The sequence below is a fragment of the Dendropsophus ebraccatus genome, chromosome 6 (genome assembly GCF_027789765.1).
Source record: "Dendropsophus ebraccatus isolate aDenEbr1 chromosome 6, aDenEbr1.pat, whole genome shotgun sequence".
Classification (NCBI taxonomy): Eukaryota; Metazoa; Chordata; class Amphibia; order Anura; family Hylidae; genus Dendropsophus; species Dendropsophus ebraccatus.
Window position 1 is genome coordinate 25160234 of NC_091459.1, and position 271112 is coordinate 25431345.

At 42.7% G+C, this 271112-nt stretch overlaps 4 protein-coding genes and 1 non-coding gene across 6 annotated transcripts; all 5 read left to right on the top strand.

Moving 5' to 3' along the window:
• The first annotated feature begins 24727 nt into the window (after positions 1-24727).
• Positions 24728-30027, top strand: LOC138794704 (protein ripply2.1-like). Its single transcript, XM_069973532.1, has 3 exons — positions 24728-24957; positions 26767-26834; positions 28557-30027. The coding sequence occupies exons 1-3, from the start codon at positions 24826-24828 to the stop codon at positions 28699-28701; spliced, it is 345 nt and encodes a 114-aa protein (XP_069829633.1). The 5' UTR covers positions 24728-24825; the 3' UTR covers positions 28702-30027.
• A 30363-nt stretch (positions 30028-60390) lies between these two features.
• On the top strand, positions 60391-67012 carry LOC138794705 (protein ripply2.2-like). Its single transcript, XM_069973533.1, has 4 exons — positions 60391-61135; positions 63622-63688; positions 65093-65163; positions 66567-67012. Exons 1-4 carry the CDS (start codon positions 60909-60911, stop codon positions 66736-66738), a joined length of 537 nt encoding a protein of 178 aa, XP_069829634.1. The 5' UTR covers positions 60391-60908; the 3' UTR covers positions 66739-67012.
• Positions 67013-72592: 5580 nt separating this feature from the next.
• Positions 72593-110992, top strand: LOC138794706 (cytochrome P450 3A9-like). Its single transcript, XM_069973534.1, has 13 exons — positions 72593-72751; positions 82012-82105; positions 83870-83922; positions 84408-84507; positions 88889-89002; positions 89144-89232; positions 93823-93971; positions 98237-98364; positions 100950-101025; positions 103568-103728; positions 105290-105516; positions 107356-107518; positions 110738-110992. The coding sequence occupies exons 1-13, from the start codon at positions 72681-72683 to the stop codon at positions 110825-110827; spliced, it is 1515 nt and encodes a 504-aa protein (XP_069829635.1). The 5' UTR covers positions 72593-72680; the 3' UTR covers positions 110828-110992.
• Positions 110993-115851: 4859 nt separating this feature from the next.
• On the top strand, positions 115852-228368 carry CYB5R4 (cytochrome b5 reductase 4). 2 transcript variants are annotated; one of them, XR_011363484.1, is made up of 17 exons: positions 115852-116140; positions 123445-123598; positions 140632-140732; positions 147430-147514; positions 149277-149318; positions 150513-150564; positions 161143-161200; positions 172588-172681; positions 176914-176943; positions 186276-186398; positions 188626-188766; positions 200671-200823; positions 201779-201929; positions 207361-207447; positions 217119-217283; positions 222580-222779; positions 228030-228368. XR_011363484.1 is itself a non-coding variant. In XM_069973535.1 (16 exons), exons 1-16 carry the CDS (start codon positions 116066-116068, stop codon positions 228082-228084), a joined length of 1566 nt encoding a protein of 521 aa, XP_069829636.1. In that variant the 5' UTR covers positions 115852-116065; the 3' UTR covers positions 228085-228368. The 2 variants fall into 2 exon arrangements, 1 of the variants encoding a protein (XP_069829636.1); XM_069973535.1 differs by lacking the exon at positions 222580-222779.
• LOC138796127 (U2 spliceosomal RNA) lies at positions 208578-208768 on the top strand. Its single transcript, XR_011363735.1, has one exon. It is a non-coding gene; the product is annotated as a U2 spliceosomal RNA (small nuclear RNA).
• Positions 228369-271112: the final 42744 nt, after the last annotated feature.

Here is a 271112-nt window from a genome sequence, read left to right on the forward strand (position 1 = left end):
CACTTTTATCTCTTAGCGTCTCTGGAAGCTGAAAAGTGTGGATTAAATGAACCCTTAGGACTAAACTGGGGCCCTAGTTATCACTGCTGGTTGCAGCTTCAATAAAAAAAAAAAAAAAAAAAAAAGCAAATGAAGAAAGCCCAGAGCATAATCTAGTTCTTAAAGGGAACCTGTCACCATGAAAATTCTATCTAATCTATTGGTATTATAGAGAAGAAGGAGCTGAGCGGATTGATATATATCTTTATGAGAAAAGATGCAGTATAGCTTGCAATTATTTGAAATCTCTGGCGTTTCCATGCAAAAGAGTCCAGTCCAATGAGTAACACCGCCCACTGGACTCCTTACCACAGAATGAGCAGGGATTTCAATCACCATGTTATACGTTCTTACAATCCTTTCCCACAAAGATATATATCAATCTGCTCAGTTCTTCCTGCTCTATAACATGATGGTCATAGGTTATATAGCAGTGTCTCTGTGACAGGTTCCCTTAAAAAGGCTTATTATGTTGCTCCAGTTGGCATGAAAATGGAAAAAACCTACCTGGATTCTCCAGGACTCCTATTTGGTGTGCACACTACACTGAGAACAGATCTGGAAGCAGTTGACTCCTTTAGATTTTATGTATAGTTTTTTCTTGGAAAATACCCTTTAACCTCTAGGCGACCCTCGACATACCCGTACGTACGTCCAGGGCCACCTCCATGTGTTCAGAGCGGGGCCGCGCTCTGAACCGCAGCGGTCCCGGGTGCCGCTCGTAGCCCGGGACCGCGGCTATTAGCGGGCATGGTCCGATCGCCGTGCCCGCTAATAAAGTAATCGGATGCAGCTGTCAAAGTTGACAGCTGCATCCGATTACTTGATGCAGCTGTTCCCTCGTGTCTAGTGGGGTAGCGATCCACACATCCTTCTCCGCCAGGGCTCAGCACCGTAATGGCGCTAATCCTGGCTCGGCACTCGATTGCTTACAGCTGCAGCAGCCGGAAGCAATCAATGTTCCTATCTCATCGATCTATGCTGCATATCTATGCAGCATAGATCTCAATGAGAGATCAGTGTACTTATACTAGAAGTCCCCCAGGGGGAATAACCCTAAACCCAGGGGGAATAACCCTAACCCCAGGGGGGCTTCTAGTATAAGTGTTAAAAAAAAAAAATTGTTATCAATAAAAAGCCCCCTCCCCGAATAAAAGTCAGAATCACCCCCCTTTTCCCAGGTTATAAATAAATATAAATAAATAAACATGTTTGCTATCGCCGCCCACGTAATCACCCAAACTATTATTTTATCACAATCCTGATCTCTCATGGTAAACGGCGTCAGCGCAAAAAATCCCAAAGTGCAAAATTGTGCATTTTTGGTCGCATCAAATCCAGAAAAATTGTAATAAAAAGCGATCAAAAAGTTGCATATGCGCAATCAAGGTACCGATAAAAAGTAAACATAATGGCGCAAAAAATGACACCTCACACAGCCCCATAGACCAAAGGATAAAAGCGCTATAAGCCTGGGAATAGAGCGATTTTAAGGAACGTTTATTTGTTAACAACGGTTTGAATTTTTTACAGGCCATCATATACAATATAAGTTATACATGTTATATATCGTTGTAATTGTAACGACTTGAGGAACATGCATAACCAGTCAGTTTTACCCCAAGACAAAGGGTGTAGTCCCGATAAAAGTAGGTGTGACCGATTAAAGGGGCCTTAATGCTACTAGGATCATTTTGGTTTGAAGTAAGCCAATTAATAGGTCTAAACGTAGGGCCCTATTACGGCAAATGATTATCGGCTGTTTTGTGTAATGTAAGGGCCAGTTCACACTGAGTAAAGACAGCGTAATTCCACGGCATACCTCTCCGCCACGGAATCCTGCCATGCTGAGTGTGCTGCTGTAAGTGAATAAGAGGGCGCACGCTCGTCCGCTGTCGCCACTCTCCGCTCCAAGAGGTAACATGTTACTTCTTTGAGCGGAGAGGGAGCGGAGGAGCGCGGGCCCTCTCATTCACTTACAGCAGCACACTGAGCATGAATGAAAGCTGGAATCTGATTGGTTGCTAGGAGCAACTGATCCAGTTTCACTTTACACCATGTTTGATAAATCTCCCTCATTGTCTTTAAAGTGACTGTACCACCAGGCCCAGGCAGAAGCACAGGAGGCGGCCGACCCACCCTTAGTGGGAGGAAACCCCTGCCCCTCTATGATAGGGTTTCATTTATTCTAATGGAGTCACGTCATGGAGGGGCTGGGGTTTCCTCCCACTAAGGGTGGGTCGGCCGCCTCCGCTTCTGCCTGGGTCTGGTGGTACAGTCACTTTAAACATAACCTATCAAAACGATCATGATAGTGATGTTCCCTGTAATAGGAGCTGTGGCAGAAGACCTCCGCTCTCTTGAATGGGCCACCCAAAGATCTAAAGATCTAAAGCTGCCCCTCCCGCAACTCCCTTTGCCCCCCCTCCCCCGTGCGCTCGTTGTTTGTGCGTGTAATAGCACAGGCAGTGAGCAGGGAACGAGGAGGAAGCGAGCACTGACCTGACAGGTCGGTGCTCGCTTCCTCCTCTATATCACTATGTGTAATACAGCCCTTAGACCAGACAACCTACAGATATGCCAGACTTATCACTCAGCCATTAGAGAAGCCCATCACTGGTTGTGCAGTGGGCGGATCACAAGGAGCTGATTGACATGGCAGCCCAAGGCCTAATCTTCACCAAGCACTAGGGGGGAGATTTATCAAACTGGTGAAAAGGAGAATTGTCTTAGTTGCCTCTAGCAACCAATCAGAGTCCACCTTTCATTCTTAACAGAGTCTTTAAAACATGAAAGGTTGAATCTGATTGGTTGCTAGGGGCAACTAAGGCAAATCGACTTTATATCAGTTTGATAAATCTCCCCCTGGGTCTCATCCAGTACATTATTGTTACCAATACGTTGCTTTTTTATGACTTCATTTGGTCCTCACAAAGGTGTGAAAACTATGCCGAAACGCGCTAGCATTGGTAACAATAAACACTGGCTGTGATCTAGCGCATGGTGAAGATTAGGCTTTCTCTTTGTGTTTTATACTGTATATAGAGTAACATACCTAAAATGTAGTTTGGTTTAAAAAATTTAAAAACTGCTACATGTAATACATAATGAGCACGGACAGTTGTAATCAATTAGTTTATTTTACAGTGTGTATGCACTGCCGGCCAATTTCCCATTGACTTCAATAGATCAAATTATTATTTATAAAACACGGCCGTCTTTTTAGTTGGTTCTTTAAAATGTTATAGCAAAATTGCAGTAAAAATTTATCATACCCAGGTATGTAGCTGTAAGGAATGCAGAGGTAGCAGTCACACCCCACTGACAACATTTTGCATGTTAGGTATGTCTCTGAATATATGTTAAGGCAAGATTCACACGTAACGAATCCGCAGAGTTTGAGTTTGCAGCGAAACCTATTGCAAATCGTGTACTGTCGTTCTGAATAGTGTTACATACTCGCTGTGGAATTTCCATCCTGGTGCGAGTATGTAAACTCCGGCCCTCTTAACCCTTGATAGCCTGGTGTATACATTACCTGGTCCATGCTCCGACCTGCTTCGGGGGCTCCCGGCATCCTGACATCCCACTCAGCTGTCCTGCCGCAGCCACTGATTGGCTGAGCGGGACGTCAGGATGCCGGGAGGCCCAGAAACAGGTCGGAACGTGGACCAGGTAATGTACGCACTGGGCCTCCACGGGTTAAGGGGGCCAGTGTTTCCATACTCGCACCAGGATGGAAATTCCACTGCGAGTATGCTAGTATGTAACCCTATTCAGAATGACAGTAAGGGATTCGTGAAATCCGCTGCTGATCTGTTACATGTGAATCTAGCCTTAGGGCTGATTATTGTTCGAAAAATCATTAGATTGTTTGGATCTAAATGATAATCGTTGCGTGTAATAGCAGGCAACGGACAATCAACGAGAAATCGTTGATCGTTTGATAGAATCTGGACCTATTTTCATTGTTGATCGTCCACAAATCGTTCAAACACTGTTCAGTGTAATAACACGTTGTACAGCCGTTCCCTGGTCTAACAGCCAGGAAAGGGCGAGTGCAATAACAACTGAAAGTAATGATCCTCGTCCTGTGTATTATGCTACGTTTACACGGAACGATAATTCGCCTGATCGTACGATTAACGATGTCGGAGTAACGTTTTTTTTTTTCCATAACGATCAGAGTTTAGACGGTACACTATATCGTATGGAAATTCGTTTTGCGATCGCTTAAAGCCTATCTCACACATTGGTTAAATCGGCGAACGACTGTTCACACGGAACGATCTGCGAATTTTTTGCGAACGATCAACGACCATTTGAGAAGTTGTTGAAAGATCGAAATGAACAATTTCTCGCTCGTCGTTTGATCGTTCGCTGCGTTTACACGTACGATAATCGTTCGAATTCGATCGTTATCGTTATACGATAATCGTTTCGTGTAAACGCAGCATTAGGGTGAATGATTTAGGATCGTTCGTTGGATATTGTTTATCGTTAATCACTGAAAAATCATCCAGTGTATCCCCCCCCCCATATTCAGACTTCTAATCATTAGTTATTTAGATGCTGTATATCAGTCACATGACATCACTGCCGTATACACGTGCCCACTTGTGTCCTATCATCATAAGTTCTAACGCATTTTGCCCAAGTAAATAGAAGTCTCTAATTAACCTGATGGTCCTTAATTTATTTGCTCATTTTAATCTTGATTGTATTTATTTTGGGCTTAGTCCCTAATGAATTTGTGGGACTGCTCACCACCAGGCTGTGATTAGGGCTGATCAGTGTTTACCCAAAGACTTCTACCTAGTGATAGTGACTGAAGGAATGGGCACTCCTGCTGGAGGTGACAATTGCTCCATTAGCATGCCAGAATTGTCCGTAATCCCAGAGCAAACATCACTAATAGCCAGGCCCTCCCATAGTGCTCCATCTGAAACATGACAGGGGCATAAACAAGAGATGACAGACCATTTCCAGATAAGGATAACATACAGATGGGCATAAAACACAGAGGGCCTCATTTACTAATAATACGTCAATTTTAATCGTTATATCGTTCAAATTTAAACGATAATCATCCTGTGTATTTGCAGGCAACGATTGAAAAATCGTTTGTGTGTCGTTCATCGTTGATTTAGATCTGACCCTAAAATCCTTGTTAATCGTTTGCTAACCGTTCACTTATCGTTCGCCGTAATTCCGCATTCGATCACTAATCGTTCAGTGTAATTGCACATTGCTCCTTCTTTTGCTGGGATCAGATGGAGTAAAGGATCGTAGGAACAATCGTCTAATGACTATTATTCTGTGTAATATTTCAGGTTAATGCTGCGTTTACACAGACAGGTTTATCTGACAGATTTTGGAAGCCAAAGCCAGGAATGGATTTGAAAAGAGGATAGATCCCAGTCTTTCCTTTATGACCTGTTCCCTGTTTATAGTCTGTTTCTGGTTTGGGCTTCAAAGATCTGTCAGATAAATCTGTCTGTGTAAACGCACCATAACAATAAACAATCTCGTTTGTGATTATTTATAGTTATGCTGCGTTTACACGGAACGATTATCATTCGAATTTTCGCAATATCGATGGCATTTGAGCGATAATCGTACACAGCAAACGATCAAGCGATGAGCGAAAAATCGTTGATTTTAATCTTTCAACATGTTCTCAAATCGTCGTTCATCGTTCGCTAAAAATTCGCAGATCGTTTCGTGTAAACAGTCTTTCAAAGATTCACCCTATGTAAAAGATGGGCTTAAGTGATCTTAAAAACGATCGCATTAACGATTCTTCTTACGAATTGTCTTACGATTTTTCTAACGATTTATTCGTCTAAACGCTGATCGTTATAAAAACCAAATCGTTGCTTCAAAATCATTAAACGATCGATTGGGCGAATTATCGCTCCGTGTAAACGTAGCATTAGTCATTAACCCTTTGAGGACCAGGCCCAAAATGACCCAGTGGACCGCGCAAATTTTGATCTTAGTGTTTTCGTTTTTCCCTCCTCCCCTTCTAAGAGCTCCAGCACTCTCAGTTTTCTATCTACAAGCCATGTAAGGGCTTATTTGTTACAGGAATAGTTGTACTGTGTAATGGCATCTTTCATTTTACCATAACATGTATGACGGAATCCCAAATATATTATTTATGAAGATATAAATAGGTGAAATCGTAAAAAAGAATGCAATATGGTAACGTTTGGGGGGTTCCTGTGTCTACGTAATGCACTATATGGTAAAAGCGACATGATACCATTATTCTATAGGTCAGTCTGAACACAACCATATGCAGGTTACACAGATTCTCTAATGTTATATATGTATTTTTTAAATGAAATCCTTTTTTTTGGCAATTAATTATAAATGAAATGGGCCTATTGTTACGCTTATAACAGTTTTATTTTTTCACCTACGGGGCTGTATGGGGTGTCATTTTTTCCGCCATGATCTCTAGTTTTTATTAATACCATATTTGTGAAGATCGGACGTTTTGATCACTTTTTATAATTTTTTTTTATATATAATGTAACATTAAATCGATAATCCGCGCACTTTTTTCCCTCTTTTCGTGTACGCCGTTCTCCATTCGCAATGACGCTTGTTATATTTTAATAGATTGGACAATTACGCAACGGTATATTATATGTTTATTTGTTTATTTATTTTTATATGTTTTATTTATATAATGGGAAAGGGGGGTGATTTAAACTTTTATTGGGGGAGGGGTTTTGGGGTAGTGTGTTAGTGTTTTTAACTTTTTTTTTACACATTTGAAGTCCCTTTGGGGGACTTTTACATACACTAGTGTAATTACGCACACTGATCATTGCAATGCCATAGGCATAGCATTGATCAGTGTTATCGGCGATCTGTTCATTGAGCCTGCCTGTGCAGGCTCAGTACAGCAGATCGCCGATCGGACCGCACGGAGGCAGGTGAGAGACCTCCGGCAGTCCGCTTTACCGATCGGGACCCCCGCACTCACACTGTGGGGGTCCCGATTGGTAAGTGACAGGGGACTCCCCCTGTCACTTACATTTAAACGCCGCGGTCGCGCGCGGCGTTTAAGGGGTTAATGACACGCGGCAGCACCATCGCTGCAGCATGTCATTACCGGTAAGGTCCCGGCTGCTGATTGCAGCCAGCCCCCACCTGCTATGAAGCGCGCTCCGCTCCGGAGCACGCTTCATAGCGGGAGTACCACCCAGGACTTACAGTTACGCCCTAGGTCGTCTGGGGACATACTTCTATGGCGTAACTATACGCCCTGGGTCGTCTAAGGGTTAATCGTTAAAAATTGCTTTGTCTAATGCTGCGTTTACACGGAGAGATAATTCGCCCGATCGTACGATTAACGATTTCGAAGTAACGATCAGCGTTTAGACGGAACGATATATCATACGGAAAAATTTTTTGCGATCGCTTAAGCCTATCTCGCACATAGGTTAAATCGGTGAACGACTGTTTACACGGAACGATCTGGGAATTTTTTGTGAAAGACGAACAACGATTTAAGAACATGTTCAAAGATCAAAATTAATGATTTCTCACTCGTCTTTTGAACGTTCGCTGCGTTTACACGTACAATTATCGTTCGAATTCAGTCGTTATCTTGCAAATTCGAACGATAATCGTTCTGTGTAAACGCATCATAATAGAAACCTAAAATCCAACCATCCAGACACACTAGAAGTGGCTGATTTTTAGAATAGAAAACCCATCAAAAAATGTTGGTTGTGGTTTTAAAGGACACACCCATGACACGGCCACTTGTCGATGTTTTGGACAAAAATAATGGGTTTGTAGACAAATTGTGTCGCTTAACTTTAGTAAAAGTGGACAATAAATGGACAATTTGCTGCTGGGAACACCTAAGTAAATAAGTCCCATTGTGCTGGACACAGAAAATGGGCCAAATTTTTTACATCCAACCAATCATAGGCTGTATTCATGTTTTCCCAGACTCCCTAGGGCTGCATCCAACTTCTTCAGCCTCCAGTAATCAAATGCAGAACAATCAGACTCGTGTATGCTTGAGTTGTGCTCATCTTTAACGTTCTCCCAAGCTGAGAACATTCTTAGAAAATAAAAATACAAATTTAAATACCCCTATAATGGACTTTAAGAGAGAATCTGTCAGCAATTCAGGCTCCAAACTGCTGACACTGTTAGATAGCTGTTAGGTCAAGGAGATGCATGGTAACTTATATATCTGTCTGTTTCCAGAATTTAAAAATAGGCTTTAAAGTAGAAGTCCGGTGGGGGGCAAAAATTTATTACGGGCAGGGGGGAAATAAAAAAGCCAATAGGCTTACCACTCCCGGAACCCATGCTGCCCGCATCACGGAACTCCTGGGCCCCATCTTCGGGCTCCACATCACAGACTGGTGGGATTTAGCCTGCTCAGCCAATTAGTGACTGCAGACGTGTCACTGACTGGCTGAGCAGCATCCTTCGGCCGGGTCGTAACGTAGCCAGAGGGGAGCTCAGAAGACAGCCGGCGGGGTCCAGGAACAGGACACGGCTCTGCGTGGGCACTGGGACAGGTGACTATAACTTCTTTTTTATTGTGCTCTCTTCCCGGCACCATGTGCTGCAGCTTCCCAGAGCTGATAGGCCGCTTAGCCAATCACTGGCTGCGGTGGTCCCGGGCAGTGATTGGCTGAGCGGCCTCTTAGCTCAGATCGCTCTGAAGCTGCAGCCATGGGACTGGGAAGCAAGCAGAGCACAGGAGAGGGCTGCACATACATCGCTGCTTTGAGCTAGGTTCATGCTACGTGTAAAATGACGGCCATCTTTCATAACAACAGCTATCATTTCGCAAATAACATCCATTATTGTTTAATTAACAGACATTATTTTCACAATGATGGCCGTTGTTATTAAATATGGCCGTCATTTTTACACAGTATTAACCTAGCCTAAATCTACACAGACACACAATAAGGTAGGGTGAGGAAAGTTTCAGACCCTAAGATTTATTGACAGAAGGACTAATTCTAACACTTGGCTTTATGACTTAACACATGGACACACTTCACACTCGGTCTGCTGTACCGCAGCACACTGACCTCTAAACTCTAAAGTAGAGAAAGTAGAGTATACATTGTATGTGGGCCCTATCTCCTGCTAGTTTGTAGTATCCTGAATAGACTATGAGAGTGATATCTTTTCTCATATATACTTTATATACTTTCCACAGGCACTTCTGTTCATAAACATATAAAACATTGGGCAACTCAACTCTCAAATTTAGTTTTTCTTTTCATTACAACAAAGCCAGACCAAACTGGAGAGGTAACGTATTACCTGTTTGGGCAAGGACTGCATGGACATTGATAACAATGTCCGTGCTGCCCTTGCTACGTCGTATAAGAGGTCCAGTTTATAATAGGCTTGTTTACAATATTGATCAGGCCATGTAATAGTACCCTTACTGTGCCCCAGTATGTTGGAAGTCTGCCTGTCTGGCTGCATGTTAGGGTTCCTGCCTAAGTTCCGGTTCACACTGAGTAAACACAGCGCAACATGTTCATTCTTTGAGCGGAGAGCAGCGGCAGCGGACAGGCGCGCACTCTCCCATTCACTCAAAGCAGCACACTGAGCATGGCGGGATTCCGCGGCGGAGAGCTCCGCCACGGAATTGTGCAGTGTTTACTCAGTGTGAACTGGCCCTAAGGGTCCTTTTACACAGACATCAGACCAATTTATCTGACAGATCTTTTTTTTTTTAGGTCAAGACCTAAAATCATCAGCCGCTGACCGCGTATCACTAGGTGTTCATAGATTACCTCTCCATGGTCCTGGTCTTCTCCTGCTCTCTGCCCAAAACCGTGGGCTGCAGCTTCTCTGAGATGACAGGCCGCTCAGCCCAGCACTGACCAGGATCGCTGTGGCCACTTATTGGCTGAAAGGCCTGTCAGCTCAGAGAAGTTGCAGCACGCAGTGTCGGGAAGAGAGTAGAGGGCAGAAGAAGACTGGGAGCGTGGAGAGGTGATGTATGAATAGTTTAGGGCAAGGGCTGCACAGACATCGTTAATGATGTCCGTGCAGCCCTTGCTAAACAATAATCGAGCCCTGCATTAGTCCCAGTAAACGAGCGCAAATCTGGCAGACCGGCGCTCGTTCACAAATTGATCGGGCACCATGGGCCGGTCTAATAGGCCCCTTAGTTTGTTTTTGTGGAGTTGCAATACAATGTACTGTATACTATCACAGTATGGTATGGTATGGTATCACCGTTTGGTCTGGCTTTACTGTTCATTAACAGTGCTTGTGGAAAATATCTAGTATCTTACAGAAAAGATATCACTTTTATTGTCTATTGAGGATACTACAATCTAGCAGTATACAATGTATACAATGAGATTTAGGAGTCATTTTATCCAACGCCTAATGTTCTATGCCTATATATACATTGGGGAGATTTATCAAACATGGTGTAAAGTGAAACTGGCTCAGTTGCCCCTAGCAACCAATCAGATTCCACCTTTCATTTTCCAAAGAGTCTGTGAGGAATGAAAGGTGGAATCTGATTGGTTGCTAGGGGCAACTGAGCCAGTTTCACTTTACACCATGTTTGATAAATCTCCCCCATTTTCTGTATATATGAGCAGTTTTATTTGTCATTGTAAATAATTATAACTATGTTTTCATTTTTAACACACAGCAGCATATCTGTATTCTCTACTTTAGAGTTTAGAGGTCAGTGTGCTGCGGTACAGCAGACCGAGTGTGAAGTGTGTCCATGTGTTAAGTCATAAAGCCAAGTGTTAGAATTAGTCCTTGTGTCAATAAATCAAAGGGTCTGAAGTCCCAAACTTTTTTCACCCTACCTTTTTGTGCGTCTGTGTAGATTTAGGCTAGGTTCATACTGTGTAAAAATGACGTCCATCTTTAATAACAACGTCCGTCTGTTATTTAAAAGATAACGCAAAGACAGCCGTTGTTATAAAAGATGGACGTCATTTTACACATAGCGTGAACCTAACCCAAACCAGAATTGTAGTCTTTTATTAATCTCCTCCATATAGATCCCTCCAATATGGAAGCCACCTTGTACACAGTATCATGTGCTCCACATTGGTGATTCTAAAGTGAATCCTCCAGTTTATTTGAAGGTGATTTTGGGGTGAACAACCCCTTTAAGGGTACGTTCACACTTACCGGATCCGCAGCAGATTTCATTTAAATAACTGAACACAGCATCAAATCTGCACCATCAAATCTGCTGCGGATCCTGTAGGTGTGAACGCACTCTATTGCTACATTTTCTATTACGGGGACAGGCGCAGCATACCCCAGTAATAACTCACAGAGTTACAGAAGCCAGACCTGTAGCCATTATACCAGCTTCTTTTTAAAAAGTTGTCTTGGCAAGACCCTTTGGGGCTTATTTTATCAAGTTTACACAATTTGATTATTTTTGAGCAATCATATAATATCTAGCTAGTGTAAATTTATACTGTCCTTGATCAAATGTGGCAACAATCGGTATTGGCAGCACAATCATTAAAGGGGTTATCCAGCGTAAATCTTTTTCTTTCAAATCAACTGGTGTCAGAAAGTTATATAGATTTGTAATTTATGTCTCTTTAAAAATCTCCCATACTTATCAGCTGCTGCATGTCCTAAAGGAAGTGGTGTATTCTTTCCAGTCTGACACAGTGCTCTCTGCTGCCACCTCTGTCCATGCCAGGAGCTGTCCAGAGCAGCAGCAAATCCCCATAGAAAACCTCTCCTACTCTGGACAGAGGTGGCAGCAGAGAGCACTGTGTTAGACTGAAAACACTACTTCCTGCAGGACATACAGCAGCTGATAACTGTGAAAAAACGTGAGATTTTTAAATAGAAGTAAATTAAAAATCTCAATAACTTTCTAAAACGATTTGATTTAAAAGAAAAAAGTAAACCTCTAAATGTAAATTCAATCAGTAGCTCAGTTTCTTGTGAGAGTCATCGCCAGGTAGCAAGGATCTGTAACCCCCCGTCCATTGCAAGGATTGTCATACTAAAAGAACAATTTATACTATGTCCTTTGATCTCTGTTCTGTATAATTGACTACAAAATATGACCAAAAGCCAGGGAATTACCGTATTTGCAGGCATATAAGACGACTTTTTAACCCCGAAAAAATCTTCTTAGAAGTCGGGGGTCGTCTTATACGCCGGGTATGGTCGCCCCATACGGTGGGGGCGCTCAAAAATGGCCCCATCACCACTGTATGGGGCGACCGCTATAAAAAAAAAAACAAAACAAACATTTAACTCACCTGGGGCCCGTTCCCGGCATCGGCGGGCCTCCCGTACCGTTCCCGGCACAGGCAGTGTGACGTACACTACCTGTGCCGGAGACGGAGATCGCCAGACCTCTCCCGAGCAGCCAAGCGTCTTATTGGAGAGGCTCGGAGACACTCGGCTGCCGGGAGAGCTTCCGGAGAATGAGAGAGAGAGGCGCCGGAAGTTCCTGGAGCCTCTCTCATTCTCCTGTAGCTCTCCCAGCAACCGAGCGTCTCCGAGCCTCTCCGATGAGATGCTCAGCTGCCCGGGAGAGGTCTGGCGATCTCCGTCTCCGGCACAGGTAGTGTACGTCACACTGTCTGTGCCGGAAACGGTACGGAAGGCGCGCCGATGCCGGGATCGGGCCCCGGGTGAGTTAAATGTTTGTTTGTTTTTTAATTAAGCTGCAGTCAACCCTTTTCCATGTTGCAGTTAACATTTTCCGGCGTATAAGGCGAACCGCTGACAATCTTCTTAAATGTCAGGGGTCACCCAGTCGCCTTATGTACCGGAAAATACGGTAAGTGAAAAGTAGAAGGTGAAAGCTAGTTGTGAGATAAAATAAATAATAGTAATAATAATAATAATAATATCAATTATAATAATAAATAACACAAAATAAATACCAGGAGCAAAAACATTTTAGATGATGTTTCATGGACAAGTGATCCATCATTCTGCGCTACATTTTTTGGCAAATGGTAGTAGTCGAGGGATGGGGAACCTTCGGCCCTCCAGCTGTTGCAAAACTACAATTCCCATCATGCCTGGACAGCCGAAGGCTGTCCAGGCATGATGGGAATTGTAGTTTTGCAACAGCTGGAGGGCCGAAGGTTCCTCATCCCTGGTGTAGTCCATAGTGCTCCTCGGTAACATGAAATGAGTATTGGATAGCATTATTACTACGAAGATTCTCTTGTCACATTATAGAAAACATTTAAGGGTGGGGGGCTAATACTTTTGCACTGTATGCTTTAAACATGTTTAAGACTTGAAGTGAGAAAGTGTGCTGTCTGGTAGGGATTCTCAGGCCATCAGATTATTCTCAGGCCTGAGGTGTTATTAACACTCCCCTGTTTGTCACCGCCCTGAATGGCTAGCAAGAACAGATTAAGCTGTGTTATTTACATTGACACTTAAAGGATTGGTCCTAAACCCGTGGTCGCATTTTACTATGTGCTTAGAGTGTAAATGTTTACTGAATCTGGCCAATGCACTGCAACCTACTTCATTCTCCTCATTGCGGCTCCTGACACTATTCACACTTCGTACCTGACAAATAGCAAAGTGTAAGCACAGAGACAGCAAATGCAGCACTTGCGGAATGGTTTCCCATGAAAATTCTCAGTTATAAAGATGAGGAATTCACGTGGCGTGGTAAGACAAGTGCAGGGAATACTTACCTGGAGATGCCTGATACTGTACAGTATTTGTGAACCCTTCATGACCCTGCAAGAATATAGGCTATGTTCACACTACGTATATTTTCATAAAAATCGGCAACAACGGCCGTGATTAATATGAAAATATACGATACATACCCTTCTATGGAATCCTGGCCGGAGTGTATACACATAGGGAGACATTTATTAAGTCCGACGTTTTTTACGCCGGACTTTACAATGTTCCCGCATCTCCAGCGCTACGGGGATTTATGTAGAGGCGGACTGTTTCTACATAAATCCCGTGCGCTTGGCTGAAAACCTACACCAGCTGAGGACTGGAGTAGGTTTTCAGCGTATCTTTTGGCGGAACGGATGGTGAATCGCGCGGACTCTGAGTCCGCGCCCTCCGTTCCGCCCCCTTCACACCCCCTCCCCGCCCCCCCGGCGTACTCGGCGGAAAGTGCCGATTTGCAAATATTTTATTCGCAAATCGTCCATTTGCGAATAAAATAATGCGCAAATCGGCACTTTCCGCCAAAAAAACCCCTGTACGCCCGTTGATACATGTCCCCCATAGTATACACTCCGGACAGGATCCCTAGCGGCGCTACAAGAAACTGACATGTCAGTTTTCTGCGGCTGCTATTCGTTAAATAGTGGCCGCAGAAAACACTGTCAGTGCACACTATGGAGCGAGCGGCTCCAGCCGCACGCTCAATAGTGTGCAGTGGGGAGTTCTGATGCGGACGCGCACGGATGCGCCTGCATCAGAACTCTGTGGCGCTGAAGATCATCTGGCCAGTACTGCAGTACCGGCCGTGATGATCTTTTCTGAGACCGGCCGTTCCGTGACCCGGCTGGGTCACGGAACGGCCAGTCTCATACAGCATATGAACATGGCCTAAAGGGGTTATACAGCAAAAATCTTTTTCTTTCAAATCAGAAAGTTATATAGATTTGTAATTTACTTCTATTTAAAAAAATCTTAAGTCTTTCCATACTTATCAGCTGATGTATGGGGTGTATTCTTTTCAGTCTGACACAGTGCTCTCTACTGCCACCTCAGTCTATGTCAGGAACTGTACACAGCAGTAGCAAATCAATGCTTATAGATTTTCGCTTTTGTCATTTGTTCTTAAAAAACCTAATAAAAACATTGAACCAGAAAGTCTCTTCTTCTCTGGACAGTTGCTGTCTCAGACACAGGTGGCAGCAGAGAGCCCTGTGTCAGACTGGAAAGAATATTCCACTTCCTGCAGGACATACAACAACTGATAAGTATGGGAAGACTTGAGATTTTTATATAGAAGTAAATTACAAATCTATATAACTTTCTGAAACCAGTTGATCTGAAAGAAATAAAAAATAAAATAAGATTTTCGCTGGACAACCCCTTTAGGTTTATTTATAAAAGGACCAAACTTGACAGTGACACATTCATAACACCAGCTAGATTAGTCCATATGGAGCAAATAAGACCAAATTCAGATCTTCTTCATACAGCTCAGTGAGTGCCATTACAGATAGGGCAGCACATTCTAGTGTCCACATGGGTTACATGTGAATGGGATTTAAAATCCACCTTCACTTGCATCTAATAAGCTTTCCTGCATGTCCTTTGTATTCTCCCTTAACAATGTGTGAATACACCTTTATCAGTCCCAACACCCCCACCCCCCCACCCCTATTACCATACAAGTTCCCATGTGCATAGGATTTGATTAGAGAATGGAAACAAAAGAAGCAGACAGTAAGGGCCCTATTACACGGGACGATTATCGTGCGAAAAATCGTTATATTGTTCAAATTTAAACGATAATTGTTCTGTGTAATTGCAGGCAACGATCAAAATTTAATTTGTATGTCGTTGATCGTTGATTTAGATCTGAACCTAAAATTATCGTTAATCGTTCGCTGTAATTCCACATTCGTTCGCTCAAGTTCCGTATTTTTTCACTAATGTAATTGCACATTGTTCATTGTTTTGCTGGAATCAGAAGGAATAAACGATCATAGTAACGATCGTAGTACCGATCGTAACTAACGACTATCGTTCTCTGTAATACGGTTAACGATTTCAAGTTACAGATAAACAATCTCGTTTGCGATCATTTATCGTTAGTCGTTAATCGTTAAGGGCCCTATGACACAGAGTGATTTTTAACGACTAACGAAAAACGATCGTTAATCTGAACTCATTTAACATATAAGGGTGCGTTTACACAGACAGATTTATCTGACAGATCTTTGAAGCCATAGCCAGGAACAGACTTTAAACAGGGAACAGGTCATAAAGGAAAGACTAAGATTTCTCCCTTTTTCAAATCCATTCCTGGCTTTGGCTTCAAAAATCTGTCAGATAAATCTCTTTGTGTAAATGCACCATTATATAGAACGATGGTCGTTAGATACAATCGTTACTATGATTGTAATTGCGATTGTTACTATGATCGTTTGATCCCAGGAAAACAATGAACAATGTGCAATTACACTGAACGATTAGTGAAAAAATGCGGAACTTGAGGGAACGAATGTGGAATTTTAGAGAACGATTAACGATAATTTTAGGTTCAGATCTAAATCAACGATCAACGACACACAAATGATTTTTCGATAGTTTCCTGCAATTACACAGAACTATTATTGTTTAAATTCGAACAATATAACGATTTTTCGCACGATAATCGTCCTGTGTAATAGGGCCCTAAAGGTCCCCATACACCAAAAGACCCTATTACAAAAAGTGATTATCGGGCATATTTGGCCAATTATCGGCCATGACGGCCGACAATCATTTCGTGTGATAGAAGGCAATGATCAGCCAACATGCACGATGCCGGTTGATCGTTGTCTTTCAACAAATTGAAAACCAAACAACCTTGTGGGAACATAGCCTTAAAGGAGTACTCCGGCGACAATCTTTCTTACAAATCAACTGGTTTCAGAAAGTTATAGATTGTAATTTACCTAAAAATCTCAGGTCTTCCAGTACTTATCAGCTGCCGTATGTCCTGCAGGAAGTGATGTATTATTTTCAGTCTAATGCTGCATTTACACAGACAGATTTATCTGACAGATCTTTGAAGCCATAGCCAGGAACAGACTATAAACAGAGAATGGGTCATAAAGGAAAGCCTGAGATTTCTCCTCTTTTCAAATCCATTCCTGGGTTTGACTTCCAAAATCTGTCAGATAAATCTCTCTGTGTAAACACACATAACACAGTGCTCTCTGCCACCTCCTCTGTCCATGTCAGGAGCTGTCCAGAGCAGCAGCAAATCCCCATAGAAAACCTCTCCTGCTGTGGACAGTTCCTGTGTTGGACATAGGTGGCAGCAGAGAGCACTGTGTCAGCCTGAAAAGAATACACCACTTCTTGCAGGACAGACAAATAGAAGTAAATTACAAATCTATATAACTTTCTGAAACCAGTTAAAAGTAAAAGATTTTCGCTAGATAACCCCTTTAAGCAGTAAACTTACTTTACACATTGCTTCATACGTTATTTTTATAAAACATACATGCTACTCAAAGAGACTATTAATATTATTCTTAAAGTGGGATTCTTATTTGTTTAAGATATTCCCTATACATGGGATAGGCGATAACTTCTGTATCAGTGGGGACCACTGGGGATCCCATCAATCCCCGAAACGGAGTAAAATCGCAGCCCCTTAATGAACATAGCAGGTTGCACATGTGCCGCCACCGCTGCATTCATCCTCTAAGGGCTTTCTGAATGTCGCTGAGTGAAATGCTCAGCAATATTTAGAAGGCTCATAAAGAAAAAATTGTGTGGTGTTTGTGTATGCATGGCTCACTCTAATAATTCAGGGCTGCATTTTTAGGCCATGTTCACACTTTGTAAGACACCGGTCGTTCCGTGACCCAGCCAGTGTCAGAAAAGATCATCCCGGCCAGTACTGGAGTACCGGTCAGATTTTTTTACTGCTGCTGAATTCAGATGCGGGCGCACTCCGGCCGGGATACCCTCAGCGGCAGCACTACGTAAGTACCGTAGTGGTTGCAACAGCTGTAATTACTTCGGTACTTACGTAGTGTGAACATAGTCTTACTCTGTTTTGGGTTTCTGCAGAGGTTCCATTGGTCGGATCCCCACCAATCTGCAAGTTATCCCCTATCCTGTGAATGAAGTTCTCATGAAGAGATATGTAGCACTGAGTTCAATAACCCCCAAAGAGAATTAACTATTTTTTGCATCTGTTATATAGGATCTTGTCAATGTCAGGAATTAGGAGACCTCAGAAAAGTGTTAATTCCATCAGTGTTCTCTATGAGAATCTTTAGAGGTCTCATCAAAGGAATTCTGCTACAGCCAACCTCAGTAATCTGACACCAGGACTATCATGTTCTCGGACTGTCTGCTATCCCTGTGGATTGTTCACTCCTATAATTGTTTTATTGGTGTATCCTGTGATGTTGAGTGAAGTAATGCCATATGTTTTATTATTCATAGGCATTACATATGTATCTGCGCAGGTTATATATGTGTAACATTTTCCTATACAGCTATTATCTAAATATGACTAATGGTGCGTTCACACAGGCAGATTTATCTGACAGATTTTTTAAGCCAGAGCCAGGAACAGACCATAAACAGGGAACGGGTCATAAAGGAAAGACTGAGATTTCTCCTCATTTCAAATCCGATCCTGGCTTTGGCTTCCAAAATCTGTCAGATAAATCTGCCTGTGTAAATGCACCATAATGCTAAGTTTACACAGAGCGATAATTGGCCTGATCGTACGATTAACGATTTCGAAGTAACAAATTTTTTTTTTTATAACGATCAGTATTTAGATGGAACGATATATCGTGCAGAAAATTCGTTTTGCGATTGCTTAAGCCTATCTCACACATAGGTAAAATCAGTGAACGACTGTTTACACGGAACGTTCGGCGAATTTTTTGCAAACGACAATGATCAAAATGAACGATTTATCGATTGTTCGCCGCATTTACACGTACGATTATCGTTCGAATTCGATCGTTATCGCGAAAATTTGCCCGATAATCATTCAGTGTAAACGTAGCATAATATATATGTATTAATGTTAAGGAATTATAGCAGCAATGACTGTGCAAATATGAAATTACCAGCAGCCAACAACTGCAGTATAGCCAAACCCATTGACAAGTTATACATGTAATGGCTGTATTAGTCATTAGGCACTCACAGTCCTATGCCCAGGGTATTCATTTAATTAATTTTTGTTGCGTATTTAGGTTAGTTTCATTTTTTTTTTTTTGGTGCACAATTGTCGCATGCCAAAATTTGGTGAAAAATCGGGCAAAAAAGTACTGGGAAATGTTATCTCCCCATTATTTATCTCCCCCATTATGTTGTGGATTTGTCATTGATTTTCCACAGTGAGCAAATGTGCCTCAGTGTCGAACGGCGTCTCTATGGGAGGGCTTGTGCGCCTCTGCTCTCCTCCGCTTTCCGCTCAAAGAATTGGCATGTCAATTCTTTGAGCGTAGAGCGGAGGAGAGCAGAGGTGCATGAGCCCTCCCATAGAGACGCCATTCGACACTGAGGCAGGCGGGAATCTGTGGCGGAGAGTTCCAGCATATTTTCTCAGTGTGAATATTCAGATGCGGGCGAAAACTGATGCGCCCGCATCCGAATTCAGCGGCAGTGAATATCATCTGGCCGGTACTGCAGTACCGGCCGGAATGATCTTCTCTGACACTGACCTTTATTTAAAGAGTCACTGTCGTATTTTTTTTTTTGCAGAAATCAATAGTCCAGGCGATTTTAAGAAACTTTGTAATTGGGTTTATTAGCCAAATCTGCCATTATCTGCATGTAAAAAGCCTTTTCCCAGGTCCCCCCCCCCTCCTTCCTCTTTTTCATCCACTCTGAAAAATCTGAAAATTGTGACTTGTTGCAGGAGACGTCCCCTGTCTGCTCTAGGGAGAGGGGAGGGGGGAGGAGGAAGGAGGGAGTTAGCTGACAGCAGAAAGCAGATAACAGAGGATTACAGGCACAGAGCTGGGTGACAGCTGTAATCGGAGCTCAGACAGGTCACTGGTGACTGTCACAGGAGATATCCCGTGAGGGATTTGTAGATTAACTCTTTGTTGTCCTGTTTTGGTCTTTTCTTTAGCTCTCTCCATAGGAGAACAATGAAGACAGGGGGGAGAGCTTCAAACTGCTTTTTCATGATAAAAAAGCATTTTTCGGATAATAAACCCAATTACAAAGTTTCTTAAAATCGCCTGGACTATTGATTTCTGCAAAAAAAAAAATTCACGACAGTGACACTTTAAGTATTGTATTGCCCCCCAAAAGTTGTACAAATCACCAATATAGACTTAATACGGGAAATGCTTATAAAGTGTTTTTTTCCCTGCACTTACTACTGCATCAAGGCTTCGCTTCCTGGATAACATGGTGATGTCACTTCCTGGATAAAATGGTGATGTCACGACCCGACTCCCAGAGCTGTGCAGGCTGTGGCTGCTGGCGAGGATGATGGCAGGGGGACACTGAGGGCCACAGGACACTGGAGGGACACTGAGCATCCCTCTGCCATCATCCTCTCCAGCAGCCACAGCCCGCACAGCTCTGGGAGTCGGGAAGTGACATCACCATTTTATCCAGGAAGTGACATTACCATGTTATCCAGGAAGTGAAATCACAATGTTATCCAGGAAGTGACATCACTATGTTATCTAGGAAGTGACATCACCATGTTATCCAGGAAGTGACATCACCATGTTATACAGGAAGTGAAGCCTTGATGCAGTAGTAAGTGCAGGAAAAAAAGCCCTTTATAAGCATTTCTCATAAGTGTATATTGGTTATTTGTATAACTTTTGGGGGGCAATACAATACTTTAATACAAATTTTCGCTGGGCTTCTCCTTTAAAGCCTAGGGCAGGTGTAGAATTTGGAGCACATAATTTGGCTTTTATTTTTAATGTTATCATATCCAAGTGAAACTGAACGCTATGTCCAAATTAAGAGTATAATGGTGCTCTATGCTCCCCCAAACCAAAGCTCAAAGATTCCAGTTAAATGTATAGTATGGCTATGCTACACAAGGCATAAACTAGAAGCTCAGTTTTTTCAGTGTATAAAACAGATTTAGGCCTTATTCACATGTCCACAATTCACATTCACAATTATGGACAGAAAATAGGGTCAATGTATTTCAATGGTCTTATTCACACATCCATAGGTGTGTACAGGGCCATTATCTGTGCTGCAAAAAATGGACGGGCTCTAGTGTGGACTGAAATTCCTCCATGGACACACCAATAGAACTCTATGGGATCCATATTTTTGCAGATGCTATCCGCAAACAATATGGATCTGCAATCTGCAAATAGTGACTAGTTTATTATGATTTGATCTAATTAGCGGTCGTTTGAGATCGTTAATCGTTGATTGTCGAATAATCGCTTTGTGGAATAGTACCCTTAGGGCTATGCCCGCATTAAGCACAGTTGGGCCAAATTCGGATAGTTGTAGCTATATTTTAATGTTTGCATTACAGACATAAAACCAGTATATGCTGCAGTTGTATTGTACCAAATGTAAGTATTTAGGAAATCTATAGCATCTATAGCCACCTAGTAGCTCATAGTTTCCTACACCAAAGGATTTAGATATATTCTGAGATCTCCAGAATTGGCAACTTATAGGCTATGTTCACACACAGCATTTAATGCAAGTTTAATTAGCGTTAATTGGCGCTGTTTTGTCACAAGTTTGCTATAGCGCTGGGGACCCGGAGGAGGAAGGTATGTGTCTTACATTCCTCCTCTGCATCGGTCCTGCTCTGTTAGTCGGGGTAAACTCTGTTCCGGAGAGCCGTAGAGTACTGCCGCCTCATCCAACCCGCCCCTTTTAATGATAATCAATGGAGGGGGCGGCCGGATGACACGGCAGCTCTCCTAACGGTGCTTGAAGTGAAGTTTAGAAGAAAGTTATGCTGGCTGGAGGTACAACCGTGCAAAGGGTCTGGGACTTTGGTGGTGCTGACAGAATCCGGTGGATTTCCCTCCTTAAATGATGGAAGTAGTAGTAGTGGATGTAAAATCAAAAACTTTTATTGCAGGAATTACGTGTTTCAAGGCACAGCCTCTTCATCAGATTACTATGCTAATTCTGATACTAATCTGATGAAGAGGCTGTGCCTTGAAACGCGTAATTCCTGCAATAAAAGTTTTTTATTTTACATACACTACTACTACTACTCCCATCATTTAAGAAGTGAAATACATTGGATGCCGTCAGCACCACCAAAGTCCCAGACCCTTTGCATGGTTGTACCTCCAACCTGCACAACCTTCTTCTGATCCTCTACCGGGATCCCCCGGCCCCGTGGACTGGCTGTAAGAGGCTATATATTTGATTATGCGAGCGGCCTGTCGGGCTCATAGCACAACCACCCCAGGTGAGCGGCTTTGAAGCAACTATTTTATCTGAATATCGTGTTTGAAGTAACACACTATGTGAGCCCCAGGTGTTTTTAAAATTTTTCCAGTTGAAGTGGAGTTTACCCTGACTAACAGCGCAGGAGCGGTGCTGAGGAGGAAGGTAAGACACATATCTTCCTCTGCGTCCTGCGCTATAGGGGGCTATCAGCAGGTTAGATTTGTCTAACTTGTTGAGAGTTCCCCTTTAATGCTAATTCAAAGGCAGGCAAGATATCTATGAACAACAATTCAGTATTGATCGGATGGTACAAAGTCCCAGGAGTGGAAAAATCTTACCGTAAGTTCCAGTCTACTGTTTGAGAATGTGGAGAGGAAGCCGTCATAACCTTCATCTTATCTAAATTACTGCAACCAACCTTCTAAATCAACTACAGGCATTTGCTTTACTCTACAAGTGCTGGAAATGCCAAACTACACAATCGAGCTGGCACGCTATATCATGTGGATTGCCAAAACTGCAACAGCTGCATCAGCAAAATCATCCACAACCAGCTTTATTATACTGTATAAAATGGCTTATGAAATCAAATTGGAGACTAGTTTCTCTGGATCATCTACAAAATCTGTGTATTTCCATTCCTTTGTTCTTCATCTAAAAACACTAATTATCCAAAAGTACAAGCAATTTTATTGGTAATTTTTTAAAAAAGTGAAAGGAAGGAAAGGAAGGAAAATACTAAAGGCGCTTCTATGTTTCCTCCAGGACTAAAGGTCTATTACACTGAATGATTATCAGTCTTACTTAGCCGATTACCAACCGTTCAGACTTCAATTCTATTGAATCCATGTGTGCCCGCATCCCAATTCCACATTAAACACAATGGAGAGTGTGGCCGGAGCCACACTCTCCATTGTCTGACCTGTCAGGCTTGTGCGGCCGCTATTCAATGAATAGAAGCCGCACAAAATTTTTACTGCAGTTGCTGGGGATCGCGGACGGTGTGTATACTATTATGGGGGAGATTTATCAAACATGGTGTAAAGGGAAACTGGCTCAGTTGCCCCTAGCAACCAATCACATTCCACCATTCATTTTCCAAAGAGTCTTCCCCTATGTGTACACACTCTGGCCCGGATCCCACTAATTTTCCATTGAATGTCTTTTTTTACTTAATCGCGAACGTTGTTGCAAATTGCAATAATGGCCATGATTAATTCAAAAAATATGTTATGTGAACATAGCCTAAGAAATAAAAGCTGATCTCTAAATCCTATGGGCAACAAAAGGAATCTTACTATAAGACAGCATGATGAATCTCCCCCATAAATTATGTGCGGAAAGTCCACAACGTTTACAGCGGCAGCAAAACGAGTGGGATTTCCGAAATCTCAACCAATGAAAAACTGTGACCTGCAGTGTGGAAACTTTCAAAAACGGCTGTTGTTTTTCGGAAAAATTACATAGCCTAAGGCTATGTTTACACAGTGTATTATTTAAGATAAGAACGGCCGTTGTTTGCGATTAAAACAATGGCCATTCTTTCTTTAAAATAATGCACTGCATTAAGGTCTATGGGGAACATCGGCCGTTGTTCACACACTGTATTAAGCAACAGCCATTGTTCAACAGGGCCGCAGATATAATTGACAGCCAGAGTGTGAACAACGGCCGTTGTTCTGCAATGTTCACACAATGTATGGCCGTTCTGACAGCCGTACATTGGATACAGTTTGATGGTATTTTGGATTGCAGGCACGACCAAATGTCTCCGCAATCCAAATAAAATAAAATGATGTTCCTGCGGCCAATATGGCAGTTTGAACATATCAAACAGTGGCCGTTGTCTTAACACAGTGTGAACATAGCCTTATTATCAAAACCTGCACAAACCTGCTGTTTTTTTTTTCACAAATCTTAGACCATGTTCACACTATGCATATTTTCAATTAATAACGTTTATTGTTGCATACTGTTGTATTTATTACATGGAACGATAATCGGCTGAATCAGGCTGATTTGGCTGATTATCATTCCGCGTAATAGTACCCTAACTATGTCCATTCATACAATTGTTATCATACCACATATATTCCAGTGATCATAGGACAATACACACACACATTATATATATATATATATATATATATATATACATGAGTCCAGTGATGAGTGTGACAGTAGTAAGGGCAGGGCTGCCTATACATATATATATATATATATATATATATATATATATATATATATATATATATATATATATATATGTGCATGAGTCCAGTGATGAGTGTGACAGTAGTAAGGGCAGGGCTGCCTATACATATATATATATATATATATATATATATATATATATATATATGTGCATGAGTCCAGTGATGAGTGACAGTAGTAAGGCTGGGCTGCCTATGTGTATGTATATATATATATATATATATATATATATATATATATATATATATATATATATATATATATATATATAGTGCAGTAGTAAGGGCAGGGCTGCATGTGGCAGCAGGTAATGGGCCCAGCAGCAGCAGCAGGGGGGCAGCTTTCCCCGCACCATATGTCCCAGCACGTGTCCCCGGGTGAGCGCCTTCACACCCGGCCATGTGGGGGGAGGGCCCTGCTGCAGACAGGCGTCAGGATATAATGACAGGATCTGCGAGCGGCAGTCAGTGATCGGAGGCAGCGATGGACGCAGCCCAGCAGAGAGGGGGCCCGGCAGGCGGCAGCCAGCAGCGAGCAGAGGCCGGCAGCTGTGCAGCCATGTGGAGACCGTGGAAGGAGCCGTCAGTCACCTCACACACCGGGCGGCAGCAGCAGGTAAGTCCCGGGCTCTGTAGCAGCAGGCAGGGCGGTCATTGTCCCTCACACCAGGAGGACTATCCGGGACCAGGCAGCGCTGTATACTGTGTCTGCACTGCCCAGTATGTGACCGGGGGGCTGTGACTGCTGGGGGCCTCTATACTCATAGCTATACTGCATATACAGTACTTACTGATAGCTATACTGGCTATACAGTACTTACTGACAGCTATACTGCATATACAGTACTTACTGACAGCTATACTGCATATACAGTACTTACTGACAGCTATACTGGCTATACAGTACTTACTGACAGCTATACTGGCTATACAGTACTTACTGATAGCTATACTGCATATACAGTGCTTACTGACAGCTATACTGGCTATACAGTACTTACTGACAGCTATACTGCATATACAGTACTTACTGACAGCTATACTGGCTATACAGTACTTACTGACAGCTATACTGGCTATACAGTACTTACTGACAGCTATACTGGCTATACAGTACTTACTGACAGCTATACTGGCTATACAGTACTTACTGACAGCTATACTGCATATACAGTACTTACTGACAGCTATACTGGCTATATAGTACTTACTGATAGCTATACTGGGTATACAGTGCTTACTGACAGCTATACTGCATATACAGTACTTACTGACAGCTATACTGGCTATATAGTACTTACTGACAGCTATACAGTACTTACTGACAGCTATACTGCATATACAGTACTTACTGACAGCTATACTGGCTATACAGTACTTACTGACAGCTATACTGGCTATACAGTACTTACTGACAGCTATACAGTACTTACTGACAGCTATACTGGCTATATAGTACTTACTGACAGCTATACTGGCTATATAGTACTTACTGACAGCTATACAGTACTTACTGACAGCTATACTGCATATACAGTACTTACTGACAGCTATACTGGCTATATAGTACTTACTGACAGCTATACAGTACTTACTGACAGCTATACTGCATATACAGTACTTACTGACAGCTATACTGCATATACAGTACTTACTGACAGCTATACTGGCTATACAGTACTTACTGACAGCTATACTGGATATACAGTACTTACTGACAGCTATACTGGGTATACAGTGCTTACTGACAGCTATACTGGGTATACAGTACTTACTGACAGCTATACTGGGTATACAGTACTTACTGATAGCTATACTGGGTATACAGTGCTTACTGACAGCTATACTGGGTATACAGTACTTACTGACAACTATACTGGGTTTACAGTACTTACTGATAGCTATACTGGGTATACAGTACTTACTGATAGCTATACTGGGTATACAGTACTTACTGACAGCTATACTGGCTATACAGTACTTACTGACAGCTATACTGGATATACAGTACTTACTGACAGCTATACTGGGTATACAGTACTTACTGACAGCTTTACTACCTATACATAGCCCCATATAGAATGAACGGCTCTGGTCGCCCACGTGCACTGCTGCTTTATTCATTCAGGGGCCATATGACCTTGGTTTTTGGGATCAGTAGCTTTCGGGGTCCCAGTAGTCAGACCCCCACAGATCAGCTGGTTATCCTCTATGCTGTGACTATGGGATAACTTTTGATGTTGAGGCTACCCCTTTAAGGAAAGTCTCTTACAGTGACATTGTTCGAATCATTAGATGGAGTCAGAAGTGCTGATATTAATAGACAAATTCCTATGTGCAGTCAGTTTGTGTGTTTGAGCCTTTGTTGTATGTACATGTTGTTGTGTAATATGATGTAATATAACGTGTTTCCTGTCCTCCACAGCCATCAAGTTTAATCGAAAGCCCCATAGGCGACAAAATGAAACTACCCGCCTTTCAGCATCCTGTTAAGTAAGTACGATACAGAAATATAGATGTAATACTGATGACTTACTTTAGTCTATAATACGTCTGTATATTATATATGTATACCAGTATGCACCTGTCAAACAGGCATCAAGCTTTTTTTTACTTAAAGGGGTTGTCCAATGAAAATCTTTTTCTTTCAAATCAACTGGTGCCAGGAAGTTATATTGATTTGTAATTTACTTCTATAAAAAAAAAAATCTCAAGTCTTCCCATACTTATCAGCTGCTGTATGTCCTGCAGGAAGTCTTGTTTTATTTTCAGTCTGACACAGTGCTCTCTGCTGACATCTCTGGCCGAGACAGGAACTTTCCAGAGCAGGAGAGGTTTTCTATGGGGATTCATAGAAAACCGAGACGGCCGGAGATGTCAGCAGAGAGCACTGTGTCAGACTGAAAATAAAACAACACTTCCTGCAGGACATACAGCAGCTGATAAGTATGGGAAGACTTGAGATTTTTTTTTAATAGAAGTAAAACCTAAATCTATATAACTTTCTGATATCAGTTAATTTAAAAGAAAAAGATTTTTGCTGGACAACCCCTTTAAAACCCTGCGGCCAGATGTCAGTGAGAGATGGTCTCACTCATTATTATTATTATTTTAGTGTAGATGTAAATTTTGAACCAAAACCAGTGGGTTTAAAAGGAATAGGAAATAGAAAGGGTTAGACCGCCATCACATCACATTTTTGGGGTATGCTGCTTGCAGCCATTATGAGAAGAGTAGACAACATTTCCAAAAAATACTCCAAAATTGTAATATCACACTAGGTGCGCAACACTTTTACCTGGTGTGATATAAAAATTTTGGAGTATTTTTGGAAGTCGTCTTTTACCACCTTGGGCCCGGTTTTGTGAGACGGGCACCCACCATTATCATATGTGTCTGGTGCTGCTGTTGCGTCTAAGGAACCTCTGGCAGCCATTAGTTATTCTGTCTTACAGAGCACATTGCAAATTCATAAGCTGTGGATGCAGCGTGCCACCTCTTTATGTAACAGTTCTGTCCAGGGAACCGGAAACAATAGGGATATTCCTGCTCTTCATGAACATTGGTAGCTACTGACGCTTGGGGGAAACGTTTCTTCCAAAGCCTGCCATGTTACCCTAGCTGCAGATAATCAATTACACAAAATCCACAAAAAGCCGGCACTACCTCATGTATATAGCCTAGGGTTGTATATAGGAAGTGGATATTGAATGCACGGTATATAAAGTCACTGGTTGGTGTTCACTTTCCCAAGAACAATATGTATGTAAAATAATCCAAGGAAACGAAGAAAATAGGAGAGGGCACTCACCATATACAGTGATCTTCTTTATTTTAGTGCTTTGTAAAAAAACATGCAGGACATTCAGGGCTGCTGCGTAGGACGCAAGCACTTTAGATGAACAGAGGTATCAGCTGGTTCGCACGCATGCGTGCTTCTTTGGTAGGACCTACCGAAGAAGTGCACATGCACGCGAACCAGCTGGTAACTGTTCATCTAAAGTGCTTGCGTCCTACGCAGCAGCCCCGAATGTCCTGCGTGTTTTTTTACTTTTTTACAAAGCACTAAAATGAAGAAGATCACTATATATGGTGAGTGCCTTCTCCTATTTTCTTCGTTTTCTTCAATTACACAATATGTAAACTTAGAAATACAATTGTCTAACAGCCCGTTTTTTTTTTTATTTTATTTTTATTTTATTTTATATTTTACAGGCTTTTCTGGCCAAAGTCAAAATGCTATGACTTTTTGTATCAGGAGGCTGAAGAATTGCTCAAAAACTTTCCAGTTCAGGCCACCATTTCTTTCTATCAGGAATCAGACAGCAGTTCTGAGGATGAAGACACATATGAGAATTAAGTCCCTCTGTAGAATTCTACTCTAAATTTGGGATACGCATCTAATGGACCATGACTGCGCTGATACAGGACAAACTCTACACTCTCACGTGACAGTCAGGACGAGCAAGGCGTTATTCTAAGGAGGACCGCACACCTCGAAAGCCTGCGTCTCCATGTCGGATGGCTCAGCCCATAAGAGTTTATCTATTGCAACATTTCAGCGTATTCATAAAATGGTCAGTTTTATTGACCAAAAGGACCATCTCATATTTACAAGGATTTTTTTAAACTTTATTTTTATGATATAAACACTGACGCTGTATCGCTGCCAATACTTGAAATAGATTCTGCTGCTTGAAACAGTGTTTTTTTTATTTACAAGTCTATGTGGTGCTAGTCTACTGATGAATAGGAAATGAGACGTATAGGTTCAGCTATTTGGTCCCAATTTCAAACTGATTTCCCGTGACATATACCTTTACTTAAAGGGCACTTGCTCCAGATAGAGAACTCATTAATATAGGCTTTCGTAAGATGCCCCATACATGAAAGTGATTGTGCGCTGGCGATACCTTCTGGAATAAGATCTCTCTCAACACAGCATTATATACACAGTGCACATGTGATCTTCTGGCCACTTTGATTAACGGCCATTTAGGGGATACAGATACACCGCCAAGCTTCTCAATGGAAGGGCATCATGTACAAAACCTAAAATTAAAGGAGACGTCCAGCCATTTTAAAAAGCCGTCAGGGACAGGGGGGAAATTGATAACGAGTATGAACTTACCTCTCCCCGTGCCCACAGTGAATAACAGGACCGGCCTTGGGACTCCCGCCGGAAGATATTTTCCACCAAGTTGTGATGATGTCACGACTTAGTGGAAAATGCCTGTACCGGTTGATGGACTTGCCGCTCAGCCAATCAGTGACTGAAGCGGTGTCCCGCCCCAGTCACTAACTGGCTGAGTGGCTACTCCATCAGCCGGGTCGTGACGTGTACACTCTGGAGCCCGGCTGGGGTCCCAAGGCCAGTCCTGCCCCTCACCCTGGGCACAGGGAGAGGTAAGTTTGTACTTGTTAACAAATTCCTCCCTGTCCCTGCCAGCTGCCGTATTTTCAAAATGGCCGGACTTCTTTAAAAGCTGCCTGGAAAAAGATGCTCTTTGGTTTTTAACGCTTGACCTCTGACCTCTTATATATCTACATCTATGCAATCAGACTTTTATAATACATTTTGTGTATCTGTTTCACGCCGAGCACTTTCTGCCTTCAATATAAATGTAACTACTAATTTATTTTATGTGTATTTGTACTGTCATTTGTAAGATGTTATTTATATTAAAATTTAAATTTTATAAAGCTAGGAACCTCCAAGAATGAATTGCTTCTATTTCTTCCACTGCTCTTCAATACAGTACTGTAAAAAACAAAACAAGTGTTTGCCCCTTATCCAATTTATTTTATTTTTTCTTATTTGTCAGATAACAATATTTGGATCATCTGATCATCTGTATTATAAGATAAAAAATAAAAGTATACCACAAAACACATTGGCTAATTAAAGAAGAAGTCTGGCGGATTATAAAAGCAGGCAGTCGGCAGGGGGAAATTCATTACAAGTACTAACTTATGTCTCCCCGTGCCCGCAGTGAGTGACAGGACCGGCTTTGGGAACCCCACCGGGCTCCGGGTCCTCTGAAGCTGGCACGTCACGACCTGGCTGATGGACTGGCCGCTCAGCCAATCAGTGACTGGAGCAGTCACAGATTGGCTGAGCAGGCAGTCCTTCAGCCGGGACAGGCCTTTTAAACGACAACTCCGGCCGAAACGTATTTTTTTAATATGTTACTTATGGAAAGTTAGACAAATTCCTAATGTACATTAATTATGGGAAATGCACATATAGTGCATCCCCATCACCAACCCCCCCCCCCCCCGCTGCCGTCACATATGCACTGTACTACTCCTTCTATCATCTGCTCATAGTGTGAGCAGATGATGGGGGAGTAGTACCAGGGCTTTCCCCATCACCAGCATACCCTGCTGCCGCACAGCAGTTTACACCCCCTGCTGGGACTGCAGAGCTCACTGCCGCCCCCGCGTCTTGCTGAAACGTTACCTGATGTCACCCGAGCTGCTGGCGGTGACATCAGGGAAGGAATCAGCAAGACACGGGGGCGGCGGTGAGCTCTGCAGTCCCCGTGCAGTGCAGTGGCAGGGGGTGCTGGTGATGGGGATAGCCCTGGTACTACTTCATCATCATCTGCTCATACTATGGGCAGATGGTAGGGGAAGAGTAGTACAGTGCATATGGGGGGGGGGGTTTGGTAACGGGGATGGCCCTGGTACTACTACCACATCATCTGGTCATACTATGAGCAGATGATGAGAGGAGTAGTACAAACTTCTCCTTAATTGCCTTCCGTGGGGGTCCCACAGCCGCTCCAGCTGCTCACTGCAGGCATGGGGAGAGCGAGTGGGAAGAGCGGGGAGCAGAAGGAGGGGCTGCACGAGCGATCTTTAGATCGTCTGGGTAGTCCATAGGAGAAAGTGGCGGTCTGCCTATTAAACAGAGCGGCGGCCAGCAGACCGTCGCTAGCAGCATCATTTTCTTTCAACATGTTGAAAGACAACAATTAGCCGACATCATGTATGTCATTCAATCGTTGCCTTTTAACATTACCTATTACACCAAGCATTTATCGTTCATAACGTCCAATAATCGGCCAAATACGGATGATAATCACTTGGTTGCAAAACACCACCCAAACTGAAGACAAGTGGTGCTGTGTCTGGTAGAAAGTGGCCATGTTTTACCAAAATGGGTCTTTGTTAGGGTATGTTCACACATTCAGGTTTTTAATTGCAATTATTAATAACAAAGCCAGAAACATCACCACATATAAAGGAAAGTGTGAGACTTCTTGTCTTTTCTTATCCATTCCTGCATTTGCATTCAATAATTGCAATTGAAAACCTGAATGTGTAAAGTCAAAACTGACTGCGACGTGAAGGGGTTAAAATATAAAAACCTGCTTGCTTAAAGCATACTTATCAGAACCATAAGTACAAATGACAAGCCCGAGGCTGATGCGCTATAGAGATTTATATCAAGTTAAGTGTAGTCATAGAGATTTCTAGTACGTCCAAATTACATTACGTGTCAACATGTACACACTGCTGCTATTCAATTTGTGGATAATAATGTGGAAAATGATTTTATTATATCAAGAACAGCTGTTATCTGAAATTTCCCTGGTGTCCGATTCACTGATATTTTTCTTGTGTTATCGCCCTTCTCAATAAAACCAGCGCATCTGATGTGCAGCGGCCTCAGAAATCGATGTCAGTCCAGGCTGGCGTACATCTTTTGTACAATTTATGCCTGGGTGCTGGTGTAAATTGTAGTAAACGGATGGATCCTAGATCACCTAGTGTGCAGGAGAGAAGGGTCGTAGTAAATACCGCAGTATATATGAATATTTCACTATACTATGCTATTACACACACAGACAGCGAGCCAGGAGGGGCCGCCCAAATGATCCTTAGATCATTCAGGCTACCCATTGAAGTCAGTTCTGGTCCTATTACACGGAGCGTTGGGCAGCAGACCGTCACTGACATAATTGTGATTTTTCAGCATGTTGACAGACCACAATTGGCCAACATTTTGGGTGTCAGCTGATCGAACACCTTTCAACATGCGCTATTACACTAATAGTCTGATAATTTAGTGTAATAGGGCCTTTAGCCTTTTTCTTTTTCCTTAAATTCATTGGTAAAAACATACACTCCTCTAGCTTCTAGCCTCTTTTTGGGAAAAAAAAACCTTTACAAAATGAATAGGTCTAAAAAGTGTTGCTCAAACCTTGTACAATATTATCTCCAGTCTCTTGTACATCTCTCCTGTCCTCCCTATACACATGAACATACGTTCCTGTGTTCTCTAGCCGACAGCTTTTCTTTCCGAGAACAAAAGGGTCGGCAGTAAAATCCTATCACTTCTTATGTCCATAGACAGAACAGGAAGTCTCATCTCAGTTTTAACCCCTTCCTGCAAAATAACGTAAGGGCCCGTTCACACTATGGATCCCTCCTGCTATAACTTTGAATAGGAGGGCTTGCGCGCCTCAGCTGTCCGCTCAAAGAATTGACATGTCAATTCTTTGAGCAGAGAGGTGTGGAGAGAGGCATAGCTGGAGGGATTCAGAGTCCATGGATGGAGGTTCCCAATGGTTGCTATGACAACACAAGGCCTCTTTCCTGAGGCCTCTTGTGTCATAGCTATAGAAGCTGATCAGGCTCAGCATAAGGCTATATTCACATAACATTTTTTTCAGTTCCGTTTGAAATGACATCCTTCATTTTGAGTCTAAAGTGACGGACGTCATTTTGAGGTTTGGCCACGTGTCAGTGCAGTGATGGCTGTGGGTACATTATTCTAGTTTAGGTGGACTGATTGCCCTTGTGTGTCTTTAATTGAAAAGCCCCTTGGAATTAATAGTAAAAACGGTGAAAGGACGGTAAAAAAAGAAAAACTGTGTGTGAACAACTAAAAAATAATGTTCGGTGTTTGCAAAAGACGTCCGACAATAATTGTCATGATCGTTGTTTTGACATCCGCACAAAGTCCATTATTTTATAGACTGTATGCATTGGATGTGCATTGCATTGAAGTCAATGAAATCGTGGCAATAACGGACGTATTTTTAAATAGAAAAAGCAGACTCCTTTTCTTTCTTTTTTTTTACATTGTGTGAACATAGCCTAAAGGCCCTATTCCACGGAATGATTATCGGCCGTATTCGGACGATATCGGCCGTTACGGCCAATAATCGTCCCGTGAAATAGAAGGCATTGATCAGCCGACATCGTTGTGGCTGCCATTGCTCTGTGGAATAGGAATGTCGGCAGCAGACCGCTGCTGTATGCTATGGGCTGCCCGGACGATCTAGCGATCACCCAGGCAGCCCCCCGCACCTTCCTGCTTGTGGAATAGCGGCGGCAGCGAGCGGGGAACGAGGAGCAAACAAGCACTAATAGCGCTCATTTGCTCCTCTCAGTCGGCCCGTGGAATAGGGCATTAAGGCTGAGCCTGATCGGCTTTGCCCATTACAGGCATGTAATCAGGCAATGACACAGTGAAGTGTCCCCATGGTGGAACAATAATATAAGGAGAAAAAAAAAAAGACACCAAGACACCATGATTAAAGGGGTTATCCAGCGCTACAAAAACATGGCCGCTTTCTTTCAGAGATAACACGACTCTTGTCTCCAGTTCAGGTGCGGTTTGCAATTAAGCTCCATTCACTTCAATGGAACTGAGCAGCAAAACCCCGCCCAAGCTGGAGACAAGAGTGGTGCTGTCTCTAGAAGAAAGTGGCCATGTTTTTGTAGCGCTGGATAACCCCTTTAAACTCTAACGGTGACCACAACATGAGAAAAATGCTAATTTTGTCATTTTTTCATGGCATTTTTTTGCAAAAAAACAAAAACATTTATGGATATGGGCTAAAACTTACCACTAACCTAAAGTACAATATGTGATGAAAAAACAATCTTAGAATCAGTAAGGCCCCCTTCACACGTCCGGAAAAACCACCCGGATTAGACTTTCATTGGACACAGACACCCTTCCGGAATTTTCCGGAAGGGTGTCTGTTCCGGAAAATAGGACCGGATTTTTTAGAACCGGTCCTATTTTCGTCCGGAAATCCGGCCCGGACGCCCCCATAGAAGTCTATGGGAGCGCCCGGGCCCCGGACGCTTTCCTGATGCACATCAGGAAAGCGTCCGGAGTTCCACTCACCCGGACCACCTTCCGTCGCTGATCCCCGGTCTTCCCCGGCCTCCTGCTGCCTCTTCCTCCACTCCCTGGACCTCCCCGACCCGGTGTCAACATCTCCCCTGCCTGCGGCCGCCACCCCCCCCTCGCGGCACATGTCGTAACCCCCCCAGCGGCCACCTGCGGCACCCAAATCCCGCAATACCTGCTGTCAGGCCATAATGGGAGTTGTACTTCTACAGCCTGTGGCCATCCAGGTTGCAGAAGTACAACTCCCACCATGCCCCTGGTTGCAGAAGTACAACTCCCATCATGTCCTGCAACCTGGGTGACCACAGACTGCAGAAGTACAACTTCCATCATGACCTGTCAGCCGGGCATGATGGGAGTTGTACTTCTGCAAGCTGTGACCATCCAGTTTGCAGAAATACATCTCTGATCGTGTCCTATTTTTCTTCTGATCAGGAAATCCTGAAGGTTTTTCCTGATGGTTTATTGATGGTTTCCTGAAGGTAAAAATGGATTACTGTCAGGAAATCCTGATACTATCCTGATGACATTTAAGGCCTCCTAATCAGGATTTCCTGACAGTAAAAACTGACACGGACGTGTGAATGGGGCCTAAGATAAGCTATAGCATCAAGTAGATATGACCCCATAAATGGGAGACTTTATGGGGCTCTGGTCCTGAAAGCCAAAATCAGCCCGGTCCTGAAGGGGACAAACAAAAACTGAAAGATTTTATGATTATTTTATAATATTGATAGTAAGATGAAAAACTAGAAAATCACAAAAAAATATATATATATGTTTACCATAAAAACTTAATTTTAACAGTAGGCCATTTTCTCATGAAAAATTCCCTTTAACTGAAGACCTGCAGTGTTTCCACAGCAATATCCACCACCATTGTGAATACATTGCAGACTTGGACATCCCTATTGTAGTCAATTCGGGTCATAAATTGGCATGCTGTGGATACACACACAAAAAGTGTTTTTGTTTGTTTTGCTGCTACTGTAATACTCTGGATTTTTGAAAATCTGCCGTATATATGCCAAGTGTAAACACGCTGAGTTCACACTATGTTTTTGCAATCCATTTTTTTTTTTTCATCCCTTTTTTTTGCAAAAAATTGATGAAAAAAACGGATGCATTTGTGTGCATCCATTTTGATCCGGAATGGAATACAACGGATCCGTTTGTTTTCAAACATAAACAAAAACGTAGTCAACCTCATTTTTGCGTCTGTTAAAAAAAATGGATCCGTTTTAATCCGTAATTTTTTTTAATAATGAAAGTTAATGGAAAAATGGATCAAAACGTATGCACACAAAGGCTTCCGTTTTTTTGCAAAAAAAAAAAAAACGGATGAAAGAGACAGATTGCAAAAACGTAGTGTGAACCCGGCCTTACTCTCTTATAGTTTTTATACAGAATACATAATGTGTATGTAGTTTTAGAGGCTGGTTAATATCTAATCCGGTATGTTTGATATAGACTCAGTCTCTTTTATAACTTGTCCGTGCTTGTTTCTATTTTGCTCACATGACCTTAAACTGATAGAAGCAATAATCCTGTCAGTGCTGCAGCAAAAGGAGCAAAAGGGCCAGATAAAGCCTTGTGTCCCACAGCACGTGTCTGGCTTATATGAGGAGTATCCATTCACACCCTGCCATGTGTACACACAGTCCTCAGTGCTGCTAATTCTCACACCTGCAGCCTCGTAATGGGGAGGACTTTGGCAGGGCACAGGGCAGACTTTTAATGGACTCACCTCTTAATAGCATGCACTAACAGTGAGTATGGCCCTAGTCACATTCTATACATTATATTACTGTCACCTCTGAAAGACATGTCTAATAAAACACTAAGTATACAGCGTCTGGAGATGTTTCACTGTATGTTGTGTTGTTATCCTCACCGTGGATGGGATTTTAGTAAGGCCCCATGCACACGTTAGGAAAATCTATCCGGATTTCTTATTAGGAAACTCTGAAAGATTTCAGGACCCACGGAGTTGTATTAGGCATGGACACCCTTCAGGATTTTTACTGAAGGGTGTCCATGCCAGAAAATAGCTCAGGAAAATATAGATTCTGTAATATTTTTGTCTGGAATTCCAGCACGGATGCCCCATAGAACCCTATGGGAGGACCCAGAATTCTGGACAGCTCCAGATGGGTGTGTGGAAACTGGCCAGAATTGGGGCTGTTCACACTGTCTGTTTCTTTAAAAATCTGCAAAAAATGACTGACAAGCTCTAGTACAAACCGTAATTGCGGCACAGATTTTGCGGATCTGTAATTTTTACAAAACTACCATGTTTTATTAAATGTATTTTTGAGGCATAATTTTTGCTGAATTATTATTTTCAAGCTGCTGCTCATAAAACACATCTAAAAACCAGGCATATCAGCAGTTTTCAAACGCAAATACAGTGGTGCCTTGGATTACGAGCATGATTCGTTCCGGGACCGTAACGAATCCAAATCCACTCTTAAACCAAAGCAAATTTTCCCTTAAGAAATCATAGAAATGCAGACAATTGGTTCCACACCCCAAAATAATGATTTATTATTCTGAATAACATTTAAAACAGATGAAACAAACATTCAGAAACAGCAGAATATGTGATATTATCTGTTACTGTACAGTAATGGAGAGGATGGGAAACACAAGGACAGACAGAGACTGCAGGGAGCAGGAAGGAATGAGCAGAGCAGATGTGGGCACATACATGCAGCACTCTCTGTCCGGGGAGAGAGGGGTTACAGCTATGGAGAGATTACCTCCACAGTCCTGTCCCCTGATGTAAGCCCCAGCCCGAAGTGGATCTGCTATGATTTGGAAAGTGAGGGAGACTTCCTGGGTCAGGGCACCGGGCTGTAGATCCCGCTATACAGACCATGCCCCTCCCCCCCTCCCCCTCCCACCCAGTACAGGGAGCTCTTATACCAAAGCAATGCTCTTAAACCAAGTCACAATTTTGAAAAACTGTGAGCTCTTAAACCAAAACGCTCTTAAACCAAGTTACTCTTAAACCGAGGTACCACTGTATGATAATACAGAGCCTAGAGGGGATCTTATGGCCGCATATGGGGTACAGCTGTACTTGGGTCGCTTAATCCTTGTGACTACAAATTGTTGTTGTTTTTTTTTTTTTTTGGGGGGGGGGGGGGGGGTCTTTGTTATCTTTTAGTATTTCAATTCTTTTGCGAACCCAATATAGTGCATGAAAAACACCCTGATAGTAAGAAGACCCTAAAATCCACAAGGTGGTCTTTTATTTCTGAGGCCTATGTGCAGGCAAGGAGTGCACTAGGGCCACACATGTTATATTAGATATTTCTAAATACTGCAAAATTGTTTTGTTGTTGTTTGTGGGGTACACTTTTTAAAATGCAGTGATTTATGGGGATTTCTACCATAAAGGCCTCTCTTTAGAAATCAATTAGTCCCTAAAAAAAGAAGAAAAATGGTTTGACAATTTTTATGATTTTTAGGATTTCTAATTTTGTAAAAAGTAAAACAATGCTGAGTGATGACTGAGTGATGCCAACACAAAGCAGACATCTTGTAAATGTAAATAATTAACTCATTTATGTGGCATAGGTAGTCCCGTCTTTCTTAGGCTTTGTTCACACACTGTAAAATAAAGGTAAAATAAGGCTGTAATATTATGCGCCATTGAGGTCAATGGGAAACTGGCTGGCTGTGCACACACTGTATAGAATATTGGCCATAATTGACAATGACCGTCTAAATAATGAACATGCTCATTATTTACAAGCTGCTTTTGTAATTTCCTTTTTTTTTTTTTATTGTAGCTGTTCACAGTTAACACATTTTTCCACTCACAATTACAACGGTATTTTAATATACAGTACATATATATATATATATATATATATATATATATATATATATATTATTTTTTTTATTGTGTATGAACATGTCAAATTGTGTATAAAAATGTCAAATTTCAAAAATGATATTTTTCCCACATTTTCATCAAATTTTGGAGTTTTTCAAAACCATTAAAGCGCTTGTCTGGTGAGTAGAAGACAGCTGAAGCCCCTATCACCCCTGAAGCCCCTATCGTTTTATCCTCATTCCCCTCAGAGTAAGTACATGCAGTGTTCAGACAAGTGAGGAATAGAAGAAATTCTGCCAGGGCCATTCCTAATGGTAAAGAGGGTGGGTAGGAGGAACGGAGAGGCAGTGCAGGCCTAATGCCCGTATTCCACGAGTCGTTTGAAGGAGCAAACGAGCGCTATTAGCGCTCGTTTGCTCCTCGTTCCCCGCTCGCTGCCGCCGCTATTCAACGCGGCGTCAGCAAGCGGGTGAGTGCGGGAGGGGCGGCGGGGAGCTGCTGGGGGGGCTGCCCGGGGGATCGCTGATCGTCCGGGCAGCCCATAGGATATAGCAGCATCTGCTGCCGACGGTCCTATTCAATGGAGCGACGGCAGCAGATCGCTGCTATATCAGTCGCTTGTTTTTCAACATGTTAAAAAACAAGCGACTGCAACGATCAGCCGACATGAACGATGTCGGCTGATCGTTGCACTCTATTCCACGGGACGAATATCGTTCGTATAGGCCGTTGTCGGCCGAATACGAACGATATTGCTCCTCTAAATGACCCGTGGAATAGGGCCTTAAGGCATAGACACTGGATGCCACGCCAATTTGACACAGGGCTGCTTAAAAGTTTAAAAGTTGTTTTTTTAGGACAATAACTGCATCACCTGCCGAACGGATCTCAGGACAGATCTTGTATTAAAAGCAGCTATCCGAAGGTACAAGTGGTTTGGGGGGTGGGGGGCAGATTGTGGGTACAGAGTCACATTAACGTCTGATTACATTTATCTCAAGATCAAGGGTTTCCAAGACCCCTCCAGCCTGCTGGTAACCACCAGAGGTGGTCGAGACTTTTTTTTTTTTACACAGTTTGCGTAGCTCTCATTGATGTTAAGGAAAGACACATATACAGCGGCAATGTGAGCTACTGTTTTTTCTAACACCCAAATTATATATACAGCATAGCTTGCGGTTACACAACTCCCACTAAGGCCCAGTTCACACTGAGCAAAAAGGTCGGAATCCCAAGGCGGAAGTCTTCGCCGTGGAATCCCGCCATGCTCAGTGTCTTGCAGTATCTCTATGGGAGGGTGCGAACGCCTCCGCTTCCTCTCCGCTCAAAGAATTGACATGTTGATTCTTTGAGTGGAGAGCGACGGGAGCAGATGCGTGCATGCCCAACCATTCAGTCAATGCAGGACACTGAGCATGGTGGGATCCTGTGGCGGAGAGATCCGCTGCAGAATTCCGCAGTTATTTCTCAGTGTGAACTGGGCCTAAGGGTATGTTCACACTGAGCAAAACAGGTGGAATTCCACAGCAGAGGGGCTCCAGAATCCTGCCTGCCTCAGTGTCTCTATGGGATGGCTGGCGCGCCTCCGCTCAGAGAATTGATGTAAATTCTTTGAGCAAAGAGCCACGGGAGCGGAGTCGTGCAAGCTCTCCTATAGAGACAATAAGGCGGGCGAGTCTCTTTGGCAGGGGGCTCCGCCGTGGAATTCCGCCTGTTTTACTTAGTGTGAACATACCCTAAGGGTAAAACCTATTTGTAAACAAAAGCAATAGATTTTATCTCCAATATACAGAAATTAGTTCATTGAAGTCTGTAAAATAAAAACATCCAAAACTCCAACAAAATTATAAGCCGTGCCAGAATCGGCAAATCAAATGGCATCAATTGCGTAACTTCTACTCCCATAATTCAGCATAGCAAATGTTTTATAATATGCTGGGGATGCAATAAAAATGAAAAATGAGTCACTTACCTGCACTGACCTGCCGCTGCTCTAATTCCAGTTACTTTCGATCTCCCACTGGTCACCACTTTTAGCTACTTCCAACATAATTTGTATCCGCAGGTCTTGAGGCAGCTTGTTTTAGCAATGAGCGGTGACCAATGGGGGACTGGAAGTCACTGGACTGGGAGCTGCAGAGAGAAGCAAGCTAGGTAAGTATGATTTATTTTTTAAATGAAGTGGGAATGCTCTATACAGATATGTGTGGTTAAAACAAGGGTGATTTCACCGGTAATAACTGGCGTAACTACCAGGTTACATCCCGGCTCCAAGCTTCTGGACGTCCCGCTCAGCCAATCAATGTGCCGTCCCGCCGCAGCAGCTAATTGGCTGAGTGAGACGTCCAGACGCCGGGAGCCTCAGAACAAGCTGGAGTGCAAACCTGGTAATGTATGCATCGGGCCGTGGGGGGGTTAAGGGGGCTGCCGCTTACATACTCGCAGCGGGATGACAATTCCGCTGAAAGTATGTAATCCCAATGAAACAGACAGGAGGGGAATCGCAGCAAATTTCGCTACGAACTCGCAGCGTGAAATCCGCTGCAATTCTGTTATGTGTGAAGCTACCCTAAATGTACAAATTTGTTATTATTTTGTACTTTTATCTTATTCCCATATTATAAAGTCAGAGCATAGGCTAGGGCACACCTACCATTATGAGAATGTGCTGGAACCTTTTTTGGGGTTGTTACTCTCATTACCTGATTATGACAGGATACACCACAAAAATCCTGCTAGAGCGCTGTCTGTTCAGACGTGCGTCGGAGACATGCTGACTGCATATACTTACAATGCAATGAATGAGAATTCCATCTCACACCCTGAACAGACAGCACATCCTGCTGCTAGAACGTAATGAGAGGTACACTTTAGGACTTTACTAAAGTTCCCTGCACAGCTGCATGGCCATAGGCCACTGTATAATGTTAAGCAGATACAAAGGCACACCAGTGCTGCCATATGCTCTCACAATATTCCATCACTTTATGACGTAAGAAACCCCTTTAATACAAAACTAAAAATTAGAGAGAGAAAAAAAAGAGTAAACAAGTCAGGTGTATTTTTCTTTCCTCGCCACAGGGAGGCACTGTTGTACCATATCTAGTCTCTCCTCTTACATTGAATAAGCTTATTCTCGATAGCAGTATGTAAAATTATAGCTTACTGGTAGAGAATTGTGATCAAGTAGTAATGTTGCTTGAAGACATCTAAATTTCTAAGAATTATATACACCGCCTATATGAATATGAATTAGAGGGCAAACAACCTATATGAATATTGAATTAGAGGGCAAACAACCTATATGAATATGAATTAGAGGGCACATCACCTATATGAATATGAATTAGAGGGCACATCACCTATATGAATATGAATTAGAGGGCACATCACCTATATGAATATGAATTAGAGGGCACATCACCTATATGAATATGAATTAGAGGGCACATCACCTAAACATCTCCTGATTATTATTGGTTGTATAAGTTTTCCAGCCTTTTTGTTCTTTGAATAATAATATATTTTTATTCTATTAATTATTTTTTTTAAATCTGCTGTTCCTCCCTAACAAATTCAGATGAGACCAGAACCTGTGCTGAGAACTGCACTGAATGCTAAAAGAAAGGGACAGAAACGGATAATTTTCTAAATCCTTCAGAATGTTAAGAAAAGTATCATGGAACAAGAAACTTGTTTGAAGCACATAAAAAATAGTAAGGTGGATGTTGCCTTCTATAGGTTTTGAATACTTTAAGTATTAAACAACACAAGTAAAAGAAATAAGAATCTAAAAAGCTCTTAACATTACAGGTATTATATGCAGAGTATGGCTATGTTCACTTCCTGGATAACATGATGATGTCACTTCCTGTATAACATGGTGATGTCACTTCCTGGATAACATGGTGATGTCACTTCCTGTATAACATGGTGATGTCACTTCCTGGATAACATGGTGATGTCACTTCCTGGATAACAAGGTAATGTCACTTCCTGGATAACATGGTAATGTCACTTCCTGGATAACATGGTAATGTCAGTTCCTGGATAACATGGTGATGTCACTTCCTGGATAACATGGTAATGTCACTTCCTCGATAAAAATGGTGATGTCACGACCCGACTCCCAGAGCTGTGCGAGCTGTGGCTGCTGGAGAGGATGATGGCAGAGGGACACTGAGGAACACAGGACACTGAGCATCCCATTTCCATCATCCTCCCCAGCAGCCACAGCCCGCACAGCTTTGGGAGCCGGGTCGTGACATCACCATCTTATTCAGGAAGTGAAGCCTTGCTGCAGTTGTAAGTGCAGGGAAAAAAGCCCTTTATAAGCATTTCCCGTAATAAGTGAATATTGGTGATTTGTATAACTTTTGGGGGGCAATACAATACTTTAATAAAAAATGTCGCCAGACTTTTCCTTTAAAGTCAATGAAATAACAGACATCATTTGCACACAGTGTAATGTACCAACAGCCGTCATTTAAACTTAAAGTGTCACTGTCGTTTAATTTTTTTTTTTGCAGAAATCAATAGTACAGGCGATTTTACAAAACTTTGTAATTGGGTTTAAGTGAAAAAATGCATTTTTATGATGAAAAAACAGTTTGAAGCTCTCCCCCTGTCTTCATGATTGTCTATGGAGAGGGGAGGGGTTGAGGGAGATGAGGCACCAAAACAGGACAACAAAGAGTTAATTTACAGCTACATCACCGGGCTAGGATGATGGCAGGGGGATGCTCAGTGTCCCTCCGTTGCCCTGTGTCCCTCATTGTCCCCCTGCCATCATCTTCCCCAGCAGCCACAGCCCGCACAGCTCTGGGAGTTGGGTCGTGACATCACCATTTTATCCAGGAAAGGAAGCCTTGATGCAGTAGTAAGTGCAGGGAAAAAAGCACTTTGCAAGCATTTCCCATAATAAGTGTATATTGGTGAATTGTATAACTTTTGGGGGGTAATACAATACTTTAATAAGAATTTTCGCTGGACTTGTCCTAAACTTACCTGAAAAAACATTGTGTGAACATAGCCGTTTACTCACAGCTTTTCTTTTTTTCTCCGTCTTTACTATTAAATTCAATGGACTTTTCAATTAAAGACACACCCAAAGGGCAATTAGTTCACCGATATTAGAATAATGTACCAACAGCCGTCAATGTACTGACAGACGGCAAAACAGCGAAATGAGGGATGTCAGTAGCAAATGTGATAGTTTGGTGCACTGGAGATGGGCCCAGCACCCCCAGTGCACTGATATCTCCTCCCCTCCGTGACGCCCCAGGCCAGGCCCACCACCGAGGGAGGAGATATCAGTGCACTGAGGGCGTTGGGCCTTCTTCCAGTGCACCAAACTATCACATTTGCATATGTGCAAACCACAGGTGATCTCACTTGAATCTGCGCTGCGGTACAGATCACATTTTATGGAAACTTTACTTACTACATCTTGTGGTACATTTGCCTTAAGACGCCAATCTGAATTAATAGCTCTGTTATGATACAAGATCCTAGACCCTACATGATATGTGTATTTTTTTCTAAAGAAAGGGGAAAATGAAAAAAGGGGATTGTTTATTTGGGGAGGGGAGGTTATTACATTTTATTTTATATACATTTTTTGCTTAATATTGTCTTGCCCCACAAGGGGCCTTTTACAGTGATCAGCAGATATTATATTACACTGTAGTAGTCCTGACAGGCACTGTACCTGGCCGTGCTGCAGACACAACCAGGCACTCAGGCACACAAGGCAGGCCTGGGGGCTTCCCAAGCAAGGCTCCCCAGGTGCCATTAGGACCCATCTGTACTAGCGATCTTGCCAATGGTTAAAGGAGGTAATTTTTTTCCCCCGGTAATTAAAACAAATTACAAAGACATATAACTTTGATTACCATTCTGCTTCCCTCTGAAGTTATAAAACGCATACTTACCTGATCCCTGTAGACCACGGCTGATGCCATCCTGTGTCAATGATGTCTTTACTGGCGGCCGGCCCCACTGTGAGACATCAGCAGATGACTGAAAGCTTGCTCAGCTCTGATTGGCTGAGCAAGCTGTCAGTCATCTGACGCTGCCGGCCAAAGAAGAATGAAGTGCCAGGGAGAAGAAGCCGCCGACAGGAGCTCCAGGGATCTGCAATCGGCAGAAAATCGAACTGAGTCCCACCCAGGAGGGAAGGTGAGTATGGAAACAGCTTTTGCCATTGCTTTTCCTTTATTCCAACCAGAGTTGTCCTTTAAGTACTGTGCTGCACTCTTTGCCTGTTGTAGTCACCTGGTAGATACAGTGGGGGCCTCATACGATCCCTGCACAAGGGCCTGCAGTGCCTTATTCTAGGCTGCTGTAATAAGGCATTGGTCTAAAATAAGTATTAGGAGGTTAAAGTCTGTAGTAAAATATAAAATAAAGTACATACAAAGCATTTTTAGTTTCACATTTTTGTGTGCTCCCAAAATATATATAGAGTGGTACCTTGGTTTAAGAGTAACTTGGATTAAGAGCGTTTTGGTTTAAGAGCTCACAGTTTTTCAAAAATGTGACTTGGTGTAAGAGCATTGCTTTGGTTTAAGAGCTCCCTGTACTGGGTGGGAGGGGGAGTGGGGGAGGAGTATGGTCTGCATAGCGGAGTCTACAGCCCTGTACTCTGACCCAAGAAGTCTCCCTCACCTTCCAAATCATAGCAGATCCACTTCAGACTGGGGCTTACATCAGGGGACAGGACTGTGGAGGAAATCTCTCCATAGCTGTAACCCCTCTCTCCCCAGACAGAGAGCGCTGCATGTATGTGCCCACATCTGTCCTGCTCATTCCTTCATGCTCCCTGCAGTCTCTGTCAGTCCTTGTGTTTCCCATCCTCTCCATTACTGTACAGTAATTTATAATATCACAGATTCTGCTGTTTCTAAATGTTTGTTTCATCTGTTTCACATGTTATTCAGAATAATAAATCATTAGTTTTTGGGTGTGGAACCAATTGTCTGCATTTCTATGATTTCTTATGGGAAAATTTGCTTTGGTTTAAGAGTAGATTTGAATTACAAGCGTCGTCCCGGAACGAATTATGCTCGTAATCCAAAGCACCACTATATATATATATATATATATATATATGCAAAAAAGGGGTCCGTGGAGCCTCATTTACGAGTCTCAAAACACGGGAATAGCCAGATATCCCTCTCTCCAGAGAAGGAAGCCCATTGCCAAGGGGTGCCACCTAGTGGGGAGAGCACCAAACCACCCTGATACGTAGTCCCTCAGGTCCTCACTCTGTGACTCTGGGACTACGTATCAGGGTGGTTTGGTGCTCTCCCCACGAGGAGGCACCCCTTGGCAACGGGCTTCCTTCTCTGGAGAGAGGGATATCTGGCTATTCCCGTGTTTTGAGACTCGTAACTGAGGCTCCACTGACCCCTTTTTTGCATATTTAAATTTTGTAGGGGACAATCAATGGCGACTCGTAAATGAGTACTACATTGGAATTTTTCACTGTTCTCCCTGAGTTCAGTGATTGCTGTGTTTTATATATATGTGTATATATATATATATGTGTGTGTGTGTGTTTTTTTATTTTCCAGGATTTTAAAAGGAAACATTTTTTTTTTTAAATGTTTACAAAACAGAGAGTGAACTAAGCAAGCCTAGAAGTCCTCTTTGGCAGAACTTTGGCCGGGTGTTTTCCATTTACTAATTTGCATATATTCCAGGAAATTCATGTTTTGACTATACTATGCTACAAAGAGGACTTAAGCAGAAGCTATACTGTATACCATTTAAATTGTTCAGTCTTAGCTCTATAGTCTGAAATTATAATAATTCTTTGGTGATTCTAAAAAGGGTTTCGGTTCACATACCCTGGGAATGTGGAATTCGATCATGTAGAAGTGTCTAATTCTGCACCCCTCCTGGAGTCTCTAGTCTTACCCCCATTTGGTGGTGTCAGACAGGTCATGCAGGGTCATATTGTCACCAGAGGTGGAGACCAATAAATGCCAGTGATAGTTACCATCTTTGTATATTTTAAGGCCTTTCTTTGTTATACAACAGTTAGAGGGTCATTATCTGATACAGGGCCAGCTCTAGTTCCTTGCTGCATCGAGGAGTCTTATGGCTGCGTTTTATACCTGCGCCCACTAGAGGTGGTGTGAGCAATTCTTCTTTCCCCACTCTTGTAGAGGTGCAAAAAGTGATGTCACTCGTGTGCCCTCCACTAGAGTGAGGAAGAAGAAGACACCAGAGCACAGGGCGATATGGTGGTTTTTATTCCTTTTTCTTTTTTTTTTTTTTTTAATTTAAGGGAAACTTATTCTATTAGGTTACAAACCCACTTGCCGGATCTGCAGCGAGTCTCCTTGCTGCGTTTTTGCAGCGAGACTCGCTGCAGATCCTGGCCCTATACTTTCAATAGCAGAGAAACTCGCAGCAGGGATGTACATCCCTGCTGCGATTTTGTCTGCAGCCCGCCCCATTAACCCCCCGGCCGCCGGACATTATACATTACCGGGTCCCCGTTCCTGCTTGCTTCGGGGCTCCCGGTGTCTTCACGGCCTGCCCGGCCAATCAGTGCGCTGCGGCGGGGCAGCGCACTGATTGGCCTGCGGAACGTGTCGGGAGCTGCTGAAGCAAGCAGGAGCCGGGATCAGGTAATGTATATCGCCCCCAGCCCCCGGCCGCACGATCGCCCCCAGCCCCCGACCGCACCATCGCCCGCAGCCCCCGGCCGCATGATTGCCCCCAGCCCTGCAGCCCCCGACCTCACGATCGCCCCCAACATTGCAGCCCCCGGCCGCACGATCGCCCCCATCCCTGCAGCCCCCGACCGCACGATCGCCCCCGCGGGGCGATCGTGCAGCCGGGGGCTGCGGGGCTGGGGGCTGTGGGTGATCATGCGGCCGGGGGCTGCGGAGCTGCGGGCGATCGTGCGGCCGGGGGGCTGCAGGCGATCGTGCGGCCGGGGGCTGGGGGCGATCGTGCGGCCGGGGGCTGCAGGGGGGCGGGCAGGATATACATTACCAGGTCCCCGCTCCTGCTTGCCTCGGCGGCTCCCGGCACGTTCCACCCAGGCCAATCAGTGCGCTGCCCCGCCGCAGCGCACTGATTGGCCGGGCAGGCCGTGAAGACACCGGGAGCCCCGAAGCAAGCAGGAACGGGGACCTGGTAATGTATAATGTCCGGCGGCCGGGGGGTTAATGGGGCGGGCTGCAGACAAAATCGCAGCAGGGATGTACATCCCTGCTGCGAGTTTCTCTGCTATTGAAAGTATAGGGCCAGGATCTGCAGCGAGTCTCGCTGCAAAAACGCAGCAAGGAGACTCGCTGCAGATCCGGCAAGTGGGTTTGTAACCTTAAGGTATGTGCACACTGAGGAAATTTAATGGAAAATCCGTCACGGAATCCGCCACTTGAGCCTGTTCGCGGACTGCGGCAGGTGCGCGCAGCTCCGCCTGTGTCATAGACTCCATTCTATGCAAAGGAGGATTCCATCGTCCGTTCAAAGAATGAACACATTCTACTTCCTTTGGTATGCCGGTGCAAAGCGCCCTGTTAACCTCTCATACATGCTGCCTGCATTTGCTATACGATGTATTACGGATTGTGCACCGCTGCCTCTGTTATGCCATATGTGTGGGTATGTGTACTGGTATTTTGAAAATTGTTAAATAAAGGGTTTTTTTTGTTTTTTTTTAAAGAATGAACACATTCATCCTTAGGACGGATGAAGAAATCTGCCTGTCTGGGGGGGGCGTTGTTTTAAAATAATGGCTATTATTTGCCATTAAATGACGGCCATCCACTCTATTTTAACAGTGTGTGAACAGAGCCTTTCTGTGTTTTCAATCCACTCTTTCCACAATCCACAATTTTGGTCGCAAAATACTGACAAAAAATATTGCATGTGAAGCCTGAAGGTGTATTGCCATCTTCCCAATTCATAGGATAGGGGAAAACAATCTGATTTCTGGGGGTCCAACTGATGTGCTCCCCACCAATCCCAAAAATTGAGGCACAATAATCCCTGTAATGGACTGTGCACCTGCATGGTGACCGTGGGCTGCACTACATTCATTCAGCATGGGCCGTGCATGGACAAATATGGTGTGAATGGTGTCCCTGCTCAAAAAACTCAACAGTATTCTTCTTCATTGGCATAATGTGCTGGTATCTACAGATTTATCTGTATAATTTAATACATTATAGGTAGAAATAGGATAGAAGTAATACTCATAGATTTTTTCTGTAATATTACTGATAAATAACAGCGCTCAAGCAGTTGAAAAGAAGCTAATTTTTTATACACCTTATTAATAAACCATTGAAAAGCAGTAAATTACATATCTGGTATCCCTATAACCATAGCAACTCGTATAAAACTGTGAAGACATGTATAGCGATAAGTAACTGTCAGAATAAAAAAAAAATCTTTCCTCATTTAACCCATACTAAAAGTTACCATGAATACCAGTATCCTGCCCAGGAATCCGATGGAGCATGGTGTCATGCATGGAAATGGAGTTTCTACAGCAGTAGAGAATATTCATGAGGACAATCGGGAGAACGAGTCGGGTGGAGTCCACACTCAGATCGGCCTCTCCCGGCTCTGTGTCTCGTGATAAGTCGGGCTCATAATGAAAGTCTAGGAACCTGACTCTTTTCACTAAGGGCCCTATTACACGAAGAGATAATCGTCCGAATCAGGGTGAATCGGACGATTATTGCTCAATGTAATGCTGCGTTTACACGAAACGATAATTGGCCCGATCGTACGATTAACGATGTCGGAGTAACGTTTTTTTTCATAACGATCAGTGTTTAGACGGTACGATATATCGTATGGAAAATTCGTTTTGCGATCGCTTAAGCCTATCTCACACATTGGTTAAATCGGCGAACGACTGTTCACACGTAACGATCTGCAAATTTTTTGCGAACGATCAACGACGATTTGAGAACATGTTTAAAGATCAAAATGAACAATTTCTCACTCGTCGTTTGATTGTTCGCTGCGTTTACACGTACGATTATCGCTCGAATTCGATCGTTACCGTGCAAATTCACACAATAATTGGTCCGTGTAAACACAGCATAATAGACAACAATCAGCCGATGAAACGATCATCAGCTGATCATTTCCCTAGGTTCAGACCTAAAACCATCAAGTCAGGTGCACATCGCTAAATGCAATAGTGATGTGCGGGCGACGGCTGATGATTGTAGTATAAAATATTAAAGTATTTACTTACCTCATCACGTTTCCCCGGTGTCCTTGGGCCTTCCCCGGTCTCTGCAGCTGCAGCTCTGCCTTCTGTTTCCTTCTGGTCCAGTCTCTGCACTGGGGGGGACCGGGGAGGAGGTGGCTGTAATAAAAGACGTCCACTCACCTCCCCGGTTCCAGCGGCGGGTCACTCATCGCGGTTCTCCGGTCCCCGGTTCCCAGCCGCTTCCTGGTGTCTGACGCCGCCCGAGACGCTACGTCTCAGGGCCGCTCAGCCACTCAGTGAAGGAGGCGGGATCCGTTTGAAGTCCGCTCGGATCCCGCCTCCTTCACTGAGTGGCTGAGCGGCCCTGAGACGTAGCGTCTCGGGCGGCGTCAGACACCAGGAAGCGGCCGGGAACCGGAGCGCCGCAATGAGTTACCCGCCGCTGGAACCGGGGAGGTGAGTGGACGTCTTTTATTTCAGCCATCTCCTCCCCGGTCCCCCCCAAAAAGTGCCCCCACACTGGATAACCCCTTTAATATTTTACACTACAGGCAAGGGCTGCACAGACATCACTAACAATGTCCGTGCAGCCCGTGCTGCCTGATAGTCAGCCCGTGTAATTGCTCAGTAAATGATGTAACAGATCAGTGCTCGTTTATACTTTATGATCAGGCCATGTAAGGGTCCGTTTACACAGAAAGATTTATCTGACAGATTTTGGAAGCCAAAGCCAGGAATGGATTTGGAAAGAGGATAGATCCCAGTGTTTCCTTTATGACCTGATCCCTGTTTATAGTCTGTTCCTGGTTTTGGCTTCAAAGATCTGTCAGATAAATCTGTCTGTGTAAACGCACCATTACAGGATCCTAACATGGAGCGGGGAGCGAACCACTCATGGTCCTCTCCCTGCTAGTTCTCTTGGTATAAGCCAGAACACTCAGACCTGGACTGGTCAAAACTTTTGACATGTCTCTTGGACATGTCAATTTTTGTTTTTAACGACAGGTACACTTTAATTGTCTTTTGTTTTAACCAAAAAAATGCAGCAAAAACCATGACACAAGTGTGACTAATGGTGCGTTTACACAGACAGATTTATCTGACAGATCTTGGAAGCCAAAACCAGGAACAGACTATAAACAGAGAACAGGTTATAAAGGAAACACTGAGATTTCTCCTCTTTTCTAATCCATTCCCTGGTTTGGCTTAAAAAAATCTGTCAGATAAATCTGTCTGTGTAAACGCAGCCTAAGACATTATTTGTGTATAGTATACTGGGTGGATAAAGAGCTGGAAGCATAAGGGGGTGCATTGTGACTCTGTCATCCAAGGGTATATGTAAACCTGGGGACAGCCGTGCATACATCTGAATAGGGGTGTTTCTGGGGCATATGCATTAATTTCTGCAAATGCCTTTCGCTTTGGCTGTCCAGGCATGATGGGAATTGTAGTTTTGCTTCAGCTGGAGGGCCAAAGGTTCCACACCTCAATCTAAGAGGGCCCTATTACACGTAAAGATAATCGGCCGAATCGGCCCTATCCGGCTGATTATTGCTCTGTGTAATAAACACAACGATCAGCCGTTGACAACGATCTTCGGTTGATCGTTGATCTAGGTTTGGACCTATAATTGTCGGGCACCGACCGCGCACCGCTACGTGCAATGGCGATGTGCGGCTAACGATTTCCAAACTCCATAAATTACCTATCCATGGTCCAGGGCTCCTCTTGCTCTGTGCTTCTCCCCGGGTTGCAGCTTCAGAGCGGCCTGTCTGAGCTGACAGGTCAGTCATCCAATCACTGGCCGGGAACGCTGCGGCCAGTGATTGGCTGAGTAGCCTGTCAGCTAAGACAGGCCGCTCTGAAGCTGCAGCGTGCAGGACCCGGGAGAAAAAGACCGCAAGAGGAGCCCTGCAGCATGGATAGGTAATGTATGGAGTTTAAGCAAAAGCTGCAAGGACATGGATAACGATGTCCATGCAGCCCTTGTTAAACGATTATCAGGCTGTGTAATAGGCCCAGTAAACAAGCGTCGGTCTAGCAGATCGGCGCTCGTTTACAGTTATTATCGGGCCCCATCAGGCCATGTAATAACACCCTAAGACAGGGATGAGGAACCTTTGGCCCTCCAGCTGTTGCAAAGCTACAATTCCCATCATGCCTGGACAGCCAAAGCTTTGCTTTGGCTGTCCAGGCATGATGGGAATTGTAGTTTTGCAACAGCTGGAGGGCCGAAGGTTCCTCATCCCTAATCTAACAGAATTATTCTGGAACCAACAATGTATAAAATGATTTCCTTTCACTTATGAACCAGTTATTTTTAAACCATCCCGGAATTATCAATTAAACATTGCATTCTTATCAGAATGTAACCACAATGATCAGGTGTCCTATCACATTTTGTTAGAAATCTGTATAGAAACTGATGTCCAATTTTCAGACCTGTAGACTTTGTTATCTTTACACTGTGTACACGGCAGACAGTGTTTGCTTCCTAACTACTATCTACTGCCTAAAACAAAGAGGAGGGTACTTAGCACCTCCATGCTAGCTATAAAATGGGCTTGTTCTTTTGTCAGTGACCCGTAATAGGAGGAGACTCCCATCATAACAAACCTAACAACCTGACTTCAGTTTATTAGAAATTGCTTATACATTTATAGTGGAGAATGGAAAGGTCAGCCATTGTTGGCAGGTGGGGGTCTCTGTGTTAGTATCACAGTAATCTCACTGGCTGCATTAAATAAACACTCTTTATGGCCTAAGCCTTATCAGATTGTCATGCAGATTTGTAGCCAGGCCGCCTTTGTTAACCCCTCAGGGACCAAGCTCATTTTGGCCTCAAGGGTCACAGTCCATTTTTCAATATTGACCTGTCTCATTTTATTAACTTTGTCATGATTTAACTTATTCTAAGGGCCCTATTCCACCGGACGATTATCGTTCGCATAACCGTTAACGATTAACGATCTCAAACGACCGCTATTGCGAAAGACCTAAAAACGTTCACTCATTTCCATGGATCGATAATCGTTACTTATGATCGTATTTGCAATCGTTTTTTCTTCGCTATTTCTTCGCTATTGCGTTCGTATCTACTGCGAACGACGTCTTAATCAATGCGAACGTTTTGCGAACGAGCAACGATAAAAATAGGTCCAGGTCTTATAAAGCGAACAATGATTTCTCGTTCGGTCGTTAATCGTTAACTGCATTTCAACCGAACGATTATCGTTCAGATTCGAACGATTTAACGATAATCTGAACGATAATCGTCCGGTGGAATAGGGCCCTTACTGTAGCTGACAGCAAACGAACTACAAGTTCCAGCAGCACCAGAAAAGAGAAAAAATAAATGGGTGCTAGTCTCACCGAACCGGACCCAGGTACGTATATTAATCCAGAAGAAGCAATGTGGAGACAGCACGTCCAAAAAAAACTTCGCTTTTATTCACACCAGTGCAACGTTTCGGCTCTTATTGTAGCCTTTCTCAAGCTGCTTGAGAAAGGCTACAATAAGAGCCGAAACGTTGCACTGGTGTGAATAAAAGCGAAGTTTTTTTTGGACGTGCTGTCTCCACATTGCTTCTACTGTAACTGACAGGCCGCTCAGCCAATCACAGGCCGGGACCGCTGCGGCAGGCTGCTCTGAAGCTTCAGCACGCAGGATCCGGGGAGAAGCGGACCACAAGAGGAGCCCTGGACGATGCATAAGTAATGTATGCAGTTTAAGCGAGGGCTGAACGATAATCGTCCGGTGGAATAGGGCCCTAAGAATGTTTTTTTTTTCTTCATTAAAGGGGTACTCCAAAGAAAAAAAACTTTTTCCTTTCAAATCAACTGGTTTCAGAACGTTATGTAGATTTGTAATTTACTTCTATTTAAAAATCTCCAGTCTTCCAGTACTTATCAGATGCAGTATGTCCTGCAGGAAGTGGTGTATTATTTCCAGTCTGAGGGTCCGTTTTACACACACAGATTATCTGACAGATATCTGAGATTTTTGCAGCCAAAACCAGAAATGGATTTGAAAAAAAGAGAAATCTCAGTCTTTCCTTTATGACCTGTTCCCAGTTTATAGTCCATTCCTGGCTTTGGCTGCAAAAATCTGTCAGATATCTGTCACATAATCTGTGTGTGTAAACGGACCCTAATGCTACGTTTACACGGAACGATTATCGGGCGAACTTTCGAGATAACGATCGAATTCGAACGATAATCGTACGTGTAAACGCGGCGAACGATCGATAAATCGTTCATTTTGATCTTTTAACATGTTCTTAAATCGTCGTTCGTCGTTGGCAAAAAATTCGCCGATCGTTCTGTGTAAACAGTCATTCACTGATTTTACCTATGAGTGAGATAGGCTTAAGCGATCGCATAACGATCGCAAAACGAATTTTCTGTACGATATATCGTTCCATCTAAACGCTGATCGTTATAAAAAAAAATTCATTACTTCGAAATCCTTAATCGTACGATCGGGCCAATAATCGCCTCGTGTAAACTTAGCATGACACAGTGCTCTCTGCTGACATCTCTGTCTGAGACAGGAACTGTCCAGAGCAGGTGGATTGTTACTGTCTTGGACAGAGGTGGCAACAGTGTGTGAACATAGCCTTTCTGTGTTTTTAATCCACTCCTTGTTTCGGTTGCAAAATACTGAGCAAAATAAGGGCCAAAAATACTGTGTGGGAACATAGCCCTAGCAAAGATTTGGGGTGTAGAGAGTGGGGAGCCTTCTTTCACAATGCCACAGTACATGATCTTGGCAATTAAAGGGTAAACTGTCCAGGATTGGAGGTTCTGGAGGATGCAAATGACAGCTAGTTCTTAAAGTGTCACTGTTGTTTTTGCAGAAATCAATAGTACAGGCGATTTTAAGAAACTTTGTAATTGGGTTTATTAGCCGAAAAATGGCATTTTTATCATGAAAAGGCAGTTTGAAGTTCTCCCCCCCCTGTCTTTATGATTTTCTATGGAGAGGGGAGGGGTGGAGGGAGATGAGGCACCAAAACAGGACAACAAAGAGTTAATTTACAGCTACATGACCAGGCTATCTCCTCTGACAGTCAGCACTAACCTCTCTGACCTCTGAATACCGGCTTTCACACAGGTCCCGCTGTGTAATCCTTTGTTCTCTGCTTGCGACTAATCTCCCTCCTCCGCCCTCCCCTCTCCATAGAACAGAAAGGACTCGACTGATGTAAAAGAGTCGAGATTTTCTGATAATGAGGAGTGAATAAGAGAGGAGGGGGGGGACCTGGGGAAAGTCTTTTTGAATGTAGATAATATCAGATTTGCCTAATAAACCCAAATACAAAGTTTCTTAATATCGCCTGGACTATTGTTTTCTGCAAAAAAACAAAACAAAAAAAACAAAAACAAAGTGACACTTTAACCCTTTAAGGACATGGCCCATTTTCGTTTTTACGTTTTCGGTTTTTCCTCCTTGTGTTTAAAAGGTCATAGCACTTGCATTTTTCCACCTAGAAACCCACATGACCCCTTATTTTTTGCGTCACTAATTGTACTTTGCAATTACAGGCTGAATTTTTGCATAAAGTACACTGCGAAACCAGAAAAAAATTCAAAGTGTGGTGAAATTGAAAAAAAAAACGCATTTCTTTTATTTGGGGGAACTGTGTTTTTACGCCATTCGCCCTGGGGTAAAACTGACTTGTTATGCATGTTCCTCAAGTCGTTACGATTAAAACGATATATAACATGTATAACTTATATTGTATCTGATGGCCTGTAAAAAATTCAAACCGTTGTTAACCAATATACGTTCCTTAAAATCGCTCCATTCCCAGGCTTATAGCGCTTTTATCCTTTGGTCTATGGGGCTGTGCGAGATGTCATTTTTTGCGCCATGATGTGATCTTTCTATCGGTACCTTGATTGCCCATATACGTCTTTTTGATCGCTTTTTATTAAATTTTTTCTGGATTTGATGCGACCAAAAATGCGCAATTTTGCACTTTGGGATTTTTTTGCGCTGACGCCGTTTACCGTACGAGATCAGGAATGTGATTAATTAATAGTTCGGGCGATTACGCACGCGGCGATAGCAAACATGTTTATTTATTTATTTATTTGTTTACTTTTATTTAAAACCTGGGAAAAGGGGGGTGATTCAGACTTTTATTAGGGGAGGGGATTTTTACTATTAACAACACTTTTTTTTTTTTTTTTACACATATACTAGAAGCCCCCCTGGGGGACTTCTAGTATATACACTTGGATCTCTCATTGAGATCTCTGCAGCATAGATATGCTGCAGAGATCCATGAGATCGGCGCTCGTTTGCTTTCGGCTGCTGCAGCCGAAAACGAACGAGTGCCGAGCCGAGGACGGCGCCATCTTGGACGCGTCCCCGGCCGGCATCAGTAACGGAGATCGCTCCTCCGGGACAAGGTCCCGGAGGAGCGATCTCCCCCACTAGACACCAGGGAAACGTTGCCTCCGGTAATCGGAGGCAGCTGTCAACTTTGACAGCTGCCTCCGAATAGCTAATTAGCGGGCACGGCGATCAGACCGTGCCCGCTAATAGCAGCGGTCCCGGGCTACTTGCGGCACCCGGGATCGCGGCACTTCAAAGCGGGGCCGCCGCGCGGCCCCGCTTTGAAGTGCAAGTGAGGACATAGGACGTACCGGTACGTCCTATGTCCTTAAGAGGTTAAGGCCCTATTACACGAATCAACTTTTGGCCGTTATGGACGATAATCGTCCTGTGTAATGGTACGTTTACACTGAGCGATAATTCGCCCAATCGATCATTTAACGATTTTGAATCAATCATTTGGTTTTTATAACGATCAGCGTTTAGACAAATAAATCGTTAGAAAAATCGTTTGAAAATTCGTAAGAAAAATCGTTATTACGATCGTTTTTAGGATCGCTTAAACCCATCTTTTACATAGGGTAAATCGGTAAAAGACTGTTTACACAAAGCGATCTGCGAATTTTCAGCGAACGACGATTTAAAAACATGTTGAAAGATCAAAATGAACGATTTCTCGCTCTTCGTTTGATCGTTTGCTGTGGTTACACGGTACGATTATCGCTCAAATACGATCGTTTATGCGACAATTCGAACGATAATCGTTCCGTATAAACGCAGCATAATAGACAACGATGAGCCGATGTGCACAATGTCAACTGATCGTTGTCTTTCAACATGTTGAAAGCTGAACGATCTAGATAGCAGCAATATGCTGCCGTTGTCCCGTGCAATAGGAGCAGCGGCACCAGATCGATGCTACCTTCTGTGGGCTGCCCGGACGATCTAGTGATCACCGGCGCTCGCTTTCTCCTCTGAATAGACCCAGTGTAATAGGGGCTTTAGTGCAGGAGCCACAAATACCACTCAACTGCAGTGAGGCCAAAACTTAGCACACACCCTGCTCACCATCAAAAGACTGTAGGTGTTCATTAAGGTTCACAGGGTTATTAGCATGTAATAAAGTGATAACATCTAACTAGTTTAACCTGTCACTGTTTTGGTTGGTGAGGTCACAACTCTGGATTCCAATTAATCCTAAAAATAAAGAGGCCATCGAACTGAATGGGGCATTGCTGCAGTTTTGCCACCAATGGACCAAAATTTGGTAAGAATTTGTAAAAGAGAACATGTCTGCCATTAATTATTTTGTTTAGGGGATGTAAGGACTTTGGGGTAGATTTTTGTGTTATGTTTTTATAAATTTTTCAATAAAACTTGAAGGGAGAATTGTCTTAGTTGCCCCTAGCAACCAATCAGATTCCACCTTTCATTTTTCAAAAAGTCTGTAAGGAATGAAAGGTGGAATCTGATTGGTTGCTAGGGGCAACTGAACCAGTCTCACTTTACACCATATATTACCGGTCCATGCTCGGCCTGCTTAGCCAATCAGTGTGCCGTCTTGCCATACCCACTGATTGGCTAAGTGGGTCGTCAGGGAGGCAGAAGCCACAGAAGAAGGCCGGAGCGCAGACCGGTAATGTATACACCGGGCCGCCGCGAGTTAAGGGGGGCGGGGTTTACATACTAGCAATGGAATGAAAATTCCGCTGCGAGTATTTAAACCTATTCAAATTGACTTCAGTTGTAATTTGGACGGGTGTTTTTTTTTTTTTTTTTTTTTAAAGCGGATGCATTTTTTTAATTTTTTTTTTTACTTAGTGTGAACATAGCCATACAATGGGATCTATTTCACACTGACATTATAATAAAAAAGACATTGCAACATATATAGGTGTTTGCTGGATACAAAATATATCACTGACCATGTTTCTATATAAAAAAAAAAAAACCAAAGAACTGAGGTGGAAACTATGCACAGTGTGAACCCGGCCTAATCTGTCCCTATACGTCCATATTATGTATAGGACCTTATTATATTATAGGAACAAAGTACTGTATGTGCATATACTGTATAGGACCCTATTATATAGAACCATATTATGTCCATATTATGTATAGGACCCTATTATAGTATATATTATAGGACCATATTATGTCCATACAATGTATAGGACCCTATTATATTATAGGACCATATTATATCCATATTATGCATAGGACCCCTATTATATTATACGACCATATCATATCCATATTATGTATAGGACCCTATTATATTATAGGACCATATTATATCCATATTATGCATAGGACCCCTACTATAGGTATTATAGGACCATATTATATCCATATTATGCATAGGACCCCTACTATAGGTATTATAGGACCATATTATATCCATATTATATATAGGACCATATTATGCATAAGACCCTATTATATTATAGGAACATATTATATCCATATTATGTATAGGACCCTAATATATTATATATTATAGGACCATATTATGTCCATATTATGTATAGGACCCTATTATATTATATATTATAGGACCATATTATGTCCATACAATGTATAGGACCCTATTATATCCATATTATCCATAGGACCCCTACTATAGGTATTATAGGACCATATTATATCCATAGGACCCCTATTATATTATAGGACCATATTATATCCATATTATATATAGGACCCTATTATATTATAGGACCATATTATGCATAAGACCCTATTATATAATAGGACCATATTATGTATAGGACCCTATTATATTATATATTATAGGACCATATTATGTCCATACAATGTATAGGACCCTATTATATCCATAGGACCCCCATTATATTATAGGACCATATTATGCATAAGACCCTATTATATTATAGGACCATATTATATCCATATTATGCATAAGACCCTATTATATTATAGGACCATATTATGTATAGGACCCTATTATATTATAGGACCATACAATGTATAGGACCGTACACAGCCAGGGATCCCTGTGGTCAGGGTAATGTCAGCAGGTCACACTATGGAGTGACTGCTCGTGTGCACTGAACTCGTTCCCATCCCCAGGGGATTGGCAGCAGCCTGACAAATCTCTCCCTGCGCCATCTGTGCGCACATTCCTCTCCCCATCAGCAGATAAGCGCCTCTTATCTTCTCCAAACACGGAGGAGAGGTGAGAAAAGCCGAGACACGAGCCTGAGCCCTCAGCGCCTCACGTCAGCCCGCGCCCCGCACTGCGCATGCGCCCCGCCCAGTGACTGAGGGGCAGCCAGGCCTCCTACCAGGGGAGCACTCACCTACATGGCCCCTGTAACCCCGGGCAGCTGCCGCTTATCTGTACCATAAGAGCGCGCTGGTAACGCTACTAGTGTGAATTGTGGCTTGTATCATCTGTCTTGTGTCTCGTACCATGGGCTGACACCATGTTTATATACAACATAAAGGTTATCGGAGAGGGCAGAGCACATATGTACATCCCAACACACTGACCTGCAGGCACCCACAATATCACAGATAGAGAGGAGACGGATGGATATAGATAGGACAGAGAGAAATATGAGACACATGGATGATAAAGATGGATGGAAGCGCGATAGTAGATAGATAGAGAGAGAGATAGATAGATAGATAGATAGATAGGAGATAGATAGATAGATAGATAGATAGATAGGAGATAGATAGATAGATATATATAGAGAGAGAGAGAGATAGATAGATAGATAGATAGATAGATAGATAGATAGATAGATAGGTGATAGATAGGAGATAGATAGATAGATAGATAATAGATAGGAGATAGATAGATAGGAGATAGATAGATAGATAATAGATAGGAGATAGATAGATAGATAGATAGGAGATAGATAGATAGATAGATAGATAGATAGGAGATAGATAGATAGATAGATAGATAGATAGGAGATAGATAGATAGGTAGATAGATAGATAGATAGATAGATAGATAATAGATAGGAGATAGATAGATAGATAGGAGATGGAGATAGATAGATAGATAGATAGATAGGAGATAGAAGATAGATAGATAGATAGATAGATAGATAGATAGGAGATAGATAGATAGATAGATAAGGAGATAGATAGATAGGAGATAGATAGATAGGAGATAGATAGGAGATAGATAGATAGATAGATAGATAGATAGATAGATAGATAGATAGATAGATAGATAGGAGATAGATAGATAGATAGGAGATAGATAGATAATAGATAGATAGATAGGAGATAGATAGATAGTAGATAAATAGATAGCTAGTCCAATGATATATATCCCGCAGCACACAAAAATAAGTGAAAAAAAGTGAGGTTTATTCCATCAGTGAAATAACATGCAGCACTAGAAGTGACGCGACGTTTCGATGATCTCCATCATCATTTTCAAGTGAAGATGGAGATAATCGAAACGTCGCGTCACTTCTAATGCTGCATGTTATTTCACTGATGGAATAAACCTCACTTTTTTTCACTTATTTTTGTGTGCTGCGGGATATATATCATTGGACTAGCTACAGAATCCCTGGTCGGGATTAACCGCTGGCACCACATGTTGCTCTTTGGAGTGCTGCTCTATATTATTTACTAGATAGATAGATAGATAGGAGATAGATAGATAATAGATAGATAGATAGGAGATAGATAGATAATAGATAGATAGATAGATAATAGATAGGAGATTAGGAGAGATAGATAGATAGATAGATAGATAGATAGTAGATAACAGATAGATAGCTGCAGATGGTGTGTAGTATCCCAGGCCCTGTCAGCTGTGGGTGAGGTCAGGGGGTGGACAGGGCTGTGGATGCCATCAGGGTAAGGTGACTGCTCTGTCCTGCCCGTGGACCTGTGGAGGTGTCACTCACACGTCTCTGTTATATCTGTCCCCTCACCATCTGGGCTCCTGCACGAGTCCATTATACACACAGGGGGTGAGGGCCTCCTCTGGGCTCCTATAGCCACCATAGCTGAGGTAAATAATGGGCAGGGCCAGGCTGGGCTATAAAAGCTGCCAGGGGGCTAACAGCCCAGAGATCAGCTGGAGGGACAGTGTGCAGATGGAGCAGACTCTGGTGAAGGGGCAGGCTGGCTCGGAGGACTGCAGGCTATCCTCTCTGGATGTGGACTGCCTAAGCTGCAGATGTCTCAGGAGGAGGAGACCCTACCCAAGTGGATGTATCCGTGTTAGCAGGGGGGCAGAGCACAGGTAATACATGTATACAGGGGCTGGGGTAATACATGTATACAGGGGCTGGGGTAATACAAGTATACAGGGGCTGGGGTAATACATGTATACAGGGGCTGGGGTAATACATGTATACAGGGGCTGGGGTAATACATGTATACAGGGGCTGGGGTAATACATGTACATGTATACAGGGGCTGGGGTAATACATTTATACAGGGGCTGGGGGCCATGGATGGGATCAGTGACCTTTATCCTATTGTATTATACAGTGATCATTAGGGGTAATGTTATTACTGTAATATAATCCTTACTTTTAGGCATGACTACCTGTATGTGTAGATTTAATATACTTTTCTATGACTAAACACTAATCCAGGGGAAGGGAACCTTGGTCTCTCCAGCTGTTGCAACACTACAACTCCCATCATGTCTGGACAGCCAAAGCTTTAGCTCTAATCCAATCACATGTGGATTAGAGAAATTTTATGTTTTGTTTATTTTTTTTTTGTCATTTTATGGCATATTATTACTCAGGAATATACATTATGATAGGCGGGGTAGTAGATATAGCAGCATGGACAGCTCACAAAACTCTGTGACTCATATTAAAGGGCATTTAGAGCGACTATAATATATAAAAGTTGTCTTATTCTGTATTTTTCACTAAAAGTGCCTGAAAGGGGTCATTCTTATAATCTTTGGTAGTGGTGGTGGTGTAGAGATGCAAGCTGGGAGCCAAGTTTCCCTTAAAGGGGTTATCCAGCACTACAAAAACATAGCCACTTTCTTCCAGAGAGAGCACCACTTGTCCCCAGTTTGGGTGTCTCTGGGTTCTGTAACTCATGGAGCTTAATTGCAAACCACACCTGAGCCGGAGACAAGAGGTGTGCTGTCTCTGGAAGAAAGTGGCCAAGTTTTTGTAGCGCTAGATAATCCCTTTAAGGGTACAAACACACACGGCATATACGCTGCGTATTTACTGCTGCTATACGCAGCAGATTAGATCTAAATAACTGAACACAGTATCATATCTGCTGCGTATCTGCTGCATATCTGCTGTGTGTGTTTGTACCCTAAGGGTACAAACACACACCTTATGGCCCTATTCCACGGGCCGTTTTAGAGGAGCAAACGAGCGCTATTAGCGCTCGTTTGCTCCTCGTTCGCCGCTCGCTGCCGCCGCTATTCAACGCGGCTGCAGCGAGCGGGTGAGTGCGGGAGGGGCGGCGGGGTGCTGCGGGGGGGCTGCTCGGAGGATCGCTGATCGTCCGGGCAGCCCATAGGATATAGCAGCGTCTGCTGCCGATGCTCCTATTCAGCGGAGCGACGGCAGCAGATCGCTGCTATATCAGTCGCTTGTTTTTCAACATGTTGAAAAACAAGCGACTGCAACGATCAGCCGACATGAACGATGTCGGCTGATCGTTGCACTCTATTCCACGGAACGATTATCGTCCGTAGCGGTCGATATCGTCCGAAAATGAACGATAATCGTTCCGTGGAATAGGGCCATTATACGCAGCAGATCTGCAGCAGATTTGATGGTGCAGGTTTGATGCCGTGTTCAGTTATCTAGATCTAATCTGCTGCGTATTTGTTGCGTATTTGCTGCGTATCGCAGCAGTAAATACGCTGCTTATACGGTGTGTGTGTTTATACCCTAAGGATGGAGCAGTATTCATGTGTCTTCAGCACAGCCCTATTCAGACATAGCTGAGGGCAGTCATAGCTGCCAGACATAACCAAGGGCACATGCGTGAAAACCACCCCGTTCTGAAGGAAAACATGGTTGAATCAGACACTTATACCTACTCTACGTTTTAATGATGGCACAACCTTTTTAAAGGGATTATCCAGCGCAACACAAACATGGCCACTTTTCCCCCTCTCTCGTCTCCAGTTCAGGTGTGGTTTGCCATTAAGCTCCATTTACTTCAATGGAACTGAGTTCCAAATCCCACCCAATCTGGAGACAAGAGAGGGGGAAAAGTGGCCATGTTTTTGTATCGCTGGATAACCCCTTTAAGTTACAGGCTTACAGCCTACATCTGCTGTGTCCGAGGCCAGTATAATAGACCTAACACAAACACATTTTGGTGATGCCGTCAGTTCAGGTCATTATAACCACGGTTGGACCAGGACTTGTAAACATAATATGAATGTAACAATGGGGGAGATTTATAAAACATGGTGTAAAGTGAAACTGGCTCAGTTGCCCCTAGCAACCTATCAGATTCCACCTTTCATTTTCCAAAGAGTCTGTGAGGAAAGAAAAGTGGAATCTGATTGGTTACTAGGGGCAACTGAGCCAGTTTCACTTTACACCATGTTTGATAAATCTCCCCCAATGTGTTTATATTACACACATATAAAACTAGACTTACTGTATAAAGAGTATTAAAGCCTCTTTTCCCATTTCCCATGTCTATTTGTTACTATGCTTTATTTTGTCAATAATACAATAGTTTGTCACCATTTGTAACTTTCCCTCTTGTAAATTACAGGCCTCATGTTTCATTCTGGAGACCATGGACTCAAAGCAGCTCCAGAAAATTGCTGTCACAAAGCTTGGTGAGTATAACAACCCATGGCCAAACAATGGACCTTCTGCTATTTCCATGATTTCTTCACACTTGAAGAGGTTATCCAGCGCTACAAAAACATGACCACTTTCTTCCAGAGACAGCACCGCTCTTGTCTCCAGCTTGGGCGGGGTGTTGCTGCTCAGTTCCATTGAAGTGAATGGAGCTTAATTGCAAACCGCACCTGAACTGGAGACGAGTCGTGTTGTCTCTGAAAGAAAGTGGCCATGTTTTTGTAGCACTGGATAACCCCTTTAACCCTTTAAAGCAAGAAAAATAGGATATTGCTAGTCACTATATATATATATATATATATATATATATATATATATATATACTGTGTGCAGGGTGATACATATGACTTGTGCATTAGTATGTGTAGTTGTATAGTTATAGTCCTGTATTTCTGTGCTGTATATACATTTATACCTGTATATTTCTTCAGCTCACCAGTAGTATCTATAGTTTTTTTTTATCCAGGTAACAGCTCAAAGTCAGTGCAAATCTAGATAATATTTTTTGGCTTGAAGACAATCAAAAATGTGTCTTTTTTCTTCAAAGCAACTATTTTCAGAAAGTTTTAGATTTGTAATTCTATTTCAAAATCTTTAGTCTTTTAGTACTTATCAGCTGCTGTATGTCCTGCAGGAAGTGGTGTATTCTTTCTAGTCTGACACGGTGCTCTCTGCTGCCACCTCTGTCTGAGACAGGAATGTCCAGAGCAACAGCAAATCTGCATAGAAAACCTCTTCTGCTCTAGACAGAGGTGGCAGAGAGCGCTGTGCAAGACTGGAATGGAACCCCTCCCTGCAGGACATACAGCAGCTGATAAGTATGTGAAGACTTTTTTAAAGTGTGTGTGATTTTAAAGTATGTGAAGATTTTTAAATAGAAGTAAATTACAAATCTATATAACTTTCTGAAACCAGTTGATTTAGACTAAAAAGATTTTGGTTTAAAGGGGTTATCCAGCGCTACAAAAACATGGCCACTTTCCCCCTACTGTTGTCTCCAGATTGGGTTGGGTTTGAAACTTAGTTCCATTGAAGTAAATGGAGCTTAATTGCAAACCGCACCTGAACTGGGGAAAACAGTAGGGGGAAAGTGGCCATGTTTTTGTAGTGCTGGATAACTCCTTTAAAGTTGGTGTATATATATCAATCTGTCAAAGTCAATCTTTCCTATAGCGCCAGTGACTGATCCCATTAACCTTTTGTGTTCTGCTGCTTTATCGATTACCTCTTCACATAGAAAACATATGAAATGTCTCCATGGTTGAGCGATCAGTGTAGAATACAGGTCATAATGTGGCCTTTCTCACACTATGCTGAGAAGGTGCCGTGATGCAGAAAACAGCTTGTACCCATGCTAACATGCTCCTTCTTTATCCTAGCCATATGCCAAAGGCCTGTGTGAAAATCGTCAAGCTGGACAGAAGCCTGTAGACTACAACCACCCTGTGAGGTAAGACGTGTTACTGTTAAAGAGCGAAGTAAATGCTGATAGCAAGTAGTTAAAAGAAAACAGATGTTGAAACCAGTCCCTTTTTTTTTTTACGTATGGACAGTGGCTGGGAGACACGTTCTTTCGTTCATATAGGAGTTTTCGTATGTGCTTAGAGCAGGGGTAGGGAACTTTTCACTGTCCAGACATGATGGGAGTTGTAGTTTTGCAACAGCTGGAGAGCCAAGGTTCCCTACCCCGGGCTTAGGGTACTTTTACACAGAGCGATTTTTAACGACTAACGATAAACGATCGCAAACGAGATTGTTTATCGCTAACCTGAAATCGTTTACCATATTACACAGAACGAGGGCCGTTAGATACGATCATTATTGCGATCGTTACTATGATAGTTTATTCCTTCTGATCCCAGCAAAACAATGTGCAATGTGCAATTACACTGAACGATTAGTGAACAAATGCAGAACTTGAGCGAACGAATGCGGAATTACAGCGAACGATTAGTGAACGGTTAGCGAACGATTAACAATAATTTTAGGTTCAGATCTAAATCAACGATCAACGAGACACGAACGATTTTTCGATCGTCGCCTGCAATTACACAGAACGATTATCGTTTAAATTCGAGCGATATAACGACTCACCCTTATTTTATTTATTTTTTTACGGAAATACAGATGCCAAAAGGTTACAGTCCGTTGAAAATAGCGGATCCCATTGATTTCTATAAGAGAATCCGCAAAAAAATCTAGGACATGTCCTTTTTTTAGGATTGGTTTGCGTCCTTGGAATCTATTGATCGTGTGAATAGCCGAATAGACATTAATGTGCACTAATTCTAGTACGGAATTGCGGATTCATAGATTACGGGATACAGCACGTTCACACTACGGAATCGGCAACGAAATTCCCATTTCAATTCTTTGAGTGGCGAGACGCGGAGAGCGGAGGCGCACGAGCCCTATCAAACAGATAGCAGGCAGGATTCCGCGTATGGGGGTTACACACAGAATTTTGGCGCTGATTCTGTAGTGAACGGGCCCTTATGGTGCGTTTACACACAGAGATTTATCTGACAGATTTTTGAAACCAAAGCCAGGAATGGATTTGAAAAAAGGAGAAATCTCAGTCTTTCCTTTATGACCTGTTCCCTGTTTATAGTCTGTTCCTGGCTTTGGCTTCCAAAATCTGTCAGATAAATCTGTCTGTGTAAACGAACCATTAGACTATGTACATGTACAGACAGCTCCCCTCCCAGCTCCAGTCTCGGTATATGGGTGCACCAGACCTTCATGATCAGTTAGAACCTTATTAATCAAACATGTTATTGAAAAACCTGATGGCAAATTATATATCTCTCCCTGAAAAATAGTAGTATTAATAGATTTTTTTTTTTCTTTCAGATTATTTTGGCCCAGATCTAAGCCACTAGATCTCATGTATGTGGAAGCAGACGACTTACTAAAAAGTTTTCCAGTCCAGGCCACCTTATCTTTCTACGACTCTGAGTCAGACACAGACAATGATGAAGAGAACAGTGAAGAGGAGCAAGATTCAGGATTTGAATCGGACTGATAATTGTGTACATATATTATATACATACAGCATCTTAATTGTGAGTTAATGTAGCGGGCCGTCTGTTCTGTATGCTCATTTCTTGGAGTAGCGAGCGTCCGTCTGAAAGACCGTCCTGCATTATAACCCTGCAGTAACTCATATCTTACCGTGCAGTGGCCCTAACAGAGATAACCACAGGTCGGAAATGTGCAAAGATTGGTTGTCACTTTCCTTTCCTAAATCTTTATAAACTAACCATATATTTAAATATATATATACTGTATATGAACTTAGCAGTTAATGTAAAAATGTGTATTATATAATTATTTATTTTCATTCAATTTCTTTGAATATTTTTATATTATTAATAAAATATTGAAAAATCAGGTACCATGTGTTTATTTCCAAATATTACACTCCGGTAAAAATCTTTTTCTTTCAAATCAACTGGTATCAGAAAGTTTTATATATATACAGTGTATATATATATATATTTGTAATTTACTTATCAGCTGCTGTATGCCCTGCAGGAAGTGGTGTTTTCTTCTCAGTATAACACAGTGCTCTCTGCTGCCACCTCTGTCCATGGCAAAAAAACTGTCCAGAGCAGGAGAGGTTTTCTATGTGGATTTGCTACTGCTCTGGACAGTTTCTGTCTTGGACAGAGGTGGCAGCAGAGAGCACGGCGTCAGACTGGAAAGAAAACATTTCCTGCAGGACATACAGCAGCTAATAAGTACTGGAACACTTGAGATTTTTAAATAGAATTACAAATTACAAATCTATATAACTTTCTGAAACCAGTTGATTAGAAAGAAAAAGATTTTCGCCAGAGTATTCCTTTAATTTCTCATACTTCCAATTGAAAATGAAAATATTTTTGGGTAACTTTATAGTGGTTTACAGGTTTAAAAAAAATTAAGGAGCTGCTAACAAATACCTATACTCACCTGCTAAATCCCACACTGGTCTCGCTTTACATTGTTACAGAGTTAATGTGCCATAATGAAATGGCCACTAAAGACAATATATACTCAGTGTCGATCTGGGGCCCACCAGAGGAAATGATTCTTGGGGCCCACCAATGAAGTACCAGTGAGTAAAGACATGTCACTCAGTGTTAGTGCAGGTTCTAAAGCTGGGGACCCACCGGAGGATTCTCCAACCCTCTGGTGGGCCAGTTTGGCACTGTATATACTAAGATCAGGGACGGTCACATGACTGCAAATCACTGTCCCAAACAATGAAACACAGGTAGTTTATATTATGTTAACAGCTGCTGTGTATAGAATACAGCAATTAGTAACATTTTACTGTATATATGGAACTAATATTCACAATGTATAACTGTGTCACAGCTATAGAAACCTGTTTGACGAGAGATATATGTCATGTGGCTCAATGAGATAAAAGCCATTTTATTGTCCTGTGCTACCACAGTTGGTTCAAAGTACAAGTTTAGCTATATGTAGTATGAATACCCCCCCCCCCCCCCTTATACCTATTTAACCCTTTAAGATCCAATCCAGGCCTTGGCTTGAAAATTGTATATAAAAATTCTTAAAAACTGCGCTATGTGAACCTTGCCTAAAGGACCGTGCTTGGTCCAAATTGGGTAAATTGCCTCTGTTGGTTGTGTAGCTCACAACATAGAATCTGAATGTACATGAAAATATTTTTTCACTATTATTATTATGCCTTTTTAATACGTCATCAGCATTTATAGCTCATTTAGTTAAATGCATTGTTATAATATATTTTTCTACGTGACATTTGCAGTTTGTTGCTGGGTTTTCTTGTGTGTGTCGCAATCTGAGCTCATAACACTCACAAAGTCAGAAGTGTGAAATGACCATTTTAACCTTTGGTGTCATGGCCAGCTGTTGACATGTCAGTGTTTACATCTGTTTTCTGATAGCTGCAGTTTAACTCTATGGACGTGGATCTGTATGGGTGCAGAGTGTCAGCACTGTGCTGCTAAGAGTTCTTAACTTTACACCTAGGTTAGGGTTACATTGGAGGTCAATTGCTTTTGCAGATTCTTCTTAAAGTGTGCTGCCCCATTAGCCCGTGTCACTTCAAAGTATATGGGTAAAAGCTGACTTTTCTAGGATTACAGCTTTCTCAAGGACAAATCATGTTCAATGAATGGTTTATCGAGTACACAGTATCATTACTATAGCCCGTCTTACACGTAGCGATTATCGTTTAAAGATTCGCAATAACAATCGATCACTAGTGAAAACTATCGATTTTATAACAAACGATTCTGAGGTTTATACATTCACTGATTACTGTTATGAACTATCATTTTTACGTTCATAACAGTAAATTGTTCCTCAGGACTACCTACACAACACGTTTTATCGGTGAAAGACCTATTACACAAACAGATATGCGAAAGATTGGCGAACTACCAACGATAATTTTTCAACATGTTGAAAAACAAAAATGAACGATTTTTCATTCGTGGTTCGATCGTTGGGTGTTATTACACGGAGAGATAATCGCTAATTTTTGATTGTTATATCGAATTTTTAAACGATAATTGCTCCGTGTAATAGGGCCTTATCCTGTTTGACTGGTCCATTGTATATGTAATATGCAGGACCCTACAATCCTAAAAATGCACTAAACTGCCTAATTTACATATCTAATAGCCTACAAAGTTACTGAAAATGGTGCTGAGGATCCAGGTAAGAAAATGACCTTTATCCTCAGTGCCCCATGTGCTATAGGGACATATCATATATATATTGTGGTCCAAAAATAGATGGACCGTACGTGTAATAGGGTTATGAAGAGGGAGATTTATCAAACATGGTGTAAAGTGAAACTGGCTCAGTTGCCCCTAGCAACCAATCAGATTCCACCTTTCATTCCTCACAGACTGTTTGGAAAATGAAAGGTGGAATCTGATTGGTTGCTAGGGGCAACTGAGCCAGTTTCACTTTACACCATGTTTGATAAATCTCTATAACCAAAATAATATACCTGCTAAGGGACTATTGGTAAAGGCTGTTTACAGGCCTAGATTTTTATGGAATGACAGAAAAGATTGGTAGTGGGGTCTGTCATTCCCCTCCTAGCTAGTCCAGGTTTCACATTCGGCCCAGGTCCTGACCAGTCACCAGTGTCCTCTAAATTACCAACAGATTATTTTTAGACAGGTTTACACTCTATTATATGACGGCTTGATTATTCAGATAATCGCTCCATATAATAGGACGTTTACCATTTCTGCGGACACCAGTATCTTTGAATGGACGTTACTAAATATTACTTCAGAAGGGGCAGGGCAGAAAAGATGGCCCATTTACAGGGAACATACACTTATCTCTGACTGGTCGTGTATGGAGTAGCAGTATAAATGTAAGCTATATTAGTAAGTCACCTTGAGTCGGTTATTGTGGTGTGAGTACATATGGCTGATGTAATGCTATTGTAATCACTTTGGACTTTGCACATTACTAGGTCAAAGATAAACCACTTTGTCTCTCAGCGAAACTAAAGTCCAGAGGATAAGCATCTCTGCACTTCCATTTTCTGAAAGAAAAATTGCAAATTAAAGGCCGGCAGCCTGCTGGGGGAGGGGGGGGCAACATGTTCATTCTTTAGACTGACGACAGAATCCGCCTGTGCATAGAATGAAGTCTATGACACTGGTGGAGACGCACGCACGCGCCTCAGTCCGCGAGCAGGTGTGAGCTGCGGAATGCGTGACAGGTTATGTCGCCATTCCGTAGTGAGCATGCACCCTTAAAAGGAAAAAAAAGTATACGGCGCAGTCACAAGAGTGACCGCTACAACCCTTATAGCTGACCGGGCAACTATAGAGATTTGATTTGATGAGAGATTTGCTAGCAGGTTACAATGCTGTGATAGGGCCCTATTATGTTTACACAAAGCGATAATTCGCCCAATGGATCGTTTAACGATTTTGAAGCAACGATTTGGTTTTTATAACAATCAGCATTAATGCTGCGTTTACACTGAACGATTATTGTGCGAATCTGCACGATAACGATCGAATTCGAACGATAATCGTACGTGTAAACGCAGCGAACGATCGAACGACGAGCAAGAAATCGTTCATTTTGATCTTTGAACGTGTTCTTAAATCGTCGTTTTTCGTTCGCAAAAAAATCGCAGATCGTTCCGTGTAAACAGTCGTTCACCGATTTTTCCTATGTGTGAGATAGGCTTAAGCTATCGCAAAACGATTGCAAAACGAATTTTCCGTACGATATATCGTTCCGTATAAATGCTTATCGTTATAAAAAAAATCGTTACTTCGAAATCGTTAATCGTATGATCGACCGAATTATCGTTCCGTGTAAACGTAGCATTAGACGAATAAATTGTTAGAAAAATTGTTAAAAAATTTGTAAGAAAAATCGTTATTGCGATCGTTTTAAAGATTGCTTAAGCCCATCTTTCACATAGGGTGAATCTTTGAAAAACTGTTTACACAAAGAAATCTGCGAATTTTTAGCGAACAATGATTTGAGAACATGTTGAAAGATCAAAATGAACGATTTCTCGCTTGTCACTTGATCGTTTGCTGTGTTTACATGACTATCGCTCAAATGCGATCATTATTGCGAAAATTCTAACAATAATCGGTCCGTGTAAACGCAGCATAACACGGGATGATTATCGTGCAAAAAATCAATATTTTGATCGAATTTAAACGATAATCGTTCTGTGCAATTGCAGGCAACGATCAAAAAATCGCTCAGATGTCGCTGATCGTTGATTTAGATCTGAACCTAAAAAAAATCGTTAATCGTTCACTAATCATTCACTAAGCGTTTGCAGTAATTCCGCATTTGTTCACTAAGGCTAGGTTCACACTGCGTTTTCAGCATCCGTTTAACGCATCCGTTTTTTGCAAAAAACGCATGAAAAACGGATTGCAAAAAACGGATTCATTTGTGTGCATCCGTTTTTCCATTGACTTCCATTATAAAAAAAAACGGATCCGTTTTTTTTGGCGGACCAAAACGGACCAAAAACGTTGCTGACTCTATTTTTCTGGACGTTAAAAAAAACGGATCCGTTAAACGGATGCTGAAAACGCAGTGTGAACCTAGCCTAATCGTTCAGTGTAATTGCACATCGTTCACTGTTTTGCTGGGATCAGAAGGAATAAACGATCGTAGTAACGATCTTAACTGACGACCATCGTTCTGTGTAACATGGTGAACAATTTCAGGTTAACGATAAACAATCTCGATTGTGATCGTTTGTCGTTAATTGTGTAAATTCGCTCCGTGTAATAGGACCAATAGACTTGAGTCCTTAAAGGGGTTATCCAGCGCTACAAAAACATGGCCACTTTTCCCCCTACTATTGTCTCCAGTTCAGGTGTGGTTTGCAATTAAGCTCCATTTACTTCAATGGAATCAAAACCCCACCCAACCTGGAGACAACAGTAGGGGGAAAGTGGCCATGTTTTTGTAGCGCTGGATAACCCCTTTAACCAAATTTGCAGTACAGGTTCACATCGATTACATGTTCAGAATAAAATTATATCCAGATCAGATGTTCTGGAAATTGGTTGTGCATGTAACCTCAGCTGTAAGTAAACCAGTCGAGCAAGAAAAATCCATTCATTAGTGGGTATAAAGGCTCATGAAGAGTTACATTATACAGTATTCATATTCATGTTGGAACCCTTTCCCGGCTCTCTACTTTATTCACATTGTGTTAAAAATGAAATCATATATGAGCACTGGATATTATATTCCATTCTCATCAGGCGGGAATGAACACATTACTCAGTCAGCTCCTTGACAACTCTTCAACACTGAAATATCCAGGCAGGCAATGGGGTCATGTGACTGTTCTCTTAAAGGCGGAAGTAGTGGCAGCGTAGGAACAGAGAGGAGTAAACTGAAACCACAGATTGTGATGAGAATATTCAGAGAGCTGGAAGGAACAAGTCAGGAAGCATCATGAGCTTTATACCAAGTCTCTCGCCTGGTACCTGGATATTGCTGGCAATCCTGTTACTGTTGTTTTTACTGTGAGTAAAAGTACATGTGTACTATGACTGCGACTGCTAATGTTTAAAGGGATTATCCAGTGCTACAAAAACATGGCCACGTTTCCCCTCTCTTGTTTCCAGATTGGTTGGGTTTCAAACTCAGTTCCATTAAAGTCAATGGAGCTTCATTGCAAACAACACCTGAACTGGAGACAAGAGAGGGGGAAAAGTGGCCATGTTTTTGTAGCGCTGGATAATCCCTTTAATAACTATCATCTGTATAGAGAGAGTGAAGCCATGTATCTGCTGCAGGCAGCTCTACCGTCCATACGATGCATGGTTTAGAGGTATTGCTCATCTCTATTAGACATTAGGCTGGGTTCACATAGAGCAGTTTGTTTTTTTATGGTATTTTTCTGGAATTCTTTTCTGTGGCCAGATGTCACACAAGGTCTATAGTGAAATATTAAATGCACTATAAAAAAAATTAGTGAGATTTACTAATATGTTTGCACCCAGACCGTGTCATAAAGCGTTTAAAGGGGTTGTCCAGCGAAAATCTTTTTCTTTCAAATCAACTGGTGTCGGAAAGTTATATAAATTTGTAATTTACTTCTATTTAAAAATCTCAAGTCTTCCCATACTTATCAGCTGCTGTATGTCCTGCAGGAAATGTTTTATTTTCAGCCTGACACAGTGCTCTCTGCTGACATCTCTGGCCGAGACAGGAACTGTCCAGAGTTGGAGGGATTTTCTATGGGAATCCCCCTGGAAAATCGCTCTTCCTGCAGAAGTGTAAAGAGTATGGAGGCTTTTAGTTCAGATCAGCTGCCAATCTAATAACTATGGGGAATGGCACTAAAAAAACCAGAGGAAACAATGATCTAAAAGACAGAAAAGACCATCAATCCTTCAAGACCCTAACACACCTTTAATAACTGAAAACTGAACGATCATTCAGCCGTCAGTTACATCTCTCTTTCACAGCCCGTCGTCTCCAAACACAGGAACGTTGGGCGCCGCCGAGCATTCCTGTGTTGTCTATGGAAATGGGTAAGCTAAGCTAGAGCACTCTTGCTGCGGCTTATCTCTGACTGCACAAAGGGGTCGGCTGTGATTTCGGTGGTGGTTCTAGGCAGCCCCATACACCTTATGGCTATGTTCACACTACGTATATTTTCGTATAACTACGTCCGTTGTTGCCGATTTCAACAACGGCCGTGATTTATACAAAAAAAATATGTGCTGTTGCCGCCCTAGCAACTAATCAGATTCATTTTCCAAAGAGTCTGTAAGGAATGAAAGGTGGAATCTGATTGGTTGCTAGGGGCAACTGAGACAGTTCTACTTTACACAATGTTTGATAAATCTCCCCCATAGTATACGCTCCGGCCGGGATCCCTAGCGACCAGCAGGTTCGGACACTCAAAGTCTAAAGTGTATGGGGACCTTTAGTTTGTGGACTAGGGGAGTAGTGTGTCTCCTTGGGAAGATTGCCAAACTGGCATATGGAGTCTTACAAGACGTGATGGAATGCTCTTTGGGGAAAAAACTGTATGCACAGTAACTCATTTTCAAAAGGAAAGAACTTGCTCAATAGTGCCACCTTCTGGTGATAAGTAGTGGAACATGCCTAGTAAAGATGAAATAGTTAAATCTTTGTAAAAAAAATAAAAAATAAAAAGCTAAAACACTATTTGCCCATGTTCATGCACCAGTTTTTAGCCTTATTTTAAGCTGTCCAATATTTAGCATTAAAAAAAATATATATAATTTTTTTTTTTTTTGCATCTTTTTAATGTTTGTCATCCTTCAATTTCTCACCATGTTCACACACTGTATGTTTGCTATAACTGGATAGACACATTCAGCATAAACCGAATCATGCAGGGTCCGATCCAGAGATCGCCAGGGGGTTCAGGGGTCAGACTGTGCTTAGGGAAAAAGTAAATTTTTTCCAGAAAACCTCTTTAAGGGTGCGTTCACACCTACAGGATCTGCAGCAGATTTGCAGCAGATTTGATGCTGTGTTCAGTTATTTAAATGAAATCTGCTGCAGAAAATCAGCTGCAGATCCTGTAGGTGTGAACGCACCATAAAGGGGTTAACAAGCAGTTGCACATTTTTAACATGTTGCTGCCATAAAAGAAAACATAACAAACCTGCTATGCTTACCTCTCCACGCTCCTCCGATGTCCTGATGCAGTCGTCAGTGTCCCCTGCTGTCTATAGCCGCTGTTACTTCTAACACAAGCTTAACTCAGTAGTGACAGTTCGCTCAGCCAATCACTAACTGAGAAAGGCTGGGTAGCATTAGGTATTAGGCTGGGTAGTGTTTGGTATTAGGCTGGTTAGTATTATGTATTAGGCTGGGTAGTATTAGGTATTAGGCTGGGTAGTATTAGGTATAAGGCTCGGTAGTATTAGGCTGGGTAGTATTAGGTATTAGGCTGGGTAGTATTCGTTATTAGGCTGGGTAGAATTAGAAATTAGGCTGGGTAGTAGTAGTTGTATAAGGCTGGGTAGTATTAGGTATTAGGCTAGGTAGAATTAGGTATTAGGCTGGGTAGCATTAGGTATTAGGCTAGGTAGAATTAGGTATTAGGCTGGGTAGTATTAGATATTAGGCTGGGTAGTATTATGCTGGGTAGTATTAGGTATTAGGCTGAGTAGTATTAGGTTGGGTAGTATTAGATATTAGGCTGGGTAGTATTAGGTATTAGGCTGGGTAGTATTCGGTATTAGGCTGGGTAGTATTAGATATTAGGCTGGGTAGTATTAGATATTAGGCTGGGTGGTATTAGGTATTAGGCTGGGTAGTATTCGGTATTAGGCTGAGTAGTATTAGATATTAGGCTGGGTGGTTTTAGGTATTAGGCTGGGTGGTTTTAGACTGGGTAGTATTAGGTATTAGGCTGGGTAGTATTAGGTATAAGGCTGGGTGGTATTAGGCTGGTAAGTATTAGGTATTGGGCTGGGTGGTATTAGGTATTAGGCTGTGTATTATTAGGTATAAGGCTGGGTGGTATTAGGCATTAGGCTGGGTAGTATTTGGTATTAGGCTGGTTAGTATTAGGTATTAGATATTAGGCTGGGTAGTATTAGGTATTAGGCTGGGTAGTATTAGGTATTAGGCTGGGTAGTATTAGGTATTAGGCTGGGTGGTATTAGGCTGGTTAGTATTAGGTACTGTATTAGGCTGGGTAGTATTTGGTATTAGGCTGGGTAGTATTAGGTATTAGGCTGGTTAGTATTGTGTATTAGGCTGGGTGGTATTAGGTATTAGGCTGGGTGGTATTAGGTATTAGGCTGGGTAGTATTAAGTATTAGGCTGGGTAGTATTAGGTATTAGGCTGAATAGTATTAGGTATTAGGCTGGGTAGTATTAGGTATAGGCTGGGTGGTATTAGGCATTAGGCTGGTTAGTATTAGGTATTAGGCTGGGTAGTATTTGGTATTAGGCTGGGTAGTATTAGGTATTAGGCTGGGTAGTATTAGATATTAGGCTGGGTAGTATTAGGTATTAGGCTGGGTAGTATTAGGTATTAGGCTGGGTAGTATTAGGTATTAGGCTGGGTAGTATTAGGTATTAGGCTGGGTGGTATTAGGCTGCGTAGTATTAGGTATTAGGCTGGGTAGTATAAGGTATTAGGCTGGGTAGTATTTGGTATTAGGCTGGGTAGTATTAGGTATTAGGCTAGTTAGTATTAGGTATTAGGCTGGGTGTTATTAGATATTAGGCTGGGTAGTATTAGGTATTAGGCTGGGTGGTATTAGGTATTAGGCTGGGTTGTATTAGGTATAAGGCTGGGTAGTATTAGATATTAGGCTTGGTAGTATTAGGTATTAGGCTGGGTAGTATCACGCATTAAGCTGGGTAGTATTAGGCATTAGGCTGGGTGGTATTAGGTATTAGGCTGGGTAGTATTAGGTATTAGGCTGGGTGGTATTAGGTATTAGGCTGGGTAGTATTAGCTATTAGGCTGGGTGGTATTAGGTGGGTAGTATTAGGTATTAGACTGGATGGTATTAGGTATTAGGCTGGGTAGTATTAGGTATTAGGCTGGGTGGTATTAGGTATTAGGCTGGGTAGTATTAGGTATTAGGCTGGGTGGCATTAGGTATTAGGCTGGTTAGTATTAGGTATTAGGCTGGGTAGTATTAGGTATTAGGCTGGGTGGTATTAGGTATTAGGCTGGGTAGTATTAGGTATTAGGCTGGGTGGCATTAGGTATTAGGCTGGGTGGTATTAGGTATTAGGCTGGGTAGTATTAGGTATTAGGCTGGGTAGTATTAGGTATTAGGCTGGGTGGTATTAGGCTGCGTAGTATTAGGTATTAGGCTGGGTAGTATAAGGTATTAGGCTGGGTAGTATTTGGTATTAGGCTGGGTGGTATTAGGCTGGGTAGTATGTGGTATTAGGCTGGGTAGTATTAGGTATTAGGCTAGTTAGTATTAGGTATTAGGCTGGGTGTTATTAGATATTAGGCTGGGTGGTATTAGGTTTTAGGCTGGGTGGTATTAGGTATTAGGCTGGGTTGTATTAGATTGGGTAGTATTAGATATTAGGCTTGGTAGTATTAGGTATTAGGCTGGGTAGTATCACGCATTAGGCTGGGTAGTATTAGGCTGGGTAGTATTAGGCATTAGGCTGGGTGGTATTAGGTATTAGGCTGGGTAGTATTAGGTATTAGGCTGGGTGGTATTAGGTATTAGGCTGGGTAGTATTAGGTATTAGGCTGGGTGGCATTAGGTATTAGGCTGGTTAGTATTAGGTATTAGGCTGGGTAGTATTAGGTATTAGGCTGGGTGGTATTAGGTATTAGGCTGGGTAGTATTAGGTATTAGGCTGGGTGGCATTAGGCATTAGGCTGGGTGGTATTAGGTATTAGGCTGGGTAGTATTAGGTATTAGGCTGGGTGGTATTAGGCTGCGTAGTATTAGGTATTAGGCTGGGTAGTATAAGGTATTAGGCTGGGTAGTATTAGGTATTAGGCTGGGTAGTATTAGGTATTAGGCTGGGTGGTATTAGGCTGGTTAGTATTAGGTACTGTATTAGGCTGGGTAGTATTTGGTATTAGGCTGGGTAGTATTAGGTATTAGGCTGGTTAGTATTATGTATTAGGCTGGGTGGTATTAGATATTAGGCTGAGTAGTATTAGGTATTAGGCTGGGTAGTATTTGGTATTAGGCTGGGTAGTATTAGGTATTAGGCTGGTTAGTATTGTGTATTAGGCTGGGTGGTATTAGGTATTAGGCTGGGTGGTATTAGGTATTAGGCTGGGTAGTATTAAGTATTAGGCTGGGTAGTATTAGGTATTAGGCTGAATAGTATTAGGTATTAGGCTGGGTAGTATTAGGTATAGGCTGGGTGGTATTAGGCATTAGGCTGGTTAGTATTAGGTATTAGGCTGGGTAGTATTTGGTATTAGGCTGGGTAGTATTAGGTATTAGGCTGGGTAGTATTAGATATTAGGCTGGGTAGTATTAGGTATTAGGCTGGGTAGTATTAGGTATTAGGCTGGGTAGTATTAGGTATTAGGCTGGGTGGTATTAGGCTGCGTAGTATTAGGTATTAGGCTGGGTAGTATAAGGTATTAGGCTGGGTAGTATTTGGTATTAGGCTGGGTAGTATTAGGTATTAGGCTAGTTAGTATTAGGTATTAGGCTGGGTGTTATTAGATATTAGGCTGGGTAGTATTAGGTATTAGGCTGGGTGGTATTAGGTATTAAGCTGGGTTGTATTAGGTATAAGGCTGGGTAGTATTAGATATTAGGCTTGGTAGTATTAGGTATTAGGCTGGGTAGTATCACGCATTAAGCTGGGTAGTATTAGGCATTAGGCTGGGTGGTATTAGGTATTAGGCTGGGTAGTATTAGGTATTAGGCTGGGTGGTATTAGGCTGCGTAGTATTAGGTATTAGGCTGGGTAGTATAAGGTATTAGGCTGGGTAGTATTTGGTATTAGGCTGGGTGGTATTAGGCTGGGTAGTATGTGGTATTAGGCTGGGTAGTATTAGGTATTAGGCTAGTTAGTATTAGGTATTAGGCTGGGTGTTATTAGATATTAGGCTGGGTGGTATTAGGTTTTAGGCTGGGTGGTATTAGGTATTAGGCTGGGTTGTATTAGGTTGGGTAGTATTAGATATTAGGCTTGGTAGTATTAGGTATTAGGCTGGGTAGTATCACGCATTAGGCTGGGTAGTATTAGGCTGGGTAGTATTAGGCATTAGGCTGGGTAGTATTAGGTATTAGGCTGGGTGGTATTAGGTATTAGGCTGGGTAGTATTAGGTATTAGGCTGGGTAGTATTAGGTATTAGGCTGGGTGGTATTAGGTATTAGGCTGGGTAGTATTAGATATTAGGCTGGGTGGCATTAGGCATTAGGCTGGGTGGTATTAGGCTGGGTAGTATTAGGTATTAGGCTGGGTGGTATTAGGCTGCGTAGTATTAGGTATTAGGCTGGGTAGTATAAGGTATTAGGCTGGGTAGTATTAGGTATTAGGCTGGGTAGTATTAGGTATTAGGCTGGGTGGTATTAGGCTGGTTAGTATTAGGTACTGTATTAGGCTGGGTAGTATTAGGTATTAGGCTGGTTAGTATTATGTATTAGGCTGGGTGGTATTAGATATTAGGCTGAGTAGTATTAGGTATTAGGCTGGGTAGTATTTGGTATTAGGCTGGGTAGTATTAGGTATTAGGCTGGGTAGTATTAGATATTAGGCTGGGTAGTATTAGGTATTAGGCTGGGTAGTATTAGGTATTAGGCTGGGTAGTATTAGGTATTAGGCTGGGTGGTATTAGGCTGCGTAGTATTAGGTATTAGGCTGGGTAGTATAAGGTATTAGGCTGGGTAGTATTTGGTATTAGGCTGGGTAGTATTAGGTATTAGGCTAGTTAGTATTAGGTATTAGGCTGGGTGTTATTAGATATTAGGCTGGGTAGTATTAGGTATTAGGCTGGGTGGTATTAGGTATTAGGCTGGGTTGTATTAGGTATAAGGCTGGGTAGTATTAGATATTAGGCTTGGTAGTATTAGGTATTAGGCTGGGTAGTATCACGCATTAAGCTGGGTAGTATTAGGCATTAGGCTGGGTGGTATTAGGTATTAGGCTGGGTAGTATTAGGTATTAGGCTGGGTGGTATTAGGTATTAGGCTGGGTAGTATTAGCTATTAGGCTGGGTGGTATTAGGTGGGTAGTATTAGGTATTAGACTGGATGGTATTAGGTATTAGGCTGGGTAGTATTAGGTATTAGGCTGGGTGGTATTAGGTATTAGGCTGGGTAGTATTAGGTATTAGGCTGGGTGGCATTAGGTACTAGGCTGGTTAGTATTAGGTATTAGGCTGGGTAGTATTAGGTATTAGGCTGGGTGGTATTAGGTATTAGGCTGGGTAGTATTAGGTATTAGGCTGGGTGGCATTAGGTATTAGGCTGGGTGGTATTAGGTATTAGGCTGGGTAGTATTAGGTATTAGGCTGGGTAGTATTAGGTATTAGGCTGGGTGGTATTAGGCTGCGTAGTATTAGGTATTAGGCTGGGTAGTATAAGGTATTAGGCTGGGTAGTATTTGGTATTAGGCTGGGTGGTATTAGGCTGGGTAGTATGTGGTATTAGGCTGGGTAGTATTAGGTATTAGGCTAGTTAGTATTAGGTATTAGGCTGGGTGTTATTAGATATTAGGCTGGGTGGTATTAGGTTTTAGGCTGGGTGGTATTAGGTATTAGGCTGGGTTGTATTAGGTTGGGTAGTATTAGATATTAGGCTTGGTAGTATTAGGTATTAGGCTGGGTAGTATCACGCATTAGGCTGGGTAGTATTAGGCTGGGTAGTATTAGGCATTAGGCTGGGTGGTATTAGGTATTAGGCTGGGTAGTATTAGGTATTAGGCTGGGTGGTATTAGGTATTAGGCTGGGTAGTATTAGGTATTAGGCTGGGTGGCATTAGATATTAGGCTGGTTAGTATTAGGTATTAGGCTGGGTAGTATTAGGTATTAGGCTGGGTGGTATTAGGTATTAGGCTGGGTAGTATTAGGTATTAGGCTGGGTGGCATTGGGCATTAGGCTGGGTGGTATTAGGTATTAGGCTGGGTAGTATTAGGTATTAGGCTGGGTAGTATTAGGTATTAGGCTGGGTGGTATTAGGCTGCGTAGTATTAGGTATTAGGCTGGGTAGTATAAGGTATTAGGCTGGGTAGTATTAGGTATTAGGCTGGGTGGTATTAGGCTGCGTAGTATTAGGTATTAGGCTGGGTAGTATAAGGTATTAGGCTGGGTAGTATTTGGTATTAGGCTGGGTAGTATTAGGCTGGGTAGTATGTGGTATTAGGCTGGGTAGTATTAGGTATTAGGCTAGTTAGTATTAGGTATTAGGCTGGGTGTTATTAGATATTAGGCTGGGTGGTATTAGGTTTTAGGCTGGGTGGTATTAGGTATTAGGCTGGGTTGTATTAGGTTGGGTAGTATTAGATATTAGGCTTGGTAGTATTAGGTATTAGGCTGGGTAGTATCACGCATTAGGCTGGGTAGTATTAGGCTGGGTAGTATTAGGCATTAGGCTGGGTGGTATTAGGTATTAGGCTGGGTAGTATTTGGTATTAGGCTGGGTAGTATTTGGTATTAGGCTGGGTAGTATAAGGTATTAGGCTGGGTAGTATTTGGTATTAGGCTGGGTAGTATTAGGTATTAGGCTGGGTAGTATTTGGTATTAGGCTGGGTAGTATTTGGTATTAGGCTGGGTAGTATTAGGCTGGGTAGTATTAGGCATTAGGCTGGGTGGTATTAGGTATTAGGCTGGGTAGTATTTGGTATTAGGCTGGGTAGTATTTGGTATTAGGCTGGGTAGTATTAGGTATTAGGCTGGGTAGTATTTGGTATTAGGCTGGGTAGTATTAGGTATTAGGCTAGTTAGTATTAGGTATTAGGCTGGGTGGTATTAGATATTAGGCTGTTTAATATTAGGTATTAGGCTGGGCCTGGACAGTGATTCTTTGTATGAGCAGGAACCACCGTGTTGCACTGACTGTTTATGAAATGCTTTTACTTATAGAAGTAAATGAGTCACAGTCGCCTGTGGGTCGCAAAGCAATTCCATTTACTTGCAGGAGTGAAGGAGTCGCCTGATCAGGCAGCAGGACAGACAGCCTGGTTTGGCAACAGGGAGGAGCCCCAGCCTTCTGCCCCAGTCCTAAAGTAACTGAGCAGAAGTCATGAAGATGTTTCTCCATGTATTTGCTATCGTGAACCATTTTCTTGCAGATGTAATTGTAAGTTTCAATGTTCTGTTTTTCTCCTCAGTTATGGAATATATCCTTACGGTGTATTCAACAAGCTGGGAATTCCTGGACCCAGACCACTGCCATTTATTGGAACATTTCTAGAGTACAGAAAGGTAAGAACACACTCTAAAAACACCTAGACTAACTGTACAGTGACTTTTAGGAGTGTATCTAATACTGTCCATACATATTGCATGGCTGGGCTGTTGGACTGTTGAATATGAATGGGCCAGTCTCCTTTTGCTTCAGTTTTAATAATTTCTTCCTTTGTGTTCTATTCTAGTTTCATCTAAATCATTTATTGCTGTCTGGTTGTGGATAGTATGCTGCAATTTATTTGTGTTGAATTTTTTTTTAAGGTGTTTTTAATACATTTTTAGTCTGAGGTTCACACTGTGTAAAAACAATGGCCATGTTTCATAAAAATGGCCGTTGTTATAAAATACGGCTGTTGTTTTTACATAGTGTTAACATAGCCGTAGGGTACTATTACACGGGACGACTACGACGGACCTATTAGACGGCCTGATAATCGGGCAGCATAGACATTGTTAGCGATGTCCATGCAGCCCTTGCCCAAACACCTAAAACCTTACCTCTCCCAGCTCCCACGTAGCGATGCCCGGTTGGCAACGGGTGAATTTAGGTCCAAACCTAAAACAACGATCAGCTGATGATCGTCATTGGCTGATTGTTGTCTCTGTTACACAAAGCGATAATCAACCGATTCTTACTGCATATAATAAGGCCCCCGGTGTGCCTCCAGCTTTGGTCTCCCACCAATTCTGCAAAGATCGGTCCAGAGAGACACAGCTCATGCTGGGTGGTACAGTTGACAAGGCAAGCGTCCATTGCCCAGCAAGTTCTGTGCAGGAGTCCTGTTCATCAGAAAAGAGCTTGTGCACAGCACTCAATAGGCATCTACTGGTTGCCTCAGCAACTCTACCACCCAGTTAGCTGCATTGCCCTGCACAGATCTTTGCAGACCAGGTGGGAGACCAACGCTGGAGATATTTTGGAAACCTACAAAAAAATGTGGTTTGTTTCACAAATCCTTAAAGTGTCACTGTCACTTCACAAAACTTTTTACATAGAGACATTGGGGAAGATTTATCAAACATTATGTAAAGTAAAACTGGCTCAGTTGCCCCTAGCAACCAATCAGATTCCACCTTTCAATTTCCAAAGAGTCTGTGAGGAATGAAAGGTGGAATCTGATTGGTTGCCGGGGGCAACTGAGCCAGTTTCACTTTACACCATGTTTGATAAATCTCCCCATAGTGACGGGAGAGAACGCGCTGCAGAGAGTCTTCCCCCGGCTCTATCTCTTGATCGGTATGGGTGACATGTCAAAAGTTTTCTGACGGTGACACTTTAAGTGGTCAGAAAAATCTAACACAATTGTGTAGGTAGGGAAAATTACGTTTTTGCATTTTGAAGCAAAAATTAAGATTATTTTTTTTTTTTTGCATGTGCACCAAATTAGAAAAAACAGGTTTGGATAAAATCCCCCCCCCCAAAAAAAAGCTAAAAATATTACAGCAGTAATAAATCTGGGCCAACATAAAAATACGTGAATGGTCATTTTGAAAACTGAATAAAAACTTAAAATAAAAAAACTGACTTAATTTACTTTTTTTTTTATATATATATATATATATTTTCTATAACAAAAAAAACACCAAAAATTTTTTTTTACATATCACAGAAGAAAAAACATTTAAAAAACTCTGTGAGGAATAAATGATAGCTTTACACCTACTGTACTAAACAAAAATTGTTCTGTACTAAAAGAACAATGAATTGCTATTACCCTGTGTGAATAGGAGCCAATGGACCATCTGAAATATTTTGTTGTGATACATTGTATTTTTTAGGGTGTGGTCCAATATGATAAGGAATGCTTCAAGAAATATGGAAAACTTTGGGGGTAAGTTGAAATTATCAATACACAATAGTACTGCTTTGTACAACCTCTGAATTAAATCAACTGGTGAGTTTTCTTTTCTGTCTGACACGGTGCTCTCTGCTGCCACCTCTGTCCATGTAAGGAACTGTCCAGAGCAGCAGCAAATCCTAAAAGAAAACCTCTCCAAAATTGCACAGTTCCTGTCACGAACAGAGGTGGCAGCAGAGAGGACTGTGTCACTGGAAAAAAATACACCACTTCCTGCAGGACATACAGCAGCTAGTAAGTACTGGAAAACTTGAAATTTTTAAATAGGAGAAGTAAATTACAAATCTGTATAACTTTCTGACAACAGTTGATTTAAAAGATTGAGGCTGCCATATTATACAGCAGATACAGCAAGAGCACAGCCGTATTATGCAGGTGTGAGACTTGACATAGTATTCATAGTATATGGTCATTCCTGTTTGTCCTTTAATTCTCATCTACTGGTTGCTGTTTTGCAGACTGTACGATGGCCGACAGCCAGTGCTCGCAATTCTAGATCCGGCCATTATTAAAGTTATATTGGTGAAGGAGTGTTACACTAACTTTACAAACAGGAGGGTAAGTTTCCAGTAGGAATAATGATGGAGATTACTATTTCTTTTACATGATACTCGATGGCTATGTCAGCAGGATGTTTTTTCCTCTCATTTTTTAAAAAGAAAAAATTACGTCCCTCATTTTGACTTGAAAATGACGTCCGTCATTTCGCTGTTTGGCTGCCAATGCAATGACGGCTGTTGGTGCATTATTCTAGATTAGATGGACTGATTGGCCTTTGGGTGTGTCTGTAATTGAAAAGTCCATCGAATTTAATAGTAAAAACGGTGAAAAAAGAAAAATGTCTGCTGTTAAGACATCTGAAAATATTTGCCATGATCGTTATTTTGACGTCCGTGCAAACAACATCAGTCATTTTGTACATTGTGTGCACTGGACGTCAGTCATTCCATTGACTTCAATGCATTGCATTGAAATCAATGAAATTGCGGCAATAACGGACGTCTTTTTAAACAGAAAAATTGGACGCCTTTTCTGTTTGTTTGTTTTTTAACATTGTGTGAACATAGCCGATGGCTCATTGACAAGTCTTTCCAAATATAGACTGCACAGAAACACGTGAATGCTTAATATCCAAGTGTATTTTATTGAAAACAACAATTCTAATGTTAAAGGAAAGATATATATATATATATATATTAAAAAAAAAAAGTTAATATTAACCCCTTCAGGACCGTGCAAATTTTTGTTTTTGCTCTTTCGTTTTTTCCTCCTTGCGTTTAAAAGGCTGTAGCACTTCCTTTTTTTCACCTACAGGCCCACACGAACCCTTATTTTTTGTGTCACTAATTGTACTTTGCAATGACAGCCTTAATTTTTACATAAAATATGCTGCAAAACTGGGGAAAAAATATTTGCGCAGTAAAATAAAAAAAATAAATAAAAGCAATTGTTTTTATTTGGGGGGTTTTGTGTTTGCAACGTTTGTCCTATGGTAAAACTGACATGTTATCTGTGTTCCTCAAGTCAGTACGATTACAACGATATGTAACATGTTTAACCTTTACTTTATTTGATGGCTTTTAAAAAATTAAAACCTTATTAAAATTCGAAATGTTCCTTAAAATCGCTCTATGAGCATGTTTATTCTTTAGTCTATGGGGCGAGGTGTCATTTGGTCTATGAGTGAAGTGTCATTTTTTGCGCCATGATCTGTACTTTCTATTGGCACCTTGATTGCGTATATGCGACTTTTTGATAGATTTTTATTACAATTTTTCTGGATTTGATGTGACCAAAAATGCGCAAAATGCAGATTTTTGCGCCTACGCCATTTACTGTGCAAGATCAGGAATGTAATAATTTAATAGTTCGGGCGATGACGCACACGGCAATACCAAATATGTTTATTTATTTATAAAATGGGAAAAGGGGTTGATTTAAACTTTTATTAGGGGAGGGGATTTTTATTAATGAAAAAACGTTATTTATTTTTTTTTACACAGTAATTAGAAGTCTCCCGGGGGACTTCTATATACACATCACTGATCTTCCAATGAGATCAATGCTGCATATATTACAGAGCACCGATCTATTAGATCGGTGCTCTGTTGGTCTGGTCTGCTGCAGACCAGATCAGCAGAATACCGAGCCGGGATCAGCGTCGGAATGACGCTGATCCCGACTCTGTATTCTGCTTATCTGGTCTGCAGCAGACCTCACCAACAGAGCACCGATCTAATGGATCGATGATTGCCAAAATGCAACATTACGCATTTTTGGTCACATCAAGTTCAGAAAAATTGTAAAAAAAAAAAGCGATCAATAAGTCACATATACGCGATCATGGTGCAAAAAATGACACCTCACTCAGCCCCATAGACCAAAGGATAGAAGCGTTGTAAACATGGTCATACAGCAATTTTAAGGAACATTTAGAATTTTAAAAAGGTTTTAATTTTTTATAAGCCATCAAATGAAATAAAGGTTGCACATGTTACATATTGTTGTACCCGGATCACCCCTTCATGATCGCATCGCTGGGGGGCGATCTGCCCAGTAGACACAAGGGATGGGGTTATAAATAGCTGTTTAGATGCAGCTGTCAGCCATGACAGCTGCATCTAAACGGCTCATTAGCTGACACGGCGATCGGACCGCGCCCGCTAATAGCCGTTGTCCAGGCTATTAATAACACCTGGGAACTCAGCGGTTCAGAGCGGGGTCGCCACGCGGCCCCGCTCTGAACACCCCTGCAGTTACGTCCTTGCTCGGAAGGGGGTTAATTTTGGTGTGTGAAAAACTGTAATCTATGATGTTAATATGTTAGTAAAAAAGACAGATATGAAGTACAGTCATGCCTTGGGTTACGAGCATAATTCTTTCCGGGACCGTGCTTGTAATCCAAATCCCCTCTTAAACCAAAGCAAATTTTGCCCTAAGACATCATAGAAATGCCGACAATTGGTTCCACACCCCAAAAATAATGATTTATTATTCTGAATAACATGTAAAACGAATGAAACAAACAATCAGAAACAGCAGAATATGTGATATTATAAGTTACTGTACAGTAATGGAGAGGATGGGAAACCCAAGGACTGTCAGAGACTGCAGGGAGCATGAAGGAATGAGCAGGACAGATGTGGGCACATACATGCAGCATCTCTGTCCGGGGAGAGAGGGGTTACAGCTATGGAGAGATTACCTCCACAGTCCTGTCCCCTGATGTAAGCCCCAGCCTGAAGTGGATCTGCTATGATTTGGAAGGTAAGGGAGACTTCCTGGGTCAGAGTACAGTGCTGTAGACCACCTATACAGGCCATGCCCCTCCCCCCTATCCACCTCCCACCAGGTACAGGGAGCTCCTAAACCGAAGCAATGCTCTTAAAACAAGTCACAATTTTGAAAAACTGTGAGCTCTTAAACCAAAACGCTCTTAAACCAAGTTACTCTTAAACCAAGGTACCACTGTAAATAATATGTGGCTTAAAAGAAATCTGTCAGCTACAATTCACATTCTACACTGCTGACACCAACCGCTGTTATGTCAAGGAGACATATATTATCATTTATATTACCATCTTTTCCCATTACAGAGAAAAATGCTTTTATTCTATAGTACAAAGAGTCAAAGACGTTTTCCTGAGCTCCTGAAGGGCAGCACTCTGTAACACTTCCTTGCTCCCCCTCCCATACCTGACCCTGCTTGGGACTCAGCTTCCAGGTGTCGATCAAGCAGCGATAGAGATGGGGTGAGAGGAGGCATTCTAGTATGTAGCAGATCTGGAGCATGGGAAAGCCTCCTCCCTCCTCAGCATTTCCTCTTAAAGGGGTAGTTCACACAATTTTTTTTCTTTTTAGGGTACAAACCCACACACCGTATATGCAGTAAATATGCAGCAGATCTGCAGTAGATTTTATGGTGCAGATTTGATGCTGTGTTCAGTTATTTAGATCTAATCTGCTGCAGCAGTAAATACGCAGCGTATATGGTGTGTGTTTGTACCCTAAATCAACTGGTCCAAGCAAGTGCCAGATATTTGTAATTTACTTCTATTAAAAATCTCAAGTCTTCCAGTACTATTCAGCTGATGTATGCCCTGCATGAAGGGCTGTATTCTTTCAAGTCTGACACATTTCTCTCTGCTGCCACCACTGTCCATGTCAGGAACTGTCCAGAGCAGCAGCAAACCCTCATAGAAAACCTCTCCTGCTCTCCACACTGGAAAGAATACTACTTCCTGCAGGACATACAGCAGCTGATAAGTACCGGAAGACTTTTTTTTAATAGACTTTTTTTTTTACATTTTTTAATAGGAGTAGATTACAAATAAAATTGGGTGAACTAACCCTTTAACTTCATCACTGCATGTTCAGATGCCGAAACAGGGCATATGATTTTGATATAATGAAACAGATATAAAAATACCAGTTGAATAAACTGAAATGTCCACATGTTGATATTTGAATTTCGGATACTCATTAAAAACACAAACCCAGTGTCCGTCTCAGCGTCATTTATGTATTCTAAACTGGGTATTACTGAAATGTCCAGATTGTTAGTAGATCAGCCCCAGTGTATTAAAGGGGTTATCCAGTGAAAATCTTTTTCTTTCAAATCAGGTGTCAGAAAGTTATATAGATTTGTAATTCACTTCTATTAAAAAATCTCAAGTCTTCCCATACTTATTAGCTGCTGTATGTCCTGCAGGAAGTGGTGTTTTATTTTCAGTCTGACACAGTGCTCTCTGCTGCCACCTCTGTCCAGAGCAGGAGAGGTTTTCTATGGGGATTAAATTGCAGTATGGGGAAGTAAATTACAAAACTATATAACTTTCTGACACCTGCTGATTCGAAAGAAACAGATTTTCATTGGATAACCCCTTTAAATATACACGTGTAAGCATAGCCTGATATACTATTATGTTTTATACTGTAGAATTTTGGTCTCAATGGCCCCCTGAACTCTGCACTAACAATTGCTGAAGATGAGCAATGGAAGAGGATTCGATCAGTTCTCTCACCAACATTCACCAGTGGGAAACTCAAAGAGGTAATCTACAATCTATCGGCTTTCTTTTCTATTTCCATTTTAAACCATTTTAATGTACAGTATATGTTTACCAGAAAATGGATATGGTGAATGTATTAGCCTAAAGTTGTAGTTTAATTTACTGACACCTCTTCTTTTTAGATGTTTCAGATCATGAGTCACTATTCAAATACACTTGTGCGGAATATCCAGGTTTACGTGGACAAAGATGAGTCATGTGCCATGAAAGAGTGAGTTTGTTATTGAAAACCAAATACAGTATATATAGTGCACTATTAAAATAAAAAAAAAAGTTTATATACAAATAAACGGAATTTCAAGTGGAGCTCGCGCCACAGACTCTGATGTTCAGTTTGACCTATTCATTGAATAGGATGCCTCAGTTGCCCACCGCTCTCCGCTGAAAGAATTGACATGTTGTGGGCTCCGCTTGAAATTCCTAGTCTGTCATTTGTGCTAATGGCACAAAGGAGCAAACAAACAAAAAAGGTGCCAAAAAATAACCTAGGGGGCCCTTTTGGGCTCATGGCCCTTTGCGCTAATGGCACAAAGGTACTGCTCAACATCCTTTCACCGACGTACAGAATTTAGAATTACTAATAAATCAAATACAGAATTTACAATTACTAATAAATCAAATGTAGAACCTGTATCATTGCATTCAGATGACGTACGCAGGTATGTAAATATATAACAAATATGCATGCAGTCACAGGAAAAAAAAAAAGAGAGTACATAGCAGGACAGCATATTGGGACAAAAAAAATCAGTTCCTTAGAAGGTCTTACGGCTAGGTAAATACAATTTCTCATGAAAAACATATTCATTATTTATTTTACAAAAAAGAAGGCAAAATGGAAAAGCCTTTTTTAAAGGGCAAAGTACACCCCATAATTCTACAGCTTGTAGAGCCACTTTTAGCAGCATTAGGCTACGTTCACACTACGTAAGTTTCCGGCCGTAGCGCGCTCCATGAATAAGCGATCTACGGCCGCACAGTTCACACTACGTACGAACTTACGCCCGGATCGTATGCGGCGCCGTAAAAAATGAACCAGACCATTGTTTCGGGACGGAAATGCTGTAACTTACGCCCGTAGCGTAACATGCGGTCCCGTACGTAGTGGTGATTTCTTCATTTTTACACCTTTTTGTGCCGATCCAAAAGGTTCTGTGGGGTGTCTGGGGCTAGGCGAAGATATCCAAGTTAAAGACCGCTGTCAGATCGCTACGTACGCCGCTCAGGAAGCGTACGTAGCTTACGGGCGTAAGTTTGCAGACCGTACGTAGCCGGCTGCAATTTGCGTAAATCCTGGAGTTTTACACGTATATGTCCGTCCGTGAAAAATATGCAGCCGGACATATATGTAGTGTGAACATAGCCTTAAAGGGGAACTATCAGCAGGTTAGACAAATCTAACCTTCTGATAGCCTCCTAGCTGATAGGTCCCGGGATTGATAATCAATGGAGCGGGTGGGCGTGATGACACTGTTGGGGCAAGGCAGTGCTCCCGGACGAAGATTATGTCGGTTAACATCACAGGACTGATGCAACATACAGTATGGGCCCTATTACACGGAATGATCGCATTAGATCGCAACGTGTAATAGCGATGCGCGGCCGGCGATTTGCAAAGTGCATACATTACCTATCCATGGTCCACGCCCCCTCTGCAGCCTGCTTCTCCCCGGGTCCCAAGTGCTGCAGCTTCAGAGCGGCCTGTCTTACTGTAGCTGACAGCAAACGAACTACAAGTTCCAGCAGCACCAGAAAAGAGAAAAAATAAATGGGTGCTAGTCTCACCGAACCGGACCCAGGTACGTATATTAATCCAGAAGAAGCAATGTGGAGACAGCACGTCCAAAAAAAACTTCGCTTTTATTCACACCAGTGCAACGTTTCGGCTCTTATTGTAGCCTTTCTCAAGCAGCTTGAGAAAGGCTACAATAAGAGCCGAAACGTTGCACTGGTGTGAATAAAAGCAAAGTTTTTTTTGGACGTGCTGTCTCCACATTGCTTCTACTGTAGCTTACAGGCCGCTCAGCCAATCACAGAGAGGGGGAAAAGTGACCATGTTTTTGTAGCACTGGATAACCCCTTTAAGATATATAGGGTTCTCACAATTCTCCACTGACAGATGATGTCAGAGAAGATACGGTTCAGGCTTCATGGATTTTCACTGCCCGACCATTTCATTCTCATAGACATAAGTCGGCATCAAAGCTCCTCCCCTTCCCCGTTTCGCCGACAGTTATTGAAGGTGTATAGGCAGCTTTAGATAAATTAGTGCAAGCAGAAGAAAAAAACTGAAAAATCCTTGTACTTCTCAGGCGCAGGATCAGAAGAAACCACAGATCAAACTGCTTGCTGGTTGGGTTCTTTACTGGCAACTTGTTTTGACGTAGAGCTGGCTTCTTCCTCAGGCAACAAAATTAGATTGCAACCTATCGCCTTTGATAATCGCGTTGCCAAAACACATTGCCAATAAAAAAATCTGCAGGGGTGGGGTGGGGGGATGTTCTGTTTCTTCATGCTTGCACTAATTTATCTAAAGGTGCCTATCCACCTTTAATAACTCCCTAAAGTACTGATTCAGAAAGCCTTAGGGTCCTATTCCACGGGCTGATGGGGGCCTGATGGCGGCCCAATAATCGTTTAGTGAGGGCTGCATGGACATAGTTACTGATGTCCTTGCAGCCCTTGTTTAAACTCCATACTTTACCTACACAAGTTGCAGGTCTTCTCCTGCGCTTCTTCTTCCTCACTGTCCCGCGCGTAGCAGCAGCTTCGGTGCAGCCTGTCTGAGCTGACAGACCGCTCAGCCAGTCACTGACCGCATCGGTCCTGGCCAGTGATTGGCTGAGTGGTCTGTCTGCTAAGACTGGCGGCACCGGGACCTGGAGGAAGAAAGAGCGCAGGAGAAGACCTGAAACATGCCTAGGTAAGCATGGTGCTTGTGAAATCGTGGGTCGCCCGCAGCACACTGCTGTTTCACACAGCGATGCACGGTCGGTGCCCGATGATTCTAGGTTTGAACCTAAATAAACGATCAGCCGATGACACGATCATCGGCTGATCGTTGTCTCTATTCCATGGAGTGATAATCAGCCGATTCTGCCAATTATCGCTCCGTGGAATAGGCCCCTTAGAGTACATTTACACAGAAAGATTATCTGACAGATTATCTGCCAAAGAATTGAAGCCAAAGCCAGGAATGGATTTGAAAAGAGGAAAAATCTCAGGCTTTCCTTTATGACCTGATCTCTGCTTATAGTCTTTCTAGCTTTGGCTTCAAATAATCAGATAATCTTTCTGTGTAAATGGACCCTTAGCCTGGATTTATAATCTCAATCATAATGTGGGAAGTTGGACACCAGTATCACCTTGATTCAGGCATGGAGGGATTGGAACTGCAGGAGAAAATGGGACTTGTGGTTGGTCAGCTTGTGGTGGCGTAAAAATGGCGTCCAGGTGGAGACAAAAATATTACACACTTGCTGCATCAGGACGTCTTGGCGTTCACTTTGGTGCTTCATTTCCCTAAGTAGTTTTTTCACTATAATCTAGGGTTGGCCAGCAGGGCTCATGGCCTGAGTGTACTGTAACAGGCAGCAGACTAAATATGCTTTTGACCAGTTTGACTTGCCAGGGTGCAGAATCTAAGTGCCCTCGAAAGACTGCCAGCATCAAGTAGCAGATTGCCAACCCATCGGCACAACAGAATGCAATTTGCTAAAGGTGTTGCTGTCAGACAGCATTACAAGAAGTTAGCATAAGGGTCAAGTCACATGTACCATATTGCAGCGGATTTCACGATGCAAGTTTTGTGATACTGATTATGATTAAAGTCTATGCACTCCGTTCAGCCAATCACTAGCTGAGACGGGAGAGCGCAGCAACCAGTGATTGGCTGAGCTAAGATTGGCTGGGACCCAGAGACCCTGCAGAAGGACACCAAAGCAGCAGGGACAGGTAAGAATGACTTTGTTATTATTTTTTATATAACAGCAGCACAATATCTGAAGTTTAGCAATGCTATAACACTCCATTCCCACAATGGAATGGAAATTGGAGTGCCATATACTTAAATGGTAATAGGAATCACAAAGGATTTCAGTGCAAAACCTGCAGCATGAAATCCGCTGTGATTCAACCCTTGCTGTATAAAATGTTTATATTTTTCCCTGTTACACATATCCTATCAATCATACTATGTCACCTACACGGCTAGCTACAGGGAGCTGTCCACTATAGTAAGCACATGGGGAACACAGCATACATATAGGGGGGCATTTATTAAGTCCGGCGTTTTTTACGCCGGACTTAAAAATGCCCCCGCAGCTCCGGCACTACGGAGATTTATGTAGAGGCGGACTGCCTCTACATAAATCCCGTGCGCGCCGGTGCGCACCGCCGAAAACCTACGCCAGCTGAGGACTGGAGTAGGTTTTCGGCGTATATTTGGGCGGAACGGATGGTAAATCGCGCGGACTCTGAGTCCGCGCCTTCCGTTCCGCCCACTACACGCCCCCCTTTCCGCCCCCCTGGCGTACTCGGCGGAAAGTGCCGATTTGCGAATATTTTATTCGCAAATCGTCCATTTGCGTTTAAAGTAATACGCAAATCGGCACTTTCCGCCGAAAATCATCCGTTCGCAGGATGATACATGTGGCCCATAGTGTATAAAACCTTGCCTTAGCTATATATTTTTATTATTTTATTTTATTTATTATTATTATTATTATTTTATTTATTAAGTTATTTCTATATACTTTAATTAGATAACTGACTTGATATTTTGCATTGTGTTCTGTTTTAGTGTGTTGGGAGCTTACAGTATGGACGTTGTCACCAGTAGCTCATTTAGTGTAAACATAGACTCGCTAAACAAGCCGAACGACCCTTTTGTTACCCAAACTAAGAAACTGCTGAAACTTGGATTATTCAGTCCAATGCTTCTATTTGTTGGTAAGGTTTACTGAGCTTTTTATCTTCTACTGTATACAGCAGGGCCGATTCTAGCTTTTCTGCTGCCTGAGGCGAAAATTAAAATGGCGCCCCCCCCCCCCCCCAACACACACGCCCAGGCTTCCTGGGTCAGAGTACAGGGCTGTAGACCCCGCTATGCAGACCATGCCCCTCCTCCACTCCTCCTCCCACCCAGTACAGGGAGCTCTTACACCAAAGCAATGCTCTTACACCAAGTTACTATTTAGAAAAACTGTGAGCTCTTACACCAAAACGCTCTTAAACCAAGTTACTCTTAAACCAAGGTACCACTGTATATATATATATATATATATATATATTAGCAGTAAATATACCATATGCATAACCACACCACAGCAGTGAATATACCGCACAGATACATATACACCAGCTATGAATATACTTCTGCACACGTTCGTATATACTATCAGTGAGTATTCCCAATGCATTACCATATACCAGTAGTGTATTCTGTACAGATACATACATAACAGCAGTGAATATACCAAATGTATGCATATAACTATATACTAGCAGTGAATATACAAAAGCATCCATACATATCGGCAATGAATCTACCGCACATATATATATATATAAATATCAACAGTAAATATACGAAATGCATAACAATATACTAGCAATAATTATACCTAATGCATAACCATATACCGGCAGTGAATATACAAAATGCATAACCATATACAGCAGTGTACACCACACAGATACATATATACCAGCAGTGAATATACCACAAGCATACATATATAACAGCAACAAATGCATTCATATATACCAGTGATGAATATATTGTATGCATTGATATATACCACAACAGTGAATACAACCATGTGGTACATGGTTATATTCACCAGGTGCGAATTCGTTGCACTGGCTACAGGGCACAGCTCTATGAGGTTTGCTGTACTTCTGCTGAATGCCTCAAGCAAAGAGCAGAAGGTGGCACCAGATTTTGACACACAACCTGGATTGTCTGCCAAAATCTACTGGTGTTGCAAATCATCACATTTGTCCATTTACACAGAAAGATTATCTGCCAAAGATTTGAAGCCAAAGCCAGGAATGAATTTGAAAAGAGGAAAAATCTCAGGCTTTCCTTTATGACCTGATCTCTGTTTATAGTCTGTTTCTGGCTTTGGCTTCAAATCTTTGGCAGATAATCTTTCTGTATATATGGACCCTTAGGGACTGAAAAAGGTGGTCCAAGGGCAGGTAAGTATCATTTTATTTTGTTTATATTTTTTTAAACTTTCATTCTGGACTACTTCATATAGAAGATTCTTACTTTTAATAATAGGGTCAACGAGGGTTCTTGGGGTATTTTATTTCAATAAAGAGCTTTGTTAAATTGTTTTTCTTCTTACTTATTTTTGGCTTAGTAGTGGAAGCCGCCTAATAGATGGCATCCATTAGTAAGCTAGGGCTTTGTGTTAGCTATTATAAGTGCTGACACTAACCCCCATGCTTATTACCCCGGTACCTACTGTCACCAGGGGTACTGGGAAGAATCAGATACTGTCTGGCCTGGAACGCCAGAAAATGATGATCCAGGACTAGGCAGCAACAGGCTGGCGTTATCAAGCTGGCAATGACCGAAATAAATGGTGCTTGTCTCTCTGATAGTGTCAGGCTGCTGCTGCTTGGTTTTGTATCTGTCTGGTTATGGAAAATAGGGGAGACCCCATCCATTAGTTTATTAAATAAATAAAATGCGTCAGGTCCCCCTCATTTTCCATAACCAGCCAGATACAGCCAAGCTGCAGCAGCCTGACAGGAAGGCAGGGGCCATTTATTTTTGGACACTGCTACCCTGATAGTGTCAGGATGCTGTTGGCTGGTTCTGTATCTGACTGGTTATGGAAAATGAAGGGGCGAAAGCATGCATTAGTTTATTAAATAAATAAAAAAAATACATAGGGTCCCCCTCATTTTCCATAACCAGCCAGATAGAAAATCAAGCAGCAGCAACCTGACGCTACCAGGGTGGCAGGGGCCATTTATTTTGGCCATTGTCACCATGATAGTGTCAGGCTACTGTTGCTTGGTTCTGTATCTGACTGGTTATAGAAAATAAGGGGGCCCATGCATTAGTTTATTAAATAAATAAATAAATGAAAAAAAATGTGTGGGGTCCCCCTCATTTTCCATAACCAGCCAGATACAAAACCAAGCAACAGCAGCCTGACGCTACCAGGGTGGCAGGGGCCATTTATTTTGGCCACTGCCAGCCTAATAACGCCAGCCTGCTGCTGCCCAGTCCAGGAGCGCCATTTTCTGGTGCTCCAGGCCTGACGGTATCTGGCTCTTCCCGGTACCCCTGGTGGTGGTGGGTACCGGGGTAATAAGCGTGGGGAGTTAGTGTTAGCCCTTCTACGGGCTAACACTAAGCCCGGCTTAATAATGGATGCCATCTATTAGATGGCTTCCACTACCAAGCCAAAAATAGGTAAGAAAAAAAACACCAATTTTAAAAGGTTCTTTATTGAAATAAAACTCCCCCGAGACCCCTCATTGACCCTTTTATTAAATCAAAAATGTAAAAATCTTTTTTCCGAAGTAGTCCTGTCTCTACCTGTAAAAAAAAAAAAAAAAAAAAGTGAATGAGCTGCAAACAAAGACCCTGGCTGCATTAAGTCTGTTGTCATTATGAGGAGGTCTCTGCAGAGGCCCTGACCCCTGAATGCAGAGACTCCCTAATAATGAAAATAGACTGCCAACCCGGAAAAAAAAACTAACAGGTCCCCCCACCGCCGCAACCCGCACCTCCGCAAGCCGCCCGCCACCCATCCAACCCCCCTACCACCCCAGGAACTTACCACAGCACAGGGAAACCGCTCTTCCTCAGATGAAGACCGGAACTGCACTCCTACTTCCTGGACAGGTGACGTGACCTCAGTGCGTAGCGCCGCGGCGGACGGCCGTGGCGCACGCACGCACGCACGTACGCACCCAACCAATCAGGAAGAAGGCTGGGTGACGTCAGATGCAGGGACGCCGGTGAGCGTGGGCGGCGTGAGCCGCGCGACGAGTGGTGAGGCCATGGCTGCGGCTGTCATTTTAGCCAAGTTAAACTTAGCTATAATGACAGCGGCGGGGGAAATCTTGCCGCCCCCTGAAGGGGCGCACAATCTGCCGCCTGAGGCGGAATACTCATTCCGCCTCATGGCAGAAGCGGCCCTGGTATACAGTTAGTGCCAAACAAAGTGCTCTAAAAGCAAAGCACCGATATCCGTGATCAATAGCATAGCTTTAGCCAGTACAAGCAATATAATGACTGCTTATAAAAGGGGACTTAAAGTGTAGGGGAAAAAAAAGTTTTTAAAAAACATTACCCCAAATGTTGTAAAAATATAAATTTAAATAAACACATTTGGTATTGTAGCGAACAAGTATTTAAATATAATGACATTGTTCCTTCATGGTAAACAGCATAAATAAAAACAAAATTATTTAAATTTGTCAAATGATAGATCAGAAATTTTTTTTATAGAAAAACGATCAAAAATTCCCATCTACACCAATATGATTCCACAAAAAAAAGTACAGATCATGGCGCAAAAATTAGCCCCCAAATAGTCCTGTATGATAAAAAATTTGAGAGTTATGGCTCTTAGAAGGTGAGGAGGAGAACGCAGTGTGAACTGCACATAAGTGGCCATGAAGGGGTTAAAGACTAGAAAAAACTTCTGAGATATAAAACTGTAGACTTACACAGTGGCATATGATGAAAACATCTCCCTGACTTGTTACCTGTCTTGTAAACTACAAATGGCGTGAATGCACATTTACTTTGATTTGCGTTTTTAGTTGATGTCTTTACCAAGACATAGGCTGTTTCCATGTTTTCCAGGACTCCCTAGGGCTTCATCCAACTTTTTCAGCCACGGGAAATCAAATGCCACTCGCTCAGGTTCCTACAAACCCAAGCGCGCTTGAGATTCGTTCATACCTATTAGTTACATTCATATATTTGTAACGCTATTGTCACAAAGTGGGGACAAGGTAGTGAAGCCCAAAACTCCACCGACACCACTATCCCTAAAGGCCCTATTACACCAAGCGATTATTGGCCAACAAGAAGCAGATGTGGACCTGTCGTGCTACTCAACCAGTTTGACTCAACCAGTAGGACCATACCAGGGAGCAAACATACAAAGCCTGTCTACAAGTAAGCTGGTGTAAAAGAGTTTTAATAAATTTCCCCTATTCTGTTTTAATTTCAGTGATTTTCCCATTCCTAAATCCTATTCTTGAAGGGCTAAATGTGAACTTCTTTCCAAAAGACTTTTTAAATTTCTATATAAATGCTGTCACTAGCTTTAAAGAGAAGCGACAGAAGGGAGACCACTCGGTAAGTATGCTCTAACTGTTTATCTTGTATCACAATTGTCTGAGTACAGACATATGACTTACTATGGTATTTTTTATGGACGTATATGTTTATGACTATGACTATTAGCAAACAGGGATTCCATTATTCAAGATACTGTCTTGCATATAAAATCTAGGCTGGTGCTACGAAAGGACGCAAATGAGTGTCGATTAGCGAGATCAGGCGGCCGGGCTACGTGAATGATCACAAGGAGATGTGTAGCTTATGCGGTCAGCCAGTGAGCAGGTGTTTTTATGATCCGCAGCTTATTGCTGGTACTTTTACATAGGCCAATTATCAACCGAAGGAGCGTTTCTAGCAACACTCCTTGGCGATAATTGACCCATGTAAAACCGGCTTTACTGTTCTATGGGGGAAGTTTATTAAGAATGGCGTGCTCGTACTCCAGGTTCGCCCCCATTCACCCTGCTGGATTTACTAAGAGACGCACGCCTCCGAAATTAATCTGGTGGGACCTTCACCTGCGGCATGCAGGCATAAATTATTGTAAATGAGGTGCGAGAGGAGGCCAATCTGGACATCTGTATGCAGAGGCGGACCTATCACTTGTGCAGCCTGTTCAGCTGCACAGGGGCCCAGGCCAATAGAGGGGCCCGCCAGGCTCAGACTCTAAAGTGTCAGCTCAGCATGGCACATGTCTGTAGTGGGCCCCCCATTAGCACCCAGGAAGTGTGGGCCCCAAGTTTCTGTGGGGCCCCTGTAGTGACTGGATGCTGTGCCCGGTCAGGGCTGGTTCTCCTCTCCTCCTGCACACTGCTGCTGACACCCCCTCCTGTACTCCACTGTCCGGCATACCTTGTGTGAGAAGGAGAGGAGAGAGCATGTGGTGACAGACCCCTCTTACTGTACTCCACTGTCCGGCATACCTTGTGTGAGGAGGAGAGGAGAGAGCATGTGGTGACAGGGGCTGGAGGGATCCTGCAGGGTTATGGCTGCCAGGGACAATATCTGTACCCCCTTCCCTCCTGCAGCATGGTTGTTTTTCTCTTTCATCTCCCCCCTAAGCAGCCACATACAGTACATGTATCCCACCTGTGTAGCCACATACAGTACATGTATCCCACCAGTGCCCCAACAGTAATTAAGGGCCAATTTGTTCTATCCCCTATTAATGCTGTTCTGGGATCACTTCCACACTCTGAGCTATATACTCTCATCTCCCACACAGCATCCAGTGTATAATGCATCCAGGACCCTCTAAGTACAACAGCTGCAAACACTACAACCCCCAGCATTAACTGCAGTCTGCAGCCCTCAGTATGTGCTGGGATTTTAAAGGGGTAGTGTGGCGGTAAAAAATTATTCACAGAATAACACACATTACAAAGTTATACAACTTTGTAATGTATGTTATGTCTGTGAATGGCCCCCTTCCCCCTATCCCACCACCCCCATCCGTGTACCCGGAAGTGTAGTGCTTTATACATACCTGATCCGTGCCGACACGCGTCCGCCATCTTGTGCCAAACGTCATCTTCGGCCGGCCGGCCCGAACACCTCCGATCTTCCCGAGTGCCGGCCGCGTCATCAGCCGCTAAGCCGCGATTGGCCGAGCTCAGTTATGTTCAGCCAATCGCGGCTGAGCAGCTGATGACGCGGCCGGCACTCGGGAAGATCGAAGGTGTTCGGGCCGGCCGGCCGAAGATGACGTTTGGCACAAGATGGCGGACGCATGTCGGCACGGATGGGACACGGGGAAGGGGGCCATTCATAGACCTAACATACATTACAAAGTTGTATAACTTTGTAATGTGTGTTATTCTGTGAATAATTTTTTTCCCGCCGCACTACCCCTTTAAGTACAAATGAGCAGACAACTCAAGGGGTTGTCCTCTCGGAAACTACAACTCCCAGCATTCTCTGAAAGCTTTATAAGTGTAAGGCATTCTGAGAGTTGTAGTTATTGTTATTCAGGCAGCTGTGGTCACAGATACATCAGTCCAAGATGGAACAAGGTCTGCATGGGTGCCCCCCCATGATCAGTTCTATTGGTGGCCACAGGTACCCCAGTCCCACACTGGGGCCTGCACAGACTGCAGTGCAGTCCCTTAGTGGGCCCTGGCAACTGTGCTGTAGGGCCCTCCCGAGAAACCAGGACACATGTACCAGATACCCAGGTGTACATATGTGTGCACCTTAAGGCAGAAAGGTGGAGAAACGAATAGGTGTCCGCCCCTGTCTGTATGCCTTGTGTTTACGGGTATAAACCCATACACCGTATATGCAGCAGATATGCAACAAATACGCAGCAGATTTGTTGGTACAGATTTGATGCTGTGTTCAGTTATTTAGATATAATCTGCTGCGATTTTGCTGCGAGTTTGCTGCGTATCGCAGCAGTAAATACGCTGCATATACGGTGTGTGGGTTTATACCCTACATATGTTATATTTGATTGTTTATTCCAAGGCTATCAGGTGGCCGGAGCCATGGGGAATAACATGTCTGAAGGCAATAGGAGTTACTACTGATCATAAAGTGATCTTAAAAATTAGAAAATGAAAGTTCTGAACTCATCTTCATTTTTTATTTCTAACTAACAGGGTCGTGTAGATTTCCTGCAGCTCATGTTGGATTCTAGAGTAGAAGATGACAGTAACTTAAACAAGGAGCAAAAAGGTATATAGAATGATAAAATTCTATTGTTTGGCTATCTCTTTAACCCCCAGACGACCCATGACGTAACCTTACGTCCTGGGTGTTTTTCCCGCTATGAAGCGCGCTCCGGAGCGGAGCGCGCTTCATAGCGGAGCGCGCTTCATAGCAGGTGGGGGCCGGCTGCAATCAGCAGCCGGGACCTCACCGGTAATGACACGCTGCAGCGATCGCGCTGCCGCGTGTCATTAACCCCTTAAACGCCGCAGCGTTTAAGTGTAAGTGACAGGGGGAGTCCCCTGTCACTTACCGATCGGGACCCCCGCAGTGTGACTGCGGGGGTCCCGATCGGTAAAACGGGCCGCCGGAGGTCTCTTACCTGCCTCCGTGCGGTCCGATCGGCGATCTGCTACACTGAGCCTGCACAGGCAGGCTCAATTAGCAGATCGCCGATAACACTGATCAATGCTATGCCTATGGCATAGCATTAATCAGTGTAGAAATCAAAGTAGTGTATGTAGAAGTCCCCCAAAGGGACTTCAAAAGTGTAAAAAAAAAAAAAGTTCAAAACACTAACACACTACCCCAAAACCCCTCCCCCAATAAAAGTCTAAATCACCCCCCTTTCCCATTATATAAATAAAACATATAAAAATAAATAAATAGAGAAACATATAATATACCGTAGCGTGCGTAATTGTCCGATCTATTAAAATATAACAAGCGTCATTGCGAGCGTCGAACGGCGTAGACGAAAAGAGGGGAAAAAGTGCGCAGATTACCGATTTTATGTTACATTATATATTAAAAAAAAATCAATAAAAAGTGATCAAAACATCCGATCTTCACAAATATGGTATTAATAAAAACTAGAGATCATGGCGGAAAAAATGACACCCCATACAGCCCCGTAGGTGAAAAAATAAAACCGTTATAAGCGTCACAATAGGCCCATTTTATTAATATTTAATTGCCAAAAAAAAGGATTTCATTAAAAAATACATAATAACATTAGAGAATCTGTGTAACCTGCATATGGTTGTGTTCGGGCTGACCTATAGAATAATGGTATCATGTCGCTGTTACCATATAGTGCATTACGTAGACACAGGAACCCCCCAAACGTTACCATATTGCATTCTTATTTACAATTTCACCTATTTATATCTTCATAAATAATATATTTGGAATTCCATCATACATGTTATGGTAAAATGAATGACGCCATTACAAAGTACAACTATTCCTGTAAAAAACAAGCCCTTACATGGCTTGTAGATAGAAAACTGAAAGTGCTAGAGCTCTTAGAAGGGGAGGAGGGAAAAACGAAAGCACTAAGATCAAAATTTGCGCGGTCCACTGGGTCATTTTGGGCCTGGTCCTCAAAGGGTTAATATGCATAATGATCAGAAACTGGAAAAAACTAATCATAATGCAAGGCACTAGTTTTTTTTTTACATGGTTTATATAGACTTTTTATGATGGGCGTCTATCCAATACTTTGGATCCTCATCCATCCGGCACGCATCGGTGCGTACGGCTTATGACTGTGTAAGAAAAAAAAAACAACTAATACATACCTCTCCGTGCTCCCTGATGTCCTGCTAGCTTAGGCCTGCTCCCTGCAGTGTCTGAAGTGACAGGCCTCTCAGCCACTCACTGGCTGCGGAACTGTCCCGGTGATTGGCTGAGCAGCCTGTCACTTCAGACACTACGGGAAGCGGGCCGAAGCTAGCAGGACATCAGGGAGCAAGGAGAGGTATATATTTATTATTTTACAAGGGCTACATGGACATCGCTAGCAACATATACACAGCCCCTGCTGCACAATTATCGGGCTGTATATGGGTGCAGTAAGGGAGCACAGATCTAGCTGATTGGTGCTTGCATACATCAATATTTACCTTTAGGGTGTGTTTACACAGACAGCTTTATCTGACATATATCTGACAGATTTTTGAAGCCAAAGCCAGGAACAGACTATAAACAGAGAACAGGTCATAAAGGAAAAACTGAGATTTCTCCTCTTTTCAAATCTCTCTGTATAAACACACCATAATTGTCATAATAAATTGTCCCTTAAATGTATTTTGCACTCTTGTTGGTAATGGAGAACTCTGGGGGGAAAAAAAATCCAGTGCGGACAGGAAGGTGCGGGAACATAATAAAGAATGTATACTTACCTGTCTCTGTGCCCCCCGCAGTGCTGCCTCACCGCTCATAGTGCCCTGCCAGCCTCCTACAGCTCCCTCTGCTTCAATGTCATGCTCCAGCTGAGAAATGCTCACTCAGCCAATTAGTGACTGGGGCGGGACACTGCTGCAGTCACTGACTGGCTGAGTGCGCTTTTCCCGTCAGGTGGTGACGACACTGGAACACATGAGAAAATGGAGACCGGATGGTAAGAGCGAGGTAGTGACATGGTGCTGCGGGGGCATAGGGACAGGTAAGTATAGATTCATTATTATTATGTTTCTGCATCCCACTGTCCACACTAGAATTTTTGTTTTCCCCGCACTTCTTCTATAAAGGGCTTTCTGGAAACCCACTGTGCCTTTCTTCACAGCTCTGACAGATGAAGAGATTATGGCTCAGTCTATTATTTTTTTACTGGCTGGATTTGAGACCACAAGTATAACGTTAACTAATGTGTTTTATAATCTGGCCACCCACCCTGATGTTCAAAAGAAACTACAGGAGGAGGTTGACTCATATCTTCCTGATAAGGTGAGAATACGATTGCATGCATTCATATTGATCTCATCTACATGAACCTTGCAGGCTAATGTTTACTGAATGCAGTTAGCACTTCGGAGTTAAAAATTATTAGAATTGTGTAACAAGAATTTGGCTTAACCATATTTAAAGGGATTTATCACTAGAGATGAGCGAACTGCTCGGACTTTTGGTCAGAAAGCAGTTCGCTCTCTCATCGTGCCTTTGATCCCGGCTGCATACTTGCACTCACTGGAATATGCGGCCAGGATATTCCAGGGAATCACTGTTGAATTCCATGGAATATCCTGGCCGCATATTCGCGGGAGCGCAAGTATGCAGCCGGGATCAAAGGCATGATGAGAGACCGCCGATGCCATCGGACCAAAAGTCCGACAGTCCGCTCATCTCTATTTACCACCTACAGAACATAGCAATAAAATGTAAGTGCATTAGCCACGTTTAAACTTTGCAACGTTTAAAAGCACCGCCGAACATTTGTGTGTTCTCTAAGGGGAGGGGTAGTCACATCCATACTGCTCTGATGGCAGCTTGTCTCTCCAAGTCCGACATCTGTACCCCCCACCAATATCGGACCCTGCCGGCTCTGTTATTAATAGAGCCGTGGCTCTATCCATTTCTGTGGGGCGATGGAAAGAGCTGAGTATGCTGGAAGAGTGGCGGAAGAGATACAGAGATCAGCGGGGTTACAGAGGTTGGATCCCTCACAACCTCCTACTTTTCCCCTATCCTGAGGTGTTCGGCAGGTGATGCAGTTATTGTCCTTAAAAACAACTTTTAAACTTGCATCCCTGTGCCAAACGGCCGTGGCATAGAGTATCTGTGCCCTAACCTTGCACCACCCTTCAATCCCTTCTCCCCACCCCCTTCATCATTAGGAATGCCATTGGCAGGATTTTCCTATTCCTCTGCACAGGTGCCTTAACGATCCAGCCCATGTGCCGTGTTCTCACAGCTGATGAATAGGAGAACATCTGCCTGGGGCATTCCTAATGATGAAGAAGATGGGGAGGAGGGACAGAGAGGTTGTGCCAGCCTAATGCACAGATACTCTAGGACACGCCAGTTAGGCACAGGGCTGCAATTTTAAAAGTTGTATTTCAGGACAATAACTGTGTCACCTGCTGAACAGTCCCCAGGACAGATTTTGGATTAAAAGCAGCTATCCGAAGGTACAAGTGGTTTGGGGGGGACAGATTGTGGGTACAAAGTCGTTTTAAGCCCCCAAACAATATGAGGGAGTCAGTAATTCTTTTACTGTGGACACATTGGCCCAGATTTATCAAAGGGTGTAAAACAGAAACAGATGTAAACTGACAATAGCAACCAATCACAGCTCAGCTTTCAGCTCTGGTAACATGACAGCTGAGCTGTGATTGGTCGTGCGGGCAGTTTACACCAGTTTCTATTTTATAGTCTTTGATATATCTGGACCATTATGTTCTATGTCTGGTAACATCATGGTTTGCATTATTATTGTTAAAGAGCATTATACAATACAAACTATATAGTCATTTGGGTAAAGTCATGTAGTATTGATTTTTATCTGCAGGCTAGCCCTTCCTATGACATATTGATGCAAATGGAATACCTAGATATGGTAATTCAGGAGACTCTCCGTATGTATCCACCAGCAGCGAGAGTAGAGAGGGTTTCGAAGCAAACTGTTGAGATTAATGGCATCACCATACCAAAAGGCATAGTCTGCATGATTCCAACATATGTGTTACACAATGACCCTGAATTTTGGACTGAACCTGAAGAATTCCATCCTGAAAGGTAACTATACCTGATTATACTTTATACTTCACCATTGTATCAAGGCGTCTAACAAACCCTAGGGTTCCAGAGAAAATTACAGATGGGGACTCTCCGCTCTCTAACTACTCTAGGATGTAGTTTGTAGCCATTTGGTATACTGTATATTAATACTTGTTCGTTTTTGTTTTATTATTGGCGGTTGAGGAAATGGCGCACATCCAAACTGAACATTAAAATTACTTATAATGCTAATATTGCTAATATAACAAGTAAAAAACAAAAGCAGTGGCAAAAAATACATCTTGCATGTGGCCTTCTTCTTGGATTTTGAACATCATATGCTTCATATATATTACAATCAACACAATCTGTACGCAAGGGCTATTTCTACCACTGGATGGGGGTGCAGCTGCCCAAAACACAGACTACATTGCTGGTGGGGCAATCACCTAGAGTGCACAATTTCTTTTAACTGTAAGCGTATACAGGTAAAAGCTGTAGCCAGTTAACAGGCCAGACTCATATGCTGCAGCCACTAGAGGGGGGTATACCTGATTGGGGCAACTACCTGATGGGGGTATGTGGGAACTACCTGCTGGAGGACCTATCTAATCTAATTAGCTACAGGAACCATGTACCTAATGGGGCATATTAGCTACAGGGACCACCTACCTAATGGGGGCTATTATCTACTGGGGACACATAACTAATTGGAGACATTTTTACCATTTGAGCAACCTACTTATCTACTGTACCGTACTGTACTGAATAGGGGGGCCTGTTTGTTATTCATTCTGTTTCAGTTGCTGCTGTCTTCTGTTTCTGACATTTGGCCTGAACATTAACTATTCTCACTAGTTTCTGTTGTGGATATCTGGTTTTGACCTGGGCTGTCCAATTATCCCTCTATAGCACAAGCTCCATGCACTTAAGCCCTTATTACACGGGCTGATCTGGAGGAGCAAGCAAGCACCGACCTGTTAGATCAGTGCTCGCTTGCTCCTCACTTCCTGCTCGCTGCTATAACACGTGCCAATAGCTAGCAGGTAAGAGCAGGGTCTGGGCGCAGGGAGCTCCCCGGTCTGCTGCTACCACTCCTATGACACAGAACGACGGCCAGCAGACCGTTGATATTGTTCTTGGTTTTTTTCAACATGTTGAAAAACAAGGATCAGCCGAGATTGTGCATGTCAGCTGATCGTTGCCTTTTAACTGGAGCTATTACACCAAGCGATTATAGGCCGCAATAGACAATAATCAACCAGATAGGCCAATAATCGTTTGTTGTAATGGGGCCTTTAGTCGGTGTTTGGACTGTCGCTTAGTAGGGGGCCACCTGTTAGGGCAGATAATCCAAGTAGGGACAGTGAAGTGGGGACCAGCCTAGGACCGCGTTGTTACTCTACTTTTAACAGATATGTACCAAATTTTTCTGGTGAAAAGAAAGACTTTTGTTAGCTTCCGGTAGAGTTGCAAGAGCCATTTTCACATGAGATCCCACTCTTTGGGGTCTGAGCACTAGGAGTTTGCCTTCTCTCTTCCTCCAGACTTAAAAAAAAAATTCTATCAATTTTTTACATGTTTTTTGTTTCCCTTTGGCTGTATCCATTTTCCAGGACTCCCTACGGCTGCATTCAACTTCTTCAGCCACTGGCATTTAAATGCTGAAGCATGCTTGAATTGCTCACATCTCTAGTAAGGACGATTGCCCAGATGGGGGCCCCCAGTTGGGATTGATCGTCCAAGTGGGAAAGTGCTGTGGGTTCAGCCTAGAGCTACACTGTCCTCTTACTCATTACATACATATTTCAAAACGAAACAAAGTTTTGGTTTTAATTATTTTAATGTTTTCTCTAGATTCAGCAAAGAAAATAGAGCAAACCATACTCCATACACCTTTCTGCCATTTGGAGATGGACCAAGGAACTGCATAGGGATGAGATTTGCTATGTTGAGTATGAAAGTAGCCATTACATCAATCCTTCAGCACTTCTTCTGTCGACCATGTAAAGACACACTGGTGAGCCAATTACTTCATACAAATTGACATTGTTTTTTTTTCTATTCAATGTATTGCTTTTCTATTATTCAGCTAAGCAGTTTTTTACATTTTTTTCTTTGTGCATGGATGTTTTGCAATATGACCTTCCCACCTATGATTTTCCAACCAAATGTAAGGGGTTCTTTTTGGCAGTTTTTTTTTACTTTATTTTTTCACGTTTTTTTAAAAAAAGAACAATCAGTACAAAACGAAACCCAATAACAATACAATCATACAAATTCGATGTTTATATCAAACAGCACTCCAGTATACCTTCAGTGGCACGGTGCTCGTGGCAAGTAGTAAACAGATAAATAGAGTTTGTATGTTCTCTCTGTGTTTGCGTGGATTTCCTTCGGTTACTCCGGTTTCCTCCCACACCCAAAAACATACAGATAGGTGAAGCGCTGCGGAATCTGTGTGCGCTATACAAATAAAAAAACAAAAAACAAAAACAAAACAAAGAATAATAGATCCCCGCACTCGCTCGTGTCAATGCTTTTTAGAACTTTATTGTAACATAACTAGTGATGAGCGAGTACTAAAATGGTTTGGTGCTCGTTACTCGGGACGAATATCTCCCGATACTCGAGTGCTCGTTTCAAGTAACGAACCCCATTGAAGTCAATGGGAAACTCGAGCATTTTTGCAGGGGACCCAAGTTTGGTAGAAGGAAGGTCGTGTGAAAACCTGTCAACCTCAGAAAATGATGGAAACACAACGGAAATGGACAGAAAACAGCAGGGGCAGCATGTATGGATGCCTCTGAGGCTGCCTAATCGCACCAAACACTTAGCCCGACACAGCATGGCAATGAGAACACAGGGAACCATTAAAACAGAGACAGAAATCTGGAAATATACTAGTGGTCCCAATAGTTTTTGGGGGGCTGTGAGATACAGTCTAGTGGTGGCTGCACCAATACACTCTGTGACACCCCCTTTACACTCTGCAAGCAGTAGTGAACTTAAGTATGGCTTGAGTAAGAAATACAGAAATCTGGAAATATACTAGTGGTCCCAATATTTTGGGGGGGGCTGTGAGATACAATCTGTTGGTGGCTGCACCTATATACACTCTGTGACACCCCCTTTACACTGTGTAAGCAGTAGTGAACTTAGATATGCCTTGGGTAAGAAATACAGAAATCAGAAAATATAGTAGAGGGCCCAATAAAATAGTACTGAGCACTTCTTAGGCGTCTGTATGCAACACCTAATGTCCCCTTTCTGCCAGCAGCCGATTACCACAGTGTGCTGCTAAAATCGTGGTAGCTGCACTGCAAGTCCCAGCCAGCAGTCTGTAGAAATACAATTTAAAAATGATTTGAAGTCCTTACAAGGGCTGTTTGGTTGTTTTGCTAGTATTCCCTGCCTACTGGAACACTAATTCCCTCCCTAACTCTCTCCCTGACCAGCAGCAGCTCTGTCCCTAATCTCTTCCAGCACACGTCTGAAGCAAGCACTACCGGCCGCGATTTTTATATGGCAGGGTCATCTGATCTGGCCAACCAATCGCTGCTATCAATATGTATGGGTCCCACGTGATCGCAGGATGCACCAAAGAGTCTCCTGCATGTTTATTGGCTGAGAAATAGCGCCCAAACTTACAGGAAACGGATGATGAGATTTTCTCGAGTATTGCGAGATGCTCGTCCAAGTAACTAATACCATCGAGTACCCCAATACTCGAACGAGTACCAAGCTCGGACGAGCATGTTCGCTCATCACTAAACATAACTTCAAACGTTGCACGTGTCGCGACCCTCCGGTCTTTAACAACAGCTGTTGGTGTTGATAAAGACCGGAGGGTCGCAACGTGTGCAGCGTTTGAAGTTACGTTACAATGAAGTTCTAAGAAGCATTGACACGAGCGAGTGCGGGGATCTAATACAATCATACAGTCATCACAAAGGGAAAAAGCAAAGATAATACATCCCGATCCAAGGGACATTACCAAGTATTTTACAAAATAGAGGCGTAAAACCTTAATTAAGAAGATGAAGTTATCACTTGCCATAATACTTACAACTTCCAATTTCCCTATAATACAACAACCATATCATCCCTCCCACGACCCCCCCGCCCCTTTTTTCTTTTCTGCTACCATAATTTCCAAATATTTAAGAACCTGCCAAATTCCATCTTCCTCTTTGAGAACCAAACTCTTTCATACTGACACGACCAAGTGTTCCTGTGTTCTCTATAGGGAGAGGAGGGTTGAGAACTCTGGCTGCAGCTTTTCCCAAATTTTCCATCGCCACAGGCCACCCATATCTCCGACTACACCATCTGTCAGTGGTCGGTTGGGAGAGCCACATACACCGTACAATAACAAAAGTATAAAGCTTTATTCACATGTTCCATGAAAATGTCCACGCACACAGATCCATGCGCACGGACAAAATTATAGCCCATTGCTTTGTATTGGGCTATTCACATGTTCAGTGTTTTTCACGGATGCGAGATCAGTGTTCATCCATGAAAAACGCAGATGTGAGGTAATCAATGTAATTTAAAATGCTTTAAACAGATTCGCGAAAAACACGGGCACGGTTGAAACTCCAACATGTGTGAACATAGTCCTTATTTCACTGCAGATGTTTACACAATCGGTGAAGTTGCAGCAGCTGCTTCTGTCACTCCTTGCCTGCTCAGGTGTAGGCTGGAGGGGGTGGTCAGTGATGGTGAATCACTCAGGAGACAAGATCCAGCCAAGCCTCCTGTGACATCACTCCCTGCCCCCTGTCTGCATCATCAGCCTGTCCTCAGCAAACACACACAATGTAAAATAGAGGCATGGAAGATTTGTCTCCTAAGGGGGGAGAGCAGTGGGAGCAGGAGACAAAATGTATTGGTACAGAGGCCATTTTTCTTCACTTCCTAGATGTCAATCAGTTACCAGTGTGGCAGAACCGCACAGATATAGCAATACGTTATATAGTTACATCTATATAACTTTTAATGTACTTTAAATAGAAAATAATTTTCTCTATATAGAGTTCCCCTTTATTTTATGGGTAGCAATGCATCATTAGTAAGGTAAATACCTATGAGGTCATCAGAATTTGTATATAATCAAATATAAATAATTAGATAAAATAATCAAATAAATGTCATTATAGTGGGAGAGTACCAAATAAATGCATATTATAATATATTATACTGTTATCTTACTGTATATTACTCTGTTCAACAGATCCCAATGGAGCTCAGCACTGAAGGTTTTATGCAGCCAAAGAAACCAATTGTACTAAAATTTGTGTCCCGGGATACAACCGATGAGTGAACAACAAGATACAGATGATCATACATAGTATATTTGGTCTAGACTATCCACGTGTATTTTTGTAATTTTGTATTCAAATGACTTTCAAAGCAAAAGTTCAAATTTAAATATTTACTTAAAAAATATATATTGTAGGGGAGATTTATCCAACATGGTGTAAAGTGAAACTGGCCCAGTTGCCCCTAGCAACCAATCAGATTCCTCCTTTCATTTTCCAAAGAGACTGTGAGGAATGAAAGGAGGAATACGATTGGTTGCTAGGGGCAACTGAGTCAGTTTCACTTTACACTATGTTTGATAAATCTCTGTGTTTGTCTGAATGTAATCTGTTTATGGAGTAGTTATTTCTAGTGACAACTGTGTCCTAGTCTTGCTATCTGTATAAGATTGCTAAAAAACTCTGTTATAAATATTTGTATACCTAAATAACTCAGTAATACATGCGCTCATACACTCGCACTGAGTATATACACATATACTCAGTAATACATACACATATACTCAGTAATACATACACACATATAGGCTGGGTTCACACACAGTATATTTCAGTCAGTATTGGGGTCCTCATATTGCAACCAAAACCAGGAGTGGATTGAAAACACAGAAAGGCTCTGTTCACACAATGTAGAAATTTAGTAGATGGTCGTCATTTAAAAACAATGGCTGTTGTATTGAAATATTGGCTGTTATTTACCATTATATGGTGGTCATCCACTCAATTTCAACATTGTGTGAACAGAGCCTTTCTGTGTTTTCAATCCACTCCTGGTTGAGGGTGCAAAATACTGACCAAATAGTGACTGAAATATACTGTGTGTAAACCCAGCCTTACATAGTAATACATACACACATACACTCAATAATACATACACATACACTCAGTAACACATACACACATATACTCAGTAATACATACACATACACTCAGTAATACATACACAGATATACTCAGTAATACATACACACATATACTCAGTAATACATACACATACACTCAGTAATACATACACATATACTCAGTAATACATACACACACTCAGTAATACATACACATATACTCAGTAATACATACACATATACTCAGTAATACATACACATACACTCAGTAACACATACACACATATACTCAGTAATACATACACATACACTCAGTAATACATACACACATACACTCAGTAATACATACACATATACTCAGTAACACATACACACATATACTCAGTAATACATACACATACACTCAGTAATACATACACATATACTCAGTAATACATACACACACTCAGTAATACATACACATATACTCAGTAATACATACACACATATACTCAGTAATACATACACATACACTCAGTAATACATACACACATATACTCAGTAACACATACACACATATACTCAGTAATACATACACATACACTCAGTAATACATACACACATATACTCAGTAATACATACACATACACTCAGTAATACATACACACATATACTCAGTAACACATACACACATATACTCAGTAATACATACACACATATACTCAGTAACACATACACACATATACTCAGTAATACATACACATACACTCAGTAATACATACACACATATACTCAGTAATACATACACACATACACTCAGTAACACATACACACATACACTCAGTAACACATACACACATATACTCAGTAATACATACACACATATACTCAGTAATACATACACTCAGTAATACATACATACACTCAGTAATACATACACATACACTCAGTAACATTTCATCTTCGGCTGCATGCACACGCTTCGTAGATTGCTGACACTACTGAGCGTGAGGCTGCGGGCTGGCCTCGGGAACTCCTGACATCATGCATCATTATGACGCTGGGAGCTCCAAACTGCGGCTGTGCGGCTACCATCAAGTGGGCATCAACGTGCCCTTTGCCGTGTGCTAATAGTTTTGGGTTTACGGACCATCACTTCTACCTCTCCTTTATTTGTATGTATTATTGACAGATATTTTAATAAACGTATATTCATTTAAGCGTCATCTTTGAAATGGTGGCCTTTTTGTGAACATCGACCTGAACAGCACCTGCCCACAATGTTGTGCAAACATTATGGACATTATAGACATATGTTTTAGTAAACCAATCGGCGATTACATTGGTGATGTTAAGGTGTCACTGTCCTAATAACAGCGCTGTGTCTAACGGCCGGGGCTTACATTTGTATATGCATTAGGCTGGCACACCCTCTATGTCCTTCCTCCCCCCCTCCTCATCATTAGGAATGCTCCAGGCAGATTGCTTCCTATTCCCCACCTGTGTGTATAATGAACATGGGCTGGATCGTTAATACACCTGTGCAAAGCTCAAACAGCAGTAAATGTTCCTGGATCATTCCTAATGATGAGGAGGGTGGGGAGGAAGGACGGAGAGGGTGTGCCAGCCTAATGCATATACAAATGTAAGCCCCGGCCGTTAGACACAGTGCTGCCGGATCAAAAGTTGTTTTAAGGACAATAACTGCATCCCCTGCCGAACGGACCCCAGGACAGATCTTGGATTAAAAGCAGCTATCCGAAGGTACAAGTGGTTTGGGGGGGACAGATTGTGGGTACAAAGTCGCTTTAAAGAAGTATTCCACTTAAGAAAGATTTAACCCCTCTGCCGCACGCAACTCCCGGCCCAGAGCATACGTTACCTGCTCTGTGTCGTGGCTGTGTGTGAGGCTCCCGACTCCCCACAGTCCCCATCAGCCAATCAGTGCACGGCAGCACTGATTGGCTGATGGGGACTGAGGGGAGCTGGGAGCGATAACAAACATGTTTTTTTTTTTTTTTGTTTGTTTGTTTATTTATAACAAGGGGAAAGGGGGGTGATTCAAACTTTTATTAGGGAAAGTTTTTTTTTCTTTTTATTAATAATGACACTTTTTTTTTACACTTATACTAGAAGCCCCCCTGGGGTTAGGGTTATTTTTCCCTGGGGTTATTCCCTCTGTGGGACTTCTAGTATAAGTACACTGATCTCTCATTGAGATCTATGCTGCAGCCGAAAGCAATCGAGTGCCGAGCCGGGATCAGACCCTGGCCCGAGCCAGGCGCGTGGATTGCTCCTCCGGGCTGACGTCCCGGGGGGCGGGGGGGGGTTTGGGGCGATCCACCTCACTAGACACCAGGGATGGGCTACAGTAAGTAATCGGATGCAGCTGTCAACTTTGACAACAGTATTTGATTACTTAATTAGCGGCCACGGCGATCAGACCATGCCCGCTAATAGCCGCAGTCCCGGGCTACGAGCGGCACCCGGGACTACGAGCGGCACCGGCTTTAAACGTCCTAAGGCGGCCCAGGACATACGGGTACGCCCAGGGTCGCCTAGGGGTTAAAGGGACCCAAGTCGCTCTTAAAGGGACCCAAGTCGCTCTTAAAGGGACGGGATCCATTTCGCTCTTAAAGGGACGGGACCCATCTCGCTCTTTAAGGTCGGGACCCAAGTCGCTCTTAAAGAGACCCAAGTCGTTCTTAAAGGGATGGAACCCATTTCGCTCTTAAATTGACAGGACCCATGTCGCTCTTAAAGGGACGGGACCCAAGACGCTCTTAAAGGGACGGGACCCAAGTTGCTCTTAAAGGGACGGTTCCCAGGGTTAAAGTTTTTCTTAAAAGGAAGTCACTGGTAAAGGGGCGCTCTTTTCAAGCACTATGTATTTCCCTGGAAATGCAAATCTAGTTTTATCTTATAATGTATTGTGAATTTGCAAGCTGTATAAATGGCAATTTTATTCTACATGTCAGAATAATTAAAGTTCGACTGCTTTTAAAAACTAAAAATGAACAATAAAAAAAATAAAATAACACAGATCTCTCTCTCTCTCTATATATATATATATATATATTTATATATATATATATATATATGTGTATACACACACCATATTATGTCTTCTACAACTTTTTTTTTTTTTTTTTTTTTCCTGTCTACAGAGCTGTGAGTACTCATTTTTCATTGATACCATTCTGAAGTACATATGACTTTTTATACTTCCTGTATACACTGTACATTGCACACACCTCTCCTGTATACACTGTACATTACACACAGCTCCTGTATACACTGTACATTACACACACCTCCTGTATACACTGTACATTAAACACAGCTCCTGTATACACTGTACATTACACACACCTCCTGTATGCACTGTACATTACATACACAGCTCTCCTGTATACACTGTACATTACACACACCTCCTGTATGCACTGTACATTACACACACCTCCTGTATACACTGTACATTACACACAGCTCCTGTATACACTGTACATTACACACACACCTCCTGTATACACTGTACATTACACACACACCTCCTGTATACACTGTACATTACACACACCTCCTGTATACACTGTACATTACACACAGCTCCTGTATACACTGTACATTACACACACCTCCTGTATACACTGTACATTACATACACAGCTCTCCTGTATACACTGTACATTACACACAGAGCTCCTGTATACACTGTACATTACACACAGCTCTCCTGTATACACTATACATTACACACACCTATCCTGTATACACTGTACATTACACACACACACACCTCCTGTATACACTGTACATCACACACCTCCTGTATACACTGTACATTACACACACACCTCCTGTATACACTATACATTACACACACACCTCCTGTATACACTGTAATTACACACCTCCTGTATACACTGTACATTACACACACACCTCCTGTATACACTGTACATTACACACAGAGCTCCTGTATACACTGTACATTACACACACACCTCTCCTGTATACACTGTACATTACACACACAGCTCCTGTATACACTGTACATTACACACACAGCTCTCCTGTATACACTGTACATTACACACAGAGCTCCACAGGACGTAATGTTGTTGTTCTCTCCTCCCCACCATGTGACTGATCACATGACTATGACGTCATTGAAGGTCCTTCCGCTCACTGGATGCAGCATCTTCCCCGGGGTCTGCGCTGTGTGGGAGACTGCTGAGCATTGTAGGATTGTGTACAGTGCCGCCTCTGCTCCCTGATATGTGTGTACAGAGCCGTATAACACAGCGGCTGTGTGCTATAAGTATACTGCTGTATGTTATATAACACAGTGTCTGTATTATCCATATCCTGCGCTGTACGTATAATCCTCAGCTGTCTCCTCACTGTAGCACAATGCTGAACGTGCCCTCTCCTGCATTTCCTGTCCCCAACTCCCAGCAAAGGGTGTCTGCAGGTGGGAGAAACAAGGTATGACCGTGTGCTGCTGACATACACTGCCGTGTGCTGCTGACATACACTGCCCTGTGCGCCTGCTGACATACACTGCCCTGTGCGCCTGCTGACATACACTGCCGTGTGCTGCTGACATACACTGCCGTGTGCCTGCTGACATACACTGCCCTGTGCGCCTGCTGACATACACTGCCGTGTGCTGCTGACATACACTGCCGTGTGCTGCTGACATACACTGCCGTGTGCCTGCTGACATACACTGCCCTGTGCTGCTGACATACACTGCCGTGTGCTGCTGACATACACTGCCCTGTGCGCCTGCTGACATACACTGCCCTGTGCCTGCCGACATACACTGCCCTGTGCCTGCTGACACACACTGCCCTGTGCCTGCTGACATACACTGCCCTGTGCCTGCCGACATACACTGCCCTGTGCCTGCCGACATACACTGCCCTGTGCCTGCCGACATACACTGCCCTGTGCCTGCCGACATACACTGCCCTGTGCCTGCCGACATACACTGCCCTGTGCCTGCCGACATACACTGCCCTGTGCCTGCCGACATACACTGCCGTGCGCCTGCTGATATACATCCGGCGAAAATATTTATTAAATTATTGTATTGCCCCCCAAAAGTTACACAAATCACCAATATACACTTATTACAGGAAATGCTTATAAAGTGCTTTTTCCCTGCACTTACTACTGCATCAAGGCTTCACTTCCTGGATAACATGGTGATGTCACTTCCTGGATAACATGGTGTTGTCACTTCCTGGATAACATGGTGATGTCACTTCCTGGATAACATGGTGATGTCACTTCCTGGATAACATGGTGATGTCACTTTCTGGATAACATGGTGATGTCACGACCCGACTCCCAGAGCTGTGCGGGCTGTGGCTGCTGGAGAGGATGATGGCAGAGAGATGCTCAGTGTCCCTCCAGTGCCCTGTGTCCTTCAGTGTCCCCCTGCCATCATCCTCTCCAGCAGCCACAGCCCACACAGCTCTGGGAATCAGGTCGTGACATCACCATGTTATCCAGGAAGTGACATCACCATGTTATCCAGGAAGTGACATCACCATGTTATCCAGGAAGTGAAGCCTTGATGCAGTAGTAAGTGCAGGGAAAAAAGCACTTTATAAGCATTTCCCGTAATGAGTGTATATTGGTTATTTGTATAACTTTTGGGGGGCAATACAATACTTTATTAAAAGTTTTCACTGGACTTCTCCTTTAACCTCTTAAGGACGGAGCCAATTTTCGTTTTTGCATTTTCGTTTTTCCCTCCTTGTGTATATAAGGCCATAACACTTGCATTTTTTCACCTAGAAACCCATGTGAGCCCTTATCTTTTGTGTCACTAATTGTACTTTGCAATGACAGGCTGAATTTTTGCATAAAATATGCTGCAAAACCAGAAAAAAAATATATGTGCTGTGAAATTGTAAAAAAAAAATGCAATTCTTTTTCTTTGTTTTTTCTTTTGTTTTTTTCATTTTTACGCCGTTTGTCCAATGGAAAAATGTTATCTATGTTCCTAAAATGATATGCAACTTGCATAACTTTTATATTGTTTGAAAAAAACCTTCTACAGAAAAAAATAGTTCCTTAAAATCGCTTCATTCCCAGGCTTATAGCGCTTTTATCCTTTGGTCTATGGGGCTGATTGAGGTGTCATTTTTTTGCCCTACAATGTGTACTTTGTATCGGTACCTTGATTGCGCATATACGACTTTTTATCGCTTTTCATTACAATGTTTTTGGTTTTGATGCGACCAAAAATGCGCAATATTTGCACTTTGGCGGTTCTTAGCGCTTATGCCGTTTACCGTGCGATATCAGGAATGTGAAAAATGTATAGTTTGCGTGATTATGGACGAGGCGATACCAAACGTTTGTTTATTTATTATTTATAACATGGGAAAAGGGGGGTGATTCTGACTTTTATTAGGGGAGGGTTTGTTTTTTTATTAAAGAAAACACTTTTTTTTTTTTTACTTATACAGTAAATAGAACTACACTGATCTACCATATAGATCAATGTAGCTGTATTATACGGTGCTCTATTGCTTTGGTCTGCTGCAGACCATTGCAATAGAATACCGAGCCGGGATCAGCGTCTTTCCGAAACTGAGGCCCGGCCTGGTAAGACCAAGGGATCCCCCCCTCCGAGATCACATCGCAGGGGGGGATCCCACCACTAGACACCAGGGATGGGCTCCAAATAACACTTCGTGTAAATAGTATAATTCGGGTATACCAACCGTGAGTATGCCACAAATATCCCAAGCTATTGACTATAAGAATATGAGAATATAGGGAGGTAAGCTTAAAAAGTAACTTTTATTCATTTCATAATAAAATAAATGGTATACAAAAAGTACAATGAATCTATACAATATATACAGTGTGCATATAGCACTTTCTCTCCAAGTCTTCACAATACCTAAGGACCAACGGTAGCTACAATGTGTTGCTATATCCTAATTGGTCGGTAAAGTAAGTAAGTAGTCCATACCAGTCAAAGTCTGTTTAAGGAACCATTTAGTCCCAAATGTATCACAGCTTATAACCCAGTACGTATATGTCTCGTGCAGGTCACTGTCTGCTAGGGAAAGCAATCCCATAAATATTACAGTGTGTCCTGTCACCACAAGTACAGTCACCTATACCCTACGCGTTTCTGTCACTGTTCTCGGTGACGTCATCAGGGGTCAAAGGTGCACAAGAAGAAGGTACATGCAAACAATAGTAAATATGTATATGAAGACAGTCAGAGCCCTTCAATTGTTCCAACCATGATGAGGGTAATGGAAACTTGGCATCTGAGAGGTGGGAAGAGTATGAATTCCGGTGTGCTCACTGTGCCCACGCTGTGAGACCCCAATGCAGAGTGTCATGGAGCGTCATCGGCTTGTGTGTAGACAATTCTGCAGGGTCATGATAGGTGGCAGTGAGGAATAGCTGAATTCCCAAAATTGGCCTCCCCGTCTTCAAAGTCTCTGGAGATATGTACCAGTCAGCCTGAAACAGCCTAAAACAGGCCTGATATTTAAAAGGTTAAAGAGGTACTCAATGCTGGGGTTATTTTTATTGTATGGCTGGGAAAGGGGTGGATACAGAGGTCACTTAACTCCCCGGTTCCAGCACTGGGTCCCGCATCGTGCTACCCCTTCACCCGCCCGATTGCCGCTTCCTGGTCTGTGCTGCGGCTTGAGAGGTGACGTCTCAAGGCAGCTCAGCCATTCAGTCGTCGTAGCAGAGTTCCGCCTCGGCTGCTGAATGGCTGAGCTCCTATGAGATGTCACGTCTCAAATCGCAACTCAGACCTGGAAGCAGCAGCGAGTTGGAAGAATGGGCCGGCGCGATCCCGGACCCGGAGCTGGAACCGGGGAAGTAAGTGAGCAGCGGCCTCTATATCCACCCCTTCCCCGGCCATACAATAAAAATAACCCCAGACCGGAGTACCCCTTTAAGTAACAAAGGAGAAGGTTTGGTATGTAAGGTTTGTCTGTTTGCTGATGACACAAAAATAAGCAGTTCAGTTGATATGCCTAAAGGTATCTGTGACAGGAACACTATAAATAGTCAAAACAATACAATCTGCATGTCACTGTTTCTAAATGGGATGTAATTCCCCTCCCAAACATTCACCAAGAGATAATGTTGGTGGTGATAGGGGTCAGCTGTGATCGAAAATCACCGCCTGACTACTTTTTTGTTCAGGGAGAAACAAGGCACAGTCATTGGCCGCAGCTTACCTCTCCCCATAGAGAACATAGGAATGCTCGTCCGTGCTTAACTTCCCTGTGTATGGGGTGGGGGGGGCAACGACTGTTTAGCCATCAGGCCCCCCCGAGGCCGTGACTACTCGGCCTGAATGTGACTACTTGGAATGATGAAACGCCCACATGACTACCTTACTGGAATTTGCATACGGCGGGGACAAGATCAAAGTATGATTTTGGGGTGTGTGGGGCAGGGGCAGCTGCTATAGATACATGTGTGGAAAGTGTTTTAGAGGGGGTATAAGCACATATTATTGCCTTAATATCGATTTTTTTTGATGATTGGTTCCCTTACTGGGGGGTATAAATAATAGACTTTTCAGTTCTTTGCATGTCATGTACTTTGACATAAATGAAGGTGCCATCCTTCACTAGGTTTGTTTGTTTTTTGTATCAACTTCAAAATGAGTTTTGTTTTGTTACATACACTCACCGGCCACTTTATTAGGTACACCATGCTAGTAACGGGTTGGACCCCCTTTTGCCTTCAGAACTGCCTCAATTTTCGTGGCATAGATACAACAAGGTGCTGGAAGCTTCCTCAGAGATTTTGGTCCATATTGACATGATGGCATCACACAGTTGCCGCAGATTTGTCGGCTGCACATCCATGATGTAAATCTCCCGTTCCACCACATCCCAAAGATGCTCTATTGGATTTAGATCTGGTGACTGTGGAGGCCATTTGAGTACAGTGAACTCATTGTCATGTTCAAGAAACCAGTCTGAGATGATTCTAGCTTTATGACATGGCGCATTATCCTGCTGAAAGTAGCCATCAGATGTTGGGTACATTGTGGTCATAAAGGGATGGACATGGTCAGCAACAATACTCAGGTAGGCTGTGGCGTTGCAATGATGCTCAATTGGAACCAAGGGGCCCAAAGAGTGCCAAGAAAATATTCCCCACACCATGACACCACCACCACCAGCCTGAACCGTTGATACAAGGCAGGATGGATCCATGCTTTCATGTTGATGCCAAATTCTGACCCTACCATCCGAATGTCGCAGCAGAAATCGAGACTCATCAGACCAGGCAACGTTTTTCCAATCTTCTACTGTCCAATTTCGATGAGCTTGTGCAAATTGTAGCCTCAGTTTCCTGTTCTTAGCTGAAAGGAGTGGCACCCAGTGTGGTCTTCTGCTGCTGTAGCCCATCTGCCTCAAAGTTGGACGTACTGTGCGTTCAGAGATGCTCTTCTGCCTACCTTGGTTGTAACGGTTGGCTATTTGAGTCACTGTTGCCTTTCTATCAGCTCGAACCAGTCTGCCCATTCTCCTCTGACCTCTGGCATCAACGAGGCATTTCCGCCCACAGAACTGCCGCTCACTGGATGTTTTTTCTTTTTCGGACCATTCTCTGTAAACCCTAGAGATGGTTGTGCGTGAAAATCCTAGTAGATCAGCAGTTTCTGAAATACTCAGACCAGCCCTTCTGGCACCAACAACCACAACCAGGCACTCAAATCACCTTTCTTCCCCATACTGATGCTCGGTTTGAACTGCAGGAGATTGTCTTGACCATGTCTACATGCCTAAATGCACTGAGTTGCCGCCATGTGATTGGCTGATTAGAAATTAAGTGGTAACGTGCAGTTGGACAGGTGTACCTAATAAAGTGGCCGGTGAGTGTATATAGAAAAAATAACAGTTTCCAAATTTACGTGCAGAATCTTTACAATAAGACAAGAGTAAAGCGATTCCCGATACTGCACTTTTCTATGGCTTTGCTTACTTGCAGGGGATTTTTTATTCTGCTGCGAGTATGTAAAGCCCCGGCCCCCTTAACCTGGCCCTGCCTAGTGAATACTTTACCTGTCCGCACTCCGGCCTGCTTCTGTGTCTCCTGGCTCCCTGACGCCCCGCTCTGCCAATCAGTGCCCTGTCACCCGGTTCCGTAAGCGGGACGTCTGGAAATCGGGAGCCACAGAAGCAGGCAGGAGTGTGGACGGGTAAAGTATTTACTGGGCAGGGCCAGGTTAATGGGGATGGGATTTATAAAAAAAAAAAAAAAAACTGTATTTTTATATTTAAACCTATAAAGAATGACACTACACAGGAAAACAGCGGGTTTGCTGCAGAATTTGCAGCATGAAATCCGCTGGTATCCTGTACGTGTGAGACTAGGCTTAGTGAGCATTAGTTATATGATGAATGTGCCTTGTACCACTGTTGGGCACAAAAGTCATTGAAGTTTAGGTGCATAAATTTTCTTATTATTTCCCCTACTGTGTACAATGCTAGAGACCTTACCTAAAAAGATATTGATAAAAGTTCAAAAGGCTCAAAAATAGATGAAGGTCTAATATACTGTACAGGCCACCAAGGTCACCATACAGCTAAACTTATCTTGAAAATCTGAACAATTGTTGCTAAGCTTAAAGGGGTTTTCTGGCAAACAAAAACTTTTTAATATTGCTTCTCTTATGTAAAACATGACAAACATGTTATTCTTACCTATCCATGCTCCCCCGGCCTGCTCAACCGATCACTGACTGAGAAGGGACATCTGGACCACCAGTGATTGGCTAAGTGGGCTGTCACAGCCTAGACGACTTTGTCTCAGAAGTGGCTGCGGCCAACAGGGGACCCTGGAAAACGCAAAAGGACATGGAGATGTAAGCATAAGATGTTTAGGTTTTATATAAAGGCGGCAACATATAAAATGTTTTTAAGTTCTGGATAACACTTTTAAAGCATTTGTTTTTTATTTTACAAAATAATTAGAAGGCCCTTAAAAAATTTATGCCATTAAATTTATGGGAATTGATAGAGTATATGCACAGTGAGGAATTGTCCCCGATAACTTACCGCAAATTCCCCCACTTGCCCCGCAGTCACCCTTGAAGTTCCGCTCATCTCATAGGCTCCATTCTATGCGCAGTCAGATTCCGCCATCCGTCCACAGAATTGCCATCCTTTAGGCGGACGGCGGAATCCATCTGAGCATAGAATGAAGCCTATGGGATGGGATCCATGGCAAGTTGTCTGGGAGAATTCCTCAGTGTGCCTATACCCTCAGTTATGCAAAACAGTTTCCCTATTTCCCTATTTATGTTCCAATACTCACAACCGAGTGGGACTTAAGGGGTTATCTATCAGGGTGGTGTGGTGCTCTCACCATCATGGAGGCACCCCGTGGCAACAGGCTAGAGATATCTGGCTATTCCCGTGTTTTGAGACTCGCAACCGAGGCTTCACGTTTGCATATGTAAATTTTGGGGGGCATCAGTGGAGACTCTTGATTGAGTACTTCATTGGAATTTTTTCGCTGTTCTCCTTGAGTTCAGTGATTACTGTGTTTTGTTGGTATACCCTCAATTAGTAACTTATTTGTATGGTATTACTATCAGTCTTCCAAGCACTTGATAAAAGCATAGATAAAAGCTTTTTAAACTTAATTCCACATAAAGTAACAAATGCTAGTTTTGAAAAATGGGATTGTGCCGATAAGGCTGAACAAGTGCTAACTGGGTTAAGGTGTTATGTTTTAATTCATTAAATCTATTATTTTCCCAGACACCTCTAAAACCTGGAAGGAGTCTTATGGACTGGATCAAACTTAAAAGTAGTAGCAAAGATTTAACAGGCCTAAGAGGACGCTTAATCGAAGTGACAGAAGAAGAGCTTGCAAAACACAATAAAAAGACAGACTGCTGGACATGTATAAGGGGTAAGTGTCTATAATTTTATGCTACTGTATTTGCAGGATATGCTGAAAGAGTTCCTGTCTAGACCCATTGTATATCATAGGCACAATCATAGGAGAATCTCCTGTCTCAGTACAAGGTTGTTCCTTCCAACTACCAAATTGAGACTTTGGTTGTGGGGCAGTATTTAGTGAGTTTAAAAATATACTAGCATAAGGCTATCTTATAGATACACCGCCTGCCCTCCCCATATACTGGAACGTTTGGCACATTCTGTGCATGTTGATGGATGGGATGTTTCTGGCCTTACTGGACCGGTACTGGTGGCACTGTGTCTGTTGCTGGTGTGGCCCAGGGGGCAGATGTCTGGCAGCACTGGGGCTGATGGGCAACTGGGCTCTCTCTCTCTCCACGGCACAGTTGCTGTCGTGGTAGTGGTCGACGTGTGGAGCTGCGCCATTTTTAAGTTAGGGACCCACACTTTATCAGGAACCTTATGCTTTTTGATCACAATACAACTATCTCCTGATTGTTAGTAGTAAATGTTGCTGAGAAGCAGATGGCCATACATAAGCAGTTTGGATGTGCAACCATGTCTGTTTCTCCATTAAGCACATTAACCCATGGCAGGTTTAACTACTAGCTGGGGGAGCCTCCTAATCTGCTGCTGCAGGTAGGAGAGGAAAAAAGGGCCCCTGGGATGATGTCATAAAAAGGGGATGACGTCCCCTGAAGCAGCATGGAGAATGCCAGGGCTTTCATAGCCAGGCCCAGAACAGTGATCCTTTCTCTGTGTCGACTTAGTGAATTGCCAGTATAGATTCCAACCAACAACCTGAACCCCCAGATTCCGGAAGCTGGGTTAGACGCGAGATAGGCGTGCAGCTCCTGGCATAGTTTGTTAACCCCAGGATTATCTGCCTGATGCATACTCCCCTGATGAGCATTGACGAAACACGTGTCGGGAGCATAGGTAGGGTGAGTGTAGGGGGAAGGCGGCAGGGGTAGAACGGGGCAGGGGCCATCCTTCTTAGGGCGATCACCCTGCTACTCCCTGAGCGAGAAGGGGTAGAGTGGTGCACACATTAGGGACGAATAGGGTCCAGTGCTCCCTTCATGTGGTGTACATATGACTATGACTCACAGCCCCTCTTGCTGCTATACTGTGTATAGACATTATAACTAAGTTACGTTAAGTTGGTGCTTAGTGGTTGTGTTTGTCAGTATACACAGTGTTTTTTTTGTTCACTCATTTATATGTGTTGTGGCTTCATTGCCGTATGAATTGTTTGGTGGAGCTTCTTTGTTTGCGATTTTAATGAATATCAGTAAAAGTTAAGTTTTATAATTTAGAGATCATTCTGTGATTATATTGATTTTTGATGACTCTCCTATTTATGTTACATTTTGTGGACCATTGCTGTGATAAATTGCTCATGGGCCACAAAGTGGACATTGTTACAGTGTAGAGAACAGTTGGGGACTATACACCCATGCAGTAGGAATGTGTATCTACATTCCTGACTGTGGGGTGGTTTGATGTGTGCGGGACCGCTGCAGTGAGAGCGATCCCGCACACATCAGTGTCCCGGGAGCTGAAGATAATGAGAGGCAGCTTCAATCCCTTTAATGCTGTTTAAGGTACTCAGGATTAGCTCCGATGGGCGGAGGTAAGTCATTGTACATGGGCAGAGGTAAGTCACTTACCTCCATCCTGTTGGATCGGCATTCTATGCATAGAGTCTGCTCTCAGGCAGGTTCTATACATAGATCGCCGATAACACTGATCTATGCTATGCCATGGCATAGCATTGATCAGTACATGCAATCTAATGATTGGATGTTTTACAGTGAAAAAAAAGTGTCATGAAAAAAAAAATGTTTATAAAATATAAAAAAAAACTCATAAACCCCCCTCCCAATAAAAGTTTAAAATACCGCCTTGCCCATTATAAAACTAAATATATTTAAAATAAATAAACATATTACATATCGTAGCGTGCAGAATTGTCAGCTCTATTAAAATATAACATTATTGTTCCCGCGCAATGAACGGCGTAAAGAAAAAAAAGACACACACACACCAGAATTGCTGATTTTTTTATATTATATATCAGAAAAAAAATATTAAAAAGCGATCAAAATTTTTCTGTTACACCAATATAATATTAATAAAAACTAAAGATCATGGCGCAAAAAATGACACCCCAACCAGCCCTGTAGGTGGAAAAATAAAAGTGCTATGTCTCTTTTAAGGCGGGGAGGAACATTGCATTAATTTGACCCGGACATCCGTACATCAATGGGCTCGGTCTTGAAGGGGTAAAAGGAATGAAGGTTGACCTCAGGGAGGTCAACCAAAACACAACAGAGACGCCATCACGTATTTCTCAATGTCACTGAGCTAACCAGACCTTCTACCGGAACAACCAAGTCAAGGTAACCACCTTCCAACAAGCCACAATCAAGGATAACATGACTTGGGTAATACCCAAGCAAGGTATCCATCCACAGACAGCTGTTTGGGGCATTTGCCCCTTATTCTGGCTAGTGGGAGCAAACCCTAGTAAGTGTAGTCAAAGGAAATATGGTTCTCAACGTCCAGGAATCTAGGAACATTGCCCCCTGAGAAGACAAATATCCAATAAAATACTGCGGAGACGCCTTCTACCAGGAAGGAACAACCAAGACCTTCCAACAAGCCACAGTCAAGACCTGACTTGAAAAATACCCAAGCAAGGTATCCATGTGGACCCTTACTTAGATATCTAAATATAAAGAAGCATAGAAGCAGCTTTGGTTCCACATATAATGTACTTGCTTTATATCTGACAGAGAAGTAAGGGAACTTTAAGCCTTCGGCACATTATTTTATTGAAACTCAAAAATAACCTAAGGGAGGTTGGGTGAGGAGAACAGAAAACTAACTTGTACAAAAGTATAAAGCAGCTCTGACCTTCCACAATTACATTACATGTTGCTCAGGAAACGTCTCTGTATGAGGAGCAGAAATAATAATAAAAAAATTTTGAACTTAAGATATGTCAGTTTAAACAAGCGATTTTACCTTAGATAAACGATTATATCATCTTCTTAAGAACAAAACACACGCAATTGTTATTGAGTGGAGCTTGCAAACTTTGAATGCTAAATAACTCTCTACATATAATTTCTGATATAGTGCAAGCTATTTACTTAAAAATATGAGGTGAAATTGAAATTGTCAAAACTGACAGGGGCATTTAAATGGCTTGTAAAAGCCTTCATTGGTGTTCAGTGGTGGGGAGAGCCGATCCATTATACTGTACTTACCACCCGGGTCCTCAACAACGATCCAATGCTGTCTCCGACTCGCCGATTGCTTCAGTCTGCCTTCAGCAGCCTGTAGCAATCAAGTATAGATAACCCCCATCAATGCAAATTAGTGTTAAAAAAAAGTTTTTCATATATAAAAATAAACATTTTCTATCTGCGTGTGTGCGGAATCACCCGAACTATTAAATGATCACATTCCTGATCTCACACAGTAACGGCGTGGGCCCAAAAACCTGCCAATATATATTTTTTGCATATACACAAGCAGGGTACCGATAAAAAGCACACCTCAAATAGCCCTATAGAAAGAAAAATAAAAGATTATAAAAAGTTTAAACACATTTATATTTATTTATTTAAAGCTTTAATTTTTCAAAAACAGTAAAATAAAATTAAAGTTAAAGTTACCTATCATTATATTTTACTGACTTGAAGACTTAGCTAACATGTCAGTTTTACCAGAGGGCGAACCGCATAAAGACTTTGCAATGTATGCACTGTAAAATAGTTTTTGCACTTAAATGTTTAAAGGGGCTTTGCAGTAAGCTGTTACAGGAGACAGGACTCTTCTGTGATCTGTTAAAGGAGTAGTTGAGCTGGGGGGGTTAAAAAAAACACTACATGCAGGGGGGGAGGGAGAACTGAAAAGGGCGGTATGCTTACTGCCCTCTGATCCCACGCTGTGCTGCATCACATAGCTCCAGGACCCAGCCGGCTGTCATCTTCTGCCTGATTCCGGGTGCGTCACAACCCAGGATCCAGGTCACAGGCTGGTGGGACTTAGCCCTCTCAGCCAATCAGTTACTGCAGTTGAGTCCCGCCCCAGTCACTGACTGGCTGAGCAGAGCATAAAGTTTAGTTAATCATTCATAGGTCACCGGTCCAGTGCCGCATTAAAGAGTGAACGGAATTTGTCTTCGTTCACTGTATTGTAGTGGTGACCTGACTATAGCTCAGCGGCTATTCACTTTAAAGGACTAAGCTGCAGTTACAATTTGCCATTGCTACTCGGGTGAACATAGACAAACTGGTTCACTGTTTAGTGCGGGCGCTGGTTATCGGCGTTGGTGCCAGGTAGACATAATTCAGTAAATTAGATCATATTATGCTCCCTGAATAATCATATTATGAATTATTGTAGGGTTGATTGCAGGATGCTAGTGCCAATATAATAGAACTTTTTGATCTCAATATATCTTTGTTACTGTGGAATCCCTCTGCAGCCTTTAGGCCCTATTACACGAAACGATTATCAGCCTTACTTGGCCAATTACCGGTCAGTTCGGACGCATAACCGGCTAATCGTGGCCTTTCAACATGCTGAAAGATCTTGATTATGTCAACGACGGTATGCTGCGTATTGCTCTGAGTAACAGGAGTGGCAGTAGCAGAATGACGCTGACTTTATTGGGCCCCCTCCCCCTGCTCCCCATGGCCCCTCCCTGTCTGTGTGTGTAATAGTGCAGGCAGCGAATGGGGGATGAGGGGGAAGCAAGCGCTGAACTGACAGGTCAGCGCTTGCTTCCCCTAGAACATTGTGCCGTGTAATAAGGCCTTACACAGATCTGAAGCCTAGTAACTACAATAGGCCCAGTATATCTGAAGCCTAGTAACTACAATAGGCCCAGTATATCTGAAGCCTAGTAACTACAAAAGGCCCAGTATATCTGAAGCCTAGTAACTACAATAGGCCCAGTATATCTGAATCCTAGTAACTACAATAGGCCCAGTATATCTGAAGCCTAGTAACTACAATAGGCCCAGTATATCTGAAGCCTAGTAACTACAATAGGCCCAGTATATCTGAAGCCTAGTAACTACAATAGGCCCAGTATATCTGAAGCCTAGTAACTACAATAGGCCCAGTATATCTGAAGCCTAGTAACTACAATAGGCCCAGTATACCTGAAGCCTAGTAACTACAATAGGCCCAGTATATTTGAAGCCTAGTAACTCCAATAGACCCAGTGTATCTGAATCCTAAAAACTACAGTAGGCCCAGTATACTTGCTGAGCATTAGATGGAGGAACTAAAGAATCACAAAATTCATGTTAGGGTGTAGGCTGTTGTGAGAATGTAAGTAAAGTGCAAAAAAGGAGCCTCAGTTGCGAGTCTCTAAACACAGAAATAGCCAGATATCCCTCCAGGAAAAGAAACCTGTTGGCAAGGGGTGCCTCCCAGTGGGGAGATCACCAAACCCTGATACGTAGCCCCTCAGTTGCAAGTATTGGGACACAAATAGGGAAATACCAAGGTGGCCCCTTTTGTGTCAAAGTCTTAACTCAGTTGCGAGTATTGCGACATGACAAGGGATTACCAAAGCCAGGCATCCATCCACAGACAGCTGTTTCAGGGTATTTGCCCCTCGTCAGTGTGGAGCAGGATTCTGGCTATCGGGAGCAACTGAGCTCAGAAATATCAGTAAAAAAAATTCAATGAAGTATTCATTTAAGAGTTTACATTGATACACTGCCCCCTATAAAATTTGAATATGCAAAAAATAAAAAAAGGTTCCTTGGAGCCTCAGTTCAAAACATGGGTATTGTGCAATATACAGTCAGTGTATGAAATACTGATCATCTAAAGAAAAAGTCCGGCGGGGGGTAAAAAATCACTAGGGGCAGGGTGTGGGGGGAAATTAAAAAAGCAAATATACTTACTGCTCCCCGAGCCCACACTGCCGCCACATCATAGCATAGATCAGTGTTATCGGCGATCTATGCATAGAGCCAGCCTGAGAGCAGACTCTATGCATAGAACGCTGAACCGACAGAACGGAGGTAAGAGGTATACCCTCGCCCGTCAGTACATGCAATTGGGACATGCGGGGGTCCCGATCACTCAGTTGACAGATGCTTGTTCTGTCATTGAGTACCTTAACCCTTAGAGGACCGGGCCAATTTCAATTTTTGCGTTTTTGTTTTTCCCTCCTTGTGCTTAAAAGGCCATAGCACTTGCATTTTTTCACCTAGAAACCCACATGAGCCCTTATTTTTTGCGCCACTAATTGTACTTTGCAATGACAGGCTGAATTTTTTCATAAAGTACACTTCGAAACCAGAAAAAAATTCTAAGTGTGGTGAGATTGAAAAAAAGAAAAAAAGCATTTCTTTTATTTGGGGTTTTTTCATTTTTACGCTGTTCGCCCTGGGGTAAAACTGACTTCTTATATATGTTCCTCAAGTCGTTACGATTTCAATGATATGTAACATGTATAACTTTCATTATATCTGATTGCCTGTAATAATGTAAACCATTGTTAACAAATATATGTTCCTTACAATCGCTCTATTCCCAGGCTTATAGCACTTTTATCCTTTGGTCTATGGGGCTGTGTGAGGTGTCTTTTTTTGAGCCATGATCTTTTCTTTCTATCGGTACCTTAATTGCGCATATGTGACTTTTTTATCGCTTTTTATTACAATTTACTGGATTTGATGCGACCAAAAATGCGCAATTTTGCACTTTGGGATTTTTTTGCGCTTACGCCGTTTACTGTGCGAGATCAGGAATGTGATTTATAGTTCGGGCGATTATGCACGCGGCGATACCAAACATGTTTGTTTATTTATTTATTTATAACATAGGAAAAGGGGGGTGATTCAAACTTTTATTAGGGGAGGGGGCTTTTTATTAAAAACAACACTTTTATTTGTACTTTTACACTTATACTAGAAGCCCCCCTGGGGTTAGGGTTATTCCCCCTGGGGGACTTCTTGTATAAGTGCGCTGATCTCTCATACAGATCTATGCTGAATAGATATGCAGCATAGATCGATGAGATAGGCACATTGATTGCTTCCGGCTGCAGCAGCCGGAAGCAATCAAGTGCCGAGCCGAGATCAGCGCCATTATGTCGTTGACCCCGGACGGGGTAAGATGTGGGGATCGCTCCTCCGGGACAACGTCCCCGAGGAGCGATCCTCCCCACTAGACACCAGGAAATGGCTGCATCAAGTAATCGGATGCAGCGGTCAACTTTGACAGCTGCATCCGATTACTTTATTAGCGGGCACTGCGATCAGACCGTGCCCACTAATAGCCGCGGTCCCGGGCTACGAACAGCACCCGGGACCGCAGCGGTTCAGAGCGTGGCCCTGCTCTGAACGCATGGAGGCGGCCCTGGAGGTACGGGTACGTCCAGGGTCGCCTAAGGGTTAAACACCGCGATTGCTATAGATCGTGGCATTTGGGGGGTTAATGAGACGCAGCTGCGGGATTTTTAAAGGTGGCAATAAAAAAAAACAGTATGAAAATGGCTCGGTCATTAAGGGAGTATTCTGGGGAAAATTCATAACAGAGACGGCGGGGTCCGATACGGAGATCACTGGGGGGGGGGGGGGGGGGTTCAGGGGTCGGACTCCCTGTGGTCTCCTACTTTTCCCCTATGCATATAATCAGAAAAGTCCCCTGCCCAGTCCCTACCAGGAATGAAGGCTTCTTTTCTCCTAATAGTTACAGCAGGGTCCTAGCTGCCATACCGCACAGAAGATCCGCACCGCCTTATTCTAGCCCCGCAAAAAAAAAAAAAATTCATTTTGAAAGCACTGTGAACAGTGGCGAAAACTGTCAAAATTAAATTTTTTTCTACAGTTCTGGTGCTGGCACTTCAGCCTTGTTTACTTTGTGGTTCTGGACTTCAATTTAGGATACAGTATATTTTTTGCTTGGTTCTGAGAAGGTAAACAGGTACAATTGAATTGTCGTATTAATAACAATAACTTTTATGGAGGTAAGTGGCCCTTGACATTACTCCGGATGATACTGGAGGAGGAGGAGAAGGAGGAAGAGAGCAGTTTGAGTGATGACATCAGTTAATATGTCTGCTTCTATGGAAACTGTATAGTGGCACTTTGTGTGTTTACGTAATGCTACGGTTTCTCTGTTATAGCTAGGGACAATGATTTTATTGTACACCAAGACAGAAATGACTAGAGCCTGCTATATTAAAGGAGAAACAGCAGGTCATGAGAACCACCTTCTGCGCTATGTATCCAGGATTTGATCAAATCCTGAGATTCAGTAAGTTTGCACATCTTCTTACTAATTTACTTTAGCTTCAAACCTCAAAATAGCTCATATAAAACCAGGATGGCCCAGATAAATGGTTATATTTTTATGCTTAAAATCCATGTTGATTTTGATGTGGAATTTGGTGTGGTTTTGTATGAAAAACAGTCATCCTATTAACTTCTAAAGGAAATTCTACATCACATTGAAAAAATGAATGTGACTTTTAAAAACTATTTTTTTACATTGGGAAAAAGTGAAAAGTCATTTTTCAGCATTTTAGGGGTTTTTTTTAACATGAATTTTACCCTTAAAATCAAGGAAAGCTTTGAAATCCACATTAAGGTACGCAGATGTGGGTCCATGTGAATTATAAGGTGGAGAATTGTGAGCAAAGGTTTTAGCTGTATGTACATACCCTTAAGTCCGTTTCACACATACCGCATTGCAGTGTATTTCATGCTGCGTTGCTCTGTAGTGTCATTTACTTTGAATCTACATTCTGAATTTAGCCACTGCCCACTTAAAGGGAATCTTTCAGAACCTGGGCCCTACCTAAGGTGCTGACAGTGTGCTATAGCTGGCAGTCCCCTAGTAAGCATGGTGCCTTTTGGTAATTTGTCTGTGCAGTGGATAATGCACAATCTCATTACAGTCTTCTACTGTAATGAAGTGTCAAATGCATTTTGATTGCTTTTTATTACAATTTTTCTGGACTTGATGCGACCAAAAATGCGTAATTTAGCATTTTGGGATTTTTTGGCGCTCACACCGTTTACCGTGCGAGTTTAGGAATATGATAAATTGATAGTTCGGGCGATTACGCACGCGGCGATAGCAAACATGTTTACTTATTTATTTGTTTACTTTTATTTATTACATGGTAAAAGGGGGGTGATTCAGACTTTTATTAGGGGAGGGGGCTTTTTATTAATAACAAATTTTTTTTTTTTTGCTTTTTCACTTATACTAGAAGCCCCCCTTAAAAGTTGTTTAAATTGAAAGACATTCAGCATTTCGATTATTAACCCTTTCCCGCACGAGGACGTAACTGTACGTCCTCGCGCGGGTGCGGGCGTTCAGAGCTGGGCCGCGGTCCCGGGTGCCACTTGTTGCCCGGGACTGCGGGTATTAGCGGGCACGGTCCGTTCGCCATGCCCGCTGATACAGTAATCAGATGCAGCTGTTAAACATGACAGCTGCATCCGATTACCGGACGCAGCACTTCCCTGGTGTCTAGTGGGTGAGATCGCTCCTCTGGGACGTTGTCCCAGAGGAGCGATCTCCATTACTGAAGCCGGCCGGGGACCGCTCCAAGACGGCGCCGTCCCCGGCTCGGCATTCCAGCAGCCGAAAGCAAACGAGTGCCGATCTCATTGATCTTTGCTGTATAACTATACAGCAAAGATCTCAATGAGAGATCTGAGTGTATATACTAGAAGTCCCCCAGGGGGAATAACCCTAACCCCAGGGGGGCTTCTAGTATAGGTGTAAAAAAGAAAAAAAAAAAGTATTGTTATTAGTAAAAATCCCCCTCCCCTAATAAAAGTCTGAATCACCCCCCTTTTCCCAGGTTTTAAATAACAGTAAATAAATAAATAAATAAACATGTTTGCTATCGCCACGTGCGTAATCGCCCGAACTATTAATTAATCACATTCCTGATCTCGTACGGTAAACGGTGTAAGCGCAAAAAAATCCCAAAGTGCAAAATTGCGCATTTTTGGTCGCATCTAATCCAGAAAAAATGTAATAAAAAGCGATCAAAAAGTCGTATATGCGCAATCAAGGTATCGATAGAAAGAACACATCATGGCGCAAAAAATGACACCTCATACAGCCCCATAGACCAAAGGATAAAAGTGCTATAAGCCTGGGAATGGAGCAATTTTAAGGAACGTATATTTGTTGACAATGGTTTGAATTTTTTACAGGCCATCAGATACAAGAAAAGTGATACATGTTACATATTGTTTTAATCGTAACAACGTGAGAAACATACATAACAAGTCAGTTTTACCCCAGGGCGAATGGCGTAAAAACACATTTCCCCCAAATAAAAGAAATGCGGGTTTTTTTCAATTTCACCACACTTTGAATTTTTTTCTGGTTTTGCAGTGTACTTTATGCAAAAATTCAGCCTGTCATTGCAAAGTACAATTAGTGACGCAAAAAAATAAGGGCTCATGTGGGTCTGTAGGTGTAACAATGCAAGTGCTATGGCCTTTTAAGCACAAAGAGGAAAAAACGAAAACGCACAAACGAAAATTAGTCTGGTCCCGAAGGGGTTAAAACAAATGCAATCAATTCTACACTTCTGTAACTATCATATCTCAGCCAGAAACAAACTGCAGAGACAGTTAATATAAATAGGTGCAGATCAGTAACCATATCATGCCTGATGAAGAGGGGATTGTATAATTTAAATATTAAAAAAAAAAAACTTTAACAAAAAAAGTTAAAATTACTCTTTTCTGATTTAAAAAAAAAATATAGAAAGTAAAACAATATGCGGAATGTCCAAACTATTAAACAATTTAGGACGTAACTGAACATTCAGTCTGAATACAGCGATAAGCAGGTTATATAGCTTTTCTAATGTTTAACTATTTTTATTAACAGAAACTTTTTTTTGCAAATAGGTATGATTACAATGGCCCTCTTTTGACCCTTATAGCGTTTCTATTTTTTCATGTACGGGGCTGTATGGGGTGTCATTTTTAGCGCCATGATCTCTAGTTGCTATTAATACCATATTTGTGTAGATGAGATGTATTGACCAATTTTTATTCATTTTATTTTAAATAAAATGTAATAAAAATAATCAATCCTGGCGCTTTTTGTTTATAACGTTTACTGCGCGGGAACAATGGTTATGGTATGTTTTTTAAAACTTTTGAAATTCTTTTTATTACACTTTTTATGTCCTTTAGGGGACGTTAACATTTTTACATTGGATTTCTTACACTGATCTTTGCTATGCCATAGCATAGCATAGATAAGTATTATCTGTGATCAATGCATAGAGCCTGCCTGTGCAGACTTTATACAGTGATCGCCGATCTGCCGGGAGGAAGGTAAGAGACCTCCGGCAGTCAGATACAACGATTGTTACCCCCGCAGTCATGCTGCGGGGTCCCAATCGGTCAGTGACAGCACAGCTCCTGGCACTGAAGTAAGTGCCGCGGCACTACAGGGGTTAATGGCGGTGAGGACTTGGCTGCATATAGCAGCTGCTCCTCCCATGCTTTGAAGTGAGCTCAGCTCCTGAGTGCTTCTCTTGAACAGGTGTGTGTGTGTATATATATATATATATATAAATATATATATATATATAGCATATAAATATGTCTCTAGCATCTGTAAGCTTTTTGCTTTCTCCCCATTTATTTCAGCCCCTCTATATGCCAGTGATTTTATTTGAATTGTTAAAATTAATCTGCTGACCATGAGGTAAATATTTATTACATAGTTTTGATTGTCATATTTCTATTGTCATATTGATTAGCAATACATTGCTACCTTGCCTTGGTTAGCGAATCCTCTTAGATTTAAATTAACTTCCCAGCTTCTGCATACATATGGCATTGAGCTCCACAGTTATTAATTTATTACATAATACAGCAGTATGTAGAGCATTTATCATTCAACTTTCATGTGGAATAAGCTTTTATGCCAGTGGTACAAAAGCAAATACCTGTACATCCATACATTCCATACTTCTACACAACTTATAGCATTGAGTGTCTGTATGACCAAAGTAAATATGCACTGGATTTATTAAAGTGTCACTGTCGTGAATTTTATTTTTTTGCAGAAATCAATAGTCCACACAATTTTAAGAAACTTTGTAATTGGGTTTATTAGCCAAAAAATGCATTTTTATCATGAAAAAGCAGTTTGAAGCTCTCCCCCTGTCTTCATTGTTCTCCTTTGGAGAGAGCTAAATAACCAAAACCAAAACAGGACAACAAAGAGTTAATCTACAAATACCTCACCCTTTATCTCCTCTGACAGTCAGCACTGACCTCTCTGAGCTCTGATTACAGCGTTCACCCAGCTCTGTGCCTGTAATCCTCTGTTATCTGCTCTCTGCTGTCGGCTAACTCCCCCCTCCCCTCTCCCTAGAACAGACTGGGTACGTCTGATGCAACAAGTCACAATTTCCTGATTTTTTGCAGTGGATGGTAAAGAGGAGGGAGGGGGGCCTGGGAAATGTCTTTTTGAATGCAGATAATGGCATATTTGGCTAATAAACCCAATTACAAAGTTTCTTAAAATCACCTGGACTATTGATTTCTGCAAGAAAAAAAAATAAAAAAAATACGACAATGACTCTTTAACCCTTTGAGGACCAGGCCCAAAATGACCCAGTGGACCGCGCAAATTTTGATCTTTGCGCTTTCGTTTTTCCCTCCTCCCCTTCTAAGAGCTCTAGCACTCTCAGTTTTCTATCTACAAGCCATGTAAGTGCTTGTTTTTTACAGGAATAGTTGTACTTTGTAATGGCGTCATTCATTTTACCATAACATGTATGATGGAATTCCAAATATATTATTTATGAAGATATAAATAGGTGAAATCGTAAGAAAGAATGCAATATGGTAACGTTTGGGGGGTTCCTGTGTCTACGTAATGCACTATATGGTAACAGCGACATGACACTATTATTCTATAGGTCAGTCCGAACACAACCATATGCAGGTTTACACAGATTCTCTAATGTTATATATATATTTTTTTTATGAAATCCTTTTTTTTGGCAATTAAATATTAATAAAATGGGCCTATTGTGACGCTTATAACGGTTTTATTTTTTCACCTACGGGGCTGTATGGGGTGTCATTGTTTCCGCCATGATCTCTAGTTTTTATTAATACCATATTTGTGAAGATCGGACGTTTTGATCACTTTTTATTGATTTTTTTTAATATATAATGTAACATAAAATCGGTAATCTGCGCACTTTTTCCCCTCTTTTCGTGTACGCCATTTACCGGTCGCAATGACGCTTGTTATATTTTAATAGATCGGACAATTACGCACGCTACGGTATATTATATGTTTATCTATTTATTCATTTTTATATGTTTTATTTATATAATGGGAAAGGGGGGTGATTTAGACTTTTATTGGGGGAGGGGCTTTGGTGTAGTGTAATAGTGTTTTGAACTTTTTTTTTTTACACTTTTGAAGTCCCTTTGGGGGACTTGTACATACACTTGTGTGATTTCTACACTGATGATTGCTATGCCATAGGCATAGCATTGATCAGTGTTATCGGCGATCTGCTCATTGAGCCTGCCTGTGCAGGCTCAGTGTAGCAGATCGCCGATCGGACCGCACGGAGGCAGGTGAGAGACCTCCGGCAGTCCGTTTCAACAATCGGGACCCCCGCAGTCACACTGCGGGGGTCCCGATCGGTAAGTGACAGGGGTTAATGACACGCGGCAGCGCGATCGCTGCAGCGTGTCATTACCGGTGAGGTCCCGGCTGCTGATTGCAGCCGGCCCCCACCTGCTATGAAGCGCGCTCCGCTCCGGAGCGCGCTTCATAGAGGGAAAAAAAACCAGGACGTAAGGTTACGTCATGGGTCGTCTGGGGACAGACTTCCATGACGTAACCCTACGTCCAGGGTCGTCTAGGGGTTAAGGAATGGGAACAAGTTGGTTTTTTCATATTTTATACACAATGTACAGTTCACGTTTATAATGGGCTGATCGACTAAGCCCTGCCATCTAATGTAATGTGTGATTTTTTTCATGCAAAAAGAAAAAAGATGGGTTCTTTAACAGGGAAACATACCACTTTCCACCCACCTGGCCACTCAGGTACAAATAAAGCTTTTGTTTTTTTGAAGTCTATTTAACGTACACGTTATAGGGGGGAAAAAGGATGCAACTGTGTGTAATCCGTTTGGATCTGGTTTTCCTTTAACTTCCATTATTAAAAAACAGATGTTTTTTCTTTTCCTTCATTTTTTTTTTTTTTTTTGTCCACCATGTTTTGTGTACGTAAACCCCCAGACGACCCTGGGCCAACCGGTACCTCCTTTGCTATGAAGTGCGCTCCGGAGCCTGACCCTCACAGTTAATGACAGGCTGCAGCGTGTCATTAACCCTTTAAACACCGCGGGGCATAAGTGACAGGGGCAGTCCTCTGTCACTTACCATATACCGTAGCGTGCGTAATTGTCTGATCTATTAAAATATAACAAGCGTCATGGCGAACAGCGTAAACAAGAAGAGGGAAAGAAGTGCCAGGATTACCGATTTTTTTTTTTATACATTATATATATAAAACAATTTATAAAAAGTGATCAAAACATCTGATGTTCCCAAATAAGGTATTATTAAAAACTAGAGATCATGGCGGAAAAAATGACACCCCATACAGCCCTGTAGGTGAAAAAATAAAACCGTTATAAGAGTCCCAATAGGTCCAATTTAATAATAATTATTTGCAAAAAAAAAAGGATTTCATAAAAAATATATATAACATTAGAAAATCTGTCTAACCTGCATATGGTTTTGTTCGGACTGACCGATAGAATAATGGTATCATGTCGCTTTTACCATATAGTGCATTACGTAGACACAGGAACCCCCCAAACGTTACCATATTGCATTCTGTTTTACAATCCCACCAATTTATATCTTCATAAATAATATATTTGGGATTCCATCATACATGTTATGGTAGAATGAAAGACAACATTACACAGTACAACTATTCCTGTAACAAACAAGCACTTACATGGCCCTGTAGATAGAAAACTGAAAGTGCTAGAGCTCTTAGAAGGGGAGGAGGGAAAAACGAAAACACATAAATGAAAATTTGCGCGGTCCACTGGGTCATTTTGGGCCTGGTCCTCAAAGGGTTAAAAGTAAAAAGTAACAATCTGAAGAAAGACAGATTAAACAGACTACAAAAGAAGCAGTGTAAACCCAGCCTAACTGGGGTAAAATACAGCATTATTCCTACAGTGAATATGCACCATCACAAAATAAAGAAAGCAAAACATTTGTACACTAGTTGTCCATATGGCATTTAAGTGACTCTGTACCCACAATCTGTCCCCCCCCAAACCACTTGTACCTTCAGATAGCTGCTTTTAATCCAAGATCTGTCCTGGGGTCCGTTCGGCAGGTGATGCAGTTAGTGTCATAAAAAAAATAATTTTAAAATTGCAGCCCTGTGCCCTACAGGCGTATCAGTGCCCTAACTTTGCACCACCCGCTCCGTCCCCCTCCCCACCCTCTTCATCATTAGGAATTCCACTGGAACATTTCCTCCCATTGAACATTGCACAGGTGTCTTAATGATCCAGCCCATGTGCTGTGGTAACACAGATGGGGAATAGTTAGCAATCTGAGGAGGGCGGGGAGGAGGGACAGAGGGGTGGTGCAAAGTTAGGGCACAGATACGCCGATAGGGCACGGAGCTGCAATTTTAAAAGTAATTTATTTGTGACAATAACTGCATCACCTGCCAAACGGACCGTAGGACAGATCTTGGATTAAAAGAAGCTATCCGAAGGTACAAGAGGTTTTTTTTTTTTGGGGGGGGGGGGGGGGTGTCAGATTATGGCTACAGAGTCACTTTAAAGAGAAACAATGGAGAGAAAAAAATGTTTTCAGATCACTTTGTGCTAGGAAGGTAAACAGATTTGTAAGTTAGGCTGGGTTTCCACTGCATTTTTTGCAGTCCATTTTGCAAAAATTGTGTTTGTGTGCATCCATTTTGATGGGTTTTTCCATTGACTTCCATTATAAAAGAAAAATCAAGAAAAGGATCAAAACACATTTAATTTTTTTGTGTACAAAAAAAATAAATGAAAAAACTGTTTGCAAAAAAGGCAGCATGAACCCAGCTTTAGTTCTATATAAAAAAAAAGGGGCGAAAAAAACTTAGGCCTTTCAGTACTTATAAGTTGCTGTATGCCCTGTACGCTCCGCTGGCCGGAGCATACATTATCTGCTCCACACTCCAGCTTCTTTCGGGGGCTCTCGGCTGGACGTCCCACTCAGTCAATCAGTGCGCTGCCCTGCCACAGCCACTGATTGGCTGAGCGGGACATCCAGACACCGGATGCTTTCTGCTGACATCTCTGGCCGAGACAGGAACTGTCCAGATCAGGAGAGGTTTTCTATGGGGATTCATAGAAAACCAAGACATTCAGTGGACTGAACATACTTAATGCAGAGAACCAATATACTAGATACAGAGAGCGGGAGTAATAGATTAAATGGGGTATCCCAGAGTAGAATATAAAGGGTGTGACTTCATAAGGGTATATATTATTTAGGGTGTATTGAAATTTACATGAAAGGATGGAGTGCCTTAGCAGGTAGGGTCAGTTCTGCCGCTGATAAAGCAGACAGGCACTGGACCAACTATGACTGCCAGAAAACCAAACAGCTCTATCTTTGTATTCAGGCCTTTCGGTCCTTAACTCCTGAATTCAAACATCTTTTGAGATTCTGCTTTGGACGTTTTTGAATCCTGGTCCCCCCCTCCCCTCCAGTCTTTATTGGTCTTTGCAATGGCGGAAAAAGTGAGGCTCGATGGGTCTTGATTATGGAAGTTAATGTTCCTGATGAGTTCAGTCTGTGATATTCAACAAGCTTATGGACTGTATATTACGGACACGTGACTTTGACCTTAGTAAGAAGACCTGATCTGAACTGAAATAGTCTATAAAAACTGAACTTTTTCTACATCTTGCAGGATTGGTGTACAATATCACTCCCTACATGGAATATCATCCTGGTGGAGAAGAGGAGCTGATGAAAGCAGCTGGAATAGATGGCACTCAGCTTTTTGATCAGGTATACAGAGAACAAAATTTTGGCTGGCATATTACATATGACAGAGTAAATGATATATATTTTGTCCTCTGATAAATTTTTACACAGTGTTTTGTGCACAAATATTTAGCAACCGTTTACTCTCTGGGCGCCATAGATTTTCATATTTCAATATTGCAACATCAGGGGTGAATTAAAGGGGTTATCTACCGAAAAGGTAAAAAATGAAAAAATAAATAAATTAAATTCTCCCAAACCTAGCCTGTCTTAGGGCCCTATTCCACCGGCCGAGCAGGGTCCTATCAACTATGAAAACGAGCGCCGATCTGCTAGATCGCCGTTCGTTTACTGGGTTTATTCCACGGCCCGATGATCGTTGAGCAAGGGCTGCAGGGACATCGTTACCGATGTCCTTGCAGCCCTTGCAGCATACATTACTTGTCAGGTCTTCTCCTCCGCTCTGTCTTCCTCCCCGGGTCCCGCACGCTCTAGCTTCAGAGTGGCCTGTCAGCTGACAGGCCACTCAGCCAATCCCAGGCCGCGGCGGTCCCGGCCTGTGATTGGCTGAGCGCTCCGTCAGCTGACAGGCCATGAATGAAATGATCAGCTGATGACACGATCATCGGCTGATTGATCTCTCTATTTCACTGAGAGATAATCAGCCAAATCGGGCCGATTCGGCTGATTATCGTTCCTGTGGAATAGGGCCCTTACTCACCAAGTCCCTCTGAGTATTTTGAGCCGTCTCCTGTCTTTCTAGCTGCTGCCATTCCTTCTAAAAGCCGAACTATATCCAAGATGGCTCCGGCCCGGAAACTGCATTTCCCATGATGCATCTCCCTGATTGGTTTGTTTGCGTACTCACCCCCTTAGCTTTCTTTCCTGCCCACTGCTGTCATTACCATTGCACAGAAAACACAGGACTGTTTCACTGATTTTGCATTAGATCACCCCAATATGTATTCCATACTAGCTGATGATGTAGCAGAGCTGATGCGCACATGGTGTAGCTATGTGCTGCATAACGGCATCTGTTTAATGGGAGTGGCGGGTGTAATGTAGGTTTAGATCTCTGCTTGCTGACTGTGAATGAAAACATTCTAGTTCCATCCAGACTCTAAGAACATCCATAATACTTACAATATACAGAGCTGTGACACAAAGACAGGTACATATGCCTGCATTCACTGACAGCAAGAAGAGATAGAACTATAATGGTTCATATTACAGAAACCTAGGCTCAGGGACAAATGTAAGTCTAAGGAAGCAGCTCTATCACTTTCACTAGCAGTGAACAGGTGCAGATGATGTCATCTGGGGGCCGAGTTACCAAGTCAGGAGACAGCTATCCCAGCCCCCAGAGAGGAGATCACATGTCCTGTGTCTACAAAGGGAGGGGGAAAGAGGGAGCAACACGTTGTCAGAGAGGACACAGAGAAGATGATTTTAGACATCCAGAACATCTAAGTTTAAAAAAAAAAACAGGAAAGGGTGCAAGATAAGTCATACATGCATATTGATGGTTTATACAATCCACAGAGTGCATTAGAATCATAAACTCTGTTCTTGCTCTGTTAACGTTTTAAAGGTAACCTGTCACCCGGGATTCCGACCCCCCCCAGTGCAGCCCCGGATACTTACCCTTTTCTGCATGTCCCGCCCCTGGACCCGGTCCCCGGACGGAGATATCGGCACCGAAAGGTGAGCGTGCGCTCTATGCAAATTACATGAGATGAGTCCGAAGCCCATAGAGAATGACTGGAGCTGTCATTCTCTATGAGGGTCGGACTCATCTCTGGAGTGCGTGCACACGGCTGCCGACGGCGATATCTCCGTCCCGGCACCGGGTCCGGGAGCGGGACTTGCAGCAAAGGGTAACTATCCGGGGCTCCACTGGGGGGTCAGGCGGGCTCAGCGTCGGAATGCCGGGTGACAGGTTCCCTTTAAAAACCTTTGATAAATTTCTAAGACACTTTTGTATCTGGTGGAAAAAGTAGCACAGGGACTTCATAATGGCAGTTGTCCAAAAACATCTTTCTGTGTTTTTATGCTAGAAACCTGAGCAATTGAGCATGAAGGATAAGCATGAACATATTGTACGCACATCTTTTATTTTATTTTAAATAAATGAATTATCCTTTTCAGTTTAGTTAATGTTTCTTGTTTTAATGGGCTGTGTCTGAGGAAATGTTTAATAGGTGTAAGTGAATATAAAGTGTAACTGTCAATTTTTTCTTATTGAAGAAATCAATAGTACAAGCGATTTTAAGAAACTTTGTAATAAGTTTTATTAGACAAAAAGGCCTCTATCTGTGCTCAAAAAGCTGTTCCCCGCCTCCCCTCCCCCCCACACACACACTTCTTGTCTGCTCATTATCAGACAAAGCTGTCTTCATTACAGAGGAGCAAAGTAAAGACAGATTTTCTAAGTCCATTATAACCTAAGGAGGGGTCGAGGGGGATGAGTGAGCAGGCAGAGCAGACGAGCAGCTGTACAGTTTGCAGACTGTCTGAGCACATAAAAGGCTGGATTCAAATATTGTTTTGTACGGCCCTGCTTTTTTCCACTTACCCACCTTGACCCCTTCCCTCTCCATAGAACATAAAGGACACAGAAATCATGCTTCTTCTGAAATGAGTGGGGAGGTAAGAAAACCGCTTTCTGAGTACAGATGGAAACTCTTGCTTATTAAAAACCTATTACAGAGTTTCTTAAAAATCGCTTGACCTATTGATATTTATTGATTTCTAAAAAAAAAAAAGACATTTAAATCACAGTTACACTTTATGTTTTGTGAGTGATGTAAGTAGCGTTTAAGCAATATCATTCACCATCACTGTTGCTTAGTAGTTAACCGGGCCAATTTCAGTTTTTGCGTTTTCGTTTTCCCTCCTTGTGCTTAAAAGGCCATAGCACTTGCATTTTTTTCACCTAGAAACCCACATGACCCCTTATTTTTTGCGCCACTAATTGTACTTTGCAATGACAGGCTAAATTTTTTCATAAAGTACACAGCGAAACCAGGAAAAAATTGTATCTGATGGCCTGTTAAGAATTCAAACCATTGTTAACAAATATATGTTTCTTAAAGGGAACCTGTCACCCCCCGTGCCGGGGTGACAGGCTCCCGACCCCCTGTTAGAGACCCCTATACTTACCTCATCCCGCCGGGTCCCGCTTCTGGATTCGGTCGGGTCCCGGAGATCTCAGCCGCTGCAGCCCGGCGCGCGCGCTGACAGATGAGTCCAACGCTCATAGAGAATGACGGAGCGCTGGACTCTCCTGTCATTCTCTATGAGCGTTGGACTCATCTCTCAGCGCGCGCCGGGCTGCAGCGGCTGAGATCTCCGGGACCCGACCACCTCCAGAAGCGGGACCCGGCGGGATGAGGTAAGTATAGGGGTCTCTAACGGGGGGTCGGGAGCCTGTCACCCCGGTACGGGGGGTGACAGGTTCCCTTTAATATCGCTTAATTCCCAGGCGTATAGCGCTTTTATCCTTTGGTCTATGGGGCTGTATGAGGTGTCATTTTTTGCGCCATGATGTGTTCTTTCTATCGGTACCTTGATTGCGCAGATACGACTTTTTGATCGCTTTTTATTACAATTCTTCTGGATTTGATGCAACCAAAAATGCAATTTTTTTCCTTTTACCGTGCAAGATCAGGAATGTGATTAATAGTTCGGGCGATTAAGCACGTGGCGATACCAAACATGTTTATTTATTTTTATTTATAACATAGGAAAAGGGGGGTGATTCTGACTTTTATTAGGGGAGGGGGCTTTTTTTCTTTCTTACACTTATACTAGAACCCCCTCCTGGGGGACTTCTAGTATATACACTCTGATCTCTCATACAGATCTTTGCTGCATAGATATGCAGCATAGATCGGTGAGATAGGCACATTGATTGCTTCCGGCTGCTGCATGGATGGCGATGGATAATCCACGCCCAACCACTGATGCAACAGATAATAAGAAGATCATAAGATGCATCGGGACATTTGACAATTGTGCACCTGAAGTGGTTAAAATCATCAGAAAATACTGGACTGTTCTGAGAAATGATAAAGACCTGGATGATGTATTGAATGATTTCCCGAATATCACTTATAGGAGAGGGAGAAACCTCAAGGACATTCTTGTACATAGCCACTTCAGTACTACACCACAGAACCCGATGAGATCTCTTACAGTCAAGGGCACTACTCCATGTGGACACTCTGTCTACTGTAAATATATACCTAGACGGACGGATTTTGTTAATCCTGCCAATGGTAGATTAATCAAGCTTTTTGATGCGGTAAATTGCGAAACAAAGGGGCTTATCTACGTAGCCATATGCACATGTCCTAAAATCTATGTGGGGAAGACCATTCAGGAATTCAAGCATAGGATTGGGTCTTACTTGAGTAACATCAGAATAGGGACAGAGACGGCTGTGGCCAGACATATCAAGGACCAACATGGGAATGATGCTAAATGTATCTCCTTCTTTGGTTTACGGAAAACCTGGGCCCTCGAGGTGGTAATCTGAGTAACCTTCTTCTTCAAGAGGAAGCCAAATGGATCTATAAACTAGATAGTCTACATCCAAAGGGTCTTAATGAAGGGTTTACCTTCACACCCTTTATTTAACAAATATAAACATTTCTCCGGTTGCCTGTTTTCTGTAAAATAATAATTTTTTGTTTATATGTAAATAAATTTAGTAGCGATATTTCTCGTCCGTAATACTATAGTGACACCCTCCCCTAATAACGATACAATAATGTTTAATGTAAAAAAGTCTTCTATTTAATATAAAAAAGTCTTCTATTTAATATAAAAAAGTCTTTTTTTTTGGCCCATAATCATGCATTATTCATACTTGATCCTTAACATGAGTATAATGTCATATATTTACCGCTAATACGGAATGACACTGTTCCTTCCTCCATAGCGATTAAGTCCACTGCTATACACAGCTTTTCTAACATTTATATGAAACTTGTCTAAGACAGTATATATGCGCAGTAAAGTCTATATACTTGCAATTGCATAGAATATGCGCAATACGTACGCAGCACACCGAGCGAATTCTAAGTTTATAGACACGCGCAGTGTGTGATCTCCACTGGGAATTTTTCTAAGACATCGAACATGCGCACTATATACGCAGTTGATCGTACGAATCCCAAGTCTAAAGTCATGCGCACTATAGAATACTACTAAGACATTTGACATGTGCAATATATACGTAGTGGATCGTACGTATTCCAAGTCCTAAGTCATGCGCATTGTAGTGTCTTTAAGGAGAATATCCTAAGACACCCGACATGCGCAATACAGACGTAGTGGATCGTACGGATTCTAAGTCCAAGATCATGCGCATGGTAAGATTTTCACAGAGAAGATTACGAAGACATCGAACATGCGCACTTCGTACGCAGTAATCGAACTAGTTCTAAGTTTAGAGACATGCGCAGGGAGGTGGAACATGCCAATAGGAACCACCTTTAATTTAAAATTATGCAGATTATTGGTCCATTAACATATACGATGAGCGTATTGCTCACCCGCACCCCCCCCACACACAGTGTGGCTCCCCCCTGCTCACTTGCGCCCCCATGCTCAACCAAGGCTTCCCCGCAGCTCACTTGGGGCCCCCCGTGGCTCAACTCTGCTATGTCAATGCCTCAACTCTGCTATGTCACTGCCTCAACTCTGCTATGTCACTGCCTCAACTCTGCTATATGTTGTGGATATCAGCTCTGCTACATCATGGACCATTCAGGTATAAGCATTGCATGATGGGAGATGTAGTTTTCTGACTGGTGCTATGTTGGATGTAGATAGGCTTTCTAAAATACTTGTAACTATGCAACAGAAGCCACTAGAAAGATGAGATGGATCAAAATACTCACTTGGTGAGTAAGACCAGCTAGGTTCGGGAGCATTTTTTTTTTTTTAAGCTCTTGGTGACAATACCCCTTTAAGTGTAGCATATCAATAGAACGGCACCAGTCTATTACTGGGCACCGGCCGGGGCTAAAGCACTAGAGGTGGGCTGGTCCGGCCCCAGTGGGAGGAAACCACCACCCCTCTGTGACGTGTCTCCATTAAGTGTGGCCCGCCTCCAATGCTTCAGCCCTGGCCGGTGCTTGGTAATAGACCGGTGCCGTGTGCAGGAACCGGGCCACAGTTCAAAAAAAGGACCGCAGCATCGGCTTCCTCGCGCCAGCACAATTCTATTGATATGCTACACTTAAAGCGAATGTACTTAATGGTACATTTACTTTAAGCTCCCATTATCGTTAATATTGATTTTCAACATGTATGCCTTTCATGTACGTTACTTTATGGCAACTTGGCACTAACATTTTTCATGTATTCATACCTATGACTTATTGCACTTATTGTAAGAGTTGTTTTTGACTTTTGTGTTATATTTTTACGAAAATCGTAATAAAAATATGTTTAAAAAAAAATAATGAGGTGAAGCATCTGAAAAGGACTTTGGACTAATTTCATTTGTAATTCTATTATAAATCCAAGAAATTGTGATTCCGAACAAGTGGGAAGACTCTCCTAGTTCTCCCTAGCCTTGGAAAGCATAGTCAAGTCAATTTTTTTTTTTTTTAATCTGGTTGATGTGTTTATTTTATTTGTCTCTTAATACTGATGTCTTAGAGATATGCGCTGTCATTCTAGCAAAACGATTTCTTTATATTCTCAGGTTCATCGTTGGGTTAACTATGAGTCAATGCTAAAGGAATGTCTAGTTGGTAGGATGGCTGTGAAACACGCTTCATTGCTAAAAGGTAAAAACCAAGATGTACAACCACTTTTAACTAGCCTGTTATTATAGGAGGTTGTAGCCTATATTTATAAATGGCTCCACACCTGTTACAGCACAGCTTCATTAACCCCTTAACCCATTATTATATACCTGTACATAACAGTACCATTAAGGATGTATGGAGCAGATTTGGGAGCCACTGTAAGGCTATGTTCACGGCCGTGATTCCCACTTACGTAGTGCTGCCTTTTGAGGGAATCCCGGCCAGAGTGTATACACATAGTATACATTCCGGCCGGGATCCCTAGCGGCACCGTAAAAAAACTAACATGAAAACCCTGTCAGTGCACACAGTGGAGCAAGCGGCAGTGCAGTGGGGAGTTCTGATGCGGGCACGCACGGATGCGCCCACATCAGAATTTAGCGGCGCTAAATCTTATTTAATCACATATATGGGAGGGACAAACATTTAAAGGGATATTCCCCCCAAGACCTAAAAAAATAATATGCTCCCAAACCTAGCTTACTCACCAAGCCCCCCTGAGAATTTCGAGCCATCTTCCGTCTTTCTAGCTGCTTCCATTCCATAGTTAAAATCTTTTTAAAAAGCTGATCTATATCCAACATGGCGTCGGCCAGAAAACTACATCTCCCATCATGCAATGCTTATGCCTGATTGGTCCATGATGTAGCAGAGTTGAGTGAGTTGCATAGCAGAGTGGATTGTGTGGTTTAGCAGAGAGGAGTTATGGGGGGGCCGCAGGTCAGCCGCCAGCCCAAGTATTACCGAAACTAAACATACTGCCTAGTGTGCAGCCGTGGACACCACACACCTTCACTGCGCAGGGGGGTGGGGAATTTCTGCCGCCGGTGAGTACTAGGGGCTTGGAGGACACTGACAGCTGCTGCTACTGATCAGTGTCTCCCGACTCCCCCCCCCAAGCTCAACGGTGGCCCCTGACGTTGCCCCCTCTGGGGGAGACAATGCCCATGTGCTGGAGGTGTACGGGACTCACCCGTGGCAACCCGCACCCCCCAGGGCTTACTCACTGCTACCTCCCGAACTTACCCACTGCACCCCCCCGAACTCACCCACGGCACGCCCCCCCCAAACTCACCCGCAGCACCCCAAACACACCCCGGACTCAGCCGTGGCATCCCCCGGACTCACCCGCGGCACCCCGCACCCCCCTCGGACTCACCCGCGGCACTGATGTCCCCCCCCCCCCAGAACTTATCTACGGGACTCCGACTTCCTGCGAAGTACTGCTGTACTTTAGCAGAGTGGCAGAGCTGCAGCAGGGCTTCGGCAGAACTCGGAACTCACCGGCCGCAATCCCTGCCGAAGCCCTGCTGCAGCTCTGCCACTCTGCTAAAGTACAGCAGTACTTCGCAGGAAGTCGGAGTCCCGCGGATGAGTTCTAAGGGGGGGCGGGACATCAGTGCCGCAGGTGAGTCCGGGGTGCTTTCGCTGCATTCAGAGCAGAGTGGTGGTCGGTAACCTAGACAACGAGCTGTCAACAATGAGAGGAAAGAGCATGTATATATTAGGAGAAGGAGACAAGTTTGCTAAATAAATATTTTTGCAAAGATATTTAACTTGAAGTGTCCTACAAGTTTAACTATATCAGATGAGAAGAGAATACCTTTTTAAGTAAAGTATAAGAACAATTTAGTGCATTGATTACCTTTATAGTCGAGCCTTCTTATTGATTCATATAGGTGGTATATATCTATTAAAACCATAAGCTAATACAACAACTTTGTTTCTTTTATATGTGCAGGTTTAACATCAACGGAAAACAAAGAGAAAATACTCTCAAACGGTCAGTTAGTGATAAGTATCAGCCAATGCCTTGTGCAGTAAGAACGTGTATAAATGTTTCTGGTGTGAAGGAGTTTTAATGTGTGCAGAGCTGCTTCAGTGTGAAGCCTGCCATTAACCCCTAAACACCTTTATCTATAGCGATCGCATTGTTTAAAGGGGTACTCCGGCGGGGGGGGGGCATTTTTTTCCTGGGACCAGGGGGAGGTGGCTGAGGGAAATGACGTCCACTCAACTCCCCGGTTCCAGCGGCGGGTCCCGCATCGCGGCACTCCGGTGCACGGTTCCCGGCCGCTTCCTGGTGTCTGACGCGGGCCCGAGACGTGACGGAGCGCCGCGATGCGAGACCTGCCGCTGGAACAAAGGAAAAAATTTCCCCCCGCTGGAGTACCCCTTTAAGGGAGTCAGTGACAAAAGTACCTCTCACTGACTGATCGGGAGCTTGACTGCAGGGGTGACGATCTTTTTTTGTGACAGATGTAGGAGTAATATTTACATCCAAACTGATGGATCCCTAATTTTCCTATAAAATCTGTCTCAGGCAGACTCTGTGAGAAGAGCGCCAATGATATTGATCAGTGCTACACAATGACATAGCATGGTTTAGTATAAGCAATCTAGGGGACTTATAAAGTGTGTTTAAAAAAAATATTTAACCCCTCCCCCCCCCCCCCAAATAAAAGTTTAAATCACCCTCTTTTTAATTCTACAAATAAAAATATATAAAAAAGGGGAATTGTCCAATCTGTTAAAATCTAACAATATTGACCCCGCACGGTGAACAAGGTAAACTAAAAGAGGGAAAATAAAAATAAATATATATATATTTATATATAAATATATATATATATATTCAAGGCAAAATACTGCGGCACTCCAAATATAGTGAAAAATCTTTAAAGTGGTTTATTCAATCCATATAACAGGTAATATGGATTGAATAAACCACTTTAAAGATTTTTCACTATATTTGGAGTGCCGCAGTATTTTGCCTTGAATATCTACTTGTCCGCCGACTGATCTCCGGTGTACGGCTGGCACCCGCCACCTATATCTTGAGTGCTGCGTTACTCTCTAGTAATGATCGCTTAATGAGTCTGATCTACTTTTTGGGATCAAATACTGTATAGTTTAATTTATTAGTAAGATATTAAGATGATATTCTAGATACTATATGTTTATATTGTTTTTTTAGGCACACATCCTAGTAGCGTTTCACAGAAGACCTGTAAAGTTTTTAAACCCAGGTCAGTATGTCATCCCCTTTACAATTTATTATTGTGTCTCCACAGGATCTCTGCTTTGTATTCAAGTACTATATGACTGCTGTATATGTTGTTTGTTGTTATGAGTTTTTCCCTTTATGTACTGTACCTTTACAGCACAAGCATGTGTGATATGTATGATTGGAAGGGTGCAACTTATTGATTGCTAAAACTCAAATGCCAAATAGCTTGCCTGCGCACTTTGACCTTCGACTTCTAATAGTTTTGCTTGATATTTCTTGTGAGACTGAAATTAAAATTTCTAAGGGTCGGCATATGATTGTTTGGCGGTGCATTCACCTGTACAGTATTCACTGCATGTTTGAAGCTGCATGTTTAAAGCTTGACTCCAGCTTGTTGTGGAGCTTCAAACTCATAAAAAAGAGAAACCATACAGTATAGTCGTCATGCCCCTCTCTGCTGCATGCAGCACCCGGCTGTAATGTAAAGCCAGGGACCGCATCGTCGTGGCTGGCTAATTAGCTAGTTAGATGCAGCTGTCAAAGCTGACAGCTGCATCTAATTAACCCCTTAGCGACCCATGACGTACCTTGTACGTCATGGTGCCGCGGGGGGAGTTCAGAGAGGGGTCCCGCCGGGACCCCGCTCTGAACGGCGCTGCTCCCGGCTGATATCTGCAGCCGGGGAGCGCCTCTATTAGCCGGCACAGGTCAAGTTGCCACGCCAGCTAATTAAGCACTTCAATGCAGCTGTCAAATCTGACAATGTTTCACCGATCTAATGGATCTTTGCTGTGTATATACACAGCATTGATCTCTATGAGAGATCAGTGCTGTGTATATAGCAGTCCCCCAGGGGGACTTCTAGTTACAGTAAAAAAAAAAAGTAAAAAAGTGTTTTTATTAATAAAAAATCCCCTCCCCTAATAAAAGTCCAAATCACCCCCCTTTTCCCATTTTATAAATATAAATAAATAAACAAATAAATAAACATATTTAGTATCGCCGCACCCGTAATCGCTTGAACTATTAAATTATCACATTTCTGATCTGTCGCGGTAAACGGCGTCAGCGCAAAAAAATTCCAAAGTGCAAAATTGCGCATTTTTGGTCGCCTCAAATCCAGAAAAAATTTAATAAAAAATGATCAAAATTCGTATATGCGCAATCAAGGTACTGATAGAAAGAACGCATCATGGCGCAAAAATGGCACCTCACACAGCCCCATAGACCAAAGGATAAAAGCGCTATAAGCCTGGGAATGGAGCGATTATAAGGAACATATATTTAACAATGGTTCGAATTTTTTAAAAGCCATCAGATAAAATAAAAGTTATACATGTTATATATCGTTTTAATTGTAACGACTTGAGGAACATATATAACAAGTCAGTTTTACCCCAGGGCGAACGGCGTAAATGCAAAACCCCCCGAAATCCAAACAAATTCCGTTTTTTTTCAATTTGAGAGCGCAAATGATTTTTTTCCGGTTTCGCAGCATATTTTATGGGAAAATAAAGTCTGTCATTGCAAAGTACAATTGGTTTCTCAAAAAATAAGGGCTCATATGGGTCTCTCGGTGAAAAAAATGCAAGCGCTATGGCCTTTTAAACATAAAGTGGAAAAAGCAAAAAAAGTGCAAAAACGAAAATTGGCTTTGACCTTAAGGGGTTAACGTTACAGCCCCTTCCCTGGTATCTAGTGGGGGAGATTGCCCCCCCCCCCCCTGCAATGCGATCACGAAGGGACAATCCCTTCTGCCTACCCTCCCTACCCTCTGTATGACACTGATCCTGGCTCGATAATAGATTGCTTCTGGCTGCAGCAACCCTAAGCAATCTATTACTGATCTCATTGATCAGTGTATTGTAAGTACACTGCAGTGATCTCTATGAGAGATCACTGCAGTAATAATGAAAGTCCCCCAGGGGGACTAAAAGTTAAAGTAGAAAAAAAAAAAGTGTTTTTCATTAATAAAGACTCCCCTCCCCTAATAAAAGTCTGAATCACTCCCCTTTTCCTATATTATAAATAAATAAACAAACATATATATGTTTATATATGTATATATATAAATTATCACATTCCTGATCTCGTAGGGTCAACGGCGTAAGCGCAAAAACCCGCCAAAGTGCAAAATTGCTGATTTTTTTGTCACATCAAATCCAGAAAAACTAAAATAAAAAGCAATCAAAATGTCTCATATATGCAATCAAGGTACCTATAGAAAGTACAGATAATGGAGCAAGACATGACACCTCACAAAGGATTAAAGCATTATAAGGATAGTAATAGAGCAATTAGAATAGCTTTTATTTTTTAAAAAAAGGTTTAAATTTTTTAAAAGCCATCAAATAAAATAAAAGTTGTACAAGCTACATATCATTGTAATCGTACTAATTTGAGGAACATAATTAACATGTTAGTTTTACCATGGGGCGAATGGTGTCAACACAACCCCCGCCCCCCGCCAATGAAAAAAATAGCTTTTTTTTTTTTTTTTTTCTATTTTACTGAACAAACAATTTTTTTTCCGGTTGTTCAGCTTATTTGATGGAAAAATGAAGTCGGTCAATGCAAAGTACAATTAGTGTCACAAAAAATAAGGGCTCATGTGGGTCTGTAGGTGAAATAATGCAAGCGCTATGGTTTTTTTAAACACAAGAAGGAGAAAATGAAAGAGCAAAGAACGAAAATTGGCTCTGTCTTTAAAGGGTTAAAACACTTTCCATGTTAATGTACCCCAAGGACGTTTCTAACTTTCTTGCCAAGTCTGCAGCTGCTCAGCAATCATAGAACTGCAGGAGTGGGAAGCTAGACTCATCACAGAGAGTCTAGTGCCTGTGTCTACCCAATTGCTTCTGTATACACAGGTCAGGAAGTCGCTGCGATGCTTACAGCTTGTGTGATGTGTCCCTGAAAAACAAACCCACACATATATAACAATAAAAATGCTCCATTTATCAGGCTCTATTTCTCTTCTCCATCCCCACCTCATAGACTCATCATTCATTCTGCAGAACTGCTGAAATTTTGAGATCACTAAAGTGTCTAGTTTCACTCTGCCCATAGAAGACCAAAGATTGGCAGGAGAGAGCTCTAGAGAATTAGGGCCCTATTACACCAGCAGATTATCTAACAGTTGTTTTTTTTTTTAAGCCAAAGCCAGGACAGGGACTATGAACAGAAAGAGGAAAAGAAGAAAAGAGTAAAAATTTTTTCTCTTTTTTTCAAATCCATTCCTGGCTTTGGCTTCAAAAAACTATCAGATCTGTTTGTGTAATAGGACCCTGAGAGAGATACAGCTAAAGCTCTAGTTAAAGGGTACCCGTCTCTTAGGGTGCCTTTACACAGAGAGATTTATTTTGAAGCCAAAGCCAGGAATGGATTTGAAAAGAGGAGAAATCTCCGTCTTTCCTTTATGACCTGTTCTCTGTTTATAGTCTGTTCCTGGCTTTGGCTTCAAAAATCTGTCAGATAAATCTTTTTATGTAAAGGCATCCTAAGACTCCCATCAAACCCTAAAGTGCCCAGGTAGTGGGGCTCAGTTGTGCACTTTGGACATTAGTTATTAATAATCACTGCCCACCTCTGTTTGGAGACTGCTGCAATGTAAGTAAAAAGTTACAGAAGGACCATAGACACAGTCTCAGAGTAGAGCTGAGTGGTAAAGATTAGAAACGAATGGACACTGCTGAGCAATGCAGCTATTTATTTTAAGGATCTTGGGGGTCTCAGTGCCTCCTTATTTCCACTGATCCAAGCTTTTGACCTATTGGTATAACAGATTGAGTTTTGTTTTTTTTAAGAGATAGGTACTCTTTAAGTATTAAAGTGTATATCTCACCCCAGCCTTTGATACACAACTTACATTGTTCAGTGCTGCTTTATATTGTCCTCCATACTACTGCTTCTTCTGAGGGTTCAGTATAGAAACTCCTTTTCTCAGTGCTTTCTGTATATAGGCGATATTATATCACCTAGTCTATCCACTAGTTTAGGGGAAACAAAAAATAGAAAAAAAAAGACCTGTAAAGAGAAACTGCTGCAAATGGCATATACAAACTATGTAGTAGACAGACACAGTGCTCCTTCCCTTGGACATACACATGGCAGCTATAGAATGCTGCAAAATTTGGAATTGGAATTTCAACCTAACGTACTCACTTGTTGACTATGCAGGTATATTAAATTCTGTGGACCTGTCAGGTGTACACCAAGGTATACCCCAGTAAAAAAGAAAATTGATGGCTTGCTACCATTTACTGCTGTTTACTTCCTTTTTATTTTGCTGTGTCATATACCACACTATATAGCCTTTTCATATATGCTCTGCCACCTTTTATTCTGGCTTATGAAGGGCCTTGATAATATTTATCTTTGCTGCCATTTAAATGTCAGTGGTATTTGCAATGTGAACTTACAAGTGACTTAGAAAAAAAAAAAAAAAATTAACACTGCCGAGGACAGTGTGTGCAAGGAAAGTTTAACAATAAAGCTTAGGTTAATCGAGGCTTTAGAGGCACAGTAGAGCATGAAACAACAATGTAATCAGCAGATAAGAGAATACCGTTTACAAATATGTAGACTCCTGAATACATTGACTCCATTCATATAGCAATTCAGGGCCATGGTGTTGACATGTAAGCTTTAGAAATTTTATATACATTAGGATAAGAATATGATAAATAAATTAACAGCAGAAGCTTGGAGTATGCACTTGTAGCATCACCGGCAGCATGTGCTTTATAATCTGCTCTTCTCGCGGTGTCCTAAAACTGTGATCTGCTCTTGCACACTTTGTCCAGTGCAAAGTGCCACTAAAGGCAGTCAGGAGAATTGCTTGTGTGTAGCTGTTCTCCTTCCTGTTTCAGGCTGTCCCCACTGATGATTGACGATCAAAGGGGGAGTGTTAGCAAGACTGGTGTACTTGTATGCCATCCTTAAATACCCCCCCCCCCTTTTCCCATCCGGATTTACTAAGAGGTGTACATTTTTTTAATCCCCCTGGGGGTGTATTACATGCATTATTTCATACACTGGTCAATGCTATGCCATAGCATAGCATTGTCCTGTGTTATCTGCTATCTTCTGGTAGAGCCTGCCTGAGGCAGACTCTATCAGAAGAATGAAGATCAGACTTCACAGAGGTAAGCTTTGTACTTTTGGCAGTTAGGCCAGTGACAGGAGTGGGTGAGGACCGTCAATGATGGGCCACAACCATCGTTAACCCCTTAACTGTTCATTGCAGCAGCCTATCATTGACTGAGAGGACCAGGCTGCTGATTGCAGCCGGCCCTCTCCCGCTGTGAAGTGAGCTCAGCTCCCACGGTCGCTTTATAGTTCAATACCCCGGCGGGGCGTACAGCAGAGTTACACCCATTAGTGTGGAAGCCCAGCCTGCGGGGGGAGTAAATGTACACCTATGGTCATTAGGGGGTTAAGATGAATGTGGTAGTTATCACCTCACTGAAGCTATTGAGCAATTAAAAAACACTCTAACACACTTTACACTAAAACACTTTATTCATATAAGAACATACATTGTGGAAAAAAATAATGCACCCAGATAGAAATATCTTGTACCAGAATAATTTATAAAAGCTTTATTCTCTATTGTAACTGTCAGGGCCCCCGGGAACACAGAGACACTGGACAAGTGGGCCCTATGGCCAAGACCCCCCACGCTGTCCCTACCTGCTTGCAGAGCAGGCCCTAAATGACCGTCCGCAACTGGGCGGCGTTCCCTACGCTGCAGTAAGTGCAAACACAAAACAAGACGAGAGAAACTAACACAATAAAGAATAGTCGGCGGCCAAGGTTGGCAACAAACGGGCAGCAGAAGTACAGAGTCAGAATCCACAAGCAAAGTCGAGGTCACGAAATCCAGGTCAGAAACACTAATAAACACGGAACGGAGATACAAGGAAAGGTACAAGGAACTAAACGCAATAACAGACAGTAAACAAGGTACACAGAGAAACAGAAACCAGAGACAATAACCAGGTAACTAGAGGACAAGGCAAGGAACACTGAACCAAAAGACAAAGGCAAGAAACAAGCAAAGGGATCAGGAACTAGGAATACAGACAAACTGAGGAAAGGCAGGATCTAGCTGACAGACAAGCTGAACAACGCTATCAAGAGCACTGAGTGAAGGGAGAGGCACAGGTATAAGGGATCAGAAGTCCCGGACTCCAAGCTGATAGGCTGATTAGAAGAAACACACTAGAGAATCACAGAAAACCAGAGGAGAAGAGACCTGTCAATCACACCACAGCAGACACAATTAGTGAACAGACCACAACAAGGAAAGTGCAGGGAGAACTAAGAAAACATGTACCGGATCACAGATGACATAAGCAGAGAACACAGTAAAACCAGGAACGGATCATGGCCAAAAGCGCAGTCTTTGGCGCAGAGGTCGAATCTTCGCAGCAGAGGGTGGCACTGATGCCTTTTCAGGCGCGATCATGACAGTAACACATTAAATACATCCAAGGTGTACACGAACAGTAGTCTAAACCTCTGATGTATTTTGGGTTATAAACCAATGCTGTAAGTATCATTACCAAAATGTCATCCACACTACATACAGATCACTGATCTGTTTCTTGTATGGCTCTACTAGGCATTGCTTCCACCTAGCCAGAATCCTGCTCCACGCTGATGAGGGGCAACATCTCGAAACAGCTGTCTGTGGATGGATACCTGGCCTTGGTTTTTCCCTTGTCATTACATTGACTTATAGGGCCACTTAATATGGTGGTTTTGGGGGTTTCCCTCCAGGAGCCACCCCCTGGCTGGGCCCTTAGCGGAGGGATATTTGGCTAGTCCTGTGTTTTGAGACTCTTGAATGAGTCTCTGCTGGCTCATTTTTGCAAATGTACACTAGATGTAAGATTTCCATTCACATTGAAGGGATGACAGAATAAATGCCAAAAATCTTGCACAAAATGGGCAGTAATAAATGAAAACGTATACAGTTTGTTAGCATGTGAGTATTAGGGCCAGTTCATGCTGAGGTATCTGCGAGGAAAGATGCTTTATTGGACAAAGGCAATGTGTTTCAGGGGCCTTGCCATCATCAGGCATCTCACTTTTATTATTCATCATGCCCCAAATTTTCCGCCACATCTCCTCCTATCAAGTGGTTTTCTCTTTACTCTCATTTTTATGTTCTATAAAGCTCCTGTGTTTCATCAATGTCAATGTATCACAACGAAACCCACTAATGAATATTATACCAACAGAAGAACCATCGGCAAAAACTCCATAAAAAATATATTTTTATTGTGTATGCTTCTAAAAATGTTACAATATCATGATTAAAATTGTGCAAAAAAACAAACCAACCCTATATGGACACTGTACCGACACAAAAGTGATAAGTCAAGTCATAACCAGCCATTGCATCTTTGCCAGAAAATTATACATAAAGTGAATTTTCAATGCTAAGCAGATTAAAGCCTCATACAAATAGCAGCCCTGCAGTCATTGGGGAATATGAAGTTTAAATCACGATTTCAAACTAACTGTGCAGCATATGGCAAACAGTTGACAGCTTACCTATACGTGAATGGAGCCAACCCCGACCCGTATTTTGCATGAGATGCTTTTTCTGGGGCATCTTCCCACTATTGTCCTAGGTATGCTGATAAAATGAGTGAAATTAGTTACCCCTGGATCCTCGGCACGCATAACCGGAAGTGCAGGAGCGCACCACGTCTGGGCCGGCAACCCAACCACTCCACGTATGCCCAAGATAAAATCCTGAAACATGCGCAGAACACTGAGGCCACACGGATGTAATACCCACATCCACCAACAGAGACGCGCACCTCCCTACAGCTACATCATATGAGGGTATAACTCTATTATTACCCACTGACTGCAGACAACCACTAATAACAACCTTCCACTGTGCTGTCATCAATCTAATTTAACTGTGCCAGATCTATAAAAGCTATTATTACATACAATACAATACAAGTACATAAATCTATATAGACAATAAGAAACATGTCAGTTACCTGACGTAAACTGCAGAGTGAAAAAATATATTGATACATTACAAATACCATGTGCAAAATGCAAAAAATGTCCATACCGTGAATATCATATCTATAAATCATGTGCAAAACTGCAAAATATATCAATCATAAATAAAGTGCAACGTGCTTGGAATAGTGTTAAGACAAAAAAAATTTAAAATTAGCGCATATTTTACACAGCCGTAATTCCAAAACGCATGAAGTGTTAAAAAACATCAAGTATGAACGGTGGTGGTGGCGGGGGAGACATTATGTTTTAAAATTATATGTGTATATATATTCTCCTTTTTTATATGGGGATACTCTTTTTCTTCTTCACAGGGTTTAGATTTTCTTTATTCTTCGCTTTGTCTTGCAGTCTTTAATCTAATCCATTCATTCCAATTTTGGACACAGCACAGATAATATGTAGAGATGAGCGAACCTGGAGCATGCTCGAGTCCATCCGAACCCGAACTTTCGGCATTTGATTAGCGGTGGCTGCTGAAGTTGGATAAAGCCCTAAGGCTATGTGGAAATCATGGATATAGTCATTGGCTGTATCCATGTTTTCCAGACAACCTTAGAGCTTTATCCAAGTTCAGCAGCCCCCGCTAATCAAATAACGAACTTTCGGGTTCAGATCCACTTGAACCCGAACCCGGTTCGCTCATCTCTAGTAACAATGTTAAACGTACTCTGATATAGATTTGTGTGCACTGTGATCCTTTATCCTGCTTTAAATGAGAAGTCCAGCCAGCGGATTGTAAAATCCTGCAGGGGCAGGGGGAATATTGATTACAAATACTGACTTACCTCTCCCTGTCCCTGCGGTGAGCAGCAGGTCGTCCGCGGGACCCCCGCCAGGATCGGGATATCCAGAGCTGACACGTCACAACCCATTCAGCCAGTCAGTGACAGCCAGTCACAGATTGGCTGAATAGCCAGTCCATCAGCCAGGACAGTCATTTTCCCATCAGTCCATCAGTCGTGACGTCATCATACCTCGGGGGAAAATGCCTTCCGGCGGGGGTCTCGAGGCCAGTCCCACCACTCACCATGGGCACGGGGAGAGGCAAGTTAGTACTTGTAATTAGAGATGAGCAAACCTCGAGGATGCTCGAGTCGATCCGAACCCGAACTTTCGGCATTTAAATAGGGGTGGCTGCTGAACTTGGATAAAGCCCTAAGGCTATGTGGAAAACATGGATATAGTCATTGGCTGTATCCATTTTTTCCAGACAACCTTAGAGCTTTATCCAAGTTCAGCAGCCCCAGCTAATCAAATACCGAACGTTCGGGTTCGGATCGACTCGAACCCGAACCCGGTTTGCTCTTCTCTACTTGTAATCAGTTTTCCCCCTGGTCCTGCCAGCTGCAGGATTTTAGAATCCGCCAGACTTCTCCTTTAATGCACATATATAGAAAAATAGCGGCACTACAGGTAAAAAATGTGGATGTAGCTACTTGCTCGTGTCAGTCGGGGTTTGGCTGCGACAGGTGGTGCTAACAGAGTTTAGCAGAGTAAGATCAGCAATAAAGAAAAAGCCAGTTGCACTCACCAACGTTGTCTTCTGAAGCTTTATTTTTCTTTAAAAGCATGGACATAGTGCGGACACAAGGTGAGCAGACGCTAGGTGAAAGGAGTGGTACAGTCTGTTTCACGCTCACGGCGCTTCTACGGAGGCCCCTTTTTGCATTCTGACTTCTCTACACAGATATAAAGGGTAAATTTATCAGTTTTCATACCTTATTTTATATCATACGTCATGGTGCTTTTTCCAGTAAAAGTGATCTTTTATCATCCGGGGCTTCATGTCTGTAACGGCACTTAGCCCCGCCCATATCACCACTGTACGCCCAGCCCCTCCTTGACTTCATTGACCCCCCTAGGTCGGCCCATACCAATGGTCACTGCGGGGGCCTACAGAGGGACGGGGCTCATGGTAGTAAAGTGGCGCTGCGGCTGTGAAGTCCCGCCCAGGTAGCACTATCCCCCAGATGGTAAAAGATCAATTTTTACTCGAACAAGCACCATGACGTATAACATAACGTATGAAAACTGCAACATTTGCCCTTTACACCTGTGTAGAGAAGTCATAATGCAAAGAGCGGGTGACAGTGTCACTTTAAGTTGTTGTTTTTTTTGACAGTTATGCCAATTCTTACTTTGTTAGAATATATTCAAACATATTGCAACTAGATAAATTATTACTGTAAAAACTTTTTTCCCCTACGGATTATTTTTCAAAGCAACAAGTGCAAACAATATTATGTTAATGGTTTATACATACAGTATGCCATAAAGGACTGCACACCATTTAATGTGTTTTTATGTAGAATACTTTAACTAAGGTTTAACATTCTCTTCTGAGTTTCCATCATACTTTCTTTTTCTTTTTTTTATTCTTTTCATTGTTTTTTGCTATTATATCCTTTCAGGAATAAAGTAATACAACTGCTTTTGTTTTTATATCCTTCATATTGCATCAAAGCATTTAGCTGTGATTTAAGCAATTTTTCAAAATGTTCTTTATGATCTTTCATAAACGATTTTTTTCCTGCAGATACGATTGGTTCCAAACAGATTCTTCAGTCACTGTTATTATCTACACCAAACAAAAGGTAAGATGATTTAGCAACAATTTACTTTTCCTAGAACTATGGCTGACCCCAAGCAGAAACCTTATTACATGGCTGTTATTTGGTTTCATTGCAGTAAAGCAAATTACCCATTTCTCCTGATATCAAATGAAGCTACAAGATATCCTGGCATCCACCTGTATTGATGATAGGAACAAGAATTCCTGGGTCATGGCCCTGGGGTATTCTCATGTACAACAAAGCTTTGCTGATCAAACTGTATCTAACAAATGCACGCATTCACAAACCTATAAGTGCAACAAACTGTATATAGTCACAACTTCATATAATAACTTTTGCTTTTCCTTAACACATGCAGAGACACTGTCAGAGTGGACTAAGCATCTTAGCATGCCAGTGCAATATTACCAAACTTCAAACTTTACGCACAACAGTATAGGCATAATCTCATAAATAAAAGTAGTGTTTATTGATCCCAATAAAAAAATAACATAGATCGATCACAGTGTGCCAGGAGATTCCAAATAACAATACCAGACAAACTCAAGTATTACATACTGTAATGTAATAATCATTAGACATCAGATACATGTACAATATTATATCTAATGCACATAGCTACATCTAATAACTCAGGGTTCCCACTCTGGAGAAAAACTTTTTCGGGTGCTTATTTCTTTTTATAAAGACTTAAATTAGGTTCCGCCTCCGTTTCGCTGGCAGGATTCACTAAGAGGCGCACACCTCCTAAAGCGACTCTGTACCCACAATCTGTCCCCCCGAAACCACTTGTACCTTTGGATAGCTGCTTTTAATCCAAGATCTGTCCTGGGGTCCGTTCGGCAGATGATGCAGTTATTGTCCTAAAAAACAACTTTTAAACTTGCAGCCCTGTGTCAAACTGGCGTGGCCTAGAGTATCTGTGCCCTAGGCCTGCACCACCCCTCCGTCCCTCCTCCTCACCCTCTTCATCATTAGGAATGCCACTGGCAGGATTTTTCCTATTCCTCTGCAGTGAACACTTCACAGGTGCCTTAAAAATCCTGCCCATGGACTGTGCTCACACAGCTGATGAATAGGAGAATACCAGCCAGGGGCATTCCTAATGATGAGGAGGGACAGAGAGGTTGTGCCAGCCTAATGCACAGACACTCTAGGCCATGCCAGTTTGACACAGGGCTGCAAGATTAAAAGTTGTTTTTTAGGAAAATAACTGCATCACCTGCCTAATGGACCCTAGGACAGATCTTGGATTAAAAGCAGCTACAAGAAGGTACAAGCAGATTGTGGGTACAGAGTCACTTTAATGAATCTGGCCGGGCGCCCAAACCTGCACCCGGTGTACCAAATCTACACCTGCTTCCAGCAGGTGTGGGAGATAGCCGTGCCTCCTCCCCACCTTTCTGGGCGAGCAGAGAATACAGCAGGCATACACCTGGGAGAAGGGGTGAATCTGTACCTTCTCCCTGGTGTACGCCCCAGCCGTAAGTTTTGTAAAGGTCCCCCTTTTGTGTTTATGCCTAAACAGCTATGGCATAAACCTATGACATACTGTGGATTCTCCAATATTCTATGCTATTACATTTTGTTGCCAATGAAAACAATTTAGAAAAAAGCCTTTTGCCAGATAATGTCTCCTTTTTATTAATATTATAAGAATGATGTCACCCCATTTATAATAGTGTCAGCAAAGTGGCCCACATTTTATATGTTGCTGCTCTTACTGTATACAGAACATAACAAACTTTTTTCTTACCTTTCCACTCTCCCCCGTTGTCGTCCTGTGTTGCCTCTGGGTCCCCCATTGATCACAGCTGCCACCACTCTTGAGATGAACTTGTTTATGCAGTGACAGCCTGCTTAGCCAATCACTGACTGATGGTGCTTTTACACGGAACGGTTATCGTTCAAATTTGCATGATAACGATCGAATTCGAACGATAATCGTACGTGTAAACGCAGCGAACGATCAAGCGACGAGCAAGTAATCGTTCATTTTGATCTTTGAACATGTTCTCCAATCGTCATTGGTCGTTCGCAAAAAATTTGCAGATTGTTCCGTGTAAACAGTTGTTCACCGATTTATGTGCGAGATAGGCTTAACCGATCGCAAAACGATTTTTCTGTACGATATATTGTTCTTTCTAAACACTGATCGTTATTAAAAAAAATTGTTACTTCAAAATCGTTAATCGTACGATCTGGCAAATTATCGCTCCGTGTAAAAGGACCATGAGACGGCACAGCACCAAGTTTGTATTAGAAGTGGCAGCTGCTGTCAGCGGGGGACCCAGAGAAGCCACTGGAGGACACCAGAGGATAGACAGATAAACCCTTTAATAGCATTTGCACAGTGACACCACAGAAAAAAAGACCTGTGTGTACAGACCGCCCTGAGGCTAAACATCAGTTTCCCATGTACTGTAGCCAATTAAACTGCTTGTAACTTAAAGTGTCCCTGTCATTTAAAATATTTTTGCAGAAATCGACAGTCCAGGCGATTTTAATAAACTTTGTAATTAGGTTTGTTTGCTGAAAAATGCATTTTTGTCATGAAAAAGCAGTTTGAAGCTCTCCCCCTGTCTTGATTGTTTTCTATGAAAAGGGGGGGGGGTGGAGGGAGATGAGGCACCACAACAGGACAACAAAGATTTATTTTACAGCTTCATCATCAGGCTATCTCCTCTAAGGTCAGTACTGACCTCTCTGACCTCTGAATACTGACTTTTATACAGCTCCTGCTAATCTCCCTCCTCCCCCCTCCCCTCTTCATAGGTTACACAGGGCCCGACTGATGTAAACCAGTCGAGATTTCCTGATGACGAGCAATGAATGAGAGGGAGGAGGGAGGGGGGAACTTGGGGAAAGTCTTTCTGAATGCAGATAACGGCATATTGGCCTAGTAACCCCAATTACAAAGTTTCTTTAAATCGCCTGGACTATTGATTTCTGCAAAAAAATGAAACAACAGTGACAGTTTAACCTCTTAAGAACGCATGACGTACCGGTACATCATGCGTCCGCAAGAGGTGTTTAGAGTGGGGCCGTGTGGCAACCCCGATCTGAACAGCTGTGATCCCAGGTGCCGCGTGTAGCTCAGGACCGCGGCTATTAGCAGGCATGGTCTGATCACTGTGCCCGCTAATTCAGTAATCTGATGCAGCTGTCAAAGTTGACAGCTGCATCTGAATACTGTATGCAGCACTTCCCTGGTATCTAGTGGAGCAGCACTTCCCGTTGTCCCAGAGGAGCGATCCACACATCTACTCCTGCCGGGTCTTCGACAAAATGGCGCTGATCCCGTCTCGGCACTTGGATACTTTCGGCTGCAGCAGAAGTATACAGTATACAGCAAAGATCTCAATGAGAGATCAGTGCACTTATACTAAAAGTCCCCAAGGGGGAATAACCCTAACCCTAGGGGGGCTTCTAGTATAAGTGTAAAAAAAAAAAAAAAAAAAGTATTGTTATTAGTAAAAAGCCCCCTCCCCTAATAAAAGTTTGAATCACCCCCCTTTCCCCATGTTTTAAATAAATAAATAAATAAACATGTTTAGTATCGCCGCATGTGTAATCACCCGAACTATTAATTAATCACATTCCTGATCTCGTACGGTAAACGGCGTCAGCGCAAAAAAATCCCAAAGTGCAAAATTGCGCATTTTTGGTCGCATCAAATCCAGGAAAAATGTTATAAAAAGCGATCAAAAAGTCGTATATGCGCAATCAAGGTACCGATAGAAAGAACACATCATGGCGCAAAAAATGACACCTGACACAGCCCCATAGACCAAAGGATAAAAGCGTTATAAGCCTGGGAATGGCGCGATTTTAAGGAACATATATTTGTTAACAATGGTTTGAATTTTTTACAGGCCATCTCGTAATATAAAAGTTATACAAGTTACATATCGTTGCAATCGCAACGACTTGAGGAACATGCATAACAAGTCAGTTTTACCCCAGGGCGAATGGCGTAAAAACAAATACCCCCCCAAATAAAAGAAATGCGTTTTTTTGTTCAATTTCACCACAATTTTTTCCTGGTTTCGCAGTGTCCTTTATGCAAAAATTCAGCCTGTCATTGCAAAGTACAATTAGTGACGCAAAAAATAAGGGCTCATGTGGGTTTCTAGGTGGAAAAATGCAAGTGCTATAGCCTTTTAAGCACAAGGAGGAAAAAACGAAAACGCAAAAACGAAAATTGGCTCCGTCCTTAAGAGGTTAAGCTAATTTTAAAAACTTGCATGCCTTCAGCACATCATGACCCAGATGTATGAATCCATCCTAGCAGATCTGTAGCAGTACCCGTAAATCACCAGTAAATAACAGGGTCCGATCCCATGTTACGTTGGCTTCTTGTGAGCAAAAACCACACTGACGTGTGGCAGATAGCTGCTCTGTTTTATGGCATTGTTGCGTGGGAATTTGTCACTACACACAGATGTGGTTCTTGGCCTCCATAGAGTGTGACCGCATTCAAAAAACCCAATGAGAGGTTAAATTAATAATATTGATTCCCTTGTGACAATGATACCTGTCAAGGGATAGTTACAAGAAAACTTGTATCATCTATGCACCAGCACTGAGGTAGCCTTCCAGTTTGTGGTATACTGTAGTAAGTTTTTTTGTGTTTTAATTCACATTGCAGCCACAATAGTATGAACTTTTTCTTTTATGTATGGGCAAGTGGCTGACCTCTTTTCGTTGTGTGTTCTTCCCCATCTTGGTGCCAGATACCACAGGACATATTTGAAGATCTTGTGGAAGCCATGTAGTAATAAATGTTTTGGCTGCCCACTGTATATGCTCCTTCTCTCTATAGAATGTTATATAGACACATACAGGCTTTGTTTACTAAGACTGAAGTATCTCTAGTCAAAGTGGAGAGCGTAGATGAGGGTAACTTACGGCAAGGTGCATGCTTTAATAAATATTGTGCATTTTGAACTCTCAAACAAGTGTAGATTTACACCACAAATGTGCTCATTTGTCATTTTATCTATAGACTATAAATTTCATCTAAACCAAGTCCCCTTAGATACCACACACAGTTTTGTCACTTTTTTAAAATGTGAAACAGTGCACAGTTTCACTGTTGCATTGTGAGACACATTGAGCTTGTTGGGTGGAAATTATGATTAATTTGCTGGAATATGCAGTCTAGTGTACCTGGGTCATTTAAGTTCATCCACATGTAGCAGTCATTATCTTTTATAGATGGTGTGCCATGCCATTCACATATCTCATTATGCCTATACACATACTATCCATTATCTTAATAACAGAGAATGCGTTGGCATGCTACATTAATGGAGTAGGACTGCATCTGTAAAAATTACTATTATTATTATTATTTATAAAGCGCCCTTAATTCCAGAGCACTATACAAGCAATAGGGGTTAAAAACAGGAACATTACAAGAGCAAAACACATTGAAGGCAAATGAACAACCGGTACATGGGGAAAGAGGAGCCTGCCCTCGAGAGCTTACAATCTATAAGGTAGAATGGCAATTGCTACAGTGTATCTCCAAATTAACTGGACATGACACATGGTGATAGTTCCCTGAATTTAGATAATTACATGGAGTGCCCTGCAGCAGAATAGACAAAGGAAGGGCCGTGCCTTTAAAGGGGTAGTGCGGCGCTAAACAATTATTCACTAAATAACACACAATACAAAGTTATACAACTTTGTAATGTATGTTACGTTAGTCAATGGCCCCCTTCCCCGTGTTTCCCCCCACCCACACTAGACCCTGAAGTGTAGTGCTCTATACTGTGCTCAGCCAATCGCAGCAAAGCAGCTCATGACGCGGCAGAGGGCGTCCGGCACTAGGGACGGTCGAAGAGGTTCGGCCGGCTGCCTGAAGATGACATCATTGTCACAAGATGGTGGACAGGGGTCGACACGAATCAGGTGAGTATAGAACACTACACTTCCGGGTCTAGCGTGGGTGGCGGGAAACACGGGGAAGGGGGCCATTCACATACATAACATACATTACAAAGTTGTATAACTTTGTAATGTGTGTTATTTAGTGAAAAATTGCTTACCGCCGCACTACCTCTTTAAAGATGTATTCTAGGAAAAATTCACTTTTCCGCTATCCAATGAATAGGAAATATAAAAGTAGGATCGTCATAACAGGTTCCACCGGTTCTGTTATGAATACAGCCCAATACAGAGGTCAGACCCTCTTGCGTGCTCCTACTTTTCCCCTATCCTATGGAGATAGAGGAAAAATGAAGTTTTCCTAAAATGCCTCTTTAATTTACATGGCATTAAGCACAACTGTTACTGAAGGTTCTCTTTAAGGGTGCCTTCACACCTACCAGATCCGTAGCGGATCTCACTTCTGCGCATTCGCAGCGAGATCAGCTGCGGATCCAGTACCATTGATGCCTATGTTAGCATTAGCCCAGCCACCGGCATCTATCCCCGCCCCGATCATCCCCGCCGCCCGCATTCTCCACCCTGGCCCCACGTCCGAATCCTCTATCCGCCGCCCGAATCCTCTATCCTCCCCGCCACCCGCATCCTGCAGCCCGCCGCCGAGAGCATATACATTTACCTGCTCAGCGGCGCGGCTTCAGTGAGGCTCCCGGCTCCGGTCCCGCTCAGCTCAGCGCACGGCAACACTGATCGGCTGAGCAGGACTGGGAGCCTTACTGCAGCCGCGCCGAGGAGCAGGTAATGTATGCTCTCAGCGACGGGCTGCAGGATGCGGGCAGCGGTGCTGATAGGGGGCCGGGATGGAGGATGCGGGCGGCAGTGCTGATGGGGGCGGGGATGGAGGATGCGGGTGGCGGGGATGATGGGGGGCCAAGATGGAAGATGCGGGCGGCGGTGCTAATGGGGGCTGGGATGGAGGATGCCGGCGGCCGGGCTGATGGGGGGCCGGGATAAAGGACGCGGGCGGCGGTGATGATGGAGGCGGGGATAGAGGATGTCGGTGGCGGGGCTAATGCGAGCGGCGGGGCTGTGGGCGCCAGGGGGTTAAAGCACATAGTCACAGCGAGATGTCAATCCCGCTGCGAGTATGAGTATGTGCTAACATAGGCATCAATGGTACTGGATCCGCAGCTGATCTCGCTGCGAATCCGCAGAAGTGAGATCCGCTACGGATCCGGTAGGTGTGAAGGCACCCTAAAGGGAAGTGTTTTGACTTAATATAACCCCAATCCACAGGGCTCTAATGCTACCCCCTCTGTGATCGCCAAAACAGGTCCCCAAACTTGTGCCAACCTGCAGCTCCATTCAAAAGAAACGTGTATTGCAGTTCTAATACAACTTTCTAGAACTGCTGAAGAGACCCAAGCCCTATACTCTGCTCTGGAAGGCAGCTTTATAGAGCGAGTGGAGCAGGGCTTGTTTTATTTCTGTAATAAGGCTGAGTTCACACTGCGTTATCGCAGTCCATTTAACGTATACCTTTTAAAGAAAAAATATGAATGCAAAAACCTATGCAATTGTGTGCAATCCGTTTAGATCCGTTTTTCCATTGACTTCCCCAAAAAAAACTTATCAAAACTTCTTTTTTTTTTTTTTTTTGTAGCTTACACACAAAAAAAAAATATCGTGGTTGACCATGTTTTTGTGTACATTAAAAGTTAAACGGACTGCAGAAATGCAGTGTGATACCGTCCTAATTCTCTAATAGTGCTCTTAATTTATTTAGCCTATCTGGACTTCAGAAAAGCCTTTAAGACACAGTTCCCCATTAAGAGCTGATAGAGAAGTTAGAGAAAATTGGACTTGTAGTTGGTGAAGGCTAGATATCAGAGGGTTGTTGTTAATGGCGTGTAATCTGAGCAGAGACTGGTTAAAATGTTGGCCACAAGGGTCTGTTCTGGGTCCTGTTCTTACTAATATGTTTGTAAGTGACATGGTAGAAGGTTTTGTAGGTAAGGATAGTGACATAGGAGAAGGTTTGGTAGGTAAGGATAGTGATATAGGAGAAGGTTTGGTAGGTAGGGATAGTGACATAGGAGAAGGTTTGGTAGGTAAGGATAGTGACATAGGAGAAGGTTTGGTAGGTAAGGATAGTGATATAGGAGAAGCTTTGGTAGGTAGGGATAGTGACATAGGAGAAGGTTTGGTAGGTAAGGATAGTGACATAGGAGAAGGTTTGGTAGGTAAGGTTAGTGACATAAGAGAAGGTTTGGTAGGTAACGATGGTGACATAGGAGAAGGTTTGGTAGGTAAGGATAGTGACATAGGAGAAGGTTTGGTAGGTAACGATAGTGACATAGGAGAAGGTTTGGTAGGTAACGATAGTGACATAGGAGAAGGTTTGGTAGGTAAGGTTAGTGACATAGGAGAAGGTTTGGTAGGTAAGGTTAGTGACATAGGAGAAGGTTTGGTAGGTAAGGATAGTGACATAGGAGAAGGTTTGGTAGGTAAGGATAGTGACATAGGAGAAGGTTTGGTAGGTAAGGATAGTGACAGGAGGTTTGGTAGGTAAGGATAGTGACATAGGAAAAGGTTTGGTAGGTAAGGGTAGTGACATAGGAGAAGGTTTGGTAGGTAAGAATAGTGACATAGGAGAAGGTTTGGTAGGTAAGGATAGTGACATAGGAGAAGGTTTGGTAGGTAAGGATAGTGACATAGGAGAAGGTTTGGTAGGTAAGGATTGTGACATAGGAAAAGGTTTGGTAGGTAAGGATAGTGACATAGGAGAAGGTTTGGTAGGTAAGGATAGTGACAGGAGGTTTGGTAGGTAAGGATAGTGACATAGGAGAAGGTTTGGTAGGTAAGGATAGTGACATAGGAGAAGGTTTGGTAGGTAAGGATAGTGGCATAGGAGAAGGTTTGGTAGGTAAGGTTAGTGACATAGGAGAAGGTTTGGTAGGTAAGGATAGTGACATAGGAGAAGGTTTGGTAGGTAAGGTTAGTGACATAGGAGAAGGTTTGGTAGGTAAGGATAGTGACATAGGAGAAGGTTTGGTAGGTAAGGTTAGTGACATAGGAGAAGGTTTGGTAGGTAAGGTTTGTCTGTTTGCAGATGATGCAAAATAATGTTACAGGGTTGATATTCCTGGAGGTGTCAGTAATGTGGAAATGATTTAGCTTTACTAGATATGTGGTCTAAACAATGGAAACTGCAGTTCAATGTTTTTAACTTTTTCTTTCCAGTTATGGGGTTGAATTAGGGCTTTTTTTTGCCATGATGATCCATAATTTTTATCAGTATGATTTTGGTTTAGATGTGACTTTTTGATCTTTTCTTTTTCTTTTTATGATGTGACCAAAAATAAGCAATTTTGGTGCTTGGACTTATATATATATATATATATATATATATATATATATATATATATATATATATATATATATATATATACACAGTGAGTCCAAGAAGTATTTGATCCCTTGATGATTTTCTTTGTTTGCCCACTAATAAAGACACTATCCTTCAGCACTTTTAATGGTAGATATATTCTAACATGGAGAGACAGAATGTCAAGAAAAAAATCCAGAATATAATTTTAAAGAATATATATTTAATTAATTTGTATTTCAATAAGGAAAATAAGTATTTGATCCCTCTTGCCAAACACACTCAATACTTAGTGGCTAAGCCTTTGTTTGCAAGCACAGCAATGAGACGTTTGTTGTAGTTAACCACAAGTTTAGCACACACACCAGGGGGAATTTTGGCCTACTCTTCTTTGCAGATTCTCTCTAAATCATGAAGGTTGGTGGGCTGTCGCTTGGCAACTCTGACCTTCAGCTCCCTCCATAGATTTTCGATGGGATTGAGGTCTGGCGACTGGCTGGGCCACTCCATGACCTTTAATGTGATTTTTCTTGAGCCAATCCTTTGTTGCCTTTGCTGTATGTTTAGGGTCGTTATCATGTTGGAAGACCCAACCACGGCCCATTTTCAGAACCCTGGCAGAGGGGAGGAGGTTGTCCCTCAGGATTGTGCGGTACATGGCTTCATCCATCTTCCCAGTGATGCGGTGAAGTAGCCCTGTACCCTTGGCAGAGAAACACCCCCAAAACATTATGCTTCCACCTCCATGCTTGACGGTGGGCACAGTGTTCTTGGGGTCATAGGCAGCATTTTTCTTCCTCCACACATGGCGGGTGGAGTTGAGGCCAAAAAGTTCAATTTTGGTCTCATCTGACCACAAAACCTTCTCCCAATAACTTGGTTCATCTTTCAAATGATCATTGGCATACTTGAGGCGCACCTCCACATGTGCTCTCTTCAGCAGGGGTACCTTTCGGGCACTGCAGGATGTGAATCCATCGTTGCGCAAAGTGTTGCCAATTGTTTCCTTGCAAACTGTGGTCCCAGCTGCCTTCAGGTCATTTGCTAACTCCTGCCGAGCGGTTGCAGGACGATTTCTGACTGTTCTCAGCATCATTGCCACCCCACGAGGCGAAATCTTCTTTGGAGCACCGGGCCGAGGTCTGTTGATTGTCAAGTTATACTCTTTAAACTTTCTGATAATTGCACCAATAGTTGTTACTTTCACAACCAACACCTTACTAATCTTTTTGTAGCCCATTCCAGCTTTGTGAAGGTCAACAATTCTGACTCTGAGGTCCTGTTGGAGACTTGAAATCTGTGTGATCTGTCTGAATCTGTGGACAGTTGTTTTTCACACAAGTGATTAGTGAGAACAGGTGACTTCAGGTCAGGTAACAAGTTGATTGGGAGTGTCTAACTGGTCTGTAAAAGCCAGAACTGCTAATGAATACTAAGGGATCAAATACTTATTTCACTCCATTAAATACAAATCAATTAATATATATTCCTTAGATTTATTTTCTGGATTTTCTTTTTAATATTCTGTCTCTCCATGTAAGAATACATCTACCATTAAAAGTATAGAATGATCATGTCTTTATTAGTGGGCAAACAAAGAAAATCAGCAAGGGATCAAATACTTCTTGGACTCACTGTATATATATATATATATATATATATATATATATATATATATATATATATATATATATTTTTTTTTTTTTTTTTTTTTTTTTAAACATTAATATTTATTTATTTTATACACTTTTTAATTCCCCCAAGTGACCTTTCACAATTAATAGTTGGATTGCTAATTCTGATCTATGCTATACCGCCGCTGCATATGGAGCTCGCTCAGCTCCTAAACCCCCTCCATTCACCCCTTCACCTCAGCCTCATGTTCCTCTGCGCACACTGTGAAACCACAGAAGTAAGCATTTGAATCGTTGTATATCATGAACATTGCATTCAGTTGCAACTTCTGCATGCTATGTCCAATAGCTGCACGACATCTCCGATGTTATTCCAATTTCCTGCTAGATATTTGGACCTCCACCCTGTGTTATTGAGCTATTTTACTGTAAGAACGATTACATTTTACTCAAGGTTTAAATAAAATTGTTATTTTTTTCTCTAACAGAACATGAGTGCTGAGATGGTTACAGTTGATTACCAAGAGAACGTCCTCAGAGGAGAAATAACTATAGGCAATTACTCCTATCTTCTTCTCATTGGTATGTTGCTACATGAATAACTATCTGTGAGTGATAAAGATTTGTTGAGCCTTTTGGCAATCTGGTACTGAAATTTGTTATTCATAGACTCTTTTTTTGTTGTTGTTTTTTAAAACTGCTTATTTTGTGTTTTTTTCCCTGTATTACTGTTCAATGATTCTTCATGCACAAGTATGCAGTCCGTTGTTATTATATTTCCTTCATTTCAAAGGTGTTATCTATATCACTTGGTGTGACTTGACACCTTTGCTTAGTTGACATTACTATATATGTGTGAAGCAAAGATGTTTATTCCTGTTTTGCTGCACTGAAAGTAAAGCAGAGCATTAGGTGATTTTCTAGCCAGGGAAAAAATGGGTACTGAATAATATAAATAGAGACGAGCAGTTATTAACAAAGCAAAGTGCTTCATTTGTTCGACAGTCGGCTTATCAGCCTGCTGCTTTTAAACTCCATGCTGCTCTGGTTCAGGTGCCGGATAATACTGGATCCAGTTCTGGGAAACCGGGAGAAGTTTCCCAGGACTAGATCCAGGTTTTCCAGGCACCCAGAGCAGAGCGGCATGGAGTTTAAAGGAAGCTGGCTGATAAGCCGACTGTCGAGGTAACAAATTGCTTAACTCGTTAATGCTGATAAATTTGCTCATTTTTAAATATAATATAAAACATAAATAATTGTTGGGAAAAGTGGCTAATGCAGAGTGCAAAGCTCATCGACAGCTTTGACAGACAAGAATGGACAGTCAGCTCAGTCTTGGCTCCTCCACGCTTCTGGGTCAGCTTCCTTCTGCTCACTACCAGTTGTTCGGTCCTGGTTCCTCTTCTCCCTTAGTCCTTGTAGGGTCCATGGCAGCAGGGGCTTGTCAAAGTCCTTGTTCCTTCTGACCTGTGCTCATAGCTTCTGGTCACCATTCCAATCCTGTCTACTATGCCATGCACTCTCTTGGATTTAAAGTGTCTTTTTGTCGTCTTTTTTTTTTTTTCTCCACCTATCCTGGTTCATAATCTCTTATTTAAGGTGATTCTTCCCATTCCATCTTGCCTGAGCTTTGTTGGTTCCTTGTATTGCTCATCTAAGGTGTTTGATGAGCTTGTTCCGCAAACTTGTTTCTGTACTGTTGGCATCTTCTGTTTCCAACCTGCAGTGCCTGGTGCAGAAGTCCAGCATTTGCATCCTGGAAGAGGATGAAGGGTGACGACTTAGAGGACACTTAAACTTCGCTCCCTGGCGTGTCCCACAGTCAAACTGGATTGCTAGCACAGCAGATCCACATCTGTTGCCTGTTATAGGCCATAGACCCTCAGAGATGATGCTGAGACTTGCGGATGCAGTGCATACATAATAATTCTATTAAACACCATTACTACTTTGCTCCCTGACAATCCACATGTTGCAGCTCCTCCTGAGATCGAAGCGAGACACTTCTGCCTGGCCTTAATATGACATGCAAGGCTCTGGCTATTGAAGTAGCCAAAATCTTAACCCCAGCTATAAAACCCTTAGTAGAGGCTACAGTTTCATCATCACTGGCTTAAATGCAGGCAGACATTAGACGCCATACCAGATTACTGAACTAAAGGAGAGATTTATTTGCCTCAAACAATTCCTACCTGCAAATTATCTACTCCACTGAAATTCTACAATCCATGGTATTACAAATCTGCTACGCTAGAACAGGTGTATAGTATTGAGCTGCCGCCCCCAGCCTCTCTATCCAACATTGCAAAACAAAGTATCAAACTTAAAGGGATTGGCCACTTTAAAGTAAAATTGTTCTGTATACAGTATAAGTAAATGTACTCACATTACTTACTGACTGTAGCTTCCTGTGTGCCTCATAGAGCTAAAACCAGATTCCCCTCCTCCAGGCTGTGCTGTCCTGCTCTGTGGTGAGTCTGTCCATAAGATGGCCGACATGGAGGAGCATGTGAACATGCCCCTCCCCCCAGTGTCCACCACTGAACATGTATATGTCTATGTTGGACACTGGGGGTGGAGCATGGTCACATGCTCCTTCATGTCAGCCATCTTATAGACAGAATCACCACAGAGTAGGACAGCACAGCCTGGAGGAGGGGAGTCTGATTTTAGGTCTATGAGGTACACAGGGAGCTGCTGTCAGTAAGTGCAGTGAGTACAGTTACTAATACTGTACACTTAACTATTATACTATAAAGTGGTCAACTCCTTTAAATTACACAGATAATACCCTACTACATCAAACATTAACCCCTTCCCACATTAGAACGTAACTGTACGTCCTGATGTGGGTGGGGGCGTTCAGAGAGTGTTTTTTACGGTGATTCCCTCTGAACCGCCGCAATCCCAGGTGCTGTTTGTAGCCCGGGACCGCAGCTATTAGCGGGCGTGGTCCGATTGCCGCGTCCGACAATTATACATTTAGATGCAGCTGTCAAAACTAACAGCTGCATTTAAAGCGGCATTATCAGCAGGTTCGGGCCAGTGAACCTGCTGATATGAGGCAGCCGCTCTTTACCTCAGGATTCCCAGGCTGTACTTGTTATTCCTGTGGGGTCCGGTATAGTTGCATTTTCTGCTAATTCCCAATGTTCTAATTAGTGGGTTCGGAGAATTTGGGGCGTTCCCCATGTGTCCGAGCACCAGCTCGTCCCGCCTAGCCTGCCTCCTACTGGCCCGCCCACTATGCATATTCATATGTGCATAGTAAGGCTGCTTGTTACGGGGCATGCACAGGGAGCAGCCTGTAACAAGCGGCCTAACTATGCACATATGAATATGCATAGTGGGCGGGCTGGGAGGGGGCCGGCTAGGCGGGACGAGTGGGTGCTCAGATGCATAGGGAACACCCCAAATGCTCTGAACCCACTAATTGGGAATTAGCAGAAAACGCAAATATACAGGACTCCACAGGAATAACAAGTACAGCCCGGAAATCCTGAGGTAAAGAGTGTCTGCCTCATATCAGCAGGTTCACTGGCCCGAACCTGCTGATAGTGCCGCTTTCAATGTACTATTGGCCCTTTTCCCTGGTGTCTAGTGGGGGGATCTCCCACCCCGGCGATGCGATCGCAGAGATGCCTTCTATTGAGCCAGCTGGGGCTCAGCGTCGCACTGACTGATCCCGGCTCGGCAATCAATGTGTCTGGTCTGCTGCAGACCAGAGTAATAGAGTAATGATCTGATCAATCACTGCTGTATTAGGTATACTGCAGTAATCTCTATAAGAGATCACTGCAGTAATACTGAAAGTCCCCAGAGGGACTAAAAGTTACAGTATACAGTTTAAAAAAAAAAGTGTTTTTATTAATAAAAAATCCCCTCCCCTAATTAAAGTCTGAATCACCCCTCTTTTCTTATTTTATAAATAAAAATAAATAAACAAACATGCGTAATCACCCGAACTATTAAATTATCGCACAGGTAAATGGCGTAAGCGCAAAAACTCGCCAACGTGCAAAATTGCGCATTTTCTGTCGCATGAGATCCAGAAAAATGGTATTAAAAAGTGATCAAAAATATTTTTTTTCTGGTTTAACAGCATATTTTATGGAAAAATTAAGTCTATCGTTGTAAAGTACAAAAAGTGGCGCAGAAAATAAGAAATTATGTGGCTCTGTAGGTGAAAAAATTCAAGAGCTAGGGCATTTTAGAAGGAAAAAGCTAAAACTAGCCCGGTCCTGAAGGGGTTAAAACATCCAAACAGACATTTTGGTTCGTGGACATAAAAATCCTGCTGTTTAATTCTTACTCTGCAGAAACAGTCAAAAACCAGAAAGTACTCACATACATGTGAAAATCTCAGGTCCGCAGACAAATTCCCTTTGCCTTACAATTCTCATCGATGTTCAAGTTGTTTAAACCAGATGGAACATTTTCTACTTCTCTGACCCCAGAAAAACCTTTGAACTACATGGACGCAATCATCCAGACCTCCTGCCGGCATGTTCAAGTGCCACAGAACAGAAAGCTTGCCGGTTATTCTGGAGGACATGACCTAGCCGCCTTCTCACACCGATGATGCAGGAGCTCAGGAGCTGGACCAGTTCCATGCGTGGCGGCTCCCCACTGCTCTCACGGATGTGTGTCACATATAATGTTGTTTTCTTATGGAATGATTAGAACGATACTGACGTATTTGTATGCAATTTGTATTACTAAGAAAGTAGTGTATAGCATTTAGTCTTGTCATTGAAAAAGCAGCATGAAAAACCAGCATGCTTAGTTATTTCAATTCTATTTTTTTCTTCTAGAACTGAGTCATACAATAGAAGGCTTTGCAGGTAAGAAAGCATTGTTCCTTATCAATGCTGCTTTTCTACCAGCTATTTTTATGAATTGTGGACTAGTTTGTCTGAAACAAATAAAGAAATGAAAAACAAAGTTGTAGAAATGACACTATCTGGCCATATATGAAACTGTGATGGTTCCCTGAACTTAAAGGGGTTGTCCAGCGAAAATCTTTTTCTTTCAGATCAATTGGTCAGAAAGTTATATAGATTTGTAATTTACTTGTCATCTGCTGTAAATCATGCAGAAAATGTTTTATTTTCAGTCCGACACTCTGGCCGAGACAGGAACTGTCCAGAACAGGAGAGGTTTTCTATGTGGATTTATAGAAAACCGAGACAAAGTTCCTGTCTCGGCCAGAGATGTCAGCAGAGAGCAGTGTCAGACTAAAAATAAAACAACATTTCCTGCATGACATACAGCAGCTCATAAGTATGGGAAGACTTGAGATTTTTTTTAACCCCTAGGCGACCCTGGACATACCTGTACGTCCAGGGCCGCCTACCGGTGTTCAGAGCGGGACAGCGCTCTGAACCGCTGCGGTCCCAGGTGCTGCATGTAGCCCGGGACCACGGCTATTAGCGGGCACGGTCCGATCGCCGTGCCCGCTAATAGGGTAATCGGATGCAGCTGTCAAAGATGACAGCTGCATCCGATTACCTAATGCAGCCGTTCCCTGGTGTCTAGTGGGGGGACGTTGTCCTGGAGCAGCGATCCACACGTCCAGCTCGGGCTGGGGTCTGCGCCGTAATGGCGCTGATCTCGGCTCGGCACTCGGTTGCTTCCGGCTGCAGTAGCCGGAAGCAAACGAGTGCCTATCAGTATACTTATACTAGAAGTCCCCCAGGGGGAATAACCCTAACCCCAGGGGAGAATAACCCTAACCCCAGGGGGGCTTCTAGTATATGTGTAAAAGTAAAAAAAAAAAAAAAAAAAAAAAAAAAAGTGTTGTTGTTAATAAAAAATCCCCTCCCCTAATAAAAGTGTGAATCACCCCCCTTTTCTCATGTTATAAATAAAAAATAAATAAATAAACATGTTTGGTATCGCCGCGTGCGCAATCACCTGAACTACTAATAAATTAATCACATTCCTGATTTTGCACGATAAACGGCGCAAGCGCAAAAAAATACCAAAGTGCAAAATTGCGCATTTGTGGTCACATCAAATCCAGAAAAATTGTAATAAAAAGCAATCAAAAAGTCGCATATGCGCAATCAAGGTACCGATAGAAAGAACACATCATGGCGCAAAAAATGACCTCTCACACAGCCCCATAGACAAAAGGACAAAAGTGTTATAAGCCTGGGAAGGGAGCGATTTTAACCCCTTAAGGACAGAGCCTGAAATGGCCTTAAGGACAGAGACAAATTTTATGAATATGACCAGTGTCACTTTATTCATTAATAACTTCGGGATGCTTTTACCTATCCGGCTGATTCTGAGATTGTTTTCTCGTGACATATTGTACTTTACATTTCTGGTAAATTGGAGTCGATACTCATAACGAATCTTTATAAAAAAAACACCAAAATAACGTGAAAAATTGTGAAAAAATGCATTTTTCAAACTTTTAAACCTTTCTGCTTATACAGAAAATGGTTATGCCACATAAATTATATATTAAATAGCATTAGCAACATGTCTACTTTATGTTGACGGCATTTATTAAACAATATTTCATTTTTTTTAGACAATAGGAAGCTTAAAACATTAGCAGCAAATTTCCAAATTTTCTGTAAAATTTCAAAATCAGATATTTTTAGGGACCTGTTCAGGTTCAAAGTGTATTTGAGGGGCTTGTATGTTAGAAAGCCCCACAAAGCACCCCATTTCAGAAACTGCACCCCCCACACTCTGCAAAAGCACATCCAGAAAGTTTTTTAACCCTTTAGGGGAGTCACAGAAATAAAAGCCAAGTGTGTAGGAATTAGAAAAATTTTATTTTCTGTGCAGAGATTTTATTGTAATCCAATATCTTTCATAATGATAAACCTATTAGCAGAGAAATGCACCCCAATATTGATTGCCCCGTTTCTGCAGTTTATAGAAATACCCCATATGTGGCCCTATTGCGCTATTTGACCCAACCACAAGCCTCAGATATAAAGGAGCGCCTAGTGCATTTCAATGGCTCCGTTATATTTGGTCATTTCTGACTGTACCACTTCAGGTTGGCAGAGGCTCTGGGGTGCCAAAACCTAAAAAACATCCCTAAAGGGACACCATTTAGAAAACTGCACCCCTCAAGGAATTTAACAAGGGGTGCGGTGAGCATTTGGACCCCACAGGTGCTTCGCAGATTTTCAGAACAATGTGGTGTAAAAAAGGAAAAATTCTATTTTTTACACTAAAATGTTGTTCTAGCATTCATTTTTCATTTTTACAAGGGGATAAAAGAAAAAAAAAACACCAAACATGTAGCGCAGTTTCTCCCGAGTACGGAAATACCCCACATGTGGACATAAAGTGCCAAGCGGGCGCAGGACGAGCCTCCAAAGGGAAGGAGCGCCAATTGGCCTTTGCAAGCTGGATTTTACTGGAATGGATTTCAAGGGCCACGTCGCATTCACAGAGCCCTTGTGCTGCCAAAACACTGGAAACCCCCCACAAGTGACCCCATTCTGGAAACTACACCCCTCAAGGAATCTAAAAAGGGGCACAGTGAGCATATGGACCCCACTGGTGATGGGCACAAATGTGGAACAATGTGACGTGAAAGGGAAAAATTTCATTTTTTCACTTTCACGGCACAAATGTGGCTGTCATCAAGGGGTCCATATCCTCACTGCACCCCTTGTTAGATTCCTTGAGGGGTGTAGTTTTCAGAATGAGGGTCACTTGTGGGGGGTTTCCAGTGTTTTGGCAGCACGAGGGCTCTGTAAATGCGACATGGCGTTCATCATCCATTCTGGCCAAATCCAGCCTTCAAAATCCAAATGGCGCTCCTTCCCTTCGGAGGCTTGCCCTGCGCCCACATGGCGCTTTATGTCCACATGTGGGGTATTTACGGACTCAGGGGGAATTGCTCTACACATTTTGTGTGTTTTTTTTCTCTTTTAACCCCTTGTGAAAATGAAACATTTAAGGCTAAACCAACATTATAGTGTAAAAAATGTAATATTTCATTTTCACGCCATATTGTTCCACATTTGTGCCCGTCACCAGTGGGGTCCATATGCTCACTACACCCCTTGTTACATTCCCTAAGGGGTGTAGTTTCCATAATGGGGTCACTTGTGGGGGGGTTCAACTGTCTTGGCAACACAGGGGCCTTTTAAATGCAACATGGCCCCTCGAAATCCATTCCAGCCAAATCCAGCCTCAAAAAGCCAAATGGCGCTCCTTCCCTTTGGAGGCTTACCCTGCACCCGCATGGCGCTTTATGTCCACATGTCGGGTATTTCCGTACTCAGGGGAAATTGCTCTACACATTTAGTGTTTTTTTTTATCTTTTAACCCCTTGTGAAAATGAAAAAATCAAGACAAGATCAATGATTTAGTGTAAAAATTAAACATTTTTTACACTAAATGTTGGTCTAGCCTTGATTTTTCCCTTTTCCACAAGGGGTTAAAAAAGAAAGTGAACACAAAACGTGTAGGGTAATTTCCCCTGAGTACGAAAATACCCCACATGTGGGCATAATGTGCCATATGGGCTGAGGGCAAGCTACCAAAGGGACAGAGCGCCATTTAGAGGCTGGAATGGAGGATGGAGGCCATGTCGCAATTACAAAGCTCCTGTGCTGCCAGGACAGTAGAAACCTCCCACAAGTGACCCCATTCTGGAAACTACACCCCATAAGGAATCCAACAAGGGGTACAGTGAGCATATGGACCCCACTGGTGACGGGCACATAAGTGGAACATGTGCCATGAAAATAAAAAATAAAATTTTTTCATTTTCACGGCCCAAATGTGGCCGTCACCAGGGGGCTATATCCCCACTGCCCCCTCGTTAGATTCCTTATGGGGTGTAGTTTCCAGAATGGGGTCACTTGTGGGGTGTTTCTACTGTCCTGACCGCACAGAGGCATTGTAATTGCATCATGGCATCCTCTAATGGGAATGGCGGCCATACCTATTTAGCTGGGGAAAAGGGACCATTCTAATTTATTTGGGGGTATTAGGCCAATTATTGGTTTATAAGGTTGAAAATGACAGGTGTCCATCAAATTCAACCTGTGTTGATCCAGAGGAAGGCAAAAAAAAACCCTCGTAAGGCAGAAGACAGTAGCCTCATCACAGGGGAAAAATTCCTTCCCGACTTCATAATGTCGATCAGAATAATCCCTGGATCAACGTGACCCCTGAAATAGGAATAAGGGACAGAATTTAGATAATGTAGAACCCCAATGACGTGTGGTACGCCTTGAAGCGATCCAGTATGCAGAGGCCGGGGCGATCAGGACAGGTGTCACACTGGAAAATGGTGTCCTTCCTGATTCCCCTGTTACACCACACTCTGCACTTCTTCTGGGGTCTCCTGTTTTCCAGTGTGGGGGACGTCACCTGGAAAATGTTGTCCTGGTGCGATATGGGGTCCTTCATATCCAGAAGCGCTGGGTCCGCTCCATGGCTGCTAAATATTAGGGCTTTATTAAGGCTTCTGATATTTACGGATCGTGCCGCAAGCTACAGTAGCTCAGGCAGCGAGGGACCGGAAGAGGGGGTGCTGGTATAAAAGTTATCCCCGTACAGGTGATAACCTTTATCCAGCAGTGGGAAGATCAGTTCAGAACGATCTATCCACTAACTCCGAGGATGGGGGGTGGGGGTGGCATCTGGGGGCTGGATTCGGGTGTCCCTTCCTTCATACCCTCTAAGGGTACGTGCACACTGCGTAATGGCGAAGGATAACCCTTTGTGCATTCCGCAGCTGGCACCCGCCGGCGGACTGATGGAGGCGCGCGTCTCCGCTCGTGTCACACTCCATTATATGCACGGGCGGATTCTGCCCTCTGTCCAATGTGTTCATTCTTTGAACGGACGACTGAATCCGCCCGTGCATAGAATGGAGTCTATGATACGGGTGGAGACGCTCGCCTCCATCAGTCCGCCGGCGGGTGCCAGCTGCGGAATGCACAAAGGGTTATCCTTCGCCATTCCGCAGTGTGCATGTACCCTGGATCTGTAAGTGTACCCTGAGGTACTCTCACAGAGTGTGTAGAATTTCACGCCATACCGTCATCTCTTATTGGAACGGTACTGGCGGAAAAGACGTGTCTGGGGGGCAGCGTACGCTACACTACCCCCAGACACGTCACTGGATGATGAGGATGAATGGAGGAAAGAAGGATCCCCCCATTCATCCTCACTGGCTGTTTCGGTGTCGGAGGCAATAATAACGTATGCGTCTGACACTGAAAACACCTTGGGGGCCATCTTTATACGGGGATTGGTATATGGGGTATGTAAATGTGTAGTGGTGTAGTGTAAAACTTTATTTCATGTACTGTAGTGTAGTGTTTTTTACGTGTTTTTTTGACAGTAAGAAAAAATATCCCTTTGCCAAGAAAGGAGCTGCTGCTAAATGCCGCACTTATGTGCGGCACTTATCAGCAGCCAGTGGCAGTAAGATATAGGGGGGAAAAACGCCCCTACGCCAAAAAGGAGGAGTTGCTGATCAGCGGCGCACTTATGGGCGATGCTGATCAGCACTCAGCGGTGTAAAGGCACAAAAATTGGGGGGGGGGGGGGGGGGAAATCTTTTTAACCCAAAGCAACTGATCAGTGAATGATATTCACTGATCAGCCGCTAGGGGGCGGTAGAGCGACGCTGCCGGAGATTACCGAGGCCCGCCGAACACGAGGACCCGAGCGATTACGAAGATTTCCGACGCTGGACGACCGAACCCGGAAGTGACCCGAAGAAGACGCAAGGACGGCGCGGACCGCAGATCATCGCTCCGGACGCCCAGATCAGGTGAGTATGGTACACCTGCACCACACACACCTGTTCTGCACCCCTCAGCTACCTAGCTGAGGGGTGCAGTACGCGACAGAACAGTTTTTTTACAGTTTGATCGCCATGATGGGCCGGCCGGTACAGGCCGGCCTATCACGACGATCGTGGGGGTGGCATCGGCGCCATCTTTGGTGGGGACACTAATGGTGATTGGTGCTGTCTCGGACAGCACCAATCGCCATTGCTTTCCGGGTCACCGATGACCCGGAAAGCTGTTTTCAGCTGCTATATGCTGATCTGTATAGATCAGCATATAGCAGCGATCGTCAGCACGGGAGGGGTTAATCACCCCCCGTGCCGACGAGCAGAGATGGCCTGCTATACATTATAGCAGGCCATCTTCCCCGACCGGGGAAACATCGGGCGTAAGTATACGCCTGTTTGCGTTAAAGCCCACCCTGCGGGGGCGTATACTTACACCAGATGTCGTTAAGGGGTTAAGGAACATATATTTGTTATCAATGGTTTGAATTTTTTTGAGGCCATCAAATAATATAAAAGTTATACATGTTACATATCATTGTAATCGTAAAACTTAAGGAACATATATAACAAGTCAGTTTTACCCCAGGGTGAACGGCGTAAAAAAAAATACCCTCCAAATAAAAGAAATGTGTTTTTTTTTCCAATTTCACCACACATTTATTTTTTTCCTGCTTTGGCAGTGTACTTTATGAAACAATTCAGCCTGTCATTGCAAAGTCCAATTAGTGGTGCAAAAAATAAGGGCTCATGTGGGTTTCTAGGTGAAAAAATGCAAGTGTTATGGCCTTTTAAGCACAAGGAGGAAAAAACAAAATTGGCCCTGTCCTCAAAGGGTTAATAGAAGTAAATTACAAATCTTTATAACTTTCTGACACCAGTTGATCTGAAAGAAAAAGATTTTTGCTGGACAACCTCTTTAATATTTGCATGTGGCCACTTTAGCAGCAACAACTATAGCTTAAAATCTGTTATCCAGGCTGCTTTCTTCCAAAAATAACACCCCTCTTGTCCTCAGTTTAGGTGTGTTTTTGCCTCTCAATTTTAAGTAAATGGAGCTGCGTTGTAATAACACACACAATTTGAGGACGGGGTGGTGCTATGTTTTTTTTTTTTCTAATCCTGGACAACTCCTTCAAGGGACTGTTCACATCATGTTTGTAAGATTGTGGCATACATGTTTCCAAAAGAAGAAATAGCCTAACAGAAGTTAGTCCTCTCTCTGCCGGGTAAACATTAGTCTACTGCTTGAAGAGGAGTGGAATTTTTTAATAGGGTACACTTTTCCACCACACTTCGTTTATTAAATTCATACATATTACATGGGCCGATCTGGAGGAGCAAGCAAAAGCCAACCTTCCAGATCAGTGCTCGCTAGCTACTCGTTCCCCGGCGCTATGACACACTTATACAGCTTGCGGGTAAGGGGGGGGGCAGTTGAGCTGCGGGAGGGGCTCAACTAGGGAGCCCATAGGAGATAGTGACAGTCTCAGTGAAGACAGCAGGAGGAGGGTGATGTACATAGCAACTTAAAGTGTATAGATTTGGGGAGCCTACATGGAGGGCAACTTGTAGTTAACGTAGTTAGAGGGTCTGGAAATGGTTCCAAGTAAAGGAAGGCCACTTCTGATTCTATGCTTGCAAGCAAAATTTACAACTTAGCTGATGATATGAGAGTAACTGTCTCAAAAATGGCAACCATAGTTTATTGTAGTCTCCCTAACAGCCAGGAGAACAGTTCAACAAGAAGCGGGAGGCATAGTAGTTAAGGTAGGCCAAGACAGCTTGTAGTTTGAGTGGATTCAGAAAGGCGGATATTATAATTTGTTGCCAATACCACCTCAGGTGAATGGTTTGCTGTCTCCCTGGTGCCAGGGTTCAGCATGTGGTGGAAAGGATGGACATATTACTTAGGCCACTAGGGATGACCCAGCCATCCTGGTCAATGTGAATACGAAAGAATAATTGGTAGGTAGCGGTCTATTGAGAATTTTTTGGAGAACTAAGTGCCAAGCCTGAAGGGAAGGAACACTAAGGTTGTATTTTCTCCTGTATATTGCAGGAACGAGAGCGAGAGCTTAGGGAGTTACTGCCTTTTTTCGTTTTATAAGATGTTACCCTCGTTTAGGCAACTGGAAACGGAAAAAGAAATCATGCTAATTAAACTTCCCTGGTGGTCTAAGGAAGTGAAGGGGTTTATTTGAAATAATATGGCCACTTTAAGGCCAGGCTGACTTTTCTTTGGCGTCAATTTGTACTTTGCAGATAATATGTGAATATAAGGACATCTGCCGTGCTATGGGAGAGAATCCTAGAATGGGTGGCAAAGAATGTAAACTAGGGATGTGGAAGTGGATAGGTTCTGGAAGGGGCGGGGGAAATAAGAGCAGCGGATAAGAGATCCATGTATTACAAAGGAGTGGTGAAAACTATTGTACCTACAAAAGTTCTATAAATTACATTACTAAGGGCCCTATTCCACCGGACAATCATCGTTTGCATAATCATTAACGATCTTAAACGACCGCTATTGCGAAATACCTGAAAACGTTCACTCATTTCCATGGAACGATAATTGTTACTTATGATCGTATTTGCGATAGTTCGTATCTACTGCGAATGACCGAACGATGTCTTATTCAATGCGAACGATGTGCGAACGTTTTGCGAACGAGCAACGATAAAAATAGGTCCAGGTCTTATAAAGCGATCAACGATTTCTCGTTTGATCGTTAACTGCATTTCAACCAAACGATTATCATTTAGATTCGAACGATTTAACGATAATCTGAACGATAATCGTCTGGTGGAATAGGGCCCTAAAATTGCCATAAGTCAAAAAAGCAAAATTGTCACTGAGACATGGTTAAACTTGTCATACGACTGGGATGTCAATATTCAGAGTTTTACAAGGATTCAGAAGGACAGGGCAATCGGGAAAAGAGGAGACGTATGTCTGTATGTTAGAAGTTGTATAAAAGCAGGTGTGAAAGATGCAAAAGCCGGTGATGTGTGTGAGGATATGGAATCCTTTTGGTTAATATTACAATGACTTGTCAATTCTTTGAGCGGAGGCACCCTATACCTAACATTGAGCCACTAAGGCCAGGATCCACTCAGAATTTTTGCGTTTTTTCCTTAGTGTTAACGTACCCTGAGACCTGGTCATTTATAACAATTTAGATTGTTGAGACTGTAAACATCTATAAATACTTGTTAATAGGGACCACAACTTAGTTATATAAAGTGTAGAAAACATTGATAATTTGTTGTTATAAAATGAAAACTATAAAACTATTAAAAAAAAACCTGCTTCTGAGTTGATTTTTTTTAAAGTTATGAATATTAATAGAGTACATTTTCCTGTGTATCTAGTTTCTACATCAAGTAGTACTGGAAAAGTAGAAGTTATTTTGCAGAAAAGAGATTGCAAAGTATGGGAGAACCTTGGACTACCATTGGAAGAAAATGACTCTTTTATCGAAAAGTCTCAAAGAGGTTGGTATAAAATCTATCATCTATAAAATCAAACAGCTGCACATGGTAGAACTGCTTAGGAAGCAAATGAAACCACACTGAGAAATGGTAAATCTTGTTCACACCCCTTATCTATTACCATAACAATGTCGAGGCTACGTACAGATATTTTGGCAAAAAAAAAAAAGTTACCTTTTTTTCAGCCAAAACCAGCCCAAAATTCTGTGTGCTTTGTAATATAACTATTTTTTTAAAAAAGTGGCTCCTCTGCTGCCACCACTGTTTATGTTGGGAACTGCAGGACTATAATCCCTGCAGTTCCTGACTATACATAGCAGGGTTTGTTCCCCCGTGTACTGAATATTCATATATATAGTACCCAGGTGGATAAGACTGCCCGATGTGATTTTGGGGTCCGGCAGCCTCTTCAGAGGGAACATTGGCGGCTATCACTGATTGCTCTGCATCTAGCACATTGAGCAGTAATGGCAATTTCCACTCACTGTACAGAGGCTGCCAGACACCGCAAAATAAATCATCCTCACTGCTCCCATACAGAAAATTTTGGGGCTCTGTTGGACATCCTGCTCACTCTCAACATGAACACTTGACCAGTGCAACTGATTACTGGTGGTAGGAAGTCACTGTTGCAGTCAGTGATTGTACTTTCTGGTCCCTCTCGGACAAAAGAAGGATCTTGGGATAACCTCCTTCAAGCATAAGGTTATACATACCATAAACATTTACAGTGGGGACAGGGACTGATCTGAGTGATGACAAGCTATGTTAAGGGCTGAGGATTAAGCACTATGTAAATAAATGAAATATTATCGCTTCTGCGGATGAGTGAGCTTTTATCAATTGCAGTATATATATAGCAAATGGCAATGGTCTCTCTTATCCATTTGGATACAGCAACTTAGAACAACCTAAATAGCGTGCAATTCAATGAAAAGACTATCCTGCTTTTCTAAATCCAATGGTGCTCCCTCTCAAAAAATGTGTCCACTGGGCAAATGTCTTTGAGTGCCCTGCAAAGACATGTCTAAGGTGGCATGTACACGTTTGTAATACACGATCTGCATGCCGACTGTATACCACGGTCTGCACTCTTGTCCTCCTATGGAACAATCGCCATCATAAATTATGATGGTCTCCGTAGCAGCTAAAGTTCTGTGCTGCTGAACTAACGTGGCTGTGTCCATACAGAAGCACAGAGCTTTGAAGCTGGTTTCACACAGCCTTAAATTTTAGCAGAAAACGGCAAAAAAAAAAGTCATGGCATGAATTTGAGCAAAAAAGAAATGTTTGCTGTAAGTCAATGGCATTTTATGAAATTTCATGCTTACTTGATGTTTTTTTCTCTCCACTTTGGCATTTTTTTTGCCTCTGTGGCAGTTTATTTAAAACATAGCTTGCTGAGGGTGTATGTTTTTTCCCCCCTGTAAACTATGTCCTTTCTCTCCCATAGAATTCAATAGAATTTCTTCTGTTCATCTAAAAAAACACCACTCCTGGAAGCACGCAAAAACGCCAAAGGCAAAAAACAAAACAAAAACATTCACACCTAAAGTCAAAAGCACCAGAAAAAAATGCCAAAGTAATACTTGTTTTTCTGGGTTTTTTGGAGGCCAGAAAAATGCCACAAAAAAGCTGTGTGTAAAGCCACCCTTATTGGTTTGGAGCTCTCGGCATCACAATAGAGAGTTTCATAAGAGTTAAAGAGTGCAGTCCATGGTATACAGTTAGTATATGGACCGTATATCAGGGATGTGTGCATGCCGCCTAACAGTCAGTAATCACCGCAAAGTAGGCTACCCAAACGTAGCTACCCAAACGTACCCTCTTGTGGTAAAACCCACCATATACTTAGATCACACATCATTTACATATCTGACAAGTAGCTGCATGGGGAGTTATGCAGAAATGTGACTTCTTGATTATATATTTATGCTTGGTGTACTTATATTGCCATATTAGCAAGATCCTTTATGATGGGTTATTTCCAGCTCCACCTGGTATATTATCTGTTGCTTAGTATTGTAGGGGCTATTGAGTGTGCAACTTTCTTATAGCTTAGTTGCTTTTTTTTCTGTTTTGGTTCCCCCTTGGAACTCTGTCAGGTCTAATATATCACACCCCATACATATTTATACTTATACTGTATATATTATCTTATTCCTCTTAAAGTTGAATGTTTATGTGTGCGTTTAAGCAAATGGTCTGCTTATTACCATTTTCTTCACAGGACTTTATTATAGGAACTGCAGACTGGCTTCAAAATCAGACATCAATCACAATACCAAGTTATTCTGCTTAGAACTACCTCAGTGCTGTCATCTTCAAGTTCCTGTGGGACATCATGTTTACCTCAAGCTAACAATTGCAGGTACAAGAAACCAGTATGTGTCTGCCTGTCTATCTACCTATTCATCTATTGTGCCTTGCAAAAGTATTCATACCGCATTAAACATTTCATTATTTTTTTACATTACACACACAAACCTAAATGTATCTTATTTGGATTTTATATGATAGACCAACACAAAGTAGCAAGTAATTATAAAGTGAAAAGAAAATGATATATGCTGTTCAATAATCTTTAAAGGGAACCTGTCACCTGGACGGCCCCCTGAACCCCCCCATCCCTTCATATGGCCCCCCTTCTTACTTATCCTATCCTGCCGGTCTTGCCCCCGATTCTGGTCCCACTGCAGAGATATGGCCGACATCCGACATCCATAAGAAATCACTGCTCCAAACCAGACAGATCAGGGATAAAGTTGTGGAGGAATGTAAAAAAGGATTAGGTTAAAAAAAAAAATCCCAAACTCTGAATATCTCACATAGTACTGTTCAGTCTGTCATGCGAAAATGGAAGGAGCATGGTACAACAGAAAGCCTACCAAGACATGGCCCTCCTTTACGGAAGTGTGGCAAAAATAACTTTTTGAAAGCAAGTCCCGTTTGGAGTTTACCAAAGGCCGTGTAGGGAGCAAAGCAAACGTGGAGAAAGGTGATCTGGCCAGAAGTTAAACTTTTTGGCCTAAGTACAAAACACTCTGTGTGGTGAAAAATGAGCACTGCACCCTGATGTGAAGATGTATGGAGCTAAATACAGGGCACTCATGGAGAAAATGCTGTTAGAGGCTTCAAAAGACTGAGATGGGTGTTTGGCACCAACAGGTACTGTCCCTGTTGTACGCTCCAATAATACCTTTTAGAAAGATGTCCTGGTTGTCCTTTAAGGCAAAAAATGCTTTTAATCATTGATACACATTGTCGCTGAGGCTGGGCTTCTCAGCTGTTGAGTCCCCTCTCCCGTCTTGATACAGCGCTGTAATCCACATAATCCCTTCCCCTTGTGACTTCATCGAGGGCGGGTGGGGGATAGGATCCTAATTTTCCAAGTGCCAGACTGAGGCGGGGAGAAGGGGACTCAGCAGCCGAGAAGCACAGCCTTGGTGAAACAGTCCCCCAGTTCATCTAAAGGAGGCCAGGACACCTTTCTTAAAGATATTTTTCAAATGTAAAGCAGACACAGTACCTAATAGGACGGAATATGGCACCTACCTGAAGATACGTCAGGTAAACTGAAGTATCTGGAGTTTAATGTGTGTAATAGGCCACTCTCAGTTTCAGCAGATCACTAATGTTGTGCTTGAAAGGGCTGTCATGTTTACTAATGGCTAAGCCAGTCCCCTTCTCTGTTTATAACTCAGACACCGAGGGGGGCTTTTAATCTAAGGCACATGTCCAGGCCCTTAAGGCCCTATTACACAAAGTGATTATCGTCCATATTTAGCCAATACTGACTGTTACGGCCGATGATCGCTTAGTGTAATAGAAGACAACAATCAGCCCACATGCACAATGTCAGCTGATCGTTGTCTTTCAACATGTTGAAACAACAATGATGAGGATAGCAGCAATCTGCTGCCCGCGCCGGCAGTGAGCGGGAAATGAGGAGCAAGCGAGCGCTGACCTGACAGGTCGTCGCTCGTTTGCTCCTCGATATCCCCCTGTGTAATAGGGTCTTTAACCCCTTAACGACATCGGGCGTAAACTTACGCCCTGGCGCCATGGTACTTAGCGCATCAGGGCGTAAATTTACGCCCGATGTTTCCCCGATCGCTGCGTGTTCACACACAGCGGTCGGGGAAGATGGCCTGCTATAAATCATAGCAGGCCATCATAGCTTCTCGGCACGGGGGGTGGTTAACACCCCCCGTGCTTACGATCGCTGCTATAGGCTGATCAATTCAGATCAGCCAATAGCGGCGATCGGAACCTTTCCGGGTCATCGGTGACCCGATGACCCGGAAAAAAAATGGCGGTCGGTGCTGTCCGAGGACGGCACCGACCGCCATTACTGTAAAAAGTAATGTTGATCGCCGTGCCACCGGCCCGATCGCCGTGAACGGCCGGCCGGCCGTTCACGGCGATCGGGCCGGTGGCACGGCGATCAGAGTCCCACAAAATAGTAAATACCTGCCCTGGACCCCTCAGCTAGGTAGCCGAGGGGTCCAGAGCAGGTATTTGTACATTACTCACCTGTCCCGGGCTCCTGATCGGCGTCTTCCGGGTTCGCGGCGTCCTCCGTCATTCCGTTCGGTCTTCGGGTCTTTCCGGCGGTCCTCGTCGTCTTCTTTCGGCTATTTTCGGCTCCAGCCTCGTCATTTTCCGGATTTTGCGCTCTGCTGCCCCCTAGCGGCTGATATGTGTAATACACTTATCAGCAGCTACAGGGATATTCAGAATATAAAAAAAAATTATTTTTTTTTCCCAAATTTTTTTTTTTCTATTTTCCGCACCCTATCGCCGCTGAGTGTTGATCAGCATCGCACGAAAGTGCGCTGCTAATCAGCAACTCCTCCTTTTTGGCGTAGGGTGTTTTTTTTCTATATTCTACTGCCACAGTCTGCTTATAAGTGCCGCACATTGCGGCATTTATCAGCAACTCCTTTGTTGGCGTAGGTTTTTTTTTTATACTTACTGTAAAAAAAACACGTAAAAAACACTACATTACACCACACTACATTGAATAAAGTTTGACACTACTCCACTACATACCCCATATACTAGTCCCCATATAAAGATGGCCCCCAGGGTGTTTTCGGCGTCAGAGGGATACGTTATTATTGCCTCCGACACCGAAACAGCCAGTGAGGATGAATGGGGGGGATCGTTCTTTCCTCCATTCATCCTCATCATCCAGTGACGTGTCTGGGGGTAGCGTAGCGTACGCTGCCCCCCAGACACGTCTTTTCCGCCAGTACCGTCCCAATAAGAGATGACGGCATGGTGTGAAATTCTACACACTCTGTGACAGTACCTCAGGGTACTCTTACAGATTTCGGGTACGTGCAAACTGCGGAATGGCGAAGGATAACCCTTTGTGCATTCCGCAGCTGGCACCCACCGGCGGACTGATGCGGGCGCATGTCTCCACCCGTGTCATAGACTCCATTCTATGCACGGGCGGAATCCGTCGTCCATCCAAAGAATGAACACGTTGGACGGAGAGCGGAATCCGCCCGTGCATAGAATGGAGTCTATGACACGTGTGGAGACATGCGCCCGCATCAGTCCGCCGGTGGGTGCCAGCTGTGGAATGCACGAAGGGTTATCTGTCGCGATTCCGCAGTGTGCACGTACCCTTAGAGTGTATGTAGGAAGGGACACCCGAATCCAGCCCCCAGATGCCCCCTCCCCCCCCATCCTTGGAGTTAGTGGGGAGATCGTCCGGGAACTGATCTTCCCACTGCTGGATAAAGGTTACCACCTGTACGGGGATAACATTTATACCAGCACCCCCCTCTTCCAGTCCCTCGCTGCCCTGTAGCTTGCGGCACGATCCGAAAATATCAGAAGTAGTAATAGCGCCCTAATATTTAGCAGCCATGGAGCGGACCCAGCGCTTCTGGATATGAAGGACCCCGTATCGCACCAGGACAACATTTTCCAGGTGACACCTGTCCTGGATCGCTCCAAGGCGCACCACACGTCACTGGGGCTCTACATTATCTAAATTCTGTCCCTTATTCCTATTTCAGGGGTCACGTTGATCCGGGGATTATTCTGATCGCCATTATGGAGTCAGGAAGGAATTTTTCCCCTGTGATGAGGCTACTGTCGTCTGCCTTACGAGGGGTTTTTTTTGCCTTCCTCTGGATCAACACAGGTTGAGTTTGATGGACACCTGTCATTTCCAACCTTATAAACTAATAATTGGCCTAATACCCCCAAATAAATTAGAATTGTCCCTTTTCCCCAGCTAAATAGGTATGGCCGCCATTCCCATTAGAGGATGCCATGTCGCAATTACAAAGCCTCTGTGCGGCCAGGACAGTAGAAACCCCCCACAAGTGACCCCATTCTGGAAACTACACCCCATAAGGAATCTAAGAAGGGGGGCAGCGGGGATATGGCCCCCTGGTGACGGGCACATTTGGGACGTGAAAATGAAAAAAATTGTATTTTTTATTTTCTCGGCACATGTTCTACGTAAGTGCCCGTCACCAGTGGGGTCCATATGCTCACTGCACCCCTTGTTAGATTCCTTATGGGGTGTAGTTTCCAGAATAGGGTCACTTGTCGGGGGTTTCTACTGTCCTGGCAGCACAGGAGCTTTGTAATTGCGACATGGCCTCCATCCTCCATTCCAGCCTCTAAATGGCGATCTGTCCCTTTGGTGGCTTGCCCTGTGCCCATATAGCACATTATACCCACATGTGGGGTATTTTCGTACTCAGGGGACACTACCCTACACGTTTTGTGTTCATTTTCTTTTTTAACCCCTTGTGGAAATGGAAAAAAATCAAGGCTAGACCAACATTTAGTGTAATTTTTGTAAAATTTTTACTCTAAATTATTAATCTTGTCATGTTTTTTCATTTTCACAAGGGGTTAAAAGATAAAAAAAAACATTTAATGTGTAGAGCAATTTCCCCTGAGTACGGAAATACCCCACATGTGGACATAAAGCGCCATGCGGGTGCAGGGTGAGCCTCCGAAGGGAAGAAGCGCCATTTGGTTTTTGAAGGCTGGATTTGGATGGAATGGATTTCGAGGGGCCATGTTGCATTCAAAAGGCCCCTGTGTTGCCAAGACAGTTGAAACCCCCCACAAGTGACCCCATTATGGAAACTGCACCCCTCAAGGAATGTAACAAGGGGTGTAGTGAGCATATGGACCCCACTGGTGACGGACACAAATGTGGAACAATGTGGCGTGAAAATGAAATATTACATTTTTTACACTATAATGTTGGTTTAGCCTTGAATATATCATTTTCACAAGGGGTTAAAAGAGGAGAAAAAAAACAAAATGTGTAGCGCAATTTCCCCCGAGTACGGAAATACCCCACATGTGGACATAAAGCGCCGTGCGGGTGCAGGGCAAGCCTCCGAAGGGAAGGAGCGCCATTTCGTTTTTGAAGGCTGGATTTGGATGGAATGGATTTTGAGGGGCCATGTTGCATTCAAAAGGCCTCTGTGTTGCCAAGACAGTTGAAACCCCCCACAAGTGACCCCATTATGGAAACTACACCCCTCAAGGAATGTAACAAGGGGTGTAGTGAGCATATGGACCCCACTGGTGACGGGCACAAATGTGGAACAATGTGGCGTGAAAATGAAATATTACATTTTTTACACTATAATGTTGGTTTAGCCTTGAATTTATCATTTTCACAAGGGGTTAAAAGAGAAAAAAACACACAATATATGTAGAGCAATTTCCCCCGAGTCCGTAAATACCCCACATGTAGACATAAAGCGTCATGTGGGTGCAGGGCAAGCCTCCGAAGGGAAGGAGCGCCATTTGGATTTTGGAGGTTGGATTTGGCTAGAATGGATGATGAACGCCATGTCGCATTTACAGAGCCCTCGTGCTGCCAGGACAGTGGAAACCCCCCACAAGTGACCCCATTCTGGAAACTGCACCCCTCAAGGAATCTAACAAGGGGTGCAGTGAGGATATGAACCCCTTGATGACGGGCACATTTGTGCCATGAAAGTGAAAAAATGAAATTTTTCCCTTTCACGTCACATTGTTCCACATTTGTGCCCGTCACCAGTGGGGTCCATATGCTCACTGCACCCCTTGTTAGATTCCTTGAGGGGTGTAGTTTCCAGAATGGAATCACTTGTGGGGGGTTTCCAGTGTCTTGGCAGCACGAGGGCTCTGTAAATGCGACATGGCCCTTGAAATCCTTTTCAGTGAAATTCAGCTTCCTAAAGCCAATTGGCGCTCCTTCCCTTTGGAGGCTCGTCCTGCGCCCCCTTGGCACTTTATCGCCACATGTGGGGTATTTCTGTACTCGGGAGAAACTGCGCTACACATTTTTTGTTGCCTCTTATCCCTTTAAGAAAATGAAAAATTGAAGGCTAGAACAACGTTTTAGTGTAAAAAATAAATTTTTCTTTTTTCACGCCATATTGTTCGGAAAATCTGTGAAGCACCTGTGGGGTCCAGATGCTCACCGCACCCCTTGTTACATTCCTTGAGGGGTGTAGTTTTCTAAATGGTGTCCCTTTAGGGGTGTTTTTTAGGTTTTGACACCCCAGAGCCTCTGCCAACCTGAAGTGGTACAGTCAAAAATGACCAAATATAACGGAGGCGTTGAAATTCACTAGGCGCTCCCTTATATCTGAGGCTTGTGGTTGCGTCAAATAGCGCAATAGGGTCACATATGGGGTATTTCTATAAACTGCAGAAACGGGGCAATAATTATTGGGGTGCATTTCTCTGGTAATAGGTTTATAATTATGAAAAATATTGGATTACAATAAAATCTCTGCACAGAAAATTAAAATTTTCAAATTCCTTACACACTTCGCTTTTATTTCTGTGACTCCCCTAAAGGGTTAAAACACTTTCTGGATATGCTTTTGCAGAGTTTGGGGGGTGCAGTTTCTGAAATGGGGTGCTTTGTGGGGCTTTCTAACATACAGGCCCCTCAAATACACTTTAAACCTGAACAGGTCCCTAAAAATATCTGATTTTGAAATTTTACTGAAAATTTGGAAATTTGCTGCTAATGTTTTAAGCTTCCTATCGTCTAAAAAAAAAGAAAGATAGTTTAATAAATGCCGCCAACATAAAGTAGACATGTTGCTAATGCTATTTAATATATAATTTATGTGGTATAACCACTTTCTGTATACGCAAAAAAGTTTCAAAGTTGGAAAAATGCATTTTTTCACATTTTTTCACATTATTTGGTTTTTTTTCATAAAGATTTGTTATGAGTATCGACTCCAATTTACCAGAAATGTAAAGTACAATATGTCACGAGAAAACAATCTCAGAATCAGCCGGATAGGTAAAAGCATCCCGAAGGTATTAATGACTAAAGTGACACTGGTCATATTCATAAAATTTGTCTCTGTCATTAAGGCCATTTCAGGCTCTGTCCTTAAGGGGTTAAAGCCAATAACTAGTTATGTACCGACAACAAGTGGAGGCAGAAGCTCTGTTTAAGAACCAACCCAGGAATTGAGCTGGATTGCCAGTAATAGCAGAGAATCAGGGTAGCTATCATACTGAATGTAGATTTTATGAGTAAACATCAATTTCAGTGTCAAACAGGTTAAACCAAATTTTTATCTACCTGGACAACCCACCTAGCACTTTCTGCTAGGAAAATTGCCAAGAACGCACGGGGTCCTGACAGTACCGCCCCATCAGTTAGTTATGCCCTGGAAGGCATAACTTGATTTTGTGGGGCAACCCCTGTGAGGCTTACATGGTACTGTATGTAGTCATACAGTGGTGCCTTGGATTATGAGCATAATTCGTTCCGGGGAGGCACTTGTAATCCAAATCCACTCTTAAACCAAAGTAAATTAATGATTTTATTTATTCTGAATAACATGTAAAACAAATGAAACAAACATTTAGAAACAGCTGAATATGTGATATTATAAGTTACTGCACATTATAGCATGTGGAGTATAATGTATAGTAAGGGCATAAACCTGAAAAACAGCAGCAGTTTGTAGATACAGGATGGACCTGCAGATCTCCATAATGCAGTAGCGTAGGACAACAGGCTAGAATTACCTCCATTGTCCTGTCCCCTGATGCAAGCCCCAGCCTGAAGTGGATCTGCTATGATTTGGAAGGTGAGGGAGACTTCCTGGGTCAGAGTACAGGGCTGTAGACCCCGCTATGCAGACCATGCCCCTCCTCCACTCCCCCTCCCACCCAGTACAGGGAGCTCTTAAAGCGACTCTGTACCCACAATCTGACCCCCCCCAAACCACTTTTAATCCAAGATCTGTCCTGCAGTCGGTTCGGCAGGTGATGCAGTTATTGTCCTAAAAAAACAACTTTTAAACTGGCAGTCCCGTGCCCTACGGGAGTGGCCTAGATTGTGTATGCATTAGGCTGACACAACCTCTCTGTCCCTGCTTCCCACCCTCCTCATCATTAGGAATGCTTCAGGCAGATTGACTACTATTCGTCAGCTGTGTCAGGCACCTGTGTAAACGTTCAGCATGAAGAAAATGTTCCAGTGGCATTCCTAATGATGAAGAGGGGGCGGGGAGGAGGGACAGAGGGGTGGTGCAAAGTTAGGGCACAGATATTCTAAGCCATGCCCACAGGGCACGGGGCTGTTAGTTTAAAAGTAGTTTTTTAGGACAATAACTGCATCACCTGCCAAACGGACCCCAGGACAGATCTTGCAGCTATGTGAAGGTAAAAGTGGTTTGGGGGGTCAGATTGTGGGTACAAAGTCGCTTTAAACCAAGTCACAATTTTAAAAAACTGTGAGCTCTTGCAAAACGCTCTTAATCCAAGTTACTCTTAAACCAGGCTACCACTGTATGTAGAAAATCTGTGTTCGGGGCATGCAGAATACATAGAAATACTGCAATCTATTATTTTATATTTCCAGCTAAAAGGAGTGCAAGAACATCCATTTGTAAATGTTATTCTAGATGCAATGTATAAATAAAAAAATAGAGGACTTTTACTATTTCTTTGTTAGGTGGTATTGATAACACTTTTTCATATAAGACTACAGCATTTCTCCAATAGTCTTTGAAGGGAAACTATCAGCAGGTGGTTAGAAGGCCAAGGTTATTTTCATGGTAACTACTAAACCTGTACTGACAATTATACCAGCTTACTAATTTGCCATATGATAAAGCAGGTGTTTATATTATGCACTCAAAGCATATTGAGAACTTCAATTAAGTTTACTATTTATAGCCAAGGCTGTTCATTTTGCTGTAACACAATAGAATACATGTGTGTATGTGTAATACACATGTGAATTAATTTTTCTTCTGCAAGGGCCCTGCAGCTTTTTTCTTTGAAAACACATGAAATTGTATTTGTTTTATACAGCAGGACGTACCCCTTCAGAGAGGGGTCACGGCTATTAGCCCGCACAGCCGATAAGCCGTGCAGGCTAATTAACCATTTAAATGCTGCTGTCAAAACTAACAGAGGCATGTAAATGGCTTAAAAACCCCATACCTGGTTGTGTAGTGGCGGGATCGACCAATCCCTTCTCTCGCGCTGCTTGTATCCTGGCCGGGGCTCTGCACCACAGTGATGCTGATCCCAACTTGGCAATCCTTTACTTTGGGCTCCAGCAGTCCATAGTAATCGAGCACTGATCACATATCACATTCTTGATCTCGCATAGTAAACATCGTAAACGCAAAAAAAATGGCAAAATGCAAAATTGCTGATTTTTGGTCACATCAAATCTGGAACAATTGTAATAAAAAAGTTATCAAAAAGTTGCCTATACACAAGCAAGCTACTAATAGAAAGTACAGATTGTGGCACAAAAAAATAACACCTCACACAGCCCCATAGACCAAACAAATAAAACACATTTGACCGAAAATTATATCAAAGACAAATATTACGTCACTTATATACAGTATATACCAATAACAAACAGCAGACATTATAACAAATATATGCAGGGAAGGACATAACAACATAAAACTTACAAAAAAAACCAAACAAACAAATTGGTAGAGATATATAGTATCAAGAGGACACAAAGGAGAAGAAAATGTTTTTATTTGTTTAGTGCCAACTGATTCCGGAGCACTTTACATAATTTTTCAGTTTTTCTCCCTGTCCCCACTAGGGCTCACAGTGTAAACTGACCTATCTGTATGTCTTTGGGTGTGGGAGGAAACCAGAGTACCCAGAGGAAACCCACGCAAACACGGAGAGAACATACAAACTCTTTGCAGATTTTGCCCTTGGTGGGATTTGAACCCAGGACTCCAGCGCTGCAAGGCTACAGTGCTAACCATACTACAGTGCTGGTCCATACTTTTAGACCACCCTATATTTAGGAGAAGTTGTTATACTGTGCTAGTGCTTACTGCTGCAGTTCGCTATCTCATCTGTCAGTATCTGTATGGAAACAGCTCTTACCTTCTTCTCATCGGCATCTTTATTAACAACATAACAATGTTATTCAGAGACAGACAGTAGTTATACAAGTAAATCCCCGCAGTGAATATATATACTCATGAGAAGAGTAATTGTTCCATTATTATTCCTATTCAGCCATGAATAAATAACCGTGTTGTAGACCTAATGCTGGGGGTCACATGGTGTCTTTGTGTTGCATTTTACATGACTGACATAATGTTTAGCTGATAAATACATTACACAGGACTAATCTATTCTGTTCTACTATTTAAAGATGGGGGTCACTACACTGGTATAATAAAAGTAGTTTAATACATGGATATTAGAAAGTGTATGATTTCCTTTTCTAACACTAAAAATGGACAATTTAGTGTAAATTACTTTTAGTCAGTGCTTGTAGATTGGAAAAACTTAAAGCATACCTATCACTTTAGGACCACAGCAGGATACACTGAAAAAAAATCCTGCTGGTGGGCGGCCCTCAATACACTTACAGTGCAGTTTACAGCACTTCCAGTTATTCTATCCTTCACCCGCAACAGGGGAGGACTGCGCACATACAGGAATTTTTCAGCGTATGCTGCCGTGGTCCCAAATTGATGGGTACACTTTAAATGCAAAATTAAGTATTAATTAGAGATGAGCAAATTTATAGTATAAGGGCCTATTCACACTGAGTAAAAACAGCGAAATTCCATGGCGGAGCCCCCTGCTGCGGAATCCCGTCTGCCGTGTCCCATGTCACACACTGTCTCTATATGGCATGGCTCGCGCGCCTCCACTTAAAGAATTGACATGTCAGTTCTTTGAGAGCAGAGCAGCAGAAGTGGAGGCGCGCGAGCCATCCCATAAAGACACTGAGGCAGGCGGAATTCCGCCACTTTTACTTACTGTGAACATACCCGCTTAGCGCTTTGTTAGGCTCTGTCGTCGGTTCGCCAGACGGCTGCCCTTGAACTCCGCTCCGGGTGCCTGGAAAAGTTGGATGCAGTCCTCTTAGATGTTTCCCAGGACTGCATCCAGCTTTTTCAGGCACCCGGAGCAGAGCTGAAAAGCGGCTGGCTGACAAGACGATGGGCAAGCTTAGCGAAGCATTTCACTTCACTTATACTGCAAATTCGTTTATCTCTAGTACAAACAAAGAAAATGTACCCAGAGTAAAGTGGTCTCAGAATATAGCTGCTACCCCAGACTCCAATATACATTTCATCCCACAAGCTTCTGCCTCCCTGAATTCACCCAAATAGTAGAGAGGTACTGCCAAGAGGGGTTCTGCTGTGATTATTGGGAGTGCCAGTGTAAGGATGGGGAGGCTAGTAATACTATATATTCAAAGCTGCCCTTTTTTTTTAGGAATTTGCAGCAAATACTAGCGTCATGTCAACCGCCAAAAACAGTTCACAAAGTAGCTATGCACCTCTGCTTGTAGAACTAGGAGTTTATCTTGTAGCAATACTGCTCATACTAAGGTAGTAGTTCTTATATCATTTTACAGGGGAATTATCAGCAGGTTAGACAAAATCTAACTGATGATAGCCCATTAGCGCACACGGGGTGCTGAGGATAAGGGTAAGTCTCTTACCTTCATCTTCTGCGCCGTTTCCATGCTGTAAGGCCATTAGGAGCACTGGGGGCAGGCCCCTTCTAATGATTACTAATTAAGCTGGGCCAGATTGGTGACCTGGGGGTGGCAGCTCTTCCCCCAGTGCTCCTAATGGTCTTACCAGGCAGCGGATTTCACAACAAACAGCCCTGTATAGGTGCCGAGGATGAAGGTAAGAGACCTACATTCACCAATAAGGTTTACAGTCTGCTGCTTGGAACTGGTTCAGAAGCAATCCTATTCTATAATGAATGTGTTTATTTGTTACAGGCATGGAAGTTGTCAAGCCATATACACCCGTGTCCCAGGACTTGACTGTAGATTCTATACAATCCGTGCACTGTAATGAGAATTATATTTACCTGATGATTAAAATCTACACAAATGGAAGTTTTACTCCACACATTGATAAATTGGAAATAGGTAAATCATTGTCTCTTTCCTTTTTTCCAAAAGTAAAAACACTTAAACTGTGTTAAGGTATGTTCACTATGAGCACAACAGGTGGAATTCCATGGTGGAGCTCCCCGTCTGCCTCTGTGTCACACAGTGTCTCTATGGCATGGCTCGCGCGCCTCCACTCCTGCTGCTTTCCGCACAAAGAATTGACATGTCAATTCTCTGAAACTGTTTAAATATTTGCACTAATATACTGACACAGCGTGGTAAATGCCATAACTAGCAGTATAGTATTTAGTATAGTATATAGTATTTGTTTTTAAAATTACACTGTCACCCTCTTTTTGCATTATGACTTCTCTACATAGGTGTAAAGGGCAAATTTAGCAGTTTTCATACCTTATTTTATATCATACGTCATGGTGCTTGTTTCAGTTAAAAGCGATCTTTTATCATCTGCAGATTATGCCACCTGGATGGGGCTTCTCAACCGAGGCACCACTTAGCTCCGCCCACAACAATGCCATAGACCCCACCCATCTAGGACGTCATAGCCGTCTAGGCCCTACTCTCTCAACGGTCATTGGAATGGGCTGACCTAAAGGTCTAGGCCCCACTCCCTCTAGGTCAGCCCATACCAATGGATGCCGAGGGGACAGAGCCTATGCGGCGATGACATCAGAGAGGGGTGCATTGTATGGTGGCGATCTGGGCGGGCTAAGTGGCGTTGCGGCCCTGAAGCCCCGCTCAGGTAGCACAATCAGCAGATGATAAAAGATCATTTTTTACTGGAACAAACAAGATGAGGTATGATATAAAATAAGTTATGAAAACTGCATAATTTACCCTTTACACCTGTGTAGAACAGTCATAATGCAAAAAGTAGAGGATAACAATATGGGATTAAATGTTTAACAGACCATAATGGAGTTGTTAAATATTGCATTTTATTTCTAAATGTGTTTTTGTATATGAATAGGTGACCATGTCAGCGTCAGCAGCCCTCAGGGACGTTTTAGGATGGCTCATGTTGAAGGTATAGAGGATATTTTCCTTGTGGCAGCTGGCACTGGATTTACACCAATGGTTAAACTGTTAAAGAATATACTGAGCAGTTCTTCCAGCCTCAGGTTAGTATATGATTATGTAAGCTTTCAGAGAACAGTAATTTATGTTTATGAATTTCTTACAGACATTGTCATCTTCAAACATTTGCCTAAGATCTGGTAACTAGAGCTTAATAGGCAGCAATAGAAACATAATAATAGTAATAATAATAATAATAGATTAGTACATTTTGTTCTAGATGTGCACTTACTGTACTTGCTGTAATCTGGCAGTTCAGTCTCAGTTTTTCACATTCTGATGGCCTCAAAAATCTTCAAGATTAAAAAGGTAGTAATTCAACATTATATTTTTTTTGAATCAATATTATTTTTATTGAAAAACTTTTTTTTACAAAACAATTTTTCTCCCCGTACAAACAAAAAACTCCCCGGAGGGCATACCCTCCAACCTACACCCTCCCTAACCCCCTCCCCTCACCCCGATCCCTCCCACCCCCAAACCTTCCAATTCCACAATCTATGTTAACATATATTAATTGAAACATTTCAAGAACCTTAATATAACTTTACCAAATAAGTGTTATCAAATCTCAAACTGTCCCGAAAAAACAATAAAAACATTACATGGAAAAGGGGCCTGGCTAGGCCATCCGCCGACAAGCAGTAGATGGAACACTAACAGGGGAGACACAAACCATCCTTCTTGCTTATATACCACATATCCTAGCTTAAGTGCGGGAGCCTGGGGACGCCAGTTCAGGGATAGCCATCCATTTTCCCCAGAGTTTCTCAAATTTCTTGCTAGCTTTAAATTTTTTCATATGCGTACCTCTCTATACCAATCAACTACTTAACCTTTCCCACAAATTCCGATACTGAGGGAGGGGTCTCATCAAGCCAATGTTGGGCAATAAGCTTACGCGCCCTGAACAAAATACGGGCTACTGCAGTTTGTCCCACCACATTCAATGCTAAGTCATCCACATAGCCCAATATATAAACTAGTGGAGATTGCTGTAATTCCACCGAGTATGCCTTATGTATGGCTGACGCCACCCCTCTCCAATAGCGGAACAACTTGGGGCAACGCCAGAACATGTTTAGTAGACCCCCCTCATGAACATGACATAGCGGACACATGGTCGTGTCTCAGATATTTATGTGGAAAAGGAATTGCGGTGTGCGGTACACACGGTGTAACAGGTAGAGGTGTGAAAGGCGGTGTTGCTCCCCCAGAGATAGTTTAGGCGTCATTTCCAGTATCTGCTTCCATTGCCCTTCTTCTATAGGGCCAATGTCCGCCTCCCATTTTTCCCTCAACAAAAGCGGAAATCTGTCTAAATGTTTGGAGATAATGTGTCGGTACAGACAGGAGATAAGCCCCTTAGTGGAGTCGGACTCCCCTACAATATTCATTGGTGGCAAGTATTGCACACCCAATACAAGTATTTCCCCTTCCGCCTCACATGCATGACGTAATTGTAGGTACCTATAGAATTGAGTGTGGGGCAGAACAAATTGACTTCGTATTTGGTCAAAACTTTTCAGCTGTCTACCGTCATACAATTGCATTATTTTCCTAATTCCTGCGTCTCTCCAGGCGGAAAACCCTTCTAAGAGATACAATTCTCCCAACCACGGAGTATCCCATATGGATGTGTATGGCGTATATCCCGTAATACCATATAACTCTCTAATTTTCCACCATACCTTGTGGATAAGCAGTAGTGTCGGTATCTGAGGTTTGAGCAATAACATCCTTTTGGCCTCTAAAGTTTCAAACAGAGAGACTGACTGTAGATGATTCCCTTATCATCCCTCCCCCTTCCCTGTATCCATCCCCTCCTTGGTTGAACTTGATGGACATGTGTCTTTTTTGAACCGTATTAACTATGTAACATTATGTTTAACTGTAATGCTGTCTAATGTCCACCATGCTGCTGATTTTGCTTATCAAGGTGTACTAAAGTGATACAGGGGGGAAAGGACCCTGTTCTGTTCATTGTATGGGAGCCATTATAGAGGGTAGGCTTCACCCACTAATTCAGGGCTAAGTGAAAGTTAAAGACGGAGCCTGCAGAGCATAAATCTGATAAATAAGGCCTTATAGTACCGTATTTTCCGGCGTATAAGATGACTTTTTAACCCCGAAAAATCTTCTCAGAAGTCGGGGTATGGCATACGGTGGGGGAGCTCAAAAATGGCCGCATCCCCACCGTATGCGGCGACCACTATAAAAAAACAAACAGTTAACTCACCTGTGACCTGTTTTTGGCAGTCGCGCGTCTCCTGTTCCGTTTCTGGCGCAGGCAGTGTGTTGTACACTGTCTGCACTGGAGGTCCCTTAAGCACTCCCGGGCTGCCGATCGTCTCATCAAAAAAGCTCGGAGACACTCGGCTGACAGGAGAGCTTCAGGAGAATGACAGAGACTCTGGAAGTCCCCGAAGCCTCTGTCATTCTCCTGGGAACAGGTCACAGGTGAGTTAACAACTGTTTTTGTTTTGTTTTTCTTTAACTGCAGTTAACCCCTGCCTGACCGCAGCAGGGCTCCAGTTAGTAATTAATTTTGCGGTCAGGCAGAGGTTAACATTTTCGTGTTTAAGGCGAACTCCTGACAATCTCCTTGAAAGTCAGGGGTCGCCTTATACTAAAGAAAATACAGTAGTTTGGGTATGTTCACATTATGGAACATGCATAGAAATTTCAAGGGGCGGACTCCTCTTCCCTTATACAGAAAAGATACTTCTCCCTGTGCACACACACGACAGACTAGGCTAGGTCCACTCTGTGTTTTGTATTTCCGTTTCATTAGGTTCAATTATACTGTATATAAAAACATAGGCAAGTGCGCTATTGTATACAAACAAAGTATATAGTACATGCTGCAAAGCATTTTTTTTTATTTTATACGGTCTCCTTCACGTGACTGTTTTGTGCTTGCAATCTGCAAAACCGGGAATCCTTTTTCCACAAAAACCCCCATCCGTAATGCATCTGTATAACATTCGAATGTGGATTGTGGATCTGCATTTTATTTAGGCTGGGTTCACACTACGTATATTTCAGTCAGTATTGTGGTCCTCATATTGCAACCAAAACCAGGAGTGGATTAAAAACACAGAAAGTATCTGTTCACACAATGGTGAAATTGAGTGGATGGCCGCCATATAACAGTAAATAACGGCCATTATTTCAATATAACAGCCGTTGTTTTAAAATAACAGCAAATATTTGCCATTAAATGGCGGCCATCCACTCAATTTCAGCATTGTGTGAACAGAGCCTTTCTGTGTTTTTAATCCACTCCTGGTTTTGGTTGCAATATGAGGACCACAAAACTGACTGAAATATACGTAGTGTGAACCCAGCCTAATCCTTCAAAGTGAACACAGTAAAAAAAAAAAAAGCTAGGGTTGCTATTTTTTGTCTACCCAAAAATGGTAAAGAACAATAGTCAAAATGATATCGATAAAAAGCAAAAAAAAAAAGCCCTCATGTTTCCCTTGGGATGGGGGCGATGAAAAAGTAAAAAAAATAAATAAATACTTGGGCATTAAGGCCCAGGATGTATTCTGGTGGAAGGAGTTAGATGTAAAACAAACAAGAAAAAAACAATAAATAAAAATGTCCATAAAGACCTAGGCTATAAAACAGTAAAGATATTTAACCTGCACAGTGAATGGCGTAAAAAAACAAAAGAAGAATAAAACAAACCCACCCAATCCTGCCTCTGTAAAAACAAAATTAATTAAAATGTAAATGAAAAATAAAATGTAATGGGCGAATTAAGTTTTTCTTGTTACAGGCTCGGTCAGACTGAGCAAAAGAGGCGGAATTTACGAGCGGAGTCCATGCAAAAATTCTGCCTGTCCTGTTGCTACTGTGGGATTTCTTGTGCGCCACTGCTCTCTGCTCAAAGAATGAACATGTTTAGCAGAGAGTAGAGGTGCACGAGAAATCCCATTGAAGCAATAGGATAGGCAGAATTTAAAGCTGACTGTGCTTGTAAGTTCCGTCTCCAATGCTCAGTGTGACCAGGCCCTACTTCTGGAATTTATTATGGGAAAAAATTATTTCATGTTAAGTGATGAATTCTTCAGCTGCAGGGGACTTCCCTTAGTTAATTTTGTATTTGTTTGGTTTTAGTCAGTACAGGGTTATGCAACTTTTATTATGCTCCTTTGTAGAAAAAGAGATTTTTTTATTTTTTTTTTAATTGTGTTCAGTTAAAAAACATAACATAACCAGAACATAAACTGGTCGAAAATAATAAGCATGTTCATTATTTGGACAGTTGTAATCAATTACAAATTGTATGCTGTACGGTGTGTGCACTGCTGTCCAATTTCCCGTTAACTTGAATGGAGCGCATTATTATTTTCAAAATATAGCCTTAAAGGGAACCTGTCACCCCCCATGCCAGGGTGACAGGCTCCCGACCCCCCGCTACAGCCCCCTATATTCACCTGATCCCGCCGGGTCCCGCTTCTGGATCCGGTCGGGTCACGGAGATCTCAGCCGCTGCAGCCCGGCATGCACGCTGAGAGATGAGTCCAACGCTCATAGCGAATGACGGAGCGCTGGACTCTCCTGTCATTCTCTATGAGCGTTGGACTCATCTCTCAGCACGCGCGCCGGGCTGCAGCGGCTGAGATCTCCGTGACCCGACCAGATCCAGAAGCAGGACCTGGAGGGATCAGGTGAGTATAGGGGGCTGTAGCGGGGGGTCAGGAGCCTGTCACCCCGGCACGGGGGTGAAAGGTTCCCTTTAAGAGACATCAAAGTTCACGCATGTCTGAAGAAACATTGCAGCATGTCTATATGTTATCCTCTTCTGGTGCAATATCGCTGCTGGGTAACTAAAGACTCCTTGTCTTCTAATCAACTTATGTTTATGTCTTATGTCTTACTATTGGTAAAATACTGCTGCTTTTGTATGTTATTTTATGGAGATATACTTAAAGGAGAAGTTGGGCGGAGGAAGTAAAATTCAGTTCGGCAGGGGGTGGGGGGGAACATAATATAGAACATATATTTACCGTTCCCTGTGCCCACGCAGTGCTGTGTCCCAGTCTATGGGCACCCCTCAGCATTCTCCAGCTCTCCCTTCTTCCACGCATTCATCAGCTGGGTCAGGTATGTTCCCCCAAATTGTGAGGAAATCGGATCTCTGGGGAAAATTCTGGCGGGGGTCCTGGAGCCTCTGACATGGCAATTCACGGACACAAGAAGAGGTAAGTAGTGGTTGTTTATTATGTCCCCCCCCCCCCCCCCCCCCCCCCCCCCCCCTGCCGGCTGTCAAATTATTTTTAAAATCATCGGACTTCTCCTTTTAAGTCTGATAAAGTATAATAGCATTACTATTTGATCATGTGATTTTTTTTTTTTTTGGATCGCGTCTGATGGACATTGAGAGTCTATATACGGATCAAACTATTACTGGTCTAATACCTTTTTGATTTAACAAAAAAATATCTAATTTTATCGTTTCAGAAAAGTGAAATTAATTTTCTTTAACAAAACAGAAGATGATATTTTATGGAAAGAAAAACTGGAAAAATTGTGTTTAGTGGATGGGAGGTAAATTATTTCATTTTAAGATTATCTGTTTTACATTTTTTGTTGGAAACCTCATACGTGAAACAAGCGAAATTCTATAGAAAATGCTATGTTATACTATAACTGGTCACAAATGGGGGAGTTGTTAACAGTGTTGTGGAAGAGACAATACAGAAATGTTATCAGAATCTTTTTTTCTTCCTTTATTGTCTCCCAGTGATTTATATCAAAATATTGCACTAAAAATGATGTTCTCAGATGACATATCACAACATCTCTTTAACTGAGTTAAAGAGAGAACTTTTTGAACAATGTCATAATCCAAAATACTCCAACTGATTCAAAGTTTTATGGCACCTTGCAAGTACTTGTGTTGCATAAAGAAAACTGCAAAAGAAATGAAGAAAGTAAATTACAATATGTTCAATAGTACTAAGATGCAAAACCTACACCCAAACTGAAGACAAAAGTGATGCTGTCTCTGGAAGAAAGTGGCCATGTTTTTGTAGCACTGGATAACCCCTTTAACTAATTTATGTGGCATGGCAATCTTATAAGTAGAGAATTTCAGATTCCTAAGTTTTTCACAAAACACTGAGGGGGAGATTTATGAATGGGTGTAAATATACACCTGGTGTAAACTGCCCACAGCAACCAATCACAGCTCCCAGAGTTGAAAGCTTAGCTGTAATTGGTTGCTGTGGACAATTTACACCAGGTGTATATTTACATAATTTCATTAATCTCCCCCAGAATGTATTGACCAAAATGTATAACATTAAGTAGAAGAACAAAGGCCAGCAACCTAACCTTAGAATCACTTGTATTAGGCCCCAATGCGCACAGACATAAGATGTATCAGGATTTCTGATTAGGAAATCATAATACATTTTTGGACCCATTGAAGTCTATTGGCCATGGACTCCCTTCAATATTTTTATTGACACTAGGAAAATAGAATCAGTCCAATTTTCATACGGAATTGTGGCACTGATAAATCCATAGAAGTCTTTAGCAGCATCCGGAATTCTAGACAGCTACGGATTCGAATTCAGAAACGCTTCATAATTCCGGGTGTGTTGCTAAGAGACGGTTGGTGAGATCATTTAGTGGCTCTTTTTTACTTTTTCTGACTGTAGAAGCTGATACAGATCGCTTCTCGAGCTTTTGGGTAAGATCAAGTGTAGTATCTGTTCTTATCAGTTTAATATCTGATACGTCCCCTATCTGGGAACCATATATTAAATGGATTTTTAGAATGGGGAGATGGGAAAAGAGCTTGCTCTGTCCTCTTCAGGCATTGATCTGGTATTGCAGTGCCTCCAGGTTCAGTGCACGAGGCCTAAGTAAAAGAATCATATTTAAAGTTAATACCACATAAAGAGACATGTCATATTAAAAATAGGTCTGTGTCCTGAATTTAAGGGGTTAAAAACAAGGAACATGCTTCTGGGGCTGCTAACACACACTCCTTCCGTGTTGACGTTTCAAACGTCACAGTATAGCTTCAGTGATTGGCTACAATGGATTCAGAACGTGCGATGAGAGAGTGTGTCATAAGCACTGGTGCTGGACCAGGTGAGCTAATTATGCCTCAAGTGACTCTGTACCCACTGTGCAGCCCACCCCCCAACTACTAATATCTTTGTGTAGCAGAAGTGAAGTCCTTTCTGGTGGTCTCTGTACAAACGCTGGTGGTGCTTTCCTGAGGCCGAAAATTTAACTTTTATTGGGGTCTAGCTGTGTCAAAAAGGCGTGGCCTGGAGCGTTTGTGCCCTAGGCCAGCGCCGCCTATGTGGTGGTGCTCTCCACGTCCCCCTGCCTCCGATTCCACCCCCTATGCGACCACACTGTGTAAGCTGTGACTGAGTATGCGCCGCTGTTTTCCCCCACAGCGCATCTGCAGTGACGTTGGCGGTCCCGCAACGCCTCTGTGGTGTGTCCTCCCCGTACCCCCGCCCCATGGTAGTGACATGCGTGGCCCTGCACCGCCTCTTCTGTACCTTCGGATAGCTGCTTTTAATCCAAGATCTGTCCTGGGGTCCGTTCAGCAGGTGATGCAGTAATTGTCCTAAAAACAACTTTTAAACTTGCAGCCCATGCCAAACGGGAGTATCTGTGCCCTAACTTTGCACCACCCCTCCATCCCTCCTCCCCACCCTCTTCGTCATTTGGAATGCCACTGGAACATTTTCTCCATGCTGAACACTGCACAGGTGCTTAACGATCCAGCCCATGTGCCAGGCTGACACAGGTGGGGAATAAGAGGCAATCTGCCTGGAGCATTCCTAATGATGAAGAGGGTGGGGAGGAGGGACGGAGGGGTGGTGCAAAGTTAGGGCATAGATACTCCCGTTTGGCACGGGCTGCAAGTTTAAAAGTTGTTTTTTAGGACAATAACTGCATCACCTGCTGAACGGACCCCAGGACAGATCTTGGATTAAAAGCAGCTATCCAAAGGTACAAGTGGTTTGGGGGGGTCAGATTGTGGGTACAGAATCGCTTTAAGGACCCATGCCATATGGGTACATCATGGAATCCTGTCACTTAAGGACCCATGATGTACCTGTGGTTCCGGCCGCGCTATGAAGTGAGCTCCGAAGCTCAGCTCACTTCATAGCACATGGGGACCGGCTGCTATACGCAGCCGGGTCCTCTCTGTTAATGACGGGCAGCCGCAAGAATTGTGTTTTTTTCCCCAATTTCACCCCATAAATTATGTTTTGGGGGTTCTGTCATACATGTTATCGCAGATGCCATTACAAACTACACCTGTTCCTGAAAAAAAAAAAAAGCTTTCACATGGCCCTGTAGATGGAAAAATAAAAGAGTTATAGCTCTTAGAAGACGAGGAGGAAAAAATGAAAATGCAAAACTCTATATTGGCCTGGTCCATAAGGACATTTTGTTCTCTGTCCTTAAAGGGTTAAGACTGGCCTTGGATAGAAGACATTGTATTATTTTGTATTATCAAGCTTTTGACTGGAACAATTTTTTTTTTCTATTCATTTACTATGTTTGTCCAGCTTTCTGAACCGTCAGATCTATCATAAATGTGCTATTTAGTTGTTCCTAGAAGCCTCTATTATGTGTTATAGTGCTTCATAATATGCATTTTGTGGCCAATTTAAGTGCCAGTGCCTGTCAACAAACCAATCTGAAATAATTATTCAGTGATGCATTGAAATTCACATTTACAGTTTTCTAATTTTAGACGTTTGATGATAGTGGGTGGATGCGTAACTAACCCTAGTATTGAAAGCTGGTCTGATTGTATGGATGTAATTGAATAAAGCTGGAATATTAATATTTATGGGTCACATTTATTTTCCTCCAATTATTATTATTGAGTTCACATCTTTCAAAAATTTTAATCTACATAACACAGCTAAAGCTTTTTGATTCTTTTATTGTCAGATTAGAATAGTTCATTTTATGCCTTTTAATTGCAAGCAAATATGCATTTCTAGTTTCACAAATGCATGGAATGGAAATTAAATATTTCTTTGCACCAAATTCACCAGATACTATGTTTCCCTCTTTTAACCACAATGTTAATTAATTTCCCCTTCGCTTTCTAAGGGTATGTTCACACTGAGCAAGTACGGCGGAATTCCGCCGTGCTCAGTGTCCCGATGTGAGTGAATGAGAGGGAGCGCACTCCTCCGCTGCCGCCACTCTCTGCTCGAAGAAGTGACATGTCACTTCTTTGAGCAGAGAGCAGCGGCTGCGGATGAGGCGCGCCTTCCCCCATGGACGGGCTATGGCACTTTCCCCATGGACAGGCGTGCCACTCAGTGTGAACAATACCCTAAGAGTTTTAAAGGTGAAGTCCGGCAGATTATAGAAGCCGACAGCAGGCAGGGGAAATTGATGACAAGTACTAACTTACCTCTCCCTGTGCCCGTGGTGAGTGTCCGCAGGACCCCATCAGAAGGTATTTTCTCCCGAGTTGTGATGACGTCACAACTTGGGGGAAAAGGCCTGCCCCGGCTCATGCTCTGTCCACTCCGCGTCCCACCCCACACAGTCACTGACTGGCTGAGCAGCCAGTCCATCAACGGGGTCGTGACATGTCAACTCCGGGTTCACGCAGCCGGTCCTTCTGCTCACCACGGGCAAAGGGAGGGGTAAGTTAGTACTTGCAAATCAATTTTCCCGCTGCCTGCTGCCGACTTTTATAATCCACCAGACTATTAACTAGTTTATTTTTTTATCTACAGGGCCATGTGGGGGCTTGTTTTTTTTTCTAGAACAATGGTTGTTTGTAATGACTCTTTCAATCTACCAACAAATGTATGATGAAACCCTTGTTTCCATAGCTTTTCTAATATTTAACAGTAAAACTTTTTTTTTTAACCAATAATTATAATTAAATTTGTCCTATTGTGACTCCTATAACTTTTTTGTGCCATGATCTATAGTTTTTATTGGTGCCATATTGGTGTAGGTCGGAATTCTGGATCGCTTTAAACAATTATTTTCTGCTCTATAGTGTGACAAAAAATCTGCAATCCTGTCGTTTTTCTTTTAGTTTACGCTGTTTGCTGTTTATGCTCGGCAACAATATTGTTTATATTGGCTCTATTTCAATACATTGGACAAATGGACACTCTACATTATTAAATATGTTTTTTTATATTTATTTTTTATATTAAATGGGAAAGGGGTTGATTTGAACCTTTATGGGGGAAGGGATTTTTGGAATTAGTAGCATTAAGAGGTCACGTTTGCTGAAATGAAAAGCTATTTCAAACAAAAGCATCTAAACATCTTTAAAGCGACTCTGTACCCACAATCTGACCCTCCCCCCAGACCGCTTGTACCGTCAGATAGCTGCTTTTAATCAAGGACCTGTCTTAGGTAATGCAGTTATTGTCCTAAAAAACAACTTGCAGCCCTTTGTCAAATTAGTGTGGCCTAGAGTGTATGTCCCCAAGCCTTACACCGCCTTTTTGTCTCTCCTCCCCACCCTTCTCATCATTAGCAATGCCCTGGGCAGTATTTTTCCCATTCATCACTTAAACTGTGAGCACTGCACTTGGGCCTTAACAATCCAGCAGAAGTGCAGTGTTCAGACTGGTGATGAATAGGAAAAATCCTGACCTGGGCATTCCTAATGATGAGTAGGGTGTGGAGGAGGTACGGAGAGGCGGTGCAAGGCTTGGGCACACACACTCTAGGCACTCTATGCACATTGGATTTAAAAGTTGGTCATTTAGCAGCCAGTTGTCAGGTGGGGGGTCTGAAATGACAAAGACAAGTGCAGCCCTAGAACTGACACCCGCCCCAGCTGGCCCTACCTACTTGCAACAGCCCTAAGCAGCTGCGGACAACTGGGTGATGTTCCCTGTACAGCAACAAGTGGAAACGCAAAACAAGACAAGACAAACTCAAACAATAAAATAAAGGTCAGTGGTTCCGAGTAGGCAACGTGCGGGAGCTAAAGTATAAAATCAGAGTCCGGGAGAGAAGTCGAGGTCACAAAAGCCAAAGGTCAAATAACATACAGAATAGTCAGGTCAGAAACGCTAGATCAAGGCCCTAGAAACTAGGCGCTATCACAGGCAGAGAACTTGAGACAAAGTGAAAGACTTATAGGACTAAAAGTCCCAGCCCAGCCCAGATACTGACAGCCTGACAGTCGGTAGTCAGTCAAATCACTGTGATCGCAAACAGCTAGTGCTGATCAGCAGGTGGAGTGCAACACTGGACACTACAACCAGGAGCAGCAGAGCGGAGTATAGCAAAAACATAAGCATTCTAATTGCTATGGACACCAAGCAGAGTGCACTGCCCAAGTCCTAACACCAGTGTTCTTTTGAAGGGTAATATAGCTTATGGTTAGATTCACACAGGACGGATCTGCAGCGGATATCACACTGCAAATTCGTAGCAAAATCTCTGCGGATCCCAAACTGTCATTTTCAATGAGATTACATACTTGCAGCGGGATTGTCTTCCCGCGAGAGTATGTAAATGTCCGCCCCCCTAACCCGCTGCCGCCCAGAGCTTACTTTACCTGGTCCGCGCTCTGCCTGCATCTGAGGCTCACAGCTCCCGTCCAGCCAATCAGTGACTGCAGCGAGGCCGTGCACTGATTGGCTGAGCGGGACCTATGGGGACCAACAGCCTCAGATGCAGCAGGAGCGGCGGCAACAACAACAACTGTGAGTGTTCCCTGTGATACAAGGCTATTTGATGTGTTCAATGTGTTTTCCATGGTACTGAACACAAAGCAACTTTCCGTGTTAGTAACTTTTTAACCTTAACCACAAGAGATATTAAAAATCGGATTGAGGTTATTTCTCCGACAAGTCTGGTCTTCTCTGATATGATACATGATCAATTTCCCATTGAAAAAACTTGCCCTTGATCCAACATATTGGCCATCATTAGGACATAGCCTAAATTAAAAGAGAGACCACCTCACTGATTTTTTGCTGGGGTATTCATATGTGTGATTTTCCCTTTTGTTTCTGAAATAAAAAGGTGTCCTTGAACTTTTTACTCACTCTTTACTGTGAATAAAACATGGGTCTGTAAGCTTTGCAAAGCATTGTATTGTTATTTTATTTTATTTACATTTTACACAGCATTTCACATTTTTTGGAATTGGGTTTGTAAATAAAACTTCATCTATCTATCTATCTATCTATCTATCTATCTATCTATCTATCTATCTACCATTGTACTTTAACTGTGTGAAGCACAGTGATTTACTAACAACAGGAAATGGTTGCATGAAATAGCAAATGTGAAAATGCAAGCATTTCTTTATCTTAGCTACTAACGGCATTCATATGTACCTGTCCTTGAACTTAATAGGGCGATAAATGGAAACATAAAACATCTACTGTGTAGGTTGCTGGCTGGGGTCACAAACTAAAAAATACTGTGCACAATAGAAAATGGTTCACTGCTAGATGTCCTTTGAATCGTGTAATTGCTGTTTATTGAACTTATAGAAATTGAAGTATGCATCTGTTTTAAAGTGCCTCTTAATCTAAAGAATTCAAATGTTACATTAACATTGGCATGAAATGTGCCCACATAAAGTGCCATGGTGTGGCTCTATCTGAGCAGCACAGGGGTGGGGGAGCGTGTTTTAGCCCTGAAGCGCTTGTCAACTTCAATGGGCTAAAATGAGTGTCAAGGCTAAAAAGAAGTGACCTATCGCTTAATTTAGAGCAATTCCTGCACCCCAATTGCAATCAAAGGGAGTAGAATTATGGGCAGTGACACCACATTGTTCTGGATGCAAAAATCATCATAGGGGCGGTGCTCAGCTGCTAACTAGCCACAGCTGGCAGGCTCATCGTTAATCACACCTCCCTGGGAGCTTCTTTGTATATCAGCCAGTAGTGTCACAGAGAGGCAGACCTTAAAGTGACACTGTCCCCCCTTTTGTGCATTCTGACTTCTCTGCACAGGTGTAAAGGGTAAATTTAGCAGTTTTCACACCTTATTTTATATCATACGTCATGGTGCTTGTTCAAGTAAAAAGTCATCTTTTATCAACTGCAGATTATGTTAAGTGGGCATTACCTCGCGGCATTACCGCCACTTAGCCCCGCCCGCAACACCACTGTTGGCCCCGCTTCCTTGGCGGCCATTGGTGGGCCGACCTAGAGGGGGTGGGGCCTAGACCTTTAGGCCAGCCTATTCCAATGGCTGGTGAGGGGCGGGGCCAATGGTGGCATTGTGGGCGGAGCTAAGTGGCGCTAATGCCGTGAGGCCCCGTCCACTTAACAGAATCTGCAGTTGATAAAAGATGACTTTTTACTTGAACAAGCACCATGACGTATGATATAAAATAAGGTATGAAAACCGCTAAATTTACCCTTTACACCTGTGTAGAGATGTCAGAATGCACAAAAGGGGGTGACAGTGTCACTTTAAGCCCGGTGCTCCCAGCGAGATATGATTACCGAAGAGTTTTCTATCCAGCAGTGGCTAGTAAGCAGCTGAAGACAGTCCCATGCCTACATAGGTAAGACAAAGTATGTTTTCAGCCTACTTTAGTATCGCTCATTGTGATTACTTCTATGACTGGAAACAGTGCTCATAGCCATATAACCCCCTATTTATAGCTGCCGGGGCAATTTTGTAGTGATTGGTTCCCTTTAAGTGTATCTACATGTGTAAATGCTTTTACTCTACTCATATTTTTAATATATTACAATACACTGTATTTCATTGAGATAGCTGTCTACAAAAATTCTAGTTGCAAAATTTCTTTAGCTTAGCTATAAAACGGAATTAATAAGAATTTGTCCCTGAACTTAAGCTGTGTGTCTGTTTGGGGGGGGAGATGTAGACCTGTCTTTGAACTGCTATTACTCAAAATGTTATTTTAACTGTACTGTGTAAAACAACAAATAGCACGTTGTTCTATTAAGTCAAGTGAGACGCCTTTGAACTGTCTTTGAACTGCTATTACTCAAAATGTTATTTGAACTGTACTGTGTAAAACAACAAATAGCACATTCTTCTATTAAAGGAGAAGTCTGGTGAAAATTTTTATTAAAGTATTGTATTGCCCCCCAAAAGTTATACAAATCCCCAATATACACTTATTACGGAAAATGCATATAAAGTACTTACTACTGCATCAAGGCTTCACTTGGATAAAATGGTGATGTCACGACCCGACTCCCAGAGCTGTACCGGCTGTGGCTGCTGGAGAGGATGATGGCAGGGGGATGCTCAGTGTCCCTCCAGTGCCCTGTGTCCCTCAGTGTCCCCCTGCCATCATCCTCTCCAGCAGCCACAGCCCGCATAGCTCTGGGTGTCGGGGCGTGAAATCACCATGTTATCCAGGAAGTGACATCACCATGTTATCCAGGAAGTGACATCACCATTTTGTCCAGGAAGTGAAGCCTTAATGCAGTAGTAAGTGCAGGGAAAAAAGTACTTTATAAACATTTACCATAATAAGTGTATAGTGGTACCTCGGTTCTCAAACTGCTTGGAACTGAAACAGTTTTTTCAAGAAAAGTTTGCTTTGGTTCTCAAACTCTTGCTCGGTTCTCAAACACTTTTCGGGCACCTAGTCTTGAAGTACTTGGAATCTGAACATTTTTGTGAGCGTGGATGGTGGGTTGTACGTGGTAAGTTTAGCACAAGTGAGGCTTCACATACAGTACTGTACTTTATAAGACTGCTGGATTGCATATACAGTACAGTAGTAGTGCAGTCAGTGCACCGCCATCTGTTACATTGCTGGGGGGCGGGGGACACTATACAGTAAAGGATAAGTGAGGAGTTAGTTACTGTACTATAATTGCTGGTTTTGTTGAATGTTTCTTGTGTATAATGTATTGTACAGTATATAGTGCTGTTCTGTAATGTACTGTAGAGATTAAACGGGTCACTTATCAATGTAATAAATGAGTATTGTGGGAAATAATTGGTGGGTGCTGGAACCAATTAAACACATTTACATTATTTCCTATGGAAAGACACTGCTCGGTTCTCAAACTACCTTCCGGAACCAATTAAGTCAGAAAACCGAGGTACCACTGTATATTGGTGAGTTGTATAACTTTTGGGGGGTAATACAATACTTAAATAAAATTTTTCACTGGACTTCTCTTTTAAGTCAAGTGAGAAGCTCTGCTTTGCTTTATAGATACAATGTTGCTATGCCTATTCACTACAGTACTCTGTAATAATTCTGTATTTTTCAGGTTTGAAGCTCAATTTATCCTTTCAGAACCCAGTGAATCATGGGCTGGACATAAAGGCCAAATATCGTTTTCCCTCCTTTCAGAGGCCTTAACACGAAGTAAAGAAGATTCATCAGTTTTTATATGTGTCTGTGGTCCAAATGGTTTCCTTGACCAAGGATTAAGGTAATTTAAAAGGGACCTTTCAGTTCTGAGATTATCAGATTATATTTTGGATATTTAGTGAAGGCATTTAAATATGGCGCTGACCTTGTAAATACATAAAGATTTTTAAAATTACATCAATAAACACTAGTGCTATGCAAGTAACTCTTTGTGTGCCTCAGACAATGAAACAATGACATGAGCCTTAGTAGAACACCTGCCTCTAGAATATACACTGCCTGCCATCTTTGAACAAGGATAAAAGCGTTATAAGGCTGGGAAAAGAGCAATTTCAATACATATACAGTATATGTCAGTTTTACATGACCCCCGTGGCGCAAAAAATGAGGGCTCATGTTGGTCTGTAGGTGAAAAAATGCAAGCGCTATGGCCTTTTAAACACGAGGAGGGAAAAACGAAACTGCAAAAATGAAAATTAGCCGAGTCCTGATGCGCCCGCACCAGAAGTCTGTGGGGCTAAAGATCATCCAGCTAGTACTGCTGTACTGGCTGGAATGATCTTTCTGAGACCGTCCGTTCCATGACCCGGCCCGGTCACAGAACAGCCGGTCTCATACTAAGTGCGCACATAGCCTTAAAATGTAAAAATAATGAATTTGAAGGGGAGAAATTCTATATCCACCTATAATATTACCAGATCTCTGTTAGTGAAAAACTCAGAACAGAACAGTTTAGGTATAGTGAATTCTGACAGCCTTACAATTTCATCAGTGTAGCCAAGCAGTAGGCAAAGCTGCTTGAGGTATAACCAGTAGAAATTGTGATCCCACAGTGTACAGTCTCAAAAGTTTTGAGAATGATACAAATATTAATTTTTACAAAGTCTACTGCTTCAGTTTTTAAAATGGCAATTTGCATATACTCCAGAATGTTATAAAGAGTGATCAACTTAACAGCAATTACTTGCAAAGTCAATATTTGCCTAGAAAATGAACTTTATCCCCCAAAACACATTTCAACATCATTGCAGCCCTGCCTTAAAAGGACCAGCTAACATCGTTTCAGTGATTGCTCCATTAACACAGGTGTGGGTGTTAATGAGGACAGGGCTGGAGATCAATCTGTCATGATTAAGTAAGAATGACACCACTGGACACTTTAAAAGGAGACTGGTGCTTGGCATCATTGTTTCTCTTCTGTTAACCATGGTTATCTCTAAAGAAACACGTGCAGTCATCATTGCACTGCACAAAAATGGCCTAACAGGGAAGAGTATCGCAGCTAGAAAGATTGCACCTCAGTCAACAATCTATCGCGTCATCAAGAACTTCAAGGAGAGAGGTTCGATTGTTGCCAAAAAGGCTCCAGGGCACCCAAGAAAGACCAGCAAGCGGCAGGACCGCCTCTTAAAAGTGTTTCAGCTGCGGGATCGGGCTACCAGCAGTGCAGAGCTTGCTCAGAAATGGCAGCAGGCAGGTGTGAGTGCATCTGCATGCACTGTGAGGCGGAGACTCTTGGAGCAAGGCCTTGGAGGGCAGCAATGAAGCCACTTCTCTCCAGAAAAAACATCAGGGACAGACTAATATTCTGCAAAAGGTACAGGGAGTGGACTTCTGAGGACTGGGGTAAAGTCATTTTCTCCGATGAATCCCCTTTCCGATTGTTTGGGACATCAAGAAGACACCTTATTCGGAGAAGACGAGGTGAGCGCTACCACCAGTCTTGTCTCATGCCAACTGTAAAGCATCCTGAAACCATTCATGTGTGGGGTTGCTTCTCAGCCAAGGGAATTGGCTCTCTCACAGTCTTGCCTAAAAACACAGCCATGAATAAAGAATGGTACCAGAATGTCCTCCAAGAGCAACTGTTCCCAACCGTCCAAAAGTAGTTTGGCGATCAACAATGCCTTTTTCAGCATGATGGAGCATGCCATAAAGCAAAGGTGATAACTAAATGGCTCAGGAAACAAAACGTAGAGATTTGGGTTCCATAGCCTAGAAACTCCCCAGATCTTAATCCCATTGAGAACTTGTGGTCAATCATCAAGAGACGAGTGGACAAACAAAAACCAACAGATTCTGACAAAATGCAAGCATTGATTGTGCAAGAATGGACTGCTATCAATCAGGATTTGGTCCAGAAGTTGATTGGGAGCATGCCAGGGAGAATTGCAGAGGTCCTAAAGAAGAAGGGTCAACACTGCAAATACTGACTTGCTGCATTAACTCTGTCAATATAAGCTTTTGTTACTCATAATATGATTGCAATTATATTTCTGTATGTGATAAAAACATCTGACAAACACACATAAAAACCAGAGGGCAGCAGATCATGTGAAAATATAATTGTGTAATTCTCAAAACTTTTGGCCATGACTGTGGAGCTCTATTGAGACAACACCTAGAATACTGTGTTCAATTCTAGGGATCTACCAAAAGATATTAATAAAATAAAACCAGTCCAAAGACAGGCTAAGCAAAAAACCTGTGAAGACTTCAGGATCTAAAATAAACAAGAAGACACAGTCTTGAGGATAGTTGAAGCAGCAATGTTTCTATTGGCTATTCTTTAATCATCGGGAACGTCTCCAGTTTGAAGGGATTGGTTATACAGATCAATCAAGGTGGCACCAATCACAGACCAGAGTTCTTTAAGAAAACATCTGGTCCCTCCAGCCATAACCTTTTCTTGTCTTAGTATGGGCACTATTCTCCTTCGTTACCCACCAATGTATTATTTTTTATAAAGGTCATTTGACCGAAAATTCTGCAGTTTGGTATACTTGTCTCTTTTTATATGAATGAATGTGGATACGTAAATGTGCCATTTTGGAAAAAATTTACTTGCAAGAGTATTAAATCAGATTTTTTTGGTGTGCAATTGATAACATTTTGGTATGGGCTATAGTTTCAATTTGATAACCACCACCATTGACTGCCGAACAGTTGACTTTCAACCTATTTCCCCACCTAAAATTGTAGTTTAAAAAGTTTTTAAACATAATCATTTTGGAAGGGAAAATAAGGTGAAGGTGGTGTAGGATTCTGTAGTATATAATATAGTTTTGCACCCACTCTAGTGTGCATGGACATATTATTTTCTACACTTTTTTTTTTTTTTACTAAAACCCTGTCAAGCCATAATGGTTTATTTCGCCTTTAACCCAAGCTAATTTGTCATACATATTATCTAGTTGCTTTTTAAATATTAAGAGCTGAGCACTCCCGATGATTTATACTACCCGTTTAACTCGTTATTCCAATATTCCTTCATTTCCTTAAAATTCGTCTTTCTAAATAAAATATTTTGGTTGTAGTATGGTATATCTCACGTATTTAAATGCATAAACACTTAAGTCACTGGAACCTAAATGTTTTCCCACCCGTACTTTGATCACCCAATCCCCATTAGTACAATCAAAATATAAATCCCCATTAGTAAATTCTAAATCTCCTCTGGTTGGTGACTTCAAAGCTGTTTTACAACTCTTACCACACTAATTCATCCCGACTGCTAGGGGACATAAATCATCCGCATCAATTATATTTCTTTCCCTAGTTTAAATGCCTGTCCAAAAATTAATGAATTCCTCACCTAGTATCTGTATCCCTATATGTGACGAATGCAAACCTTCCCTCTTCTACAACTCCTTATTAGACCTGCTAGAATCATGACTAATATACCCAAAAACCTAAGTTTTACACCATTTCAATAACCACACATTAACCCCTTAATGACGGAGCCAATTTTCATTTTTGCGTTTTCGTTTTTTCCTCCTTGTGTTTAAAAGGCCATAGCACTTGTATTTTTTCCCCTACAGACCCACATGAGCCTTTATTTTTTGCGCCACTAATTTTACTTTGCAATGGCAGACTTAACTTTACCATAAAATCCGCTGCAAAACCAGAAAAAAATATGCGCAGTGAAATAAATAAAAAAAAAAAATTTTGGGATGGGGGGGCCTTCGTTTTTACGCTGTTCGTCCTATGGTAAAACATGTTATATGTTACATGACATGTTTTCAGTAGTTTTAAACGATATGCAACTTGCATAACTTTTATATTATTTGATGGCTTTTAAAAAAATAAAACCTTCTACAGAAAATAAACGTTTCTTAACCCTAGAATGCTTGAAATCACCAATCTACACCTTTACGTAATGGGGGCCTTTTAAATCATATGGTGAAACTCACATAAATAACTTTTACAGGTAATTTTAAAATTGCAAAACAAGATATGACTAATGTACAACATATTAATTATAATGTTTTGTAGAAATCACCAAACAACATTTTTTTTTTTTTCAAATTTAAAACAAAGATATGGAAAACACATAAAGGTATATAAATGTAGAGTAAACTAGCTGCAGCTACATTTCTTTTCTAACTTTTCTTTCCAATGTTATTGGTCTTCCAATTTTCACACATTATCTTTTCTAAAGAATGTTCTTTACAACATTTTCCCCAGTGGTACAATATCGCTCAGTTTTCCTCTCTTAGGTGGGTTCATACTGAGGAATTCTCGCAGAATAAATCCGCGGAATTCCGCAGTATGTCCGCACGCCTTTCTGCCGGCTCCATAGACACCATTCTATGGGCCGTCGTATTCCGCTATCCGCCGAAAGAAGTGACATGACATTCCGCTATCCGCCGAAAGAAGTGACACAGAGGTCGAAATAGTTTCTCCACTGCTCAAAATCTCTCTGAACCTACTGTTGTCCACACAGCCCTTCTCCCCAGAGGCCTTTGAGGAAGTGATAGCTGTTTACAGGCCTACTTGGCAGTACCTACTGGCTAGGATAGACTTACCATTTCAGGATTAAGGGTATGGACTAAAGACTGCAGCCTAGTAATTTCTTCATGTAGACTAGACATGTGCATGCAGTGGACAGCAGCCCAAGTTCCAAGGCAGTATAAATACAAAGTACTATGAATAATTATAGTTAAACAAGTATCACGCTACACCAAATCGGGTATCTTTTATGATTAGTTAAACCTTTTTCCTTTGGCGATGCCCACACCAGCCATCAACCAGACTAAAGTCCACCATGGATTTTTTGGACTGGCTGTGACAGTCACCTGACTTGAACCTATAGATTATTTTTAGTAGGGTTTGTGAGCCCAAAAATATTAATGAACCGGAGACTAGTGCCCATGTAGAAGGGATGTAAGGCATGTAAAAGCTGATGTCTTACTATACATTACATTTGCAGCAAGTCATAACCGCAAAAGGATGCTCCATTTACTACTAAAGATGCTTGTCGTGAAGTAATAAATAAGTCTAAGACTGCTGTAGACATTAAAAGGGGCGTTTTGTGTTAAATTTGAAAACATTTTTTCCTATATCATGTTGATCAGATGTAAACAATGATCGCCTCCATTTAAAAGACATAATTAAAAAAGGATATAATTCAAAAGGAAAACAATAGAATTAAGAAAACCAAAGTGACAACCAGATTTCAAGATGTGGAGAACAATAAAGGATATGTACTGGATGTGAGAGAGTTCTGTAGTTCATTGGGAGATCATCCTAAGCAGATAAAATTACAGTATATGATGTAAGTAACTCAGATCAATCTGATTCCATTGTTATATATAGATCTGATAGACAAGGGGATTGTTACATTATTCAGAACACAGGCGTTGAATGTTGCTAAGCTTGTTCCATGTGTATTAGAAAAAAGTCACATAGTAATTAAAAAGGCGAGTGTTTTCTGAGAAATAATGTTCTTACAGTCTGAAAATGCTATTTTTACAGATGTTCTCTGAGGTGGTGAGTAAATGCTACAAGGATGTTTATGTTAGTAGCATGAAAGTCTCTGTAAGGGGTTCACCAGGGAACGAAAAGAAAATAAGTCTGTAAAATGATAAATAATTTTTATTAGCAAGCAACACTCTTTTTTTGTCTAGGGGTTATCATTGTAGTAAATTAAAACAACAGTCTTGTTCTTCTGTCAGAAACTCATCCTGAAATGTAGAGTGCACTTGCACAAGGATGTTGCATGAAGAAGCACCACTCAAGACCTGTGTGGGGGCAGCTTTATGCATCCCCCCCCCCCCCCCCCCCCGTAAATAGAAATGGCTGGGCCCCCCCCAACTTACCTCAAACCTACAAGTGCTCGTCAGGAGTGCTTGCAATTAAAGGAACATTTGAAGCACCCTGAAGGCCCACAGGGTGCTGCAAATGATGATGGAGTGTATTGCAGAAGTGGGCCACCGAGCCCCTTGATGCGGTAGGCCCCATAGCAGTCGCAATGGCTGCTATGGTGGTAGTTATGCCCATGCTCCAGACAGTGACTGAGATATTGCGAGCTGGTTGTGGAACAGCTGAGAAGAGATTGTGTGGAGTGATTTTGAGCAGTGCTTTCTGACACAACCAGTCCTATAAAGAAATCACTGTGCAAAGTCCTAACATAACTCTCTCTCTCTCTCATATATATATATATATATATATATATATATATATATATATATATATATAAATTATTCTCATAGAAATTTATTGGAATAAGTATTCATTTGTTGTAGCATATCAATAGCGAGGTTGGATGTAGAATAGGGTAAGTGCCCCTTAGCCGATAGATATGGCCCTCCTCTTTTCCTGTCTTTTGATGCCCTGATTAGTGAGGGATGGGGTAGTTACAGCTGCAACAAGGAAATAGATATATATAACAGCATTAACTCAGCTGCTGAGACAATTCAATACACAGAAAGTATATAATAAGAATGTAAGTACATATTACCAAGTTTGTCAAATACCAAACATACTTAGTTCGGCTACTAAGACAATGCGATACAAACAGCTGTATGGTAAGAATATGTTGATTTCTGTTCAGAAAATTAGTTTCCTTAAAGGGAATCTGTCAGCACCTGGGCTGTTCCCGAGGTGCTGACAGTGTAGTGAAGGTGTGTGTCCATAATTGTGTGCGGTACCTTTCTTGTAGCCAATCGTGCCATACTTTTTTTTTTTTTTTTTTTATAATCTTGCCCGTAACTTGCGAACCAAGTGTCAAAGATAAATATTAATGAGGCGTTCGTGCCGCACTTTGGCACACCTTACCACGCCTCCTCCTCCTTCTTTTCATTGCATATTGATTCAGGCCAGGCCTCCTGTGTCCCGATGACGTAATCTTCAGGGGCGCATGCGCCGTTGCTGACAAGGGCCACGTGCCGACGCGCCAATTCGCGCATGCTACGGTTGGCTACAAGAAAGGTACCACACATAGTTATGGAAACACACCTTCACTACACTGTCAGCACGTCGGGACCAGCCCAGGTGCTGACAGATTCCCTTTAAGTTCCAGCAACTTTGTTTTTAAAGCTCCCATGTGTTTCCCCAGCTTTTTTTTTATCTGGGTTCATCAGGGAACATAATGGAGCAGAGTTGAAATGTTGCATGATAGGTGAATATACAAGCCTGTTTTTCACTACAACCTTGAAGTGCTGCGTATTGTTGAAGCCTTGTATCTGAGCTGAAATAATGCCCATACGCATGAGTGGTACTAGGTAATGGGATACAGTGCATCCCCAGATAACTGGAGTTAACAAGATAACATGATACTATACAGGTGTCGTACAGCATGATTATACTCTAAACAGAACGAGCTCCGCTTGCTAATTAAAGCTATTTATGATTTTTATACTGATTTATTTCTTTTTGTTCTTTAACCAGGAAACAACTCTAATTGAAAAAAATGTTTTTTTTTTTATTACTGTATTCGGTTATTAAAGCTGCTTCATATTCTTATTTTTTCCTAATGTGACTGTCCACCTTTGAACACCATGCAGTTTTTGAGTGTAAACCCAAGCAGGTTTCATTTTACCAGAGCTCATTAAGATATAAATCATGATCTGTGACCAAGACTCTCACCAGACTGACCAAGAGGATGCTGGGGCCTCCCCATCTGTGATGGAAATCTATACAAAAAATAAAAACTATCCCTTAGTCTACCCTTCATTTGTATCCTAAACTCTTACATTAAAGTGTCACTGTCATTAAAAAATTTTTTGCAGAAATCAATAGTCCAGGCGATTTTAAGAAACTTTGTAATTGGGTTTATTAGGCAAATATGCCATTATCTGTATTTAAAAAGACTTTTCCTAGGTCCCCCCTCTTCTTTCTGTCATCCACTGCTCATCAGGAAATCTCGACTGTCTTACATCAGTCGGATCCTGTCTGTTCTATGAAGAGGGGAGGAGGAAGGAGGGAGATTAGTCGCAGCAGAGAACAAAGGATTACACAGTGGGAGCCACTGAAAGCCTGTATTCAGAGGTCAGAGAGGTCAGTGCTGATGTCAGAGGAGATAGCCCAGTGATGTAGCTGTAAATTAACTCTTGTTGTCCTGTTTTGGTGCCTCATCTCCCTCCACCCCTCCCCTCTTCATAGAGAACAATGATGACGGGGGAGAGCTTCAAACTGCTTTTTCATGATAAAAATGCATTTTTCAGTTAATAAACCCAATTACAAAGTTTCTTAAAATCGTCTGTACTAAATTTTTAACGACGGTGACACCTCAACCCCTAGACGACCCTGGGCGTACCCGTACGTCTAGGGCCGCCTACGGGTATTCAAAGCGGAGCCGCTGTGGCCACGGTCCCGAGTGCCGCATGTAGCCTAGGACCGCGCCACGATCGCCGTGCCCGCTAATTAAGTAATCAGATGCAGCTGTCAAAGTTGACAGCTGCACCTTATTACTTGTATGCGGCCATCCCTGGTGTCTAGTGGGGTGGATCGCCCCCCTGGGACGTTGTCCCGGAGAAGCGATCCACACATCCTTTATCGGCCAGGGTCAGCACGGTAATGGCGCTGATCCCAGCTCGGCACTCGATTGCTTCCGACTGCAGCAGCCGACTGCAGTGCCTATCTCATTGATCAATGCTGTATAACTATACAGCATAGATCTCATTGAGAGATCAGTGTGCTTATACTAGAAGTCCCCCAGGGGGAATAATCCTAACCCCAGGGGGGCTTCTAGTATAAGTTTAAAAAAAGAAAAAAAGTGTTGTTAATAAAAAAAAAAAACGTCCCCTAATAAAAGTTTGAATCATCCACCTTTTCCCATGTTATAAATAAAAATTAATAATTAAACATGTTTGTTATCGCCGCGTGCGTAATCGCCCGAACTATTAATTTATCATATTTCTGAACTCGCAGGGTAAACGGTGTAAAAAAATCCCAAAGCGCAAAATTGCGCATTTTTGGTCGCATCAAATCCAGAAAAATTGTAATAAAAAGCGATCAAAAAGTCACATATGCGCAATCAAGGTACCAATAGAAAGAACACATCATGGTGCAAAAAATGACACCTGACACAGCCCCATAGACCAAAGGATAAAAGCGCTATAAGCCTGGGAATGGAGCGATTTTAAGAAACATATATTTGTTAACAATGGTTTGAATGTTTTACAAGCCATCACATAATATAAAAGTTATACATGTTACATATCGTTGTAATCGTGACAACTTGAGGAACATATATAAAGTAAGTTTTACCCCAGGGCGAGTGTCGTAAAGACGAAAAAAAAAAATAAAAGAAAAGAAATGCGGTTTTTTTTCAATTTCACCACACATTGAATTTTTTTATGGTTTCACAGTGTACTTTATGAAAAAATTCAGCCTGTCATTGCAAAGTACAATTAGTGGCGCAAAAAATAAGGGCTCATGTGGGTTTCTAGGTGAAAAAATGCAACTGCTATGGCCTTTTAAGCACAAGAAGGAAAACCGAAATCGCAAAAAATTTAAATTGGCCCGGTCCTCTAAGGGTTAAAATAAGTACTAAAAGAGTCAATAATGTCCCTAAACCAGAGATATTTGCAGTCAGGAAAAGAACTTTGCAGCTTATAGTCACTTTTGTGAGAACTGCCTCCCTCGTGCCATACATCGGCCTCCTTTAAAACAAAGCACCCAAGATGTGCTGTCTCAAAATGCAAGAAGCGGTCGCACATACACTGTGCCCTTGTAAATAGTGCCTTAAAGGTCTTTACTCTGGTAGATTGGTGTCACTGGTGCCAGACATTATTGTCTAAAGACATTTGCACACACTGCGCCTCCCTGTGGACATTACTTAAGAAAGGCTATGCCCCTATAGATTGTACCTAAAAAGTCTGTCCCCCTGTAGATAGGACTACACTTTTCATTTATAAAGTCTTCAGGCCCTTTCACTTTTTTCACATTTTGTTATGTTGAGGCTTTGTGCTAAAATCAAACAAATTCAAGTTTCCTCCAATCAATCTACACTCAATACCCCAAGGTGTAAAAAATAAAAAAAAAACACTAAGAAAGATGGATTTTTCTGAAGAATTGCAGGAAAATCCAATTATTCACCTAAAAATAGGTGCAATGCCCTTCATAAATTTCCCTCATTGAGTGCAAAATAGGAGCAAATTAGATTTTTTTTTAATTTTTATTATTTTAGAGCAAGGCTGCAACATAAAATGTGAAAAAACTGAAAGGGTATAAAAACTTTTGAAATTTTTTTTTATTCGCTGGTTAGGCTGTACATTTGTGTCTATTTCATAAGGATATAGATGTTATTGAGTCAAAGGGGAACTGGGACGGTATCCTGCTCCTTTAACCACTGGTTGCTGTTGCTCTAACAACTGGTTTGGGCAACTTTAGATGAATCGGCTGGATCCCAGTCCTGCTTGTAGAAACCATTATGGAAGTAGTTATGGGAGTAGGGCTGTTGCCCAAGATATTTAAACCTTAGAGACCCCCTCTATATACAAACCATATATATACTTTGTATTTTAAACTACTGCAAATTGCTAAATTTCTAACTGATCTATTTTAACTGTTTTTTTTCTAGATTTTTAGAAGATCTTGGCTTTTCCAAAGAAGAAATTTTTGTTTTCAAAGACTAAGTATTCTTATGGTTTCTGTCTGTTTCATCAGCTGCTGATAGTCTATGCATCTTTGGTGCTATTTGCTATGCACAACCACCATCGTCAAAAGAAGGAAGAATTGAGATAACTTTTTTTTGCCTATTTTCCTCTCATTTTCTTCAGGTTAATGTACAGTGATTGTTTTATAACTTTGAAGTTATCAGTTATATTCCTAATAGATACAGAAGAACACAATGTCTTCCATGTTTTCTCATTAATTTGGAGTAGGACATCAAAATCCTTAATAATAAACAAACTTTTGGTACTAGTAATGTACAGGCCCATTATTTAGAATGTAATGATGTGTGCTGTGTGATGGAAGTGGGTACTGCATAGGAGGTGCAAAATTGTTCATTTTGCACTCCTTAGAATATAAAGTGAGTGGCATTGCATACAGTGTATGCATCACCACTCTCTATTGTACAGACGCAGAGAGTCCATCTACTTAAGTTGGGATTAAATACCAGCTGGGGGCGTCTACCGAATTATGGGGGTTAATTAACTACTGTGGGCATCTACTAAAATGGGGGGTAGGGTAAAATAACTACAAGGGGTATCAACTACTTGGGACATTTTTTAATTCATATCTTTATTTATAAAACAATGTATTTAACAACTTTTTCCAGAAATACATGACACACTTTTTTAGTTACATAGGATAATCATTAATTAGAATTAGATACTTAAACCAAGCACATATCCTAAATATAACATTTTCCAAATAACTTTCCCAATCCCCGACCCTCCCATCCCCATCCCCCCATCCCCATCCCCCCACCCCCCTGGCTCGCGAGAGGGAAAAAAAAAAGGAAATTATTTCCCCATCTACCATTTCTGCCAAAACCGCCGAAATGCCACCTCTCCCTTACTCACCTTTTTTGGCAAACCAGACATATTTGTAACTCTTTACTTGAGAAACCACATGAATCTACTACTCGGGTCATTTACTTTATTTTGGGGGTTTAACTACCAACTAGTGGCAAAGAGGGGATTATCCATCTACTAACCTACACCTACTATTTTGAGCCTAACATGTATGAAAGATTCTGTGGAGAAGAGTCCTGGTTGGAAGAAGTCTTGACATAGGTAGGGCTAGATACAGCATAAAAAGAAAGAGGAAAACTCCAAGATGATGCTCCCGGCGAGTCACTAGATGTACCTGCAATAGAACATCTTGTACTTTTCTGTGTAGAGCTGGGATCACCACTAAATGGGTACTATATGGGGAATTTTTAATCAAAATTGTGATATTACTTAGTCACTATGTAGTAGTAATGTAAGTGCCCATGGTGTGGTAAAATTATTTGCCCCTTTTTTAAGTGGTATATTACTGTGTAGGGGTAATACAAAGTGGGCAATATACTGTGTGCTGCATTTAGGGGGGCATTATATTGTGTGGGACAAAATACTATGTTCTTAAAGGGGTTATGCGGGCAACAGAAATTATAACTCCCCGCAACATGTGTGTGCACTCCCTATTATTCATTCTGGTCCCATGTCACAGATTTTAATATTACTGGTAACCCCAGTAGTGTTACGAGAGACACATGGTCCGAACCTATGGCTATGGCTGTATCCCAGTTTTCCAGGCAGTTCTCCGGCTGTATCCACCCTCTCCACGGAGGTGGAATACAGCGGGAATCATTGCCGAGAGTTCAGGTTCGTACGAACCCGAACCTCGGCAGGTTCTGACCTTCCCTAGTGTGGTGTAATACTGCCTGTTCAAAGACCGCGATGTCGGTTGATTGTGGTCTTTCAACTGGTTGAAAAATCACGGTAGCAACAGTTTGCTGCACGTTGCACCGTGTAATAGTGGTGTCAGCAGACTGCCACTACTACAATGGGCTACCCGGACTATCTAAGGATTGTCCTGGCCTCCTGTCCCACAGCTTTCCATGGCCCCTCGTGCTGCTCCCTGTTTACTGTCTGTGTGTGTAATAGCATCAGCTGTGAGGGAGGGGGAAGAGGAGGAAACGAGCACTGACCTGACAGGTGTGTAATTGCTTTCTCCTCTTACTTGTGCTGTGTAATATGGCCCTAACACTTCAGCGATATGTGCAGGGTATCCTGCGGCAACATGGCAAGGCTTCCAACTGGCCTTTTTTGCAGGATACACACAGCAAGGTTTTCTCAGGAATGTCTCCGCCACATTGCAACAGTTTCTTGGGCTGTCCAGTAACCAGATTTATCACCAGTTGTTTGTTAAAGGGGTTATCCAGCACTACAAAAACATGGCCACTTTCTTACAGAGACAGCCCTACTCTTGTCTCCAGCTTGGGCGGGGTTTTGCTGCTCAGTTCCATTGAAGTGAATGGAGCTTAATTGCAAACCGCACCTGAACTGGAGACACGAGTCTTGTCTCTGAAAGAAAGTGGCCATGTTTTTGTAGCACTGGGTAACCCCTTTAAGGTAAGCCAGCTTCAGCAATCTAAAAGTGTCCAGGATGTGCCGTCTCAGCTGCAATATATGTTACATAGTTATTAGGGTTGAAAAAAAGACACATTTCCATCAAGTTCAACCAATTCGGGGATGGATGCAAGTAAAGATGGTCCGAACCTGCCGAGGTTCGGGTTCGTATGAACCCGAACGCTCGGCATCAGATTCCTGCTGTCTGGCCGCTCCGTGCAGCGGGAATTCCAGTTTTCCAGGTGGTCCTCCCACTGTATCCACCCTCTCCATGGAGTGGGCAGACAGCGGGAATCATTGCCGAGAGTTTGGGTTCGTACAAACCCCAACCTTGGCAGGTTCGGACCATGCCTAGATGCAGGGAAGGGGGATATACAAGAAGAGGATGGATACAGGGAAGGGGACAGATGATGATAGGTTCTATACATATGCATTTATGTTATTTTAGTCTAAGAATTTGTCTAAGCCTGTAGTGAAGCCCTCTACTGTTGTTGCTGTGACCAGATCCTGTGGTAGACAGATTCACAGTTCTCATGGTAAAGAAGGCTTGCCGCCTCCGGAGATTGAACCTTTTTTTCTCCAGGCGGAGGCAGTGCCCCCTTGTCCTTTCAGGTGGTTTTACCTGGAACATCTTTTCCCTATATCTCTTGTAGGGGCCATTTATATATTTAAATAAATTAATCAAATCTCCCCTTAAACGTCTCTTCTCCAGACTATACAAATTTAATTCATTAAATCTCTCCTCATAACTAAGATGCTCCATTCCCCTCATTAGTTTACCTTATTAGTGCCTTTTCCAGCTCTAGAACATCCTTTTTATGAATCGGGTTCCAAAACTGGACAGCATACTCCAGATGAGGCCGCACCAAAGCTTTATAAAGCGGTAATATTATATCCCTGTCCCGAGAGTCCATGCCTGTTTTAATGCATGACAATATCCTGCTGGCCTTAGAAGCCGCTGACTGACATATGTGGTCAAATGTACAGCAGGATGCCATACAAAACCTGTATGCCTCCATGCCCAACCATATCTCATCTGGCTTAGCGATACACAGTGAGCAAAAGTGCATAATCAATCCAATTAGTCTGAGCAATAATTAAAACGTAGTGATATTCAATTACGTACATAATTACAAAGTGCATTGTTCATTACATACAGATACATTTCATCATTGTGCCATAAAAGATTACTTGACTTGAGAAATAAAGTTCATAAAATACTTAATTAAAACAGTATGTGCCAAATGCATAATTGAGCAGGGATCAATTACGCTCACCACTATTAAATGAATATGTTAAAAACACAAGACCCCGCTATAATAAACGAGGCTAGTAGTGTCAGCTGAATTACTCAAACTCACCCCAGGCATACTCATTGGGAGGGATTGTAAGCCAATTCAAGTCTTGCAGTTACCAACTATCAGAGAGGCTGTATATCATTGTGCATACAGACAGAAAAGTTAAGCTAGGGTAGGTATGTCTATCCCTGTTAACCTGTGTATTAACACTTCGGGGGGGGGGGGGGAGTAGCACAAGCACAATCTCATTAACGCTAACTGCTTTCGTAGCACTTCAGATACTATAGATCTGTAAATTTTGCTCCCTGTCTCCATTAGGGCTCACAATCTAAATATATATCTACCAGCTCATAACATATCTTCGATTGTACCTACGTGTATGACACTAAAACCTCCGTAAAAACGCATTGAGCTGTAACCACTCCAAATCACGTAGTGTCTGCTCACTTCATGTCCGCACCATGTCCGTGTTTTTATACGAAATTTTTTTCAGAAGACATCCTGGGTGAGTGCAACTGTCTTTCTACTTTGTGATTAGACATCTTCATTGTCTTATGTAGTTAGCACCACCCGATGTGGCCGAACCCCAACTGAGACCAGCAAGTAGCTATTCCCACATCTGTTACCTATAGTGCCGCTACTCTCTCTGTGTTTGTGTCATATTCTAAGTCCAATTAAAATAAATGTCCATATTAGTTCAGGAATAATAGATATCATTTTTGTTGATCATGTCCAAAGATCATACACCAAGTCATCTGATCTGACAGTTGAGTAAACATAAATATCTTAAAATATCACATATACATGATATGAGTAAACTTAAAACCAATTACATACTCAATATATAATACCCAAAATATCGAATAGCTATAGAAAAGGAGGTAATAAATATAAAATATATTAGAATGGTGCTAAATTCTAATATAATGTCAGTCTTTACAATCCAATATGAATGCCAGAGCGAAATGCAAAAAAAAATAAAATGGACAGAAGGCAGGGGCAGATTAAATTTACACTAGATCTCTGGCTATCCACACAACCTGGCCCTCAGTACAACTCCCTCAGGTCTCTCTGTGCAGACCCCATATAGTATTAGGCCACTTTGTGCAGCTTACATATAGTTTAAGGTACCTCAGTACATCCACTTTAGGGTATGTTCACACTGAGCAAAATCGGCGGAATTTAATCTCGCCTGCCTCAGTGTCAAACAGCATGTCTATGGTAGTGCTTGCACACCTCCGCTCGAAAAATTGACATGTCAATTCTTTAAACAGGGAGCGGAGGTGCGCAAGCCCTCCCATAGACACGTTGGTTGACATACAGTAGGCAGGCGAGATTCCACGGCGTAGAGCTCCGCAGTGGAATTCAGCATTTTGCTCAGTGTGAACGCACACTTAGGCTGCGTTCACACTACGTATATTTCAGTCAGTATATGTATATTTCAGTCAGTATATTTCAGTCAGTAATATACGTAGGGTGAACGCATGCTTATAGTAGATTGGCCCCTCTGCACATCCCACATATTGTAAATGGCCCTCTTTGTGCAGTCCTCTTCTAGTATATTGGAACTTTACAGGGAGCCATCTACTATAAGGCCTCCTGTGCAGCCCCCTATAGAAAATGGTCCACCGTGCCACTGCTCCCTAGTCCCAATATAATAGGTGGCCCCCTGTGAGTAATCCCCCTATAGCAGATAGCCCCCCTCTGAGTAGTTCCCCTATAGTTGATGGCCCCCTGTGCTGCTGCCCCCTAGTCCCCTTATAGAGGTGGTTGGCCCCCTTGATAGTTAGATAAAAATAAAGAAACTCCTTTCTCACAGGCTCTGCTGTTACTTCTCTTCTGGCACATACTATTTTCCGGCACAGGCAGTGTGTGCTACAGATGCTGCCTGTACTGGAAGTCCCAGGTCACATGTCAGCGCTCCCATCAATTGTATGTGAGCATTAAAAGGCACGCACACAATTGAATAGTTTGCTAGGATGCGCCCAGGATGGATTGAAGGGTCCTCCAGTGGGCCCCTGAGTGATGTGCTGCAGTGCCACTACGCACAGTATACCATGATGTGAGCGGTCTGGATGGCCATAGATCCCCCAGAAGCCGTGGGCCACGGGCGGCCACCCAAGCCACCCACATTATAATCAGCCCCTGATTATAAATATGTAGTTAATCGTAAGTTAAATTAATAATATAAAAAAAAACTAGTGCACAGACCTCAAAGTGTATTGTACATTATTAGTGTAAGGATGCAGATAATAAAAATTAGAATAATCATATTTAAATAAATATAACAAATACATGCCTAATCTGATAAAATCCTACAGATATTCTGAAAGCTATGCAATCAAATCATACAATAACACATTTAACTCCTAGACGACCCTGGGCGTACCTGTACGTCCTGGGCCGCCTAGGGGTGTTCAGAGCGGGCTGCGGTCCCAGGTGCCCCATGTAGCCCGGGACCGCGGCTATAAGCAGTCACAGTCCGATAGCCGTGCCCGCTAATTCAGTAATCAGATGCAGCTGTCAAAGTTGACAGCTGCATCTGATTACCACTTGCAGCCTTATCCCTGGTGGGGGACGCCAGGACCCCAGGACGAACGGCGTGAAAACAAAAATCCTCCAAATAAAAAAAGTTTATTTTCAATTTCACCACACATTGAATTTTTTTCTGGTTTCGCAGTGTACTTTATGAACAAATTCAGCCTGTCATTGCAAAGTACAATTAGTGGCGCAAAAAAAGAGGGCTCATGTGGGTTTTTAGGTGAAAAAATGCAACTGCTATGGCCTTTTAAGCACAAGGAGGAAAAAACGAAAACGCAAAAATTGAAATTGCCCCAGTCCTCAAAGGGTTAAAATCAGACCATAAACATAGGGTCACTAAATAGAAAAGAGAAATGTGTGGTCTCGCAATGTTTCAGAGTTTCAAAGGTTAAAACCATTCTGAGGTGGAGAGTAAGTCATTTTTCACCTATGTTAGTATATGAAGTATCCCTCGTTGCCCTCAGGGTTGAATATGAGTGTTGCTCATTTCCATCAGGGTTGAATATGAGAATTATAATAATAATAATTTTAATAATTTTTTATTTATATAGCGCCAACAGATTCCGCAGCACTTTACAATTCTGAAGAATTGTAGAATTACTCTTTAGAATTACTCATTATGCCCAGGGTTAGATATAATCGGTGTCCTCAGGGTTATTATATTTTAAATATAAGCTGGTTGCCCTCAGGGTTAAGTGCAAGTGCTGCCAAGGTTAAATATAAGCACTCTATATGCTTCATAACTGAAGCCTCCTTGCCTTTGATTTTCAGCAAAACTGAAGTAGACTGCTTCTCTATATACAAGGTATGATACGCCGTTTACAGCATCAATCTTAGATTAGTAATGGGACACCTAGATAGTACTCCAATAGCAGGTTTTAGAACAAGCCATTCCAAATCCATATGCTTTAACCCCTTAAGGTCAAAGCCAATTTTTGTTTTTGCACTTTTGCTTTTTCCACTTTATGTTTAAAAGTCCATAGCGCTTGCATTTTTTCACCTAGAGACCCACATGAGCCCTTATTTTTTGCAAAACCAATTGTACTTTGCAATGACAGGCATTATTTTTCCATAACATATGCTGCAAACTGAAAAAAAATCATTTGCGCTTTCAAATTTTTTATTTTTTTTTAAAAAGGAATTTGTTTTGATTTCGGGGAGTTTTGCATTTACGCCATTCGCCCTATGGTAAAACTGACTTGTTATGCATGTTCCTGAAGTCGATTACAACGATATGTAACATGTATAACTTTTCTTTTATCTGATGGCTTGTAAAAAATTCAATCCATTGTTAACAAATATACGTTCCTTAAAATCGCTCTATTCCCAGGCTTATAGCTCTTTTATCCTTTGGTCTATGGGGCTGTGTGAGGTGTCATTTTTTGCGCCATGACATGTACTTTCTATCGGTACCTTGATTGTGCATATGCGACTTTTTGATCACTTTTAATTAAATTTTTTCTGGATTTGATGCGACCAAAAATGCACAATTTTGCACTTTGGAATTTTTTGCGCTTATGCTGTTTACCGTGCGACATCGGGAATGTGATTAATTAATAGTTCAAGGCGATCACGCGCACGGCGATACTAAATATGTTTATTTATATTTATAAAATGGGAAAAGGGGGGTGATTTGGACTTTTAATAGTGGAGGGGATTTTTTTATTAATAAAAAAACATTTTTACTTTTATTTTTACTGTAACTAGAAGTTCCCCTGGAGGACTCATAGGATCTCATAGAGATCAATGCTGTGTATATACACAGCAAATATCGATTAGATCGGTGATAGATTGCTTTGGCCTGCTGCAGGCCATAGCAATCTATTGCCGAGCCAGGATCAGCGTCATTCCGATGCTGAGGCCCGGCACGGGCAGAAGAATGGATCTCCCCCCCCCCCCCCCCCCGCGATCGCATCAGGGACAGGGAGAGCACAGCATCTAAGTGCAGCTGTCAGGTTTGACAGCTGCACTAAGAGGCTTAATTAGCCGGTGCGGCAACGGGACCCGCGCCGGCTAATAGAGGCACTGCCCGGCTGCTCATGTCAGCCGGGATCAGCGCCGTTCAGAGCGGGGTCCTGGCGGGTCCCCTCTCTGAACACCCCCCCCCCTCCCCCGCGGCACCATGACTTATCAGATACGTCATGGGTCGCTAAGGGGTTAATATGCCTGGGAATTTTTGTATAGTTATCCATGCAGATCAGTCAACACCGGGCAACACTAGATTCACCTGTGATTTATTAAATGCAGACTTTCATCAGATTGCCAGAAATAAAATTTTGATTTATTAACCCACAGAACACATATTGCTCTTCCAGAGTCCAAAGAATGGTGTTGTGCTCTCCACCACTCCATCTGACACTTGGCATAGTGAAGTAAGGCTTGCACACATCTGCTCGGCCATCTATCCCTGTGTCATAAAGCTCCTTGTGCTTTTTTTTAAACTTATTTTAAAGGCGTTATCCAGCGAAAATCTTTGTCTTTTAAATCCACTGGTTTCAGAAAGTTATCAAGATTTGTAATTTACTTCTTTTTAAAAATCTCAAGTTTTTTCATACATGCAGGAAATGTTGTTTTCTTTCCAGTCTGACTCAGTGCTTTCTGCTGCCCCCTCTGTCCATGTCAGGAACTGTCCAGAGCAGTAGAGGTTTTCTATGGGGATTTGCTGCTGCATTCTGCTATCTGCATTAAAAAAGACTTTCCCCAACCCCCCCCCCCCCCCCCCATCTCTCTCATTCACTGCTCATTATCAGGAAATCTCAACTCTTTTATATCAGTCGAGCCCTGTCTAACCTATGGAGAGGGGAGGGGGAGATTAGTCGCCAGCAGAGACCAGAGAACAAAGGATTACACAGCGAGAACTGTGTGAAATCTGGTATTCAGAGGTCAGAGAGGTAAGTACTGACTTCAGAGGAGATAGCCTGGTGATGTAGCTGTAAATTAACTCTTTGTTGTCCTGTTTTGGTGCCTCATCTCCCTCCACCCCTCCCCTCTCCATAGAAAACCATGAAGACAGGGGGGAGAACTTCAAACTGCTTTTTCATAATAAAAATGCATTTTACAGCTAATAAACACAATTACAAAGTTTCTTATAATCGCCTGTACTATTGATTTCTGCAAAGAAAATTTAAATGACAGTGACACTTCAAACTCAAAGAAGGGCAATGTAAGGGTAAGGTACTGTAAGTAGTTATAGAGACAGCTAAGCCAGCAACTGTATTAGACTTAACTGAGGGATAGCTTAGATTCGCTATGGCCTAACCAACCCCCATCTACACCATAACCACAGGACACAACAGTTTGGTGCAAAGGCCACAGCAGACCAATTTTATTAAACAAATAATACAGTAAAATATCTACATAGATAACCAGCATAAAAAACATTAATATTTGTAAACATATACAATCCCTGAGATTATTCAAGCATTGGTAGGGGACCTGAAAGCACCCATCTCACTTAACCATGTACCAACCCACGCTGTCCCCAACATTACTCTCAGTAGTAGTCACCTGACCTGAGGGCACCACCCATTGGAGCCCAAAACTTCCCCCTATGACCTTGGCCTCAGGACTTCTTACTCCGCCCCCAGCCTGCCAAATATTCTTATCCAACAGACTGGGGTAAACTTATTTCCCTGCCCAACTTTTAACATCTCTGCCACTTTGTATAAGTGCCTCCAAATTTCGTTTCCCACACCAGCTGCCATGACAACTCACATCACCAAGCTACTATGCGGGCGGGCGGGAAACTCTCTGACAGGTCTGCAACCGCTGGGCCATGTGACCTTGCAAGCCCTCCCCGCTGCCCAAACCTGCCAATCCCTGACTACATCCTCCTCCCCTTACCCGATTAGGCACCATCCACTCTCAATCTCCCCTAGTCATGTGCCCGTCCGCTATGCTGCGCTTCTCCTTGGGGCTTGCTTTAAAGAGAACCACACTTATACATCACCTGTAAGCACAGTAAGATTGCAGAATGACTTTCAGGGTTGCCCCCATTTTTCATTTTTCCTGGTCCTAGAGGTGATCATTGCTTATACATGATCCGTATAGTTAATGGTTTTCCCATTTCTGTGCGCCCCAGCTTTTTCTCAATGTATGCATCGGATGGACAGGCAGGGAGGAGGCTCCGGAGCAGGTGTAGATTTCTGCGCTTGCCACGACAGGCCCAGGTCTGCTGGATTAGCTCTTATTAGTATATCCAATGGGGTACATGGGGCGGGGCTTTATTTAACCGCCCGACATCAGTCTTGATAGATTCCCCCTTTAGTATTTTGGTCAGTATTTTTTTAGCTAAAATCAGGAGTAAATTAAAAACACAGAGAAAGGTGCAAATTAGTCCATTAGAGCTGTTTCCCACTGTGCATGCATGGGCTATAACCCAGTTCAGAGCTCCCAACATCATGTATCATTATGGAGATCCGAAACTGTTTAAATATTCGCACTAGTGTACCAACATAGCATATCAGTACACTAGTGCAAACATTTAAACAGTTTCGAAGCTCACAGTATCATAATGATACATGCCAGGAACTCCGAACTCTGTTCAGTAGCACATTGTCTGTATTTATGGAATAAGTGCGGAATGTGCACAGAACATGGAAATGAGGCCTTATTATTTGTTGGTTTGACACTTCTGGTTTTGGCTAAAAATATAGACTAAATACAGACCAAAATACTATGTATGAACCCACTATCATAAAAGAACATGCTGTTCATATTTATAAAGCACTTCCCACCCAAATAACAGAGTCATAAACAATTCCCCCTGGTCACAGAGCCATCAAAATATTACCGTTCGTACAGTACCCCAAATAATAGCACCACACTTCAAGAGTGTTATGGGCTCAGGGCACATGCCTCTCTTCTCAGCTTGATAAGATACAACAGGGAAAAAAGGGCTTCGTCCAGAACCCCAAACACCTTCCCCCCTCCTCACCAAATATCTCTAAAGTATATTGACCTAAAAAAATATATACAAGTTCCCCTGAAGCTCCACCTATAGACTCTTCTAAAAATAATTCTTAGAGTACCCTTTAACATTTCTAAAGCTAAATAAAAATTAAACACACATCATATATGTCCTGGATGGGCCGTAAGAATTATGTTAAAACTTATATTGTCCCTCAATTTCTTTATCTCTTCCAGACCCTCCCTATACACATAGCTGTCCCATTTTTTTTAAAACAGTACAGCGCTTGCTATCGAGCTTTATATGGGCTGGGAAAGCACCAAGGATGGCACATCGCCACCCGAGGTTGAAAGATAACGATGGTGGCTTCGGCTTACCGGATTTGCAAACCTACTTGAAGGCTTCTCTAGTAAGCAGGTGGTGTCATTTGGCCACTTTGCTTCAGAGAGATAAGCCTCCCTGGGCGCATATGGAACTTGCATTGCTTTACATCTGCTTATGGAAGCATGGCCTACCTCTCACTCCTTCACTCTCCCAATACCCACTTTTACAAAATACCATTAAAGCTACCCAATCTCTGCTTCAGTCTCCTTCACCTGATTCTTCTCCCTCTCCTATGATGCCCATTTCTTTGGTCCCTGCGTACCCTCTTAATAAAATGATAGCACCCCCACCTATTTGGAACTTAGTTTCGTCAACCCCCTGCAATATTTCGATAAGGATTTAAAAAAATTGGAATGTCTGATCCCAGCTACCACTAATAAAAGACTTCTTAACTAGAGATGAGCAAACTGGGTTCGGTTTCGAGTCGATCCGAACCCGAACGTTCGGCATTTGATTAGTGGTGGCTGCTGAACTTGGATAAAGCTCTAAGGTTGTCTGGAAAACATGGATACAGCCAATGACTATATCCATGATTTCCACATAGCCTTAGGGCTTTATCCAATTTCAGCAGCCACCGCTAATCAAATGCCGAACGATCGGGTTCGGATAGACTCGAGCATGCTCCAGGTTCGTTCATCTCTATTCTTAACGCAATAGCCTTGGCAGATATGTCGTGACTGAGACGCCAATTCACCCATGCGTACCTACCACTGCACTCGCCCACTTGGCTGGATAATCTCAATATATTGCCCAAAAAATTGCTTTCTGAAATCTAGTATTATTGATGCCTCTCTTGTCTCATAAACAGTCATTTCTTTTAGCTTGGGAAGCTGAACTAGACACCACGTTTACCACTTAGGAACAAGAACTACTGGCTGTGCACTCACATGGTTTCTCTTGTTGTGTTTGCACTCAAGAGAACTCGTATAAACTATATACTAGATGGTATAAGACACCTTCTTTCCTGTTGATAGCTGGACTAATGGACAATAACCTTTGCTGGAGATGCAAACAGGCAGGGAAAAGGGAACTTACACACATCTATGGTGGGATTGCTCTATCCTCAGACTATACTGGGAGAAGAATAAGTCAACCATAGAGAAATTAAATAGGTCAACAATAGACCTTGATGCTAAATTGGTATTGTTGTGGCTTCCTTCTGCTAATTTCCACCCCAAAAGAAATGGCTTATACACACACCTACTGATAGCCGCACATTTGCTGATTCCCTTTATATTGGAACTCTTTAGATGCTCCACTGGTTTCTGAATGGGTAGCTAGATGTTACCAACCTGCCAGTCTGGAAGAATTATTAACCTCTTAAGGAGGCATGACGTACCGATACGTCATGCGTCCGCAAGAGGTGTTCAGAGTGGGGCCGTGATCCCGGGTGCCGCGTGTAGCCCTGGACTGCGGCTATTAGCGGGCACGGTCTGATCGCCGTGCCCGCTAATTCAGTAATCAGATGCAGCTGTCAAAGTTGACAGCTGCATCCGATTACTGTATGCAGCACCTCCCTGGTGTCTAGTGGGGTGGATCACTCCTCCGGGACATCGTCCTACTCCTGCCGGGGTCTTCAACAAAATGGCGCTGATATCGGCTCGGCACTTGGATGCTTTCAGCTGCAGTAGCCGAAAGCATCCAAGTGCCGATCTCATTGATCTTTGCTGTACAAGTATACAGCAAGGATCTCAATGAGTTCAGTGCACTTATACTGAAAGTCCCCCAGGGGGAATAACCCAAACCCCAGGGGTAATAACACTAACCCCAGGGGGGCTTCTAGTATAAGTGTTATTAGTAAAAAGCCCCCTACCGTAATAAAAGTCAGAATCATCCCCCTTTTCCCATGTTTTAAATAAAAGTAAATAAATAAATAAACATGTTTGCTATCGCCGCGTGCGTAATCACCTGAACTATTAATTAATCACATTCCTGATCTCACACGGTAAACGGCGTCAGCGCAAAAAAAATCCCAAATCCCAAAGTGCAAAGTTGCGCATTTTTGGTCGCATCAAATCCAGATAAAATGTAATAAAAAGCGATCAAAAAGTCGTATCTGCGCAATCAAGGTACCAATAGAAAGAACACATCATGGCGCAAAAAATGACACCTCACACTGCCCCATAGACCCAAGGATAAAACCGCTATAAGCCTGGGAATTTTAAGGAACATATATTTGTTAACTATGGTTTGAATTTTTTACAAGCCATCTCGTAATATAAAAGTTATACATGTTACATATCGTTGTAATCTTAATGACTTGAGGAACATGCATAATAAGTCAGTTTTACCCCAGGGTGAATGGCGTAAAAACAAATAACCCCCAAATAAAAGAAATTTGTTTTTTTGTTCAATTTCACCACACATTGAATTTTTTCCTGGTTTCGCAGTGTACGTTATGCCAAAATTCAGCCTGTCATTGTAAAGTACAATTAGTGACGCAAAAAATAAGGGCTCATGTGGGTTTCTAGGTGGAAAAATGCAAGTGCTATGGCCTTTTAAACACAAGGAGGAAAAAACGAAATGCAAAAACGAAAATTGGCTCCGTCCTTAAGAGGTTAAGCTGGACCAAAGAAAGTTTTCTGAAAGTTTGGCAACCTTGGCTAGATTACCGAAAAATAAGTTAACTTGATGGCATTTCCTGACTCCTCCCCCCACCCCCACCCCATTATACAAACCATCTACGCCCCTGTGGTGAGACATTCTGATTGGGGAAACTACCCTTCACCCCCCCCCCCACCACCACCACCGCATACCATCTCTCTTCACAGTTATAGAAACGTACATATTTATATCTTTGCACTGTAATTGCACTGTGCTTATGGAAACTGAATTATTGCAATTTTGATTGCCAGGTCTACTCCTCTGTTGATTGTTTAAATGTTAGATGTCTACTCTCCTTCTTCCCTCTCAACTATACCCCTCCTTCTCCCCCCCCCCCCCCCCCAACAACCACTAGGCAACGTCTGTATTACTTGTGATACTGTGGTAATATTTGTTCAGCTTTTGCACGTACCTTTGGCACTGTTTATCTCCATATGTCTCTAACATGGTTTCTGGACTGACAACTCATGCGGATGTTTGTATTTGTTTGTACTATGAAAAACCCCAATAAAACATGTTTTGGGGGGAAAAAAATTAAACACACATCTAATATGCATCCTATGAAGGAAATTTCCAGAAGAAATACAACTTCTATGAAAAACACAGTGTGCACCAATCACCTGCTGTTAGGACTCGGGTTGTGCGCTCGGCTCGGCTTTTTCAGCCATAATGCTTCACATGCTTTTCACATACTCAGCTCTGCTGTTCTTTGTTATAGCAGAGGCCAAGGTTTCACTCCCCTGGCTGTTCAGCATAGGTGTTGGGTGTGTGCACTGATTATTGATTGACAGCTGACTTACCAGTTAGCTTTCTGTATCTGGCAGGACCTGGAGCCTCAGCCCCAATCAAGTCTGGGGCTGGGACTCCAGGCTCCATAAATATCAGACCTGTGGTCTCATTTCTCGCCTGCGATAGAACCTAGTTCCTCCTGTGTATCTTGACCTAGCATTACTCTGACTTTGTACTTCTGATACCTGACTTTTTGGCTTGGACCTCGACTATTCTTTGGATCACGATTTTGTACCTATACTGACCGGCTGTTACCGACTCGGACCTCTGACTTTCCCTTGCTTGTTTGTTAGTCTTGTCTCTGTTTTTCGTGTATGCACTTTGCCAGGTTAGGGAACGCCGCCCAGTTGTCCGCAGCTGTTTAGAGCTGTCGCGGCAAGCAGGTAGGGCCAGCTGGGGTGGGTGCCAGTTCTAGGGCTGCACTCGTCTTGTTTTCCCAGACCCTCTACCTGACACCTGCCCTATAAATAAGGCACCTGTCCTATATTAAAGTAAATATCCACATCAAATGCTAAAAGAATTGGATATGAGTCTTTTGTGCTGCAGGTGCATGCTTGTTTATTTTAGTTTTTTTGTAAAATAAACAAGCGCTTTATGCACCTGCAGCACAAAAGACTCATATCCAATTCTTTTAGCATTTGATGTGGATATTTACTTGAATATAGTACTGATTTATCCATTCCGCTACACTAAACCAGTGTGCAACCCGCTACACTAAGGCACCTGTCCTGACATTCCCTGTTGGAGCCTCTGCATGCTTCCTATAGCGTGTGGTCCCAGCTCTCTGTGATTCCTGCTTGTGACTCCTGCTACCTGTGGTTCCAGCCGTGAGTCCTGCCTGTCTACATGTCTCCACACCACTGCCACTAGCAAGCCAAACAAGGGGTAGCGACCTAGGGGTCGCCTGCCGCGGCAAGTCCATCCAAACTTGCAGTGGCCACTGGTGAAGACCACGGGCCCTTTTGCCTAGGCTGAATCCCGGAATTTCAGGTAATACCCGGGCATTCTTCTCCTTCCCCACGGACCGGGTAGGCTTCAGCAATCAAATGCGGCAGGTTCGTAAATGTTCGAGTTCAATCGAACTTAGGATTTCCTGAGGTTCGATCAACTCTAGCCATGAAATGTCCATACTAGCTGGAAGTGCAAACTGAAACACAAATATTCAACTAACAACTGTAGCCATCAATATATACATGGCCATTGCTCTCCACCTTGTATAGAATCCTAATATATGCTAATTATATTTATCTAAAGAAACATTATTATTTATTTCTTACTGTACATACTTATTACGATACCCATTTATACATAATTACATGTATTTACTTGCATGTACTTGAACTTTACATTGGATACTTAGTGTTCCATAGGTACAGAATGCACATTTGAATCACCTAGACAACTGCTATACAATTGTATAATACTGTTCCTTAGCATGCAGCTATTTATAGATTTCTGTACACTGTGAGAGATTACACTTACAGGAGGATGTTAGATATATTCTGACAGCTGGGATGCTCATCTATACAGACCCGGAGCAGATTTGCTTTGGATTTTATTGACTATGCTTGGCTTTTGAATTGATGTAAATTTATATAAAAGATATTTGTATGTTACCACTATTAACGCTTGAAAACTACAGCGCATTACTTCTATAATATTATTCAGTAAAGGAAATCCTTTGTTTTAACCATATTTTATAAGATTTTTTAAATTTAACATTTATCACAGTGGTTAAACCTCCACCTTAGATATGAACACAGCTGGATCTGTTAGGGCCAGTTCACACTGAGCAAAATCAGCTCAGTGTCAAACAGTGTGTCTATGGGAGGGCTCAAACGCCACCGCCCTCTGCAGCTCTCAGCTGGAAGAATTGACATGTCAATTCTTTGAGCAGAGGAAGCTGAGGCGCGCAAGCCCTTCCATAGACACACTGTTTGACACTAAGGCAGGCGGGATTCTATGGCGGAAATCACAGATAACACTGATCAATGCTATGCTATGCTATGGCATAGCAATGATCAGTGTCAGTAATTTAATGCAAAAGTGTAATAGTCCCCTAGGGGGACTTAAAAAGTGTAAAATAAAAATTTTTAAAAAAGAAAAAATGTTTAAAAGAAACATTGCCCCTTCCCCAATAAAAGTTTGAATCACCCACCTTTCCAATTTCATAAATAAAACATAAGTAACTAGTAGGCATAGTACAGAAGTGTCTTCTCCTGCTGTACTGCGCCTGCGCAGCAAGTCGTCAGCACCGCCGACATGCAATGCCGCCCCCCGGGTGAGGTAACAGTGTACAGCGCTTCAATCAGGCCCAAAGGGGCGTGATAACAGCGCTACAACCTGCCCAGGACCGTGACTACATGGAGGAGCCACACGCCGAGATGACTAGCTGCCCGGAATTAGCGCGCGACTTTACAAAAGTAAAATTCCGAATTAATCAAGCAGGGGACGAAGGTTACAGGGGTATGTTTGGTAAGCATGCTGGGTGATGTACCAACACGTTTCCTTAGTTTTATGGCTGTTTTGGCGTGATTGGCTCCCTTTAAATATGTTCATTATGAATCTAGTTTATTTTTGTCGATTCTGTTCTCATGGTAAGCCATTCAGATTGTGGCTGTATTTCCTTTATGAATAAGCTATTAATGTACTGTATACATGGTAACATGGTTATCCTTTCATTACTGTTATATGCTATGTATATATGGTTTTATTTATTTATTTTTTCTTTTTCTTGATAAAACATAAAATTCGGAATTTGAAAAAATATAGGAAAGTCATCCTACAGGTAAAGGATATATTCAATTACATACAGTTTTTAAATAAAGAATTGGTACTATGACTTTGTATATCTTTTAACCTCTTAAGGACCCATGACGTACCGGCACGTCATGGATCACTGTCACTTAAGGACCCATGACGTGCCGGTACGTCATCCCTTTAAACGGGCGCCGCGGCCGGCCGGGTCCCGATCGGGGGAGATAGCCTGCTATAATACATAGCAGGCCATCTCTCCCTGTCGGCATGGAGGGTGGTTAACCCCCCCCATGCCGACGATCGCCGCTATTGGCTGATAAGCCCATAGCGGCGATCGGAACCTTTCCGGGCCATCGGTGGCCCGATGACCCGGAAAAAAATGGCGGTCGGTGCTGTCCGAGGACGGCACCGACCGCCATTACTGTAAAAAGTAATGGTGGTCACGGTACCACCGTCCCGATCGCCGTGAACGGCCGGCCAGCCGGCCGGCCGTTCACGGCGATCAAAGTCCCCACAAGTAATAAATACCTGCTCCGGACCCCTCAGCTAGGTAGCTGAGGGGTCCGGAGCAGGTATTTGTACATTACTCACCTGTCCCGGGGTCCTGATCGGCGTCTTCCGGGTTCCCGGCGTCCACTTCCTCTTGTTGGGACTTCGGCTTCTTCCGTGAGTCCCGATCGTCTCTTTCCGGCTCCAGCGTCGTCTATTTTCGTATTTTTCCGGCTCCAGCGTCGTCTATTTTCGGATCTTGCGCTCTGCTGCCCCCTAGCGGCTGATAAGTGTAATACACGTATCAGCCACTACAGGGATGTTCAGAATGTAGTAAAAAAAAAAATTTTTTTCCCAATTTTTTTTTTTTCTATTTTCCGCACCCTATCGCCGCTGAGTGTTGATCAGCATCGCACGAAAGTGCGCTGCTAATCAGCAACTCCTCCTTTTTGGCGTAGGGTGTTTTTTTTTTATATCCTACTGCCACGGTCTGCTTATAAGTGCCGAACATAAGTGCGGCATTCATCAGCAACACCATTTTTGGCGTAGGTTTTTTTTGTATACTTACTGTAAAAAACACGTAAAAAAACACTACATTACACCACACTACATTGAATAAAGTTTTACACTACACCACTACATACCCCATATACCAATCCCCATATAAAGATGGCCCCCAGGGTGTTTTCGGTGTCGGACGCATACATTATTATTGCCTCCGACACCGAAACAGCCAGTGAGGATGAATTGGGGGTCCTTCTTTCCTCCATTCATCCTCATCCTCCTCATCATCCAGTGACGTGTCTGGGAGTAGCGTAGCGTACGCTGCCCCCCAGACACGTCTTTTCCGCCAGTACCGTCCCAATAAGAGATCACGGTATGGCGTGAAATTCTACAAACTCTGTGAGAGTACCTCAGGGTACACTTACAGATTTAGGGTACGTGCACACTGCGGAATGGCGAAGGATAACCCTTCGTGCATTCCGCAGCTGGCACCCGCCGGCTGACTGATGCAGGGGCGCGTCTCCGCCTGTGTCATAGACTCTATCCTATGCATGGGCGGATTCCATTATCCGTCATTCCATCAACACGTTGGACGCAGAGCGGAATCCGCCCGTGCATAGAATGGAGTCTACGACACGGACGGAGACGTGCGCCTGCATCAGTCCGCCGGCGGGTGCCAACTGCGGAATGCACAAAGGGTTATCCTTCGCGATTCCGCAGTGTGCACGTACCCTTAGAGTGTATGAAGGAAGGGACACTCGAATCCAGCCGCCAGATGCCCCCCCCCCATCCTCGGAGTTAGTGGGGAGATCGTCCGGGAACTGATCTTCCCACTGCTGGATAAAGGTCACCACCACCCGTACGGGGATAACCTTTATACCAGCACCCCCTCTTCCGGTCCCTCGCTGCCCGAGCTACTGTAGCTTGCGGCACGATCCGAACATATCAGAAGTAGTAATAGAGCCCTAATATTTAGCAGCCATGGAGCGGACCCAGCGCTTCTGGATATGAAGGACCCCGTATCGCACCAGGACAACATTTTCCAGGTGACGTCCCCCACACTGGAGAACAGGAGACCCCAGAAGAAGTGCAGAGTGTGGGGTAACAGGGGGATCAGGAAGGACACCATTTACCAGTGTGACACCTGTCCTGATCCCCCCGGCCTCTGCATACTGGATCGCTCCAAGGCGCACTACACGTCATTGGGGTTATACATTATCTAAATTCTGTCCCTTATTCCTATTTCAGGGGTCACGTTGATCCAGGGATTATTCTGATCGCCATTATGGAGTCGGGAAGGAATTTTTCCCCTGTGATGAGGCTACTGTCGTCTGCCTCACGAGGGGTTTTTGCCTTCCTCTGGATCAACACAGGTTGAATTTGATGGACACCTGTCATTTTCCAACCTTATAAACTAATAATTGGCCTAATACCCCCAAATAAATTAGAATTGTCCCTTTTCCCCAGCTAAATAGGTATGGCTGCCATTCCCATTAGAGGAGGCCATGATGCAATTACAAAGCCTCTGTGCGGCCAGGACAGTAGAAACCCCCCACAAGTGACCCCATTCTGGAAACTACACCCCATAAGGAATCTAACAAGTGGGGCAGCGGGTATATGGCCCCCTGGTGACGGCCACATTTGGGACGTGAAAATTAAAAAAATGGTATTTTTTATTTTCACGGCACATGTCCTACACATGTGCCCATCACTAGTGGGGTCCATATGCTCACTGCACCCCTTGTTAGATTCCTTATGGGGTGTAGTTTCCAGAATGGGGTCACTTGTCGGGGGTTTCTACTGTTCTGGCAGCACAGGAGCTTTGTAATTGCGACATGGCCTCCATCCCCCATTCCAGCCTCTAAATGGCGCTCTGTCCTTTTGGTGACTTGCCCTGTGCCCATATGGCAAATTATGTCCACATGTGGGGTATTTTCGTACTCAGGGGAAACTACCCTACACGTTTTGTGTTCATTTTCTTTTTTAACCCCTTGTGGAAATGGAAAAAAATCAAGGCTAGACCAACATTTAGTGTAATTTTTTTAAAATTTTTACTCTAAATCATTGATCTTGTCTTGATTTTTTCATTTTCACAAGGGGTTAAAAGATAAAAAAAAAACACAATGTGTAGAGCAATTTCCCCTGAGTACGGAAATACCCCACATGTGGACATAAAGCGCCATGCGGGTGCAGGGTAAGCCTCCAAAGGGAAGGTGCGCCATTTGGTTTTTGAAGGCTGGATTTGGATGGAATGGATTTCGAGGGGCCATGTTGCATTCAAAAGGCCCCTGTGTTGCCAAGACAGTTAAACCCCCCACAAGTGACCCTATTATGGAAACTACACCCCTCAAGGAATGTAACAAGGGGTGTAGTCAGCATATGGACCCCACTGGTGACGGGCACAAATGTGGAACAATGTGGCGTGAAAATGAAATATTAAATTTTTTACACTATAATGTTGGTCTAGCCTTGAATTTATCATTTTCACAAGGGGTTAAAAGAGAAAAAAACACACAAAATGTGTAGAGCAATTTCCCCCGAGTCCGTAAATACCCCACATGTGGACATAAAGCGCCATGTGGGTGCAGGGCAAGCCTCCGAAGGGAAGGAGCGCCATTTGGATTTTAGAGGTTGGATTTGGCTAGAATGGATGATGAACGCCATGTCGCATTTACAGAGCCCTTGTGCTGCCAAAACACTGTAAAACCCCCACAAGTGACCCCATTCTGGAAACTACACCCCTCAAGGAATCTAACAAGGGGTGCAGTGAGGATATGGACCCCTGGATGACGGGCACATTTGTGCCATGAAAGTGAAAAAATGAAAATTTTCACTTTCACGTCACATTTTTCCACATTTGTGCCCGTCACCAGTGGGGTCCATATGCTCACTGCACCCCTTGTTAGATTCCTTGAGGGGTGTAGTTTCCAGAATGGGGTCACTTGTGGGGGGTTTCCAGTGTCTTGGCAGCACGAGGGCTCTGTAAATGCGACATGGCCCTTGAAATCCATTCCAGTGAAATCCAGCTTCCAAAAGCCAATTGGCGCTCCTTCCCTTTGGAGGCTCGTCCTGCGCCCGCTTGGCACTTTATGTCCACATGTGGGGTATTTCTGTACTCGGGAGAAACTGTGCTACATGTTTTGTGTTTTTTTTTTCCTTTTATCCCTTTGTGAAAATGAAAAATTGAAGGCTAGAACAACATTTTAGTGTAAAAAATACTTTAGTCTTTTTTCAAGCCATATTGTTTGGAAAATCTGTGAAGCACCTGTGGGGTCCAGATGCTCACCGCACCCCTTGTTACATTCCTTGAGGGGTGTAGTTTTCTAAATGGTGTCCCTTTAGGGGTGTTTTTTAGGTTTTGGCACCCCAGAGCCTCTGCCAACCTGAAGTGGTACAGTCAAAAATGACCAAAAATAACGGAGCCATTGAAATTCACTAGGCGCTCCCTTATATCTGAGGCTTGTGGTTGCGTCAAATAGCGCAATAGGGCCACATATGGGGTATTTCTATAAACTGCAGAAATGGGGCAATCAATATTGGGGTGCATTTCTCTGGTAATAGGTTTATAATTATGAAAAATATTGGATTACAATAAAATCTCTGCACAGAAAATTAAAATTTTCAAATTTCTTACACACTTAGCTTTTATTTCTGTGACTCCCCTAAAGGGTTAAAAAACTTTCTGGATGTGCTTTTGCAGAGTTTAGGGGGTGCAGTTTCTGAAATGGGGTGCTTCGTGAGGCTTTCTAACACACAGTCCCCTCAAATACACTTTAAACCTGAACAGTTCCCTAAAAATATCTGATTTTGAAATTTTACTGAAAATTTGGAAATTTGCTGCTAATGTTTTAAGCTTCCTATTGTCTAAAAAAAATGAAATATAGTTTAATAAATGCCGCCAACATAAAGTAGACATGTTGCTAATGCTATTTAATATATAATTTATGTGGTATAACCATTTTCTGTATAAGCAGAAAAGTTTTAAAGTTGGAAAAATGCATTTTTTCACAATTTTTCACGCTATTTTGGGTTTTTTCATAAAGATTCGTTATAAGTATCGACTCCAATTTACAAGAAATGTGAAGTACAATATGTCACGAGAAAACAATCTCAGAATCAGCCGGATAGGTAAAAGCATCCCGAAGTTATTAATGAATAAAGTGACACTGGTCAAATTCATAAAATTTGCTCCGGTCCTTAAGGCCATTTCAGGCTCTGTCCTTAAGGGGTTAAAAGCCGATCAACCCAAATCCAAAGACGTTTACAACACAAATTCAATTTATCAGACAATACTGTTAGGAATATGACTTTGCGCTCCTCGGTCCATGCTGGGCGGTCAAGGAAGTGCTGAGTTTGTCTGTGGGTTTTTTACTCTGTCTGAATTGTGTTGTATTTGCCAGCCACACCCGCTTTTCCTGGCAGACTCCTGGCAGTGCAGGGGTTACTGCTCTGCTTGATCTTCTCAGCTGAACTTGCTGCTGGGATCAGGGCTGGTCCAATCATCTGCTGGATCCAGTCTCTGATCCTAGATAAAAAGCAGCAAGTTTCTGTCTCCCCTGCTGACTATTAGAGTTCTCTCGCCTGCTCAGCTCCCTGTTTAGTTACTCTGATCTCTGTATTCCGGACCTTCTGCATCTGACCTCGACTATTCTCCTGTTTGCTGTTTTTGTACTTCGCCACTCGACTGTTGCTGACCTGGTTTGTCTGACACCTCTTATTGTGTTTTGTTCGTCTGTCAGTGTAGGGACCGACTCCATGGTTGTCCGGGCCATTTAGGGCCATCCGTGGCAAGTAGGCAGGGTCAGTGGGTGGGGTCAGCTCAGGGCTCACTGTCCGCGTCTTGTCAGACTGCCTTTGCCATACTGACCATAACAAATACAATTTATGATGTAGTTTCACGTATGTAGTGCATGAATACTGTACTGAAGGTAAAATATACTTATTGTGGATATAACCTTGAGTTCGTCACCACTTCTAGTATTATACAATGATGAATAAAAGGTTTACTAGAAACCTATTATATCACAGAAAAAGAAAATCCAAGGATTAAGGATCAAAAAATGCAGGACAATCACAAGTAAATATTATCAAAAACCTTTATTTAGATTTTTTGTTCATTCAGATTTTTAGTTCATATTTGATAAAATTCATTAAAAATGAAGGGAGTGAAGCAGAACCAAACAGATGGACATACAAACAGTGAGGGGACATATAAATATACTTTATAGGATCATATATTGCACATGCTAATAAAAATATGTAAAGTTACAGAAATACAGACAGCCTCCACTAGATGGCACACACAATGATGCAAACAACAAGCAATGAAAGGTATATACTCGGGCAGATCCCTAGGGAATAATAAAGATACTAAATACGTATCACATACACAGTGAAATCACCAATAGATATTAGATGATTATGAGCAATGGAGGATGCCTGTATATCATAAAGTCCCACTCACCTACTCACCCTACGCGCGTTTCGCGTGGCTTTATCAAGGGATGTGAGCAGTGAGGGGAAAGCCTGTTCTTTTGTATTAAAAATCAACCAATGAGAGTAACCCAATACAGGTGAAATGACTCACCCTGATGACGAGATGACAGAGGTAACGGAAGATTTAAACATGGCGGAGAGGAGTGGGTGGAGAAAAATGAAGATCCGTGCGGTCATGTGACAGCAAGCGTCACTCGCGACCGGAAACTGCGTCAGAGCGCTCAGGTCACATGATCGCAAGTGCGCAAGAGCCAGCCCGCACCGGAACAAACCGAACATGATGTCAACAAGCTCTAGATCACATGACCGCAAATGCGGTCACGTGATCAAAAGCAATTACAGAAAAATAAACAGAATTAGACAAACAGCAAAGTGTTGTCTAATATATTTGAAAAAGAATGAAACATGCACCCCCTACCTACGTTTTAGGATAAATTGCTATGGACAGCATGAACTCGCGCGCATGCGCATCGAGTTCAAATAAGTAATATTGTTACATACATCACATGACATAAAACAGTACATAACACACATATACGAGACAAGTGACACATAAACGAAACACCACCAGTGATAAGTGAAAATAAAGTGCCCAGTGCAAAACGTGCAGTGCAGAAACCACAAACACACCTGCATACTTACCACTAACGTCCAAGAAAATAAAAATAAATATAATGAAAATTTTATGTGCAAACTACTGTGCTGAAAACAGTGTATAATCATGTACAAATGCAGCCCCAGAAAGACAGGGAACCGCTGAGGTATAAAGTACAAAAAGCAAATATAATTATAAACATGATACTGTATTAATAAAAACATAGATGCCCAACAGATGATCACTAGGCTGTGATGGTGTGCAAAACAAAAAACTACTGTTATATAAAAGTGCGGAATGTGCATATGATTGGTCAAGATGATAATATATTTATGAAAATATAAGTGTGAATTAATGTAATTGTGATAATATGAAAAAGTGTGCCTCGTGCATGTATAAATATGTGTGCAAAACCTGCAATATAAAGTGCATATACTATAATAAAACAACTTACATATATATAAAATTGCAAACCTGAAGTGCAATATATTATCGCATAAAGTGACAAGGTATAGAGCGTATATATGTATGTATATTTTCTATCCGTCCTTTAATCCCAAGGACAGTGTAATATGGCTGGATGCATAATATGGTAAAAACAGTCCATAGACGTAATCCCTCACGTCACATATATTATTATTGATGCTCCAAAACGGCAAAAATGCCAGCTCCTCATTGATTGAAGATCCCAAATCCATAGACTAAAATAAGATAAGACAAACACATAGTGAACACTACAAATCAGTTAAAATCAAGGAAAAAATTTTTATATTAAAAATGTGTATGTAGCATAGCAACAACACATGGTTAAGAACAAAAAAGAAGAAAGAAGAAAAGGCTTCCTCAACAAAGAATACTTATTCGGCGGACATGGGAGAAAAAAAACTTCTTCTCAGAGAGGTATAAATGGGCGTCACTATAAAAAGGGGGCAAAGCTATTATATTCATTTAGGCCAAATGGAGCCATTGTTTTAAGGAGGTAAATCCATCTTGTTTCCTTTTGTGCCAGGCGTTTCTTAATGTCACCACCACGTATGTTGGTATGGATCCTGTCGATCCCCCGTACTTTAAGCCTGTTTCATCACATCCATGAACTAGTTTAAAATGTCTCGGCAACGATTTCAAACCCACAGTATCAGTTGTATCCTTGGCTGCCCGAATGTCTAAAACATGTTCACGGACACGTCTCCTTAGCTGGCGTGTGGTCATACCAACATAAATCTTGTCACATGGACATATGGCAAAGTAGATCACTCCCTTCGTATCGCAGGAGATGTGGTGTCTGATCTTATAATGCTTGGTAGCATCAGAATTGTAGAAAGAATTGGATCTACACATATTTGGGCACGCTACGCACTTACCACAGGAGGTGGACTCGAACTTCTTCATCTTCATTCCTTTGAATGGTTCCACTGGATTCGCTGGTTGATAATGGCTGCGCACCATATGGTCTCTCAAATTCCTTGAACGACGGTAAGTAACAGATGCCTGTGGACGTAAGATCGTATTGAGAGATTCATCCATACGAAGGACAGGCCAATATTTGTTCAGTGCTCGCACAATTGCCTGACTCTGTCCATTAAAATCAGTGATGAATCTCACCTGTGTCTCATCGGCTCCTTCTTTCCTCTCAGGATGGAGTAAATCTGATCTATGGGAGTGTTTAGCTCTCAGATATGCTCTTTTGATACATCTGTTGCTATAGCCCCGCTCACGAAAGCGCAGAAGTCGCTTTCCGTTATAGATCAGTCTGAACAAAACCATGTTCGTCAACCTGCAATGACACATCAAGGAAATCAATCTTCGTGCGGCTACACTTGTGAGTAAGCCTAATGTTGCGATCATTTTGGTTTAACAGTTGCATAAACGTTTGCAGCTCCTGTGATGACCCCTGCCAAATCATGACAATATCGTCAATATAGCGTCCCCACATAATCACCTTCTCAATACCTGATACAGGGTCCACTTGAAATATATCCCTCTCCCACAGCCCCAGGAATAAATTGGCATATGAGGCCGCCCCCATAGCCGTTCCCTGGAGCTGCAGAAAGAAGGAGTCCCTAAAGGTGAAAAAATTGTGGGTGAGGACAAATCGTAGGGCCTCTACAATGAAATTGCATGTTTCCCCGCTTAGACAACTGGTTGATAAAAAGAAGCGAACTGCCCGTATACCGTCTTCATGCCTAATTGAGGTATACAGTGACTCCACGTCACATGTAACTATATGCATGCTTTCATCGAGTTGTATCCCATCCATTTTAGCCAAAAAGTCACTGGTATCTTTAATGTAGGATGTTAAGACTTCAACAAGAGGACGAAGTATATGATCAATATACTTACAAAGGGGCTCACACAAATTATTGTTCCCCGATACTATGGGTCTCCCCGGGGGGTTGTTGAGATCCTTGTGTACCTTAGGTAGCAAGTATATTGTTGAGATCGTCGGTGATTCTATTATCAATGTTTTTTTCTCTACAGATGTCAGAATCCCATGTCCAACCGCTGACGTCAGAAGTCCCTCCAATTGGCTTTTAAATGAAAGAAGAGGATTAAAGGTAAGTCTTCTATAACATGCGACATCTCGCAATTGTCTCAACATCTCCTTCTCATAAAGGGAGGTAGGCCAAATCACTACATTACCCCCCTTATCAGAGGGTTTTATAACAACTTCTTTCATCTGTGACAGTTCCTGCAGCGCACAACGTTGCGCCCGATTAAGATTGTCCTGATGGAAAAACATAGGAATCTTCTCAAATTCAGCTGTCACCAGTTTCACAAATGTATCAATAGCAGGACATAAAGATAACATGGGAAACCTAGTAGACTTAGGGAGCAGCGCTTTCGGGAACTTACCCAAAGTGTCTAATGATGAATCCATCTCCTGTTCAGTTAGTAAATCCACAAGTGTATGTACAGCCTGTTGTTCTTCCAGGGTAGAAAGTGTTGTATCTGTCTTCTTTTCAGACCTTTGCTGACCTTTAACATACGTATATGAATACCCTTTGTAAAGTTATTTTCCTTCATGATGGTAGTGTAATGAGAGCCTCAAAGGGGTATTCAGCTTAATGAAATGTTCCTCCTTTAAAATATACATTAGAAAATGTATCTCTTTGTAAATATTACTTATTGCGCTTCTACAGCCGTTCCGCTGTATCAGCACATCACTCACCACCCAGAAGTGAAGAATATCGGCCGGGCAATGATCCACTTCATATGCACAAGCCTGGAAGACAGAATTAGATGCACATTGCACCCATGGTTGATATGAAAGCTTGTTCAGCTACATTAAAAACCAATATCAGAAGTTAGTATATGATTTGATCAAACCATATTGCCTCATGTACCACGTGCAGGTCTCTGATACACATGAAGCCGGTTAGCGACCACCAACCCCGCAAAGCGTGCGCAAGCAGGGAAGGGGGGCCGTAGAATGGCCCTGCAACCCCACTGTCACAGCACCAAACCCCAAGGGCCTCACCAAATCCCGCAGGTGGAGAAAGCGGCCACCAAGCAACACAAGTGTGAACAAGGTCTTACTACTCATCAGTAGACAGAATGGGGAAAAGAGTAGGTACTTACCATATGTGCACAGGTGCTTCCTGCTTATTCGGATCACATGGGTCTTACAAGGGAGGAGTGCTAGCCACAATGAAAAAAGGGACAGAATACATAAAATATGCACAAGCCTGGAAGACAGAAATGGCTGCACATTTATTTCCACTTCATCTCCATCTGTGGCCCCCTGGCAAGAGACCAGTGTCATGTGACTCTGAAACGTGACCTCGCTGTCTGTCACAATCCAAAGCTATTGCTGTAAGCAGGGCCACAAGCATAACGTAATTTGACACATGGCCAGTAGGAGGAGCTATGCTGTTGAAGATCTTGCTCTCTCTTGTCAACACTGCAGTACCCACTAGATGGCAGCAATGTGCTGCACTTATAGCACTAATTGCTACCTGTCCAGGGGAGCAATGCAGAGGAATTTCTTCTCCTAGACAACACTTTGGTACCCAATAGATCGCAGTGATGTGATGGCACCGTTGCCCCCCTGGACGGCTAGTGATTGGTGCTATAGGTGCACCACATCACTGCCATCTACAGGGTACCACAGAGTTGTCAGGGGAAATCTCCTGTATTGCTCCTCTGGACCACTAGTATTTATGCTATATGTTAGAACATCGCTGCCATCTAGAGGGTACAGCAGTGTTGACAAGAGAGAGCAAGATCTTCAATAGCATAGCCTTCCTACAGGCCATAAGATGAATGACATCCTTCTTGAGGCCTAGTTTACAGCAACAGTTCAGGATTGTGGACCTGATGTTCTAGCACATCTCTACTATAAATCTCTGCTATATTTAGCCATATTGTACTCCTTTGCCCTAATGGCTTTCCCTAAAAAGCAAGGTCAACTGGTTTACTTCCCGAGGAAAGTTAAAAAGTCTTGATAATAGCATTATCCAAGCGGGGTAAGAGCCAAGATGTTGCCTTTAAACTTTTAGCCTATATATATATATATTTTTTAGCATAAGGCCATTATGTAATCACAAATGTATGCCTGGTGGTCCATGCCTTCTCCTACTTCTTGGTTACAAATAGAACAACACATAGTTAAACCATATTATTTAAAAAAAAAAAAAACATATCTATGGAATATCCCAGCCTCTAAGACCACCCCTCTCACCAGCACTTGCAGCTGGTTAGTACCATTGGGTTCATGCCCACACACCAAGGCAATTATGTAAAAAAATTTAAAAAAATTTGCCTCAAATTCCAACGTCGGTGTTATAACTATCAAGTAATAGCTTGGATATATCTACAGTCATGGCCAAAAGTTTTGAGAATTACACAAATATTATATTTTCACATGATTTGCTGCCCTCTGGTTTTTATGTGTGTTTGTCAGATGTTTTTATCACATACAGAAATATAATTGCAATCATATTATGAGTAACAAAAGCTTATATTGACAGTTAAGAGTTAATGCAGCAAGTCAATATTTTCAGTGTTGACCCTTCTTCTTCAGGACCTCTGCAATTCTTCCTGGCATGTTCTCAATCACCTTCTGGACCAAATCCTGACTAATAGCAGTCTATTCTTGCACAATCAATGCTCTTGATGATTGACCACAAGTTCTCAATGGGATTAAGATCTGGGGAGTTTCCAGGCTATGGACCCAAAATCTCTGTTTGTTCCCTGAGCCATTTAGTTATCACCTTTGCTTTATGGCAAAGTGCTCCATCATGCTGGAAAAGGCATTGTTGATCGCCAAACTGCTCTTGGACGGTTGGGAGAAGTTGCTCTTGGAGGACATTCTGGTACCATTCTTTATTCATGGCTGTGTTTTTAGGCAAGACTGTGAGAGAGCAGATTCCCTTGGCTGAGAAGCAACCCCACACATGAATGGTTTCAGTATGCCGTTTACAGTTGGCATGAGACAAGACTGGTGGTAGCGCTCACCTCGTCTTCTCCGAATAAGCTGTTTTCCAGATGTCCCAAACAATCGGAAAGGGGATTAATCAGAGAAAATTACCCCAGTCCTCAGCAGTCCACTCCCTGTACCTTTTGCAGAATATCAGTCTGTCCCTGATGTTTTTTTCTGGGGAGAAGTGGCTTCTTTGCTGCCCTCTGTTACGCCTGGAGTAGTGGATCCACTGGACCGTCACCAGCGATGGCACTAACCTCACCAGGGAGCGGAGTCTAAGGGGCCGCTGGTTTTCACCAGAGCCCGCCACAAGGCGGGATGGACTTGCTGCGGCAGGCGACCCCCAGGTCGCTACCCCTAGCTTGGTTGCTGGTGATGGCAGGCGAGGCGTGGCAGGAGCAGTAGGCAGGAGATGGTAGTGGCAGAGGTCTGTAGTCGTGACCGGAGGAGACAGGCTGAAGACAGGAGCAATAGAGTAACGGGGAAGCAGGAACCAGGAACAAGGACTAGGGACCAGGTAGTGGACAGGAATGAGGAACAACAGGGAGCTGGGCCAAACGCTATGGGAAGCATGTAGAGGCTCCAACCCAAGGGACAGGGCATGCTGGGATTTATAGGGGAGTGATTGGTGCAACTAACCAATTAAGGGCGGACTGGCCCTTTAAATCTGAGACAGCCGGCGCGCGCGCCCTAGGAGGCGGGGACGCGCGCCGGCCGGCACAGCGACAGACAGGAACGTGGAGAGGTGAGGCGCCCCCCGGGGCCGAAGTAACAGCAGCGCCGGGTCCCTGACTATGGACACCGGCTGCTGCATGGGGCAGGAGGCGGTCGCGGCGGCGGCCCGGAACGCGGGACGCCGCCGCGGCCGTGACAGTACCCCCCCCCTTTGGCCTCCCCCTCTTTCTTGCCTGCAGATGGCACAGGAAGCCACAAAGTCTTTGACATCTTGGAACAGACTGGACCACCAGTAGTGACGGGAGATCCGTTGGCCGGTCTTACGGATTCCAGAGTGCCCGGCCTCCAATGAGGAATGTCCCCACTTCAAAATACCTCTTCGAAGCGCAGGGTGAACATGGGTCTTTCCGGGGGTTATTCTCTGAAGAGTAGAGGTGACGACTGGTACTAGGCGATCTGGAAGTATACTGTGGCGAGGGGATGTGGGTTTGTGGATGAGATCCTTCTCGGCAGAGAAGGCATCCGCCAAGTCTTGGTCTTCTGCCGGTAGGCCGGATAGAGGCTTGGCGGGGTCAGGTGACGACACCGAGTACTTGGTCTGAGGTGACTTGAGACACTGGTTGGAACAGTCCTGACCCCAAATGATAATCTCCCCGCTTCTCCAGTCCAGCTTAGGAGCATGTAATTGCAGCCAAGGGAGTCCCAGGAGGATGGCGGGGGATGAATGGGGCAGGACGTAGAAGGATATCTTTTCCTGATGTAAAGGACCCACCTGGAGCACTAGAGGTGCGGTCTGGAAATATATCTGGTCGGTAAGAATCTCGCCCGTGACCGAGGAGATAGTCAAGGGCCTGGCTAGTTGGATCACGGGTAGCCGCCATCTTTGGACCAACGTTGCCGCAATAAAACTACCTGCTGACCCAGAATCGAGAAAGGCAGTAGTCTGGTGATTTTGTCCTGAGGGTGACTGGATGGAAACCGGCATAGACAAACTTGGAAAGGTAGCGTTCACGCCTAGGGACACCTGTCCCACCGGACCTAGGTGCGAGCATTTCCCGGACGTTTGGGGACGTAGGGGACATCTCAGCCGAAAGTGATCCGAACCACCGCAGTAGAGGCAGAGATTCAGCTCCAGACGACGGATTCTTTCATCAGGCGTCAGGTGAGCCCGTTCCACCTGCATGGGAATCTCAGGAGAGGGCTGGGACATCGGAAAGTCAGGATTCTGGAAAACCGGCTCCAGCTGGGGATGGCGACGGGAACGGCTTAGTAGATGTTCATGCCGAACCTCCTCCTCCCTCTCCGAAAAACGAGTATCAACTCTGGCGGCCAGTAGGATGAGTTCGTTCAGGGAGGTAGGTAGGTCTCGGGCGGAAAGCACGTCTTTCACTTGACTGGATAGGCCCTTCTTGAAGGTGGCTATTAGAGCGGCTTCATTCCAGTCCAATTCAGCCGCCAGGGTACGGAACTGGATGGCGTAATCGCCAACAGAAGAGCTCCCTTGAGAGAGGTTGAGGAGAGCAGTCTCGGCTGAAGAAGCACGGGCAGGTTCCTCAAAGACGGAGCGAAACTTGAATAGGAAGGCCCGGAGATTGGCAGCAACAGGATCATCACGGTCCCACAGTGGCGTGGCCCAGGCCAGGGCTCTACCCTCCAATAGGCTGATGATGAAAGCCACTTTAGAGCGCTCGGTGGAAAACTGACTACTTAAAAGTTCAATATGCATGGTGCACTGAGTCAGGAATCCTCTAAACAACTTGGAGTCACCAGAGTATTTGCTTGGAAGAACAAGTCTGAGTGTAGAAACAGCGTCAGGAGGTGGTGTGCGCTGTAAGGCGGCAGTGAGTTGCTGGATCTGCTGCGACTGTTTCTGGATTTGTTGCGCCTGTTGAGCGACCACTCTGGCGACGTCACGGAGATCAGGCACCTCGCCGGGATCCATGGTTGGAGCCTACTGTTCTGCCTGGAGTAGTGGATCCACTGGACCGTCACCAGCGATGGCACTAACCTCACCAGGGAGCGGAGTCTAAGGGGCCGCTGGTTTTCACCAGAGCCCGCCACAAGGCGGGATGGACTTGCTGCGGCAGGCGACCCCCAGGTCGCTACCCCTAGCTTGGTTGCTGGTGATGGCAGGCGAGGCGTGGCAGGAGCAGTAGGCAGGAGATGGTAGTGGCAGAGGTCTGTAGTCGTGACCGGAGGAGACAGGCTGAAGACAGGAGCAATAGAGTAACGGGGAAGCAGGAACCAGGAACAAGGACTAGGGACCAGGTAGTGGACAGGAATGAGGAACAACAGGGAGCTGGGCCAAACGCTATGGGAAGCATGTAGAGGCTCCAACCCAAGGGACAGGGCATGCTGGGATTTATAGGGGAGTGATTGGTGCAACTAACCAATTAAGGGCGGACTGGCCCTTTAAATCTGAGACAGCCGGCGCGCGCGCGTCCCCGCCTCCCCGCCGGCCGGCACAGCGACAGACAGGAACGTGGAGAGGTGAGGCGCCCCCCGGGGCCGAAGTAACAGCAGCGCCGGGTCCCTGACTATGGACACCGGCTGCTGCATGGGGCAGGAGGCGGTCGCGGCGGCGGCCCGGAACGCGGGACGCCGCCGCGGCCGTGACACCCTCCTTGAGACCAGGCCTTGCTCCAAGAGTCTCCGCCTCACAGTGCATGCAGATGCACTCACACCTGCCTGCTGCCATTCCTGAGCAAGCTCTGCACTGCTGGTAGCCCGATCCCGCAGCTGAAACACTTTTAAGAGACGGTCCTGTCGCTTGCTGGTCTTTCTTGGGTGCCCTGGAGCCTCTTTGGCAACAATAGAACCTCTCTCCTTGAAGTTCTTGATGATGCGATAGATTGTTGACTGAAGTGCAATCTTTCTAGCTGCGATACTCTTCCCTGTTAGGCCATTTTTGTGCAGTGCAATGATGACTGCACGTGTTTCTTTAGAGATAACCATGGTTAACAGAAGAGAAACAATGATGCAAAGCACCAGCCTCCTTTTAAAGTGTCCAGTGGTGTCATTCTTACTTAATCATGACAGATTGATCTCCAGCCCTGTCCTCATCAACACCCACACCTGTGTTAATGGAGCAATCACTGAAACTATGTTAGCTGGTCCTTTTAAGGCAGGGCTGCAATGATGCTGAAATGTGTTTTGGGGGATAAAGTTCATTTTCTAGGAAAATATTGACTTTGGAAGTAATTGCTGTTAAGCTAATCACTCTTTATAACATTCTGGAGTATATGCAAATTGCCATTTTTAAAACTGAAGCAGTAGACTTTGTAAAAATTAATATTTGTATCATTCTCAAAACTTTTGGCCATGACTGTACATGGGTGGCCACTGGCCTTACTGAAATATCTGCATTATTTCATGATAAAATCTTGAGTACATATCAGGACTTGCAACATAAATTTGAGTTATCTACAGGTAACTTTCATAAGTTTCAGCAGATTTGTCATTATTGGCTGATTTGGTCGTATACAATAGCGATGAGCGAACATCCCGATGTTCTGTTCGGATCTTAAAAATTATCGTGATTGGTTCGTGTTCACCGAACATTCATGAACAAGTAACGAACATACAGTAGAAGCGTACTTATTGGTCTACGCGCATGCGTACATATCAGGTGCAAAGCTTTAATTACTCAGTTGAGTACAGATTGCGTATGTTTCGGTCTAGAGTTACCCCCAACATACAGATTATCAGGTGTAAAGCATAAATTGCGCTGTTGCGTATGTTCGCAAGTTTAAATATGTTCAAAAATGTTCGTTATAACTATTCTGATCTTCGAACAAATTGTTTGTGATCAGCGAACATGTTTGCTCATAACTAGTATACAACAGTCAAATGCAATTTAGAACTCATACGACTGTTCATAAAACAATCAAAAAGACTAAAATGCATTTTTAATTTGTTAGACTTACAGTTGTCTTTTGAAGCCTTTGGCTCAGGTAAAACATGGTCAAAGGATTTAGGTATACCTCCCACAGCAAAATAATGTCCTTTCAATGGTCCTTTAAAGCACTCCGCCGTGTATCATATATAGAGGCTATTCTAAAAACAAGATTGAAGTGGTACTTTAATCTAGATAGATTACATAAAATATATTCAGCCTCTTCAGTTTGATGCTGGAGAAACTGCGGTAATATACTGTATCTCGATACACCACATTTTATGGGAGCGCCCACTGGCTAAAAAGTATTGGATTGAGATTTCTCATTTGATAAATACTATATTCGCGTTAGCGCATTACTGCTTCTGGGTATTTAAGATATTCCACACATAGACTGTATACTGCTCTGCAAAATACTGGTAATTGCAAAGCTCTTACACAATATTGGAAGTCACAAAACATCCCAGAGATGCCAGAGGTGATTCGGTCGATTAACCTCACATATAATCTCAAAGAAGTGATAGCATATGGCAACAATAGCACTATGGGGACATTTATTTAGGAGTCTAATGTGTGCAACTATTATAATGAGGATTGGTGTGTATTTTGTTCCAATAGCTTGTGACTGATTCATTAAAATGTAGCACTGCCATAGTACATGTCTCTAAGTAAAAAGTTGCAAAACTTGTGCAATTATATTCACCTGGTACTGACCAGACGTAAGCCTGCACCTGTTTGTGCGACTTTTTAAAAAGTGGCAAATGATAAATTGGGTGCTAATGCCGGATTATGTGAACTTTTGGGTAAATACTCAAAACAGGCAGATTAAAAAAAAGTTGCATCTAAAAAATATTCACCCGTCGAATACTGGTTCATAAATAGAGCTTAGACCAAAAATGGGCGCAAAACCCTTAATAAATTTCCCCCTATATCCTTTAAGAAGATATGGTTCCCTTGGAAACATAGCCAATACTTACACCCTTAGGTTTCTCTCATCCTTCATGAGTCAGTAATGTAGCAGAGGTGAGTTCGTAATTTATCAGAGGTAAAAGGTACCAAAGGGAAGGTACCAAACAGTCTTAAAAGGACATTACATAAGTAACTCCTAAAAGCACGGTATCAAAGTAGCTCTTAAAGGGACAGTACATAAGTTACTCTTAAAGGGATGGTACATAAGTCACTCTTAAAGGGACAATATTAAAGTTCTTCATAAAGGGCCGGGGCCAAAGTCATTCTCAAAGGGACAGCACTAAAGTTGCTCTAAAAAGGGTGGTACCTAAGCTTTAAAAGGGACAGTACTTAAGCTGGTCCTAAAGAGACAGTATATAGGTCATACAAGGGTTGGCACCAAAGTCGCTCTTAAAGGGACAGTACCAAAGTCGCTCTTAAAGGGAGGGTATCAAAGGTTAAAGGTTATTATTACTTATCCCTGACACACACACACACACACACACACACACACACACACACAGATTAAAAAAAACTTTATATTTCTCAAATATCTTAACACATTTCTCCCAATTAGCTATATTAGGCCTAGAGTGATCCAACCATTTCTCACAATTAGCAACCTGGCATAGAAACACACCCTTCGTATAATTTTCTTTTTTTTATTGCATTGATCTCTGTGATGTGCCCCATTATACCCAGCTTAGGGTTAATCAGAAGGTTCACCCCAACGTTTTCTGTTGTTTTGTGCCCGAATTTTGCCTCCTCCTGCTCTTTTCTCTCCTCTTTTATTTTTAACTAAAACCTTGGCATGTAATATAACTGGTGCAGAATGTTGAACTGAACTATTCTATGGTCTGCAGAAGATACTTCCCTAAGATTATTTAGGATCACTTCCCATAGATTCTCATCCAATGGCCCTAATTCTGCTTCCCATTTCTCTCTACAACAGTAAATTACTGAAGTCTATTCTTTTTATTACAGCACCCCTTAGTTTCCTCACTAATCCATTTTGTTTACAGAAGATGCTCTTACTAGTTTTCATGGCTACTTTTAATGCATTCTTTAGTCTCATGTAATCAAACCAGTCTTTCTGTTACACAATAAATTCTGATTGTATTGTCTCCTAGCTTTTTATACCTTCTCTTTTTCTAATATATTTCACCTGCCTGATACCCGCACCATAAAGAAATCATAGCACTTCAAGATGTTTGACCTCTATAAGGAAGTTATTAGACCATATTGGTGCAAATTCTAGAATTCCATCCATCCCAGTCTAAAATGTTCCATGTTTTGACCAAAGTCCTTACCATTGTCCTTTTTTCCCATTCCTTCCCTTCCAATATACCTTTACAGATTTTTCCTGCATAAATTATTCTGTTTCTAAGTAGCCAGCCATGATATTTGTGAAGTCAGAAAATATTACTCTATACCCAGTGTGGTGTCCCACCAAAGGTGTTTCTGCTTGCCTGGGACCTCAAAAGTAAAGTGCTAGACTGTGTTGCACCTGTTGAAATGTTTTGATCCACAATAAATCTTCACGTTTGATTCCACGTAACTGGTGTGCCGCTGGTCATCACTTGCTATATATATAGATAGATATATATTGCACAGCTGTAGTCATGTAAGGGTTACTGCATTGTATGATTCTGTGCACCAATGAGACTCTTTACTTCTGCCTATCTCTATCCTCCTTTCTTTTCGCACTCTTTTCTCCACCACTCACAGGAGCTGTTACACACACCCTGTAGGAAGTTGTCACATGGGAAGAGGAAGTATAGACCCACACTTAGTTCTGTTTTTTTTCTCTGAGGGGCAAGACACACAGACCTGGCATCCCTGCTGAGCTTAGCCAGGAGCCTGGCCTTGCCCATCTCTCCCTGTCCGGGACAGACCAGCTGTACAGAACAATTATGGAGAACACAGAGACTTTCTTTTCTAAAGCAACACTTCTCCCTACAATGCAGTGCTAAACACTCAAAGAGAGGACAAGTCAGGGATCACCCCAACCCTTGCCGTGAACATCTCTAAAAGTGCAGGACAGTATCCTAAAGCAGAGGAACTGATCCGGATAGAGCAAAGCAGCTAAGAGCCTACATACTTTATACTCCGACTAACCACCACAGTAGTGGAGTCACACAGTACCATCTAACAAGTGACCAGTCCCAGCTGCAACAGAGCGGCATCCACCACACGTAGGACTCCCAGTCTCCTTTTCATGACTGGAACATACAATCCTTCCATCTTCATGAGCACTCTCTTACGCCCCCAAATTAATGCATACCTCCCATCCACCAAAACTGGCGCCGCATACAGATTTTACTAATACTGTACTGTATAATCCTTTCAGCCTTGGAAATCATACATTTTTGCCAAGTTCCTTTATATTACTCACAATTACTTTCGTCTTCAAATCATTAAATTGTTCATTTTTCAAGGAGATTTGCACCTCAAGATAATTGAAACTTTCTCCTTCTCCTAGATTATATAGTGGTGGAAAGGATACCATATGTTCTTCACTCAGGGACATCAGAACAGATTTAGGCCAATTTATTAATAAACCTAAACATTTCCTGAACCATATCCATAATTTTTGGGACCTCTATTAATGGATTCTTTAAAAAACAGAAGCAAGTGGTCCGCATATATTTTTATCCTGTCCCCTCCAAACCTCGCCCCGAACCCCTCAATATTCAGATTTTATCTAAGGGCTCTATCCCCAGGGCAAAGAGTAGAGGGTACAACCTTACCTTGTGCCTCAAATAAATGTCCAAGCAGGGGAGAAATTTTTCTAACATCAGGGAGAGGGGGGAACATAAAAAAACTACACCAACTCACCTCTCCCCGTGCCTCTCCAGCACTGGATTGTTGCTCCAGCACCCCTGCTGGGCTCTGGGATCTCAAACAGAGCCGGTCACAACCCAGCTCATGGACTGGCTGCCCAGCGAGTCAAAGGCTGGGAAGAAGATGCCGCTCCAGTCACTGATTGGCTGAGTGGGCTGGCATTTTTCCCCAAGTTGTGATGTTCCAGGGCCGATCACACTTTTGACAGGGCCGGATTTCTCCTTTAACCTTTTAAGGACCAAGCCAATTATCACTTTTGTTTTTTCCTCCTCGTGTTTAAAAGGCCATAGCGCTTATATTTTTTCACCTACAGACCCACACAGGTACGTCATGTGTCCTTAAGGGGTTAAATTAGACATAACCAAATACACTCCATTAACCATAATGGAGACCATAGGGTTGTCATACAATAACAAATAATTTTTATAAATCCATCCCTGATCCCATAGCGTCTCAACAGCTCCCATAGGTAGTCCCACTCCACCCTATTCAATGCCTTGATCGCATCCAATGACAGAATGGAGTGGGACCCCAACTCCCCTACCATCTGGATGTTTTCAAACAACCTTCTTACATTATTTTTTCGCATTCTCCCAGTGATAAAACCCTCATTGGTCCTCGTGTTTCTATAGGGGGACATGTATCAAGCAGTGTACCTTGTGCTCCTTAGCATTTTTTGGCGTGTGTGATGTGCACAGACCTTCGTCAGATTTACTAAACAGTGTAGCTCGGTGTATGTGTGAATATGACAGCTTACTCCAGTTTTGGGCGTGGTTATCCATAAGAATATTCTCAGTCGGGATTTATCATGTGAGAATTTTGAAATTTTCGCATTTTCGTTCGCATCTGTACTCCAGTCCCTGGGTAGCGAAACTTTTCTAACCAAGGTCAATTCATGAATACCTGCAGTAAAATGCACAGCGCCAGGGAAGCTATGGCAGGTGATTTATGAACCAACATGTGAATGTTCATAAATACCTTACTAGGCTGCAAACATATAAGCCAGTGCACAGTGATAAAAATATTCGCAAAAAAGGTTCAAGTGATAAATGTCCCCCATAGTGTTTAACCCTTTGAGGACCAGGCCCAAAATGACCCAGTGGACCCCGAAAATTTTGATCTTAGTGTTTCCGTTTTTCCCTCCTCCCCTTCTAAGAGCTCTAGCACTCTCAGTTTTCTATCTACAAGCCATGTAAGTGCTTGTTTTTTACAGGAATAGTTGTACTTTGTAATGGCGTCATTCATTTTACCATAACATGTATGATGGAATCCCAAATATATTATTTATGAAGATATAAATTGGTGAAATCGCAAAAAAGAATGCAATATGGTAACGTTTGGGGGGTTCCTGTGTCTACGTAATGCACTATATGGTAACAGCGACATGATACTATTATTCTATAGGTCAGCCCGAACACAACCATATGCAGGTTACACAGATTCTCTAATGTTATATATATTTTTTAAATGAAATCCTTTTTTTTGGCAATTAATTATAAATAAAATGGGCCTATTGTGACGCTTATAGCGGTTTTATTTTTTCACCTACGGGGCTGTATGGGGTGTCATTTTTTTCCGCCATGATCTCTAGTTTTTATTAATACCATATTTGTGAAGCTCGGACGTTTTGATCACTTTAAATTAATTTTTTTTTATATAATGTAACATAAAATCGGTAATCCGCGCACTTTTTCCCCTCTTTTCGTGTACGCTGTTTACCGTTCGCAATGACGCTTGTTATATTTTAATAGATCGGACAATTACGCCCGCTACGGTATATTATATGTTTATTTGTTTATTTATTTTTATATGTTTTATTTATATAATGGGAAAGGGGGGTGATTTAGACTTTTATTGGGGGAGGGGTTTTGGGGTAGTGTGTTAGTGTTTTTAACTTTTTTTTTTTTTTTACACATTTGAAGTCCATTTGGGGGACTTTTACATAGATTAGTTTGATTTCTACACTGATAAATGCTATGCCATAGGCACAGCATTGATCAGTGTTATCGGCGATCTGCTCATTGAGCCTGCCTGTGCAGGCTTAGTGTAGCAGATCGCCGATCGGACCGCACGGAGGCAGGTGAGAGACCTCCGGCGGCCCGTTTTACCGATCGGGACCCCCGCAGTCACACTGCGGGGGTCCCGATCGGTGACAGGTAAGCGATCGCGGCGTTTAAGGAGTTAATGACACACGGCAGCGCGATCGCTGCAGCGTGTCATTACCGGTGAGGTCCCGGCTGCTGATTGCAGCTGGCCCCCACCTGCTATGAAGCGCGCTCCGCTCCGGAGCACGCTTCATAGCGGGAGAAACACCCAGGGCGTACAGTTACGCCCTAGGTCGTCTGGGGACATACTTCTATGGCGTAACTATACGCCCTGGGTCGTCTAGGGGTTAATGTATCTATTAAAGGACAACTCTGACGAAATTTTTTTTTAGCTTATTTAACACACATTACAAAGTTATAAAACTTTGTAATGTGGTTAAATACCCGGCCTGACCCTTCCCCCACTTTAGGACCCCCGCCCGGAATTTAAAGAATGTATACATTACCTATTACGATCGTCACGGTCCTCTTCTCCCGGGCGGCGGTCCGGGTCTTCTTAGAGAGTGAAAGGGACGGAAAAGGCTGCTGGTGCACATGCGCACCAGCAGCCTTTTCATTGGCTGGAGCGCATCACATGGCTTCCAGCTTGCTCAGCCCTGATTGGCTGAGGTTGCTGGAAGCCATGTGATGCGCTCCAGCCAATGAAAAGGCTGCCGGTGCGCAAGCGCACTGGCAGCCTTTTCCATCCCCAGGACCCGGAAGTCAGAGACATCGCTGGACGGCGGTGACGGTGAGGCGGACGGCGGGCGAATGGAGTGGCGATAGTCACCGGAGGGATGGTGAGTATGGTGTCTGTGTGTGTCTGTTTTTTTTTTTGGGGGGGGGGGGTCCCGCCGGAGTTGTCCTTTAAGGATATAAGTGTAAATGAATCTATGTAAACCTAAGTAAATTTTACCTGGCTTATGAAGCAATATTGTATATACCTCTTCCATGGAGGCCGGTAGTCTCCCTTTTTTAATTGCCTCACTTAAAGGGGTTGTCCAGCGAAAATCTTTTTCTTTCAAATAAACTGGTGTCAGAAAGTTATATTGATTTGTAATTTACTTCTATTGAAAAAATCTCAAGTCTTCCCATACTTATCAGCTATTAAATGTCATGCAGGAACTGTCCAGAGCAGGAGAGGTTTTCTATGGGGATTCATAACAAAAAAAGTCCATTCCTGGCTTTGGCTTAAAAAAAAATCTGTCAGATAATCTGTTGGTGTAATAGGGCCCTTACAAAGGTCCTGCAAGAGGCATACGCCAAGGAGTCGCCCTTCTCCCTGGCAAACGCCTGCTGCATCCCCCACTTGCCGGGGGGAGGAGCGCTGCAAGGCAGGGACGAGACGCGGCCTTCACTGCTTTAACTGGCTCAACAACTCTCAATCTATCTTTTTGTTTATTACAGTGTTAAAATCTCCCAAAACTAGGATGGTGCAATCATTCTTATCGTTACAAAATTTCCAAGACCCTTGGTTTAAAGGGGGGAAGAATAAAAACAAATGCCAAAATACATACAAAATTCTTCATCCTACAATGTAGAAATAGATAACAACCTTATTTATTTTTTTTGTCTATACAAATGCCAATCTATACTGCGGTGTATCAATACTGAGACCCCCCCTGGCGTAATTATAGAATACTGTATGTTATTGATGGGGCCATGTTTTATTTAGCACTTCCAAAGATTCTCTTACTAGGAGGGTCTCCAGTAAACACACAATATCGGGCAAGTGATGTTTTTAATACATTCATAATGGCAAGTCTTTTAAGCTTATCAGCTAACTCTCTAATATTCCATGTGATTATTTTAACAGCCATTGAAGAGAAAAAACAACTCCCTACCTTTTCCCTCACTCGTTGCTCCCCCTACCCACTCCCTCCTCATGTCTCGAAAAGCCATTTGAGGCTTTCAACCTATGCACCAATTTTTTTTCACTAAGCTTTTCACTGATTTTCTTATCTTAATAATTAACTTTATAACCCTTTTCCTTCCAGCCATTGTGTGTCTTCTTCAGGGGTCTCAAAAACAACCTTTTTCCTGATACCCTACCCTCAGTTTCACTGGAAATATTAGCAAATATATAATCTCTTGCTCCTGTTATCTTCTTTTCACCGGTTGGAATGATGATCTCTTCTCCCGTGTTTCAGAGGCATAGTCCAAAACAGCAGGAGCCTCTCACTATTGTATCTGACTTCTCCAATCTCTCCCTCGCCTCAGTAGCATATTCTGATCACTGTAGCATAATACAATTACTGACATAGAATGACTTTGCAGGAAAACTTATCAGCCACTGTTGAATAAAATAGCCAAAAAAAAGGATATAAGCAGCACCAGTGTATAGGTAGAAGAGTGTACGTCTCACCA

What these genes read in the sequence shown, in the direction of transcription:
- LOC138794704 (XM_069973532.1), top strand. Translation starts at nt 24,826, where the DNA reads ATGGACGCAGCCCAGCAGAGAGGGGGCCCGGCAGGCGGCAGCCAGCAG. An exon ending in ACACCGGGCGGCAGCAGCAG is followed by an intron (nt 24,958 to 26,766) that starts GTAAGTCCCGGG and finishes TGTCCTCCACAG; the next exon opens with CCATCAAGTTTAATCGAAAG. An exon ending in GCCTTTCAGCATCCTGTTAA is followed by an intron (nt 26,835 to 28,556) that starts GTAAGTACGATA and finishes TATATTTTACAG; the next exon opens with GCTTTTCTGGCCAAAGTCAA.
- LOC138794705 (XM_069973533.1), top strand. Translation starts at nt 60,909, where the DNA reads ATGGGCAGGGCCAGGCTGGGCTATAAAAGCTGCCAGGGGGCTAACAGC. An exon ending in AATTGCTGTCACAAAGCTTG is followed by an intron (nt 63,689 to 65,092) that starts GTGAGTATAACA and finishes TCTTTATCCTAG; the next exon opens with CCATATGCCAAAGGCCTGTG. An exon ending in GACTACAACCACCCTGTGAG is followed by an intron (nt 65,164 to 66,566) that starts GTAAGACGTGTT and finishes TTTTTCTTTCAG; the next exon opens with ATTATTTTGGCCCAGATCTA.
- LOC138794706 (XM_069973534.1), top strand. Translation starts at nt 72,681, where the DNA reads ATGAGCTTTATACCAAGTCTCTCGCCTGGTACCTGGATATTGCTGGCA. An exon ending in CTAACTTTACAAACAGGAGG is followed by an intron (nt 84,508 to 88,888) that starts GTAAGTTTCCAG and finishes TTTATACTGTAG; the next exon opens with AATTTTGGTCTCAATGGCCC. An exon ending in ACTCATATCTTCCTGATAAG is followed by an intron (nt 103,729 to 105,289) that starts GTGAGAATACGA and finishes TTTTATCTGCAG; the next exon opens with GCTAGCCCTTCCTATGACAT.
- CYB5R4 (XM_069973535.1), top strand. Translation starts at nt 116,066, where the DNA reads ATGCTGAACGTGCCCTCTCCTGCATTTCCTGTCCCCAACTCCCAGCAA. An exon ending in AGAGAAAATACTCTCAAACG is followed by an intron (nt 149,319 to 150,512) that starts GTCAGTTAGTGA and finishes TTGTTTTTTTAG; the next exon opens with GCACACATCCTAGTAGCGTT. An exon ending in TACAATAGAAGGCTTTGCAG is followed by an intron (nt 176,944 to 186,275) that starts GTAAGAAAGCAT and finishes CTGTGTATCTAG; the next exon opens with TTTCTACATCAAGTAGTACT.